Source organism: Panulirus ornatus, chromosome 6 (assembly GCF_036320965.1).
Source record: "Panulirus ornatus isolate Po-2019 chromosome 6, ASM3632096v1, whole genome shotgun sequence".
NCBI lineage: Eukaryota > Metazoa > Arthropoda > Malacostraca > Decapoda > Palinuridae > Panulirus > Panulirus ornatus.
Window position 1 is genome coordinate 13,580,829 of NC_092229.1, and position 252,065 is coordinate 13,832,893.

At 39.9% G+C, this 252,065-nt stretch overlaps 4 protein-coding genes across 5 annotated transcripts in view; 3 read left to right on the forward strand and 1 right to left on the reverse strand.

Moving 5' to 3' along the window:
• Positions 1-7,955, reverse strand: part of LOC139749066 (uncharacterized) — a 193,222-nt gene extending 185,267 nt beyond the window's left edge. Inside the window, 1 exon segment of the mRNA XM_071662523.1 lies at positions 7,752-7,955. The gene's annotated coding sequence lies outside the window, so the exon portion shown is untranslated.
• An 11,896-nt stretch (positions 7,956-19,851) lies between these two features.
• LOC139749067 (T-cell activation inhibitor, mitochondrial-like) lies at positions 19,852-72,328 on the forward strand. Of its 2 annotated transcripts, XM_071662524.1 has the most exons (9): positions 19,852-20,002; positions 25,061-25,326; positions 36,355-36,580; positions 39,443-39,663; positions 44,640-44,731; positions 47,371-47,471; positions 56,353-56,496; positions 67,728-67,859; positions 69,789-72,328. In XM_071662524.1, exons 1-9 carry the CDS (start codon positions 19,968-19,970, stop codon positions 70,030-70,032), a joined length of 1,461 nt encoding a protein of 486 aa, XP_071518625.1. In that variant the 5' UTR covers positions 19,852-19,967; the 3' UTR covers positions 70,033-72,328. The 2 variants fall into 2 exon arrangements, with proteins under 2 accessions (XP_071518625.1, XP_071518626.1); XM_071662525.1 differs by lacking the exon at positions 67,728-67,859 and having other exon boundaries at positions 19,869-20,002; positions 69,789-70,166.
• A 13,593-nt stretch (positions 72,329-85,921) lies between these two features.
• CD98hc (CD98 heavy chain) lies at positions 85,922-135,519 on the forward strand. The gene is made up of 11 exons (XM_071662526.1): positions 85,922-86,037; positions 107,778-108,056; positions 110,770-110,927; positions 111,042-111,202; positions 115,100-115,224; positions 119,185-119,343; positions 121,160-121,281; positions 124,430-124,541; positions 128,494-128,723; positions 134,508-134,651; positions 134,838-135,519. Exons 2-11 carry the CDS (start codon positions 107,967-107,969, stop codon positions 134,920-134,922), a joined length of 1,386 nt encoding a protein of 461 aa, XP_071518627.1. The 5' UTR covers positions 85,922-86,037; positions 107,778-107,966; the 3' UTR covers positions 134,923-135,519.
• An 11,498-nt stretch (positions 135,520-147,017) lies between these two features.
• LOC139748890 (protein regulator of cytokinesis 1-like) lies at positions 147,018-242,406 on the forward strand. Its single transcript, XM_071662253.1, has 14 exons — positions 147,018-147,169; positions 155,101-155,243; positions 161,115-161,213; positions 165,083-165,226; positions 167,953-168,066; positions 175,081-175,263; positions 182,916-183,053; positions 185,035-185,182; positions 188,816-188,925; positions 192,680-192,793; positions 202,038-202,208; positions 207,019-207,303; positions 212,840-212,977; positions 240,148-242,406. The coding sequence occupies exons 2-14, from the start codon at positions 155,109-155,111 to the stop codon at positions 240,472-240,474; spliced, it is 2,106 nt and encodes a 701-aa protein (XP_071518354.1). The 5' UTR covers positions 147,018-147,169; positions 155,101-155,108; the 3' UTR covers positions 240,475-242,406.
• The last annotated feature ends 9,659 nt before the right edge of the window (positions 242,407-252,065 follow it).

A 252,065-nucleotide genomic window follows, 5' to 3' on the forward strand; every position in this document is an offset into this window, starting at 1 on the left:
CGTAATCGCTGCAAGCAGGTTATCCGTGAGGCGAAGCGTTTCTTTATTCAAAGGAAGTGAGTTAACTTCTCGTCATCCACTGATAGGTATTTCTGATCTTTAGCTAAAAGCATCTCTCACAACTTCTGTCACTCTATCTTTCCTTCATTTTTCCGCTCTCCCGTAGACAAAGCAAGTCTCTTTGGTTCCCGTTTCTCCTCTGATTCCACCTTGGATGAACATTCTTTCACCTCCCTGATGCTCCTCTTACTAATCCTATGCCCCTTCCCGTAACCTCTTTTCGGACTGTACCCAAGAGAAGCGCATCTCTCTCTGGACACAAGCAAGGCTTATCGTCCTGATGGCACCCATCCCCGTGTACTGAAAGGATGTGCCTCCGAAGTTGCACCTGTGTTTGTTCGTCTGTTCCGTTTCTGTTTAAAAACCAAAATATTTCCTTCTTGGAAGCATGCATTGATACTTTCCATCCCTAAGAAGGGTGACCGTTCTGACCCCCCCCCTAACTATCGTCCTACTGCTTTGACATGTACTATTTCCAAAGTCTCTGAATCCCTCTTCGACTCCCGTATTCTTAAACACCTCGAAAATCAGTCTTCCTCTTATCACCTGTATAGCTTCCGTAAGGCGAGATTTACTGGTGACATTCTTTCCTATCTTACTAATGTCTGGTCATCATTCTTGAAAGATTTTGGGGAGTCATGTGTAACTAACGCTTTTGACAGAGTGTGACATCGGGGTCTCTTCTCCATGCTCCCCTCATTTGGCTTCCCTCCCTCACTTTGCTCCTTCATATCTAACTTCCTCTCCGGCCGATCTATCTCTGTGGTTGTTGATGGATCAGCCTTCCCCCTTTCCTCCATTAACAACGATGTCCATCAAGCTTCTGCCCTGTCCCCTACGCCTTTTCTCCTTTTTTTCAACGATTTCCTTTCCTCAACAAATAATATCATGCATTCATACGCTGACGACTGAAACTGCATTCATCCACATCCTTCAATTCTGCTCCCTCTTCTCTCACTCGATCTGCATTTCGTCTTGACACAGCTTCCTCAAAAAACTCAGACTTGGACAGGATACCTCAGTGGAGTACACAAAATTTAATACATTTAATGCCTCCAAGACCCAGTTTCTACCCAGCTCTCTATCGAAAACTCCTCACAGCTCTCGTCTTTCGTTTGACGGTTCTGTAATTCACATCTTGACTCAATGAACATATATAGTATTATTGTAACATCCACTCTTTGTTGGAAACCCTCATTACAGGAATAGCTAAGTCTACCTTTAAGAAACTGAGTGTCCTGTTTAGATGTCGAAACTTCTCTTCTCAACAGTTGCTCCGTTTATACAAGGAACTGATTCGTCCTTGGATGGAGTAGTGCTCTCACATCTGGGGTGGTTCTACCTCCGCATCCTTACTTGACAGAGTTGAGCCGAAAGCGGTCCAACTTATAAAGTGTCCCAGGCTAACTTCCAAACTTGACCCAGTTGCCCTACGTCGCAATGTTGGTTCACTTTCCCTCTTCTATAGGTATTACTTTGGTTTTAGTTCCCGAGAGCTGGCTCCTGTGTGCCCACGCCAATAGCTAGACCAAGCAATACTTGGCAAGCTGCTGCGTCACGTGATTATTGCGTGGCCATCAACAACTCAATGGTGGGCCGTTTTGATTCCTGTATCTTCCCCTACACGTCGAAGCTTTGGAACTCTACCTTCTCATGTTTTTTTTCCCAATAACTATGACTTGACACATTTCAAAAGACAGGTTTTTAACTTGCTCAAAAATTCCCTTTCCTTTTTTTCCCGTTTCATAATTCCCTCTATATTTCAAATAGGACCAGCCTTGATTTGGACTTTTGTCGTGGCTGGAGCCTTCAACAGAAAAAGAAAAGTCTGTCATGAGAGTCCAGTTAGTATCCCTACCTCTAGCAATCATACCTCCACAACCCACCAGACTATAACAAGAATGGCATACAAGCGGACCCAGAGACTTCATGACATCAAGATGTTATGAACACTGCTCACAACACACCGGCAGTGACACTCCTACCTCGCACCAGAGCCTAACTGTGAACTATCATATCAAATCATCCAGTAGCATCAGTCGGGTGTCATTCTGCCAAGTTGGTGTCGTGTGGGTATATCGTCATTAAACTGACACCTCAGACCTGTAGGACCAGCTAAATTCTATCACAAGTTGTAAAATTTCTCGACCATATTTTGAGGAATATGGCTGATCAGTACCTACGTCCCCAGCCAGTGTCATCCATCGGTCGCAGCCCATACATATCGGTGCTCTAACTCCCGTCAGCCACTACGACTCGGCATCTGGAGCCGAACGTCAAAAACATACAGAATGGTTTTAAAAATCAGCGGTACGTCATTTCAGACTGATGACTCAGTACCATGACAGTGAAGTGATAGGCATGGATGATGCAGAAACTGAGAGAAGGACTTCAGCACCAATATGAATGCCAGCCACCACTATCACCCCGAGAGATCTGAAATACTACAGTCAAGTGACGTATCGTCCATCACAAACTAAAACAAAAGACTGATGCAGCAACGAGACGTAGTCTTATAATCACAGTAACATTATCCTCTATATGGTCATCCGTAGCGAAGTGATTTGCGAAATATACGCTACAAAGCAGCCTCATTCCTTTGACCAAACAGCAACAGAAATAATGCCAGTGTAATGAGGTAATTGTAAGAGCTGAATAGTTTAAACATACTCCTTACTTTCCCTACATTAATCACGTTCCCAGTAAAGCAGCAGCTCGACATATTGACAATCACTTCTTCACCCCCTGCCCCTCAACCCCAACACCTCCAGAGTCAAAATTCAGCTGAGCACGCCACACGCAAGTAGCCACCAGGTACAGTACTTCATGGCACCAAGCAGCTTACTCATGTAACTCTACAAGGAAGTTGTACCCCGAACAAGTTCCATCGCTTTGTTCCACTATCACTGCTTCTTTCCATTTATCAAAATGCCCCGCTGGTTGAATGACTTCGAAGGTTGCCCCAGGACCAAAATTGAGAGCAGCTTGGAAATATAAAGACCTCAGTGGCTCCCATCTTCGTGAATATCAACAAAGTTCTAGATTCAGTCTACACAATCGTAATAATCAAAAAAAGCCATCACCCTTAGGTTACTGAAAAGTTTCATCCTATGGCTTGCAGACTTCCACAGTGGATGACATCAGACAGTACGCTCGAGAGAACCCTCTCCTTATTCCTGTCCCTCACCTCTGATATGCCACAATTCATAAAGATGGGACACTTGTGTTCCCTCATCCATATAAGTGATAATCGATGGACACAACTAATCGATGGAAACACGGTGACAGCTCGACCATGGGTATCGGGGCAAACAACAGCCCGACCGACTGTATATTCCCAGAATGCCCAAAGCAGCATCTACAACGGGACCATCGCCAGTCAACCAAAAGCAGCTTCAGCCTTGCTTGTGACCGTGCTATAGGCTCCAGCCCACTGCATGGTGTTTCGTCCAGAGCTTCTCGGTGTTCCTGTGGATCATAAGCCTACTCAGCTAGAGGGAACGCGTCAGTACCATCATTAAATCGTCTATCTAGTGTTACAACATTTTTCGTGGAGTAGAGAAACTTGGACATCCTGAACTCAGAATATATAAAACTTTAATTCCTCCTAAAGTCACTTATGCCTCTTTCGCTTGGCCTTCCTCTGTAGCCACCACACAAAAGAGGCTACATGAAGAGGCACAGGCAAGCGAGTGCAAGATCATCTTGTTCCTCTTACACCACCTAGCATGAGGCGCTCAACGCACTAGACTCTTCGACAATCCATCGAACCTCATCCAATTGTTCAAAATAAACTGCTGCACCATTCATGTCACAGGCAGATCACAATGTCACCTTAGATCCTTCATCCCCGAGTTACAGGCCGGCACCATAACTCGGAACAAACCCATACAAGCTCATACAAATCGGTGCGAGAACTGGCCCTTCTTACCAACTGTGAGCATCAATAACACACAGGTTCTGTATCAATCCACACACTCGACTATGAGGATTGTCTGTGTGATACCCTCCTTCCCCAACCACCTTCATACTGCCGGTGATTATGTTGTAGGCATGTTTCCTTAGCATATCATTAGCCTTTGGCTCCAATTCAAACGAATTTTGTTATTACTTTTTTCAATATTTGATCGCCGTTTTCTGCAATTGCCAGGTAGCGTCCGGAACAGACGAGGAAAGGCCACATACGCTCACATCCGCTCCCTATTCATGAGTAATGCACCGAAACCAAAGATCTCTGTCTACAACCAGGCCCCACAGACCTTTCCATGGTTTTCCCCGGGTGCTTCACATGATCTATTTCAGTCTACTGACAGGTCGACCCCTGTATACCACATCGTTCCAATTCACTCTATCTTATGCACGCCTTTCATCCTCCTGTATGGTGAAGCCTCAATCACTCAAAATCTTTTTCACTCCATCCTTCTAGTTCCAATCTGGTCTCGCCGTCCCCCTTGTTCACCTCACTTCTGACACATATATCCTCTTTGTCAACCTTTCTTCACTCATTCTCTCCATGTGTCAACTATTTTAGCACAACCTCTTCACCTCTCTCAACCACACTCGTTTTACTATCACATGTCTCTTACCCTTTTATTACTCAATCAAACCACCTCACACCACATATTGTCCTCAAGCACTTCATATCCAACACAACCACCTTCGCCGCACATCATCAAAATAATCCATGCTTCGCATCCATATAGCACTGTTGGAACTACCGTACCTTCTAACTTACCCATTCTCGTACTCCCACGATAACCAGATAACGACCTCTCATTCAAATTATACTTTAACGTTCCCTGAGCCTCCGTCCCTCACCCACCCTATGACTCACTTCCGCTTCCATAGTTCCATTTGTCAGTTCCAGATACCATCCTGACTCACTTCCGCTTCCACAGTTCCATTTGTCAGTTCCAGATATCTAAAACAGTTCACTTCCTCTAGTTTCTCGTCATTCAAACCCACATCCCATCTAACATATCCTTTTACATTGCTAAAACTAGTACCTTGCTTTTATTCAAAATTATCAACAACTCTTTCCTTTCTCACATTTTTCCAAACTCAGTCATCAACTTCTGCCGTTTCTCACTCGAATCTGTCGCCTGTACTGTGTTATCAGTGAACAAATGACTCATCCCGAGCAAACTGTATACTCCCCCTTCTCTCTAAGACACTCGCCTTTACCTCCCTCACCACCCAATTCGTAAACAAATGCAGACCAGCCTTCACTTGGAACAATTCACTCTCCTCTCTTCCTACTCTTACATATGCCTTACACCCTTGGTAAAATCTCACTGCTTCTAGCAGCTTTCCTCCCACACTGTATATTCTTAAAACCTTCCACAAGGCATTTCTATCAACCTTATCATGTGCTTTTTCCAGATACGTAAATGCCACATATAAATTCTTCAGTTTCTCTAAGTATTTCTCAAACACATTCTTTAAAGCAAACACCTGATCCACACATCCTCTTCCACTTCTGAAACCACACTGTTCTTCCCCGTCTGCTGCTCTGTACATGACTAAGTAGACTCAATAAACACAGTGGCACTATACATGCATTCCTCCAATCCTCAGGCACCTCACCACATACATTGATAATATTTTCTAATCAACCAGACAACAACACAGTCATCTCCTTTCTTAGGAAATTCAACTGCAATACCATCCACTCCAGCCGCCTTGGCACATTTCATCTTACTTAAGGTTTTCATCACCTCTTCTCTCTTCACTAAACCACTCTTCATGACTCACTTAGCTTACCACCCCGACCTAAACACCCTACATCTGCCACCCTGTCACCAAATATATGCAGCAGTCTTTCAAAATACACTCCATCTCCTTCTCGCAACCTGTTACCACTTCTCCATTTCCCCCCTTGACCAATATTCCCATTTGTTCTTTTGTTTTTTGGACATTAACCTCCCTCCAGAACATTTTATACTCCCTGAGAATTACCGATACGTGCTCATCCCAATTCTCGTATGCCCTCTTTTTCAACCCCTGTTTCTTCTTTTTTACCTCATATCACTTTCTCTTACACATCTTCCAATTATCTGTACCCCTTCCCTATAAGTATCGCCCATATACCTGTCTCTCCTCTTTCACAAGCAATTTCACTTTGTCATCCCATCATTCGCAAACCTTTCTAATTTGCCCACCTCCCGTATGTCTCATGCATCTTTTGCATAAGCCAGCCCTGCTCCCCTAAATACCTTCCGTTCCTCACCCACTCCCCTACTTTCGTTCATTCTCACCTTTTGCCATTTTACACTCAATCTCTCCCGATATTTCTTCCCGCGGGTCTCTTTTCCAAGTTCACTTACTCTCACCACTCTCCTCACTCATAATATCTCCCCTCATTTCCGAAAACCTCTACAAATTTTCATCCTAGCCTCCATAAGATAATGATAAGACATCCCATCAGTTGCTCCTCTGAGCTCATTCATCCAGAAATCACTGTTATGCACGCCTGTCAGTTTGTATGTAATCCAATAATGCTCGCTGACCATCTTTCCGACTCATAAACGTATATTTGTGATGTCTCTCTTTTTAAGCCTAGTATTCCCAATCACCAATACTTCTTTCGCACACAACTCCACAAGTTGTTCACCATAACCATTCATAATAATACTCCATGCCCCAATTATACCCTCAGCTGTCACAATACTCACCTTCGCATTTAAATCACCCATCACTTATTCCTGTCAATAGCTATTATCCCACTACAAAATTTGCTTCGCCTCTACATATCCTTCTCTGGGGATGCCGTCTTGATTCCATTTTTCTTCCGAGCTGTATCACCACCAAAACACCTTCGAGTGAATCGTCTCAGGCCTTAGTGACTATTAAGTATTTTGAAGCCTAGCAATTAGGAAGCCATCTGTGAATCTTTGTTATCATTATCATTCCATATTTGACTTACACCCCATGTGAGTGAAGTGTCCATTATGAAACCAAACAGTCTAATTCTCGACGTTTAACATATCAAAGGTTCATGAAATACTGAGAAAGATAAAACATATGCAGAGCGCCACTACAGACTATGATCTCTCTTGCCACGAAAGCTTTAAGCCTTTCCCAGATCACACATAACCTACCTCTGCCTCTCATCCCTGAAATACATTAAGGTGTCGAAAGTAATGTAAATCCTGACATCACACTGAACAATCGAACAATGGCGCGTAAACTCCAGTGGAATTCATCTTCCAGACAAGAAGCAACACGAGTGAAGTCTGGGATATATATATCCAAATCACCATCAGTCACAATGGTGTCCAAAGACGTCAGTAGCTCACTCATCGTTTGTATCCACAACCAATTCGTTCACTAACAACCAACCGAACATACACCCACCTATCCGATCCTACCTAATTTCTGTTCACATTAAGGGACACCATGTGACGGGAGACACCAGGTGCACGGGCTACCTCTCCTGCCCACCAAAATTTATGGGATGTGTGGAGGTACTTAATTACCTTAAATGGAGACAGTAGGTACACTTTTTGAATAACAGGAAATCAAAATCCACTTTTTGTCATTAGTGATGCATTTTGTTTACATGTAAATATGATGTTTTTAGTATATATTTGCAGGCACAAATGATTTTAATATCTTATGCATCTAGTAATGGTAACATTCAATATGCTAATGAAAATGAAAAAAACATATATATATATATATTATCTTACCTGAAATATTCACTCTGTTCTGAAATCTGTGCTGCAAAGCGTCCTTCTACAAAATGACATAGCTTACTCTTCACGTCATGCGTATTTTCACATCACCAATTGCAAATTCCTGGCACAAAAAGTACACGCTACTCTTCTGTAGTCAACACAAAGCGCAGTGCTATAACTCAACAGTTATCCAGCGGCAGGTCACACCAACACCCACGAAGCTTCACAAACACCAACTGATCTACGACAAGTAGCCGCTCATCACCTGTTCATGGGCGGAGCATCTTGGAGGCGGAGCCTCACTAGGGGTCTCACGCACGCCTCCACCAATCGCATCTTCAGTCAATAATTTCCTTACTTCTTATTGGAAATGGAAATCAGTGTAGTGTGCATCGTGTCACCGAATCACCACGGCGTATATCCTGTCCTTCAGTTAACAGGCCGGGAAGACAGGAATTGCACTGGAAGGGGGAACGTGTGCAGTCCTGAAACAGCCCAGGTGAACCCTAACCGTGCGTATAAGAGTAACCCCTGAATCAGGATGGACTCGACTACGCCGTTTGCAAGCGTAGATACTACGGCCAGAAGCTGTGTGTGAACTCTGGGGTCAAGGGCGTATTGGTTTACAACTGCTACCATCCTGGGGCCTCTTTGTGTTGATAATAGATTTGATGGGCATTTTCTTGGTCTCTTATTGATGAACCATCGGTCAATGGAATCATGATTATATATATATATATATATATATATATATATATATATATATATATATATATATATATATATATATATATATATATATTCGCCATTTCCCGCGTTAGCGAGGTAGCGTTAAGAACAGAGGACTGAGCCTAAGAAAGAAAATCCTCCCATGGTCCCCCTCTCTGTTCCTCCTTTTGGAAAAGTAAAAACTGGAGGGGAGGATTTCTAGCCCCCTGCTCCCTCCCCTTTTAGTCACCTACGACATGCAGGGATTACGAGGGAAGTATTCTTTCTCTCTTATCCCCAGGGATGATATACATATATCTTTGATATACATATCTTTAAGCTTCTTAGAAATGTTGGCTAAGGGTAAAGAGCACTGATCAGGTGCAGTACCTCCCAGAAGTACAGCACGGCTAATCATGGTGGCCTGCGTCGGACATGCAGACCAAGCATGCCGCCGCTGAGTCGGGGTCTGTGGAGAGGGATTGGGGGTTTGGGGAGGGGATGGGCAGTGCATGGGGAGGAGTCTGGTAAGGGATGGGTCGCGCAGGTCTAAGGACAGTGCCGTTTTGGGGTGGGGGGGGGCTCGGGGAGGGGAAGTAAATCTAGGAGTCGGTGTCGGGTAGGTGAGGGCCGTGCAGGGATCTAGGGTGCTCTGTGAAGAGGAGGGCAGCGCAGGGGTGGGTGTCGGGGAAGGGGAGGACAGCGCAGGGGTGAGGGTCATATAATGGAGAACATACAGTATGTCTGGGCACTAAAGCGACTAGAATAATCGGAACTCTGGTGCCGAAAACATGATCGAAGCTCCGAAGCTGGGTTCAAGGCCGGCCGAAGAGACCAACATAAGCCAGTGGGTGACGGGACGTTCCCACAGACAGTCAGAGTGTTGTCAAGCAATAGTGCAGAACACACCAATGTTTCCTCAGGAAACATCCCTGTCGTACTCCACAGACCTGAGCAAATACTGTCGTGTTTCGTTTTCCATTATGGAATGCAGTTTCACGGGATTATTGTCCCTCAGGAGTATCGCTCTGAGAGCAAAAAGAAAGAAAAAAAAGCTCGAGTGGTCAGAAGTGTCTATGCAGAAAAACTCAGGTATTTCATATATCCATTTCTGCAGTATGATATCTTTATGTTCGAGCAGTTGAAAACAAGTTCTTATCTAAATCAAGACCAAAAATAAGATCAGACCTTATGCATCTCATGTAATGGAATCTAAAGAACATTTTCCAATCATGTGATTGTATCTAGGTTTTTTTTTTTTTTGTATCTATACACTTTCCCAAGTATGCAATATGGCAATCCAGGCTTGGAAGGTTATCAGCATTTATTCGTTCTAATGCTCAATCATTATACGAATATCTCGACATCCTTAAGAACGAGCAGTCGTATACATCGGAGATCATCAGCCTCACAACCCAGTAAGACTGCCAGCGACCTTTGACGTTGTCTGACACCATCGCCTAGTGACAGCCCTTACCCCAGGAGATTCTGGTGAGTCTGGAAGCTTGAGATACCAGGAACAGCCGACGCAGACCCTTCTTATGACCAGATCTACCACCAACTCTCGAGACTGTGTCTCTTAGATCACGATCGCTGAGCTAGCCCTACTCTCCCGTGTTTCCATAGATGTCTAAGAAAAAAAAATGACGTCGTAAGACATTTCAAGCAGTACCATGACATTGCCATTGCCACAGACCGGGAAATCATAGGTTGGATGAGGACTGACAAGACTCGTATGTCATACATTGTATGATGTTTCATCACACTAGGATGAAATGATTCTTCGAAAAATATTTTCAGATTTTCCTAAGATATTTGATCTATGTTTACAGATATCAGTTGCAACTATAGTTTGAAGGGAACAATTACCTTCTATGTTTCCTGTTAATTTGTGGTGTACCATCAGGAGGGAGATTAGACACAGCTTTTTAAATGTCTAAAACTGACAGTGTCGAGGTGTCTCATGTACAAACGTTTCCTTCCAGGAACGCAATCATGATGCCTCAGCCACCTCCCCACACTGCCCGTCAGTCGCCACTGTGTTTGATCCTCACCCACCACTACATAGGGTCGGTCAACACTTCAAATCAGCTCAAAAAAGGTTTATTCATACTGTCCTCAGATCTTCTCTTCTTGTTATATTTAGTAGACTCCCACATAGTGCGAGTCTGTGGCAGTTTCAAAACTTGACCCACTTGCCTTACGCCGAAATGATGGTTCTCTTTCCCTTTTCCATAGGTCTTACTTTGGTTTTTGCTCCAGAGAGCTGGCTGGTTGTTTGCCCCCAACACTAGCTAGAACATGCAATCAATACTCGGCAAGCTGCTGCGTCACATGATTACTGTGTGGCCATTAGTAACTCAAGGGTGGGCCGTTTTGATATCTGTTTCTTTCCTTAAACCGAGAAGCTTTGGAACTCTCTTTCTTCTCACGATTTTCCCAGCAACTATGACCTGACACATTTTGAAAGACATATATACATATATATATATATATATATATATATATATATATATATATATATATATATATATATATATATATATATATATATATCCCTGGGGATAGGGGAGAAAGAATACTTCCCACGTATTCCCTGCGTGTCGTAGAAGGCGACTAAAGGGGGGGGGGGGGGGCTGGAAATCCTCCCCTCTTGTTTTTTTTTTTTTAATTTTCCAAAAGAAGGAACAGAGAAGGGGGCCAGGTGAGGATATTCCCTCAGAGGCCCAGTCCTCTGTTCTTAACGCTACCTTGCTAACGCGGGAAATGGCGAATAGTTTGAAAGAAAGAAATATATGTATATATATATATATATATATATATATATATATATATATATATATATATATATATATATATATATATATATATATCTCATTTCCAGGACGTCCATCCTCCTGCGCACAACTCTATCCATAGCCCACGCCTCGCAACCATACAACATTGTTGGAACCACTATTCCTTCAAACATACCCATTTTTGCTTTCCGAGATAATGTTCTCGACTTCCACACATTTTTCAAGGCTCCCAAAATTTTCGCCCCCTCCCCCACCCTATGATCCACTTCCGCTTCCATGGTTCCATCCGCTGACAGATCCACTCCCAGATATCTAAAACACTTCACTTCCTCCAGTTTTTCTCCATTCAAACTCACCTCCCAATTTGAGGAAAATGTGTGGTGTGAGGTGGTTTGATCGAGTAAGTAACGTAAGGGTAAGAGAGATGTGTGGAAATAAAAAGAGCGTGGTTGAGAGAGCAGAAGAGGGTGTTTTGAAATGGTTTGGGCACATGGAGAGAATGAGTGAGGAAAGATTGACCAAGAGGATATATGTGTCGGAGGTGGAGGGATCGAGGAGAAGAGGGAGACCAAATTGGAGGTGGAAAGATGGAGTGAAAAAGATTTTGTGTGATCGGGGCCTGAACATGCAGGAGGGTGAAAGGAGGGCAAGGAATAGAGTGAATTGGAGCGATGTGGTATACAGGGGTTGACGTGCTGTCAGTGGATTGAGTCGGGGTATGTGAAGCGTCTGGGGTAAACCATGGAAAGCTGTGTAGGTATGTATATTTGCGTGTGTGGACGTGTGTATGTACATGTGTATGGGGGGGGGGCCATTTCTTTCGTCTGTTTCCTTGCGCTACCTCGCAAACGCGGGAGACAGCGACAAAGTATAAAAAAAAAGATATATATATATATATATATATATATATATATATATATATATATATATATATATATATTATGTGTGTGTGTGTGTGTGTGTGTGTGTGTGTGTGTGTGTGTGTATACACCTGTTAAACCACGAGGTTTCCCGCTCTGACTCCAGCTTGTGTCCCACGCGGCCGTAGGTATGGCCCTCTGTTCAGGGATAATCCCCAACTGTTGTTTTTCTTCAGGCTTTCGTTTCCACACAAACGCTGGTCACTAGGCCCTTGGCGTGCTGCTTATAGCAGGCTTGGTTGGCATCGAACGAAATTACCCAAGAATTCAAAGTATGTGAACCACTTTTTTTTTTTTTTTCAAGACTATGTCGACTACTGGACCAATAAGAAGGTGGCTGAGAAGAGTTGCATGTCTCCCGCCGATTTTTTTTTTTTTTTTCCACCCAGAACGTCGAGGTTCACATGTAGGTGAAACATTCAACTGTGAGCTCATTTTGCCTTTCCTTCACATGCAAGACATTTCACGTCTACACATGCTTTAGATATATCTTACACTTTAGACATCTGAGACAAACTGTAAGGTAAACAACGATTTTAGCTTTGTTGTTTCCTGTTAAAGCTAAGTAGCGTAACGGAATCTCGGAGGTTAACCTTAATTCATTTTCTTTTAATTTTGAGTTAGGTGATTGATAAGTGCTATAAACATATACCAGCTGACTGGGTAACTTTGAGCATAATTTCGACAGAGTATGTTTTACAGTACTGTATCCATAGCATTATAAATCGTCAAAACTTGATTTCCGAAAATCATTTGACTAGGAAATTATATGAATGACCAGAAAATAGTTCTAATACATATCATCCATAGTTTTATCAAAGCCTTTCATCAGTATATTAAATCATCAAAACCTTATATTTTTCGATCGTATATTTCGAACTGCTGACGCATGATGACAGGAAGTTGTGTTCCTGTCTATATCTAGCGGACTCTGGCAGTCTACTGACGGTCGGCAACATTCAGCTGTCCCCATTGACGTGGGTACCGAAGCTGTGCAGATGTGGTTACTGCCGACACGGAATCCTCTCAGCCATGCACAGATGCCATGGTAGTCAGGTTCCTCACCATAGATATACGGTACAAGCGTTCCATCAACCCTATCCAAGTGTGGTCAACTGTGAAGGCGCGAAGCCAAAGGTCTTATTACAGGTACGGAAATGCACAATATGAGTGCATACTCAAGAGTTCATAGTATCAGGATATTTAACTCTTCTACGAACGCAGTCTCCAGTGATCGTCTTCTTCAGCTGAGGGAGTGAAACAAACATATATTTCGCTGTTGATTGCCTTCAACATGACTAATAGTCCACTGTCCCTTTGCTGGTTCAACATGATGTTTGGAAGGTTCATCGACGCCACTGGCGTCTTGGCTACGTCTTCCTTGCAAATGATCTGCCTGTTCTACGTCTTCTGTCTCACCCTTGTGTCACCCCTGATGATGAGATCATTACACGAAAGTGCACTCGAGAACTTATCGTGTTTCATTCTCCTCGTGGTTATATGCAAATAATAGATCACACGCAGAGAGAGAGAGAGAGAGAGAGAGAGAGAGAGAGAGAGAGAGAGAGAGAGAAGACAGAGAGAGAGAGAGAGAGAGAGAGAGAATAACAGTGGTACGAGTTGTCTAAGTATTTGCTTACAAGCACGAGGAAAAATGAAACTCGATTGTATAACCCGAGTGCATTTCCGTGTACTCGGGGCTTACCGTGTTTCATTTTTTTCTCGTGGTTATCAGCATATATATATATATATATATATAATGATAATGATAATTGGTCTACTGAAATATCTGGGATGCTATTTCATTGTCCTTCACCTGTCCTCGAAATCTACAAGAAACAAAGCAATAATTGTTTTTGCTTCGACACTGTTCACTTAATTACGTTTCAGTTTTCGTCTACCATTTTCAGCATCATAATGTACCTGTAAATCTCTGACATGTGGAACTATTGTGAAAACAGACTCTTGGAAAAGTAGGCTGTGAGATTCATTTTGTGACGCATTAACAAGCGGGCGGGGTATCTGCAGCTTATCGATAGCCTATCGCTGACCCATCAACACTGGAGCAGGTAGCAGCCTAAACCTCTCCCTAGGGCCACCCTCCTTCCACCACACCACGACAATAACAACTATGTCAGGATGATTATCACAGTGCTGCCTGACTGCCTCTTTAATGCGATTAGCAGCCTTTAGCAGAGTATACTCAGTCGGGCAGTTTAGTGCTATCCATCGCAAAGTATGAGTAGAATATTGAGGAGGGTTTGAACCTCGGCTTAATCACTGGGAGCCAGCAGGGCACCAAAATTTTGAAATCAGAGGTCCCAGTATTAAAGTATTACCAACAAAAACATCAAATGAAAGACTAGGCAGATGACTTTCACAACACTGACCGTATTCCATAAATGCCGTTATCAGTACAGCATTACTAAATTATAATCTGGTAATTGACGAATCTTGGTTGATGACAGGGAAGGCAGATAGGGGTGTAGGATCCTCCCCGTGACTCGAATTACGAAAGTAGTCAAGTGAAATGTTTCACGGCGATGGAGTCTGAGGGCGCAGCAGATTATACATCTTAATACAGAATAATGGTTTGCTAAACATAGTGACGTATGTCAAGGAACTCATAATTAGAATTATGTGCGTAACTCATTTGCATGAGTTAGACCTAGGCCCATCAAGGGCTACAATCCGGTTTCTACTGGTGTGTCTCGTTTTCATAGATTTGAATGAAATCGTCGTTTATTTTACCTTTTCATGATTAAGTGTGGAAAGATTCAGTGAGGCTGACTGGGACGTAATCGGTCAGATGTCCTCGTTCCTTCCCCATGGGAAAGAATTTGCCTGTCAGACTAATGCTCAACAAATAGCCGGCTAAATTGCCTCCAATCCCAGTTACATAATAGACTACACCGCAACTTGTAGTAGTGCAGAGTGGAGTCGAAGAAGTTTGTTCCACTCTTGGTGTTCGACGGTCCTAAGTCTTTGGTCCTAACACGGTTCGGCATTCGAAAGAACTATGCAGTGACATTAGACAAATGTTCCTAGTTGGAACTCATTGTAATACAGTGTCACCAGGCAGTCCGACGCCAACAGAAAGGCTCACCATGTTTCTCAGAAATAAATCCTAGATTTATTTTCCGATACGGAATAGTTTATGGCTATACTAGCAAATGTCAAAAGAGCGGTCTGTGACATCATACGTTTATAGTCTTCTATATTTAACGTCATTACGTTGCATTATCATCAGTAATGAACTCACAGACATGCATATATACCGTGTTCATAGAAGCCTCTTACCTGACAGCGGCTGTGCACTAGAACGTTGATTTTCTGCGTTTTTGTATATATATCTTTAAATTTCTGATGTAGGACGTGCCATTACCCATAGATTCAGCAGTGATCACACACACACACACACACACACACACAGAAACACCCACACCAACGAAATCATATCAGAGCAGTTCCTCCCTTGCCATCTAACAAGTGTGTGTTAACATGTGGTCTACATACTAGACAACGAAAGAGCACTGAGTTTGTTACGGACGCATACAGAAACATTATTTCGCTGGTTTTGTGTGTTTTGTTTACGACCTTTGAAATATCTTGCTTTTTTTTTCTCCTACAAGAATGAATTGTGTGAGGTAGTGTAATATGTGTATGTCATTGTTGTGGAGTAATGCAGTCTTACTTCCTCAAACGCTTAACAAATTCTTTTGATAATCTTGAACTGGTACCTTGAAGCGGGGAAAGGTGGTCCTACGGTATTCGGAACACAACTCAAAATCCACCACAGACGGAGGCCTATATCTGAATCGTACGGGCTTCATGGTTGGAGAAACCCAGAGACATCATTAATGACCTATTTCACTTAAAAATCTAGTCTTGAGCAGCTGTTAGGTTTGATAATCTCAACAATCAGCGACGCAGAAGCATGTTTATGCGCCTAGGACCAAACCGACCAGAAACGGAAGCTACACCCTATGGCTGCGCCGCCTGGCGGAACATCCTGCCGACTTCCGCCGCCTGGGGACCCACGGGATGCCCCGGAGGGCGGCCTTTGGAGAGGAACCACGCAAGGCTGCGTCCTTCCATACCCAAGTCGGGGTGGGGATTTGTGGAGAGGAACCACGCCAGGGTACAGTCCCCGTCGTCCTCCGTGGGAAAAGTTGGGTGTGTAGAGGGAATCCGTGCCAAGGAGAGCTACGTAGAGGTCTCATGAGTGGGACCGTGCCATAGTGCACCCCTCGTACCAGGTGGGGGTAGAGAAGGCGGGGGTCTGTGGAGAGGAAGGGCGTCAGGGTACACACACCTTTACACCCTAGTTAGGGATGAGATAAGGTCCGAGAGGAAGGATACCTCTACACAATGCTGATGAAGTCCCTGAACTGCGACCTTTCTAAGGGAACATATCGGTGTCTTTTTTTTTCTATGTTGAAACCAACAATTATGGATAAAAGTCCACATCAAGACCAGAACTTAATTGAAACATAGAGAGGATTATGAAACGGGAAAGAAAAGACGAGGGAAAGTATTTAAGAATTTTAGAGGAAGTGGAAAACATGTCTTTTGAAAAGTGCCAGGTCATAGTTATTGGGAAAGACATTAGAAGGTAGAGACTTTCAAAGCTTCGACGTGTAGGGGAAGAAGCAGGTGTAAAAACGGCCCACCCTTGAGTTGCTGATGGCCACACAATAATCACGTGACGCAACAGCCTGCCGAGTATTGCGTGGTCTAGCTAGTGTTGGGGGGCACACAAGAAGCCAGCTCGGGAACAAAAACCAAAGTAATACCTATAGAAGAGGGAAAGTGAACCAACATTGCGACATAGGGCAAGGGGGTCAAGTTTGGAAGTTAGCATGGGAAAGTTTATATTTCGGACCGCTTTCAACTCAACTCTGTCAAGTAAAGATGCAGAGCTAGAACCACCCCAAATGTGAAGGCAGTGCTCCATACAAGGACAAATCAATCCTTTATATAAACGGAGCAACTGTTTAGAAGAGAAGTTTCGACATCTAAACAGGACACCCAGTGTCATAGAGGCAGACTTAGCTATTCCTGTAATGTGGGTTCCTAAGGAAGAGTGGATGTTACAGTAATATCAAGTATGTTCAATGATGAGTCAAGAGGTGCAATTACAGAATCGTTAAAGGAGAGACGAGATTCGTGAGGAGTTTTCAATAGAAAGCTGAGTAGAAATTGGGTCTTGGAGGCATCAAACGTAACAAGATTTTGTGTACCCCACCGAGAAATCCTGACCAAGTCCGAGTTTATTGAGGAAGCTGTGTCTAGACGAGAAGCAGATCGAGTGAGAGAAGAGGGAGCAGAATAGAAAGATGTGGATGAATGCAGTGTTGAGTCATCAGTGTATGAGTGCAATGGATTATCTGTGGAGGAGAGGAGATCGTTGTAAAGAAAGAAAAAAAGTGTGGGGGACAGGAAGGCACCTTGAGGAACACCGCCATTGTTGGAGAAAAGGGGAAATTCTGATCCTTCAACAACCACAGAGATAGATCGGCCGGAAAGGAAGCTAGATATGAAGGAGCAAGGTGAGAGAGGGAGGCCAAAAGAGGGGAGCTAAGAAATGAGACCCCGATACCACAGTTAAAAGCCTTAGATATGTTAAGGGCAACTATGCATGAATCTCCAAAATCTTTCATGGATGATAACCAGACATTAGACAGGAAAGAATAGCATCAGTGGATGACGTGGATGACGCCTTATGGAAGTCATACTGGTGATCAGATAGGACGCAGTAATCAGTTTCATGATTATCTGGTTTTCCATCACGTATTTCACCCGAATATCAGAAATCACAGCTTGGGTTGTACACAGCACCGCTTAGGTAATACATATTACAGTTTAGGTCGCACACATTACATCTTAAGTCGTACATATAATAGTTTGGGTCATACATATTACTACCTGGGTCGTACATATTACAGCTTGAGTCGTACATATCGTACATACAGCTTTGGTCGTGCATGTCAGGGCTTGAATTGCACATCTCACAGCTTGGGTTGTATACATCACAGTTTAGGTTGCACATATCAGCTTGGGTCGTATATAACACAGCTGCTTCCCACGATTTCTGTGTGGAGACCAGCCACTCGAGGAATGACTGTTAGGATACCTCCTTCCCTTTTACAGCTAAAATTTGTAATTGTCTTCCTCATTTTAGTCTGAATGTAAGCTTTACCTTTAAAATTCAGCCCTGACCAATAGCTACTCTCTTTTCCTCCTACATTATTTCTTTCACTAGAGATGGGCCAAGACTGGGTTTTCCTTAATGAGATACTTTTTTTTTCTGGATACCCAGAGACAGCCAAAGTGAACCAGAGGTACCAGCCTCGGGGGCTTATCATGCCAGCATACTAGAATTGGAAGTAAGAGTTGTCACAGAAACCCAAGGCATTGAGCTTCATAGATTAAGTATTTGGCACAAATGTATGAACTAAGAACAAAGCAAAGCAATTTCGCAAGAGCTTAGCATGGGGTAGCATTTTAGCTGAAAGAGGAGTCAAGGGAATGTACGAAAGAGTATTAGGAAGTGAGTCCCAGAGTCTGGGGATAGGGGGGAAAGAATACTTCCCACGTATTCCTTGCGTGTCGTAGAAGGCGACTAAAAGGGGAGGGAGCGGGGGGCTGGAATCCTCCCCTCTCATTATTTTTTTTTTTTTGATTTTCCAAAAGAAGGAACGGAGAAGAGGGCCAGGTGATGAGGATATTCCCTCAAAGGCCCAGTTCTCTGTTCTTAAGGCTACCTCGCTAATGCGGGAAATGGCGAATAGTTTGGGTGAAACTCGTAGAATAAGGTGTTCATCCTAATATTACAAAAAAAAAAGCATCAAGATGTTCAAGAAATGGGGCCACATGAGAGTAAAACTCCCTCCCTGTATATTACAAATTGGTAATCACAATAAACGAGGAGGCATCACCGCCTGAGGAGACCTATTAACTCTCAAATTGTCTTTAATTATCTTACCAACTCGGTCTCAAAACTAGTTTTGTTTTCTATGTTACTCTGGGTAAGTTAAGGCCTAACATAACTTGTTTCATGGTTCTTTATTGTTCTCTTTATATCCTGTAACCTTTTGCGTGAAATGGTTTTTAACTGTATTGTTTTGATAACTAACTTAAACTAAGAAGGTATAACGGAGTTTGGTATGTCGATCTGTTGAGGGCAATAAGGTAAACCATGTTTTCTTTGAATGGCTACGAATATATATAATTCTGCTCATATGAACACAACTTAGGCAGTTTCGGTAACATACTTTTATGTAGTTTTGGTCCATTTTGTCTAATTTATGCATATTTCGAGGGTTTGTAGTACCGCAAAGAACTAGATATCAGCAACCTGATCATTTGTAAATTCATCTCCACATAATAAGTAAGAAAATTACCCATAAGAAGGGGGAGAATATTATAACAAAATAACTTGGACAATTAACTAAGTTCTCAGTCTCCTAAGAAGGAATCCTGGGGGGGGGGGGGGGGGGTGGAGAGATATCGTTAAGATGTAACGTATGCATGATGATAATGATAGGACTAATATCATTCTTTGAAAATTATGGGTGCTTACATTTTTTCTTCAATTATTTTTTGTTATTTGTTCGTAACAAACTTCCGTCTTGAAAATGCAAAATGGAATAGGTATATGATCGGCACCTTTAGTTCAGACTTGTACGTTTGTTTACGGTCTGATCAGCTGATGGTCTGCCAGTGTTCATCCTACATGTCTCGTTTTGTTATAGATATTTCAGAAACTGAACGTCAGAATACTTTATACAGTTATATAAATGAATTATCTGCGTTTTCAACATCTCTCCAAGTGGTAAGTATAAGTTGCTAATTAGTTTTTGGTGAGTTTCTCAAGAGTAATATCACATTCCTCACACTTGTTACCATGTTAAGAACCTACGTATCTCGGTGATGATGTCGCACTTTGGTGATTATCAGTTGTCTGATAGTAGATATCTTAGACAGGTATCCTGTTACACTCAAGAATTAACAAAAGAGGGCAGGGCTTGGATGATGAGGGGAAACTTAGGGCTAATTATTAGACAATTTGTACAAGGCAAATGTAGTTAATCAGTAGGGATGCAGGAATTGGACTGCTGAACGTTATTTTTGATATGTTGTCATTTTTTAGCTATTCTGAGATTGGAATGAGACCTAGAAATTGTAATTTTTACTGTATTTTTCTTTATCCATCAATTATAACTCTTCTATTAACTTTGTATAAATAAACACCCAATTGCTAAGGTTTTGTGCTGATAGTTGAAAAGAGGTTTATGTGCTCTGATCATATATGTACTAACACATGCAGTGAAAATTCTTTCTATAGAGCAAATCAGATCAGATGATGTTATCATTAATATATATTTTGAGTGTGATACAAAGAATTATGGTAAATATCAAGCTGCAAGGGAGTTTAGATAAGGTAAGCATACGTTTTGTTGATATCTAGTGTTTCACTTAGATATATGTGTGTTAACCCCATATTTGCCTCAGCTTCATAACCTTTCCATCTTCAGCTCATTCATTGTTTAGGATAAGAAAGAATCAGTATTAACTGTGACTTGTAGGCCATATTCTCTCATGTACACAATATACTAACATTGTAGAAATATGCAGATAACTTTCCACAGTCAAAATTGCCATACTCCTAAACAAGTTACTGATGTAATTTTAGACAAGGAATTACCCAAGTAAGTACAGTTAATGTCGCCAGACTCTACCTACATGGGTGGTACTATGAGTAGAATTTTACCTTCGGCTGTTCTATACAGCATCATTATCAGTGGGTGATAAAGGAGTACAGTCTCATCAAGGAACTTCTCTCTACAAAGTAGTCCATTTCCTTGCTGCTGATTGTAGTATGGTCCTGAAGCTGTGGGGTCCAAGTGTTTATATTTTTAAAAGAATATATGGAAAGATAACTACTCAACCAAATGCTATTCAGGAATCTTTTGTTAAATGTGCAGCTTATAACAACTGCAGTGGTTAATTGTTAGTAAGAGAGGGAATTCCAGAATAAGTATGTCCCTGGTTGAATGCATTGGAACCAGTGTTATTGGTGTCATTAGATTTGCTTGGTCTCTGCCTTGCATAGGTTCTTGTCTTTGAATGGCCTTCCTTAGATTGTTTGAACCTTCCTCCAAGGGGTTGAAAGAATACTACCCACATATTCCATGCATGTCACAGAAGATAGGTAAGAGGTGCAGGAGCAGGGGCTGGATTTCTTATTATGTCTTTCAGTTTCTGAAAGATGGATCAGAAAAAAGGAACCAAGTGAGGAGTGTTCATCTTCCTCAAAGGCTCTGGCTGGAGTGTCTGAATGTGTTTGGATGTAATCAAGATGAGAAGGAGGAGATAGGTAGTATGTTTAAAGAAAGGAAGCTCGATATTCTATCTCTGAGTGAAAGAAAACTCAAGAGTAAATGGGACAAATAGTTTTGAAATGTCCTCAGGCTAAAGTCAGGGATTAGTGTGAAGGCAAGAGCAAAGGAAGGGGTAAAATTAACAACCTCAGTGAAATAGTAATGGGAGATTTGAGAATGTTAGGAAGTGAGTTCCTGACTGATGTGAGTGCGATATGAAAGTGGAGTTTGAGGTATGGGTAATGATCAGTGTTCATGCAATTGGCCATGAGAAGAATGATGAAGACAGGCAAGGGTTTTGGTAGCAAATGATTGCATATGTCAGCATTTTGATGGAAAAGATTGGGTTTTAGTGATAGGTGATTTAAATGCAAAAGTGAGTAATGTGGCAGTTGAGGGTATAACTGGGGGCATGGGTTATTTCAATAAGGTAAACAGAAATGGTAAACAGCATGTGGAGGTGTGTGCTGAAAAAGGACTGGTGTTTGAGAATACCTGGTTCAAAAAGAGGGATGCACTAAAGTATACGTGGGGGAGTAAGAAGGGTGGTCAGCAGGCATTACATCATTGGAATATGTATTAACTGATAGGTATGCAGAATGTGCTTAGAGGGGCAGCTTGCAGGATGTCTGATCATTGTCTAGTACAGGCGAGATTGAAGATTTGTGGAGGTTTTAAGAAAAGAGGAAATGTTTTGGGTGAGAAGGTAGTGAAAATAAGTGAACTTTTAAAAGAGTTGTGTGGAGAAATACCAGGAGAGATTGAGAGTAGAATGGCAAAAGATGAGAGTAAACAGAACTAGGGGAGTATATAGGAAGTATATAGGGAAGCTGTGCTGGCATGTATCCCTGGGGATAGGGGAAAAAGAATACTTCCCACGTATTCCCTGTGTGTTGTAAAAGGCAACTAAAAGGGGAGGGAGCTGGGGGCTGGAAATCCTCCCTTCCAGTTTTTTTTACTTTTCCAAAAGAAGGAACAGAGAAGGGGGCCAAGTGAGGATTTTCACTCTTCGGCTCAGTTCTCTGTCCTTAATGCTACCTCACTAACACAGGAAACGGCGAATATGTATGATGATGAGTGGTGTCATGTGCAAGATGAGGGTTTAGAATGTGAAAGGTGGGATGTGGGCAGGTGAGAAACGATTGTGAGTGGTGGGATAAAATAAAGTTGCTAGTAAGAGGAAAGAGAGGTGTATGGGTGGTACTTACAGGGAAGGAGGTCAAGAGGAAATTGCAGTTGCTGAAAAAGAAGGCAGATGAGAGTTGAGTGAGCAAGTATCAGAAAACTTCAGGGAGAGGAAAAAGGTGTTTTGGAAGGATGTTAACAGTGTGAGAAAAACTAGAGGACAAACAGGAACATTGATGAAGGGGTAAATTGTGAAATGTTTACAAGTAGTGATGAGGTGCAAAAGAGATGGAGGGAGTTCTTTGAAGGATTGTTGAATGTTTGATAATGAGGTTTCAGATGTAGGGTGTTTGGGTTAGGCAGGTATGTGAAGTGAGAGTCTTGGCAAGTGGTTTGGGTAAGAATAGAGTGAAAACCTTGTTTAAGATAGAATATAGCAAGGCTGCAGTAGTGGATGGTATTATGGTATTGATGATTGAGTTTCTGAAGAAAAGGGGTGACTGTGTTGTTGATTGGTTCATAAGGATTGTCACTGTATGTATGGCTTATGGTGATGTGTGTGAGGACTGCTGGAATGCATGTTTAGTGCCATTGTATAAGGGCAAGGGGGACAAAGGGGAGTGTTCAAATAAGAGATTTAAGATTGTTGAATGTGCCTGGTAAGTTGTACAGGAGAGTGGTGAATGAGAGGATGGTGGCATGCCTAGAACATAAGACTTGCAAGAAACCAAATGTGGTTTCAGGGATAGTAGAGGATGAGTGGATCTGTTATTGGCTTTATAGAATATGCATTATACTTAAAGAAACAGAAAGATTTGTGTGTGGCACTTATGAATCTAGAGAAAGCATATGTTAAGGTTGATAGAGATGCTTTTTGGAAGGTGTTTCAAAGATATCGTTTGGGAGAAAAGCTTTTAGAATCAGTGAGGAATTTTTAATCAAGAGATTAAGGAATGTTTGTGAGTAGGTTGAGAGGAGGGTAAATTGGTTTCAGGTGAAGGTTGGTCTGTGGAAGTGGTTTGTGATGTCACCATAGCTGTTTGATTTGTTTGTGGATGTGTTTGTGAAGGAGGTAAATGCAAGGGTCTTGAAGCTTGGGGGCAGATATGCAAACTACTTGGTGAGAGGGCCTGGGAAGTGAGTCAAGTGTTGTTTGCTCATTAGGCTATGTTAGTGGCACATTTGAGTGAGAAACCACAGTTGGTGTCTGAGTTTGGGAAAGTGTGTGAAAGGAGAAAGTTGAGAGCAAATTTGAATGAAAGGAAGGTTATTATTGTAGAGTTTAAGTACTTTAGGGGTGAAACCATAGTGAATGATTGCCATGACGGCCAGCTGTGAAATTGGCCATCCAGAATTGGCGACATGTGAAAACTCACCCTTAGCAAATTTGTATCATTGGAGTACAATGCTGTCAAAGAATTTATTACACCAAAAGAGTCCAACATTTCATTGCTTTTGATTATAGTACTGCCTTCAAGCAGCAAGAGCCCTAGGAGGAGGGGCACTGGAGTTTTAGAATAGTGTAGCAATAGTTAGCATGTTTCTAGTTCTGCATCCTTATATGACAGGGATGAGTTGAAAGCTATCTGACATATAAACTCTTCCAGGCTAACCTTAAAACTTGACCCACTTGCCATTTGCCACATTTTTGGTTCACTTTCTCTCTTTCATATGTATTACTTTAGTATTTTCCTCCCAAGAACTGGCTGCATGTTTCCCCACCACAAGCTAGACCACACAATACTTGACAAGTTGCTGCATCACATGCATGTTAGCATGTTTCTAGTTCTGCATCCTTATATGACAGGGATGAGTTGAAAGCTATCTGACATATAAACTCTTCCAGGCTAACCTTAAAACTTGACCCACTTGCCATTTGCCACATTTTTGGTTCACTTTCTCTCTTTTTTTTTTTTTTTTCATATGTATTACTTTAGTATTTTCCTCCCAAGAACTGGCTGCATGTTTCCCCACCGCAAGCTAGACCACACAATACTTGACAAGTTGCTGCATCACATGATTACTGTGTGGTGTAGGCAGTACAAGGTTGGCTGTTTTGATGACTGTTTCTTTCTTTACACCTTGAAGCTTTGGAGCTCTCAACCCTTTCATGTCTTTCCCAACAACTATGACCTTGCAGATTTTGAAAGACAGGTTTTTCACTTCCTCTAAAATACATGAATACTTTCCCGTGTCTCTTCTTTTTCCCTTTTATTGACCTCTCTGTATTTCAATTAAGGCCCAGTCTTGATGTGGACTTTTGTCTGCGACCGGAGCCTCCAACTTAAAAATAGTTATGTACTGTATGTATGTGTGTATTCATTTATTTACTTTTAGAAGGATTATGTAGTCTTTAGATGATGATTATATATGTTTTATTTCAGGTATATCATCAACTCAAGACCATCAAGAAAATTCCTTCATGAAGTTAATAATTCACGTTGTTACCTGTCTTCTGGTCAAGTGACAACTGCTTTACGGCCGTTCTACTTTCTTGTACATCCAGATCTATTTGGCCAGCACCCAAGAGCACAACACATTAATGATGCCTCCCTCAAGTTACTCAATGGTCATCTTAATTCTCTCATCAATGATCAGAAACCAAAGCCCCTTAGCCTCAAGTTTTATATCAAGAATAAGACAATCCAAGGTATCAGCTCATTTTTACTTTTATGTCTGTTGCTAAACGAGGGAAGCATTCTATTTTCTCCATGTTTTTGTTTATATCACTTTTTACCTGAAACATAATGAAGATGTGCTTGATTAGGTCAAAGGCATTTTTACTTAATTTTTAGTTGAGGATGTAGTGAAAATGCATTTGACCTGACCTTATGAGTCACTCTAGTTTGGTGAAGGTAATTGGTGTCCAACTCCTGTGGAGGTGAACACCACTCAAATTCATGGCCTATGTCATGACCTGTAACAGTTGGATCAAATGTCTCTTCATTACACCCTCATCCTTATTCTAGCCTTAACTAAAACATCCTTGATGTACAGAAACTTTCATGAGGATAGGATTATTTCCATTCTGAAGGTATAGTATGTAGTGGAGCTATATTATGTGCAGTTGAAACATGTTTCATGGTTATTGCAGTAATAACGATTAGTCTTTTAGTGAAGATATGGTACATACTATTGAAACTTTGTAAGATTATTTTCTTTCTTACAGGTTCACCATTTTCTGTGTTGAGGTAATACTAGGAACAGACAAAGAAAAGGCCTCATTCAGTTAAATCCATTTTCTAGCTGTCATTTGCAATGCACTGAAAGGTTATTGTGATAGTATTAATAATATTTTGATGAAACATTTCCTGTTAATTTCTTTTATTCAGCTGTCTTTTAGCCCCTTAGGATGTCATCCAAGAGACCAAGAGGTGCAGAAAATGGTGCTAGCCTTAACATGCTTAAGCATAAATCATTTTCTATGCTTGAAATGGTGGAGTTACTAAAAAAATTAGAGAAACTTCTGAAAAGATTTTGTGTGAGTACTATGAGATAGGATCATCAACTGTGTATGAATTGTGGGTCAGTCTCTGTTTTCTGGCATTTTCTGTGGTCTGGCAATGGCCTGGTCCGAAGGCTGCTGGATTAAGGAGGTACAACCTGTGTGTGTGTGTGTATATATATATATATTTTTATTATTATTATTATTATTATTATACTTAGTCGCTGTCTTCTGCGTTAGCGAGGTAGCGCAAGGAAATAGACAAAAGAATGGCCCAATCCACCCACATACACATGTATATACATAAACGCTCTCACACGCACATATACATACCTATACATTTCAGTGTATACATACATGTACATACAGAGACATATACATATATACACATGTATATATTCATACCTGTTGCCTTCGTATATCATTTATTTGTTTATTTTATTAAACCTGATTGCCATTCCCTGCATTAGCAAGGTAGTGCCAGGAAACAAACGAAGAATGGCCCATCCCCTCATATACACATATATATGCATAAATGCTCATACATGCACATATATGTTGGTATACATATTTTCCCCGTGGACTTATAGGAATATACATACATATGTACATATTCAGACTCGCTTGCCTTCATCCATTTCTGGTGCCACCGTGCCCCACAGGAAACAGCATCACCACTCCCTACTTCAATGAGGTAGTGCCAGGAAACAGACAAAGAAAGCCACATTTATTCACACTCAGTCTATATCTGTCATGTGTAATGCACTGAAACCACAGCCCCCTATCCATATCCAGGCCCCATAGACCTTTCCCTGGCTTACCCCAGACATTTCACATGCCCTAATTCAGGCCATTGACAGCACATCAACCCTGGTATACCACATCATTCCAACTCACTCTATTCCATGCATGCCTCTCACCCTCCTGTATGTTCAGGCCCCGATCGCTCAAAATCTTTTTCACTCCATCCTACCACCTCCAATTTGATCTCCAGTTTCTCCTTGTGCCCTCCAACTCTGACACATATATCCTCTTTGTTGACCATTCCTCACTCATTCTCTCCATGTGACCATACCATTTCAACATACCCTCTTCTGTTCTCTCAACTAGGTTCTTTTGATTTCTACACATCCTTCTTACCCTTTCATTACTTACTCGATCAAACCACCTCACACCACATATTATCCTCAACCTTTTCGTGAACAATACATCCACCCTCATTCACACAACCCTGTCTATAGCCCATGCCTCACAACCATATAATAATGTTGGAACTACTATTCCTTCAAACATACCCATTTTTGCTCTCTGAGATACTGTTCTCTCCACACATTCTTCATCACTCCTAGAACCCTCGCCCCCTACCCCACCTTATAACTCACTCCCGCTTCCATGGTTCCATTTGCTGCTTAAGTCCATTCCTAGATATCTAAAACACTTTACTTCCTCCAATTTTTCTCCATTCAAACTAACACCCCAACTAACTTGTCCCTCAACCCTGCTGAACTTAATAACCTTGCTCTTATTCACATTTACTCTCAACTTTCTCTTTTCACACAGTCTTCCAAACTCAGTCACCAACCTCAGCAGTTTCTCACTCGAATCAGCCACCAGTGCTGTATCTTTCCCAACATATGTCCGAGTTCCATTCTGACTGATTGGTCGGATCTCGAAATGGATGTAAGTTGGATGTATGTCAGCATGGCATGTAGAATTTGTATACCTTCACATCATTCTTTAGTCCTGCTCGATTTCTATCATGATTATCTTGATTTTTATTAACCAGATTTATTATACGATTATGTAGTTTCTTTTTACCTTTTGCTTCAGATTCTTTAGTTCATTTTTCTTTTTTTTATTATTTTGCCAGTTCTATCATGATTGTATCATTTTTTTTAACCAGTTTTATATGACATTTTTTAAATCACTCTGTGGTTTACTAAAAGATAAATTCTTTGGTTTATTTTTTACCTTTTTGGCAGCTCCTTCATCAGCACTTGCTGCTTCACCTGTGACTCAGATATTATGCAAGACTTGCTGTGAACTGCTCATTGTAATCCTTGCCTGCTCGCTCCTTCATAGTCTTAAAAAGACTTTTATCCTTCGCCTAAATTGTTGATAAACTTAGTGGTACATGTTTTTGATTTTGATCTTCCATCCACTGCATCAACAACTTTTCCATTTCATGGATGGGCCCTTGTCGTTGCTTTGTTATTGTTGTAGACTTCATACTTGCTGAATCTTCCACTGCTTCACGTATTTTTTTCTTTGTGCTTTAAAAGTGTGGAGACCATTGAATGGGACAACTGTAGATCATGTGCTATCACATTTTTTTCTCCATGTTGGGTGATTACCTTCATTTGCAATTCCAAATTGAGCGTCTTCCTTACTTCTTGCTAGACCTGTCAACATTTGATAGGTTTTTCCTCTTGCTTATCATCTTCTTTGGAGTTTAATACAAGAATGGTTTAATCCAGCATAAAAATTTGATAGAGTCACGTGAATAATGTGTACTTACTGAATGAAAACTGAGAACAAGAACTGAGAGAGATGCTGTGATGTACACGGTGCTGAGATATCATCTGATAGTCATTATCGTACGCATTCAGCCATTAGCATTGGCATGCATACAACCAAACTTGATTTTTATATTTATGTATATTTTATCATTTATATTTTGTTCCAGTCATATGTACGGATGGTCATAAGTCACATGGGTAATAAGTAGGGGATAGACAGTATATATATATATATGGGCACATGGAGAGGATGAGTGAGGAAAGATTGACCAAGAGGATATATGTGTCGGAGGTGGAGGGAACAAGGAGAAGAGGGAGACCAAATTGGAGGTGGAAAGATGGAGTGAAAAAGATTTTGTGTGATCGGGGCCTGAACATGCAGGAGGGTGAAAGGAGGGCAAGGAATAGAGTGAATTGGAGCGATGTGGTATACCGGGGTTGACGTGCTGTCAGTGGATTGAAGCAAGGCATGTGAAGCGTCTGGGGTAAACCATGGAAAGCTGTGTAGGTATGTATATTTGCGTGTGTGGACGTATGTATATACATGTGTATGGGGGGGGGTTGGGCCATTTCTTTCGTCTGTTTCCTTGCGCTACCTCGCAAACGCGGGAGACAGCGACAAAGTATAATAAAAATATAAATATATATATATATATATATATATATATATATATATATATATATATATATATATATATATATATATATTTTTTTTTTTTTTTTTTTTTTTTTTTTTATACTTTTTATACTTTTTTATACTTTTTATACTTTATATATATATATATATATATATTTTTATTATCATTATTTTGCTTTGTCACTGTCTCCTGTGTTAGCGAGGTAGCGCAAGGAAACAGACGAAAGAATGGCCCAGCCCACCCACATACACGTACATACATACACGTCCACACTTGCAAATATACATACCTATACATCTCAATGCACACATATATATACATATATACACATGTACATAATTCATACTGTCTGCCTTTATTTATTCCCATCGCCACCTCGCCACACATGGAATAACAACCCCCTCCCCCCCCCTCATGTGTGCGAGGTAGCGCTAGGAAAAGACAACAAAGGCCCCATTCGTTCACACTCAGTCTCTAGCTGTCATGTAATAATGCACCGAAACCACACCTCCCTTTCCACATCCAGGCCCCACAGAACTTTCCATGGTTTACCCCAGACGCTTCACATGCCCTGCTTCAATCCATTGACAGCACGTCAACCCCAGTATACCACATCGTTCCAATTCACTCTATTCCTTGCACGCCTTTCACCCTCCTTCATGTTTAGGCCCTGATCACTCAAAATCTTTTTCACTCCATCTTTCCACCTCCAGTTTGGTCTCCCACTTCTCCTCGTTCCCTCCACCTCTGACACATATATCCATTGGTCAATCTTTCCTCACTCATTCTCTCCATGTGACCAAACCATTTCAAAACACCCTCTCCTGCTCTCTCAACCGCACTCTTTTTATTTCCACACATCTCTCTTACCCTTACATTGCTTACTTGATCAAACCACCTCACGCCACATATTGTCCTCAAGCATCTCATTTCCAGCACCTCCACCCTCCTGCGCACAACCCTATCCATAGCCCACGCCTCGCAACCATACATCATTGTTGGAACCACTATTCCTTCAAACACCCATTTTTGCTTTCCGAGATAATGTTCTCGACTTCCAAACATTCTTCAAGGCTCCGAGAATTTTCGCCCCTTCCCCCACCCTATGATTCACTTCCACTTCCATGGTTCCATCCGCTGCCAGATCCACTCCCAGATATCTAAAACACTTTACTTCCTCCAGTTTTTCTCCATTCAAACTTACCCTCCAACTGACTTGTCCCTCAACCCTACTGTACCTAATAACCTTGCTCTTATTCACAATTACTCTCTGCTTTCTTCTTTCACACACTTTACCAAACTCGGTCACCAGCTTCTGCAGTTTCCCACCCGAATCAGCCACCAACTCTGTATCATCAGCCAACAACAACTGAGTCGCTTCTCAGGCTCTCTCATCCACAACAGACTGCACACTTGCCCCTCTCTCCAAAACTTTTGCATTCACCTCCCTAATTACCCCATCCATAAACAAATTAAACAACCATGGAGACATCACGCACCGCTGCCGCAAAGCGACATTCACTGAGAACCAATCACTTTTCTCTCTTCCCACTCGCACACATGCCTTACATCCTCGATAAAAACTTTTCACTGCTTCCAACAACTTGCCTCCCACACCATATATTCCTAATACCTTCCACAGAGCATCTTTATCAACTTCATCATATGCCTTCTCCATATCCATAAATGCTACATACAAATCCATTTGCTTTTCTAAGTATTTCTCACGTACATTCTTCAAAGCAAACACCTGATCCACACATCCTCTACCACTTCTGAAACCACACTGCTCTTCCCCAATCTGATGCTCTGTACATGCCTTCACCCTCTCAATCAATACCCTTCCATATAATTTACCAGGAATACTCAGCAAACTTATACCTGTGTAATTTGAGCACTTACCTTTATACCCTTTTGCCTTTATGCACTATGCATGCATTCCGCCAATCCTCAGGCACCTCACCATGAGTCATACATACATTAGATATCCTTACCAACCAGTCAGTAACACAGTCACCCCCTTTTTTAATAAATTCCACTGCAATACCTTCCAAACCCACTGCCTTGATGGCTTTCATCTTCCGCAAAGCTTTTACTACCTTTTCTCTGTTAGCCAAATCATTCTCCCTAACCCTTTCACTTCGCACACCACCTCATCCAAAACACCCTATATCTGCCACTCTATCATCTAACACATTCAACAAACCTTCAAAATGCTCACTCCATCTCCTTCTTACATCACCACTCCATGTTATCACCTCCCCGTTTGCCCCCATCACTGATGTTCCCGTTTGTTCTCTTTTCTTACGGACTTTATTTACCTCCTCCCAAAACATCTTTATATCCTCCCTAAACTTTAATGTTATTCTCTCACCCCTACTCTCATTTGCCCTCTTTTTCACCTCTTGTGCCTTTCTCTTTGACCTCCTGCCTCTTTCTTTTATACATCTCCCAGTCATTTGCACTATTTCCCTGCAAAAATCATCCAAACACCTCTCTCTTCTCTTTCACTAACAGTCTTACCTCTTCGTCCCATCATTCACTACCCTTTCTGATCTGCCCATCTCCCACCTTTCTCATGCCACATGCATCTTTTGTGCAAGCCATCACTGCTTCCCTAAATACATCCCATTCCTCCCCCACTCCCCTTATGTCTTTGTGCAAGCTATCACTGCTTCCCTAAATACATCCCATTCTTCCCCCACTCCCCTTACATCCTTTACTCTCACCTTTTGCCATTCTGCACTCAATCTCTCCTGGTACTTCCTCTCACAAGTCTCCTTTCCAAGCACACTTACTCCCACCACTCTCTTCTCCCTAACATTCTCTATTCTTTTCTGAAAACCTCTACAAATCTTCACCTTCACCTCCAGAAGATAGTGATCAGACATCCCTCCAGCTGCCCCTCTCAGCACATTAACATCCAAAAGTCTCTCTTTTACATGCCTATCAATTAACATGTAATCCAATAATTCCCTCTGGCCGTCTCTTCTACTCACATATGTATACTTACGTATATCCCTCTTTTTAAACCAGGTTTTCCCAATTACCAGTCCTTTTTCAGCACACAAATGCACGGGCTCTTCACCATTTCCATTTACAACACTGAACACCCCATGTACACCAATTATACTCTCAACTGCCACATTACTCACCTTTGAATTCAAATCACCCATCACTGTAACCCGGTCTCGTGTGTCAAAGTTGCTAACACGCTCACTCAGCTGCTTCCAAAACTCTTGCCTCTCTTGATCTTTCTTCTCATGACCAGGTGCATAGGCACCAGTAATCACCCATCTCTCTCTATCCACTTTCAGTTTTACCCATATCAACGTATGTATAGTTTACCTTCTTACACTCTATCACATATTCCCACAACTCCTGCTTGAGGTGTAGCACTACTCATTCCTTTACTCTTGTCCTCTCAGTAACCCCTGACTTAACTCCCAAGACATTCCCAAACCACTCCTCCCCTTTACCCTTGAGCTTCGTTTCACTCAGAGCCAAAACATCCAGGTTCCTTTCCTCAAACATGCTACCTATATCTCCTTTTTCTCATCTTGGTTACATCCACACATTCAGACACCCCAATCTGAGCCTTCAAGGAGGATGAGCACTCCCCGCATGACTCCTTCTTCTGCTTCCCCTTTTAGAAATTTGAATATATATTAATGAGTAAACTTGTTAGAAAAAGAAACAGAAATGCATTTCAAGCAATTTTATAGGATACAGAGTCATCATGAAAAAGAATGAATACAGCAGAGGAAACAAGGAACAGTTGATCTGAGAAACATGGAAAGGTTAACCAGAATGGTAAAGTGACTCATCCCTCTACCTGGCAAAGGACGACAGGTCAGCTACTGCTTTCTTGATTTTGCCACATTCCAACAGAGATTTCACTAAGGTTTTCATCTTGTTTATACTTTCCTTTGTTTACATTTATGTTGCCACCCACTTTGATAAGAGAGGATTCAACAATAAGCCTTTCAATGAGTGACACAGAAAGGTAAAAGACTTTTTACTCCAGTTCATTGAAAATGAATAATCTATACATTTTAACATTGTGTTTCGCTGAGGCTATCCTTCCAGAATATTTATGCTATTAGATCCTCTCCTTCAAAGATTTACCATTTAGCCAGTATACATCTTATGCTTTACATGGAACAGATTAGACACCTGATTTTTCATTAGGTGATGGACTGTTCTTTATTAAGCAGTTCCATATGGAGTTTTCATATTTTAGAACAATGTTGATATTGATTTGTTTCAAAATACTAATTTTTTTTTCATACTATTCGCCATTTCCTGCGTTAGCGAGGTAGCGTTAAGAACAGAGGACTGGGCCTTTGAGGGAATATCCTCACCTGGCCCCCTTCTCTGTTCCTTCTTTTGGAAAAATTAAAAAAAAAAACGAGGGGAGAATTTCCAGCCACCCGCTCCCTCCCCTTTTAGTCGCCTTCTACGACATGCAGGGAATACATGGGAAGTATTCTTTCTCCCCTATCCCCAGGGATGAAATACTAATAAGAGGAGAAAATTCCTTATGATAGGGTAGAACCAAAATATTTTTGTTGTTGAATTTGTCTTCCTTCTCATTACAATAGTGGGTCTTCCTTGGTTTTTTATGTATTGTGAGAACTTTCTCAAGATAACTGAAGTTTTCTTGCTATATTATGAATGTGATCAGTTTCTTCAATTATTGATTCAAGGTCACAAATTCTGAAGGCCATAAGAAACATCCCCGTAAAAGTAGAAATTTTGACAGAATCTTGATGGTTCGATAGATGAAGAATAAATGCTTCAGCTTAGGTAGGTTTCCTGTAAACTTTGGACCTAAGATCCCAGTCTGATCGTACTATCAAAGCGTTTGAGAAGGACAATGAATTAGTGACTTCCTCCTTCATTTTGAAAGTTATCGAAGGAACCAAGTTATAAAGTTTTTCTAAAAATTTCCTAGGGTCCTTACTGGGAGGCCATAGACATAAAATATCATCTACATATCTGTACCATGTGAAATGAAGGTACAAAATTAAGGAACAAACAAGTTGAATGTCTTATGGGTTGTGTTAAGGATATATGGGGTAGGGAGACAACAGTTGGATGGTGTAAAAGCCTTCTATAGAGTAGCAAATGCATGCTTAAGAGTGGATGGAGAGTTTAGGTATACATATAGGCATGAAGTAGGGAAGTATAGTGTAAATGTGGCTTTTTAATGGACATACAGATGGAGTGATAAAAGCGATGAAAGCAAACCTTGGGATAGGGGGTGCAGAGATGGAGTGTGGCAGAGGTATGGTGGCTATTGACATGTCTTTTTACAGATGATACTGTGGTGTTTGCAGAGGGTGAAGGGGAGTTCCAGAAGGTTGTGAGTGTCTTTTATGATGTGTTGTAAGTGTAGGCACTTGAACATAAATACCAGTAAAAGTAAGGTAATGGTGTTTGAAATGAAACTAGAATGAAAGTATGGATTTTCCAAATTCTGTAGAGTTAAAGAAGAAAGTGTATTGAACCTTGTTATAGATATGGGAAAGACTGGTAAAGGTGAGAGTACTTAGGAGCAATCTTGGGTAAATTTGGTGATATGGAGGGAGAGATAAGGAAGAGAGCAGTAAAGGGCAGAAGAGTCAGTGGGTCCCTATTGGAAAAGGTGAGAGTACTTAGGAGCAATCTTGGGTAAATTTGGTGATATGGAGGGAGAAATAAGGGAGAGAGCAGTAAAGGGCAGAAGAGTCATTGGGTCCCTTAATAGAATAATGAAGGATAGAGGTGTAAGTATGGATGTGAAGAAAAGATTAAGGGACAGCATAGTCCTCCGAAATCTGACCTATGCAGCTGAAACATGGACATGGAATGGGTTTCAGAGGTCAAGAATCCAGGTTGTAGAAATGAGCTATGTGAGAGGAGTATGTGGTATGACTTGGAGTGAAAAAAGAGTTGAGGGGGTGTAGGAGGGATGTGTTATGGCAGGGAATGACTTGTGTAGTGGTAGAGTTAGTGAAATGTAATATTTTGAGGTGGTTTAGGCATGTGGAAAGAATGCAAGATGGGGAGTTTATTAGGAGAGTGAATGATAGAACAGTTAAAGGGATTGATGTGAGAGGAAGACCACTTTTGACATGGGGAAATAGAGTGGAGTACTGGAGGGACAAAAATGGTAAAAGAATACATGGAATAGTGTATGTGAGGGAGGCATTTAAGGACAAGTATAAGTGGACACTCTTTTGCCATTGCCACTCCTTCAGTGGGATTTCCCAAAGGAAATAGGCATCAGAGATATAGATAGATAGATTGAATCATATTTGCTCATTTAGTTTGTTTGATTATCCCACTCATTGTGTAATATTTATCAATCTATGAGAGTAGCAAGTCTTCCTCAGAATATTAAGTGTTCCTGTCTTTTGTGAGCCTGTTGGGTTGGGGACCACTGATTTTCTAAGAAGATCCTCACAGCTGTGTGTTTAGGGACAGACAAATTATTTCATATAAATTTAGCGTTAGCTTATTGAAATTATTCAAGTCATTTGTTACTTTTCCACCCCACATATATAGGAAAAATTTTATTGTTATATAGAAAGAAGTAAAGTTCCTTAACAGAGGAATATTATTAAGGTGGAAACAGTTGAAATGTTTTTGCTTAGAATGAATGCGAAGAGTACTGAGAATGAAGTGAAAGAAAATTAGGTATGAGATATAGCATCAAACAGGAGCACTTTATTCAGTATGATATTGAATGCTAAGTTTTTGCAAGTATGCAGAAAATGATGTGAACAGAATGAATGGAGTGATGAGTGCTGGAAGAATTGTAAAGTGTTACACCTGACTGTCGTATTACAGTTTTATTAATGTATCAGAAATCAGATGTACATTAGAGAGAGCGAGATATCACTTCAGTTTCTTGAAAAATAATGTTATAAGTAACTTTTATTTTATAGTGATGTATGATATATATAAATTTACTTATCTAAGGTTAAAGTACGTAACCTGTTTGCATTTTTTATGTTAAGACTCAATGTGAAGTATAATCATCATTTATAAGGTAAAGAAGGGGCTGATTTTTTATGTTTCACTTACAGGTAGCCTTAACACGGTAGCATTGCAGTTGAATAAAGATTCAGCTCGAGCTACTGTACATGGTATTCTCAGTGAATTTGACCTTCCTACAAAGTATGTAGACAGTCTTCCTGAGAAGTCAAACCAGCCAGATAGGAAGATAGATTGGCATCAATCATTTTATGATGCCACCGGCACTCTGAACCCAGAAGATGAGCTTTATATGGCTAGAAGAAGAGAGAATTTATAGTAAGAAATATGTGGTTTGGTTTATTTCTGACTGAGTTCATTTTCTTTGCACTATTTCAGTCTTATTGCATAATCTGAGCTATATATATGAGAAAAATGATATATTACACTCCCTCTTACTCATGAAATAGGACAGCAGGTTGCCCTTGATATTTTGAAAGCTTTCAGTACTGTGTAACACAGGGATCTGAACTCCTTGTTTCTCTTTTTCAGTTTCTAGCTATTTTCCTGGTATCTCTATTTTCATAGTTGATGATGATGTAATCCTGCCTTTTTTTTTTACTATTTGCAGCAGCAGTCTTCAGGGTTCTTTGCTGTGTCCAGCCATATTCTCTCTATCTCTCTATATCTCTGAGGCCATGGCAAAAGTCTCTATAACTGGGGAACTCCAGTTCCACTTCTTGGCCTTTAATACCTCTCTCTGTTAGAGTCTCCTTAACTGGTGAACTTCATTTCTGTTTCTTAGCCTTTAGTACCTCACCTTCACCAGGCCACTGGCAGAGGGTCAACTCTAGGGTAGTGTTTTCAGAGGCTGGTACCTAATGTTCCTACTGGCTACTTTTACCTAATGTGTCTACCTAATGTTCCAACCTCCTACTTATACCTAATGCTCTCATCTACTGTTCCTCCCTCCTGCTTCTACCTAATTTTTCTACATAATGCTCCTGTCTACTGCTCCTACTTGCTACTTCTATCGATTGCTTCCATCATTTTTACCAAAAGGCAAGGATAGCACATAACACTCACTGCAGGAAAAGTTAGAGTTGTGAAAATCAATTTTGAGAGTTAAGTGGTGTGGTAAGGAGAGATTGTATTTTTTTAAACAATGTCGACAGTCCACATGTGGACAGAAAGAAAAGATTTCTACTTAGTGGGGGTCAGAGGAGTACAATTTGACAACCAATGAAGTGCTGGCTCACTACACAGCTGTCACTAAGCCTGCTAATTCCCAGGCAGGGATTGCTGGTAATAAGCCTCCCAGGTTGATTGCTTCCTGCCAACTACTACTTACCATCTCTTTCCTGTGTATCAGTCACATTCTTCAACAAATAATCGTATTCATGCACTCTGCATTCTTTTATTTTCTTCAAGTGTGCTTCATATTTTCTTCTTAAGTGCACTTCTTATCTCATATCTACATCAGTTAATTCAGAAAGGGGAGAAATGTGTGTGGTAATAAGTTGAGTCATAATGAGAGAACTGACAATTATGTGCTGAATGGTTTGGTATAAGGAGGGGATAGGTGAATAGAGACTGACTAAGAGGACATACATGTTAAAAGTTGGAAGTGGAGGAAGCAAGGAGTACCTACCTACTAACGAATATCTGTGACAAGATTTTGCTTTGATAGTAGAGCTTTCTTGTTGCAATCACCTTTTGTTTTGCTTTTTTGGAATTACACTCTTAAGTGCCACACCCTTACTCATCACATGTTGTCTTTTGTATTATGCTATTCTATTTGACAGTTACTTTGTTGCAATTTGTCTAGTATTTTCATCAGCCTTAAGTCTAACCTTCTGAATGTTTCTCTAGTTATTCCATGTGCATTTTGCAGTTCTCCTAGAATTCTATTAAATAAGCATTATAGCTTCCTCATTGGGCATTGATATAATTTAATTTCATTTCGTTTCATTATAGTATATTTTTGTATTACACTTGGTTCATTGATTCTGTACCTTCCTTGCTGAGTTGCTTTCAGGTTTGAAACAGTGTTCTTTATGTCTTTTATTTGTCACTTGGCATATAGATAATAATTTCTCTCTCTCCATCATTCTCAACAGTAGACCTCAGAATCTTTCAACCCTTCATGGTAGTTCATGTGCTATTGTCCACAGATTTTACTTGTGAGTGTTTCTGTACTCTCTCTCTAGTTTGTTTATTTCGATCTGCTTAACTGGCAACCATGTACCGCAGCAATATTTGATATTACTTTAGGAGACCAAGAAGGGGATGGAAAGATGGAGTGAAAGATGCTTTGAGTTGTCAGGGTGTGAACATTAAGGAGGATTTGATGGAATGATACTGGGTGCAAAAAGTTGTTCATAAATTGGACAAATTTGTTTCCTATTAAGAATTGATTGATTATATGTAAAATTGTTATGTAGCAGTCGCCCACTATAATCAAATTGTGTTCATTAAAAATTTCTGCTAAAAAAAATGTCTCTCATCTACTTATGACTTCTGTACATGGATGGGTCTGTATACTATTCCTACTGATACTTTCTCTTGAGGTTCATGTTCACAAAAATGTTATCAATAGTATTAACAAAACTTTTTCAACATAAGGTCAAGAGCAGCTTTAAGATATCAAGTATTCCTGCCTTCTTTGTTACAGCCTAACGTTTCAACTCTCCTAGTCTCATCTGAATGTACAATTTAGTTTTTCCATACTGCACCATTGGATATTTCTCTCTTTTTCACAATATTTCAGCGTTTGCTTCCAGGAGCTAGTCACCCAATAAGTACTGAATGATTGTAGGCAACTTAAGTGTGGGCCATTGTGATGTCTGTTTCTTTCCCCTTATCACAAGGCTTTAACAGTCTTTACTTTCATATTTCTTTCCTAACAACTACAACTTGTCCCATTTGAAAAGGCAAGTGGTCCACTCCACAAAAACTTGTAAAATTCTTTTCCTTGTGTTCTCTTTCATCCTTTTTATGATGAAAGCCATACCTCAGATTTCTGTTTGTAATTAGAAATATTGTCAAAGAATTTACAATGGAAACCTTTTCCTTTATGCCATGTTTCCACCCTCACTTTGTTATTCACATTTTCATATCTTTCATACCCTTCTTTTCTTCCTGCAGCAGCTATAGAAAAATCTAAATTACACTTTTTTACTGAATATTTTCTAAATACAGTTCCTGGCTTATCAAGAACATGGGAGAAGCTGAAAGAAGATTAGCAGTTAGTGAACCTATTCGTCAAGATATCGTGAGACTTCGCCTTTGGTTGATGGAAGAGCTCAGTTTACATCAATTGTCTTGGCAGCGAGGCCTTGGCACTACTCACTTGAGAGGGTGCCTCCAGGGACTAACAGCTTTAACCACACACCATAAGGAAATCAAACAGGTTTTAAAAGGTGAACATGTTTTGTTTGTACTATCTATCCTCGACATACATCCGAATTCCATTCTGACCAACCAGTCGTATCTCAAAATTGACGTAAGTTGGTCATACATCAGCATGGTATGTAGAATTCATACACCTGTACATCATTCTTTTATCCTACACAATTTCTATCATGAATATCTTATTTTTCTATTAACCAGCTTTATTGCATGATCTGGTAGTTTCTTTTTATCATTTATTGAAGATTCTATAGTTCATGTTTCATAATTTTTGTTTTTATGTTATGCAAGTTCTTTTATGATTATCTCATTTATATTTAACTAGTTCTGTGAATTGAAATTTTTTTCAATCACTCTCTGGTTTATTAAAAAGATTTTGGTATATCTTTTTGCCTTTTTGGCAGCTCTTTTGTCAGCACTTGCTGCTTCCCCTGGGAGGGTATTGATCGACAAGGTAAAGGTATGTACAGAGCATCAGATTGGGGAAGAGCAGTGTGGTTTCAGAAGTGGTAGAGGATGTGTGGATCAGGTGTTTGCTTTGAAGAATGTATGTGAGAAATACTTAGAAAAGCATATGGATTTGTATGTAGCATTTATGGATCTGGAGAAGACATATGACAGAGTTGTTAGAGATGCTCTGTGGAAGGTATTAAGAATATATGGTGTGGGAGGCAAGTTGTTAGAAGCAGTGAAAACTTCTTATCAAGGTTGTAAGGCATGTGCACGTGTAGGAAGAGAGGAAAGTGATTGGTTCTCATTGAATGGTGACGGGATTCGGGTGAGAAACTGCAGAAGTTGGTGACTGAATTTGGTAAAGTGTGTGAAAGAAGAAAGCTGAGTAAATGTGAATAAGAGCAAGATTACTAGGTACAGTAGGGTTGAGGGACAAGTCAATTAGGAGGTAAGTTTGAATGGAGAAAAACTGGAGGAAATGAAGTGTTTTAGATATCTGGGAGTGGATTTGGCACCAGATGGAACCATGGAAGTGGAAGTGAATCATAGGGTGGGGAAGGGGGCGAAAGTTCTGGGAGTGTTGAAAAATGTGTGGAAGTTGAGAACGTTATCTTGGGAAGCAAAAATGGCTATGTTTGAAGGAACAGGGGCTCCAACAATGTTATATGGTTGCAAGGCTTGGGCTATAGATAGAGTTGTGCGGAGGAGGGTGGATGTGCTGGAAATGAGATGTTTGAGGACAATATGTGGTGTGAGGTGGTTTGATGGAGTAAGTAATGAAAGGGTAAGAGAGATGTGTGGTAGTAAAAAGAGTGTGGTTGAGAGAGCAGAAGAGGGTGTTTTGAAATGGTTTGGTCACATGGAGAGAATGAGTGAGGAAAGATTGACGAAGAGGAGGTATGTGTCAGATGTGGAGGGAAGGAAGAGAAGTGGGAGACCTAATTGGAGGTGGAAAGATGGAGTGAAAAAGATTTTGATTGATCGGGGCCTGAACATGCAGGAGGGTGAAAGGCGTGCAAGGAATTGAGTGAATTGGAACGATGTGGTATACCGGGGTCGACGTGCTGTCAGTGGATTGAAGCAGGGCATGTGAAGCATCAGGGATAAACCATGGAAAGTTTTGTGGGGCCTGGATGTGGAAAGGGAGCTGTCTTACCCGTCCATTACTTACTTGATCAAACCACCTCACACCACATATTGTCCTCAGACGTTTCATTTCCAACACATCACCTCTCCTCCGTACAACTTTATCAATAGCCCATGCCTCGCAACAGTATAACATTGTTGGAACTGCTATTCCTTCAAACATACCATTTTCACTCTCTGAGATAACGTTCTCTCCTTTCGCACATTCTTCAACGCTCCCAGAACCTTTACCCCCTCCCCCACCCTGTGACCCTGTGACTCACTTTTGCTTCCATGGTTCCATTTGCTGCTAAGTCCACTCCCAGATATCTAAAACACTTCACTTCCTCCAGTTTTTCTCCATTCAAACTTACATCTCAGTTAACTTGCCCCACAACCCTACTGAATGTAATAACCTTGCTCTTATTCACATTTACTGTCAAGTTTCTCCTTTCACACACTTTTCCAAACTCACTCACCAACTTCTACAGTTTTACAAACTCAGTCACCAACTTCTACAGATTCTGACTCAATTCAGCCACTAGAGCTGTATCATTGGCAAACAACAACTAACTCACTTCCCAGTCCCTCTCATTCACAACAGACTGCATACTTGCCCCTCTCTCCAAAACTCTTGCGTGTATGAATGAGGTGTTTAAAAAGATAAGAAAAAACTGTCAAAGGTTGTAGAATTAGGTGTATACAAGGTCGTGAGATATAAGAATAAAAGTAGAAATGGATGGTGGACGGATGAGATTAGAAGTGCTGTAGAAGAGAAGAAAAAGGTTTATGGTAGATTGCTCAAAAGGAAAGTACCAGTGGAAGTTCAGCAGACAAAGAGGGAAGAATATAAGAAGTCGAATGTTAAGAAGCTGATAGAGGAAAGCAAAGAAAGATTAGATGAAGATTTTAGACAAAAGTTTAGTGAAAAGTTTAGGAAAATTAGAAATTGTATTGGAAGGAGGTGAAAAAGAAAAGAGGTGGGTGTAAGCATAGAAAAGTTAATGTGAGAAGTAAGGAAGGATAGAAGTAGAATCAAAAGAAGGAAGTGATAGGGAGATGGAAAGAGTATTTTGAAGAACTAATGAATGTATGTGGGAGCAGTTGTTGCATCCATGAGTATGGAGGATGGAAGGAAGATGATACAGGTGCAAGGGCCTTTAGCAAAAAGGCAGGTAAAAAGGACAATGATATGGCTGGAGGTAGGAGAGGCACCTGGAGTGGATGGGATTATGGCTGAAATGTTGAAGTATGGAGGAGAGAGTGTGACAGAGTCGATGCATTTGATACATAATTTAGTATGGAAACGGAAGGGTGTGCCTGAGGATTGCATAAAGCTATTGCTGTTTCTGTCTTCAAAGTAAAAGTTGCTAAAGATGTATGTAGCAATTTTAGTGGATAAGTATACCAGGAAAAGTGTATGCAGGAGTGTTGATTGATAAGGTATTGGAAGTGACTGAGTGCAGAATAAGTGAGGATTAAGTGTTTTAGGAATGGTAAGGGATGTGTGGCTTAGATTTTTGTTGTTGAAATGTGTGGAAAATTACGTAGTGAAAGGTAAGAAGATATATGCTGCTTTTATGGATCAGGAGAAAGCATATGAAAGAATCAAGTATAATTCTTTATGAGGTAGGGGGGTCAACTATTGGTGTGAGAGCCTTCTACAGAGTAGCAAATGGATGTGTAAGAGTGGAAGAAGAGATAAGGAAAACTTTCCGTGTACATGTGGGTGTGAACCAAGTCTCTGTGATGAAACCATGGCTTTTACATATATATTGATAGAATGACAAGAGAGGTGAAAGCAAAACTAGAGAAAGAGAATGCAGAGATGGAGTGTGGTGGTAAAGTATGGTGTCTAGTGACATGCCCTTTCGTGGTTGATAGGGGAGATTGTAAGTGTATTTTATGATGCGTGTAAGCACGAGCAGTTAAAGGTAAATGTGAGTAGAATTAGAGTAATGATGTGTCAAAGGAAACGGAGTGAAAGTATAGGTTTTGCAAAACCCTTAGAGTGAAAGAAGAAAGTTTACTGTGTTTTAGACATGGAGGGAGAAGGACTGGAAGAGGTAAGAGAATTTAAGTATTTTGGAGCCATCTTGGGTAAGTTTGGTGAGATAAAAAGAGAGAAAGAGCAGTACAGGTTAGAAGAGTCATTGGGCCCCTCAGTAGAGTAATGACAGGTAGAGATGTAAGTATGGAAGTGAAGAAAGGATTATGGGACTGCATAGTCCACTTGACCTTGATCTGTGTAACCAAAACATGAACATGGAATGAGTCACAGAGGTCAAGAATCCAGGCTGTGAAAATGAGCTATATGAGAGGAGCATGTGCTATGAATAGATAGAATGAAGGAAGAAATGATGGGGTGTATGAGAGATGTGATATGACAGGGAAAGTAAAGGGAAGTAATTGTAGAGTGGTAGAGTGGGTGAATTGTAATACTTTGAGGTGGCTTTGGCATGTGGAAAGAATTCAAGATGGGGAGGTTGCAAGGAGGGTGTATCATAGTACAATTAAAGGGGTTGATGTGAGAGGAAGACCACCTTTCACATGAGGAAATAAAGTGGAGAGTACTGGAGGGAGAGAAATTGTGGAAAGAATTAATGGAATGATGCATGCAAGGGAGGTATATAAGGACGGGTATAAGTGGGTGCTCTTTTGCTGTGGTGACCTCTTTGATAGGACTTCCCAGAGGGAATGGGCCTCAGAAATATAAATAGACAGATAGATGAATTGTGAAGAATTCTCCTAACTGCAATTTTTCTGTTTTGCATGATTTTCTTTCTTGGACATTTAATGCAGCACCATTTGTTTCAATAGCCGTCTTAAATTTACCAATATTGTGGAAGTATTTTTGTATCATATCTCTCGTTTTTCATCTGCTTTTCCCCCTTCACAAATTTTTAGTAAAACTATTTATTTTGTTTCACTTGCTTAAGGCACCTTCCTTCTTTAAGCCTACATCCTTTGATAGTTTGTTAAGGAATTATGCACTCATAAAGAACTGTTGAAGCATATTTGATTTTGTGTCATAAGTTATTAGTATTGGGATGATGGAAGGGTCAGGTTGATAGGGTGATGGAAGGGTAAGGTTGGTAATGTGATGGAAGGTCCAGGTTAGTAGGGTGATGGTAGGGTCAGGTTGGTAGGGAAATGGTTTTTCATCCTTCAAAATGTACATATTGCATGTTGTCTTCACTCCAAACTTAAATTGTTTTTCCGCTGCAGTGCTTATTAAATAACTGTATAAGTGAGGGTATATAAGTTTAAAGAAAACTCAGCATGAATAACTTCTCAGGTTGTTACAATAATTTGAATGAGCTTTTCATATTAGGAACTTTGTATATTACTTTAGACAATGATGTGTTGCTAGTAGTTGTGTATGATGATTATTTTTTGGTTTCAACAGGTCGTACTATTCACTTTGGTAATGAAACAGGAGTGAGCTTAGAAGGAATTGTTGTTCTTAGTACTTCTGAAGTTCGTAACCAGTGGCTAAAGGTTAGTATTTTACTCATATGAGTCATAACAGAGAGGGAAAACATGTTTAAGAATCTTTTATATCATAGAAAGCATGTTTTGGAACATCCTTTGTCTGGAAATGAGATAGTTATGGAAAAAAATCAGATTACACAAAATATTTTGCAGTTCAAAATTAAAAACAAAGTTTAAAATGAAAGTACAGTTTACAGTGACGATGTAATGGGGATTTATTTTGTTTACTTGAAAAAAAATAACCCTTGACCTTAGATTATACATTGTTTGGCTGGTTCTGGTTATCTGCATGGAATTTTCCTTTCTGTTTGGCTTCTTTAATCCTGACCCCAGTCCCTTGAACCATATGTATTAGGAATAGATGCATGAAGCCCTGAAGTAAGTAACAACACTAGAATATATTAAATGAATTATCTGGCAATTAATTACAAACTTAGTGTTAACCAATGGTTTTTAGGAAAGTTATCCAAGCTTTCATGTTTCCTCTGGTTTCAAATGCATTCACTCTGCACATGAAGTTAATTCCTAGTAAGATTTCATTTCTGCTCCTTAAGCCACTTTCATCCTTTTCTATTTTTACTGTGCATACTTGGTAGCCATTCCTTTGGTAGTATTTGCTGACTTCTGTTTAGAGTTCAGTAACTCATTCACTGAATCCTGAAAGAGAAAAGAGGGGCAGGTGTTTGGGCAGTACTTACAAAGAAGAAGTACAAATGCTTGGAGGATGTTAAAGAGAAAGCAGCAGGAGGTCAAGGGGAAGGTGCAGGGGTTGAAAAAGAGGACAAAGTGAGTATCAGTATACTTTTGGGAGAATAAGATGTTATGGAAGGAAGTTGATAGTGCATAAAACAGAGAACAAATAGGTATGTTGGTGAAGGGGGCAAAAGGGGTAGTGGTAACAGGTAATGAAGTGAGGAGGAGACAGATTAAGTATTTTGAAGGACTGTTGAATGTGTTTGATGAGAGGGTGGCAGATGTAGGGTGTTTGGGATGGGGTGAGATGTTTAATGAGAGTCATGGAGAGTGGTTCAGTGAAGAAAAAAAGAGATGGTGAAAGCCTTACATAAGATGAAATATGGGAAGGCAGCTTTAGTGGAATTTACTTTGTTGTTGATTGGTTAGTTAGGATTTTCAGTGTATGTATGGATCATGTAGAGGTCCCTGAAGATTGGCAGAATGCATGAAGAGTGCTATTGAATAAGGGCAAGGTGAACAAAGGTGAGTGTTCAAACTACAGAGGTATAAGTTTGTTGAGTGTACCTAGTATGTTGTATGAGAGGGTGAAGACATATACAGGGCATTAGATAATAATGATGATGATGATGATGATATTGTTAATGATGATATTGATAATGTTAACTCTTGAGTTAGGATTTTGAGTGTATGTATGGCTCATGGCCTAAGGGAAAGTGCCAGAGAACTGACAGAATGCCTTTATGACACTATTGTGTAAAGGCAAAGGGGAAAAAAGAGAATATATGAATTACACCATTTTAAGTACTAATCACCTGGGTATTAGTAGAGTTAGCATTGGCTATGTAGTGAGCCAGCACTTCATTGGTTGTCAAATTGTACTCCTTTGACGTAGGTAGCTGTCACACATAATACTTGACAACACCTAACTCCCTCAACTCATTCGTTGTAACTAGATTTTCTTGTGGTGAGCACTGTGTACTGTCCCTACCTTTTGGCAAAATTGTAGGAGCAGTAGAAACAGTAGGTAGAAACATCAGACATGAGCATTATGAAGAAACATGAAAATATAGAAACATTAAACCCAGGCAATTGAATCCCAGTTGAACAGTGTTAAGGTAGGAGTATTAGGAACATTAGAGAGACACATTAGGTAGAAGTGGTCATTAGGAACATTTAGTAGGAGCCTGTGGAAACACTGTACTAGTGTTGCCCTCGACCAGTGGCCTGTTAAGGGTGAGGCACAAAAAACTAAAAAGCGGCGCTGGAGTTTACCAGTTGTGGAGACTTTTGCCGTGGCCTCCTCTTAAAGAAGTTTCTGAATGTAATGGGCATCAGAGACATAGATAGAAAATTCATTTGGGTATACCTGGTAAGCTGAATGGGAGAGTGGAGATTGAGAGGGTGGTGGCATGCAAAGAGCATCAGACTGGGGAGGAAAAATGTTGTTTCAGGAGTGATAGAAGATGTATGGACCAGTTATATGCTTTAAAGAATCTGTGATAAGTGCTTAGAGAAAGAAAAGGATTTATATGTGAAATTTATGGATCTGGAGAATGCATGTGTTAGGGGTAGGGGTGATAGAGGTGTTTCATAGAAGACGCTGTGGATATTTGGTGTGGTAGGAAAGCTACCAGAAGTAGTGAGGAGTTTTTATCAAGAGAGTTCGGCATGTGTGCTTGGGAGAAGAAAGGTGGGAGGGTGCTGATTAGTCAATGGATGGCCAGGATCGAGCCAGTGGGCCACTGTCACTATGTAAGTGGTTAGCAAGGGGTGTGAGGCATTTACTTCACAAGAAGCTAGGGGATTAAGATATTTCTGTTCCCCAGGGATCTTAGAGGTTCTCTCAAGGATCGTAGGACATTGCCCTGTGAAAAAACATTTTTCATACTTCACATTTACCATACTTCATGTGTGAGTAACATATTTCATCATTGTTTTTTTGTTTGCAGGTTATATGTAAACTTCCGGAACAAGACCCTATGATACAACGAATCCCAGACATGCAGAAAGCCGTTTCTAATACTTTAAGAGATATTCAAGTTACTCATAGGTAAGGCTCTTTCCAGTTTTGAACGTATGAGGTGTGACTGATACATGAAATACTTTTCAATGTGTTTTTACTTTTATATATATTTTTTTTTATTAAACCCAGGCAAGTGAATCTCAGTTGAACAGTGTTTGAACAATGTTAGAAAAAAAGATTAAATGAAAATGTTCCCTGGTAGCTGAATCATGATGAGACAAAAAAAGGAGCATTGCAGTAGGTCTTTTTTTCTTGAATGGGAGCAGAATAATGAATGCCTCAGACAAAGAGACTTTGCTGTCAGTGGTATGAGAAAAGAGGGGAAGATATGAATGAAAGGATTATTGGATGGAAGCTTAGATGTGCTTTGGGTTGGAGAAACACCTTTAGTAGATAAAGGAATGTGAGAGGAGGGGATTGAAGTCGAGGACAGAGTGTAGCAAGGATTGGACTGTGGAGTTACGTTGTTAGGACTGGAGGAAGGTGATAAAGGGAAGGCAAAGGAAAGCATAACCATTGTCTTGGAATTGATAGTTTGAGAGGGTGTTCTGATGTTTGGATATTTGTTCTGCAACAGTCTGGATGGAGGAAAGATTGGAGAGGATGAAAATTTCTTCATGGGTATGTGCAGTTCCTTAAATAGAGAAACAAAGATAGGGAAGGAAGAGATGAAAATTCGTGGAGCAATAAGAAGAATGTACAGTATAATAAATTTTGAGGTAGGAAAATGATTAATTTTACAAGGGGACCCGAGAAAGTGGAAGGTCTATTAGAAGGATGGGAAGTATAAGATGAGAATGCAACTTGTGAGGTTTTGGTGGATGTGTGCAGATATGTGAGAATGCAGCTGGTGAGTCTTTTGGTGGATGTGTACAGATATGTATTCCTAGCAAACAGAGGCATATCTAGGGTATGGCAGGTAGGGCAGGTGCCCTGGGTGTTGCTTGATGGGGGTTCCACTCATCAGGTTTGTTTTTTGACATATGCTACCCAATTGACATTTTTAACGGTTTGGTTTTGTGAGATAAAAAAGAAACTCACCTACTACTTTTCAACTATAGTAATATTTCTCTACTATCACTTGCATTACTGCTTCTACCTTACAATTTTGATCAAATAAGTCTTTTACTTTAAGTCTTTAATAGTTTATATATAAATTTAAGTTTGGCCTAACTCTTCAATAGTATATATTTGTATATACATCTACTGTATGTACATTTTTAATCAAGCCAGGGGTGCAATTTCAGTGCTTGCCATGGGTGCTATTTCCTCTAGATACGCCCCTGAATAGTTCAGGTTATTTTTTTGCTGAAGAGACTTTTTATTTCAAAATTGAAAGATAAGATATTCAAACACTTTTATACTTGAAATAATCATGGAAAATATATCATAATGGTCTCAGTAGCCAATACATACTCAGTAAATGTGATGCAAAAGAACAGAAAATATTTTAAGATTGACGATTTCACAGCTTAACTGAATGTCATAAAGACGACTAAAGGTTACTTTAACACCAGATTTGTATTCAGAATGAAAAATACTTCATATAATGAGTTTTTAAAGGAAATCTGTTTTCTGAGAAAATACCAAAAATTTTTTAGCTCAAAAAACTTTTTGTTTCAAAATTGAAAGATAAGATATTCAAACATTTCTATACTTAATGTAATCATGGAAAATATATCATAGTGCTCTCAGTTACCGCTACATACACAGTAAATACGATGCAAAGGAGCAGAAAATATTTTTGAAAATGTTCATTTGACAGCTTGAGTGTCATTAAGATGACTGAATGTTATTTTAACACCAGATTTGTATTTAGCATGAAAAATGCTTCTTATAATGAGTTTTTAATGGAAATATGTTTTTCTGAGAAAAATACCAAATATTGAAGGGAATTTTTATCTCCAAAAACTTTTTGTTTCAAAATTGTAAGATAACATAATCAAGTGCTTTGATACTTGAAATAATCATAGTTAATATGCTATAATGCGCTCAGTTAACAATATATACGTAGGAAATAAAATGCAAAGGATCAGAAAGTATTTTAAAATCAAATTTATTCAGCAGCTTAATTGAGTGTCATTAAGATTACTAAACAATATTTTACCACCATATTTTTATTCAGTGGATGAGAAAGCTTGGGAAGTGAGTCAGTAGTTGTTCGCTGATGATGCAGTACTGGTGGCTGATTCGGGTGAGAAACTGCTGAAGCTGTTGAATGAGTTTGGTAAAATGTGTGAAAGAAGAAAGCTGGGAGTAAATGTGAATAAGAGCAAGGTTATTAGGTACAGTAGGGTTGAGGGACAAGTCAATTGGGAGGTAAGTTTGAATGGAGAAAAAGTGGAGGAAGTGAAGTGTTTTAGATATCTGGGGGTGGATCTTGCAGTGAATGGAACCATGGAAGCAGAAGTGAATTATAGGGTGGGGAAGGGGGCGAAAGTTCTGGGAACGTTGAAAAATGTGTGGAAGTTGAGAATGTTATCTTGGAAAGCAAAAATGGGTATGTTTGAAGGAATAGTGGTTCCAACAATGTTATATGGTTGTGAGGCGTGGGCTATAGATAGAGTTGTGTGGAGGAGGGTGGATGTGCTGGAAATGAGATATTTAAGGACAATATGTGGTGTGAGGTGCTTTGAATGAGTAAGTAATGAAAGGGGAAGAGAGATGTTGGGTAGTAAAAAGACAGTGGTTGAGAGAGCAGAAGAGGGTGTTTTGAAATGGTTTGGTCTTATGAAAAGACTGAGTGAGGAAATATTGACCAAGAGGATATATGTGTCAGAGTTGGAGGGAACGAGGAGAAGTGGGAGACCAAATTGAAGGTGGAAAGATGGAATGAAAAAGATTTTGAGTGATCGGGGCCTGAACATACAGGAGGGTGAAAGGCATGCAAGGAATAGTGTGAATTGGAACGATGTGGTATACTGGGCATGTGAAGCGTCTGGGGTAAACCATGGAAAGCTTTGTGGGGCCTGGATGTGGAAAGGGAGCTGTGGTTTCAGTGCATTATACATGACAGCTAGAGACTGAGTGTGAATGAATGTGGCCTTTGTTGTCTTTTCCTAGTGCTACCTCGCGCACATGCTGGGGAAGGGGGTTTTTTTCATTTCATGTGCTGCGGGGTGGCGACGGGAATGAATAAGGGCAGACAGCATGAATTATGTACATGTGTATATATGTATATGTCTGTGCGTGTATATATATGTATACTTTGAGATGTATAGGTATGTATATGAGCGTGTGTGGACGTGTATGTATATACATGTGTATGTGGATGGGTTGGGCCTTTCTTTCGTCTGTTTCCTTGTGCTACCTCGCTAACGCGGGAGACAGCAACAAAGTATGATATAATAATAGTATATATTTTTATTCGGCATGAAAAATAGTTCTTATATAAGTTTTTAAAGAAAATCCTTTTATACCTAGGAAATAGAATGCAAAGGATAAGAAAATGTTTCAAAATCAACTTTATTTAACAGTTTAAATGAATGTCATTAAGATGACTAAACAATATTTTAATGCCATATTTTTGTTCAGCATGAAAAATACTTCTTATAATGAGTCTTTAAAGGAAATCTATTGTTCTGAGACAAATACCAAAAACTATTTGTTTCAGAATTGAAAGATAAGATATTCAGACACTTCTGTACTTGAAAGAATCATTTAACATATATCATGATGATCTCAGTTACTAATTCACACCAGTAAATACAATGCAAAGGATCAGAAAACATTTTAAAATTGTCTTCAATTAACACCTTAATTGACTGTTGTAAAGGTGACTAAATGATATTTTGACACCAGATGTGTATTCAGCATGAAAAATACTTATTATAATGAATTTTTAAAGGAAATCTATTCTTCTGAAAAAGTCCCAAAAATTGAATTTCAGGGTATTATTTGGCACCAAAAACTTTTTTTTTCAAAATTGAAAGATAAGATATTCAAACACTTCTATACTTGAAATGATCATGAAGAGTATATCACAATGCTCTCAGTCACTGATATATACTCATTAAATACAATGCAAAGTAACAGAAATATTTTAAAATTGACTTCATTTAACAGTTTGATTGAGTGTCATTAAGAGGACTGAACATTATTTTAACACCATATTTGTATTCAGAATGAAATATACTTCTTATCATGAGATTTTAAAGGAAATTTATTTTTCTGTGAAAAATGTCAAATTTCAGGATAATTTTTAGCTCCAAAAACTTTTTGTTCCAAAATTGAAAGATAAGATATTCAAACACTTCTATACTTGAAGTAATCGTGGAAAATATATCATAATGCTCTCAGTTACCGATACTTTCTTCTTTCATACTATTCGCCATTTCCCGCTCAGCGAGGTAGCGTTAAGAACAGAGGACTGGGCCTCTGAGGAAACATCCTCTTCCGGCCCCCTTCTCTGTTCCTTCCTTTGGAAAATTAAAAAAATGATAATGAGAGTGGAGGATTTCCAGCCCCCGCTCCCTTCCCTTTTAGTCGCCTTCTACGACACGCAGGGAATACGTGGGAAGTATTCTTTCTCCCCTATCCCTAGGGATACATACCCAGTAAATATGATGCAAAGTAGCAGAGAATATTTTAAAACTGACTTCATTTAACAGCTTAGATGAATGTCATAAAGATGAATAAATTATATTTTCACACCAGATTTGTATTCAGCATGAAAAATACTTCTTATAATGAGTTTTTATAGGAAATCAATTTTTCTGAGAAAAATGCCAAAAATTGAAGGTAATAGTTCAGGGTATTTTTTAGCTCAAAAAACTTTTTATTTTAGAATTGAAACATGAGATATTCAAACACTTCTATACTTGAAATAATCATGAAAAATGTATCATAATGCTCTCACTTACCGAAACATACTCAGTAAATACAATGCAAAGGAACAGAAATATTTTAAAACTGACTTCATTTAACACAGCTTAATTAAGTGTCATTAAGAGAACTGAATGTTATTTTAACACCAGATTTGTATTAGCATGAAAAATACTTCTTTTAATGAGTTTATAAAGGAAATCTTTTTTCTCAGAGAAAAATACCATAAATTGAAGGGCATTTTTTTTTGGCACCAAAATCTTTTTGTTTCAGACTTGAAAGATAAGATATTCAAACACTTCTATACTTGAAATAATCATGAAAAATATATCATAGTGCTATCAGTTACCAATACATACTCAGTAAATATGTTGGAAAGTAATAGAAATATTTTAAAATTGACTTCATTTAACAGCTTAATTGAGTGTCATTAAGAGGACTAAATGTTATTTTAACACCATATTTGCATTATTACATGACAGCTAGAGACTGAGTGTGATTGAATGGGGCCTTTGTGTCTTTTCCTAGCACTACCTCGCGAATATGAAGGGGGAGGGGGTTGTTATTTCATGTGTGGCGAGGTGGCGATGGGAATGAATAAAGGCAGACAGGATGAATTATGTACATGTGTATATATGTATATGTCTGTGTGTGTATATATATATGTATACTTTGAGATGTATAGGTATGTATATTTGCGTGTGTGGACGTGTATGTATATACATGTGTATGTGGGTTGGCTGGGCCATTCTTTCGTCTGTTTCCTTGCGCTACCTCGCTAACGCAGGAGACAGCAACAAAGTAAAATAAATAAATAAATAGAATTTGTATTCAGAATGAAAAAGACTTCTTATAATGAGTTTTTAAAGGTACTCTATTTTTCTGCAAAAAATGTCAAAAATTGAAGGTAATAGTTTGGGGTATTTCCTCTTATACCTAGGAAATGAAATGCAAAGGATCAGAAAATATTTTAAAATCAACTTTATTTAACAGCTTAATTGAGTTAAAATCTAATTCATTTAACAGCTTAATTGAATGTTGGTAAGATGACTAAACGATATTCTAACACCAGATATGTATTCAGCGTAAGACATACTTCTCTTAAGAAGTTTTTAAAAGAAATATATTTTTCTGAGAAAAATGCCAATAATTGAAGGTAATACTTCAGAGTATTTTTTGGCTCCAAAAACCTTTTGTTTCAAAATAGAAAAATGAAATATTCAAGCACTTCTATACTTGAAATATTACTAAAAGATATATCATAATGCTATCGTTCACTGATACATACTCAGTAAATACAATGCAAAATAACAGAAATATTTTAATTTAACTTCATGTAACAGTTTAATTGAGTGTCATTAAGAGGAGTAAATGTTATTTACCACCAGATTTGTATTCAGAATGAAAAATACTTCTTATAAGAGTTTTTAAAGAAAATGTATTTTTCTGAGAAAAATGTTCAGGATATTTTTTAGGTCTAAAAACCTTTTGTCTCAAAATTGAAAGACATGATATTTAAACAATTCTGTACTTAAATAATCATAGAAAATGTATATCATAATGCTCTGTTACCTGATACATACCCAGTAAATACAATGCAAAGAAGCAGAAAATATTTTGAAATTCACTTCATTTAACAGCTCAAATGAATGTCATAAATATGACTGAACCATATTTTTAACACTTTAATACTTATAGTGAGTTTTTAAAGGAAATCTATTTTACTGAGAAAAATACCAAAAATTGAAGGTAATTCAGGGTAATTTTTAGCTCAAAAACTTTTTGTTTTTAAATTGAAACATGAGATATTCGAACACTTCTATACTTGAAATAATTATGAAAAATATATTAACATGCGCTCACTTACTGATACATGCTCAGTAAATATGATGCAAAGGAACAGAAATATTTTAAGATTGACTTCATTTAACAGCTTAAGTGTCATTAATAGGACTAAACGTTATATTAACACCAGATTTGTATTCAGCATGAAGAATAATTCTTATAATGAATTGATAAAGGAAATCTATTTTCCTGAGAAGAATACCAAAAATTGAAGGTAATAGTTTAGGGTATTTTGTAGCACCAAAACTTTGTTTCAAAATTGAAAGATAAGATATTCAAACACTTCTATACTTGAAATAATCATGGAAAATATATCATAATGCTCTCAGTTACTGATACATACCCAGTAAATATGATGCAAAGGAGCAGAAAATATTTTTAAATTGACTTTTTAACAGTTTATTAGGGTGTCATTGAGAGGAATAAATGTGATTTTAACCCCATATTTGTATTCAGAGTGAAAAAACTTCTTATAATGAGTTTTTTAAGGAATTCTTTTATGAGAAAAATGCAGGAACAGACGAAGAGAGGCCAGATCCATTTACATCCATTATCTAGCTGTCATATGTAATGCACCAAAACCACAGCTCTCTCTCCACAGAACTTTCCCGGATGCTTCACATGCTCAGGCTCAGACAATTGACTGCATGTAGACCCAGTATATATGATTTATTTACTGCTCAGAATTGCAGTTTTGGAGCGTTTTGCTTTTTATGCTTCTCATCTTTTATCAGAATTCCCATAGAATTTTAAGAATAACCACCAACACCCTCCATCATGCCTAATTTCATACTTTTCACTCCTCTCTGAGCCAATTTTCTTCTGCATTTCAGCTTTGTTTCACACAATTATCTGTCTATATATGATGCCTGTTCCCTCCAGGAACTCCCTCCAAGGGGATGGCCATAGCAAAAGAGTCTTCACTTATCCCTGTCCTTATATGTCTCCCTTGCACACAACTAGCATGTTTATATTATTCTTGCCTAAAGATATCTACACTTCTGTTCTATATTTTTTTTACTTACAATCAATATTATTTTTTTTATTATACTTTGTCGCTGTCTCCCGCGTTTGCAAGGTAGCGCAAGGAAACAGACGAAAGAAAAGGCCCAACCCCCCCCCATACACATGTATATACATACGTCCACACATGCAAATATACATACCTACACAGCTCTCCATGGTTTACCCCAGACGCTTCACATGCCTTGATTCAATCCACTGACAGCACGTCAACCCCGGTATACCACATCGCTCCAATTCACTCTATTCCTTGCCCTCCTTTCACCCTCCTGCATGTTCAGGCCCCGATCACACAAAATCTTTTTCACTCCATCTTTCCACCTCCAATTTGGTCTCCCTCTTCTCCTCGTTCCCTCCACCTCCGACACATATATCCTCTTGGTCAATCTTTCCTCACTCATTCTCTCCATGTGCCCAAACCACTTCAAAACACCCTCTTCTGCTCTCTCAACCACGCTCTTTTTATTTCCACACATCTCTCTTACCCTTACGTTACTCACTCGATCAAACCACCTCACACCACACATTGTCCTCAAACATCTCATTTCCAGCACATCCATCCTCCTGCGCACAACTCTATCCATAGCCCACGCCTCGCAACCATACAACATTGCTGGAACCACTATTCCTTCAAACATACCCATTTTTACTTTCCGAGATAATGTTCTCGACTTCCACACATTCTTCAAGGCCCCCAGAATTTTCGCCCCCTCCCCCACCCTATGATCCACTTCCGCTTCCATGGTTCCATCCGCTGCCAGATCCACTCCCAGATATCTAAAACACTTCACTTCCTCCAGTTTTTCTCCATTCAAACTCACCTCCCAATTGACTTGACCCTCAACCCTACTGTACCTAATAACCTTGCTCTTATTCACATTTACTCTTAACTTTCTTCTTCCACACACACTTACAATCAAACCATTTGCATTAAACTGCAATACTTTTTTTTAGGAGGTTGCGAACATGCTGTTTTTGTCTGGTCATATTTTTTGCACAATAACTGTTTACATGATATTTTATTATCCATTATTCTATATCTATGATGCCTGTTCCAAGTAGAGTTTCCATAACTTGTGAACTCCACTGCTGCTTCTAAGCCTTTAGTGTCTCACTACATGATACAGGGAAATATATCATTTAAGCTAATATTTGAATTGGATGTTCCCTGTATGAGAAACCAAGGTTTTGTAATTAAAGTATATTTTACTTTCAGAAAGTATCAGCCTTTAGTGTTAGTGGAAGATTATATCCAGTATCTTAAACGTTTAGTCACAGCCCTTGGGGATTACAAGGGACGTAATGGTTTTCCAAAGTCTTGGCCAGAATCGTTATCTTCTTTACAACTTGTTGTAGAATCGTAAGTACATAAGCCTTTTTGTTATAATTGGTTTCCTTGATTTAGGACTTCATCTGAAACTGTTAATATATATTTCACTCTGAGGTGGAGTATACTTCTTAATATTATATTTCTGTAATATTTTCTCCATACAACTATCTTTCTAATTTTCCTTTCCTTACAATTCCAGAGTGCATATGATTTCATTTTGTGTAGCATTCCATTTCTTTATAAAGGCATTCTATAATCCTGGCTCATCATATCACTTACAGATCTGGATGTTTCTCATCATTGCCATCCATAAGCTCCATACCCATGTTCTCATATTACTATATCCTTTATGATCCCATTTTCCCTCATATCCTCTTTCCTTATCTTTTCCAGGGTTTTGTGGTGTTTCCTATATTCTTTTGTGTTCCCCATTTTTTCTTTTGTTCCTTCTTATTCCCTCAAATTTAATGTATCATAAGTTGTGTAGTGTTATAGCTTGCATGTTCGTTCTCCATTCCATCCATACAGACATGCTGACTGTTTCTGAAGGAAGAGATTAATTCTGAGAAACATTAACAGCTGCATTTTTAAATGGCAGGAAGGTATTCCATCTCTTTTAAACAGAATTAGTATCACTACACGATTTAAGGTGGAGCAGATGCATTTATTGTAGAGGATGCTAAGGAATTCTTTTTTTATCCAGGTATAGTGTCAGTTAATGTTCTGAAGTTATTTATCTTTTGTGTTGCTTCTGTGTTCATGTATTTGGTTTTGGAAGTGAATTGTTATTTGTGTATCATTTGTGATGCCTATATGGTTAGTATTTTGTTCATTGTGGAAGAGATGGTAAAGTATCATCCCTTCTTGAGTCTTTACACAAGGTAAATAATGGTCAGGGTTCGCAACAGACAGAAAAGGCTAGTCCCAACTTTTACCTAACTTTTCCTTGTTAGTATGCACATGTTGTCCTTTACATGACTGTAGCCTTCCTCCTTACAGCTACACAATTCTATTCAGACCTATTACCTTTGTATATTATCAGTAATCCAAAATACTTTCGGACTTTATAACTCTGAAATGCTCAGAAGCAATGGAACTTCATTGTATTAAAGTGCTTTGTTTTGAGGCTTCCCCTTTACTTTTTTCAAACTGGCTTGGTCTGTGCTTTTTCCTCACCATACCTCACATTCCTGCCCCAGGAGCTCCTTTTCTAGGGTTCCCACAATGCTGAGGTAGATAGCTACATCCATTGAGAGAGACTTCAGATCAAGAAGTGTGATGATGTTGTATATCTGTCTCTGTAGCGAATGGAGGCAGTTGAGGAGCAGGTGTTCTGTGCCATCTTTAGGGAACTTGCATCTTGGACTATGGGGCCTCTTGTGATGTATTGCATTAATTTTTGTAATGTTAGAGAGATAGGTCTATCTATTCTTTCTCTATGTATCTTAGATGCCTGATCCCTTCAGGAACTCCATTCAAGTGGGTGGCCATAGCAAAAGAATTTCCACTAATCCCTTTCCTTACATGCTTCCCTTATATACACCATTCCATGCATTCTTCCACCATTTTTCTCCCTCAAGTATTCTTGCAATCTGTTTCCCCATGTCATAGGTAATCTTTCTCTCACACCAACCCCATTAATCATACTGTCATACACTGTCCTTGTAAAGTCCCCGTCTTGCATTCTTTCAGCATGCTTAAAGCACCTCAAAGTTTTGTGTTTTATCCAATCTACCACTCCACAATTCATTCCCTTTGCATTTCCTTCCATACCAAATCTCTCATACACCCTGTCATTTCTTTCTTCATTCCATCAAATCATTCCACATGCTCCTCTCAAGTACCTCATTTCTACAGCCTGGATTTTGACTGCGTAGGTCAGAGTGGGGAGAACTACTGTCCCTGAATCCTTACATCACTTCCATACTTGTAACTTAACCTTCCATTGTTCTAGTAAGGGTCCCAATGACTCTTATACCCTGTACTGCTCCCTTCCTTATCTCTCCTTCCATATTACCAAACTTACTCAAGATAGCTCCCAAATACTTCAATTCTTTCACCTTTCTATAGCTCCCAAATACTTAAATGCTTTCTCCTTCATATCTCCCAAATACTTAAATTCTTTCTCCTTCATATCTATAACAGTTTAGTACACTTTCTTCTCTCAGATTTGTGTTGTCCAGAATGTAGTCAAGAAAGTGTAACCCTTACATGTCTAGTGAATATAATTTCAGGTGGGTGTATTTCTGTTGGACTCAAATACTCATTTACTCATTTTTTCATGACAACATTTTCATTTATTTTTGTAGTCCATCTTTCTCTTTACTTTTTACATAACATAGTCATATTTATCAAGTAAAAGGTGCAGTGAGTGCTTTATGCTAGCCTTACCATCATGGCAAGATTTCTTTGTAGGTACTCATAGCAAGAACTATTTTTTCCCCTATTGCTTTCTTTCTTGTTGTGTCTTTATTTGCATGTTATTACATTTCATATTTTATGGTATTTGTGTGATGATTATTTGTTCAGTATTCTCATATGAAACTTCTGTATCTGCTTTTGCATTGCTGTTATTGTGAGCCCCTCTTCATTTTCTATTTGCTCTCATATTGATCTCATCCTGATTTATACTCTAACTTAAAGTGTTTAGATTCTTTGGGCCTGACTCTGTAGCATTTTGTGTGTCTCCATCAGTTTCTACCATATGATTAGTGGTTACTTCAGCAATGTTATGATCAGAGCAGCCAGCTTTTTTTACCTCAGTATCTATTGGAGAAAAACTGGAGGAAGTGAAGCGTTTTAGTTATCTGAGAGTGGATTTGGCAGCGGATGGAACCATGGAAGCGGAAGTGAGTCACAGGGTGGGGAGGGGGCGAAAGTTCTGGGAGCATTGAAAAATGTGTGGAAGGCGAGAACATTATCTCAGAAAGCAAAAATGGGTATGTTTGAAGGAATAGTGGTTCCAACAATGTTATATGGTTGTGAGGCGTGGGCTATAGGTAGAGGTGGGTGGATGTGTTGGAAATGAGATGTTTGAGGACAGTATGTGGTGTGAGGTGGTTTGATCGAGTAAGTAATGAAAGGGTAAGAGAGATGTGTGGTAATAAAAAGAGTGTGGTTGAGAGAGCAGAAGAGGGTGTTTTGAAATGGTTTGGTCACATGGAGAGAATGAGTGAGGAAAGATTGACAAAGAGGATATATGTGTCAGAGGTGGAGGGAGTGAGAAGTGGGAGACCAAAATGGAGGAGGAAATATGGAGTGAAAAAGATTTTGAGCGATCGGGGCCTTAACCTGCAGGAGGGTGAGAGGTGTGCAAGGAATAGAGTGAATTGGAACAATGTGGTATACATGGGTCAACGTGCTGTCAGTGGATTGAACCAGGGCATGTGAAGCGTCTGAGGTAAACCATGGAAAGTTGTGTGGGGCCTGGATGAGGAAAGGGAGCTGTGGTTTCAGTGCATTATACATGACAGCTAGAGACTGAGTGTAAACGAATGTGGCCCTTGTTGTCTACCTCGTGCACATGCGGGGGGGAGGGGGTTGTCATTTCATGTGTAATGGGGTGGCGACGGGAATGAATAAAGGCAGCAAGCATGAATTATGTACATGTGTATATATGTATATGTCTGTGCATGTATATATATATATATATATATATATATATATATGTATATATATATATATATATATATATATATATATATATATATATATATTTTTTTTTTTTTTTTTATACTTTGTCGCTGTCTCCCGCGTTTGCGAGGTAGCGCAAGGAAACAGACGAAAGAAATGGCCCAACCCCCCCCCATACACATGTATATACATATGTCCACACACGCAAATATACATACCTTCACAGTTTTCCATGGTTTACCCCAGACGCTTCACATGCCCTGCTTCAATCCACTGACAGCACGTCAACCCCGGTATACCACATCGCTCCAATTCACTCTATTCCTTGCCCTCCTTTCACCCTCCTGCATGTTCAGGCCCCGATCACACAAAATCTTTTTCACTCCATCTTTCCACCTCCAATTTGGTCTCCCTCTTCTCCTTGTTCCCTCCACCTCCGACACATATATCCTCTTGGTCAATTATTCCTCACTCATCCTCTCCATGTGCCCAAACCACTTCAAAACACCCTCTTCTGCTCTCTCAACCACGCTCTTTTTATTTCCACACATCTCTCTTACCCTTACGTTACTCACTCGATCAAACCACCTCACACCACACATTGTCCTCAAACATCTCATTTCCAGCACATCCATCCTCCTGCGCACAACTCTATCCATAGCCCATGCCTCGCAACCATACAACATTGTTGGAACCACTATTCCTTCAAACATACCCATTTTTGCTTTCCGAGATAATGTTCTCGACTTCCACACATTCTTCAAGGCCCCCAGGATTTTCGCCCCCTCCCCCACCCTATGATCCACTTCCGCTTCCATGGTTCCATCCACTCCCAGATATCTAAAACACTTCACTTCCTCCAGTTTTTCTCCATTCAAACTCACCTCCCAATTGACTTGACCCTCAACCCTACTGTACCTAATAACCTTGCTCTTATTCACATTTACTCTTAACTTTCTTCTTCCACACACTTTTCCAAACTCAGTCACCAGCTTCTGCAGTTTCTCACATGAATCAGCCACCAGCGCTGTATCATCAGCGAACAACAACTGACTCACTTCCCAAGCTCTCTCATCCCCAACAGACTTCATACTTGCCCCTCTTTCCATATATATATATGTATACGTTGAAATGTATAGGTATGTATTTGTGTGTGTGTGGACGTGTATGTATATGCATGTGTATGTGGGTGGGTTGGGCCATTCTTTCATCTGTTTCCTTGTGCTACCTCGCTAACGTGGGAGACCGACAAAGTAAATAAAAAAAATCTATTGTTTTTAAGTCATTAGTTAATAGCAAGTCACTGTTGTGCTATTTCTTGTAGGATTGTGTATGACCTGTATTAAACTAAACATCTCACCTATTGACATTAACATTTCAACTACTCTCTGATGTCTGCTGACACACTGTTTGCATATCTGAGTTAATATTCACATCCATGATTTGTTTCCCTCTTTTTTTATTTCATAGAATTAAAGTCCCCTGACCAGATTATTAGTTCAGAAGAGATGATCGGGGACTTTGTCTAACCCCAATGACTCAGTAGCTTCTGATTCCACATTTAAGCTGTGTGCTGTTTTGTCTCTTATGAAAAAGTTTGTCTTTTCTAAAAGGACCTTAGCATCAAGACTTTATGCAGCAATGGGTATTTTGATAGTTGTTCTAAGAAGAGCAAAAGTTGTTTTACTTTTAAATGTAGAGTTCATATTGGGAAAGACCCTTTATGTTACATTAATCAGGTACAGGTGCACCTGTACCCTGTTTCCTTGAATGATCATTTGAAATGTGATAGAGAATTTTTCATACAATGTCGTTATCTCCATTATCTAGTCTATTGACATTAGCTTAGTCCCTTTACTTGTTTATCAGCCATTCTTCCACTTAGGTAATTACTACATTTGTAGAATATTGGCCTTTTCAGTAACAGTGCTTCTGCCCAGATTTGTGATAAGTGAAAGGAACTTTTCAGTGAACAGTTTTGTAGTACTCAGGCTTAGCTGGATTTATACCATTTTTTACATGCCCCAAGCCAACATGACATGTGGCCATCCAAGTTCTCAGTTTGATGAGTTCTCTTGTTCTTTTACAAATCTTCTACAAGCTCCTCTGAAGTCATACACTTTCCAGCAATCTCATATATTGATTCATCACTGCTTTAAATTTCTTTTCTTGACGCTATGTAATTCTCACTTTATTTTTTTCAAGTACTTTCTTATTTTCTTTACATCCCTTGTTTGTTTTTATTCATCTTTTATATCTTATATTCACATATCATCTTTCTTTTTCGTTCCTGATCTGTAAGGTATTTCTGTTCCAGTTCAGTTGTCTTTACCCCATGGAGAGCTTCTAGTCTGGATTTCTATGCAGCATCAGAGTGAAACTCATCAAAACCACTTAGAGCATCAGTACTAAAGTCCCTCTTTTTATGATTATGGTTATCATTTTGCCACTGAGTGTAAGTCTGCACATGTTTAAGACAGTCATCATGCAGTTTTAGTATGAAGATTGATATGGTGTACAAATTCTAGGGTTGATAACATACAGTTTGCATCTTCCTTTGATTTCTGGGCATCGCCAGCCCATTTTGATCTAGGAGGTACATAAGTATCTATATGTCTTTTTATTTGGTAATTTGTCATTAGACTAGCTCACATTGTTCTATGTACTTTACTTCTTCAAGGAATTTTTGACATGTGATAAGTGATCATCTTTAAACAGCCAAGATGATTACATTTTACTGTAGTTGGAATATAAGATTGTAATTAGCATCATGCACCAATCTGTGAACATTCATGCTAGGCATGCAATACGCAAAGAATATAAGGGCAAATTATGTGAGTTTTTACAAGCAGTAGGTATTCCTTTTGTTTATAATCTGAGATTTTTCAGCAGATTTATTTCTTTCCCAAGCATAGTTACCAAGAAATTTTTAAAATAAATCCCACGAACACAAAATTGCAAAAATAACATGATTTTCATACACACCAAAACTTCAAGGAACATATGAAAGGACATTAGACTTAAAATAGAAAAAATGGTGATATATAGCTTATTACATCAGTCTTTATATTGTAGGAGACTTAGCTCTCATGATTTAAAAGAGTAATGATAACGATAGCATCCCCTACATTGGAGAGATTACTCAGCAAAGGTAGATGAATATGTCATTCATATGACATCAGTGGGTAAAAATGTTCAGATTGTTTTGAAAACATTTTTGAGGAAATTTATCCAGCTGCTCTCAGTGGATTAGTTTTAGAGTGATCAGGGCCTGAACATGCAGGAGGGTGAAAGACGTGCAAGGAAGAGTGAATAGGAATGATGTGGTATACCAGGGTCAACGTGCTGTCACTGGATTAAACTAGGGCATGTGAAGCATCTGGGGTACACCATGGAAAGTGTTGTAGGGCCTGGAAGTGAAGAGGGAGCTGTGGTTTCAGTGCATTATAAATGACAGCTAGACACTGAGTGTGAACGAATGTGGCCTTTGTTGTCTTTTCATAGCACTACCTCACACACATGCGGAGGGAGGGGGTTGTCATTTCATGTGTGTCGGGGTGGCGACAGGAATGAATAAGGGCAAACAGTATGAATTATGTACATGTGTATATTTCTGTGTGTGCATATATATGTATACGTTGAGATGTATAGGTTTGTATATTTGCGTGTGTGGACGTGTATGTATATACATGTGTATATGGTTGGGTTGGGCCATTCTTTCGTCTGTTTCCTTGCGCTACCTTGTTAACGCAGGAGATAGCGACAAAGCAAGGAAACAGACGAAAGAAATGGCCCAACCCACCCACATACACATGTATATACATACACGTCCACACACGCAAGTATACATACCTATACATCTCAACGTATACATATATATACACACACAGACATATTCATATATACACATGTACATAATTCATACTGTCTGCCCTTATTCATTCCCATCACCACCCCGCCACACATGAAATAACAACCCCCTCCCCCAAATGTGCACGAGGTAGCGCTAGGAAAAGACAACAAAGGCCACATTCGTTCACACTCAGTCTCTAGCTGTCATGTAATAATACACTGAAACCACAGCTCCCTTTCCACATCCAGACCCCACAGAACTTTCCATGGTTTACCCCAGACGCTTCACATGCCCTGGTTCAATCCATATATATATATATATATATATATATATATATATATATATATATATCTTTATCTTTTTCTTTCATACTATTCACCATTTCACGCGCTAGCAAGTTAGGGTTAAGAACAGAGGACTGGGCCTTTGAGGGAATATCCTCATCTGGCCCCCTTCTCTGTTCCTTCTTTGGGAAAAAAAAACAAAAAAAACAAGAGGGGAGGATTTCCAGCCCCCCGCTCCCTTCCCTTTTAGTCGCCTTCTACGACATGCAGGGAATACGTGGGAGGTATTCTTTCTCCCCTATCCCCAGGGATAATATATATATATATGGTAGCGCAAGGTAGCACAAACCAATAATATCATATATATATATTGCTACCTCGCAAACGCGGGAGACAGCGACAAAGCAAAAAAAAAAAAATATATATATATATATATATATATATATATATATATATATATATATATATATATATATATATATATATATATATATATATATATATATATAGTATTCCTGGTAAATTATATGGGAGGGTATTGATTGAGAGGGTGAAGGCATGTAAAGAGCATCAGATTGGGGAAGAGCAGTGTGGTTTCAGAAGTGGTAGAGGATGTGTGGATCAGGTGTTTGCTTTGAAGAATGTATGTGAGAAATACTTAGAAAAGCAAATGGATTTGTATGTAGCATTTATGGATCTGGAGAAGGCATATGATAGAGTTGATAGAGATGCTCTGTGGAAGGTATTAAGAATATATGGTGTGGGAGGCAAGTTGTTAGAAGCAGTGAAAAGTTTTTATCGAGGTTGTAAGGCTTGTGTACGTGTAGGAAGAGAGGAAAGTGATTGGTTCTCAGTGAATGTAGGTTTGCAGCAGGGGTGTGTGATGTCTCCATGGTTGTTTAATTTGTTTATGGATGGGGTTGTTAGGGAGGTGAATGCAAGAGTCTTGGAAAGAGTGGCAAGTATGAAGTCTGTTGTGGATGAGAGAGCTTGGGAAGTGAGTCAGTTGTTGTTCGCTGATGATACAGCGCTGGTGGCTGATTCATGTGAGAAACTGCAGAAGCTGGTGTCTGAGTTTGGTAAAGTGTGTGAAAGAAGAAAGTTAAATGTGAATAAGAGCAAGGTTATTAGGTACAGTAGGGTTGAGGGTCAAGTCAATTGGGAGGTAAGTTTGAATGGAGAAAAACTGGAGGAAGTGAAGTGTTTTAGATATCTGGGAGTGGATCTGGCAGCGGATGGAACCATGGAAGTGTAAGTAGATCATAGGGTGGGGGAGGGGGCGAAAATCCTGGGAGCCTTGAAGAATGTGTGGAAGTCGAGAACATTATCTCGGAAAGCAAAAATGGGTATGTTTGAAGGAATAGTGGTTCCAACAATTTTGTATGGTTGCGAGGCATGGGCTATGGATAGAGTTGTGCGCAGGAGGATGGATGTGCTGGAAATGAGATGTTTGAGGATAATGTGTGGTGTGAGGTGGTTTGATCGAGTAAGTAACGTAAGGGTAAGAGAGATGTGTGGAAATAAAAAGAGCGTGGTTGAGAGAGCAAAAGAGGGTGTTTTGAAATGGTTTGGGCACATGGAGAGAATGAGTGAGGAAAGATTGACCAAGAGGATATATGTGTCGGAGGTGGAGGGAACGAGGAGAAGTGGGAGACCAAATTGGAGGTGGAAAGATGGAGTGAAAAAGATTTTGTGTGATCGGGGCCTGAACATGCGGGAGGGTGAAAGGAGGGCAAGGAATAGAGTGAATTGGATCGATGTGGTATACCGGGGTTGACGTGCTGTCATTGGATTGAATCAGGGCATGTGAAGCGTCTGGGGTAAACCATGGAAAGCTGTGTAGGTATGTATATTTGCGTGTGTGGACGTGTATGTATATACATGTGTATGGGGGTGGGTTGGGCCATTTCTTTCGTCTGTTTCCTTGCGCTACCTCGCAAACACGGGAGACAGCGACAAAGCAAAAAAAAAAAATATATATATATATATATATATATATATATATATATATATAAGGTTATATATATAAGGTTATATATATAAGGTTATTAGGTACAGTAGGGGTGAGGGTCAAGTCAATTGGGAGGTGAGTTTGAATGGAGAAAAACTGGAGGAAGTGAAGTGTTTTAGATATCTGGGAGTGGATCTGTCAGCGGATGGAACCATGGAAGCGGAAGTGGATCATAGGGTGGGGGAGGGGGCGATAATTTTGGGAGCCTTGAAAAATGTGTGGAAGTCGAGAACATTATCTCGGAAAGCAAAAATGGGTATGTTTGAAGGAATAGTGGTTCCAACAATGTTGTATGGTTGCGAGGCGTGGGCTATGGATAGAGATGTGCGCAGGAGGATGGATGTGCTGGAAATGAGATGTTTGAGGAAAATGTGTGGTGTGAGGTGGTTTGATCGAGTGAGTAACGTAAGGGTAAGAGAGATGTGTGGAAATAAAAAGAGTGTGGTTGAGAGAGCAGAAGAGGGTGTTTTGAAATGGTTTGGGCACATGGAGAGAATGAGTGAGGAAAGATTGACCAAGAGGATATATGTGTCGGAGGTGGAGGGAACGAGGAGAAGAGGGAGACCAAATTGGAGGTGGAAAGATGGAGTGAAAAAGATTTTGTGTGATCGGGGCCTGAACATGCAGGAGGGTGAAAGGAGGGCAAGGAATAGAGTGAATTGGAGCGATGTGGTATACAGGGTTTGACGTGCTGTCAGTGGATTGAATCAAGGCATGTGAAGCGTCTGGGGTAAACCATGGAAAGCTGTGTAGGTATGTATATTTGCGTGTGTGGACGTGTGTATGTACATGTGTATGGGGGGGGGGGTTGGGCCATTTCTTTCGTCTGTTTCCTTGCGCTACCTCGCAAACGCGGGAGACAGCGACAAAGTATAGAAAAAAAAAAAAAAAAAAATATATATATATATATATATATATATATATATATATATATATATACATATATACATATATATACATATATATATATATATATATATATATATATATATATATATATATATATATATATATATTCCCATATTTGCCATTTCCCACATAAGTGAGGTGGCATGAAGAACAGAGGACTCAGCCTTAGAGAGAAAATTGTCACTTGGCCCCCCTTCTCTGTTCCCTCTTTTAGAAAAGGAAAACCTGGAGGGGAGGATTTCCAGCCTCCCGCTCCAAAATATATATATATCACTGGTGATAGGCGAGAAAGAATACTTCCCATGTACTCCCTGTGTGTCGTAGAAGGCGACTAAAAGGGGAGGGAGCGTGGGGCTGGAAATCCTCTCCTCCTGTTTTTCCTTTTCCAAAAAAAAGAAATAGAAAGCAGGGCCAAGTGAGGATGTTCCATCTAAGGCTCAGTCCTCTGTTCTTGTCGTTACCTTACAAATGTTGGAAATGGCAAATATTTATGAAAAAAATACATATATGTGTGTGTGTGTGTTTGTGTGTATATATATATATATTTTATTTATTAATTTTATCATTGTAGGGCTGCTAGTCCTCTAATGCTGTCACCAACTGGCCAGATTATAGCACCGTCTTCATGTCCACCATGGTTGTTAGTCAACTTTATTACAGAAAATATGGAGGAAGCAGAGAAGATGATCAGTAATTATCAAAGGTGTGTAACAAATTGATAGATAACAGTCTAAGATACTCTGAGGAAGGAGTTTAATGTAAAGAGAATTGCTGGAGTGATAAGAATCCAAAATTTGATTGAAGCTTGAATTAGCAACAATAGCAAAACATGCAGGTGAGATACAGTATTGATGAAATACCACTGTAATTATGGTTAATGAAATGATATATGAGAGATATAAGAAGGAAAAGTATCTTGGAATAGATGATCATATGTATTTAGATTGATGTTGTGCATTCTCAGACCTCACATTGTTATTCATCAATTGCATTCTTATTTTCTGTATTCTTTATTTTATATTACATTTTGATTGTCTTTTTTTTTTTATCCTACTCCAACGTTCCCTATTGTGTATACATTGTCTGGCAGCACTTAGCTTTCTTTTACATGTTTTGGATATTACACTGAAAGCAGTTCATTTTTGTCAGGTATTCAGTATATTTTAGCAGTTCTTTTTGGTGTGCATAACTTAGAAATGTGAGGATTTTTGAAGCCTAGAATGCATGTAAAAGGATTCTTATCATAATTAGGATGCAGGAGTTAGCATGCACAGCTAAGGAGTAGAAAGAATAGTAAGATTCAAAGAAGATTGCAGGAGAGCACACAAGATATAGGTAAATAGTAACCAAAGAGAAAATAAAGTGGCAGAAGAAAATATATAGGTATGATGTTTCCCTCCCACCTAGTGTCATTTTGGTATGGTAGAATCAGAATCATAATAAAAAAATGATGTGAGCACCACCCAGAATTTAGCTGAGTCAGCAGAGAAATTGAAATGTCTTGCCTTCTATATGTTATCTAAAATTGGTCCTTTCACTTTTTTGAGCCATAAGCTGGTTGAGACCACCACATGTTATTTCAAGCAAGTATTTATATGGTAAGCAAGAAATGCATCATACATACCAAAAGAGTTCAGTCAAGAAAGTTTCCATTATGAGATGAGCAAACATTTCAGTACCTTATGTAAAAGCTAGGCCATGTTCTGCTTATGTGCACACAATTGCAGTAACATATTGAAATGGCTGCATTGAATACTCCTGCTCCTTTTTGGTTTCAGTCTAGAGCAAACTTACATTGCTGTATCAGACATGTAAGCAAAGCTTTTTTGTGATCCTGATTTTCATGATGTTGATTTACAATTGGGTTTTTCTTGTCATTCACTATCACTAATGATGATTATGAGAGGAGTTTGAAAGCAAAACAGCATGTGATTGTTGGAGCATGTATTAGATGTTCTTATTTATATTTTTGACCATTTGCTGTCATCAGATGAAGGGAATTCTTTAAACAATATCTAATATATTTTCAAATCACCATTTGGATTTCTGAAATAGGCCTATCCATTTCTGTATTCAGTGTGAAATATCATTTCCAGCCAAGATGCCCCAAAGATCACAAAATGTTTTTATTAAATCTCAGGAATAGATTTTTGTCTTTCATTGTACAGTACATTGGTGTGTATCTCGAAAACTCATCATTTTAGCCACTTTTTTAGCACACGAATCAATGGGTTAATTAACATGTCCAGTCTAGTTACTGACAGTAAGCTCATGTGCTGTTGGGCTGATAGACTACTGCATTTGTGTCGATGTTTTATTCACTTTAAGACGTAAGTTGGGATGTGTTTGAGTGACTTGATCTATTTTCTATATAGTAGGTATGATTGAAGTTAAATACATAGATTGAATGATACTTATTTTTCATTCAGATGATTGCATGAAATATCACTGATGGAAATTGATGATAGTGCTAGGGATGTGTGTGTGACGATCTATTTTTTGTAGAGCACGTGGGAATGAAGTTAGGTACATTGTTATAATGATGTTTACTATTCATCCATATAATTGTATGAAAAAGTATTAATGAAAAGTGACAACAGTGATATTGATTTATTTCATTTTGTTGTTTCAGAGTCCGTGACAGAGAAAAGGAGTCATATAAGAAATGCAAAGAAAAACTAGGACTGGAATTTTTAGATAAGGATGACTCGGTTATGCCAGACATGATGATTGAATGTTTAGAACGTATGTTGGATCGTGCCTACCGTCTTTCTCCTCTGTTATCAGGGACACGCCTTTGGATTACACATTACTACTCCATAATGTTGGATGGTGAAGTATGCATCCCCTGGAATTGGGACCAGGAAAAATTATGATTATACTAGACTCAGGTTTGTTATGGTTGAGCTTAGTGTTTTATACATTAGTAGAGAAAAACATTGTTTGTCGTTGAATTCCCATTTGAGAATCATAGGTGGAGAACTATATTTCAAAGCTGGATTTTAAAACAATTTTAGGGTTGTCCACATGGTGACCAAGAGGGTCCCATGATGTTTTCCTTCAGTAGACTGAATTATCATGATGATACCACATCGTAGGCAAGGACTGGCATTAACCTTCACATGAAAACCAAAAACCTAGTACAAATATAGATATACTCCATATTGATTTAAAAGTATAATCAGTATATAAACAAGAAAATTGTTATAACATAACTCAAAGTACTACTTCAAGACAGATAGGTGCTTGACTTGTGTAAAAGACAGCAGGCACAGATGGGTATTAGTATGACTTTTTCATGCAGGTAACTGATGTGCTTATTAGAAGTTGGTTAAGTGGCTCTTTGGTTGCCTGAGATAACAGGACAGTCATTCATATTTTCTTCTGCTATGATGCTTTGCAGAAAAACTTAGTTACCTCCTCCCAGTTTCTTGTAAATAGGTATAGTTAAGGAAGTTTAACTCAAGTATATTTTATTAATATATTTTATTTTTTTATATAAGAAAAGAATATATGTTGTGAGATTTATTTCTTATATAGAACAAATGTGTTATCTATTTCTTTAGAACATGATGTTTTCTCGTCTTAGTTGTTTCGTTTTTGCTCATTAGTGAACTTTCCATAGGTCTTTCCTTAGAACCTCCCAGTGATCCATCTCGAATTTGTATGTAATTTTCTAACATTTTCCCTCACTCCATCCTAAGAACCTTCCTTTGCTTTGTTCTGAAAACTTCCCAGTGATTTAGAATAATGACTTCTCAGTGGGTCCTATTGAGTGATCATAAGTACTGTTATTTCCACTTTTCTCGATAAGGTGCCTCTCATTAGTCTTTACCTCTAAATGTCCCATAATATGTAAACCTTACATAGTTCCATTTGAGATATTTCATATCTGTATATTCACAAAAACTTTCATTAGCATTTTCAAAAGATTCTTCAGGCCTTGCTGGTACTGATTGTTTATATTTTTTTTCCCTCAAATCAACTTTTGAATTATTTTGGTCTTCATATAAACTTTCTTAGTGCCGCACATTTCATTTGCCATTTCTCTGAACCTCCCATGATATATGGAACCTCTTATAGGACCTATTAAGTTATTTTCTATTTAATAATCCAGTAAACACCCAATAGTCTGTTCTCTTAAAGAACTTTCCTCAGACCTTACTATTATGTAATAACTGTATTAACAACCCTCCCCACCCCTCAAATATGTGTATAACCTTAGTGTATCCTCCTTACGTAAGTCTTGTGCTACTTTCAAACCTACATTGACTTTGTAACTTATCATATAGCACCTTCTGAATTTTAGAAATCTTGTAACAGTACATTTTTAAGAGATCCATGCCATGGTTGTCAGCAGCACTGGCCAGTATGATATTCCATCTCTGTATCTCATTTTTTCTGTGTGTTTTCCCCTTTCTCTACCTCCATGAATTTCTAGTTGTGGCTGTGATTCAATCCTCATGTTAAGTATGTCTGCCTTTGCCCTTTCTTCCCTAATGATTCTCTCCCTGAAACCTTTACAGATAGGACTTTACTTTTTTCCATAGGTGTCTGTCTCACTCAATATGTTTGTCTGAATTGACATCAGATGTTACCTCTAATCCAGTAGTTCTCAGTTTTAATCTAGTCAATTTTGTTTCCATGATAAATACATTAGTTTGCATTGTCTGTTACGTTCCTCTGAACAAGGAGTGTATCATGAAATAAATTGCAGATTTATCCAGTACTGATTGAAATATACTTTTAGCAATAGTGACTGCATACAAATGAATAGTCATAGGTGATGTTATATTATGATAAAGGAAAATTATGTAGAATAAGAATTAGACTGAATATTCTGTATAATTATTCATGTAAAATGTTAAGATTACACAAGACTCATGTAAAGTTAATATTTACTCAGACTCTAGAATTCGCATTTTCTTAAAGTTAATTATTGATGATGTATATATATATGAAACAGAATAGAGCAGCTATATTGTGCAATTAGCCATTTACTGTTGTGCAATACTTCATCAACTAATTTGCATGCTTTTGTGAGAAATTCCTCAAGCCACACATTTAAGTCTCATGATAATAAATTCCTGTTCTTGAAATAGAATCTTGAATGATATATGGGACAGGTAAAAGGTCTGTATCTAGATATTCATAGTTTGAAAACATCCAAAATTGAAATGCTCTTTTATATAAGGTTCCAGTTAAAATGGCATGCGAGTTTCAATGGGTTGATATTCCATTTTCTGTTGGTTACCATAGCCCACACCACCTTTTTGTCATTGTTCTTTCAGTATGTATTCACAGCAGTAGTGCTTATTTTTTTTCTCACTTGTTTGTCAGTTTTGTACTTTTTGCCTTTGCTCTGCCTTTATGATGATATCCATCAAACATCCAGAGTGATAGTGCTAAGTGTAGTTGTACAAAGAAGTAGAATGTTGTGCTTGTCAACATCTTAAAGTTAAGAAATCCTGCAGTAATTAGAGAAGACTGAGTCAGTGCATAACCCAATGGAGCATTTTGGGATTGATAATTGTCATATATCAGGAATTTGAAACAAGGAAGATATTTGGGTAAGCACATTAAATTAGTGCTTTTCAAGCGATTTTAATAGTAAGACCTTACATTACATCAAGAAACAGACAAAAAGAGTTTTGGGTAGGTTCAGTGAATGAATGGTTTTCAGATGTTTTGTATATTACGTATCTACACACATTACATACAGATAACATTTTAAGACTACATTAGGTATTTAGAAACACAACAATTAAAGTTATGAAATGTTTGCACCTCAGTCTGGGTCACCCAGAAAATTTGGTACCCATACAGTATAGTAAACCAAAATACATAATGTCTGCAAAAAGCATTATCCACCCCTCATATATCATCAAAGGCAATACACTGCTAAGGTTTATTGGGGGTAAAAGCATATGATGCTGTACATCTGGTCACCGAGACCAATGTTTCTAATATTGTGATCCCCAGCAACCCTCCTCAGCTACCTCAGGCTACCATTTGGGAATGATGTTCTTGCTTTACTACTCAGAGCTGCCAGATCATGTTGGGAATTTGCTTCTGGGTGCTGTATTTCTTCCTTTGTGCTCTAAGTTGGTCGTCTGTTACCTTTCAAAGGGGGAGAAAATCCAAATTCTTTCCAGGAAGCAAGAAAGTGTGGGTACATGTGAGATTTTTGGATGCACTGGGTGCTAAGACTACACAATTGGGCAGCTGCTTCCAGCAAAACCTCATCAGTTACTTCCTCATTCAGGACATTAAGACCCTATGGACCCAAAAGCATGGACCTAGAATACTTCAGGAACTTTGCCAGTTCTATTCCCAGACATCTGCACATAGTAATCATGGCCAAAGGAGAGAATTGATAAGAGTGGCTTTGCCTTTGAAAATATATGGGGAGGTAGGTTTTTTTTCTTTTTTTTTTTTTTCTTTTTTGAGACAATGTAGTCCTGAAGCTGCCCAGTCCCAAGGAATTTGGAACGAAGGTCTTCTGTCTGTAATCTAAAAATATGCTTTACTTTTGCTAGCTTGCATTAAATGTAATACCTAGCTTATTGTAGCAGTACACAGTTTGTTAAACATACAATATGTTAGGATTAGTTGAATATTTTCAAATTACATTTTAGTGTCCTGACTTCATCTGGTTAGTTGGTAACAACCTCAGCCCCTCTCTGCTATGAAGTCAGATGGATTTTAGAATGTCAGTTAGATGCATGGTATGCACACATTTTGGCACACTAAACTCACGCATCAGCTTTGTAGATGTTGACTGTGGTTAGTGATAATTGTAGATTAGTGTTGGGTCAAGGCAGGGTAGTGTAATTTCATCCAAGCAAGCACCATCAAACATCATGGTGAACCAACCTCCTCACCTTCAGTCACATGTAAAAGTTCTCTTTCTTTTTTCCTCATCACAATTTTGTAAAAAAATCAAGTTTCTTAATTCTCTTTCTCTTTTTTGTAAGCTTGACTGATTGCATATAATCAAGCAGGGAGCTAGAAAAGTAGATAAGTGGTACATAATGCTTGCTCGATGAAAAGTCCTCTCTCAATTTTCCCATCTCAGCATTGTAAAGTATGCTATGAGGAAGTAAGATTAACAGTACAGTATATAAAAAAGGTTCAAGCGGAACTAAAAGAGGATTGCTATGAGATCTTTATTATTATATATTATTAGACAAGGGAAAGTACATCATGTATTGAATTTTTAGCTTTACAGCATGTAGGAGAGAAAGAAACTAGAGAGCACTCATTTTTGTGAAAGGAAGAAAATGGATAATTCATAGCAAAAACTGATGAGGAAAGGTCATATTTTTATATTTAGTCATAATTTTTATTAGCGTGAGACATGGCAAACCCACTAACTTTTGGACATGATAAAGTGTAACTGTCATTTATTTAGCTAGATTAGAAGTACTTAAGAATTTGAGATTTATATTTTACTCACTAAAGTCTTTCTATTTTAGCAGAGTACTCATATGACTCTAACCTCTTAATGCCTCCAGATGGATATTTATGCACCGAGTTTCACACTCTAGTTTCAAGGCTGTCCACCAAGCCTGAGTGGTGGCTTAGGTGGCATTATGTGATAGTTTCTCCCTACAGACACTCATCCTCCAACCATGCCAATGAGTCTTTTCTAGGACTTAGAGCAGCATTTACCTAGATTTAGAAGACCAAGCAGAAAATTTTCTTGAATTATTTGATGATTATCATATACCTTTGGATTTTGTAGAGTGATTTTAAAGACACTGTTTCCTCCAGCATTGAAAGTTGAGTAAGATGAGGCAGAAAAAGGTTTTCAAGGAAAAGTGAGGCAGTGTTGTTTGTACCAACCTGATCTTGACAACGCTGCATCTGGTTTGGCTGGTAGTGTTGCAAACTTTTATAGTTTTATTCTTATGAAAAAATAATCAGTAAATCACACTGATTATAACAAAAAACTATTCTATATGTTGAAATGTGATAATTAGTAATCAATTTTTTTTGTATGGATTAAAAAACAAAACCTGTACAGTGGTAGCTCCCTTGACACTCATGCCTGACTCTTGCACTTATTAGTGCATTATTATGAAACATTTAAAAATTCATACAAATTGTAACACGGTATCGGATGACATACTTCTGAAGTGAATTTTTCTTTGTTATATCAATACATTTGTAAGGTTAAATAAAAATTTTCAAAACTTTGAAAATTTAAATTTTGAGAGGTAGAAAAGAAAACTTAGTGTGAGGTTAAGAGGTTAATGAATAGCTTTCCTTAGGCATCACTGGCTATAAATCATCGACTGAAGAGATAGAAAGGAATCAAAAAACATTCAAACAACCTGACACAAAAAGACATTTTTTATTCACAGACTTTAACATAGCAGAGATTGAAAAGGAAGAGCTATAGCCAAATCCATATAAAAAGGACGGATACAGTATCCCTAACATGCCTTTCAAAAATCAATTATTTTTTCTTTAAAGGAAAATATTGCTTGCTATCCTTATAGGCTTTTGGGGATGTTTCTTAGTACAGTATATATATATATATATATATATATATATATATATATATATATATATATATATATATATATATGTATTTTTTTTTTTTTTTTGCTTTGTCGCTGTCTCCCGTGTTTGCGAGGTAGCGCAAGGAAACAGACGAAAGAAATGGCCCAACCCACCCCCATACACATGTATATACATACGTCCACACACGCAAATATACATACCTACACAGCTTTCCCTGGTTTACCCCAGACGCCTCACATGCCCTGATTCAATCCGCTGACAGCACGTCAACCCCGGTATACCACATCGCTCCAATTCACTCTATTCCTTGCCTTCCTTTCACCCTCCTGCATGTTCAGGCCCCGATCACTCAAAATCTTTTTCACTCCATCCTTCCACCTCCAATTTGGTCTCCCACTTCTCCTCGTTCCCTCCACCTCTGACATATATCCTCTTTGTCAATCTCTCCTCACTCATTCTCTCCATGTGACCAAATAATTTCAAAACACCCTCGTCTGCTCTCACAACCACACTCTTTTTATTGCCGCACATCTCTCTTACCCTATTATTACTTACTCGATCAAACCACCTCACACCACATATTGTCCTTAAACATTTCATTTCCAGCACATCCACCCTCCTGCGCACAACTCTATCCATAGCCCATGCCTCGCAACCATACAACATTGTTGGAACCACTATTACTTCAAACATACCCATTTTTGCTTTCCAAGATAAAGTTCTCGACTTCCACACATTCTTCAATGCTCCCAGGATTTTTGCCCCCTCCCCCACCCTATGACTCACTTCCGCTTCTGTGGTTCCATCCGCTGCCAAATCCACTCCCAGATATCTAAAACACTTCACTTCCTCCAGTTTTTCTCCATTCAAACTTACCTCCCAATTGACTCGACCCTCAACCCTACTGTACCTAATAACCTTGCTCTTATTCACATTTACTCTTCACCCTGTTAGCATAACTCCCCAGTCCTCTTCCATATCTTCCTCACCTTTAACCACAACTTCTTCGAACCTGCCTATCTCTAACTCAGCCCCACACGTAACTCCCTCATGCATTACCCTCGTCATCACTCTCTTCCCCTTGCCATCGCCTCCCTCTTTCTTATCATTCATACCTTTTTCTCCTCCTCTAATCATCCACCCTCCACCTCACACTTTCCTATGAGATTTCCGGATCATTAAACTCTGTAATATGTGTTGCTCTTTCTTAGTTTTTTCTTGCTGACGGATGAGCTGCAGGGAGTGGGGGGGTGGGGGGGGGGGGGGGGTGCTTTCTGCTTCACTGTTCTACCTGTCGCAGGTAAGAGTATGACCTCAGGATACTATCAGTGGACCGTCCTCCAGCAGATAACCTCTTCATAGACCATCAGGTAACCTGTTATGTCGCCTTTTGATGTACTTCCTCCCCTACCCTTGGCCATTCATCCTACTTCCACCATCCCACTGGCCCTACGAACATCCTTCCCTTCCCCTTAGCTTCCTCGCCTTTCCCTGACTGGATCCTGCTGAAACATCAGTTAGGTCTAGCATTATGTACTGTGATCATTTTAGGTTAAAGAAACATCGTAATAGAAGGCACCGGACCTGTATTAGTGTAATATTGTAACTGCCAGATTACACCAAGGGAACAGGTATATGGGCAATTCGCGAGCAACCATGATCCCTAACATTCCAAGTGCCGCTTCAGTTCTACAACTGATGAACACAAACTAGGACAGATATAAGTGAATGTCCCAAAATCATTCATTTCAGACTTACAGTTTTGACAAAGTTGTTATTTACTGACTATGCTTGAGGACATTGACAAAGAATCCAACATTTGCCATACCCTTGACTATATAGATCTTTGATGCAAACATGCGAAGCACAAGTACATTTTGTAACTACATATGCTATTTGTAATGTATTTTAATCGTGTTATTGTTAACAAATGTACACTACACTCTTATATCCAATTTTAAATACATGCTGTTACTCAACTTAAGTATAACTCGTCTGTGTATGTAATATATTTCCCAAATTATGTAACTCGTACCTTGTATATGTTTTCTGGTATGCTCTCACTCACTATTATAAATATCTGCACTCGTACACATACAAACCTAGATCCCCTGTACATGTGTATGTTTGGTGTTGACTCGTATTATAGAAATGCCATAAATCATTGCATTATTTCTTTGTTACCTGTGTTACTGTCGGCATCACCCATACCATGTAAATATGTGCCATGTATTAGATATAGCCAAGACCTATCTCCATCCTTATACCTTCCTCCTCCTCGCACGGGAAGATGACCTTCTTGGTCAACGTGCTCACTCGTTTCTTACTGTTAACCTCCGGTGTCGATGGATTGTGCCCACAGTACTACACTTTCCTTCACCAACCACTAAACACGTATCACCCATGCTACCACTGAAATTCATAGCTAGACACTTTCAAAAAAGATAAAACTAGTTTGGAGATGAGGGAGTATCCTATGCAATATCTGAAGTGGGAAAGCACTAACCGGGTAAATTTTTTTTTAATGTAAAACTGCAATTTCTCTGGGTGTCTTTTTAAGTCTCGCTTGTTTCACATTACTGAACATCAACGAAAGTTGGGGATGTTATATAGGTGACAAAATGATTTTTCTGAGCAGCCATTCCATGCCTCAATATGGAGTACTGATCTTTCTCAGCTAGTGTGGAATCAAAGCCTTTCATTTTAATAACTCTCCAGCGGCATGTGACAGGCTGCTGCTTCAATAGGTTCCTTTGTGAAGCACCGGTAACTTGAGAATTAACCATTATATATGTTTTCGTTGAACAGAAAGTTGTGAAATTCACAACATCCGTGTAACCTGCTTCATATAACCTCTCCACCCTGAAGAATAAGATCAACGGAACTCTGAGGGTTAATAATGATTATAAAACCTCACTACCTCCATCCAGACAAGGAATACTTTTAGATTCTCTGATTTTCCATAATTTAGGCTTACAACCAATTGTCATCAACATTGGTACTTCTGATACAAAAAGCCAAGGTAACTGGTTCCATGCCAGTTATCACCGTTAGGGAAGGGACATGAAAAGGCAGAGTTGGAGGAATATAGAGATTATAAACTGCACTAATTGTGTATAACCCATTCCTATATGCTAAGTTTTTTCACGATTGTGTAAACAGATCTTGAGGGATTATATACCAAAAGGGAAGAGGATCAACGACAAATGGTTAAAACTTGAAGGCACAGTATACCATGGCCCCCCCCCCCACCTTTTTTTTTATTTTGACACCTTCAAAGGGATTTTATTTAAATGCTCCGGCCGTCTGGTGATAGTGAATCAAATGCTTCTGTAATAATGTGTAACCTGTAAAAATGATGCAAATTTAGTTTGCCGCTTTATGAGTATGTCAGTAATTAGAGGCTTACAAGGGAGAAATATGCTCAAGAGCAAAGGGGATATTTGTTCCTTATTTTGAGCATCGCATTTCAAGCTATTCTACCTGTCGTGAGATTCCGGTTACAGTTGTAGGTCGTAAGGTAGAATTAGGTGATCCCGTCATGAGGGATGAAGTACACTAAAGAAAAGGATAGATGGTAAAATGGTATGAATAATGGATAAACCTGTACAACCACGGAGGTAATACCTCCCGATCTCTGTTCCATCATAGTCCTCAGAACAAATCCTGAAATACAAATATGACATGTAAATCAGGCATCAAGACGGTCAAACACTAGAAAGGTAAAATGTTGACAAGAGCTAATTAGACCTTTCCTCTGTTATATCTTATATTAGGCTTAAATGTACAGATCTTGAGATACCCTAATTTGATTTGGCGTCTGAACGCATAGCGAGATCTGGACTTTACATCACTTGCCTCCATCAAGCAAGTGAATACAGCGGTGCAGGTGTCTTAGGGTTGCCCCTCACAACCATGTTGGCGGAGTATGAAAAGGATATTCAAGAAATGACTGAAGGCGCTAAAGTGGTAAATGGTGCACAACATCAGGGTGCCGTGTCGTTGCTTGCTAAATTCCATTGCCTACCCCTTCACAGAGAACAGCAGACTTTTGGACAAAAAGATTGGGATGATATAACGTTTGTGATCTCAGTTTTTTTTATCAGCGTGGTTCATCCGCCTCTGTAAACGACGCACATATAACGACTATTTAAGTGTATCCTCCTCCTTGGCCACTATTGGGAACACCAAGGCTGAAATATGAACAAATCTTAACAACAAAAAAACTGTGTTAGAGATAACACATCGATCCTTGGAATCTGTCCTCCTCCCTGACCACCACAAGGAACAGCAAGGCTGAAATGTATGAGCGACTTTTAACAACAGCAAAGAATATGTGTGTTATAATTACTGAAGGGAATACCGAATTTGGAGAGGTGAACCCTAGACTTGTCATCCTGTGAAGTCAGGGAGTGTGGTACAGCAAGGCAGTCGAAGCAGAAAGTGAAAGTAACGAGATGTATTTGTTGTTGTTGTTGTTGAACTTATGACAATTTAAATTGGTACAAATAAATAGATAGATTGGAAAACGAGTGGTTAAGAATGCTTGAGTTATTACATTAATGTGCAGAAATTGATGAAGGTCTGGGCTAGAGTGGGAAAAGCATCCAAGATAATCGTGCAAGATTCGTGCAGATGCCGTTCTGTTAGAGTGGTAGGGAGGAGTTGTGGGATGAGACACTAGTGGTTCAGTAGGAGGTTCCTTTGTGCCTAGTTTGAAACGCAGTCAGCAACCCAGTTGTTCATCCAAACTCTAAGGGATGATTCTTAAAAAGGAGATGGGAGCGTGGGGCTGGAAATCCTCACCTCTAGTTTCTTTTTTTTTTACTTTTCCAAAAGAAGGAACAGAGAAGGGGCCAAATGAGGATTTCCCCTCGAAGGCTCAGTCCTCTATTCTTGACGCTACCTTGCTAACACGGGAAATGGCGAAAATGTATAATACACACACACACACACACACACACACATATATATATATATATATATATATATATATATATATATATATATATATATATATATATATATATATATACATATGTGTGTGTGTGTGTGTGTGTGTTGGAAAGGATCACAATTTTGCGCTTAATCAAATGTATTCCTATGAGTCCAAGGGGAAAATGAAACACGTGTTCCCAAGTGCACTTTGGGAAAATAATCACATCATCAGGGGAGATACAAGAGAGAAATATAAGTCAGTTGATATACAACGAAGAGACGTAGCTAGGACGCCATTTGGTAATTCTCTAAGGCAACGAGCGTATCGTAAACTTATTATGTGGACAAGAAGGTGAATTGTTTACAAATTTTATCAACAACAATTCTATCCAATTTGTATAGACCTTCACTAATGTTAAGGTTATAATTCTTTGTGTATTTCATAAAAGAAGATTCAACGATATTTCTCGTGGTACCGGAGTTCGAGTTAATAATTGAAGTGGCATTACTCCAGTCAATACAATGATCGTAGTTTTTAACGTGATCAAACAAGGCATTTGATTCTTGTCCTTTTTTATAGTTAGGCTTAAGCAATATTAGTATATATTTACGTATATATATATAACGTGTGATGCCTCCTTGTTGTTGATTGCTGCAATGGAGGTAAAGTAAAGTAAGTATAGCTGCACACACACACGAGGATCACGAGACATTGGCACCATAACTGTGTGACTGTAGCCAAAATCATTAAACACGGATACATGACTTCAGCTGTAATGGTATGGTTTGCCATATCATGGCTGTTATTCTAGTTACTATGTGTTGATCATTGTTACAGTTATGATAGGTTAGTGATTTACTGCATTCCTCCCAGTAGTTACTAAGTATATAACGTATCGTGTCCTGCACTGTAGTTGCACAATATGGATGTCTTACTGTATCTGCAACTGTAATTGTAGTGTATAGATAGCTTACTGTATCTATGGTTATAGTTGCAGTGCACTTTTAACTTACTGTATCTGCATTTAACTTACTGTATTTGCATTGCAATGATACTTTAATGTATCTGTACCTGTAGTTACGATACAACGGCATCTTAATGTATCTGCAACTGTAGTTACAGAACAGCGTGAACTTGTTGTATCTTTAAATGTATTTCAAATGTATTGATAATACACTGTACCTACAGCTGTAGTTATACTACAGTGATAACGTACTGTATCCGTAAAAACACATCGGCAGTGCACTGAATCTACGTTTAGGATGAAACTACGCAGAGAACTTATTTACTGTATCTATAATCAAAAAAAATCCACAACACTTTGTCTGTGGCTGTAATAACTGTTGTTATTAACTGTGCATGGACAATGTACTGTATCTGTACTTACAGTTTATCGATAAATTACTGTATTTTCAGTGTAGTTACAGCGGCGATTTACTGTATGTGCGGCTTCAGCTAATCAGTGACTTAAATACTGAATGTAACGTACATACATCGACAACTACTGTGTCTGTCACTATAACTGAAATACATCAACAGCTAATTGTATCAACGGTCATTATTACAAAATAGATGAACAGCTAATTGTATCAACGGTCATTGTTACAAAATACATCAACAGCTAATTGTATCAACGGTCATTATTACAAAATAGATGAACAGCTAATTGTATCAACGGTCATTGTTACAAAATACATCAACAGCTAATTGTATCAACGGTCATTGTTACAAAATACATGAACAGCAAACTATATTGTTATTTGTAATGACTATAGTTGTGATTATAATACACCGACAACTTACCATATCTTCAACTATAATTAAAGATACACCGATTATGTACTATTTTTTTTTTTTTTTTGTAGGTACAGAACCTTGGTAATATACGAACATGATTGCGTCCTTACATTCAGTCTGGAGATTTTAATGTGAGGTTGGCCGTAGTTATGGCTTCATTATGACACTAATCATCAGACGTAAATACCGAGGAATGACGTTTTGTACTTGTGGTATGAGGATAATTTAGTGTGACATAGTCAGTGATTGCGAGAATCGGTATCTGAATACTGAAGCGTAGCCGGCCATAAGTACGGTGCATAAAATGAGGAAGGAAGTAGTAAGCGTTTATATAAAGAGAGGAAAAAGTAAAGTATGGAGGTACTTTGGTTTTAATATAAGCTTTATGAGATCGATCATCTGTGTGCACAAGAGCAGCATGGCGCCACAGCAAGGTCGAGCCAACCTTGTGGGTTGCTGTTCCACAGTCCCAGCGGGTGGCGGCAGGGAGTGAGGCAGCAATCAAGATGGTTGGCGGAGTTGTGTTGTTCGATACTGTCAGTCTGACTTAGTCCGCGCTTTCTTACACTTAGAGCATCTTAGTTCGTCCTTCGGATGTATTCTGGCCTACTATTCAAGTTAATCGTAGCATGTGATATTGGTGGTTTTGTAGTATGAGGTGGTCTATGTTGCTTTAGCGCTTCTCAGGTTTCAACCACCCATACGAACATGGCCACAGAATCTTGCCACTGCAGCAGACCTTGACTAACCACGATCATGTTTCTAGTTAACATATAAATATGAGTATATGTATAAGTATACGTATCTGTATATGTTTATATGTGAGTGCATGAGTTTATGTATGTGTATGAATGTCTCTGTTTATTTGTATGTATTTCAGTGCAATTTATGTTTGTATGTGGTTGCGTTTGTTGTTAACTTTTGAGCATGTTGGTATACGTGTTTGTGCATACAGGAATACTTAGCTTTGTATGGCCTGCCTTTTAAAAAAGCTTGGATTTCTGTTATTCAAAATTTTGAATTCCCTAGTTTTTTCTCCATCTACTCCACTCATGTTCACTCTATTCTAAGTGTCCACCCTTATTTCTAAGAAAATGTTTCCTCACAAACCCCGTCCATTATCTCCCTCCTCCTAGTTCTCTTGCCCGGCGCGTACTCCCCTCTTGTGTCATGGAGTCATGACGAAAGAACTGGCGTATGTTTGCATCATTATCGCACTCGGGAATTATAATAGATGAGTTGACCAAGTCTCTCCTTAGCGTTCTTTCTTCCATGACTTCCCTACTCGCCTAGCCTCCAGTTTTAGTCAACTCATGCACCATCCTCTGCCGTTAGATGCTCTGTGCCTGTTCGCAGACCAAGATGAGAAGGCGTATTCCTGTTGGGTGGGTCATGACGGTGTATATTTTGTCCTAGGCATCAGGCTGTCCTTGTATTGTGTGATTGTTTTGGCGCTCACCACAGTACATGTTCACTTTCTTCCTCACACAATTATAGGGTTATAAATTTGGCGTTATGTCCAAAATGTCCCATTACGTGTTGATTCTTTTGACTTGTTTTGACGAGTGTATTAGTAATAATTTGACTTATTCTCAACCTTTTCCTATCTTCATTACTTCATTTTGAAAGAAAAGCCTTCATTAACCAACTGTGTGAACACTGCTGCTTTGATTTAGATTTGTTGTGACAATGTTGTTTCCCTATTACTCTGCAATTTATTCAAAATTTTCATGCCATCGGAAGACATTTTCACGGATGAAGCATGATTTATACATACAGTAATCTTAATCCATGATTATACAGTAATCCTAGTCCATGATTTTACAGTAATCCTAGCATTAATGAGGGACCGTACATGTTACCCTTTGTCCTATCACTGTTAGGTTAGGTGACTTTTAGATCCATTCCAATAGTTCCCCTTCTGACATTATTCTGTAGATTCATTTGATTTTATGAATCTTGTATCGTAGGCTTTCATTTTCTTTTTGTTTATGTTGGTGACTCGTACTAAAAGACTCCGCCTGGTCGAGCTTACACATCGAGTGAAAAAGTTGTCTTGTTGAGGCTATTGGGATTCAAGAATTTCTCACTCTGTAGGAGTGCTGCTGGAAAGTCACGCAGCTTTGGACTGCAGGAGGTTTTTGAGAGGCCCTGGGTAACACCAGAACTCTTTCATAGAGATAGCTCCTTGGGTAATTGTAAGATGCTTCGTGCATGGTCACTTCCTAAATCCGTGCTGGCCAGCTGGTGGTGGTTCCTGCGAACCAACAGCTTCTACGTTTGTTTTCCCAGTTGCTTTCTCCAGTGTTTTGTAGACGACGCGTCCTTGTGACAGGGTCTGTTATTAAGGCTTTCCTCCCTCTCCCTTTTCATAATAACTAGTTTCTCTTCAAACCTTATCTTTGAGCGAGATCTCAATCAGCTTCCCTATCGACTTCGGTGGGATTTCTGCAGTATATATATATATATATATATATATATATATATATATATATATATATATATATATATATATATATATATATATGTTGAAATTTCATCTTGTCTATGGGTCTTGCTCTCTCATGAATCAATTCATTTCCAGACTGTCTCCGTCAGTGTTTGCCAGGGAAACTCCCCTCTCCTAGGTCGACAGCGTTGAAAGTTCCTGGTGCATCAAGGTGAGCATAAACTACATCCACTTGCTCTTCGTGCACCTTCCGCTGGGTCCACAACACTCTAATCACGTTCTTTTCAATCTAAGTATTTGGTTGTTTACGGATAACTTTCCCTTTCATTGATATGTTAAACGATTTAGAGTGATTCTTTTCTGACATGTCAAGAATCTCTCTCTCTCTCTCTCTCTCTCTCTCTCTCTCTCTCTCTCTCTCTCTCTCTCTCTCTCTCTCTCTCTCTCTCTCTCTCTCTCTCTCTCTCTCTCATACTTATATTAGTTCCCGTGAAAGTGTTATAAATCGCGACCCTCTTGTTCCTTTAGAACGTCGCCTTGCTTCTGTTTCACCACATTTCCTTTACACAATATCTGTGTTCCTTTATCTCAGATCAGTCACTACTTGAGTGGGGGAGATAAAATGGAAATAAAAAGAAAATATCACAGGACGTAACTCAATCTTTAGTAATGCGATAATTTTGGATATAAAGAAATTAGTGATTTAGGACGAAGATTTTAATGTCAGCCGAGAAATTCTTTAATGCAACTCGGCCGGGTTTATAACCTGGGTATTGGCAGCTAAGAACTGTGGTTGGTTGTTTGATTGTCTGGGCTTTTAGGCTTATCAACTGCCAGGGCCATTAAGGTCGTCAACGTAAGTTTATATATATCCAACCAAAAAAAATCTTTAACCCCTTCCTCAGGCAACATGTTAAAGATGATTCTAAGACCACATACACACTGTGCATGTGGGCGTGTTCTAGAACTACATCCAGCTGTGTCCTGAGGAGGTACTTGGGGCGCCAGTTGTCCTTCTGTCGACCAGGTTTTGTGTGTCAGGCAGTCGGACGGACGGGAGTGGGTCGTGGCGTCCCACCTTCCCCATTTGGCAGGTTTCCTGTCCTTGGATCACATTCCCTCTCGCGATCTCACATCCCATTAAATTAGTCAAATTTTCCACCCGTAAGTATTTTCTGTTTCGGAATATAGACGTAAATTGCGTCGTGTTTATGTAGAAATTCCTTCTCGTATCCACATTCGTCAGGGGATTTTTTTTTTAATTAGTTACTCTCCAGGTTTCGTTGGCAACAGAAGTGAAAGATGAATAATGAATTGATATACTGAATCTGTTCGGAGGTTGATAATCATAGGAACAATGCATTATGGCTGTTTCCTTATCCATGGTGTAAATTAAACTTGTACAGACAGACATCTAATCGTACATTGTTGACGTGTATGACTTATATAAGAGCGATGATTATATCACAACGGAATACCCGATATAGACCTGTTGCCTGGTAGTGCTCCCTGGCTGTAGTGAGGCTCTTAGGAACAATAAGGTTCATAAATATGACGGTACGACCTTTGAGTACGACGTTGCGACCCTTGAGAATGACGGTACGACCCTTGAGTATGACGGTGCGACCCATGAGAATGACGGTACGACCCTTGAGTATGACGGTGCGACCCATGAGAATGACGGTACGACCCTTGAGTATGACGGTACGACCCATGAGAATGACGGTACGACCCATGAGTATGACGGTACGACCCTTGAGTATGACGGTACGACCCATGAGAATGACGGTACGACCCTTGAGTATGACGGTACGACCCATGAGAATGACGGTACGACCCATGAGTATGACGGTACGGCCCATGAGAACGACGGTACGACCCTTGAGTATGACGGTACGACCCTTGAGAATGACGGTACGACCCATGAGAGTGATGGTCTGTCCTTTGACCCCAGAATCTTTTCGGGTAAGGTTAGAGGCTACTAAAGTGAAAGATAAAAGTGTAAATTTGCATGTTCGAAATTGTTTGGATTATTGAAAGAAAAAATGTTCTTTCCCTATCACAGTGTTGTCAAGGTCAGATCATGCATTGCTCTCATGCAGTAGTAGTTTCCTTAGCCTGGTGACTGATGTATGAAGCCATATATACCTCCACCGCGACATATTGACGTCCGTCTGTGATGAGACCAGCTCTACATATGTTGTGGTCTGGAGGTGTATTGATGTCGAGGTGTATATATGTCCCTCAGAGCTCTGTGAGCGTAAATGGCCCTGTGGATCCTTAAGAACAGAAATTTTTCAGTAGTTTAAATGTTAGTCAATAAACACGAGACTGTTAACCCGGCAACGAACGTATATTGAAGTCGAGCAGAACCGGCTCATACTGGTCCGGCTGGGCCTGAGGGAGGGGACTGTACCAGGGAGGGGGGCCCCCGGCCTGAGTAACTTCCTTCCAGCTCACTTCGCTTCTTTCCGGAAAACACGATGACCAACTCTGGCCTTCCCCCAAATCTGGGACAGGTCGGCAGGAGGTGGGTCGTGGGTGGCGGGGACAGAAGGGGAGGCGGGGAAATGTCTGTCATTCCTGTCAAATTTCCCCGTCCAGTCGCCTATTTACTCGACTCCCCCAGGGGACAAGATATCGTTCACGTCTGTTACCGTCCAGCAGACAGCCGGGTCCTCTGCGGGGTTGGTGAGGGTTCCCCAGACCTTGGCCCGGGTGCATCTGTTGCTTCCATCCTCCCGCTCCTTGCACTAGCCTCCTCCTCCCGTCCCTTTGCACCAGTAGCATCCTCCTCCCGTCCCTTTGCACTAGTAGCATCCTCCTCCCGTCCCTTTGCACTAGTAGCATCCTCCTCCCGTCCCTTTGCACCAGTAGCCTCCTCCTCCCGTCCCTTTGCACCAGTAGCATCCTCCTCCCGTCCCTTTGCACCAGTAGCATCCTCCTCCCGTCCCTTTACACCAGTAGCATCCTCCTCCCGTCCCTTTGCACCAGTAGCATCCTCCTCCCGTCCCTTTGTACCAGTAGCATCCTCCTCCCGTCCCTTTGCACCAGTCGCATCCTCCTCCCGTCCCTTTGCACCAGTCGCATCCTCCTCCCGTCCCTTTGCACCAGTAGCATCCTCCTCCCGTCCCTTTACACCAGTAGCATCCTCCTCCCGTCCCTTTGCACCAGTCGCATCCTCCTCCCGTCCCTTTGTACCAGTAGCATCCTCCTCCCGTCCCTTTGCACTAGTAGCCTCCTCCTCCCTTTTCTTTGCACCAGTAGCATCCTCCTCCCTTTTCTTTGCACCAGTAGCATCCTCCTCCCGTCCCTTCGCACCAGTAGCATCCTCCTCCCGTCCCTTTGCACCAGTAGCATCCTCCTCCCGTCCCTTTGCACCAGTTGCATCATCCTGCCTCTTGCACCAGCAACAGTGGGTACCGACGCATTCAGATATTTAACTCAAAGTGAATAGCATGGAAGAACCTGATCTCCCGCCCGTCACACGGTTCATTGTACGTAACACTTTGAAAATCCGGGAGGCCACCACAGAAACGGGAACACACTCGGAAAATTCCTACCGAGTGGTCAAGACGGTCCGAATGTCTTGGGTCGACTGGCCCGGACGACCGTGGTTGGAACCCTCGCTTGGTGAACATGTACTGTAAATAAGGCTGACGTATGACTGCGTCAGGATCATGTAGTTAGTACTGAAGACAGACAGTGTTCGTATCTTGTAATGTTAACTCGAGCAGCAAGATCTTCAGTCAGCTCGTTACGTTGATGTTTTATCTTGCGCAGCGAAACTGATTAGAATCTAGATCACGTAGATAGTCTCTCGGGCAATATGATAAAAGCCTTAAACTGTGATCCAGGTTATCGTATGTTAGATTAAGCAGTCGAGCGCCCCAGTGACTCGTGCACCCCATGAGTCGTGCATCCCATGAGTCGTGCACCCAATGAGTCGTGCACCCCATGAGTCGTCCACCCCATGAGTTGTGCATCCCATGAGTCGTGCACCCCATGAGTCGTGCACCCCATGAGTCGTGCTTCCCATGAGTCGTGCACCCCATGAGTCGTGCACCCCATGAGTCGTGCACCCCATGAGTCGTGCTCCCATGAGTCGTGCACCCCATGAGTCGTGCACCCCATGAGTCTTGCACCCCACGAGTCGTGCACCCCATGAGTCGTGCACCCCATGAGTCGTGCACCCCATGAGTCGTGCACCCCATGAGTCGTGCATCTCATGAGTCGTGCACCCCATGGGGACGACTGTACGACCGATGGGTAGGCTGATCCTTAAGGCTCGGGTCGAAAGTCCAGTCCTTATACGCAAGGGGTCGTGTAGTCGTCCTGATTGCAGTAATTGAGGTTAAATCGCTTCTCCCAGTTGCTTCGGCTGGCCAGACGACGTAAATAGCCTGCCGCCTCCAGGCCAGACTCCCCCTCCTCCCTACCCACACACCCCCTACCCAAACCCCACCCACACACCCACTCCCAACCCCGACCCCCACACCCCACCCTCCAAGCCCGCCACATTTTCCTGGTCTGTCTGTGACCTTTTTTACAATAAGCGGACGAAATAAACCCTCTCTAATTCTTGAAACCTCTCAGTATATGACGTCATTCATATAATTCTTATATTTCAAATGACAGAAGACAAACCTCTGAGCCAGGCACGGTAGACTGCAAAGCTAACGACAACAAAGGAAAGAGACGAGAAGTAGGGCAGGACAGTGGCCTTCATGACGTGTAGGACAGAAGCACAGATGTTTCCTTCTTGATAACGATCTCCCTTTCCGCACATTATTCTTCAGTGCTCCCAATACCTTCGCCCCCTCATCCACCCTGTGACTTGCTTCCGCTTCCATTGTTCCATTCGCTGCCATGTACTCTCCCAGATATCTAAAACACTTCACTTCCTCAATTGTTTTCTCCATTTAAAATCACACCCCAGTTAAGTTTTCCCTCAACTCTGCTGAGCCTAATGACCTTGCTTTTATTTACTTTTACTCTCAACTTTCTCCTTCCACACACTCTTCCAAACTCAGTCACCACTTCAGTTTCTCACTCGAATCAGCCATCAGAGTTATGTCTTCAGCAAACAACTCACTTCCCAGGCCCTCTCATCCCCAACAGATTGCAAACTCGCCCCTCTCCCCGAGACTCGCATTTATCTCCCTAACCACCCCATCCATATACAAATTAAACAACCATGGTAACATCACACATCCCCTGCTGCAGCCCATCCTTCATTTGGAACCATTCACTCTCCTCTCTTCCTATTCGTATACATGCTTTCCACCCTTGATCAAAACTTACTGCTCCTAATAGCTTTCCTCCCAAACCATAATTTTCTTAACACCTCCCACAAGGCATTTCTATCACTCGTAACATATGCTTTCTTCAGTGCCATAATTGCCACATACAAATCCATCTGTACCTCAAAGTATTTCTCACGTACATTCTTCAAAGCAAACACCTGATCCACACATGGTCTTCCACTTTTGAAACCACACTGCTCCTCGCCAATCTGGTGCTTTCTACATGCCTTCACCCCTCTCAGTCATTACTCTCCCATACTACGTACCAGATACACTCAGCAAAGTTATACCTCTTTAGTATGAACACTCTCCTTTGTCCGCCCCCTCCCTGCCTTTATACAATGGCATTATGCATGCATTCCGCCAACCCTCAGGCACTTCACCACGATCCATACATACTCTGGAAATCCTAATTAACCCTGTTTCTTAAGAAATTCAACTGCAATACCATCCATTCCAACCGCCTTGTCACATTTCATTTTACATAAGCTTTCACCACTTCTTCTCTCTTCACCAAACCACTCTCCATGACTCTCACTTCACATACACCCCGACCCAAACACTCTACATCTGTCATCATATGAAACACATTCAACAGTTCTTCAAAATACTCACTTCATCTCCTCACTTCATCCCTATCTGTTACCACTTCCCCACTTCTTCATCCCACTATTCACTAGCCATTCTTATCTGCCCACCTCCCACCTTTCACATGCCACATGCATCTCTTGTACATGCCATTACTGCTTCCCTAAATACCCTCCATTTCTAACCCACTTCCCTAGCTTTATTTACCCACACCTGAATACCTCATTTTCCCACCTCAGTCTCACCACTCTCTTCTCATCGATATTCATATTTCTTACTTTGTTCGCTCCAGTCACGGACAAAAATCCACGTCAAGTTCGAGCCTTAATTGAAATATGGAGTGGTTTATGAAAGGGAAAAAAGAAGAGACAAGAAAAGTATTTACTAATTTTGGAAGAAGTGAAAAGCCTCTTTTTCCGAAAAGCCTCTACAAGTCTTCACCCTCGCCTCCACAAGATAGTGATCAGATATCCCATCAGCCGCCTCTCTCAGCAGATTCTCATCCAAAAGTCTCTCTCTTTTACACGCCTATCAATTAATATGTAATCCAGTTAGCCCACTGACGATCTTTCCCAATCCATAGTCTTTTTTCAGCAGACAACTGCACAAGCTGTTCACCATTTCCAATCATAAGGAAGAACACCCCATCATCCCCCCATCTCCCAAATCATACCTTCAAATAGCACATTACTCACCTTCACATATGGATCATCCATCACCAAGACCCGGTCTCTTGCATCAAAACTGTAGACACGCTCACACAGCTGTTGCCAAAACATTTGCCTCTCATTATCTTTCTTCTCATGGCCAGGTTCCTAAGCACCAATAATCACCCATCTCTCGCCATCCACTTTCACTTTTACCCACATCAGTCAAGAGCTCACTTCCTTGCACTCCTTCACAAAATCCAACAACTACTGCTTCAGCAGTAGTGCTACTCCTTCCTAAGCTTTTGTCCATTCACCAACCCCTGACTTTGTTCCCAAGAGATTTTCTGATAATTTTTCCCCTTTACCTTTGAGCTTTGTTTCACTTAGAGCCAGAACATCCAGGTTTCTTTCCTCAAACATACACCTATCTCTTTTCTTCTCATCTAGATTACATCCACACACATTTACACATTATCTTTTTTTATTATTATACTTAATCGCCGTCTCCCGCGTTAGCGAGGTAGCGCAAGGAAACATACGAAAAAATGCCCCAACCCATACACATGTATATACATACACGCCCACACATGCACATATACATACCTGTACATTTCAGCGTATACGTACATATACATACACAGACATATACATATATACGCATGTACATATTCATACTTGCTGCCTTCATCCATTCCCGTTGCCACCCCGCCACACATGAAATAGCATACCCCCCCCCCCCCCCCCACACACACACACACCCGAGGTAGCGCTAGGAAAAGACAAAACTGCCACATTCGTTCACACTCAGTCTCTAGCTGTCATGTGTAATGCACCGAAACCACAGCTCCCTTTCCACATCCAGGCCCCTCAAAACTTTCCATGGTTTACCCCAGACGCTTCACATGCCCTGGTTCAATCCATTAACAGCACGTTCTCCTCGGTATACTACATCGTTCCAATTCACTCTATTCCTTGCACGCCTTTCACCCTCCTGCATGTTCAGGCCCCGATCACACAAAATCGTTTTCACTCCATCTTTCCACCTCCAATTTGGTCTCCCTCTTCTCCTCGTTCCCTCCACCTCCGACACATATATCCTCTTGGTCAATCTTTCCTCACTTATTCTTTCCATGTGCCCAAACCATTTCAAAACACCCTCTTCTGTTCTCTCAACCACGCTCTTTTTATTTCCACACATCTCTCTTACCCTTACGTTACTTACTCGATCAAACCACCTCACACCACACATTGTCCTCAAACATCTCATTTCCAGCACATCCATCCTCCTGCGCACAACTCTATCGAGGATGTAAGGCATGTTTACGTGTAGGAAGAGAGGAAAGTGATTGGTTCTCAGTGAATGTAGGTTTGCGGCAGGGGTGTGTGATGTCTCCATGGTTGTTTAATTTGTTTATGGATGGGGTTGTTAGGGAGGTGAATGCAAGAGTTTTGGAAAGAGGGGCAAGTAGGAAGTCTGTTGGGGATGAGAGAGCTTGGGAAGTGAGTCAGTTGTTGTTCGCTGATGATACAGCGCTGGTGGCTGATTCATGTGAGAAACTGCAGAAGCTGGTGACTGAGTTTGGTAAAGTGTGTGAAAAAAGAAAGTTAAGAGTAAATTTGAATAAGAGCAAGGTTATTAGGTACAGTAGGGTTGAGGGTCAAGTCAATTGGGTGGTGAGTTTGAATGGAGAAAAACTGGAGGAAGTGAAGTGTTTTAGATATCTGGGAGTGGATCTGGCAGCGGATGGAACCATGGAAGCGGAAGTGGATCATAGGGTGGGGGAGGGGGCGAAAATTCTGGGAGCCTTGAAGAATGTGTGGAAGTCGAGAACATTATCTCGGAAAGCAAAAATGGGTATGTTTGAAGGAATAGTGGTTCCAACAATGTTGTATGGTTGCGAGGCGTGGGCTATGGATAGAGTTGTGCGCTGGAGGATGGATATATATATATATATATATATATATATATATATATATATATATATATATATATATATATATATATATATATATAATTTTCAAACTATTCGCCATTTCCCGCATTAGCGAGGTAGCGTTAAGAACAGAGGACTGGGCCCTTGGGGGAATATCCTCACCTGGTCCCCTTCTCTGTTCCTTCTTTTGAAAAAAAAAAAAAAAAATGGAGAGGGGAGGATTTCCAGCCCCCCGCTCCCTCCCCTTTTAGTCGCCTTCTACGACACGCAGGGAATACGTGGGAAGTATTCTTTCTCCCCTATCCCCAGGGATATATATATATATATATAGTTTGAATGGAGAAAAACTGGAGGAAGTGAAGTGTTTAAGATATCTGGGAGTGGATCTGGCAGCGGATGGAACCATGGAAGCGGAAGTGGATCATAGGGTGGGGGAGGGGGCGAAAATTCTGGGGGCCTTGAAGAATGTGTGGAAGTCGAGAACATTATCTCGGAAAGCAAAAATGGGTATGTTTGAAGGAATAGTGGTTCCAACAATGTTGTATGGTTGCGAGGCGTGGGCTATGGATAGAGTTGTGCGCAGGAGGATGGATGTGCTGGAAATGAGATGTTTGAGGACAATGTGTGGTGTGAGGTGGTTTGATCGAGTGAGTAACGTAAGGGTAAGAGAGAAGTGTGGAAATAAAAAGAGCGTGGTTGAGAGAGCAGAAGAGGGTGTTTTGAAGTGGTTTGGGCACATGGAGAGGATGAGTGAGGAAAGATTGACCAAGAGGATATATGTGTCGGAGGTGGAGGGAGCAAGGAGAAGAGGGAGACCAAATTGGAGGTGGAAAGATGGAGTGAAAAAGATTTTGTGTGATCGGGGCCTCAACATGCAGGAGGGTGAAAGGAGGGCAAGGAATAGAGTGAATTGGAGCGATGTGGTATACCGGGGTTGACGTGCTGTCAGTGGATTGAATCAAGGCATGTGAAGCGTCTGGGGTAAGCTATGGAAAGCTGTGTAGGTATGTATATTTGCGTGTGTGGACGTATGTATATACATGTGTATTGGGGGGGTTGGCCCATTTCTTTCGTCTGTTTCCTTGCGCTACCTCGCAAGCGCGGGAGACAGCGACAAAGTATAAAAAAAAAAAAAAAAAATATATATATATATATATATATATATATATATATATATATATATATATATATATATATCAAACAAAGACTGGGTAATGAGTGGAAACATTTCTCCTACAATAAACAAATCTTACACGTCAACTTTACCATTACTCTTGAAACCCAGTATCCGGTCTGGGGGCGACAGGACTAACGACGGTTCCTGTGGTACTTCTTGACAATGACGTCACAGGTAGAAGGTCCGGTGTTCCCTGAACTTCCTCATAACGCATGACATGTGATTTGTATAAGTAACACTGAAACGAAACGGGAAATGACAGGATTGGGTTAACGTATTTGTAGGCTACCAGGACAGATCTTTATGTATAAACATATCCACTGTGTAGGTTCCGTATCTATATATAACGATAATACTTTCTGTATGATACCTTAATACTATGATTCTTTGTTGCTTGATACAATTACATTTTTTTTTTTGTTTTGTACATAATCATAAACAAAATAATGAGCATAGTGACAATGTAGTCATTAGGACTTGGTTCATTATCTGGCACCTTCTATGTAAAGTTCGATCGTTGTTGTTTTCAATCTCCTTTGAATTAAACTATGTCAGAGGGATACAAGAGGGAAGCATAAGTCTGGATATGAAAACCGAGAGCAAAGGGAAGGATGGAAGAAGCTCTACAACAGGTGACGGAGTTCTCTAGTTAAGTTCACGAGAAAAGTTATGAGGAGTAAGAGAGAGGATGTTGTCATCAGCCTAGTAGGACCATCATACCTGCACAGCTGCAGATCACGTCGACCCAGGTGTTGCTGTGGCTTGTGACCGAAGGTCAGTCAAGCGAAGGAAGAAGCGAGAGTCAGCCAGTCATTCAGGCTGCCCCAGGTGTGGCAGTAACGGCTTCGAGCAGCTGATGTCGTGTTAACAGTAACAAGAGACAGTAAATAAAACGTGAGATTTTGGTCTTGCGTATATATATATAGAAGTGATTCAGCTGAATAGGAGATCACTGCAGATCTTATATATTATTATAGATAATTTGATACAAAGAGAAGGCATACAACCAAAACAAAAACAATTCATGCAAATTCAGGCAAATGAGGAAACTGTGTAGAGAGACTGGTTTGTTATTTTCCCTTAACTTATAAGGTGCCTCGGTGACCATGCAAGCTTATCGTGTCAGTAGCAGTGACTATACTGTTCAAATCAATTTAAAAAGTTTTTTAATGACCGGTAAGAAGCAGTAACCAGAATTCCTTCACATGAGCAGTCTTGGTGTACTGTCCATGTTTTTTCCAGTGTCAGTCGTCCTCTAGAACTAACACGAGACTGAAGAAGACGGAAGAAACATCATGTAAATAATATCAGATCGTAGCCCTAATGAGAACAGTTGTTATAAAAAGATTCCCCGCTGAACGATGACTAGCCAGCCCACCATGGTGACACTGAGGTGCACGCCTGCCCAACAATGATACTGCCTTGGGTGCAATGAACTTCAGCAGAGTTTGATCCGTTTCTCGCGTAACTCATGAAAAGGCGTAGAAATTCAAGAGGAGGCGGGAAAGTATTTCACCTTTCGTCATCTATATGCGATGAATTTATGGACATACTGGGATCCAAAGCAATGTATGTCGCCGATACTATCTGAATCAAGAATGCAAAGGAATTGGAATCATTATATTGATTCTGCTTCTGGCATGAATTACACTGATCAGTTCACAGTAGTGGATCGCTATAAAGTCGGTGATGGAAATGTGGCCAAGCGATTTATTCAGTTCACTCCTATTTGAACATGATGGAAAATACTTATCTGATCTTTCTCTGGATACTCTCATATTCCATGGCACTGATATGGCAAGCTATGATAACGCTAGTAATGTGAGTGGCAGTTATTCAGGGGTACAAGCTACGTGGGTTTCGTGAGGTTAACAATATGGCTGAATGGGTTCCAAGTGCTGCCCATAGCCTGAATTTGATTGAATCAGCTGCTGTGGAGTGTTGCACTGCAGCAGTCAGCCTTTTTATTTTATTGAAGTTTGCAGTCACTCTATACCCTCTTCTCAGCCCTATCCCAGACATGGTCTAGACTGGCAGAGAATACGAAGAAAAAATACCTATAGTAGCAAGCGTATCAGAAACAAGATGGTCAGCAGGGAGCTATGCCACCGAAACCATTGATGTGAACTGTTCTGGAATTCGTCAGACCCTGATTAACAGAACTGAAAATGACTGACAACCCCCAGTTGATCAATTCGAGACAGCGTTGATGTGTGTCATTCGTAATGATAAACTCTAAATGACAATCTCTGCAGTTCTACAGTAGGCTGCCATTAAGTTATACTGTCATGAATCTGTTTAGTGATATTATGGGACACTTTTGTGATAGCCGCGATAATTTTGCATGTGTTTTAGGCTAAGGCAAAGGATCTCACGCCATTCAACTACGAGTTGACTTCACACGCAAACGACTGAGAAAACTACTTTTTTTTTTTTTTCATTGGAGTTGACATGGATGATGTTGTCTCGGATTTGAACGACAGTGATAGATTCTGCACACAGTCCTTTCCCATCATGGGTTAAACTTATTGTTGAGATGGGCAGACGAAGAGTAGTTAATACCCCATTGAAAAAAGTTTAGTTTTTCCTACCTTAGAGCTGAATTCACAGATGAATTTCTGTTGTTCTCTAGTATGAGACGAGAAATTTGTAGCAGAAATTATTAATGAGGGACAAGTTGGTGATAAGTTTTCTAAATGCCATCATTGCTTTTGGAATATATGTCGCCGTCTGAGGCACGAGCTGTGAAGGGGAACGTTCGTGTACAAAGTTTGAAAAATTGAGAACTATCTTCGGTCGACCATGGAATAGAATAGACTGTCTGTACTTGCGTAACTCTAAACTGGGGAAAGCTTTATGCGAAAAGTGAAATTTGAATATGTAATCTGTCGTTTGGCTGAAAAGAAAAAGCCGCAATGTTAATGTTTAATTTACATATACTCAAGACACTACCTGCAAGTTGTTTAATGACGAAAGATTTCATGAAATAAACCTGCAGTTGTATATTTACCTCAACATCTGTACATGTACCCTGATAATATAAAGCCGTTATGTAAAGTCATTCAGTCAAATCAAATTATTAGACTTAATTCAGCAACTGCGCACTCATATTTTCGACTCAACTTTGAATCCTTAGTACCCTGGGTCCCTCAGACGTTTTCCGTAGGCCCGTGGCAGTGACAAAAACTGTGACATGTCCTTGGTACATGCAGCACTGGTAAGCAGCACTTCCCCAGACGGAGATATAGTCCAGGGTCGCTATTTCACGCCAACAACAGCAGCCCGACTCAGGAGGACAGTGAGGAACGTTTTGAGTACAGTGACAGTGGAAGGTTTAAATTCTTTGGCTCGTGGCGCTTGTGTGGAGTCTGTGCACTAGCAAGAAACCAACTCGGTTGATACTCCACTGACCCCATTGTGGAAGGCTGTATTACACCCACGTTGACGAAGTATTCTTGTTCTACAAGCGCGCGCGCGCGGATTTCCGTGGAGTATTGATTGATGTTACTGGCCATAGTCACGATGGGGTAGCCCGGGGTCAGAACCGCATGGGTTCGAATCCTGGGCGTGGCAGATGGCCTACTCCCCGTCGATGCTTGTCGATAAGTAGCTTATGCTGGAGTGTGTGTGTGTGTGTGTGTGTACATCCATAAGAGTCAAGACATGATACATATATACAAGGTTAAGACACGGTGCAACACGAACGTCAAACTCGCTTCCTGTCACTCACAAAGGGTTGTTACACACACACACACACACACACACAGCTGCGTACTCAGAAGTTTAATCAAGCTGTTAAATGAAGACAATTATAACGGATCATCTGATCATTTGCTTCGTATTTGCATGGTATCTACCGGAAACTGAGAGCTTTATTATATATTTTCCATGATTGATTCAAGGATAGAAGTCTTTGGATATGTTATATTTCTATTTTGAAAGAAAAAGATTTTTTATGGGCTGAAAATTACCCTGGATTTTTGATGGTTTTCTCAGAAAAATAGATTTCCTTCAAATCCTTATTATTAGGATTACTTTTCACGATGAATACAAATCTGGGGTTAGAATTTCGATAGGTCGTCTTTATGACCTTTAATTAATCTTGTAAATGAAGACAATTATATAAAGTATCGTTCGTCAGCACACTCTGCTCCTTCAAAAGATGGGACCCCATGAGTGTAGAACTCCCTCTCTCCACGAACAGTATAATAAGTCAGTGCAAGGTCATCACACCCACACCCACACACACACACACACACACACACCTCTTTTCCTATTGTCTACAGAGGTGAGGAGTGGAATTCCCCCCAAACCTCCCTCTCCCCCGATAGGTAAAACCAGAACCTTCCTCGCCACTCGCGCCTCCCTCACAACCTGGCAGCCACATTTCTCTTCGTCTTCCCGTCCCACCTTCCACGGGTATCTCCCTGGGCGGCCCTTTATAAAATATTTTCCTCCAGACTCGTTGCTCTCCTGCCGCTTCACTCGACCATTCATCTCTACAGTATTCTCTATATTCGTCATATTCCTGACGTCATTCGTTCGATTTGCGTTCTCATAGTCATGTTACCAATCTCCGTCAAATTTTATCATTAGCATTATATCGAGGATCGCGCGAGTTGCTCTTGTGGAGGATACGCCTGACACCAACACTGGACTTCCCACCGTCTTATTGCAGCGATCAATCGCATTACATCCTACGCAGCTCGCCTCAGACGATTTCAGAAAATTTCAGTTCTCGTTCCATCCTCTGGTTTTCCTCCACTTATCCTCCAGTTTTCTCTCCTCCTTCTAACACTTTAACAAAGGAACGTAAAGAGAAACAGACCACTGTGTCCTCCGCCTTATTATTTGTTCGGTTTCCTCTTCTTTACCCCTGATGCTCCTGTTGCTGCTGCTGGGTTTACGCTCATTTTAACTAAATCCTCTCCCAATCTGCCTCAAACACTGCTGCACCATCCCACACACCTCCCTCTGTGTCTCAGGCGTAATTGCGACACCGCCTGCGAGAACAAGTCACCCACCCACTTGTTAACATTTCACTCAGCCAGTATCCCCCGTGGACACGAGACTTGGCCTAACTCTGACCTTCGGTGAGGTGCAATCTAATCTGCCGCCTCCCGTGTCCTCCCCAGTGCTGTTGCCCTAGCCGTCCCTCCCACGTCCTGCTTGTCCTGTCTCTCTCTCTCTCTCTCCACTCCTTCCCATAATGCTATTTATGCAGGAGGGTATATGGACTCTCCATCACAATATATTATGTAATGTTTCTTGCCTGCCACCCACACAGCTAAACTGTGTATAACAACCTCCGTGATCCGTTCCCTGTGCCTCCTCTATGCCACCTTCCAGTTGTCTTTGGCACATATTCTGCCCAGGTTATATTCCTCGGTGTTGATGACAGATCTTTTCACACTTCCTCTTGCGGTTACTGAGAACCTAACGCGCACTTCCTGCCAGCACCTGCCTTCACAGAGGCAGGCATTATTATTATTATTGTTATTATTATTATTATCATTAATATTATTATTATCATTATTATTATTACTAGTAGTAGTAGTAGTAGTAGTAGTATAGCTAATAATACCAATAATTAAGCTTATCATTATTATTATTATTATTATTATTATCATTATTATTATTATTATTATCATTATTATTATCATTATCATGTTAATATTTCCACGTTAATTTTCTGAGAACCTTTTTATTTCATATTCGTTTATAAGTCCCATTGTCGACAACTTGGGACTAGTATATACCGTCACTGTCCAACACCTGACACCAGTACTTGTACAACTGCAACAAGTGTTGTCTTACCCCTGTAGTTTCGGGGACGGCAGGCGACACTGGTACCGACTCTAGGAAGTGTAAATACGGGCCTCTCCTGGGGAAACTATGAGCGAGCGCTTGAGGAAGAGTTGGAGAATAGTGACTCAGCTCTTGGTTGAGGGCTGGGCTCAGGTATTGAAGGAATGGCTCCTACCAAGACCCGTGAAAGTTGAAGGTATACGCTATGACCACACTTTCATGTGTGACTCTCTTGCCAGTGAGAGGGAGGGCTCAGGTGATGATGTATTGGCCCCCCCCAATACCCCCAGCTAACTCCAGGATCATCCCGTCCCTTACCCTTGGAGTAATCCGGTAGGTAGTAGGTTGTTGGCAACAGCCGCCCAGGGTTGTACTACCGTCCTGACTGAGGAGCGATAAAGTTGTGCCCGGAACCATCTTACACCCTCCATGTCTGGACTGCTGGTCTTACTTTCTGTATAATCAAAGCGGGCCTACCGGGCTAGTCCTGCCATCTTCTTACAGGCGTCATACACCTACTCAAGCCTCATTCTCTTTCCAGATAAGTTCTCGTGTGATCTGTCTGCACGGTCGTTTTTTTTTTCTTTTTTTTTTAGATAAGATCATGATGGCTCCTTAAGTCTCCATCATCATGGGGTGCTAATCCCCGCCTGACTCTACTGCCGATAAGAGGAAAAGTTCAGACAGTAGTAATACCGGCCCCTCTCACGACCTTTCCCTCTCCGACAAGCCTGACTCTTTTCCTATTCCCTATACCAACATTCGTGGCCTCGCTCGGAACCTCTTCTGTTGACCACCATCTGTTTAGTACCTCACCTGATATCTTACTTCTCTCTGAGACACAGTTGTCTAATGATGTTCTCACTAGCCCCTTTCTCGTATCCAACTATAACCTCCATTCGCGACTCCGGTTCAAAGGTGGTGTTTGTTTTTATACCAACATCAACACACCTGTTGCACGTCTCGAGGACCCAGAGTCCCCAAACTTTGATGTTATGTGGCTCAAGGTCTGTCTCCCAGCTACCACGCTTTTTCTTTCTTTCACCTCCCGCCCCACTAATTTCCTTTCTTTCACCTACCGTTCTACTAATTCAACTTTTTTTTCTTCTTCATATCTGTCTTCATATCTATCTTCTTCATATCTATCTTCATATCCATCTAAACCCGTGGCATGAGGCCATGACATCCTTTCACCCACAAGCCGAGATCCTCTTCTACCTCGGGGATTTCAACATTTACCATAGGGAATGGTTGAATTCCTCCCATGCGGATGGTGGGTGGATTAAAACTCCTCACGTTCTCGTTTTCGATTATCATGATCTCTCACCTCCGTTATACCTGACCGCTGTGACTACACTCCTGATATTCTGGATCTGTTTTTCCACCTCTAATCCTTCGCGCTGTAGCTACACAATCTCGACCCAAATTGGTTCATCTGACCAAACTCTCACAAATGTATCTATTTAAACTGCACCTGCCCCCTCCAGCAGCCTCTTCTAAAAGTACATATTGACACTTGATCAAACCTGACTGAAATAACTCAAGAAAATTCTTTTCTGACTCTTCGTGTAAATTACTGTCTTTTATGTGGTGATGCTTTTGTCTCCGCCAAACGCGTAACAGAGGTTATTGTTGCGGGAGTGTATACATCTATCCCTTCTTCCTCCAAGACGACCTCTTCTTCCAATCCTTAGTTCAACCATTCCTGTTCTGCGGCCATTCAGGCAAGGGATCAGGCATATCGGACGCGGAAAAAAATTCTCCTTCCTCCGACTCTCATTCCGCTTTTATCACTGCCCCGTAATCAGTGTAAGTAGGTTATCCGTGAGGCAAAGTGTGATAACTTCTCCTCGTCATCCACTAATAGATCTTCTGATCTTTAGCTAAGAACATCGCTAACACCTTCTGTCACTCTACCTTCCCTTCACCTTTCCGTTCTGACGGTACCATAGCTGTCTCTCTCGTAGACAAAGCAACTCTAGTTCTCATTTCTCCCTTTTAACTCTTCTTCGTACGAGGTAGAGTCAACATTCCTTCACCCCCTGATGCTCCTCCTACTAATCCTATGCCCCCTCCTGTGATCTCTTTTTGGAATATCCGAAAAGCGCTTCTCTCTCTGGACACAAGCAAGGCTTATGGTCCTGATGGCATCCATCCCCGTGTACTGAAAGAATATGCATCTGAACTTGCATCTGTACTTGCTCGTCTGTTCCGTTTCTCTTTAAAATCCAAAACTTTTCCTTCTTCTTGAAAGCATGCATTGATGCATTCCATCCCTAAGAAGAGTGACCGTTCTAAACCCTTGTAACTACCGTCCCATTGCTTTGACGTGTACAGTTTCCAAAGTCTTTGAATCCCTTCAACTCCCTTAGCCTCAGACATCTTGAATATGACAGTTTTCTCTCTGATCACCGGTATGGCTTCCGTAAGGCGAGATCCATTGGTGATATTCTTTTCCATCTTGCTAATGTCAGGTCATCATCCCTGAAAGTTTCTGGGGAGTCCTGTGTAGTTGCCTTAGATATATCTAAAGCTTTGGACAGGGTGTGGCATCGGAGTCTCATCCTAAGCTCCTCTAGTATGGCTTCCCTCCCTCACTTTACCTCATATCTAGCTTCCTCTCTGGCCGATCTATCTCCAGAGAGGAAGATGGATCAGTCATCCTCCTTTCTCCATCAATACTGGTGTGTCCCTCAAGGTTCTATCTTGTCTCCTGCACCTTTTTCTCCTTTTTGTCCACGATTTCCTCTCTTCCATGAATAAGAAAATCCATTCATACGCTGATGACTCAACACTGCACTCCTCAACATCCCTCAATTCTTTCTGCTTCTTCTCTCACTCGATCTACATCTCGTCTTAACACAGCTTCAATAAACTCAGACGTGGACATAATATCTCAGTGGAGTAGACGATATCTAGATAAGTTTAATGTCCCCAAGACGTAGTTTCTGCGCACCTCTCTAAGAAAATTCCTCACAACTTTTATCTCTCTTTCCACGGTTTTGTAATTCCACTTCTTAACTCAGTTAACAAACCTGGTATTACTGTAACATCTCTGTCTTAGAAACTCCATATTGCAGAAACAGGTGAGTCTGCCTCTTAAGAATTTGGGAGTCCCGTTTAGATGTGGAATTTTCTTTACTCTTACCAGTTGCTCCGTTTATACAAAGGATTGATCCGTCCTTGTATGGAGTACTGCGCTCACATCCGAGATTGTTCTAGCTCTGCATCCTGATTTGACGGAGATGAGTAGAAAGCGTTTTGTCTTATCACTTCTCCAAGCTTAACTTCAAAACTTAACCCACTTGTCCTGCGCCGTATTGATGGTTGACTTTCCCTCTTCTATAAGTATTTCTCTGGTTTTTGCTCTCGAGACCTGGCTGTTCGTGTACCCCCACCACTAGCTAGACTACGCAATACTCGGCAAGCTGCTGTGTCACGAGATTACTGTGCGGCAGTTGGTAACTCAAGGGTGGGCCGATTTGATAAATGCTTCCCCACACTTCGAAGCTTTGGAATTCTCTACCCTCTCATGTATTTCTCAATAACTATGGCCTGGCATATTTTAAGTTTTTTTTTTTCACTTCCTCCAAACTTTTTAAATATTTTCCTTTGTTTTTTTCCCCTTTTATTAACCTCTGTATATTGCAAAAAGGCCCGGCCTTGAGGTGGACTTTTGTCCGTGACTGGAGCCTTCACTGTATATGAAAAATAATGATGGCTACGTCATCAGCATATGCTGATGGTGTCTCTTTATCCCCTTTCTCGGATATATATATATATATATATATATATATATATATATATATATATATATATATATATATATATATATATATATATATATTTCTTTCAAACTATTCGCCATTTCCCGCATTAGCAAGGTAGCGTTAAGAACAGAGGACTGGGCCTCTGAGGGAATATCCTCACCTGGCCCCCTTCTCTGTTCCTTCTTTTGGAAAATTAAAAAAAAAAAAAACAAGAGGGGAGGATTTCCAGCCCCACGCTCCCTCACCTTTTAGTCGCCTTCTACGACACGCAGGGAATACGTGGGAAGTATTCTTTCTCCCCTATCCCCAGGGATAATATATATATATATATATATATATATATATATATATATATATATATATATATATATATATATATATATATATATATACTGAATGAAAGAGGTGACAGCATTCCTCCCTGTCTGACTCCGTATTCTTGCCACTACATTCACACCGTCGATATAATACTTGTTATTACCCATATCATATTTGCCCCAGGACTAGCTTCTCTGAAAGAGCCCTAGTGTTACCCAGGGCCTCTATAAAAGGCCCTGGCGGCCCAGGACTGCGTTACTTCCGGGAGGGTAGGGTAATGTAAACTGACTAGGAAAAATAAGTTCATTGGGAAGATTGAACTCCCAGTCATATATCTTCGCCAAATGGTGACTTTTCACTCGCAGTGTAGCTTCGAAAAACCTTACCTTATTGCTTTTCTGTCGCAACATTGCGTACCACCTTTAATGAGGCATCTGAACGAGACCTCAGATCATGAAAAAAAAAAAAAAATGGGTGAGTGAATCCAGATGTATGTGGGACTCGGGCAAGGGCGTGTTTGGGCGATGGCTGTTTATGGATGGGGTGGTGAGGGAGGTGAATGCAAGGTTCTTGGAGGGATGGGCGGTTCTGCAGTGTGTTGGGGATGGAGAGAATAAGGAGAGGAGCCAAGTGATGTTCGCAGCTCTAACCTGGTGGCAAGTTCGAGTGAGAGACTGCAGAAGCTGATTTCTGTGTTTGGGAAAGAAAGGAGAAAGTTGATAGTTAATGTGAATAAAAGTAAAGTTATGTCTGGCAGTGGAGAGAAACATATTGGACGGAGTGAGTTTGAATGGAGGGAACCTCGACGAAGTTGGGTATTTTACATAACTGGAACTATAGGAGTGGATATGGCGGTATATGGAACCATGGGAGCTGAAGTATACCACTCTGCAAAGGCAAAGATAGGCTACGGGTGAGTTTGATGGTACAGTGGTCCCGACGGTGTTGTATGGATGTGAGACGCGGGCCTTAGGTAAATCAAAGTACGAAAGAGGGTGGAAATGATATGTACAGAGCATCAGATTGGGGAAGAGCAGTGTGGTTTCAAAAGTGGTAGAGGATGTGTGGATCAGGTGTTTGCTTTGAAGAATGTATGTGAGAAATACTTAGAAAAGCAAATGGATTTGTATGTAGCATTTATGGATCTGGAGAAGGCATATGATAAGAGTTGATAGAGATGCTCTGTGGAAGGTATTAAGAATATATGGTGTGGGAGGCAAGTTGTTAGAAGCAGTGAAAAGTTTTTATCGAGGATGTAAGGCATGTTTACGTGTAGGAAGAGAGGAAAGTGATTGGTTCTCAGTGAATGTAGGTTTGCGGCAGGGGTGTGTGATGTCTCCATGGTTGTTTAATTTGTTTATGGATGGGGTTGTTAGGGAGGTGAATGCAAGAGTTTTGGAAAGAGGGGCAAGTATGAAGTCTGTTGGGAATCAGAGAGCTTGGAAGTGAGGCAGTTGCTGTTCGCTGATGATACAGCGCTGGTGGCTGATTCATGTGAGAAACTGCAGAAGCTGGTGACTGAGTTTGGTAAAGTGTGTGAAAGAAGAAAGTTAAGAGTAAATGTGAATAAGAGCAAGGTTATTAGGTACAGTAGGGTTGAGGGTCAATTTAATTGGGAGGTGAGTGTGAATGGAGAAAAACTGGAGGAAGTGAAGTGTTTTAGATATCTGGGAGTGGATCTGGCAGCGGATGGAACCATGGAAGCGGAAGTGGATCATAGGGTGGGGGAGGGGGCGAAAATTCTGGGAGCCTTGAAGAATGTGTGGAAGTCGAGAACATTATCTCGGAAAGCAAAAATGGGTATGTTTGAAGGAATAGTGGTTCCAACAATGTTGTATGGTTGCGAGGCGTGGACTATGGATAGAGTTGTGCGCAGGAGGATGGATGTGCTGGAAATGAGATGTTTGAGGACAATATGTGGTGAGGTGGTTTGATCGAGTAAGTAACGTAAGGGTAAGAGAGATGTGTGGAAATAAAAAGAGCGTGGTTGAGAGAGCAGAAGAGGGTGTTTTGAAATGGTTTGGTCACATGGAGAGAATGAGTGAGGAAAGATTGACCAAGAGGATATATGTGTCGGAGGTGGAGGGAGCAAGGAGAAGAGGGAGACCAAATTGGAGGTGGAAAGATGGAGTGAAAAAGATTTTGTGTGATCGGGGCCTGAACATGCAGGAGGGTGAAAGGAGGGCAAAGAATAGAGTGAATTGGAGCGATGTGGTATACCGGGGTTGACGTGCTGTCGGTGGATTGAATCAAGGCATGTGTATGGGGGTGGGTTGGCCCATTTCTTTCGTCTGTTTCCTTGCGCTACCTCGCAAACGCGGGAGACAGCGACAAAGCAAAAAAAAAAAAAAAATATATATGAGGTCAATATGTCGTGTGAGGAGGGGTGATCGAATAAGAAATGGGAGGGCAAGGGAATGGTATAGCATCCACTGGCAGGAAAAAGAGTATGAATGAGAGAAATCAAGAGGCTTTGTTGAAATAATTTGGAAAAGTGGGGAGCAAGAGTGAGTAATGGATGACTATGATGGTGTACAAGCTGGAAGTGGAGGTGACAAGGAGAAAGGATAATACACCTACCCGAAGTTGATCTAACATAATCAATATAATCCAACCTAACCATTAAGGCTAAGAAAAACGTAGGAGAGGGATGCTTTTTCAGGATATCCCTATTTCCCAATATCAACTACGATTTTTTTTTTTTATCCTACAGGGGTAAATGAGGAGAGAAGATACCTCTGAAATTTTCTTCGACTGTGATGCAATGCTCACTCACTCGCCCATCAGCACATATGTTCGGTCTCCCTTGACTTGGCTTCAAGGTGGCACTTTAGATTTTACAAACTTATCTCCTCTTTTCATTTTCTATAAAATCAATAGACTTATCCTGAGGTACTAATGGTTTCAGATCTTAAATCATTGAAATGGCGCCAGCTCGAGGACATTCCTTTTTCGTGGGATTTGCCCAAGTGCAACTGAGCTGTGAAGGGATTGTGGGGCTCTAATCATTAAGTATATAGATATCAAAGTAAAGCCAAATGATTATGATGTATTTATATTATGAATCTTTTTAGTGACGATTATTCTGTAGGACATATGGTAAATATTCTATAGAGAGTGATGATTTATTTCTCGATTACAAGAATCCATCATAGCTCTCTGTCATATAATGGCTGTTACATTTCCACCCCAGAGTGTTCACATATTGCAATCATATTCATTAAGAAATACTACTCTATAAAAATTTATTCCCCTAAAATAAATATTGATATAAATTGAATGAATTTGTAATAGATTTTTACCTTCTTCTCATTTCAAGCTCAAATATCTATGTAGTAGAAAATATTCTTTAGGTGTATGTGTGGCAATTGGAACAGCGGGTGCGGCCTGCCAGTGCCAGGGTGCGCGCAGGGTCCCCTTCATCCTATGACGACAGAACCGGAGAGAACGTCATCGAGTAGGTGTTTGGCACGAAGCCCTACGAGTTCATCCAGTAAATAAGATTATTTTTAACCTCGTGACGGTCGCCAGCAGCCAGAATCATGACTGAGGAGAAGAACGGGGCGGCAAACACCGAAATGGCCCCGCAAGAGGATGGTACCAAGGTTCCACTGACCAACGATTGCCCTGAGGTAAGACTATACATTGAAATATAGAGATACATTGGTAGGAAATATACCATTTTAAAACTAGGGTATTTTAGAAAGAGGAGGTGTGGTTTCAGGATGGTAGATACAGAGGAAAGTGAGATACCAGTGGATTCCACACGCTGTAGGGTCGATAGAGCGTGGGACTTAATATGTAGCTTATGCACCCAGAATATGACGTCCCACGCAAAGTAGGGAGTGAAACTAAGTGATAAAAGTATTATACCGGTCGTTTAGAGGGTAAAAAAAAATATATCGGTACCTCTTTTATAAAAAAAAATCAAAATGGGGATAATAAGGTTATGGGATTAGTTAATGGGATTAGGGTAAGAGATTTATGTTAGGTAAACCCATTAGATACTCGCTCGACCTTTCAAGAAAATAAAGATGTATATGTATAGTCACTATGATATCTGAAATATATGATGCCCTAATTCATTCTGCACAGGTTTTTTATCCTCAAAGCAGTGTAGGTGCATTATGGAACACAAGTTTCTTGGAACAAGTGTGAAACATAAGCTAGACTTTCAAGAAATATATGATTCCTTTTTTTTTTATTATTTTTTATTATGGTTATCCACAGCCCAAAAACCCAGTGGTCAGGTTAAGTTAACTATTGAAATTTCTACAGAAACTTGGATTCAGCAAAATTTTAGAATTATTGAAAAATTCCAGTTTCTGGCGTAAAGATTTTCGTAAAGTGGGCAGGGATTTTGTGGGGTAAAAGAACTCGGTTTTATTTCTTGCAGAGATCGTAGGAAATCCGTTGGTACCATATTGGTTAAACAACTGTTTTCAAATGTTGGAAATACTGTTTTATCTTGCCGTGTATTTTGTTGTGGTTACGTCAATCACTTTTCAGCACTTAATCTGACCCCAAGCATTTTACAGGCAGATGTTATACCTTGTTGAAAACAGTCAAGCTTGCTTTGAAATTGGTTGAAATGTGCCAGGACACACCATTGTACATTTCCAAACTGTTGGCAGGGTATATGATGCTATTTGCTCACGTATCCTCATACTTTTGATCACTCTTGATACTGCTACTGATACACTTGTGGAGTATGAATTTCCTGTGCAGTATTCTTTCATGTATTTATCTCGTGTACCATATATCAGAAAGCTGAGAGTAAATGTGAATAAGAGCAAGGTTATTAGGTACAGTAGGGGTGAGGGACAAGTCACTTGGGAGGTAAGTTTGAATGGAGAAAAGCTGGAGAAAGTAAAGTGTTTTAGATATCTGGTAGTGGATTTGGCAGCTGATGGAACCATGGAAGCGGAGGTTAATCGCAGGGTGGTGGAGGGGGTGAAAGTTCTGGGAGTGTCAAAAAATGTGTGGAAGTCAAGAACGTTATCTTGGAAAGCAAAACTGGGTATGTTAGAAGGAGTAGTGGTTCCAACAATGTTATGTGGTTGTGAGGCATGGGCTATGGATAGAGTTGTGCAGAGGAGGGTGGATGTGCTGGAAATGAGATATTTGAGGACAATATGTGGTGTGAGGTGGTTTGATCAAGTAAGTAATGAAAGGGTAAGAGAGATGTGTGGTAAGAAAGAGTGTGGTTGAGAGAGCAGAAAAGGGTGTTTTGAAATGGTTTGGTCACATGGAGAGAATGAGTGAGGAAAAATTGACAAAGAGGATGTATGTGTCAGAGATGGAGTGAACGAGAAGTGGGAGACCAAATTGGAGGTGGAAAGATGGAGTGGAAAAGATTTTGAGTGATCGGGGCCTGAACATGCAGAAGGGTGAAAGGCTTGCAAGGAATAGAGTGAATTGGAATGATGTAGTATACCGGGGTCGATGTACTGTCAGTGGATTGAACCAGGGCATGTGAAGCATCTGGGGTAAACCATGGAAAGTTCTGTGGGGCCTGGATGTGGAAAGGGAGGTGTGGTTTTGGTGCATTGTACATGACAGCTAGAGACTGAGTGTGGAACGAATGTGGCCTTTGTTGTCTTTTCCTAGCACTACCTCACACACATGCGGGGGGAGGGGGTTGTTATTTCGTGTGTGGCTGGGTGGCGACAGGAATGAATAAAGGCAGACAGTATGAATTATGTACATGTGTAAATATTCCTATACTCATAGGAATATCTTGATCATGCGCAAAATTGTGATCCTTTCCAATGTGTATATACGTATATGATTGTTTATATATATATGTATACGTTGAGATGTGTAGGTATGTATATGTGCTTGTGTGGACGTGTATGTATATACATGTGTATGTGGGTGGGTTGGGCCATTCTTTTGTCTGTTTCCTTGCACTACCTCGCTGACGCGGAAAACAGCAACAAAGTATTTATTTTATTTTGCTTATCTCTCGTAGTGAACAGGGCATAGCATAATTGGTGAGAAGTAGTCTGTTATGCTAGGGGTTTAAAGAAGATAGCTTGTAATTATATTACAAATCCATTTTAGTTTGTAGATTATGGAACCCCCAGACCCCTTTTTTGGGGGAAGTAGTAATTTAAGAGCTTCACTGAGAAGCAAAGTAAGAATGGTTCTTTACAGTGGGGAATGTCTTCACCAAGGTAGTACTTCATTCTCTCCATTGACAGTGGAACAGCCTCTTAGAAGGTGACCTCAATTTGAGGCAAATCTTAGGTGGATACTCGCCCATTTTTTTATGAGTTCTGTATTTGTAGGTAATGTTGTCAGTTAAATGAATTCTCATTCTAAATATATCTTTATCTGCAGGTTAAGTTTACTCCAGGCAGTGACCCACCAAATGGAGACGCTAAGATTGACATGCTTGAGGTCCAGGCTTTCAGTGGACTTACTAAAGAAGAACTTATGAAGTACAGCAGTGACCCATTTTGGGTTCGTCTTCGTTGGGCACTCTTTGTTATTTTCTGGTAAGTTTAATGCTTTCATGTTGATAAGCAAGATTTTTCTCATATGATTTGATAGGTGGTACATCAAATGCACATAAAATACCAGTAATTAAGCTATCTTTATTCTTTTGTCAGGTTGGGATGGTTGACAATGCTGGTTTTAGCTATCGTGATCATTGTCCAGGCTCCACGTTGTGTACCAGAAACCCTTGATTGGGTGCAGGAATCTCCTATGATTCAGTATGACTTGAACAGCCCTGTCGATGTAGATTCATCTGGTGTTGCAACTCCTAGTGGTAAGTTGAGTCATGATGTGAGTTAATCGTTATTTGTATATATTTGGAAATTTTATATGCGTACAAAATTATTTCTGTTGAGATTTGGTCGTACATTTAATTCTTTTGGCATACTTTGCAAAAATAAGAATTTTTAGATGGTTAGTGTGTTAATTTGCACATGATTGTCATGTCATGGAAATATGTATGTAATCTTAAGACAGTCATGAAAGCTAAATATTTTGAAGTTTTTTGACTTGCATGGTGTTGGCAGGTGCAGGTCCATTTGGGTTCGAATCTTGTAATGGGCAGGTTGTTCACAGCCAACTAAGGTGTTTATTTTCCCCACAGTGCTGTTAGAAAATGATTATTTTGCATAGGCTGGGTTGTATTCACTTGCATAAGTGTGTGGTTTCGGTGCATTATGCATGATAGCAAGAGAATGGATGTGAGTGGATGTAGCCTTTCTTTGTTCGTGGCACTACCATGCTAACTTGGGAAAAGGAGACCAAGTTTCATTAGAAAGTGAAGGAAAGAAATGTATGTGTATATCCCTGAGATAGAGAAGAATGAATTTGATTTTATTCCCTGCGTATCACAAAAGGGAACTCAAGGGGGCGGAAGTTGGAGGCTGGATACCCAACCCAGACGCTTCAGATACCCTGGTTGAGCTCATTAACGGCATGTTGACCACATTATACAACATTGTTCCAATTTACTCTATTCCATGCTCTTTTTATCCTTCCTGCCTGTTCAAAATCTTTTTCATGTCATCCTTCCATTTCTAATTTGTCTCCTGGTTCTCCTTGTTCCCTCCACTTATGAAACACATACCATCTTTGTCAGGCTTTCCTCACTAATTCTCTCCATATGTCCAAACCATTTCAGCACACCCTTCTTACTCTCTCAACCACTCTTTTTATTTCCACTCATCTCTCTTTCCCTTTCATTACTTACTTGTCAAACCCCCAGACACCACATATTGTCCTCAACCATTTAATTTCCAACACATGTACCCTCCTCTGCACAGCCTTATCTATAACCCATGCCTCTAAACCTTCTAATATTGTTGGGACTACTATTCCTGCAAACATATCTAATTTTGACCTCCCTGATGATGTTCTCTCCACACATTTGTCAGTGTTCCCAGAACTTTACCCCCTCCACCACCCTTTGACTTGCTTCCGTAACCATGGTGCCATTCGCTGCCATGTCCACTTCCAGATAGATATCTAAAGCACTTCACTTCCTCCAGTTTTTCTCCATTCAAACTTACCTCCCAACTAACTCGTCCCTCAATCCTTCTGGACCTAATAACAACTTCACTTTTATTTTGCATTCTCTCAACTTTCTTCTTTTGCACACACTTCCAAACTCGGTCACCACCTTCTGCAGTTTCTCACTGGAGTCAGCCACAAGTGCTGTGTCATCAGCCAACAACAACTGACTCACTTCCTAGGGTTTCTCATCCCCCACAGACTGCATACTCACCTCTCTCTCCAAGACTTTTGCATTTACCTCCCTTATCACACCATCCATGAACAAATTAAACAACCATGGTGATATCACACACCCATGTTGCAGACAAAACACCACTTAGACCATCACTCAGAACCATTCACTCTCCTCTCTTCCCATTTGTACACACGCCATACACTCTTTGCATTTATGGATCTGGAGAAAGCTTTAGGTTGACAGATGTCTTGCAGAAGGTTTTAGGAATATATGATTTGGAAGTAGAAATAGTGAAAAGTATTTGCAAAAATTGTAAGGCATGAGTGCTAGTAGGTAGAGATGAAGGTGAGTGGTTCTTGGTGAAAGTGCGTCTGAAGCCTTGAATGTTATATTCCATGGTTGTATAATTTATGTATGGGATGAGTAGGGAAATAAATGCAAAGGTCTTTGAGTGACAGGTGAGTATGCAGTCTTTTGGTGGTGAGGAGACCTGGGAAGTGAGTCAACTGTAGTTTGCTGATGACGGCACTGATGGCTGATTCAAGCAAGAAATTACAGTTTAGGATAATATGGGGTAGGAGGATGGTGAGATTAAACATGGAGAAAAGCAAGGTTATTAGGTTTATTTGTGCACAAGACAGGATAGTTTAGAATTTGACATTGATTCAGAATTTGAAGTTGTTTTAAATGCTTGGGGGTGGACATGGCAGTGAATGGAATTATGGAAGCAGTCATAAGGTGGGTGAGGGGTTGAAGGTTCTAGGAGCATTGAGGAATGTGTAGAAAGAGGTCATTATCTCGGAAAGTGAAAATGGGTATGTATGGAGTTAGAATAGTCCCATTGATGTATAAATGAGGATGTGAAGAAAAAGGTGGTTGTATAGGAAATTGAATTCTTAAGGACAGGATGGGAAGTAGTTTTATTGAGGAAGTATCAAATGTTTAAGAGATATGTGGTAATATGAAGGAATATGGTTGAGAGAGCTGAAAAGTGTGTGCTGAAATGGGTAGGACATGTGGAAAGAATTAGTGAGGAGAGGTTGACAAAGAGGATATATTTGTCAGAAGTGGAGGTGGACAAAAAAGGGGAGACCAAATTTAAGATGGAAGGATGAAGTGATAAGAATTTTAAGTACTCGGGGCCTGAACACACAGGGGGGTGAAAGGCAAGCATGGGATGAAGCAGTATGTTGTACAGGTTGACAAAGAGATGAATTTGTCTGAATTGGAGGTGGACAAAGAAAAGGGGAAGATCAAATTGGAGATGGAAGGATGGAGTGAATCACGGTTTGAGTACATGGAGCCTGAACACACAGGAGAGTGAAAGGCAAGCATGGGATGAAGCAATATGTTGTACAGGGGGCAACATGCTGTCATTGGACTGAGCTAGGGCATATGAAACAGCCAGGGGAAACCACAGAAAAGTCTGTGAGGTGTGGTTGTGGGTTTGGTCCGGTACATATTAACAGCTAGAAAGTGAATGTAGGTAAATGATGTCTCTCTTTGTTCTTGTCGCTACCTTGTAGATGTGGGAATAAGTACAGAAGATAGAAGTTGTGTGTGTGTGTTTCAAGAATTAAGGAATCATAAGGATTGTATTTTGACAAAGGGACTTGATGAGTTCATCTAGTTAAGCCAATTTACGTACACAGACAGCATACTTAAATTGAAGTTTTATAAGAATGTCCAAGAGATGGGGTCCCACAAATCTCCATACCTGTTCAGTACAGTTGGGTAATTACACAATTAATGAAATTCATTCCAGGCAAGTTCAAAGTAATGAAAATGGGATGTATTGAAAATTTATCTAGATTCTCGCTGGAAGAAACTTTTAGGAGTATTTGAGAAACATATTTGGGGTTAACTAGTATCCAAGTCATTGCCAGAATGCCATGCATGTTATCATTTGGTTAATATCAAAATTGCATGTAAATACATGTTGAATAAACATTCACATCCTGTTTTTAGCCTCAAGACCAAACTCACAGATCTCGTTGAGGTCTAGAGGAACTCGGCAAAAGTAGTACTTCAAATGATAGAGTTAACTTCCAGTGTAAGGCCATATATATACCTAACATAGAAAAGATAAGTAAAAGGGGAAGACTTGATCACATCCTTCAAGTTTTGAAACAAGTTTGTGAACACAAAATTGAAGCAGTTTTAAAAAGACTCAAAGATTTAGGCACAGGTCATAAGAAATTATGTAAGAAACCTCTCAGACAAGATGTAAATATTTTTGTAGCATCAGATTTGTGTATGAATGGAATAAGCTTTGATGACAATGAATGCACACATAATAGAGAAGAGTAAAAAATGATTGTTGATAGAGGAAGCTTTTCTTCCTCTACACAGAACTAATTAGAAACATGCACACATACACTTTGGACCAGTTTTAATTTTGTGTACCTCAGCCAATTCAGGCTATGTCAAAATGCATATTTCATCATCATTTTATTTTTTCAGACTTGGTGCAGATTGCTACGGAACTTGGCTTGACAACTGTTTATTTAGAAAGTCTCATCAGTCCCAAGAACTTTGAAGACGTTAATTCAGTCTATGACAAAAAAGTTGTTGAAGAAATTCTTGAGGTAAGTAGATTTTGCATGGGGCCTAAGTGTTCACATGTGCATAATAGACAGATAGTAACCGAGTTTATTGGATTTTTATTGAATCTATAAATCTTTGCAGAGAAACGTGATGTTTACTTTGGAATTAGTATGATCCTTCGTATCCCCCACACGATTTTCTGTCATGGTGTTGATTATACTTTCCCATCTTCACATGTTTGCCATGATTAACGTGTTATGCCATCTCGCCCGGTTGCAACCCACTGAGGTTGCAGTTTTCTCTTCCTCTTTCATTGTTCATTTTGCTCATTCTTTTCCTAACATTGTTAATGAATGTTCTAACTGAAACAGAAGTCTTTATTTATGATGACACTACTTTTTATGAAGTTAGGTAATAGTTGGTAGGCAGACACCAACCAAGGAGGTATATTACTAGTACTATCTACCTGGGTATTGGAAGGGTTACTGATCATTGCATTGTGAGCCAGCACTTTAGTGGTTGTCAAGTTGCACTCCTCTAACCTAGTTAGCTGTCTTTTCTTTCTGCCTCACCCATACATTGACTGACTGGGTTTTGACAAAGACCCTTTGTGACCTCAGTAATCCTTTTGCCTGACTGCTCAGTGGATGAGCATAGGGTGCACAGTAAATTTGCGTGTGTTACTGGCACAAATTAAATTGTGACATTGGGTGAAAGGTTGAGAGAGGCTGTGCTAGGTGATAGAGGTGTGAGAAGATTCTTTGGAGACTGACCATTTTGCAGTCCTTGTTGGGATGAGGATAAGAGAGAAGTGGAGGTAAAGTGCAAGGAAGGATGGAGAGGTAAAAGTGTTGGCAAGTGAGAAGAATTGGAAAGAATGCAAGGAGTAGGAAAGGAGAATGATCAGAAATTTAGATGGGAGTGTAGTGAATGTTGGATGCAGTCTTGTGTGAATGAAGTGTTAAAGATATTAAGAGAAAGACTGTTAAAGGTTGCACAACAAGTAATTGGATACAGGGTCTTAAGATATATAGGAAAAATAAGGGAAATATATGGTGGACAGAGGAGATTAGAGATGCTTTGGAAGAGAATTAAAAGACATATGGTAGACAGCTCAAAAGGAGTGTACCATTAGAAGTTTAGCAGAAGAAGAGTGAAGAACACAAGATGTTTAATGAGAATGTTAAGAAGCTGATAGATGAAAGTAAGGAAAGATTTTGGAAGAAAGGTGAATGAAAAGTTGAGGGAAAATAAGAGATTGTACTGTAAGGAGGTAAAAAAAGAAAAGAGGTGGATGTAAGAGTAGAAATGTTAATGTGTGAAGTAAGGAAGGTTAGTTGCTGAATCAGAAGAAGTAAAAGGAAGGCAGAAAGAGTATTTTGAAGAAGTGATGTGAGAGAAGGTAAGGCAGCAGTTGTCACATGCATGGATATGGAGATGGGAGGAAAAGTATATAAGTACGAGAGCCAGTAGCAAGAAGGGATGTTTAACGGGCAATACTGAGGATGAAGTTTAGGAGAGGCTGCTCTTGTGGATGGTGATTACTGCTGAATTGCTGAAGTATAGAGGAGAGAGTGTAATAGAGGAGCATGTCGTATATAATTTAGCATGGAAACTGAAAGCTGTGGCTGAAGATTGTGTGAAGGCTATTATTTTTACTTTATTCAAAGGAAAAGGTGCTAAGGATGTATGTAGTAATTAATAAGAAAGTCTGTTAAGTCTGTGGTTTCAGTGCATTTCACATGACAGCTAGAGACTGTGTGAACGATTGTGACCTTTTTTTTGTCTGTTTTCCTGGTGCTAATTCGCTGAAGCAGGGGGCAGCGATGCTGTTTCCTGTGGGGCAGGGTAGCAACAGGAATGGATGAAGGCAAGCAAGTATGAATATGTACACGTGCATGTATGTGGGGTGTTTGTGTATATGAGTGGATGGGCCATTCTTCGTCTGTTTCCTGGTGCTGCCTAGCTGACACGGGAAACGCAATTATGTATAATGAATATAAATAGATATGTGTACATGAGTGGATGGGCCATTCTTCATCTGTTTCATGTTGCTGCCTTGGTGATGCAGGAAACAGCAGTTGTGTATAATAAAAAGATATGATAAAGTATGTTAAGTGTACCCGGAAAAGTGTAAGCTGGAATGTTCATTGATAGAGGCTAAAAGTGACTGAATGCAGAATCATGGAGGAGCAAGGGGTTTTAGGAAAGTTAGGGGTTTTTTTTGGTGAAAATTACTGTGGAAAAGTATCGAGCAAAAAGTAAGAAGCCGTATTTAGCTTTCATGGATATGAAGGAAGCATATGACAGAGTTGAATGCTTTATGGGATGAATTAAGGATGTATAGGGTATGGGGACAACTGTTTGATGCTATGAAAGCCTTCTCTAGAGTTGCTAATGTATATGTAAGAGTGGATGGAGATTTCTGTGAAAGTTTGATACACATGGGTATGAGGCAGGAGCGAGGTATGATGGCTGTTGACAAACCTGTTTTTAGATGATATTGTATTGTCTGCTGAGAGGGAAGAGGAGTTGCAGAAGGCCAGGCCGTATGTTTCATGATGGTTATAAGCATAGGCAGTTGAAGGTAAATGTGAGTAAAAGTAAAGCATTGGTGTTTGAAAGGAGACAGGGTGAGAGTATAGATTTTACAAGATCCTGTTGAGTGAAACAAGAAGTTTTATCCAACTTTTATAAGTATGTGGGGAGAAAAAGTGGAAGTCGAGAGAATTTAAGTATTTAGGAGCTATCTTAAGTAAGTTTGGTGATTTGGAAGGTAAGGTAAGGTAAAGAACAGTACAGGGTAGAAGAGTCTTTGTTCCCTGAATAGAATAATGAATAGTACAGGTGTAAGTATTGAAGTGAAGATAGGATTAAGGGACAGCATAGGCTTCTCAAGTCTGTCCTATGTAGCCAAAATGTGGACATGGAATGAATCACAGAGGTCAAGAATACAGGCTGTGGAAATCAGCTTGATTGGAGCATATGGTATGATTAGATCGAATAAGAAAGAAATGAGGGGGGCTTAATGAGAGATGCGATAAGGCAGGGATTGAGTTGTGCAATGGGTGAAATGTAACAACTTGAGATGGTTTGGGCATGTGGAAAGGATGCAAGACGAGGAGTTTTCAAGGAGAGTGTATGATAGTACAGTTAAAGGGGTTGGTTCGAGAGAAAGACCACCTGTGTCATCGGGAAATAGAGTGGAAGAGTACTGGAGGGAGGGAAGTGGTGCAAGGATGCATGGAATGGTTTATACTAGGGAGGTATGTAAGGACAGAGACAAGTGGAGACTCTTTTGCCATGGCCACCCCCTTGATGGAATGTCCGAGTGGGAATGGGCATCAGAGATATAGATAAATGGAATTTTTATCTTCATATTTGGTTAGGTTTTTATAATGTTTGGTTAATCACTTCTTTCTCAACAAGTTTTTCCTAGAATTTCTCATCTTCAAATTTGGTGGTTTCTATAATGTATTGCCATATTACTTTTGTTTCTTAACCAGTTTTTCCTAACCAATGGCTGTCAAGTTTCACTCATTTGTCCCATGCAACTGTTATTTCTTTGTCTCACTCATATATGGGGTAATGGCATTCATTATACATAGTCTCCATCTCTCATAACTTTTTGCAACATTTATCTCAAACAACTTGTTCTTTGTAACTAAAGATTTTGTTGTGATTAGTGCTACAGAATAGCTTTCCCTCTATGTACAATCATGGCATAAGGACTTGCACCTTCATCCATATCCTCTTAAATCTTTTGTCTATCCACCCATCTGTTTGTGTGGAGGGGAGTTTTATTATAAAGCTGAATGATTTGGTAATAGCCAATTTTAGGAATTTACTGTAATTGCAAGCTGTGAGATTTGTAACATTAATGGAATGAATGTTTTCATAGCAAAATGAAAAACTGAAGATACTTTTTTTATGTGTCATTGTGCATTATAAAATCATGTACTGTAGTAGTCTTGTGCTAATGCTTTATAATTGAACAACAGGCCACAAATAAAGCTGAACTGCATGTTGTGACTGACTTCGTGCAGACCCATGTGGTACCAAGTAACAATTGGTATCAGAATCCTAATATGAGTGACTTCTTCAAGCCAAACTCAGATGAATTAGACTTCAGCAACCCAGATCTGCTCAAGAAACTAACCGTAAGTCCTTGCTTTTCATGAAATTCTTTGGCAGTTTAATGAAATTCTTTGCAGTTTAAAACAGCAGGTGATACTTGACATTCATGCCTAAGTGGTGCAGAGTTTTCAGAATAAATGTTTTGATCACACCACTGTTAAATCCATTTTTCACCTTACACCCGCACAATGTACATTTTCTTTCATGATCACCTTATTTTACTTTTGATAACAGTTATGTCACATTATCCATTATTATGATCACACTGGTCAGCCTTCATACCTTGCATTTGCCAACCATCCATACCCTCTTGCTGAATGACATCTTCAACTGGAATGTAGAAGTACATTTTACTTGCTATCTTTTCATCTTGAGTTGTTTTTCCCCCCTCTAAGCCTTTCATTTGTTCGTTATCAACCCTGAATCTTTGCCTCTGCCCTCTCACACCATGCCTTTCAACCTCTTTCACTTGTATAAACCTCTTATGGTTTTCTTTCCCCAGCTTAGCTTTGCTAATGTTGTTACAATTTATTTGATTTTTTAGGACTTATAGTGCCATAACAAAAGATGTTTGGTCTGGTCTATGATGATTGAATTGCCTGGTAAATATAAAGTGAATCGCAAGGAAATCTGTTACCCTTTCAAACCATGTACAGTCCACAAACATTTCATTTGCCACACATCCACCTTTCTCAGCACATCATTACCAATAGCCCATGCCCCACAGCCATATAATGCTGTAGTGATAACTGTTCAAACACACCCATTTTTGCTCTCCCAGACAATGTTCTCTCTCTTCACACATTCTTCAGTGCTCTCAGTACCCTTTCACCCTCCCCCACCCTATGACACTCTTACACTTCCATGGTTCCGTTCACTGCCATTTCTACTCCCTGTTATCTAAAACACTTCACTTCCAGTTTTTTCCATTGCAACTCGAACCCCAACTAACCTGTCCCTCAACCCAGCTAAACCTAATAACCATGCTTTTATTCATATTCACTCGACTTCCCCCTTTCACATATTCTACCAAACTCAGTCACCAACTTATGCAGTTTCTCACTCAAATTAGCCTCCGGTGCCTTATCACCAGCAAACAACAACTGACTCACTTCATGGACCCTCTAATCCCCCACAGAGTGTATACTTTCCCCTCCCTCCAAGACTCATGCATTTACCTCACTCACCACCCAACCATTAATAAGTTGAGAAACCTTGGTGACATCACACACCCTTGCTGAAGTCCATCCTTCACTTGGAATCATTCACTCTCTTCCTGCTCGTACACAAGCCTTCACCCAATAGAAACTCTCTGCTTCTAGCAGCTGTCCTCCCACAACATGCATACATAAGACCAACCACAAAACATCTGTATCAACGTTATCATTTGCCTTCTCCAGACCCTTAAGTGCCACGTGCAAATCCATCTGTTTTTCTTAGTATTTCTAACACACATTCTTTAAAGCAAACACCTGATCGACACAACCTCTTCCACTTCTGAAACCACACTGTTCCTCCCCAATCTTTTGCTCTACATTTCTTCACCCATTCAGTCATTACCCTCCTGTACAACTTACCAGGTGTACTCAACTAACTTATACCTTTTTGATTTGAACACTTGCCTCTATCCCCCATGCCTATATACATGGGACTATACATGCATCCGATGAATCCTCTGGCACGTTACCATGATCCATGCATACATTGGATATACTTACCAACCAATCAACAACACAGTCACCTCCTTTCTTAATAAATCCATGGTATTCTTTACTTAGGGATATAGATAGGTTTTAATGAAATGGCTCAGATATGATTTATTTGTCTCTTTCATAATAGGAACTTCTAAGTGATACATGGGTGAAGATGGGTGTCAAAGGATTCTTGGTGGAAAGAGTGGACACTGAGGACCTAGTAAATGCCAGCATGATACTCGACACTGCCCTTGAATCAGTTGATGGGTAAGTTAAAACAGTGTTAAGCTGAATTTTTCCTGAATTTTTATTTTTAGTAACAACCTCAGCATTGTTATTGTATTAACCCATTTACTGCTGATGTGTTGTTTATGGAACGACCCTTGCAGTAAATGACTGCAAGTGTCCTGTATACACTCAGGCATTTTGAAAAACTTAGTTTGGTAAACAGTGGAGTAGTGTCAGGAAGCAACTGGCAGCTTTGATCATATTTCCACATCATTTGCTTATATATTTTCAGTTCAGGTGCTTTGTAAACATTAAAATGCCTTGGGATTTGTACATCAGTTTTCAACAGCCCAGGCTGCAAAGAAATTGTTTATGGATCCATGCAGATATGTATACATGTGTATGAATGGACAGAAGAATGAGCCAAGTGTAGAGTGCTCATGGTCTTCTAAGACTCAGCCTGGGATATCTGAATGTGTATGGATGTATATAAGATGGGAAGAAAGGGGAGATAAAGTGGCACGTTTGTGGAAAGGAATATCTTGCGATATCTTGGCTTTAAAAATGAAAAGATTAAGGTTAAAGGGGAAGGATGGTTTTGATATGTCTTGGGAGTAAAGTCAGGGGTAGGTGTGAAGGCAAGAGCTAAGGAAAGAGTACCACTACTGCTGAAGCAGGAGTCGTGGGAGTGTTTAAATGAGCATCATGAGAGGCAAATGTCTTAAGAGCAGGCGAGTGAGTGTCAGCAGTTTTGATGCAAGAGACTGGGTGTTAATGATGGATTATTTAAATGCACTGGTGAGCAATGTATGTTGAGGGTATAATTTGGGTGCATGGGATATTCACTAAAGTAAATAGTGATCATTAGCAGGTTGTGGAGTTGTTTGTTGTGAAAGTGCTAGTGATTGGGAATACCATGTTTAAAAAAAATGGACAAATACCGATGTAGGTATGTAAATAGAAAAGATGCTCATCACACATTATTAGATTACATGCTAATTAATAGGAATGCCATAAACTCTTGGATGTGAATGTGCTGTGAGCAGCAGCTGGTGGGAGGTCTGATCATTGCAGTGTGGAGGTGAGGATGAAGTTTTATAGGTTTTCAGAAAAGATGGAACACTTCAAAAGAGAGTGGTGAAAGTGAGCAAGCTCAGAAAAGAGACTAGTTTGAAGAGATACCATGAGAGATTGGGTGTAGAATGGCAAAATGTGATAGAAAAATAAGCTAGAGGAGCTGGTGAATAGGAGATATTTGAGGAAGCAGTGCTGGCATGTCCAAGAGATACATGTGACATGCATAAGGTGGTAGTTGGGCAGGTTGAAAAGGGTAGAGTGGTGGATGACTAAGTAAAGTTGCTAATGAAAGAGAAAAGGTAGGTATTTGGACAGTATTTACAGGGAAGGAGTGTAAAATTTATGATTGGAAGATGGACAGTAGAAAGCAACAGGTCAAGAGGAAGGTGGAGAGGTCAAGAAAGAAAGCAAATGAGAGCTGGAGTGAGAAAATATTGGTAAACTCTGCAGTGGATTATATTGCAGTTGAATTTCTGAAGAAAGAGGTTTACAGTGTTGTTGATTGGGTAGTTAGAATTTTCAATGTCTGTGTAGTTCATGGTGAGGTGCGTAAGCATTAGCAGAGTGCATGTGTAGTGGTGAGGTGCTTAAGCATTAGCATAATGCATGTGTGGTGTCATTGTACAAAGGTAAGTGTTCAGACTACAGTGGTAAAAATTTATTGAGAATACTTTATAAGTTGTATAAGAGTAGTAATTTAGAGGGTAAAGGCATGTACAGAGCATCAGGCTGGGGAGGAGTAGTGTGGTTTCAGAAGTAGTAGAGGATGTGCAGGTCAGGTATATGTGAGAAATGCCTAGAGAAACAAAAGAATTTGTATGTGGCATATAAGGATCTGAAAAACCAAAGCATTTGTGCGGCATTTATGGATCTGGAGGAAGCTTTTGATAAGGTTAATAAAGATGCCGTGTGGCAAGTTTTGATAACTATGGTGTAGCAGGAAAGCTGCTAAAAGAGGTAAGATGTTTTTGTCAAGGGCATGTTTACTAATAGGAAGAAAGTGAGCAGTTCTGAATGAAAGTTGGTCTGTGGAAGGTTTGTGTGATGTCACTATGGCTGTTTGAATTGTTTATGGATGGGGTGATGAGGGAGGCAAATGCAGTAGTTTTAGAGATTGGGGCAAGTATGCAGTTTATAGGGGATGAAGGGGCCTCTAAACTGTAACAGTTGTTTGCTGACAGCACAGTGCTGGTTACAGATTTGAGTGAGAAACTGCCAAAGTTCATGTGTGAGTTTGGGAGTGTTCAAGAAAGGAGAAAGTTGGAAGTAAATGAGAATAAAAGGAGGGTTATTAGGTTTAGCAGGGTATAGGGACATGCTAGTTTGTGTGTGTGAACGGAGAAAATTTAGAGAAAGCGAAGCGTTTTAGATACCTAGAAGTGGATATGACAGCAAATGGAATTGTGGAAGTGGAAATGAGTCATACGGTGGGTTAGGGAACATAGGTTCTGGGATTATTGAAGAATGTGTAGAAAAAGAAGAGGGCACAAATGAGTGTTTGAAGATACAATGTTCCCAACATTGTATGAATGCAAAAAGTGGGCTATTGATGAGGATGTGCAGGGGAGGATGGGAGTTTTGGAAATGAAATTTTTGTGGACGATCTGTGGTGTAAGGTGATTTGATCAATTAAGTAATAAACAGGAAGAGAGAGGTGTGGTAATAAAGACTACTGTTAAGAGAGCTGAATAGGATATGGTGAACATTTATGAAAAATTTCTCAAATATTGATTGGAAACTTCTTTGTGTGTGTGTGTGTGTGTGTGTGTAAATTGGAACAGCATCATTGATAACTGTAAGATTTTTTCCAAACTTGGCTGCTATTTCCCATGTTAGTGAGGTAGCACCAGGAACAGACAAAGAGAGGCTACATCTGCTGGCATCTGTTTTGCTGTCATGTGTAATGGACTGAAACCACAGCTTTCTCTCCACAACTAGGCTCCACAAACCTCCATGGTTTTCACTGAATGGTTCACATACCCTGGTTCAGTCCATTGATATTACATCAACCTCTGTATACCACATCATTCCAGTTTATATAGTATACAATTACATCTTTAGAATGTTAAAAGTTTCCTTTAGATTTGATAAATTTTTCTTCCATTTGCAGAGCTGTAGTTCATGGTGTTGTTGACATGGCATCAGAATTAGTGACAGGCTTCAATGCTAACAAATACCGAAGCTTCCTTGATGATCATATTAATGACTGGACATATTACAAGGTAAAGTTTACATTTATTTGATTATTAAAGGCAAGTCTTCCAAATTTTTTATAGGCTAGAATCAACTTTTTGTAATTTTCATATCATAATTTAGGAGTTAATTGAGGTTGAAAATAGTTGTTAGGATCGGTGTAATACAAGGCTAAATGGACAAGAATCATAAAGCACTGATGTCACAATATATGGCATGAGGGAGCAACAAGGATGGCATTTGGAAAGTAGAAGTTGAGTTGTCATTTAAGATAATTTGTAATGCATACAGGTCTTTCATGAATGGAAAGAAGTTTGGATGTAGTATGTGAATTGGTGAATTTTTATCATGTGGATCAAGGCCATCAGTACCATTGACAATTGAATAGGAGAGCAAGAGTTGCTTTATTGAGCCAGTTGTCACAGTTCTGAAAAGTAGCCCTTTGAATACTAAGGAACTCAACTACTGATAACATGACTGTTTTATGTTTTTTTTCACCACAGCACCACCAGACTTTGTGAAGCCCAATAATAGTGTGATCATGCATTTTCTAATGTAAATTCCCAAACCCCCATTCATAAACCAATTAAACAGCCATGATATCACACACCACAGACCCGCCTTTACCTGGAACCACTTGCCTTCTCCTGTACCTTCTTGTAGACATGCTTTACTCTCTGTAAATGTTCTTCCCTTGCTTTTAAAAACTTTCTTCCCACTTGATATATTTAGAACACCCTCCACAAAGCACATGTATCAGTCCAGTCATATACTTCCTTTAGATCCTAATATCACGTACAGATCCAGTTTTTCTTTTGAAATATTTTCACACAAATTCTTCAAAGCAAACTGTCCGATCCTCAGCTTCTATTCCTGAAACCACATTCTTTCAAGTTGATGATCTGTTCAAGACACCACCTTCTCAATTACCACTCCCATACAACTTAACAATAACACTCAACTTACTAATACCTCTGTAATTTGAACGTTACATTTTTCCTCCATGCCTTAATACAGTTACACAGTACAGAGTTTCTTTCAGTCTTCAGGAACCTCACCAAGGTCTATACACACATTGAAAATTGTAACTTATTGGTCAACTGTACTGTCACCCACTCTTCTTTTTTCACCAAACCACTAGCCATGACCCCTCACTTCACATGCCTCCTTGACCCAAACATTTTCCACATCTGCCATCTTATTAGCAGTCCTTCAATGTACTCATTCCATCACTGCCTGTTACCACTTCCCCATTTACTCCTTAGTGTCCTCATCCCACCAATCACTGCCCTTTCTCACATGCCTGCCTCCCAATCTCTACATGCCATACATCTCTTGTAAATGTGAGCACTGCTTCCTTAAATACTCAACCCTCACCCACTTCCCTAGCTTCAGTTACTCATACCCTTTGCCATTCTTTACTCATTCTCTTCCTAGCTCACTTACTCTAACCACTTTTCTCACATAATTTTCTCTTTTTTAATAGCCTCTGCAAATCTACACCCTTGTCACCACCAGCTGCACCTTTCTAAGAAAGAATTCTGGTTTTACCAGGATGTCTTATGAAAGGTTCCTACACTATTAATACCTCGGAAATATGAACTCCATTGCTGTGAGAATTTTGCCAAGACTATTCCCAATGATACACCCTCATCAGAGGTGGTTATTTCACTTGTAGTGCAGATGGAGTCCAGTAACATCTAGATATAAAGGATGTGAGCAAACAAGGCAATTTCCTTGTTTGTTCTTGGGGCTATCATGGGAAATGTTGAACAAGTATATATATATTTATGGTTATTATTCTTGATTGCCGTTTCCCTTGTTAGCGAGGTAGCACCAGAAAACAGACAAAAAATACGCATCTGCTTCCCAGCACTATGTCATTGATGCAGGGGACAGTGATCAGTTTTGGGGGGAACAAAGGAGAATGTATGTTATTCTTTCTTTTATTTTTCATGCATTTACGTAGTTTCCTGTGGGGGTTGGCATTGGAAATGGATGATGATGAGCAAGTATGAATATATACATGTGTGCACAGTGTGTGAATGTACTTATGTATTTTTTTTTTTTCCGCTTTCTCCCGCGTTTGCGAGGTAGCGCAAGGAAACAGACGAAAGAAATGGCCCAACCCACCCCCATACACATGTATGTACATACGTCCACACACGCAAATATACATACCTACACAGCTTTCCATGGTTTACCCCAGACGCTTCACATGCCCTGATTCAATCCACTGACAGCACGTCAACCCCGGTATACCACATCGATCCAATTCACTCTATTCCTTGCCCTCCTTTCACCCTCCTGCATGTTCAGGCCCCGATCACACAAAATCTTTTTCACTCCATCTTTCCACCTCCAATTTGGTCTCCCACTTCTCCTCGTTCCCTCCACCTCCGACACATATATCCTCTTGGTCAATCTTTCCTCACTCATTCTCTCCATGTGCCCAAACCATTTCAAAACACCCTCTTCTGCTCTCTCAACCACGCTCTTTTTATTTCCACACATCTCTCTTACCCTTACGTTACTTACTCGATCAAACCACCTCACACCACACATTGTCCTCAAACATCTCATTTCCAGCACATCCATCCTCCTGCGCACAACTCTATCCATAGCCCACGCCTCGCAACCATACAACATTGTTGGAACCACTATTCCTTCAAACATACCCATTTTTGCTTTCCGAGATAATGTTCTTGACTTCCACACATTCTTCAAGGCTCCCAGAATTTTCGCCCCCTCCCCCACCCTATTATTATTATTATTATTATTATTATTATTATTATTATTATTATTATTATTATACTTGATTGCCTATTCCCACATTAGCGAGGTAGTGCCTGGAAATAGACGAAGAAAGACCCATCCACTCGTATACACATATATACATACATTTTTTTCATACACACCCGCTACCTCCCACGCCAGTGAGGCAGCACAAGGAACAGATGACTGAGCCACTGGGGGAAAATTCTCACCTGCTTATATGTATGTCTGTTTTCTTGGCTTTACCTCTGATGCAGGAGGTGGTGATGCTGTTTCCTGTTGGACGGGGTGGCGCCGGGAATGGATGAAGGCAAGCATGAATACATATATATGTTTATGTCTGTGTATGTGTACATATATATATGTTCCGTATATGTATGTGCACGTATGTATATATATGAGTAGATGGGTCTTTCTTCATTTGTTTCTTGGTGGTACCTAGTTGTTGTGGGAAACGGCAATAAAGCATAATAAATATAATTGATAGATACTTTATGTACATATTCATCATTTCCTGCATTAGCGAGGTAGTGTAAAGAACAGAGGATTGAACCTTAAAGGGAAAATCCTCACATGGCACCCTTCTCTGTTCCTTCTTTTGGAAAAGTTAAAACTTCGGGGGGAGGATTTCCACCCCCTTCTGTTCCCACCCCTTTTAGTGGCCTTCTATGACACACAGGGAATATGTGGGAAGTATTCTTTCTCCCTATCCCTCAAGATAAAATATACAATTGATCGGATGTGTCTTTCTTCATCTCTTTCCTGATGCTACCTCGCAAATATGGGATAGCGATCAGGTATGTAATGGGGAAAATTTTGTATCTGCTTCACCTTCATGTGGACAGCTGGCATTCTTTCCACACAGACTTTCTCCTTGTCACACATAACACTTACCTCACACAACGTATTCTTTGTAACTCAAAATGATTTTAAATGGTTTCTCCATATTACTTATTCTTTATTGTTGGTATGTTGGTAAGAGCTTTTACACACACACACACACACACACACACACACAATTATTTCAGAACCAACTCCTTTGGTTTTAAAAACATGGATCCACAGTATTATTACCAATTGTGTAGGATGGTAACATTTTCTTTGAGAAGTTAGATTGTTCACTCTTAGACAGTGCCTAGATTGATTAAACCAGTGTATAAAATTTTATTCATTATCACTGAATTAATAGCTAATTTTCTCTTTCAGTTTAATCCCAAGGTGGCTGAGTCTGTCATTCCTGCTGATATGGTGCGTTTGGTGACACTCTCTCTTTTCCTGGTACCTGGCACCCCTATCCTTGATGGCTTTGACCAAACATATTTTGAAGCTCAAAAAGATGTCATAAAATCACTTGCTGAAGTTAGGGAGAAAGAATCTGTGAAATTGGGCAACATGACTTTTGCTGAAACAGATGAAGATGTTGTAGCTTATGTCAGGTAAGGGTTTTATACTAAATTGTGTAGTGATGGAGATTTTTATGTGTTTTTACATATCTACAAGAACAGTCAGTAAATCCTTACTCCTTCCTTTCCACCAGAAAGTTCCCATTGAGGTCAGGCTTCAGTGAAAAAAAAAGTAAATAAAGAAATGGAAAGTAGAATAATAAGAATCAGTTTTTAAAGAGATGGAGAAACTGGCTTTTCTTAGAAGACATCAGCTTATAAAGATGTAGAAATACCTGCCTTTTCATGTCAGGAAAAAAAAGTAGAAATTTAGAGCTGTACATTGTGGGGAGAGAAACAGACATCATATCTGCCTATTTTTGAGATGAAAGTGGCAACGTGGCAGTCATGTAAAGGCTTTCCAATTCAGTATTCTAGGCTGTGGCAGAAGCATGCAGTTTTCTGTAATTAGTAATTGCTCTTGAAAAGGGAAAGAGAATCAACACTGGGAAGTTGGATAAAGTTTTGAGGTTTTGCATCAAGTTCTATATGTAGAACAAATCATATTTCCCACTTATGGTGGGAATATATTATGTTTGGCAGCACGGTATAGTTTTTGAAGTAACATGACACAATTTGCTGACTCAATTACCCTGTAGGATGGAGGGATTCAAATTTTTCTGTGTCCTTGCATTGACTGATACCAGTGACTAACAATGGGCACTGAGAAGTTATCTCAGGAACAAAAGGCTTATATTCTTGCTTGGAAATAAGAAAATGTATTTACAAGCAAGATTTGCAGATGTACTAGCAGAATCAACTTTTAACTTATAAAGGCTAGTAAGACAAGTGATAACCTGATCAAGCATTTGGTGTTGAAAAACCCAACCTTAACAGGTTGTCAGTTGCTGTTCTGCTCTTCCATGGTCGACTAGACCCGGCTTTAATGGGAGGAATGAATTTAGAAGTATGAAAAAGTGTGTGGATGGTAATCTTTGCTCTGTTAGTATGTCTTGAAATCTTGCTGAAGGTGACAGAGAACAGATTTGTTTGTTCATACAATGTAGACCCCCGGAATATTCACCTTGGCATTTTTTCTTCCCCTGACAATGACTGCTTGAAACCTTACAATTTGTATGCAGATGAGGGAACCCCAAGGTTATGCACAGGCATATATATATATATTTTTTTTTTTATTTTTGGGAAAAATTCTATTCTAGGAGATAGAATGAATGAAATATTGATTTCAGCGTAGGCAAAGCTTATATATATTTGTGTTGGAGAGATGGTCATCAGGCATTATTAGATTACGTATTATTTGATAAGCGTGTGTAAAAGCAAGAGTTTTGGATGTAAATGTGCTGAGAGGGGCAGCTGGTGGGATGTCCAATCACTATCTTCAGGAGGCGAGGGTGAAGATTTGGAAAGGTTTTCAAAAAGGAGGAGAGAAGAGAGTGGTGAGAGTGAGAGAGCTTAGAAAGGAGACTTGTAGGAAGAAATACCAAGAGAGATTGAGTGTAGAATGGCAAGAGGTGAAAGCAAATAAAGTGAGGGGAGTGGGTGATGAATGGGCAGTATTTCAAAAAGCAGTGATGGCATATGAAAGAGATGCATATGGCATGCGAAAGGTGGGAGGTGGGGAGATTAAAAAGGGTAGTGAGTGGTGGGATGAAGTAAAGTTTTTGGTAAAAGAGAAAATGGAGGCATTTAGGCTTATGTACACGGAAGGCGTGCAAATGATTGGAAGATGTATACGAGGAAGGTGCAAAGTTGAAAAACAGCAAATGAGAGTTGGGGTGTTAGAGTATCACTGAACTTTAGGAAGCATAAAAAGATGTTTTGGAAGGAGGTAAATGTAATGCAAAAGACAAGAGAACAAATGGGAACATTGCTGAAGGAAGCAAAAGGGGAAGTTATGACAATGATTGGTGAGGGGGAGATGGAATGAATGTTTTGAGGGATTCTTAAATGTTTGATGGTAAGAGTGGCTGATGTACGGTTGGGTGTTTAGGTGGGTGTGGTATGCAAAGCGAGAGTCAGGGAGAGTTGATTTGATAAAAGCCTTGTGGAAGATGAAATCTGGCAAGGTGGCTGAAGTGGATGGTATTGCAGTTGAAATTATTAAAAAGGGGGTGACTGTAGTTGATTGTTTAGTAAGGACATTCATTGTGTATGGATCATGGTGAGGTGCCTGAGGATTGGTGGAATGCATGTGTTTTAATATAAAGGCATAGAGGCTTAAGTTTGTTGAGTATACATGGAACATTTTTTGGCAAGGTATTGATTGAGGGTGAAGGCATGCACAGAACATCAGATTAGGGAGGAGCAGTAGGTGACTGAGTTTGGAAAAGTGTGTGAAAACCGGAAATTGAGAGTAAATCTGAATAAAAACAAGGTTATTAGGTTCAGCATGGTTGAGGTACAAATGATTTGGGATGTAAATTTGAATGGAGAAAAATTGGAGGAAGTGAAGTGTTTCACATACCTGGGAGTGGACTTGGCAGAGATTGCAATCATGGAAGTGGAAGTTGAGTTATAGTGTGTGGGGAGGGGACAAAGGTTCTGGGAGCGATGGAGAAGGTTTAGAAAGAGAGAACGTTATCTTGGAGAGCAAAAATTAGTATCTTTGAAAGAATAGTAGTTCCAGCAATATTATATGGTTGCAAGACATGGGCTATGGATAAGGTTATGCAGAGGAGGGTGGATGTGTTGGATATGAAATGTTTGAGGATTATATGAGGTGTGAGATGGTTTGATTGAGTAATGAAATAGTAAGAGAGATGTGTGGTAATAAAGAGGAAATGGTAAAGAGAGCAGAAGAGGGTGTATTGAAATGGTTTGGACATGGGAAGAGAATGAGTGAGGAAATGTTGACAAAGAGGATATATGTGCTAGAAGTGTGGGGAACAACGAGAAGCAGGAGACCAAGTTGGAGGTGGAAGGATGGAGTGAAAATGATTTTGAGCGATTAGGGCCTGAACATGCAGGAGGGTGAAAGGCATGCACGGGACCTGGATGTGGATAGGGAGATATGGTTTATGTGCATTACACTCTACAACTAGAGAATGGATGTGAGCGGATGAGGCCTTTTTTCCTACGTTTCCTGGCACTACCTTGCTGTCGCAGGGTATGTCAGTGCTGTTTCCCATGGGGCAGGGTGGCACAAGGAATGGATAAAGGCGAGGAAGTATGAATGGATACATGTGTATATATATATATATATATTTTTTCTTTTTTTTTGTCGCTGTCTCCCGCATTTGCGAGGTAGCGCAAGGAAACAGACGACAGAAATGGCCCAACCCACCCCCATACGCATGTATATACATACGTCCACACACGCAAATATACATACCTACACAGCTTTCCATGGTTTACCCCAGACGCTTCACATGCCCTGATTCAATCCACTGACAGCACGTCAACCCCGGTATACCATATCGATCCAATTCACTCTATTCCTTGCCCTCCTTTCACCCTCCTGCATGTTCAGGCCCCGATCACACAAAATCTTTTTCACTCCATCATTCCACCTCCAATTTGGTCTCCCACTTCTCGTTCGCTCCACCTCCGACACATATATCCTCTTGGTCAATCTTTCCTCACTCATTCTTTCCATGTGCCCAAACCATTTCAAAACACCCTCTTCTGCTCTCTCAACCACGCTCTTTTTATTTCCACACATCTCTCTTACCCTTACGTTACTTACTCGATCAAACCACACATTGTCCTCAAACATCTCATTTCCAGCACATCCATCCTCCTGCGCACAACTCTATCCATAGCCCACGCCTCGCAACTATACAACATTGTTGGAACCACTATTCCTTCAAACATACCCATTTTTGCTTTCCAAGATAATGTTCTCGACTTCCACACATTCTTCAAGGCTCCCAGAATTTTCGCCCCCTCCCCCACCCTATGATCCACTTCCGCTTCCATGGTTCCATCCGCTGCCAGATCCACTCCCAGATATCTAAAACACTTTACTTCCTCCAGTTTTTCTCCATTCAAACTTACCTCCCAATTGACTTGACCCTCAACCCTACTGTACCTAATTACCTTGCTCTTATTCACATTTACTCTTAACTTTCTTCTTTCACACACTTTACCAAACTCAGTCACCAGCTTCTGCAGTTTCTCACATGAATCAGCCACCAGCGCTGTATCATCAGCGAACAACAACTGACTCACTTCCCAAGCTCTCTCATCCCCAACAGACTTCATACTTGCCCCTCTTTCCAAAACTCTTGCATTCACCTCCCTAACAACCCCATCCATAAACAAATTAAACAACCATGGAGACATCACACACCCCTGCCGCAAACCTACATTCACTGAGAACCAATCACTTTCCTCTCTTCCTACACGTACACATGCCTTACATCCTCGATAAAAACTTTTCACTGCTTCTAACAACTTTCCTCCCACACCATATATTCTTAATACCTTCCACAGAGCATCTCTATCAACTCTCTCATATGCCTTCTCCAGATCCATAAATGCTACATACAAATCCATTTGCTTTTCTAAGTATTTCTCACATACATTCTTCAAAGCAAACACCTGATCCACATCCTCTACCACTTCTGAAACCACACTGCTCTTCCCCAATCTGATGCTCTGTACATGCCTTCACCCTCTCAATCAATACCCTCCCATATAATTTACCAGGAATACTCAACAAACTTATACCTCTGTAATTTGAGCACTCACTCTTATCCCGTTTGCCTTTGTACAATGGCACTATGCACGCATTCTGCCAATCCTCAGGCACCTTACCATGAGTCATACATACATTAAATAACCTTACCAACCAGTCAATAATACAGTCACCCCCTTTTTTAATAAATTCCACTGCAATACCATCCAAACCTGCTGCCTTGCTGGCTTTCATCTTCCGCAAAGCTTTTACTACGTCTTCTCTGTTTACCAAATCATATATATGTACATGTGTTAAAAAGTGGGTGGGTCTCTCTTCGTCTGTTTCCAGGTACTGATGTGGGGAATTGCAATCAGGTACAATGATAATGATATTTATGTGTTTGTATTCCAATAACATACCCTACAAGTTTAACAAAGTAAAATTTTCTTCCTGCCGTCAGAATTCCGTAAGTTCACTATATCATGGTTACATGGATGCTGTAGATGAATTTTCATAACCTGTGTTGATAAAGTTAGAACTGCCTTTAGATGAAATTTGTAGTTAAGTAAATTTTGTTGAGCATTAACTCAGCTTTCTTATGTTCCTGGCTTTTTTTTATATATATATATCTTGCATGATGAATGCATTTGGCTTTTATGTTATTTTAGAAAATTTTGCATTTCTCGCTAAAGATACTTTGATGGTTAACGGTTTTTCCTTGGGTCATCCTGCTTTTTTTCTTTTTTTGTAAGAGATTTTTTTGGGGAAAATATCAAAGGTCATATCTGCCATACTTGTAATGGAGGGTAAATTTATCCATATCCCTTAGTATTTCATAAGTATGGTTAGAAAACTTTTGCTATCTGTTTAAATGGGGCCAGTTTATTCATGATGTGGCAAAGGGAGGTGCCAGTGATTGTATTTCTAATCACATAATGAAGAGGAATTGGGGAAATTTTTCAAATTTGATATATTTATTGTGTATGTAATAGGTATGACCTTCATCCTTTGTAATGATAACATGACTGAAAATGCTAATGGCCCATTTGATTTGTGAGAAGGATATATTTGTAGCTGAGAAATTACTAACAAATTAAGGCTTTGAATTGAATATAGAATATACATATATATCTTATAAGAAAATTAAAGTATGCACATCTCTCTCAATAGGCTTATCTTTTGTTCAATATTTGCAGAGTAATGAAGGGTACTCCAGGTTATGCAGTAGCTGTTAATATGCACAGCAGCAATAATGCCACCATCGATTTCAGTGCAATAAATGGGGTGTCTGAAAAAGGTGACAATCACATAAAGTCCACTCAAAATTCCACCGTCAGCAGGTAAGCAAATTTATGATTTATTGCTGAAATGTAGTTTATTCTGAAAACTATATGTATTTATTTGAAATTATTAAAGTGTAAGCTGTCATGCAGTTTGCATTGCTACAATGACTTTAATTTTGTCAGATGATTATTAAACCCCTTGAATTCTTGTACAAATGCTAATGATGCTTCCTTTTTCCTCAGTACTGACCTTGGGCAGTCAGACATGAAATCGGTGTACTTAGAACCATATGAAGGTATAGTCATACAGTTCGTGCCGAATTTTTAAGGCATCACGGATAGCACAACAAGTAAAATGTGTGTAACTTCATGTATCAAAATGAAGAGTATTATGAAGAGTAATGTCCAGATGCTCGGGACTAGTATTCCTCTGCAAGCAACCGTTGTAGGCATACCATCACCCACAGTATTATAGTATATTATGAAGTGCATAAATGCATTTTTTTTTTAAATGTCCAAATTTTTATTTTCATTTTTAAGATTTTTATTGTACCGCGAACTTTTAATATGGCTGAAGAAACCACGTTTTACAACTTGCTAAAATTTTATTCTAGACAAATGAACTTCATTAAACTTTTAAATGTATGATTGCATAAATGATTCCTGTGAAGACATTTTTCAGTCTATGAAAGTTATCATATCATAAACAGGTATGATTGTGTATTATAATTTCTGTAAAGACATTTTCATTGTTTTAGTTTTTGACCAACTTGCAACTGTTGTGATTAGATAAGAGGTGGAAAATAACGTTTTATCATCAAAAAGATATTATTGTACTATGTAATTTCTATCTAGATATTTGTCAGTTTCTGAAAGTTTGTGGGCAACCTGCAACTGTTGTCACAAGATAAAGATAGAATATAAAGTTGTATCATTAAAACCCATAATTAAAATAATGCACTCCCGTGGTGTAGCAATTAGCATCCCTAACTATAACACATTCATGGACTGCCCAGAGTCAAGCGCATAGGTTCGAATCCTGGTTAAAGCAGTCGGTCCACAGTTAACCCAGCTGTTCATCCATCCCTAGGGGTTGATCGGTAAAATGGGTACTTGGTTCAGGCTTGTTAGCGCCAGGAAACACGAAGAAAGACCCATCTGTTGATATACACAAATATACATGCACCCCATACATGTATGTACATATCCAGACCCATATACACATGAACATATTCATACTCGCTTGCCTTCATCTTTTCTGACACTACCCTGCCCCACAGGAAACATTGCCACCCTCTGCATCAGCAAGGGAGCGCCAGGAAAACAGAAAATAAAGGCCACATTCGTTCACACTATCTCTAATTGTCATGACCTATGTTAATGGGATGGCCTTGATGAGGGCCTCAGCTGCCTGTGCCATCACAGATAGCATAAATAAAAATCGTGAGTGCCACCCCACATTGATGTCGGGCTACTGCTGTTACTTTAAAAAATTGGTTTTCTTTAGTTCTTTCTGGTAACTACGATATGTGTGTGAAATGCACATTATTGATAAGGAGGTGATTGTCTTGCTAGTAAAAAGCAATTTAAAGAAAAACGCTTAATTTATTAGATCTACTGTAGTTTATTTGAATAAAAAGATGGACCTTCTGTGTTCAAAATGATAGTTTTTTAAATGGTGTAATAGAAAATTAACGAGTGATAATCAGCAAATGTACTATCAAAGCAGTGCACAGATTATGTAAGGGAAAATAATTAGTGCACATAGTTTTGGGAATGGGTAAATCATGGAATGGTAGATATTTCAAGTGACTGATTTTGGCATCAAATGTTACTATTAGTGTTGGTGGCATAGCATACCAGTGTCTCCTATGCTGTTAAGGATGTGGTTATGGAGCATGTTCTTGTAATTTGTTTTTTCCACACTTATATTACCATCTCCCGCATCAACGAGTTTCCGCCGAGAAACAAACAAAAAAAAAAAAGCATCTATTCTTTACCTGTCATATGTAATTCACCAAAACCACAGCTCCCTGTCCATAACCAGATCCCACAGACCTTCCCATGGTTTACCTTGTAAGCTTCGCATGCCCTGTTTCAGTCCACTGGCAGCATATCGACCCCAGTATACTACATTCAAATTCACTGTTTTACACATCTTTAAGCTCCTGCATGTTAAGGCCATAATACCTCGAAAACCTTTGATTTCATCCTTCCATCCCCAATTTGCTCTCGTTTTCCTAATAACCTTCATATCTGACATAGATACTCTCAAAATTTTCACTCATTCTTTCCATGTGTCCAAATGATTTCAGTACATCCTCTTCAGCTCTCAACCACACTTTACACATGATAGCTGGAAACTGAGATAATGTGGTAGGGGCCTCTTAGAGTCGAAAGTCTCAACCTTTGACCCCATTATGCTGGTGGTTGGTAGGGTCAGGCATTCCAAACGAAGGTCAGGTCACCTGTTAAATGTGATAATCACAGCGAAAGCCTCACATATGTCCAACACTTCATCCATCTTGCTGGCAGCCTTGGTTATTGGTATGTATTACTAATGGCACGTAGAGCTGTTGTTTAAAGCTATATCCTGCTTACGTACACCAAAGTGACATCCACAATTGTAGTTCGCGTACGTGTACCCAGATTGCATGTGACTGATGTGTTAAAAGTAATCAAAGAAGCCTAATGGGAACTATGACTACAGACAAGAGGGGCTTTAATGCGTTGATTGTTGCTACTGGAAGAGATGGCAGAATGTCATGAGCGAAGATTTGTACAAGTTTAAATTTACTGCTGTATCAAAGACAGTGCCTGTCCTGAAGAAATACAGGTAAATAGAAAAAAAACGAACTAATTACGTTTGCAAATTAAAGAATGCATGGCCTCTGTTACTATATAATTTACAGTTGTATTCATTCCGCGTGTTGCTTAACAACCCTCTTGCGTCCTACATGCGCACAACAACCATGCACAGCGGATTGTCTGGTGTTCTTAAGTGTACGTACACTCTGGCCTCTCTGGTATAACAGTTGGGCCAGGATTATTTTACTGCGTCAACCTTATCGGAAAAGAGACTGTTACTTTTAAATCAACGACCATGACTGCTATTTTCTCCCTCCTTAGGGAGAAGCGGCATACCTTGATTACACCTTGTCCGACCCGTTAAACGGTCGTCGTAATACTATTTTCCCTCGATCCCTTCGTTAGGAAAGTGATTGCTTGAAATAGAATGGAAAAAGTACGTACGCTGGGAAGTGGAAATCTGGTTAAAAACGAAATAGGATTCTCACTTTAAGGACCTTCCCTAACCCAGTGTGATATTATAGCATCTGTACAGGTGTCCATCATTTCCTGTAAGGCTTTATTTTTGCAAGGACCTTGGTGGCATGAAAGACCAAGATATTGTTACAGAAATGAAGTATGAGAATGTCACAGCGGCCCTTTTAATTACTCCATTTGTTGATTAAGATGAACGACTGCTCAAACCGTTGTCCCAACTTTGTGGAGTTTGGAGGGAGCAGCTCTGATAAATTTCACACTGCGATCAGTCCGACCTGATACTCTCCAGCTCTGGTCAATATCTTCCAGTGCTTTACTCCTTAGGGCACCTCTGATACCCCCAGCAGTCTGAGCAGCCTTATCTTCCTGCAATAGCTTCACTATGAACTCTAGGTCAGCTACCCTAGCCTTTTTAATTCGTCTACGTTGGCTTATTGCCTCTTCACCAACATGGCATCAACCCTCATGTCATTACTGACTTGGGATTTTGCTGCCACGGTCTCACGCCTCGCCATTTGTAGAAGGTGGTCAAGATTTCTCTATTGGACGTTATGACTTCGACGGCGTGAAGCCCTGATGGCCAACCGGCTGGCGACAAAGTTCTCCTAGTGTCACCAAGGTATTATAATCGTTTCATCCGAGACTATGATGGTGTCTTAAGACCTTCTTAAGGCCTCCCATCGCGACACCATCAGACTTGACCCTTTCACCAACCCACCTGGACGCTTGACCTGACCCCCCTAGCAGTCCCGATCACCCACCCAAACCAGGACACCACGGGCCACCCGTAAGTAATGAACGTCTTTTGCCACCTGAAGCATGGACTTCACCTTAGCTCGGCGCGGGGAGCAAAAAAGGTGGAAAGAGAAGTTCATTTCTTGTCAACAGACTGAACATATACTACCTGCTGCCAGCTTAATGTTTTGTACACTCTTTCTACTCTTGGGAAAGTAGAAGATAATCAATGAGACATTCTCACCTTTTGATAACTAATAGTAACCCATTTCTCCCCAGTAAAAAGTAAACATAAGAATTACATTCTTGAACACTCGCATTTATTGATTACTGGGCAGTATTTAACGGATCACACTTGTTTCCATGTTTAGAATAACGAGTTTATATCGTTTCCCTGACTCCTTCTGACTACAGAGAAGTCTAGGCGCTGCAGGAACTCCTGTAGAAGGGGATCCTTGGGATTGGATAACACAGTGGTATTATACATATGGCGTTCTCGCTAGAGTGTAGTAGTCAGTGTCTACATGGAGGCTGCGCCAGGTTTGGAGACTATGGTGGTGGAGTCTTTCTTCGTGTTTACATCATGTGGCTGGGAGGAAGAATTGTAACGATGACACATAGGCTGTTGTTGTCTTTGTTGTCGTAGAAGAATCCGGTTGACTACGGCAGATTGCTTTGTGGGTATTCTTTATTATTGACACCTCATAGATCTTGAAAACCCCGTTATTCTATACCTCTCTGCTGACTATGCTACACGCAGCATCATTGACTTTGTCCTAATTGCTAATACTATGAACTTTACTTTGTTCCCAGGCAATTTTAAAGTTCATCCTAGCATTAACCAAATCATCATCATAGAATTGACAAAACACGAAAACAAAAAAGTTCATGACACACCCAGCTACCCAGGTCAATCCACGCCACGTGACCCCTCCCTAATCACTCTCCCTTTCAACGGTTACTGCTAGACACGCAGGGAATACGTGGGAAGTATTCTTTCTCCCTTATTCCCAGAGATAATATTATTTATATTTATTTATTTTGCTTTGTCGCTGTCTCCCGCATTTGCGAGGTAGCGCAATGAAACAGAAGAAAGAAATGGCCCAACCGACCCCATACACATGTATATACACACACGTCCACACACGCAAATATACATACCTATACCTCTCAATGTACTCATATATATATATACACACACAGACACATACATATATACCCATGCACACAATTCACACTGTCTGCCTTTATTCATTCCAATCGCCACCTCGCCACACATGGAATACCATCCCCCTCCCCCCTCATGTGTGCGAGGTAGCGCTAGGAAAAGATAGCAAAGGCCCCATTCGTTCACACTAAGTCTCCAGCTGTCATGCAATAATGCCCGAAACCACAGCTCCCTTTCCACATCCAGGCCCCACACAACTTTCCATGGTTTACCCCAGACGCTTCACATGCCCTGATTCAATCACTGACAGCACGTCAACCCCGGTATACCACATCGATCCAATTCACTCTATTCCTTGCCCGCCTTTCACCCTCCTGCATGTTCAGGCCCCGATCACTCAAAATCTTTTTCACTCCATCTTTCCACCTCCAATTTGGTCTCCCACTTCTCCTCGTTCCCTCCATCTCCGACACATATATCCTCGTGGTCAATCTTTCCTCACTCATTCTCTCCATGTGCCCAAACCACTTCAAAACACCCTCTTCTGCTCTCTCAACCACGCTCTTTTTATTTCCACACATCTCTCTTACCCTTACATTACTTACTCGATCAAACCACCTCACACCACACATTGTCCTCAAGCATCTCATTTCCAGCACATCCACCCTCCTGCGCACAACTCTGTCTATAGCCCACGCCTCGCAACCATACAACATTGTTGGAACCACTATTCCTTCAAACATACCCATTTTTGCTTTCCGAGATAATGTTCTCGACTTCCACACATTCTTCAATGCTCCCAGGATCTTCGCCCCCTCCCCCACCCTATGATTCACTTCCGCTTCCATGGTTCCATCCGCTGCCAGATCCACTCCCAGATATCTAAAACACTTTACTTCCTCCAGCTTTTCTCCATTCAAACTTACCTCCCAATTGACTTGACCCTCAACCCTACTGTACCTAATAACCTTGCTCTTATTCACATTTACTCTTAACTTTCTTCTTTCACACACTTCACCAAACTCAGTCACCAGCTTCTGCAGTTCCTCACATGAATCAGCCACCAGCGCTGTATCATCAGCGAACAACAACTGACTCACTTCCCAAGCTCTCTCATCCACAACAGACTTCATACTTGCCCCTCTTTCCAAAACTCTTGCATTCACCTCCCTAACAACCCCATCCATAAACAAATTAAATAATATATATATATATATATTTTTTTTTTTTTTCTTTCATACTATTCGCTATTTCCCGCAATAGCGAGGTAGCGTTAAGAACAGAGGACTGGGCCTTTGAGGGAATATCCTCACCTGGACCTCTCCTCTGTTCCTTCTTTTGGAAAAAAAGAAAAAAAACGAGAGGGGAGGATTTCCAGCCCCCCGCTCCCTTCCCTTTTAGTCGCCTTCTACGACACGCAGGGAATACGTGGGAAGTATTCTTTCTCCCCTATCCCCAGGGAAAATATATATATATATACTGTGGCAGCTGAAGATTATATATACATATATATATATATATATATATATATATATATATATATATATATATATATATATATATATATATATATATATATATATATATATATATATACATTTTTTTTTTTTTTTTTTTTTTTTTTTTTTTATACTTTGTCGCTGTCTCCCGCGTTTGCGAGGTAGCGCAAGGAAACAGACGAAAGAAATGGCCCAACCCCCCCCCCCATACACATGTACATACACACGTCCACACACGCAAATATACATACCTACACAGCTTTCCATGGTTTACCCCAGACGCTTCACATGCCTTGATTCAATCCACTGACAGCACGTCAAACCCTGTATACCACATCGCTCCAATTCACTCTATTCCTTGCCCTCCTTTCACCCTCCTGCATGTTCAGGCCCCGATCACACAAAATCTTTTTCACTCCATCTTTCCACCTCCAATTTGGTCTCCCTCTTCTCCTCGTTCCCTCCACCTCCGACACATATATCCTCTTGGTCAATCTTTCCTCACTCATTCTCTCCATGTGCCCAAACCATTTCAAAACACCCTCTTCTGCTCTCTCAACCACGCTCTTTTTATTTCCACACATCTCTCTTACCCTTACGTTACTTACTCGATCAAACCACCTCACACCACACATTGTCCTCAAACATCTCATTTCCAGCACATCCATCCTCCTGCGCACAACTCTATCCATAGCCCACGCCTCGCAACCATACAACATTGTTGGAACCACTATTCCTTCAAACATACCCATTTTTGCTTTCCGAGATAATGTTCTCGACTTCCACACATTTTTCAAGGCTGGTGGCTGGTGGCTGATTCATGTGAGAAACTGCAGAAGCTGGTGACTGAGTTTGGTAAAGTGTGTGGAAGAAGAAAGTTAAGAGTAAATGTGAATAAGAGCAAGGTTATTAGGTACAGTAGGGTTGAGGGTCAAGTCAATTGGGAGGTGAGTTTGAATGGAGAAAAACTGGAGGAAGTGAAGTGTTTTAGATATCTGGGAGTGGATCTGTCAGCGGATGGAACCATGGAAGCGGAAGTGGATCATAGGGTGGGGGAGGGGGCGAAAATTTTGGGAGCCTTGAAAAAAATATATACATATATATATATATATATATATATATATATATATATATATATATATATATATATATATGTATATATAATCTTCAGCTGCCACAGTACTTAACTTCGCATTTAAATCACCTGCCACAAGTACCTGCTGGTCTCTAGCATCAAAACTGCTGACATTTAGTTGCTCCCAAAACACTTGCCTCTAATGATCCTCCAAAGAGGTAGCGCGTGGAACAAAGTATATATATATATATATACATATATATATATATATATATATATATATATATATATATATATATATATATATATATATATATATATATATATATATATATATATTGTGCTTTGTCGCTGTCTCCCGCATTGAGGTAGCGCAAGGAAACAGACGAAAGAAATGGCCCAACCCACCCCCATACACATGTATATACATACACGTCCACACACGCAAATATACATACCTACACAGATTTCCATGGTTTACCCCAGACGCTTCACATGCCTTGATTCAATCCACTGACAGCACGTCAACCCCGGTATACCACATCGCTCCAATTCACTCTATTCCTTGCCCTCCTTTCACCCTCCTGCATGTTCAGGCCCCGATCACACAAAATCTTTTTCACTCCATCTTTCCACCTCCAATTTGGTCTCCCTCTTCTCCTCGTTCCCTCCACCTCCGACACATATATTCTCTTGGTCAATCTTTCCTCACTCATTCTCTCCATGTGCCCGAACCATTTCAAAACACCCTCTTCTGCTCTCTCAACCACGCTCTTTTTATTTCCACACATCTCTCTTACCCTTACGTTACTTACTCGATCAAACCACCTCACACCACATATTGCCCTCAAACATCTCATTTCCAGCACATCCATCCTCCTGCGCACAACTCTATTCATAGCCCACGTCTCGCAACCATACAACATCGTTGGAACCACTATTCCTTCAAACATACCCATTTTTGCTTTCCGAGATAATGTTCTCGACTTCCACACATTCTTTAAGGCTCCCAGAATTTTCGCCCCCTCCCCCACCTTATGATCCACTTCCGCTTCCATGGTTCCATCCGCTGCCAGATCCACTCCCAGATATCTAAAACACTTCACTTCCTCCAGTTTTTCTCCATTCAAACTCACCTCCCAATTGACTTGACCCTCAACCCTACTGTACCTAATAACCTTGCTCTTATTCACATTTACTCTTAACTTTCTTCTTTCACACACTTTACCAAACTCAGTCACCAGCTTCTGCAGTTTCTCACATGAATCAGCCACCAGCGCTGTATCATCAGCGAACAACAACTGACTCACTTCCCAAGCTCTCTCATCCCCAACAGACTTCATACTTGCCCCTCTTTCCAAAACTCTTGCATTCACCTCCCTAACAACCCCATCCATAAACAAATTAAACAACCATGGAGACATCACACACCCCTGCCGCAAACCTACATTCACTGAGAACCAATCACTTTCCTCTCTTCCTACACGTACACATGCCTTACATCCTCGATAAAAACGTTTCACTGCTTCTAACAACTTGCCTCCCACACCATATATTCTTAATACCTTCCACAGAGCATCTCTATCAACTCTATCATATGCCTTCTCCAGATCCATAAATGCTACATACAAATCCATTTGCTTTTCTAAGTATTTCTCACATACATTCTTCAAAGCAAACACCTGATCCACACATCCTCTACCACTTCTGAAACCACACTGCTCTTCCCCAATCTGATGCTCTGTACATGCCTTCACCCTCTCAATCAATATCCTCCCATATAATTTACCAGGAATACTCAACAAACTTATACCTCTGTAATTTGAGCACTCACTCTTATCCCCTTTGCCTTTGTACAATGGCACTATGCACGCATTCCGCCAATCCTCGGGCACCTCACCATGAGTCATACATACATTAAATAACCTTACCAACCAGTCAACAATACAGTCACCCCCTTTTTTAATAAATTCCACTGCAATACCATCCAAACCTGCTGCCTTCCCGGCTTTCATCTTCCGCAAAGCTTTTACTACCTCTTCTCTGTTTACCAAATCATCTTCTCTAACCCTCTCACTTTGCACACCACCTCGACCAAAACACCCTATATCTGCCACTCTATCATCAAACACATTCAACAAACCTTCAAAATACTCACTCCATCTCCTTCTCACATCCCCACTACTTGTTATCACCTCCCCATTTGCGCCCTTCACTGAAGTTCTCATTTGCTCCCTTGTCTTACGCACTTTATTTACCTCCTTCCAGAACATCTTTTTATTCTCCCTAAAATTTAATGATACTCTCTCACCCCAACTCTCATTTGCCCTTTTTTCACCTCTTGCACCTTTCTCTTGACCTCCTGTCTCTTTCTTTTATACATCTCCCACTCAATTTCATTTTTTCCCTGCAAAAATCGTCCAAATGCCTCTCTCTTCTCTTTCACTAATACTCTTACTTCTTCATCCCACCACTCACTACCCTTTCTAATCAACCCACCTCCCACTCTTCTCATGCCACAAGCATCTTTTGCGCAATCCATCACTGATTCCCTAAATACATCCCATTCCTCCCCCACTCCCCTTACTTCCATTGTTCTCACCTTTTTCCATTCTGTACTCAGTCTCTCCTGGTACTTCCTCACACAAGTCTCCTTCCCAAGCTCACTTACTCTCACCACCCTCTTCACCCCAACATTCACTCTTCTTTTCTGAAAACCCATACAAATCTTCACCTTAGCCTCCACAAGATAATGATCAGACATCCCTCCAGTTGCACCTCTCAGCACATTAACATCCAAAAGTCTCTCTTTCGCGCGCCTGTCAATTAACACGTAATCCAATAAGGCTCTCTGGCCATCTCTCCTACTTACATAAGTATACTTATGTATATCTCGCTTTTTAAACCAGGTATTCCCAATCATCAGTCCTTTTTCAGCACATAAATCTACAAGCTCTTCACCATTTCCATTTGCAACACTGAACACCCCATGTATACCAATTATTCCCTCAACTGCCACATTACTCACCTTTGCATTCAAATCACCCATCACTATAACCCGGTCTCGTGCATCAAAACCACTAACACACTCATTCAGCTGCTCCCAAAACACTTGCCTCTCATGATCTTTCTTCTCATGCCCAGGTGCATATGCACCAATAATCACCCATCTCTCTCCATCAACTTTCAGTTTTACCCATATTAATCGAGAATTTACTTTCTTACATTCTATCACATACTCCCACAACTCCTGTTTCAGGAGTATTGCTACTCCTTCCCTTGCTCTTGTCTTCTCACTAACCCCTGATATATATATATATATATATATATATATATATATATATATATATATATATATATATATATATATATATATATATATATATATATATATATAAGCCAAGGTTACACAAGTTAATCAGACATCCCAACGCACCAGCTGCCCCACACAGTACATTCACATCCAAAAGTCTCTCTTTTGCACACCTATCAAACTCACGTAATCCATTAATGTTCCCTGGTCATCTTTCCAACTTTTTAAGCTGGGTATTCCCAATCACCAGCCCTTTTTGCCGCACGCAGAAGCTGTACACCCTTTCCATTTCCTTGTCATATAGATTCCGAGTCCAATAGATGATTCTTTGTGTGATATTTTATGTGGTACTTTTATGTGATATTTTACGATCTTTCTTTTTATAATTCTTGTACTTTTTAACCTTGAATTGAGCTTTTAGCCCTAAATACTCTCATTTTGTATCATGTATGCAATTTGTCAATAAAGACACCTTGTGCATCCACAGCCTATCATTATTTCATAAAACAGGGGTTTGGCCTGGGATGTATGTGTGTGTGTGATTACTGTTTGTGAGTTACAGAGAGATGTTTGTACACACACACACACACACACACACACACACTAAGCCAGGTGCCCATTTACCGACCAGCCCGCAGGGGAAGGATGAGCTAGGTGTAGGTACGCGACTGCCACACCCAGGATTCGAACCCAAACATGCTGGTCGGACCCTGGGCCATGATGACTCATGGTTAGTAACTGTAGTCACTACATCACAGGTGGTCGGATACTTTCATTTATTTTTTTCTTTCGTTTTCATTGGTTGTGATTACATATGCACCTACTCCACGAGGCTATAAATGCGTGTATTTAGTACAAATGGTGTTTCACTGTTTTGTTACGTTGTTTCGGCAGTTATATAGGTACATAAATTGATACTTTTTCAATCCATTACGGGAATATCATTACACTAGAGAAGAAATCCATTTTGTAATAGTGCAATACTTAGAGTTTATAAAACAAATGGCACAAAGTCAGGCTGCTTCTAAATATGTCCTTTCTTCACATTGGAACAGTTAAAAACGTGACGCCTTTTTCAGGAAAGATATTCTTTATATCCACATTGGCTTTAAAAGTTTTTCAGTTAGAATCTAATTTGCATCGCCAATCGTTAACTTTGTATTTACATTAACCGGATATCATACGTTGTCATTTTGAAATGCATTTGTAAATAAATAATCCTGATATATCATTTTAGTATTCATCATATTCATTTAGATAGAATAAAGTTGATATTCAAAAATGTGATGAGTATTAAAAGAAAAATTTTATTTTGGAAAAAGTTTTGACACATATAATTTCATTGTAGTAACTTATGAGAAATGTGTGCTCGGCGTAAGAGCCAATCAGAGAGCTCGGCAGCTGGACGTGGGTTGTTTTGAAAAGCAGGAGAGAAACATTCTGAGGATCTTCTGAATTTGCTGATCTTTGCAGAGATATTTTACGCTTAGCACGCTTATGGTGAGTTATGAAACGTCGTGACATTGTTTCCTTTATTGCATAGGTGAGTTACAGAAGTAGTGATAGGTACTTTGGATACTAATAAATGTTACTGTAGTAGTAATCTTTACGGAGAGTGAACTTTTGGGAGAGAGAACTTTATAAAGAAAGTAATATTTTCATTTTAAACACTGTGATAGCATTTACTGTAAAAGTATAACAATATGAAGTTTGAAACTAGATTTAAACATAAGTTCAAATGAGACTTGTGAAGGGTTAGGTAAAGTTTAAAGATGAAAAAATGGTATGGTAAAGACTCGGCAAGGCTTGTTTTGTGTCAGCTCCGCCTCGTTGTTGGCGTTGGGGATTGAATGATTCCTTTCTGCTGTGCTATACTCATCATGCACTAGGGTGTTGTTATAGTGAACGAAATCACATATGGTGGTAGTGCAGTATGAAAGATGATGCGGGGTGGAATAACGTAAGTGTTGGTGATACGTTTGTGTAAAGTTAACAGAACGTATGAAGAATTCACCCAACCTCCATAGCAATTAAGTTATATCGTGTGTGATATTTTACTCGTAATACAAGTCACGTTTTTGATTTAGTAATTCAGCCATGCGATCCCCAGGAGCAGATTGTTTTGATGGTGTATTTCTGCCATCATTTCGGCTTGTCGATGAAATTTTTATAGGTTTTTATGTTTTACTAGTATCTTACCCGTTATATTACTTTGCTTCACATAATAAATTAATTATTATGCCAACTAGTTGGCAAAATATTCTCTGATTCAGTGCTGCTTAGTTGTCACTTCAAACGTTATTTTGCCGACAAGTATAATATTCTTTGACTCACTGTTGCACTCTAGTTGACTTCAGTGGATCAGATGCTATTTTGCCAATCACTCAGCCCAGTGAGTTTAACTTATTTTACCGACTACAGTATCTCAGTTTTCAGTATACACTAATGCTTTCTGTTGTGTATTATTTGAGCTGAGATGAGTTTAAGGTGATTTGCTAGTTATTAGATTAGTCCACACTATTGGCATTGTGTTTCTTAGTATGTCATTCTCCAGCCAATATACATGCAGCCTACCCACTGCAATTTGCTTCATGGATAGGTGACAGTACGCTGAAATATGTCATGAGTCACAACTTGTTGATTGTAATTGTGGGGTTTGGTAGACAGATTTGTTAGCTCAGTAACCTCTCCTCAGTTGAACACCATCTCTCTAGTACCTCACCTAATATATTACTTCTCTCTGAGACATCATTGTCTAATGATGTTCTCACTAGTCCCTTCTTCATATCTAACTATAATCTCCACTAACAATTCCAATTCAGCGGTGGTGTTTGTGCCTATTCGAACATCAACACACCTGTTAGAAAACTGAGGGACCTTGAGCCCCCAAACTTTGATGTTATGTGGCCCAACGTCTGTCTTACACTTTTTTTTTGTCAGCCGAGATGGCATGGACAGCTGAGTATATATATGCCACATGCATCTTTGGCATGTGGTATGAGAAAGGTGGGAGGTGGGCTGATTAGAAAGGGTAGTGAATGGTGGGATGAAGAAGTAAGATTGTTAGTGAAAGAGAAGAGAGAGGCGTTTGGACGATTTTTGCAGGGAAGTAGTGCAAATAACTAGATGTATAAAAGAAAGTGGCAGAAGGTCAAGAGAAAGGTGCAAGAGGTGAAAAAGAGGGCGAATAAGAGTTGAGGTGAGAGAGTATCATTAAATTTTAGGGAGGTTTAAAAGTTGTTTTGGAAGGAGGTAAATAAAGTGCATAAGACATGAGTACAAATGGGAACTTCGGTGAAGGGGCAAATGGGGAGATGATAACAAGTAGTGATGAAGTGAGAAGGAGATGGAGGGAGTATTTTGATGGTTTGTTGAATGTGTTTGATGATAGAGTGGCAGATATAGGGTCTTTTGGTTGGGGTGGTGTGCAAAGTGAGAGGGTCAAGGAGAATGGTTTGGTGAGCAGAGTAGTAGTGAAAGCTTTGTGGAACCATGTGGTATACCGGGGTTGACGTGCTGTCAATGGATTGAACCAGGGCATGTGAAGTGCCGAGTAAACCATGGAAAGGTCTGTAGGGCCTGGATGTGGAAAGGGAGCTGTGGTTTCGGTGCATTACACATGACAGCTAGAGACTGATTGTGAACAAATGTGGCCTTTTTTGTCTCTCCCTGGCACTGCCTCGCTGGGGAGGGGGGATGCTATTTCTTGGGTGGCGGGGTGGTGACGGGAGTGGATGAAGGCAGCAAGTATGAATATGTACATGTGTATATATGTATATGAATATGTACATGTGTATATATGTATATGTCTGTGTATGTATACGTTGAAATGTAAATGTATGCATCTGTGGGCGTTCATGTAAATACATGTGTATGTTGGTGGGTTGGGCCATTCCTTGTCTGTTTCCTTGTGCTTCTTTGCTAACGTAAGAGATGACGGTTAAGTATGATAGAAATAGATAGATATCCTTCTCACAATCTCCCAACACTTCAAACCCCTCACTCCCCAGCGCTTTGCCGCTCCTATACTTGTCAGTCTCTCTGGTTACCTCACAGTTGTCTCTCCGTTAGTCATGTCTCATTCCTCCCACCCCTGACCATCACTCCTCCCACCTCTCACCATTACTTCTTCCACCGCTCGCCATTACTCCTCCCACTCGTCACCATCACTCCTTCCAGCACTCCTCCCACCTATCACCATCGCTCCTTCCACCCCTCACCGCCACCCCTTCCACCCCTCACCACACTTTTCCTCTGTTTTGCCTATTGCTCTCCTAATTCTACAAATTCTGTATCTTTCTTCGACTATCTAAACTCGTGCCATGAGACTGACATTCTCCCACCTGCAGGCCGAGGTCCTTTACCTTAGATATTTCAGCGTTCACCAAAGGGAGTGATTAAATTTCTCCCATATGGATGGTGGAGGTATTGAAACCCTCACATTATCCATTCTTAATGATTTAGAGCAAATTATCTCCCGCTCTACCCATATACCTGACCGCTAATATTGTGGATTTGTTTTTCACCCCTAAGCCATCGTACTGTAAGTACACAATCTTGCTCTTAATTGCTTCATCATATGACACTCATGCATAAATACTTGCTCCTCAACAAAGCTTACTGTAATAGATTATATAATTTCTTTTCTTACTTTCTCTGGGTAAATTACTGTCTCTTATGTGTTGATGCTTCTCTTTCTGCCAAACTCATAGCAGAGGTTATTCTTGAAGGAATGAAAGCATTTATCCTATCTTCCTCTGAGATGACCTCTTCATCCAATCCATGGTTCAACCGTTCCTGTTCTGAGGCCATTCATGCAAGGGATCAGGCATATCAGGCTTGGAAAAGCTTTTTCTCCTCTGCCTCCCATTTAGCTTTTATTGCTGCCTGTAATCACTGCAAGCATGTTATCCATGAGGCAAAGCATTCCTTTATTCAAAGGAAGTGTGATAAGCTCCCTTATCATCCACTGATAGGTCTTTCTGGTCTTTAGCTAAGGGCATCTCAAACAACTCCTGTCACTCTACCTTCTCTTCACTTTTCTGTTCTGATGTACTATAGCTATCTCTCCTGTAGACAAAGCAACTCTCTTTGGTTCCCATTCCTCCTCTAACTCCACCTGTGTTGATGCTTCTCTTTCTGCCAAACTCATAGCAGAGGTTATTCTTGAAGGAATGAAAGCATTTATCCTATCTTCCTCTGAGATGACCTCTTCATCCAATCCATGGTTCAACCGTTCCTGTTCTGAGGCCATTCATGCAAGGGATCAGGCATATCAGGCTTGGAAAAGCTTTTTTTCCTCTGCCTCCCATTTAGCTTTTATTGCTGCCTGTAATCACTGCAAGCATGTTATCCGTGAGGCAAAGCATTCCTTTATTCAAAGGAAGTGTGATAAGCTCCCCTTATCATCCACTGATAGGTCTTTCTGGTCTTTAGCTGAGGGCATCTCAAACAACTCCTGTCACTCTACCTTCTCTTCACTTTTCTGTTCTGATGTACTATAGCTATCTCTCCTGTAGACAAAGCAACTCTCTTTGGTTCCCATTCCTCCTCTAACTCCACCTTGGATGACTAACATTCCTTCATCCCCTGGTGCTTCTCTTACTAATCCTTTGCTCCTTCCCATTATCTCTTTTTGGACTGTCTGAAAAGTGCTTTTTTCTCTGGAAAAAAGCAAGGCTTATGGTCCTGATGGCATCCATTCCCTTGTACTGAAAGAGTGTGCCTCTGAACTTGCACCTGTGCTTGCTTGTCTGTTCTGTTTCTATTTAAAAACCAGAACTTTTCTTCCTTGGAAGCTTGCATTGATACATCCCATCCCTAAGAAGGGTAACTGTTCTGATCCCTCTAACTATCATCCTATTGCTTTGACATTTACCATTTCCAAAGTGTTTGAATCCTTCATCAACTCCCATATTCCTGAACACCTTGAAAATCAGTCTTATCTCTGATTACCAGTATGGCTTCTGTAAGGCAAGATCCAGTGGTGATATTCTTTCCTATATTACTAATGTCTGGTCATCATCCCTGAAAGATTTTGGAGAATCATATGTAGCTACCCTTGACACATCTAAGGCTTTTGACAGGGTGTGGCACTGGGTTCTTACCTCTAAGCTCCCCTCTTTTGGCTTTCATCCCTTGCTTTGCTCCTTCATATCAAGCTTCCTCTGGGCGATTGATCTATCCCTATGGTTGTCGATGGATCAGCTACTCCCTTTTTCTCCATAAACAGTGGTGTCCCTCAAGGTTCTGTGCTGTCCCTTACACTTTTTCTCTTCTTTTTCCTGTCCTTAACAAATAATCCAATGCACTCATATGGTGATGACTCATCCTTCAATTCTGCTCCCTCCTTCACTTCATTTGTATCTCGTCTTGACATAGCTTCTTCAGTAAACTCAGACTTGAACAAGATATCATAGTGGGGTACACAAAATCTTTTTAAGTTTAATGCATCCAAGACCTAGTTTCTACCCATCTCTCTCGTAAACTCCTCACACCGCTCGTCTCAGTGAACATACTTGGCACTACTGTAACATCGAATCCTTCTTGGAAACTCGACATTACAGGAATAGCTAAGTCTACCTCTAAGAAACTAGATGTCCTGTTTAGATGTTGAAATTACTTCTGAATAGTTGCTCCATTTATACAAGAGATTAATATGTCCTCGTATGGAGTACTGCTCTCACATTTGAGGTGGTTCTAGCTCTGCATCCTTACTTAACAGAGTTGAATTGAAAGCGGTCTGCCTTGTAAACTGTCCCAGGCTAACTTCCAGACTTGACCCCCATGCCCTTTGCTGCAATATTGGTTCATATTCCCTCTTCTGTAGTTATTACTTTGATTTTTGCTCCTGAGAGCTGGCTGCTCGTGTGCCCACACCTCTAAACAGACCACATAATATTTGGCAACCTGCTGCATCACATCATTATTGTGTGACCATCAGCAACTCAAGGGTAGGCTATTTCTTTACCTGCTTCTTTCCTTACACCCCTACCTTCTCATGTCTTTCCCAATAACTATGACCCGGCACATTTCAAAAGACAGGTTTCTCACTTTCTCAAAAATTCTAAATACTTTCCCTTGTCATTTCTTTTTCCATTTCAAAACTTTCTGTATATTTTGATTAAGGCATGGCCTAGATGTGGACTTTTATCCATTACTGGAGCCTTCAACATAAAATAGGGAAAAAAAGTACTTCTGAATTGTTTTTTCATTGTTTTATCATATCTTTGAAATTTAAAGGCTAGGTAGATTTTTTGTACAGATTGAAAAATGGTAAATTCACAAGGTGGTAAAGAAACCAAATTGAAGAGTTAGTGGTTGTCATAACTGGCTCCTGTTTGATATGTGGTTAAATTATTATGAGCCCTATAACATTTAATACTGTAATTTTTTTGTCATATATGATTTTGCCAATTTTTACTTAACTGATATGATCATGCAAATGATGCCTGTTTTGTGTGAAAAGATAACTATCTGAAACCTCCAGTTCAGTTTGAAAAAAACATTGCAGTGATGGTCTTTGAGGGCATTACTGCACTCTCCCAGCTTTTGGTTGTGCTGTGAATGAAAAGTCAGCTTTGGCAAGGTTGTATGACTGTTAACAAAAGGAATGCAGTTTCACCAAGGAATTTCTCACTTTCAAGGAATTTATTCTTTCCTTTCCATAGGAAGTAGCACAACCTTGAAGCTAAAAGAGACCATTCAGAGGAAAAGGGGTCTTAGGCTGTAATGATAATGATGATGATAGATATAATGATATTAATGGCAATACTCAATTGGGAGGTGAGTTTGAATGGAGAAAAACTGGAGGAAGTAAAGTGTTTTAGATATCTGGGAGTGGATCTGGCAGCAGATGGAACCATGGAAGCGGAAGTGAATCATAGGGTGGGGGAGGGGGCGAAAATCCTGGGAGCATTGAAGAATGTGTGGAAATCGAGAACATTATCTCGGAAAGCAAAAATGGGTATGTTTGAAGGAATAGTGGTTCCAACAATGTTGTATGGTTGCGAGGCGTGGGCTATGGATAGAGTTGTGCGCAGGAGGGTGGATGTGCTGGAGATGAGATGTTTGAGGACAATGTGTGGTGTGAGGTGGTTTGATCGAGTAAGTAATGTAAGGGTGAGAGAGATGTGTGGAAATAAAAAGAGCGTGGTTGAGAGAGCAGAAGAGGGTGTTTTGAGATGGTTTGGGCACATGGAGAGAATGAGTGAGGAAAGATTGACCAAGAGGATATATGGGTCGGAGGTGGAGGGAACGAGGAGAAGTGGGAGACCAAATTGGAGGTGGAAAGATGGAGTGAAAAAGATTTTGAGTGATCGGGGCCTGAACATGCAGGAGGGTGAAAGGAGGGCAAGGAATAGAGTGAATTGGATCGATGTGGTATACCGGGGTTGACGTGCTGTCAGTGGATTGAATCAGGGCATGTGAAGCGTCTGGGGTAAACCATGGAAAGTTGTGTGGGGCATGGATGTGGAAAGGGAGCTGTGGTTTCGGGCATTATTGCATGACAGCTGGAGACTGAGTGTGAACGAATGGGGCCTTTGTTATCTTTTCCTAGCGCTACCTCGCACACATGAGGGGGGAGGGGGATGGTATTCCATGTGTGGCGAGGTGGCGATGGGAATGAATAAAGGCAGACAGTGTGAATTGTGTGCATGGGTATATATGTATGTGTCTGTGTGTGTATATATATGTGTACATTGAGATGTATAGGTATATATATTTGCATGTGTGGACGTGTGTGTATACACATGTGTATGGGGGTGGGTTGGGCCATTTCTTTCTTCTGTTTCCTTGCGCTACCTCGCAAATGCGGGAGACAGCGACAAAGCAAAATAGATAAATAAATAAATACTTCTACTACTATTATTAATACTACTACTACTATTACTAATGATAATGATAATGATACTGATACTGTGATGGTGATTATGATGATAATTATGGGCTTTGGGTATCCTTTTTCAGAATTGTGTCTGTTGACCCATACCACCATAGTGAGGTACTTGAAATGGCAATTTTTTCAAATAGTCTGAATGTCTCTGCTTTATGACAGGTTTGCCTGAAATATGAACCATACATGATCATTTGTTGTTTAATGTATATCATTGTTTTCGAAATATATACAAGGGCTTTCAGCATATTCTTATTGTATTCAAGTTGATCATTTAGACAAAAACTCACTTCGCCACTTAATGTATTGAAAGCCCAATGTTCAGTACAAGCTGTAATTGTAAGCCTGTAATTAATAGAATTAATAGTGTATTCAGTATTGTATATTGTTTTCTGATTTTATCCAGATTGTTTGTCAGTGGTAACATGGGTTCAAGTTAATTCTTGTGGAATGTTCAGTAATGATTTGATTTTGAAATTCATATAATTGGCCTGTTATTTATCATATTGTATCTTCATTATTCTTATTATTTCAGTCATTACCATGGAAAACCAGGAGAACGAGGTTGTACAGGAACTGAGAAATATTACTTCGCAACTTCATGAGCTGTGGAATGAAATAGGTTTTGAAGCTGACGAGTGTGTACAGCGTCAGTCACGCATCACAGAACTTGTTAAGGTTAGTGATAAGTTTGTTGTCAGTCATGCATCACAGAACTCGTTAAGGTTAGTGATAAGTTTGTCTTTGCACGTAAGTACTGCCTTTCCTACACTTGCCTGACAATCTTCCTAATTCTGAATGTTAGTGTAAAAGATGTGCTGTTTCTAAATAGATTCATGCTATGTACCACTAGTGCTGTAAATGATATTCGAATCAGTTTGGAAAGCAGTGTAAATAGAAACGAAGAAATTTCATCTCCACATTTTCCTGTGGTATTTGAGCTATCAAACACATCACTCACACCATTTTCAGATGCTCATTTATTATGGGAGCAGGCCAATGCAAAGGTAATAATGTAACATTCAGTGTATTTTCTTACTTTTGAATGATAATCCATCATTTCACAGAGGATTTTTTTCACTTCATAATGTATTTCCGACAATGTCCACAGTTCACAGAATAAAGAGGCATGGGGTGGAGTTGGAAAATTTAGAGACGCTTGTCAAATGAAGAGGGCATCTAGAGCTTGCAGTACATTGATTTTTTTTTTATTATACCTTTTCCAGGCCATAAAAGGGAGTCCAAGCAAAGACTGATATGGGATCCATCTTCTCCAAATTTAACCCACATACTGATACATTCAGAAAGACCGCCATACTTCAAAACTTGACCCATTTGCCCTACACTGCAATATTGTTTCACTCTCTCTTCTGTTAGTATTTCTTAGGTTTTTTTGGTACTGAGCAGGGTTAGAGCATTTACACTAAAAACTGAATTACAATTACGTATACTTTCCATTTTTTTTCATTAGTTATAATTACAAATACAATTGGGAATAGCAGTTACATTACAATTACCACAAAACAAAATCAGTTATAATCACAGTTATTATTGCAGTTCCCAGATTTGGTAAAGAAAAAATAATTTTTGATATAGAAAACACTAACTTTGCATTGGAAGGTTATCTTTTATTTACAACAATTGTCAAACTATTTTGAAAGCAAAAATAAAGATTTCAATTTAGTAGAAGTTGTGGATGGTAATCAAAAAGCTGGGAGTTTTTCAGACATTTCACAATTGCACTTTATCAATAACATTGAACAGAAAGTAGTGACACCAAGTTGAGCTCTGTTAGCAGTGAAAAAAATTTCCAGCAATGCTGAAAACTTCCTCTGATGGAGCAGATGTAGCAGGACATCCAATCGCCTCTCTTGCAAGGTTCTTCAGTGGATGCAAAGTTTGGGGCATTTCTTTCCTGTATATCATTGGATCACTTGAAAATGACTAGAGTTCCTTCCTCTACGTATTACTTCAACAAAAGACTCGCTGACACTGTGCTTCCTTGTGATCCCTGTTGGTTTTAGAATTTTGTTGAACATTTTGGTTTGAAGGAAAAAGTCTGGGTCTTTTTAATTCAGGTAATCCTGCTAGGTCATCCATGTTACTTTATCCATTGTTGATGTTGACCCCTTTTGAACTAGCTCTAATTCTTAAAGCATTTCCTTGACATATACCAGCACTTGGTCCTTCTGCTCTTGTAATGAAAGCCAGTCCAGTTTGAACTTAAAAAAGCTGCTATTTGAACATTTCTCATTTCCCTGTATAGATCCAGTCTTTTCTTCACAGAGTCCAAAAAGAATTAAGCCAGTTGTTCACAGTACTGTAATTGGGTGTTATGATTATGAATTAGATTCTCCAGTAAGTTTTTAAGTCCCAGAATCACTGGTCCAATAGAGGATATGATCACTTTTTCTGCCCCCCCACAACTTTCATGGCCTTGTGAAAAAGTTTGAGGACAATCACAAGCTCCTTTAAGGCAGAAATCTCCACGCATGATTTTCTTACTCCTCTGCTCTCTTTGGGACAGACAATTGCATTATTCACCTCTGCAGGGTTCTTGTGTTCGTATAATGTTTTGTTTGTGTTATTGTTGGACTGCTATTTTTGTTTAGGTATGGTCAAGGGATCAATAGGGTGAACTCAAATGGTTAGTAATAAAAAAATACCACTACCACCATAATTTTTGGGACTAATACCACTGCTGGTGGTACTTTAAAAGTACCATTTGTCTACCTTTGCATTTACAAGGTTACCAGAACCACTTTCACAATTACAATTAAATTACAATTACTTGATCACTTGATAAATTACAATTACGATTAAATTTATTTTCATTTACAATTACAATATATCTAATTAATTACATTTCAATAGAATTACAATTACTCCAACCCTGGTGCTGAGAGCTGGCTGCTTGTGTGTTCCCACCTCTTTTGTCTGTAACTGGAGCCTCCAATGCAAAAAAAGTATTCTGTCTAGCTGTCACAGCTGGACAGTCAGCTTAGAATTAAAGGAATCCTACTGGTACCTTCAGTTATTCATGTAATAACAAAGCTTTTGGTATTCAGAATTGGTATACAGACTTGACAGTCCAAGGTGATGCCTTACAGATTATACATAACTCTAAACAATTACTAGAGTAGCCTAATTTTTGCCTTACTCCCAAAAGCTAGCATCCATCAGAACAGTAGGTCTGGCTTACCTTTATAATTTTTTAGCAAATTCAACTCAAAAGGAGGAATGTGTCATACCAAGGCTTTGAGATGTAAAAACAGAAAGTAGGGTTTATACTGACTTTGACTACTCTTGCTTAAGTCCCAGTCAGCAATTTACATGGTTAGGGATGGACTGAAACTGACCACAGCTTTCTGTCTCTTTAGGGACAGAGCTTGGGAGCATGCATATGCTGCTGTTGCCTTATGGTGTCAGACTTTGGTATCTTGATGTTATCTAGAGTTGCTTCTTAGAAAAGCAAACTTGTGCAGCCCAGTGCAACAATATGGTAAAGTTTTGGGCCATAAATGGTTGCCTTCTGGGCGACAGATTCTTTCCTACAGAAAGCAGGAATCATCCAAGAGCACTTGTTCTGGAACTTTTTGAGTTCTTAGTTTGGTGGGCCAGTGTAGAGCAACTTCTAGATCTCCAGTGACAGTTGTTTGGAATGCATTGAATCAAGAATGGTCATGTTAGTGCATGCTCTTGGTTGGAGGTACAAACATCCTCTTATCAACAAAAGGAGCTTATGGTTCCATGGTTTTCCATATTCTTGAATGTCCTGAGTTTGAGGTGTGGAATTTTATATCTGGTGGATAAACTTGACCATCTCCATTCTCATGAACAAAGATTTTTGCAAATCCCTGCTCCCCTTAGAGTTAGTGGAAAAGATTCTCTCCTTGGTTATGCCCAGAGGGGTTTTTTGTCGGACACATACCTCCAAGGCGTATGCGATAGACTTTTACAAGAAATACAGTCTTCTGCCTCATCTTGGTCAATGTTCAGAGCTGGAAGAGACATTTACCATAAGATCACTTCACATGATCTGAAGACAGATCATTATGATGAAGTAATACAGGATCATTTTCTATCTGGTTCTCTAAATCTAGCTAAAGTCAACTATGCCCCCATTCTAGAAGTCTTTTGAAAGTATCCTGTTATTGGCAATGGCTGAAGAACTGTGGGAAGAAAGTATCACATGTTGGTGCAGAGTACAGAGATGCAAAATTCAGTGCATAAATGTATGTCTAGAACAGCTGCTCAGCTTGTATTAATGTACATGTGGAGTAGGTAAAGGTTTTAGAAATTTTCTTGTACAGCATCATCTGTGGCTTTTTTGGGCTGATTTCTATGATCTGCAAATTCTGAGTCCTGACCAAGGCCAAGCATTTCAGGATGTCATTTCTGTGGTAGACTCTTGCTGGATGAGGATAGGCCTAAAGTGAGTGAGTTGCTACCATCTAGTCGGGAGGATAGCAGTAGGTAGGGAGAGCCAGGGATTCACCACCACCAGGACATATGGTTAGAATTTTGTAGCCCCATTTCGGGAGAGTATCCAACAGGATATGTTGCTTTCAGGACTGTCTCAGAAGGAAAAGTTTTCAGTTCTTCTAAACCTACATTTTCTTTTTGTTTCAACAATTCTTGAGATTTACACATACATAGAATTAGAAAAGAAAATGGGAAGGTTGACGATAGAATGAAACTTACCCAGGTTAATCAACCCCTCAAGGTAAATTTTCAGACATAGAAATAAGTGCAGATTGCTCCACAGAATATACAGAATATAAATTGTGATCCTATTATACATTCTCAGAGATTTTAATACAGGTTGTACCTCTCTAATCCGGCATTCTGTGGTCTGGCACGTTTTGAATCTGCCGCCATTACTTTGCGTATCTACCACCAGGGCAGTGCTGTTAGCAGGACTAAAGTGCCTAAATTGGTTTATACTGCATCCAAGTTAATTAACAGTCCTGTTCCATTTCTTATATTTAGATTTTTGCTGAAAATGAAAGCCAGAAAACTTAAAAGTTTCTGAAAACTATGAAAGGTGCCATGAGTACAGAGTTAGACAGTGCACTTATAAAGTGGTTTAAGCTTTCACATAATGAAGGTGCAAGCATTTCTGGGGAGATGCATGTCGAGCAGGCCGAAGATTTTCAGAGAACTAAAGCTAGACTATGGCTGTGAATATTTGCAAGGATGGGTACACAAGTTTAAGTGGAGACATGGAATTTCAATATATAGTGTGTGTGGCAAAAAGCATAGTGCTGACATGAAAGCTTGTAGTGTAAGGTCGTATTAAGAGCATCAATAAAAACTCCAGTTCTCTATTAAACAACCAACAACAATATGTATAGGGCAAGAGAGAGAGTATGAGCTGGCCACCTGGCTGGGACTGGTGCAGCGCAGGCTAGTTGCCTTGATGATGACAATGAAACAACAATAATAACGAGCTGACCAAAGCCAACTACTTACCTATGATCATTCGTTGCATTAACTACTTGTCACACAGCTGCAACAAAGTTTGTGGATGAGTTTTCACAGTTAGTGGCAGGGGAAAACTTAGCCCCAGAACAAGTGTATAATGCTGATAAATCTGCACTGTACTTCCGTCGTATGCCACAAAAAATCTTGCCCAAGATATTGCAGATTCTTCATCTGGGGGTACTTCTGATGTAATCTGATGTAACACTAAAAACCTTGTCTGGAAGCATTAACGGATGTATTATTTCTTGTTTTAAGCTTTGTTCTACCCATGATAACACAGGAGTATGTATGTGGAATGAGCTGGCAAGACTATAGGTTGGATGTATATTTACATGGGTCTCCCTTAGAGGTCACTTTCTGTTTTCTGGCATTTTCTTTGGCCCGGTAATGGCCAGGTCCCAATGTTACTGGATTAAAGAGGTTCATCCTGTACTTGCATACCTAAGGGGTTAACTTAATACCCCCTTAAGGTCTTTTTATTTCAGGTTGCCCTCCTATGGACCATTTTAGTTCTTGATGCAGTGACCAAAACTAAGAAGCATACTCTAGTCTTGTCTGAAGTTGGTTTCTATAGTCAAGTTGGGGAGAATTTTAGTGACTTATTTGTAAACTGTTTCAAAGGCCAGAAAAGCTGAAGACTAGGATCCTTGTCTTACTGGTTTGGTATTATGTATTTGTGCCTTTTTTATCTTGTTTAGCAGAGGAAATCGATTATATTCACAAAGGTATTCTTGAAACATTGTTTTATACATGTGTTCTCAAGTGCAGATAGTTTTTTTTTTTTTTTTTTTTTGATTGCTTTGAAATACTCAGTGCAACTTTAGGCTACCTTTTGTTGAAATACCTTTTGATTAATCCCAGAGCATTGAAGTACTGGGTCGTTTAGGGAGTTGGCCAGATAGTTTGGATGGCAGCTTGGGGTTTCCAGTGAGCCATCTTGAGAGGATGTAATTGTAAGTTAAGGATAATAAGCCCGAACTTCTAGTTTTGTTTTGTGTATGGATTATGTTTGAATTATTTTGAATATTATGGAATGTGATGTGAATTTCATTGTTTTTTCAGGATCTTCTGAAGAGAGTATTGGAAGGGGAGGCCACGATAAAGAAAAAGCTACTCACAAGTGTTGATGAAAATGGAAAGGAATTTTACCACCTTAATACGGTAATCATTCTTTTATCATTGTGACTTTTTTGTAAACAAGTGGGAATTAAGTACAGGTTGTTTATCTGTCATCCAAAAGAGTTCAGTATATGGAGGGACTTCTGGTATGTAAATGATTAACATAAAGTGGATACCATCATGAACATCTGTTTAGGAAACAATGTAATAAAATTGAGTGAATGTCAATTTGTTATATTAGTATGCTTTTCAAATACTTTGATTCATGCATTAGGTGAGAATCTAGCACTCTAATGTGTGCACCCATTTTCACTCTTATTTTTCTGAATATCTGAATTATTGTTAGTTCAGTGATTAGGTAGCAAGCTACTGAAGAGAAGTGTGGAAAAAGTATGTAGAAATTACAATTAGTTTTATTTGTCACCCATTTTAATTTGAATGTTTTGAATGGAAGGCTTTCGCATATACATAAGAATTCAACTGTTTCAACTGTTTTCTCCTGTATTTTACTAAATGCATAGATAGTCATTGATCCATTCATGAAGTACAAACCTACTGGGGAAATGTGTACAAAGAATATTTGAAAATATGATTTGCCATACTCTTTGCCTATTATAAGTTGAATGTTTTGAACTAATGATAATGAGCTAAGTACGAATTCTGTTTTAGCTGTTTTGTATGTTCAGTAAACCCTCGATTTAATGTACCTTTATTTAGCGGATTTCATGTTAAACAGACTGGGCAAATTATAATACACTGATTAATGATAAGTACACATGACAGCTAGAGATGGAGTGTGAACGAATGTGGCCTTTTTCGTCTTTTCCTTGTGCTACCTTGCACACGCGAGTGGGATGGGGTGCTATTTCTTGTGTGGCATAGTGGCAATGGGAATGGATGAAGGCAGTAAGTATGAACATGTACATTTGTATATATGTATATGTCTAAGTATTCCTATGAGTCCATTTGGAAAATGAAACAATTGGACTCATGTGAATGTACTTGATCATGCACAAAATTGTGATCCTTTCCAACATGTCTCTGTATATGTATGTATACGTTGAAATGTATAGGTATGTATATGTGCGTGTGTGGGCATTTATGTATATACATGTGTATGTGGGTGGGTTTGGGCCATTCTTTCGTCTGTTTCCTTGTGCTACCTCGCTAACACAGAAGACGGTGATTAAGTATAACAAAAAAGATAACGTGATTAAAGAATGGAAAAAATTCAAAAATCTCAAATGCCGCACCATGTGCATATCATACATATTGCACTTGTTTTTGGTATTGTGGGGTATACTCGCTTTGTTTTGGTGTCAGTCTGCCTCAAGCTACCTTGTGGTCAGGTTGTATACAGAGAACTGTGACTTTATTCATTAAATGATTTTGCAATCTTTACAATTCAAAATGGCACTAAGTGATAGAGGAGTTAAAAGAAAGTGTGTGAAGTGTATATTGTATTAAAAAATGGCCCATAGGTTACAGTCTCAATTTAACAGACTTTTGGCATTAACAGTTGCCCCCTTCCTCCTATTAGTCCGTTAAATCAAGGGTTTACTGTACTGTTGTTGATATGAGGTTATTCATTCATTCATACACTAAGTAAGAACCTAAGGGGAAAGTTGTTGAAAAATATGCAAAAAGTACAATTCATCACATCAATTAATGAGCGAAAGGTGAATATTCTGAACCAGTGATGCTTCAGCCTCCTTATAATCACAAGTGTTGATGTGTTTATGTCTTTATGTACTTTCATTTGTACACCCATTTTCACATATTCTTTTTAATATATGAATTATTACTGATTATGAATTAGGAAAGAAACTTGTGAAAAGAACTGTGGAGAAAAAGTATTGGAAAAATGAAATTTACCACACCATTTACCACACCGTTTAAGTTGAATGTTTTGAACAAAAGATGAACATGAGACAGGTAGGAGTTCCAACTCTTTCAACAGTTTTCCCCTAAATGTTACTGAATGCATAATCATTAATTCATGTATAAGGTTGGAACCTACTGAAGAGATCTGTTTAGAAAAACTGCATGAAAAATGTAGTTTATTGTATATCTCGCCAATTACAACTTGAATATTTTGATCTGGCAGAAGCTGCAAGCCAGAAAAGGATTCTGTTTCAAATAAGTTTCATTTTTTCTCAATATGTAGATAATCATCATGCATTAAGTAAGAAGCTTTAGTGGAGAAATGTGAAGAAAAATTGTATGATGAATACAATTTATCGTAACATTCACTAAGTATAAGCTGAATGTTTTCAGATGAAGGCAATGCTAACCCCTGGGATCCCAAGCATGCATGTTCCATGTAGCTCTCTCATTTGTCCACCCATTTCACCATCATTTTTCTAAATATATGAATTATTTTCAGTTATTGGAAAAAGGTGTGAAAATACATTTTCCTGTATGATTTCCAAATTATGATTTAAATGTTCTGAATGGAAGATGATCATGAACTAGAGTAAAATTACATAGCGTTCACCCATTTTTCAAAAATCTTACTGAATCTGTAGATGATTATTGATAAATACATTGTGAAGGGGTATAGAAGAATGCATGAAAAATGTAGTTCACCATATTACCAAGGTATGTTAGGTAAAGGAGGTATGCAAAGTGAGTGAGCCATAGCAAGTGGTTTGGTGAAGAAAGCCTTGCTTGCATTAAGATGAAAATATGGCCAGGCAGCTGGAAAGGATGGTGTTGGAGTTGAATTTCTTAAAAAACAGGGTGACTGTTGTTGATTGGTTAGTAACAGTTTTCATTGTATGCATGGATCATGGTGTGGTACCTGAGGATTGGCAGAAAGCATGTATGGTGCCTCTGAATATAGGCAAAGGGGACAAAGTTGAGTGTTGGAGTTGAATTTCTTAAGAAAACTGGTGACTGTATTGTTTATTGGTTAGCAAGGGTTTTTATTGTATGTTTGAATCATGGCATGATGCCTGATGATAGACAGAATGCATGAATGGTGCCTCTGAATAAAGATAAAGGGGACAAAGATGAGTGTTTGAATTACTGAGGTATAAGTTTTTGAGTGTATTCGGTAAGTTGCATGGGGGAGTGATGATTGAAAGGATGGTGGCATGCATACATCAGATTGGGCAGGAATAATGTGTGGTTTTAAGAGTGTTACATGGTGTATGGATCAGGTGTTTGTGTTGAAGGTTGTATATGAGAAATACTTCAAGAAACTGAATGATTTGTATGGCACCTATGGATCAGGAGAAAGCAGATGATAGGGTTGATTGAGATGACTTGTAGGTTTATTATTATTTATTATACTTGATCACCATTTCCTGCATCAGCGAGGTAATACCAGGAAACAGAAGAAGAATGGCGAGGGAGGAAAGCCACTAGAAGCAGTGAGGAGTTTTTATCAAGAGAGTAAGGTGTGTATGTGAGGAGACAGATAGGAAGGTGAGTGTTTCTATGTGAAGTGGGGTGAGTGGTGTTTATGGTTGGGGTGGTGAGGGAGGTAAATGCAAGGGTCTTGGAGAGAGGAGTCGGTGTGCAGTCTTTTGGGGATGAGTGGGCAACCCTGGGAACTGAGTCTGTTATTGTTTGCTGATAACATGGCAATGATGGCAGAGTTGAGTGTGAAATTGTTGTCTGAGTGTGGGAGTGTGTGAGAAAGGATAATGTTGAGAGTAAATGTGAAAAAAAGCATGAAAAATAAGAATAAAAGCAAGGTTATTAAGTCTACCAGTGCAGATACAAGTCAGTTAGGGTGAGCTTGAATTAGACGTGGACATGATAGTGAATGGAGCCATGGAAGTGAAGGTGGGTGAGGGGGCAAAGGCTCTGGGTGCATTGAGTAATGTGTGGAAAGAGGTCATTATCTGGGAGAGGGAAAATGGGTTTTTGATTATTGATTTTTCTCTCACCCCCTGAACCAGGAGCTGGGTACTACCATTCCTGACCCTGAGGACAACTTGACCTTGTTAGAACTGGAGCGATATCTTAGACATAATGTAGAGAAACTTCATGTAGAAGTTAAAAGGCGTCGTGAGAAGCTGAAGGACCTGCAGGAACAAGAGCAAGTAGGTGGAAATGCAGTTTTCAGTTCTCTTATGATTGAATCTACAAATGTTTATACTTTTACAGTAAATTGTAAACTATTTATGAGTATATCTTAACCAGAATGTTCCAAGAAAATCAGGGGCTATTTAAGAATCTCAGGAGAAAGTATCAGAATAGGATTGTATGCTAATTTGTTTGATTACTTTTTTGGTAGAAAGTTTAGAATAGGATTGTATGCTCATTTGTTTGATTACATAAGAATTAATCTTAATGTAATTTTAGATACACTTTTTGATGTACATGTGTTGAGAGGATCAGGTGGTGGGATGTCTTATCACTTCTTGATGGAAGTAAGGGTGAAAATTATTGTGGATTTAGAAAAGAAAATAGGTTGGAAGAGGAGGATGAAAATGAGTGAACTTAAGAGAAGATTGTGTGAATACATACCAGGAGAGATTGTATGAAGAAGGGCAAAAGGTAAGAGTAAGCAAAACTGGGAGGATGGTTTAAGATTGGGATGGAGTTAGGGAAGCATTACCTATATGTGTGTGGCATGTACAAGATGGGATGTGGGTATATGAGAATGGGTAGTGAGAAGTGGGTGTGAGAAAGCTTGTTAATTTGTTGCTGAAATAGAAAACAGAGGTGTATGGAAGCATTGCAACTGATTGGGAGATGTGGGTGGTTGTATAAGAAAGTTAGATTGTTGATGAAATGGAAAACAGAGGTGTATGGAAGAATTGTGATTGACTGGGAAATGCTCGATAAGAAGCAGTAGGAGGTCAAGAGGTTAGTTCAGGGGATAAAGTGAGGGCAAATGAAAGCGCAGTGAGAGGGTATTGGTAGAGTTCAGGGAAAATATGTAAATATTTTGGAAGGTGAATGATGTGAAAACAAGGGACCAAATGGGAGCATCAATGAAGGGAGCAGATGGGGGAGTGGGAACAGGAAAAGAAGAGATGAAGTGAATGTTTTGAAAAACAGTTGAATGTGTTTGATGATGGGGTAGCAGATGTGGAATGTTTGGGATATGGAGGTATAGGAAGCAAGAGTCATTGCAAGTTGTTTAATGAAAAAGGAAGAGGTGGTGAATGCCTTGCACAATGATTAAGTGTGACAAAATGGATGGGATTGAAGTTCAGTTTCTTGAGAAAGGGGGTAACAGTTTTGTTGATTGTTTGATTAGAATTGAGGTTCCCCCTCAAGCTTCTGTCCTGTTTCTTATACTTTTTTTTTAGCAACGATTTCCTTCCTTCCACAGATAACCAAGTGCACTCTTAAGTTGACGACTCAACATCCTTCACTTCTGCTCCTCTCACTCGATTTTCTTCTCTCGCTCAATCTGTATCTCGTCTTGACACAACTTCCTAAGTAAACTCAGACTTGGAAAGGATATCTCAGTGGTGGGAGAGGCAAAATCTGGTTGAGTTTAATGCCTCCAAGATGCAGATTCTGCCTATCTCTCTCTCAAAAACTACTCGCAAATTTCCTCTTTCCCTTGACAGTTCTATAATTCCACCTCTTGACTCATTGAGCATTCTTGGCATGATTGTAACATCTACTTTATCTTAGATACCCCACATTATGGAAATGGCTGAGTTTCCCTCTAGAAACTGAAAGTCCTGTTTAGATGTCAAAATATTTTTTCTTCTAGACTTTTACTTTATTTATACAGAGGATTGAGCTGTCCTTGTGTATGGAGTACTGCCTTCATATCTCTAATAACGTCAGAGTTTTGGGACTGAAGGTCCTTGAGGCATGCAACAGATATGTTGATGCCAGAATAAATGCAGACACCACCTTTGAACTGTAAACGTGAGTGGAGAGTATAGTTGGATATGAAAAGGGGCTAGTTAGAACATCATTAGACAGTAGAGTGTCAGAGAGAAATAAGATATGAGAGGTACTAGACAAATGGTGTTAAAGAGAAGAGAAGGGCTGGTACTACTACTCTCTGAGCCCTCCTATTCATTGGCTGTAGAGTTTGCTGGGAACCTGGAGATTCTTAGTACCCCATGATGACAGGGACTTGGGGCCATAGGTTTGGTAGACTTTATCATGATTACATTAGAAAGTCATTGTGCAGGCAGGAGATGGCACAAGAACTTATTTGAAGAAAACGAATTAGGTTTTTGTAGGTGTATGGTGCTTGTAGGGAGAAGATGGCAGGACTTGCCAGGTAGTCATGTTTTAATGGGACAGAGAGTAAGTCCAGCAATCCTAACATGAACGGTGTAACATGGTTCCAGGCACCACTTTAACACCCCTCAGTCAGGATGGTAGTACCACCCTAGGTGGCTGCTGGCTGCTGTCAACCTCCTACTACTTGAGACTATACATTGGTTTGGTTGGGATGGGTCAAGTGCTGTTGCAGAGAACTGAATGCTTACCATGTTGAGTTGGGATTGTGTTAGGAGGATGTTTTGTCATTGTGTAGGTGCTGAGTGTTTGTGGTTTCTAGAGAACACTTGATTTTTCCTAATGCTCTATTCTATGTGGTTTGGAGCTTTGTTGTATTTGATTTTGAGAGGGTGGATGATCAGACAGGTAAGGTATAGTGGAATGGATGAATTGTTTGCAGAGAAGTCAATAGTACAGTCTACCCGTAAAACTCTAAAGTTTAGTTTGACATACTCTTGGTTCTCTTAATATGTTTGTACCTTATGACATGTTGGGAATGGAGGGAAATTTATATTTCTTAAGTACTGTGTGTTCTCTTTTGGCTAAAAAGTATTCTTTTTTCAAGGAACTATGTGAGCGTCTTATTGAAGAACCTTATAGTATTAGTAAAAGAAAAATACCCTCTAAGGAAGATTTGGAGGATTTGGAAAGAAGAATCCGCACTCTTGAGCAGGAAAAGGTTTGTATTGAATTTTTCTAGATGTATGATGCTAATTTGTATCCTCTTAACAGAGACAGCAGTATATTCAGTGTAATACTAATTGTCACCATAATACATATTGAAAGACATCTGCTTGGTATATTGTGTGAAATACATGCTTTTGTGATAATGTTTTACTGAATTTTTTATCAGAGCTCATTGAGAAAATTGGCTCATTAATCTGTTTTGTGTATGCTTAATGCTGGCTAGAACTCCAAGAATTGCATGTGAGCCTTCCTTCGGACTATCTATACATCTTATGCTTTCATTTGTGTAATTGATAATGTTGAGGGAATGTGTCTTGCCCCTGCAACTATTGAGATAATTGAAAGTAGAGGTAGAAAAATGGGAGAACATAGAGATGAGCATAAAAAAAGTACATATATCCTCTGCTTTCACATTTTACATATATCAGGGCCCTTGTAATGGATGGGGTTATGTTCTTAGAGACATGTTGTAGCTGAATATCATTATATGAATCTTTGGAATCTATATTTTGTGGGGGTTTATGTCCCTAACCAAAACTTTTACTTTCATGGAAACCTTTCCTAACTTATACCTTGAAGTGAGGATGGCTATGCGGAGGCAGAGAGATGTAGAGTATTATTAAAGTGTGAGAAACACTTGAAAGTCAAGGGAATCTCTGAAAGCTTGACCATGTTGATCTGGGAAATTTTCACTTACCATGTAAGTTAGGGAAACCTTTTTATAAATCAACAGAACATATGAAAACCTTATTTAATTGTGACTAGGGAGGGCTACACTGGTCTATGAGCAAGATCTCATAATTTAATTTATTAGATGTGTTCCTGAAAAGTGAAAATAAGGGGAGCCACCTTTACTGTAAAATTACTGTTATGAAATAGGGATATATTCCTGGGAAAAATTTCTGGATACATGTTATATATGCTGTACTTGAGTTATTTAAGTAATTAAAAGATTATTATCCCAAGAAAAAATAAAGTGCTTTTGTAGTTCTTGAAAGGTTTAGGTGGGAGGGGTCTAGTGCTGTTGCATAACATCATTTGCTGAGCAAGTTAACTTGGGACTGTACTGGGAGCATTTCTGTTTTGTTGTGTTTTTGTTTGCAAGGCTGTTGGTGATATGCTCTGAGTGCACGATTCTGTTTGTTTTACAGTTTTGTTATGTCAGCTTTTGAGGGGATGAAGACGAGGCAGGTGAGGCATACATAGTTTGAATTGGAGTGGATGAGATACTTGTAGAGGATGTTGAGTGAACATTTTTGTTGTCTGAATTTATTCCCAGTTAATGTTCTAGGGGCATTTAGCTTGTGAGTTTTTCATGTTGATGTTAATGGTGTGTGGACTGAATGTCCTGTGTATTGTATGTGATGCCTAGAATTGCTGGTGTTATGTTCAGTGGAAATATATGTCCATTCATGGTGACTGGAATGTGTAAGCTGAATTCATGTCTGTTTGGGGTTGAAAAAGTGATTGAAGACTTCTTTGGAGATGTAGACATCTGTTCATAGTGAACCATTGTTCTAGTTCTTTTAGTGCAGCATATGATTTATTATACTTAATTGCTGTCTTCCGCGTCAGCGAAGTAGCGCAAGGAAACAGACAAAAAAATGGCCCAACCATTCATATACATATATATACATAAATGCCCATACATGCATATACATTTCAAAGTATACATACATATACACACACAGACATATATATATATATATATACATTATATTTATTATTTTTTTATTTTTTTTATTATACTTTGTCGCTGTCTCCCTGCGTTTGCGAGGTAGCGCAAGGAAACAGACGAAAGAAATGGCCCCCCCCCCATACACATGTATATACATACGTCCACACACGCAAATATACATACCTACACAGCTTTCCATGGTTTACCCCAGATGCTTCACATGCCTTGATTCCATCCACTGACAGCACGTCAACCCCGGTATACCACATCGCTCCAATTCACTCTATTCCTTGCCCTCCTTTCACCCTCCTGCATGTTCAGGCCCCGATCACACAAAATCTTTTTCACTCCATCTTTCCACCCCCAATTTGGTCTCCCTCTTCTCCTCGTTCCCTCCACCTCCGACACATATATCCTCTTGGTCAATCTTTCCTCACTCATTCTCTCCATGTGCCCAAACCACTTCAAAACACCCTCTTCTGCTCTCTCAACCACGCTCTTTTTATTTCCACACATCTCTCTTACCCTTACGTTACTCACTCGATCAAACCACCTCACACCACACATTGTCCTCAAACATCTCATTTCCAGCACATCCATCCTCCTGCGCACAACTCTATCCATAGCCCACGCCTCGCAACCATACAACATTGTTGGAACCACTATTCCTTCAAACATACCCATTTTTGCTTTCCGAGATAATGTTCTCGACTTCCACACATTCTTCAAGGCCCCCAGAATTTTCGCCCCCTCCCCCACCCTATGATCCACTTCCGTGGTTCCATCCGCTGCCAGATCCACTCCCAGATATCTAAAACACTTCACTTCCTCCAGTTTTTCTCCATTCAAACTCACCTCCCAATTGACTTGACCCTCAACCCTACTGTACCTAATAACCTTGCTCTTATTCACATTTACTCTTAACTTTCTTCTTCCACACACTTTACCAAACTCAGTCACCAGCTTCTGCAGTTTCTCACATGAATCAGCCACCAGCGCTGTATCATCAGCGAACAACAACTGACTCACTTCCCAAGCTCTCTCATCCCCAACAGACTTCATACTTGCCCCTCTTTCCAAAACTCTTGCATTTACCTCCCTAACAACCCCATCCATAAACAAATTAAACAACCATGGAGACATCACACACCCCTGCCGCAAACCTACATTCACTGAGAACCAATCACTTTCCTCTCTTCCTATACGTACACATGCCTTACATCCTCGATAAAAACTTTTCACTGCTTCTAACAACTTTCCTCCCACACCATGTACATATGTACATATTCATACTTGCTACTTTCATCCATTCCTGTTGCCACCCCGCCACACAGGAAATAGCAATCCCCTCATCCAGTGATGAAGCGCCAGGAAAAGACAGAAGGCTACATTCATTTACACTCGGTCTCTAGCTGTTATGTGAAATGCATCGAAACCACAGCCCACCTTTCACCCTCCTGTATGTTCAAGCCTTGATCGCTCAAAATCTTTTACACTTCACCCTTCCACCCCATTTTGGTCTGCTGCTTCCTGTTCCCTCCACCTCTGACACATATATCCTCTTTGTCAATCTTTCCTCACTCATTCTCTCCATGTATCCAGACCATTTCAACATGCCATCTTCTGCACTCTGAGCCACACTCTTTTTATTACCGCACATCCCTCTTACCCTTTCATTACTTACTCGATCAAACCACCTCACACCACATTTTGTCCCCAAACATTTCATATCCAACACATCCACCCTTTTCAGCACAACCCTATCTATAGTCCATGCCTCACATTATATATTATTTTTTTTATTTTGCTTTGTCGCTGTCTCCCGCGTTTGCGAGGTAGCACAAGGAAACAGACGAAAGAAATGGCCCAACCCACCCCCATACACAATGTATATACATACACGTCCACACACGCAAATATACATACCTATACATCTCAGTGTACACATATATATACACACACAGACACATACATATATACCCATGCACACAATTCACACTGTCTGCCTTTATTCACTCCCATCGCCACCTCGCCACACATGGAATACCATCCCCCTCCCCCCTCATGTGTGCGAGGTAGCACAAGGTAAAGACAACAATGGCCCCATTCGTTCACACTCAGTCTCTAGCTGTCATGCAATAATGCCCAAAACCACAGCTCCCTTTCCACATCCAGGCCCCACACAACTTTCCATGGTTTACCCCAGACGCTTCACATGCCCTGATTCAAATCCACTGACAGTACGTCAACCCTGGTATACCACATCGATCCAATTCACTCTATTCCTTGCCCTCCTTTCACCCTCCTGCATGTTCAGGCCCCGATCACACAAAATCTTTTTCACTCCATCTTTCCACCTCCAATTTGGTCTCCCACTTCTCCTCGTTCCCTCCACCTCCGACACATATATCCTCTTGGTCAATCTTTCCTCACTCATTCTCTCCATGTGCCCATACCATTTCAAAACACCCTCTTCTGCTCTCTCAACCACGCTCTATTTATTTCCACACATAGGGGCAAGTATGAAGTCTGTTGTGGATGAGAGAGCTTGGGAAGTGAGTCAGTTGTTGTTCGCTGATGATACAGTGCTGGTGGCCGATTCATGTGAGAAACTGCAGAAGCTGGTGACTGAGTTTGGTAAAGTGTGTGAAAGAAGAAAGTTAAGAGTAAATGTGAATAAGAGCAAGGTTAACGGTACAGTAGGGTTGAGGGTCAAGTCAATTGGGAGGTAAGTTTGAATGGAGAAAAACTGGAGGAAGTAAAGTGTTTTAGATATCTGGGAGTGGATCTGGCAGCAGATGGAACTATGGAAGCGAATCATAGGGTGGGGGAGGGGGCAAAAATCCTGGGAACCTTGAAGAATGTGTGGAAGTCGAGAACATTATCTCGGAAAGCAAAAATGGGTATGTTTGAAGGAATAGTGGTTCCAACAATGTTGTATGGTTGCGAGGCGTGGGCTCTGGATAGAGTTGTGCGCAGGAGGATGGATGTGCTGGAAATGAGATGTTTGAGGACAATGTGTGGTGTGAGGTGGTTTGATCGAGTAAGTAATGCCTCACATATGTAGACATATAAACATATATATAGACATGTGTACACATTTGTTGATGACCATGAGGAAAATGAAACAAGATAAGTTCCCAAGTGACTTTTGTGTAATGATCACATCGTCAGGAAAGATACAGAAATGAGATAGAAGGCTTAGAACAGACAATAAATATGCAAGGAAGAGACAGAGCTAAGATGGTAATGGTAAAACGTGTTTCTGGTTGGTGTTGTTCGTGTTGGTGGTGTTTGGGTGTGGTACCATGCCTGTCATAGAATTTTATTATGTGAATGGGAAAGGGAACTGTTTAAAATGTTTGCTTATGATAAAGCTATCCAGTTTGTATAGAACTTCACTAATATTCATGTTACAATTCTTTGTGTATTTGAATTACACTGGATGATTCAGTGATATTTCTCATGGTAAAGGAGTTTTTTTTTTTTTTTTTTTTGCCGCTGTCTCCCGCGTTTGCGAGGTAGCGCAAGGAAACAGACGAAAGAAATGGCCCAACCCACCCCCATACACATGTATATACATACGTCCACACACGCAAATATACATACCTACACAGCTTTCCATGGTTTACCCCAGACGCTTCACATGCCCTGATTCAATCCACTGACAGTACGTCAACCCCGGTATACCACATCGATCCAATTCACTCTATTCCTTGCCCTCCTTTCACCCTCCTGCATGTTCAGGCCCCGATCACACAAAATCTTTTTCACTCCATCTTTCCACCTCCAATTTGGTCTCCCTCTTCTCCTCGTTCCCTCCACCTCCGACACATATATCCTCTTGGTCAATCTTTCCTCACTCATTCTCTCCATGTGCCCAAACCATTTCAAAACACCCTCTTCTGCTCTCTCAACCACGCTCTTTTTATTTCCACACATCTCTCTTACCCTTACGTTACTTACTTGATCAAACCACCTCACACCACACATTGTCCTCAAACATCTCATTTCCAGCACATCCATCCTCCTGCGCACAACTCTATCCATAGCCCACGCCTCGCAACCATACAACATTGTTGGAACCACTATTCCTTCAAACATACCCATTTTTGCTTTCCGAGATAATGTTCTCGACTTCCACACATTCTTCAAGGCTCCCAGAATTTTCGCCCCCTCCCCCATCCTATGATCCACTTCCGCTTCCATGGTTCCATCCGCTGCCAGATCCACTCCCAGATATCTAAAACACTTTACTTCCTCCAGTTTTTCTCCATTCAAACTCACCTCCCAATTGACTTGACCCTCAACCCTACTGTACCTAATAACCTTGCTCTTATTCACATTTACTCTTAACTTTCTTCTTTCACACACTTTACCAAACTCAGTCACCAGCTTCTGCAGTTTCTCACATGAATCAGCCACCAGCGCTGTATCATCAGCGAACAACAACTGACTCACTTCCCAAGCTCTCTCATCCCCAACAGACTTCATACTTGCCCCTCTTTCCAAAACTCTTGCATTCACCTCCCTAACAACCCCATCCATAAACAAATTAAACAACCATGGAGACATCACACACCCCTGCCGCAAACCTACATTCACTGAGAACCAATCACTTTCCTCTCTTCCTACACATACACATGCCTTACATCCTCGATAAAAACTTTTCACTGCTTCTAACAACTTGCCTCCCACACCATATATTCTTAATACCTTCCACAGAGCATCTCTATCAACTCTATCATATGCCTTCTCCAGATCCATAAATGCTACATACAAATCCATAAAGGAGTTATAGTTAATAATTGCATTAGCATTACTTCAGTCACTACAATAGTCATAATTTTTAACATGATTAAACAAAGCATTTGATTCTTGCTTGTCCTGCTCTTATACTATATTTATGTTGTTTAGATAACGTAAAGATCCTTATCAGTCTGCCTAATATAAAACATGTAACTGCTTTTACAAGAGATTCTGTAGACAAGAGATTCTGTAGACACAACCCGCAGAATTTTCTGGCAATTTTTTGGTAAAGATATTCTTTATAGTAACACGAATTTAGTATAAGAACAATCACAGTAAACAGAAAATCAAGTATTGTAATGTATTTGCAATCACCACAGGGATTGCATCATCTTGGATTAGTCGTTTTATATAGTATTAAGGTGGAAGATTACAAAACAGATTTGATAATAAAAGATTTGATGCACTTAATTTGAAGATTAGAAGACTTAGGGTGTGGATAGTTATCATATAAACTTCTCTAGTCAGTTCTTTGTGAATGATGTATCTACAGAATTTTACATTTAATTCTTTTGACAGGTTAATCGAGAGAAGACATTTCGTCGCCTGAAGTCCAACTTAGCCAGGCTTATGGAAGAGTTAGAGCAAAAGCCTAATTCTTCCTTTGAGCACAGCATCTTGTCTGATGTTGAGGACTTGTTTACTCTCTCCCATCGGAACCTACAACAAGTAAAGCATCTTAATGAGGAATATGAGAAAAAGGTAAACTATGTTCTGGATGAGGTGAATAGAATGTTTTAACTAAAGATTTTGAGGGACTTATTCATATGAGAAATTTTCATGGATTTTTTTTCATGGCGTGAACATGAACGAAGTGTGTCGAAACCTTCTTGAAATTGATATCCATAACTTGGTTGTCATTTTATGAATTCCGTCCAAAAATTTTAGAGTTTGCTTCATGTCAGGTAATTTTCTCATTATTTTTTTGCACTATTTTTTTTGCCACACCATGGGTCAATCATGCCCCAATCATGACCCTCTCATATATGCTTTGAATATTTATTTTATTTATTTTATTATACTTTGTCGCTGTCTCCCGCGTTTGCGAGGTAGCGCAAGGAAACAGACGAAAGAAATGGCCCCCCCCCATACACATGTATATACATACGTCCACACATGCAAATATACATACCTACACAGCTTTCCATGGTTTACCCCAGACGCTTCACATGCCTTGATTCAATCCACTGACAGCACGTCAACCCCGGTATACCACATCGCTCCAATTCACTCTATTCCTTGCCCTCCTTTCACCCTCCTGCATGTTCAGGCCCCGATCACACAAAATCTTTTTCACTCCATCTTTCCACCTCCAATTTGGTCTCCCTCTTCTCCTCGTTCCCTCCACCTCCGACACATATATCCTCTTGGTCAATCTTTCCTCACTCATTCTCTCCATGTGCCCAAACCACTTCAAAACACCCTCTTCTGCTCTCTCAACCACGCTCTTTTTATTTCCACACATCTCTCTTACCCTTACCCTTTGAATATAGTAGCATGAATTTCTTTGCTAATGCACTAGACCACCCCCATGTAAACAACTCCATAGTTAGCTGCCAGCCCCTAAGTAGAGATAGAAGCTTGCCTTAGCCTCATGCTTCATCACCTTCTCGTCATTTCCAAGTAACACTGCACTGACAGGTCACATGCGCACAGATATGTCTCAGCAAGCAGACAACATCAGCCTTCCCAACTCAGTCTTAAAACCACACCACCAGATAACACCCCTTTGAATCCATACTCTCCAAATATACACAAGTCACATCCTCCTTTCTGTGATCTTAGTTGACTTCTTCAACATAGAGGGAAGAGGAGAATGTGTATCTTATGATTTTTTCTTTCATGCATTTGTGCTGTTTCCTGTGGGGCAGGTGGCATCAGGAGTGGATGACATTGAGCAAGCATGAATATGTACATGTGTTTATATGTTGGAAAGGATCACAGTTTTGCACGTGATCAAGTATATTCCTATGAGTCCTTGGGGAAAATAAAACACGATAAGTTCCCAAGTGCACTTTTTTGTAATAATCACATCATCAGGGGATATACAAGAAAGAATTATAACAGTCAGTTGATATACAACAAAGAGACATAGCTAGGATGCCATTCGGCAAACAAGTGATTGTCCAAGACAGACAAGGAGCGTATCATAAACTTATTATGTGGACAAGAAGGGGAATTGTTTACAAATTTTATCAACAATAAAGTTATCCAAAGTGCACTTGGGAACTTATCATGTTTCATTTTCCCCGTGGATTCATAAGAATGTGTATATATGTATATGTACATGCATGTGGGTGTATGTATATATATTGTGTATGTGAGCGGATGTGTCTTTCCTCATGTGTTTCCTTGCGCTACCTTGCTAACACAGGAATTGGTGATCAGGTGTGAAAATATATTATTGTACTTCATCACTGTTTCTCACATTACTGAGGTAGTGCCAGGAACAGACGAAGGGCCACATGCACTCACATCCATTCTCTAGCTGTCATGTGAATTGCACTGAAACAACTCCCTATCCACAACCATGCCCTACACGACTTTCCATGGTTTACCTTGGATGCTTCACAGTATATCACAGTGTTCCAGTTCACTCTATCCTGTGCACATCTTTCACCCTCCCGCATGGTCAAGCCTTGATCGTTTAAATGAAAGAATCTTTCTTTCCATCCTTCCTTCCATCTCCAATTTAGTTTCCCCATTCTCTTTGTTCCCTCCTCTTCTTACACTTATATCCTCTTTGTCAACCTTTCTTTCATTTTCTTCATAAGACCAAACCATTTCAGCATACCCTCTTCAGTTCTTTCAACCAAAGCTCTTTTTATTACCACACCTCACACTACATAGCATCCTCATATGTTTAATATTAAGCACACCCACCTTTCTCTCCACAGTCTTATGTAACCTATGCCATAGATACAAAGGGGAGACAGAGTCGGGGAAAAGAGAGTGGTGAGGGTAAGGGAGCTTGGAAAAGAGCCTTGTGTGAAGAAATACTAGGAGAGATTGAATGGAGAATGGCAAAAGATGAGAGTAAATGAAGCAAGGGCAGTGGGTGAAGAATAGGAGGTATTTAGGAAAGCACTGCTGGCATGTGCTAGAGATGCATGTGACATGTGAAAAGTGGGTGGTGGGCAATTAGAAAGAGTAGTTAGTGGTGGGATAAAGAAATAAAGTTGCAAGTGAAAGACAAAAGAGTGGATTTTGGGTGGTACTTAAAGGGAATTAGTACATATAATTGGGGAATGTATAACTCTAATCTCCCCTCTTTTGGCTTCCCTCCCTCACTCTGCTCCATCATATCTCATTTCTTCTCTGGCTGATCTATCTCTGTTGTTGTTGATGGATCAGCCTCCCCACTTTCTCCATCAACAGCAGTGTCCCTCAAGTTTCTTGTGTTTCCTTTACACTTTTTCTCCTTTTTATCAATGATTTCATCTCACAAATAACCAAATGCACTCTTATGCTGACATTTCAACACTGGATTCATCCACATCCTTCAATTATGCTCCTCCTTCTCTCACTCGATCTATATCTCATCTTGACACAGCTTCCTCAATAAACTCTGACTTTGACAGGATATCTCTGTGGAATAGACAAAATCTGGTTAAGTCTAATACTTCCAAGACTCATTTTCTGCTCATCTCTGTATCGAAAAACTCCTCACAACTCTCGTCTTTCTTTTGATACAGTGAACATACTCAGTAATACTGTAACATTCACTCTTTCTTGGAAACCCCACATAATGGAAATAGCTAAGTCTGCCTTTGAGAAATTGAGTGTTCTGTTTAGATGTCGAAAGTTCATTTCCTGTGAACCGTTGCTCTGTTTATACCAATGATTGATTCATCCTTGTATGGAGTGCTACTTTCACATCTAGGGCAGTTCTAGCTCCACCTCCTTACTTGACAGAGTTGAGTCGAAAGCAGTCCAAGTAATAAACTCTCCCAGGCTAACTTCCAAACGTGACCATCTTGCTCTTTGCTGCAATGTTGGTTCACTTTCCCTCTTCTCTAGGCATTACTTTGGTTTTTGCTCCCAAGAGCTGGCTGCTTGTGTACCCCCACCACGAGGAAGACTACACAATACTCGGCAAGATGCTGCGTCACATGATTAATTTATAGCCATTGACAATTCAAGAGTGGGCTGCTTTGAAAACTGTTTCTTTCCATGCACCTTGAATCTTTGCAACTCTTTACTGCCTCATGTCTCCCCCAGTAGCTATGACCTGAAACATTTTGATGGACAGGTTTTTCACTTCCTCCAAAATTTGTAAATACTTTCCCTGGTCTCTTCCGTATCCCTTTCATTAACTTCTAAATTTCAATTGAGGCCTGGCCTTGATGTGGACTTGGTCTGCGATGAGTCTCCAACATAAAAAAAAAAGGGGGAAAGAGGAAGGAGGCTAAGAGCAAGGTGCGGAGTGAAAAAGAGGGCAAAAGAGAGTTGGGGTGAGCAAGTGTCGGTAAACTTTAGGGAGAATAAGATGTTTTGGAAGGAGTTGAATAATGTGTGAAAGATGAGAGTAAATGGGAACATCAGTGAAGGGGACAAAAGAGGAAGTGATAACAGGTAGTGATGAAGTGAGGAGGAGATGGAGTGAATATTTGAAGGACTGTTGAATGTATTTGATGATAGATTTGTAGATGTAGGGTATTTTGGTTGAGGTGGTTTGCAAAGTCATGGATAGTGGTTTCATGAAGAGAAAAGGGGTGGTGAAAGTCTTGCATAAGATGAGGTAAGGCAGCTTAAGTGGATGGTATTACAGTTGAATTTATTAAGAAAGGGTGATGGTATTGTTGATCAGTTGGTAAGAATTTTCAGTGTATGTATGGGTTAAGGTGATGTGCCTAAGGATTGGTGGAATGCGTGAAGAGTGCCACTGTATGAAGGCAAGTGGGATAAAGGTGAGTGTTCAGACTACAGAGGTATTCTCCTGTTGTTATGTGTAATGCACTTTGAACATCAGCCTCCACTTCACAACCACGCTTCACAGAACTTTCCATGGTTTACCCCGGTTGCTTCACATGCTCTACCAACTTGTCGACCCCGGTATACCACATTGTTCCATTTCACTCTACCCTGTGCATGCCTTTCACAGTCCTGCATGTTCAGTCCCTGATCACTCAAAGTCTTTTTTTACTCCATCCTTCCATCACCAACTTGGTGTCCATGTTCTCCTTGTTCCCTCCAGTTCTGATACATATATCCTCTTTGTCAACCTCTCCTACCTCATTCTCTCCATATATCCAAACCATTTCAGCATACTCTATTCCATTCTCTCAACCAAACTTTTTATTTCCACACATCTCTCTTGCCCTTTCATTACCTACTCGATTGAACCACCTCACACCACATATTGTCCTCAAACATTTCACTTCCAAACATCCACCCTCCTCTGCACTGCCTCACCTGTAGCCCAAGCCCCACATAGTATTGTTGGGACTACTATTCCTTTGAACATACCCATTTTTGCCCTCCCAGATAATGTTCTCTCTTTCTACACATTCATCTGTGCTCCCAGAACCTTTGCCCTCTCCCCCATCCTATGACACTTCTGTTTCCATGGTTCCATTCGCTGCCATGTCCACTCCCAGATATCTGAAACACTTCACTTCCTTCAGTTTTTCTCTACTCAGACTCGCACACCAACTAACTTGTCCCTCAACCCTGATGAACCTCATCATCTTGCTTTTATTCTCTCTCACTCTCGACTTTCTTTCACACACACTTCCAAACTTGGTCGCCAACTTCTGCAGATTCTCACTTGAATCTGCCACCAGAGTTGTATCGTCACAAACAACAAATGACTCACTTCTCAGGCCCTCTCATCCCTCACAGACTGCATACTTATCCCTCTTTCCAAGACAGTTGCATTTACCTTATTAACCACGATTACATTAAACACCCCTGCTGCAGATCACCCTTCACTTGGAACCATTAATTCTTATTTCTTCTTACTTGCACACAAGCCTTGCATCCTTGATAAAAACTTGTCTTTTTTTAAAGTATTTCTCACACACAGTTTGTAAAGCAGATACTTGACCCACGCATCCTCGACCACTTCTGAAACCATGCTGCTCCTCTCCAATTTGATGATCTGCGTATGCCTTCACCCTATCAATTAATACCCTCTCATACAACTTACCAAGTATACTGAAGAAACCTGTACCTTTATAGTTTCAACACTTATCTTTATCCCTCTTGCTTTATACAGTGGCACTATACATGCATTCCTCTGATTCTCAGGCAGTATTCTATGATCCATACATATATTGAAAATCCTTACCATCCAGTCAACAAACCAGTCACACATTAAATTCATCTGCAATACCATCCACTCAGTTCACCTTGCAACATTTTATCTTATGAAACACTTTCACCACCTCTTTCCTCTTCACCAAACCACTCTCCATAACTATTGCTTCGCATACCATTCCAAACAAAATATCTTTCATCTGCTACTCTGTCATCAAATACATTTAAAAGTACTTCAAAATGCTCACTCCATCACTACCTGTTATCACTTCCCATTTTGCCCCCTTCACTGATGTTCCCATTTGTTCTTTTGCACATTATTTACCGTCTTCCAAAACATCATCTTATTCTCCCCATATTTGCTCACCCCGACTCTCATTTGCCCTCTTTTTTCAACCCTGCACCATTCTCTTAACCTCCTGCCACTTTCTCTTATACATCTCCCATTCATCTGCACTCTTTCCCTGTAAGTACTGCCCAAATGCCTCTTTTCTGTTTCACGAGCAGCTTTACATCATTACTACTCCTTTTTTTAACAACCTACCTCCCACCTTTTGCATGCCGCATGCCTCTCTTGCACATGCCGTCACTGCTACCATAAATACCTCCCATTCCTCACCCACTCCCCTCACTTCATTTGTTCTCACCTTTTGCTATTCTAAGCTCAATATCTCATGGTATTTCTTCATATAAGTCTCTTTTCCAGCCCACTTACTCTCACCACTGCCATCTCCCTAACACTGTTTCCTCTTTTACGAAAACTTCCACAAATCTTCACCCTTACCTCCACAAGATAGTGATCAGACATCCAACAGCTTCCCCTCTCATCACATTTACATCCAGAAGTCTCTCATTTATGTCTTTCAATTAATTTGTAAACCAGTGATGCCTGCTTACCATTTCCTACTCGCAAGTGTATTTTTGTGTATATCCGTCTTGTGTATATTCCCCCATATCTTTGGATATGGGGGTAGAAAGACTGGAAGAGGTGAGGGAATTTAAGTAGAAAGACTGGAAGAAGTACTAGTTTGTAGGCAGCCATTTCTATTCATGACACTGAATACTCATGTGACCCAATTATACCCTCATCGTCCACATTATATACCTGCACTTTTAAATCACCCATTACTAATACTTGATCTCTTACATCAAAAGTGTTGACACACTCAACTTCTCCTTCAAGACTTGCCTCTCATGGTCTTTCTTTTCATGGCTTGGTGCATAACCACTAATAAGAAACCATCTCTTGCCATCAGATTTCAGTTTTACCTACATCAATCTAGAATTTACTTCCTTACATTCAATCACACACACACACAACTCCAGTTTCAGGAATAGTGCTATTCCTTCATTATCTCTTGGCCTCTCACCAACCCCTGACTATACTTCTAAGACATTTCCGAACCATTCGTCCCCTTTACCCTTGAGCTTTGTTTCACATAGAGCCAGAGCTCCCAGGTTTCTTTCTTCAAACATACTATCACTTCTCTTTTCTCATCTTGGTTATATCCATACACATTTAGCCACCCCTCCCTGAGCCTTTGAGGAGGATGAGTGTCCCTGCATGGATCTTTCTTATGTTTTCTCTTTTAGAAAATTGAAATACAAGGAGGGGGGGGGGGGCAGTTCAGCCTCCTGTTCCCTCCCCTTTAGTCACCTTCTACAACACGTAAGGAATACTGAGGTAGAATTCTTTCTCCCTACCCCAGGAAGATGAAACTGGCAAAGATGCTAGAATGGATGGTGTTGCAGTTGAATTTATTAGGGAAGGGGGTGACTGTGTTGTTGATTGGTTGGTAAAGATATTCAGTGTATGTATGAATCATGGTGGAGTGACTGAGTGTTGACAGAATGCATGTATATTGCCATTATGTAAAGGCAAGGGGGATAAAGGTGAGTGTTTAAACTGCAAAGGCATAAGTTTGTTGAGTATACATACAATTTAAGTAAGTACCATCTTAGAAAGTTAGATAATGATTCATAGTAATTCACCTGTATTATATTATTTCTAGTTATCCAGGATTTTTGTTGTGATATGTTCTCTATCATAAATGTATTCACTACAACTTTTCATTTAATTACCATTGAATTAGGTAAAGAACAATGAGAAGGAGAGTTTACAACTACAGGAACAGATAAGATGCTTATATGACCGTCTTGGAGTTGATCCAATTGAACGTGATCATTTTCTTGGCACCATATGGGGCTACACTCCATCAACTCTTAAGAAGGTAAGTAGGATATCTTTACTTGAATATGAAAAAATTAGGTCGGTAATTTAGAAAATGTATGGATTGTGTATAAGATGCTTCCTGAGATGATGTAATTTTAAAGTGACTTAAGCCAGGCTGTCTTTGTGTACTACATTTTAATTGCTAAGATCAGTTTTCTCATATACATATGCATTTTCCTAGGGTGATGAATGTAGAATCTTCTCAAAACATTATTACCTCTTTTTTACTTTCCTTCTTGCTCTAGGCTCCTGCACTTGTCTCCTTGTCCTTCCATTCTCCATGTCTCCTTGTCCTTCCATTCTCCATACCTATTTATATTTATTCATAATACTTAATTGCTGTCTCCCGCGTTACGAGGTAGCGCAAGAAAGCAGACAAAAGAATGGCCCAACCCACCCACATACACATATATATACATAAACCTATATACATATATTTATACGTTTCAACATATACATACGCAGACATATACTATTTTTTATTGTACTTAGTCGTTGTCTCCTGCATTAGTGAGGTAGCGCAAGGAAACAGACGAAAGAATGGCTCAACCCACCCACATACATATGTATATACATAAACGCCCACACACGCACTTATACATACCTATACATTTTAATGTATACATACATATACATACATTCAGTCTCTAGCTGTCATGTATAATGCACTGAAACCACAGCTCATTTTCCACATCCAGGCCCCACAAAACTTTCCATGATTTACCATAGGCGCTTTATATGCCCTTGTTCAATCCACTGACATCTCGTCCACCCTGGTATATCACATTGTTCCAACTTGCTCTATTCCTTGCATGCCTTTCACCCTCCTGTATGTTCAGGTCTCGATCTCTCAAAGTCTTTTTCACTCCATCCTTCCACCTCCAATTTGGTCTTCCACTTCTCCTCGTTCCCTCCACCTCTGACACATAAATCCTCTTTGTCAATCTTTCCTCACTCATTCTCTCCATGTGATCAAACCATTTCAATACACCCTCTTCTGCTCTCTCAACCACACTCTTTTTATTACCAAACATCTCTCTTACCCTTTCATTACTTATTCGATCAAACCACCTCACACCACGTCCTCCAGTTTTGGTGGAGGAGGCAATGAGCCTGGTCCCCAGGTGGTAATGGGGAAGGTAAGGAACCTTGTTACTCAGGTATAGGTGGAGGAGTCAAGGATCCTCATTCCATTCCACTCTGGTGTTCCAATGTATGTCTTCTTGTTCTCTTCAGACATTGACTTCACACATTCTTAACTTGCTTGCAAGCATGTCCCCTATGTATATGGCTTTATCTTTTGTTGGAATTAAGTGTGCAGTTTCCTAAGATAAGCTTGTTACTTTGAAGTTATGCATTTGCAAGAAGTTTACTGCTTGAAATGTTTTGTGGTGCAAAAAGAAATTGGAAAACTATGTAACGTTCACATTGATCATTTGCAAAATCAAGGTAATGGCACTTCAAAATGCATGTAAGCATACAAAAAACACATTTGTCATGTGAGCACATAACAAATGAAATGCAACTACTTGAAGTGTGAATTTCAGCATGAAAGTCTTTTATTTATTGTGATAAGAATAAGGAATGACCTGGGGGTTAGATGAAGAACTTTGGGTGTAGGTAGAAAGTGAAGCATGTTGTATTATGGTGGAAGGGACAAGTGGAAAGGGTGGGAAGGATTATTGTCATGAAATGCAGTACATTAAAGTGAATTGAGAAGGAGTAGTTGTAGAGAAGGCAAAAAATTTGGTAGGAAGGTTTGGGTAAGGAGTACATGTAAGAGCTGCAAATACTCTGCCTATTCAAAGATGCATTGTAACAATGACTGCAGTGTTGGCATTTCTTGCAGTGTGAATTGTATTACATTAAATTTATATTGGACTGTAGTGAAAGGTACATTTTACATTCATTACATATGTTCATATTGAAGTTTTAGTTGTTAAATTTGTAACATGATAATGAAGAAGTCCATTTCACAGCTTCGAGAGGAATTGCAGCGCTTAGAGGAATTGAAGAAACAGAACATGGCTCGATTCATCAACCAGTTACGACGTGAATTAGAGATATTATGGGAGAAATGCTACATCAGTGAAAAGGACAGAAATGCTTTTACTCCATATACTTCTGGTATGTAGTTGCAGACTTACTTATTAGCAAATATTTTTAATGAACTGATATTTAGCTTCTTCCTTCAAGACACTCAGGGATTTCATATGTGGTCTTGCGTATAGTTAAATTACTCACCCCCTTATCTTTATCACTGATGCCTGTTCCCTTCTGGAACTCCCTCAAAGGGGTAGCCATGGCAGTAGTCTCCATAACTGATGAACTTCAGTGCTGCTTCTCAGCTTTTAGTGCTCACCCTTAACAGGCCACTGGCAGAGGTCAGGTCTAGTGCAGTGTTATATTGTGAAAACTGTTTACATACCAGTGAATAATAAAGCAATGGCTTATGACCCTAAAGCATCTGCATTGGGTGTACAGAGATTCAAAAAGTGTAAGCATTTAGCTGTTGACATTTGAAGGCAACATTAATTCCTGGCATACTTACAACTCTGCCCTTCATTATTCTTTTAAGGTATCCAGTGTCTACACCACACTCCTCTCTCCCTTATCTCTCCTTCCATATCACCAAACTTACCCAAGATACCTCATGAATACTTAAGTTCTGTCAGCTCTTTTAATCCTCTGCCTCTTCTCTGGTTATGTTTTTTCCTTTATTGTGAAAGTTTTTTATATACTTATTTGTTTCAGTATTTTTTCATCATATTTTATGAGTTAGATAATTTACTCTACTTCTTTATTTACCTTACCATTGATATGTGGCTCTGTATTTCATACTCTTCTCTGGTCAGGTTTTCCCATGATTACAGATGTTTGCTTGTTTTAGTATTTGTAATTTTTCCTGTCTATTTATATTCTGATTTTTTTTTCTTTTTTGTCTATATGTATATATGATTGTGGTTTCCCATGTTAGTGCTGGAGACAGATGAAGATAGGCCTTATTCCCTCGCATCCATTTTCTAGCTGTCTTGTGTAATGCACTGAAACCGCAGCTCCCAGTCCATAACCAGGCACCATTAGCTTTCTCCACAACTACAGAAAAAACAAAAGATATGGTCAGGGAATTTCTTTAATCTACATTCATATTTATACAGACGACTTTAGGCTTGGCTAAAACAAATGAGAAAACTTGACTTTCTGTGGAAAAAAATCCTCAATAAAATTTCATGGTAAATCTTTGCTATCTATCTATATCTCTGACACCAGTTCCCTTCAGGAACCCCCTCAAGGGGGTACCCACAGCAACAGAGCCTCCATAACTAGTGAACTCGTGCTGCTTCTTAGCTTTTAATGCCTCACCCGTAACAGGCCACTGGCAGAGGGCCAGTCTAGCAGTGTTTGCAGAGGCTCCTACCAAATGTTACTACCGACTACTTCTACCTAATATTCTTACCTACTACTTCTGCCTAATGTTTCTACCTAATAGTTCTACCTAAATGTTCCTTCCTACTACATCTATCTATTGGTCCTACCATTTTACCAAAAGGCTGGGCTAGCACATATTACTCACCACAAGAAATCTAGTTACAAAGAATGAGCTGTGTTAGTTAAGTGTTGTCATATGACAGTTGATTTAGATGCAGTGTGGAAGGTTCTATAATCATATGGTGTGGGAGGAAAGCTATTACAAGCAGGAAAGAGTCTTTATCAGTAGAGTAAGGCATGTGTGCAAATAGGCAGAAAGGAGGGTATGTGGCACCAAGGGAAGCAGGGGCTGTGGCAGGAAGATATGGTCACTATGGCTGTGTAATCCATTTATGGATAGGGTGGTGAGAGAACATTCCAAGGGTCTTGGAAATAGGACCAAACAAACATTTTGTTGTGGGCAGGGGGGTCTGGTAGGTGAATCAGTTGTTTGTCAATGACACAGCACTGGTAGCAGATTCAAGTGAGAAACTGCAGAAGCTGGTGTCTGAGTTTGGTAGAATGTGAAAGGAGAAAGTTATAAGTAAATGTAAATAAAAGCAAGTTTATAAGGTCTGGCAGTGAAAAGAGAATTTCATTTGGACCGAGTTAAATGGAGAGAACTTGTAAGATGTACAGTGTTTTAGATACCTGGGAGCTGATCTTCCAAAAGAATCACTCTGTCAGTCATTAATTTCTTAACATTTCTCATGTTATTCTTCACTCTCCTATCTATCAGTCTGTCTATATCTCTGACATCCATTCCCTTTGGGAACTCCCTCAAGGGGTTGCCCATGGCAAAAGAGTCGCCATAATAGCGAACTCCAGTGTCACTTCTTACACTTCAGTGCCCCACCCTTAACAGGCCACCAGGAGAGGGCAACTCTTGTGCAATGTTCTCAGAGGCTCTTACCTTATGTTCATACTGACTATCTCTATCTGTGTTTACCTAATGTTCCAAGCTACTACTACTACTACATGATGCCTTGATTACATGTTCCTACCCACTGCTTGTACCTAATGCTTCTATCTTTTGCTTCCAACATTTTGCCAAAAGGCAGGGCTTGCACATAGCACTCACAAGAAAATCTAGTGATATGTAGAACAAGTGTGAATTAAATCTTACAAGTGTTATGTGAGACAAGGAGATAACATGTTTGTAGAGAATGCCGCCCCTTCCATAATCCAATTATTTACTCTGCTTCTATGGTTACTTTGCTGCCATGTCCACTCCCAGGTATTTAAAACACCTCACATCCCCCAGATTTTCTCCATTCTTACTCTCACCCCATTTAACTTATCCCTCTATCTGTCTATTGATCTATATCCCTGAGGCCTGTTCCCAGCTGGAACTCCCTTAAGAGGTGGCCACTGCATTAGATTCTCCATAACTAGTGAACTCCAATCTTCTGAGCCTTAGTGCCTCACCCTTAACAGGCAGCTGGCAAAGGGTAACTCTAGCATGGTGTTTGCAGAGGCTCCTGCCTAATGTTCCTTCTGACTACTACTACCTAATGTACCACTGGCTAATGTTTCCTCCTAATGCTTCTGTCTGAAATTTCTTACCTAATGTTCTACCTACTGCTTCTACCATCTTGCTAAAAGACAGGGCTAGTGTATAGTACTCACCTCAGGAAAATGTAGAGGTACAAAGAATGAGGTGTGTGGGTTGTGTCGTGAGGTCGTATGTATGAAAAGGAGAGATTGTGTTTGTGGACAGAATGTCAGTAGTCTATGTGTGGGTCAGAATGTCAGGAGTCGGTGTGTGGGTGAGGCAGAAAGAAGACAAATGCCTGGGTCAGAGGATTACAACTTGACAACCACTGAAGTACAGGCTCACTATGCAGGCATCACTAACCCAGCTGATACCCAGGCAGGTAGTACTGGTGATATAACTCCAGGGTTGTTGGCTTTATACCAGTCCTTCTACCCTGCTAAACCTAATAACCTTGCTTTAATCTACATTTACACTTAGCCTCTTCCTTTCAACCACTCTCAGACTCAGTCACTGCTTTTGCAGTTTCTCACTCGAATCTGCTGCCAGTGCTATGTCCTCAGCACACAAGTAGCTAACTTCCTAGGCCCCTTCATCCCTTACATACTTGATACTCTCTCTTCCCTGTAAGACTCATTCATTTACTTTCCTCACCATCCCATCCATAATCAAATTAAACTGCCATGGTGACATCACACACCCTTGCTGCAGACCAGCCATTAGGAATCAGTTGCTATATAAATTACCTTACCCTTGATATATGGTTCACATGTTATGTAAGTTCTCTTCTTTGACAGAGAATTACGTAGAAGAAGTACTTCAGGCTCATGACAAGGAAGTGCAGAGGCTTCAGAAATATTTTGCTGAAAATAAGCACATTTTCTTCAAAATAAAGCAGAGACATGAGGTATGCTATAATGATTAACTCCTAAACAGTGTTTGACATCATTTGATGTATTCTCAGGACACAGAGGCCAGTGTGAATTGTTATATTAGCTAACTGTCTTGCCCCCCAAATTTAGTGGTGCTTTAGTATAGGATTTATCTATCTACCTGTATCTCTGATGCCCATTCCCTTTTGGAACTTTCTCGAGGAGATAGCCACGTCAAAAGAGTCTCCATAACTGGTTAACTCCAATCCTGGTTCTTAGCCTAAAGTGCTTTACCCTTAACAGGCCACTGGTAGAGGGCAACTCTGGTGCAAAAATTTATCAGAGATTTAAAAAAAATATTTAAGTCTTAACAGTATATTTTTAGTTACCCCATGACCAATATCTAATGCAGGCGCTCCAGACTTAAGACCTTTGCAACTTGTAACCATCTGTACATATGACCGGAAAAAAATATATAAATTAAAAAGATATACGTAAATATAAAAATTATGCTTGGTCGTATGTCTGCCAGTGCTAACGGCTGCATGTGTACTATAGTGAATACATCAGGTGATCCTGGCATTGTGTATATCACAGCACCTCTCTCAGTTCTCACTCTCAGTTACCATTCAGTAAGCACGTGTAATTCAAGTAAATCTAAAGAATTTTTGTGCTGTATTAACCTCAAAAGATGATGAGCAAGAGGAAAAACCATCACAGGTTAATAGATCTGGCAAGAAGCTGAGGAAGACGCTTGATTTGGAATTGAAAATGAAGGTAATCACCCAGTATGGAGGAGGAAGAAAAGTTAATGTGATTGCATGTGATCTACAGTTGACTCATTCGACGATTTCCACAATCTTGAAGGACAAAAAAAATACATGAAGCAGTGAATACAATAATAACAAAGCAACGACAAAGGCCCATCCAAGAAATGGAAAAGTTTTTGGTGCTGTGGACGGAAGATCAAATTAAAAAATGTGTACTACTAAGCTTACTAACATTTCAGGATAAAAGAATCCTATACAGGATTACTTTGAGAACTTCACAGTAAGTCATGGTTGGTCCAATGTATTTAAAAGAGGATATAGCTTGCACAGTGTTCAAGTCACAGGTGAAGCAGCAAGTGCTGCCAAAGGAGCTGCTGAAAAGTTCATTGAAAGTTTAGATGAATCAATCCATGAACTCATGAAAAGGTAAGAAGAAACTACAGAATCATATAATAAAGCTGGTTGATGAAAAATGAGATAATCATGATAGAAATTGAATAGGATAAAAGAATGTTATACAGGTATTCAAATTCTACATGCCATGCTGACATACATCCGACTTATGTCCATTTCGAAATCCAACTGGTTGGTTAGAACAGAACTCAGACATATATTGGGGAGCATCCTAAAGAGTTTTGGCATTACCCATGAACATTTTTAAAGGCTCCTGCAGCACAAGGTGGACTCGTTTTGGGTAAGAATTTTTTTACGTGATATATCCTTGCCAAAAGTGATTTTTCACTTGTGATGTAACCTCTTGCAGGCATACCCTGCTAACACCAGTCTTATCAGTTAATACCACATATTCCCTGCCTGTTGCAGATGATGAAGAGCAGGGAGCTGGAAACCCTCCCGTTCTTGTGTTTCAGTATCTAAAAGATGAAACAGGAGCCAAGAGAGGAGTGCACATCTTCCTCAAAGTTCAGGTTAGGGTGTCTGAATGTGTTTGGATGTACCACAAATGAAAAGAAAGGAGAGATAGGTACTGTGTTTGAGGAAAATAACCTGGATGTTCTAGCTCTAGGTAAAACAGAAGCTCAAGGAAAAGGTGGAAGAAAAGCTTGGGAATTTCCAAGGGGTAAAGTCAGGGGCTACTGAAGATCTATGAGCGTGTATGCACAGAAAACATTGTAACCGAGCCAGATCCATTTCAAGGAAGTAAAAGATGGCAAGATAAGTTTCTTTGATTATCAGTAGCAACATAACTTGAGAGTAATGGGAGAATCCACCATTGCTGACCAAAAAGCTGCTGCATGCAATTGTAATTAGGTTGAATATCCAACTGACTGACACTACCAATGATACATATAAAAGTCACTTTCATTGTCAAGGGTTGGGAAGAAAAAAGAATTCTATCATTAGTACCTCTACATCCACTATAATGAGTGGATGATGTGCATATGTGGTCATATGTGCACAGTGACCTTGTGGAAAATATGCATATTGTTGGATGATCTAGGCTGTTGGACAAAACTGCTGGCATTCTCTACAAACATGATATCTCCTTGTCTCACATAACACTTGCAAGATTTAATTCACACTGGTTCTGCATATCACTAGATTTTCTTGTGAGTGCTATGTGCAAGCCCTGCCTTTTGGCAAAATGTTGGAAGCAAAAGATAGAAGCATTAGGTACAAGCAGTGGGTAGGAACATGTAATCAAGGCATCATGTAGTAGTAGTAGCTTGGAACATTAGGTAAACACAGATAGAGATAGTCAGTATGAATATAAGGTAAGAGCCTCTGAGAACATTGCACAAGAGTTGCCCTCTCCTGGTGGCCTGTTAAGGGTGGGGCACTGAAGTGTAAGAAGTGACACTGGAGTTCGCTATTATGGCGACTCTTTTGCCATGGGCAACCCCTTGAGGGAGTTCCCAAAGGGAATGGATGTCAGAGATATAGATAGACTGATAGATAGGAGAGTGAAGAATAACATGAGAAATGTTAAGAAATTAATGACTGACAGAGTGATTCTTTTGGAAGATCAGCTCCCAGGTATCTAAAACACTGTACATCTTACAAGTTCTCTCCATTTAACTCGGTCCAAATGAAATTCTCTTTTCACTGCCAGACCTTATAAACTTGCTTTTATTTACATTTACTTATAACTTTCTCCTTTCACATTCTACCAAACTCAGACACCAGCTTCTGCAGTTTCTCACTTGAATCTGCTACCAGTGCTGTGTCATTGACAAACAACTGATTCACCTACCAGACCCCCCTGCCCACAACAAAATGTTTGTTTGGTCCTATTTCCAAGACCCTTGGAATGTTCTCTCACCACCCTATCCATAAATGGATTACACAGCCATAGTGACCATATCTCCCTGCCACAGCCCCTGCTTCCCTTGGTGCCACATACCCTCCTTTCTGCCTATTTGCACACATGCCTTACTCTACTGATAAAGACTCCTTCCTGCTTGTAATAGCTTTCCTCCCACACCATATGATTATAGAACCTTCCACACTGCATCTAAATCAACTGTCATATGACAACACTTAACTAACACAGCTCATTCTTTGTAACTAGATTTCTTGTGGTGAGTAATATGTGCTAGCCCAGCCTTTTGGTAAAATGGTAGGACCAATAGATAGATGTAGTAGGAAGGAACATTTAGGTAGAACTATTAGGTAGAAACATTAGGCAGAAGTAGTAGGTAAGAATATTAGGTAGAAGTAGTCGGTAGTAACATTTGGTAGGAGCCTCTGCAAACACTGCTAGACTGGCCCTCTGCCAGTGGCCTGTTACGGGTGAGGCATTAAAAGCTAAGAAGCAGCACGAGTTCACTAGTTATGGAGGCTCTGTTGCTGTGGGTACCCCCTTGAGGGGGTTCCTGAAGGGAACTGGTGTCAGAGATAAAGATAGGTAGCAAAGATTTACCATGAAATTTTATTGAGGATCTTTTTTCCACAGAAAGTCAAGTTTTCTCATTTGTTTTAGCCAAGCTTAAAGTCGTCTGTATAAATATGAATGTAGATTAAAGAAATTCCCTGACCATATCTTTTGCTTTTTCTGTAGTTGTGGAGAAAGCTAATGGAATTGGAAGAAAGAGCTAATGACCCAAATAGGCTGTTCGGTAACCGTGGCTGTTCCCTGCTACAAGAAGAAAAAGAAAGAAAGCGTGTCAAGAATGTAAGTTTGAATATTGTTAGCATTGTAAAACATATAATAACTTTTGTGAGAAAGATGGCTACATCTTTCTTCCTTCTTTTATCATTTGATGTTACACATTTTTTTAACTTTTTTAATTAAATTTAGAGTTTCATAATTTCTTGAAACATTTAGAATTATTTGCAGCTTTTTATTTTCAGTGTGTCTTTCTTGCTCTCTCATTCACAAACTGTTTTTCTCACACTCCTTATATCCCTCCTGAATTCATTTGAAGTAGCAAAACGAAACATTAGATGTAAGATTCTAGATGCATTGAGGAATGTGTGGAAAGAGGGGTTGTTATCCTGGAGGGAAAAAATGGTCATGTTTGAAAGTATAGTAGTCCTAGCAGTATTAGATGGATGCTAGGTATTGGCTGTGGAGGAGGATATGTGAAGGAGAGTGGAAGTGTTGAAAATGAAATGTTTAAGGACAATATTTGTGGTGTGAGTAGGTTTGATCTAGTAGGTAATAAAAGGATATAAGAGTGAAGTTTGGTAATAAAAAAGTGTGGTTGAGAGAGCTGAAGAGGGTGCACTAAAATGGTTTGGACACACGGAGAGAATGAATGAGGAGAGGTTGATGAAGATGATATACGTGCCAGAAATGCAGGGAATAAGGAGAAGGGGGAACCAAAACAGAGATGGAAGAATGTAGGGGAAAAGGTATTGAATGATTGAAGATTAAACATGCAGGAGGGTGAAAAGCATACATGGGATAGGAGTGAATGGGAACAATATGATATACAGGGGTCGACTTGTTGTCCATGGACTGGACTAGGGCATGTGAAGCAGCCGATTTAAAACATGAAAATTTCTGTGGGTTCTGGTTGTTGATAGAGAGCTGTGGTTTCAGTGCATTGCAAGTAGCAGCCAGAGATTAGATGTGAGTAAATGTGGCCTTTGTTTGTCTGTTCCTGGTGCTACCTCACTGATGCGTGAAACAGCGACCAAGTTATGTAAATAAAAGGAAGATGGATCAAGGAATTTTTGACAAATAGAAACTCGTAGTACAACCATGTCAAGTGAAGATTACTTAATGGGTGTTTTACTTGGAAGAGTGTTAACCTTAATACTGCTTATAATAATGATACTTTTATTAGATACAGACAATGAAACAATGTCAGGGACAAGAGAGTGATGAGAGTGAGTGAGTGAGTGTAGAAAGGAGACTTGTGTGAAGAAATATTTAGAGATTGAATGTAGAATGGGAAACGGTGAGAATAGATGAAGTAAGAGGAGTGGGTGAGGAATGGGAGGTATTTAAGGAAGTGGTGATGGCATGTGGAAGGGATGCATGTGGCATCCAAAAGATGGGAGGTGTATAGATTAGAAAGGGTAGTGAGTGGTGGGATGAAGAAGTAAAGTTGCTGAAGACAGAGAAAAGAGAGGGATCTTGGTGCTGCTTGCAGGGAAAAAGTACAAATGGTAGGGAGATGTGTAAGAGAAAGCAGCAAGAGGAAGGTGCAGGGATTGAAAAAGAGGGTGAATGAAAGTTAGGGTGAGAGAATATCATTGAACTTTAGGGAAAATGAGATGAATTAGAAAGAGCTGAATTACAGTAAACCCTTGATCTAACAGACTAATTGGGGGAGGGAGCTCCGTCAGTGCCAAAAGTCTGTTGAATCAAATGCGGCGTATGGACCATCTTTTAATACAATATCCGTTCACATGCTTTCTTTTAGTTCCTCTATCACTTGATGCCATTTTGAATTGTAAGGATTGCAAAATTATTCATTAGAAAAAGTCACAATTCTCTGTATACAGCCTAACTGCAAGATAGTTGAGGCAGACTGAGACCGAAACAAAGCGAGTATACCCCACACTACCACAAACAAGTGTGATATGAAATGCACTTGGTGCAGCATATGAGTTTTTTCTTTTTAATGTTTTAGATTAATTTTTTTTATTTTTGCTTTGTCACTGTCTCCCGCGTTAGCGAGGTAGCTCAAGGAAACAGACGAAAGAATGGCCCAACCCACCCACATACACATGTATATACATTTTCGTCCACACACACAAATATACGTACCTATACATCAACGTATACATATATATACACACACAGACATATACATATATACACATGTACATAACTCATACTGTCTGCTTTTATTCATTCCCATCACCACCCCGCCACACATGAAATAACAACCCCCTCCCCCCGCATGTGCGCGAGGTAGCGCTAGGAAAAGACAACAAAGTCCACATTCGTTCACGCTCAGTCTCTAGCTGTCATGTATAATGCACCCAGTCCGTTAGAGCCATAATCCATTATATTGATTACCATTAAATCGAGGGGTTGCTGTAATGTATGAAAGACAAGAAAACGAATGGGAGCATTGGTGAGGGTGCAAATGGGAAAGAGATAGCAGGTAGTGATGAAGTTAGGAGGAGGTGGAGTGAGTACTTTGAAGGGTTGTTAAATGTGTTTGATGATATAATGGCAGATGTAAGGTGATTTGGTCAGGGTGGTATGGGAAGTGAGAGAATCATGGAAAGTGGTTTGGTGAAGAGAAAAGAGATGGTGATGCCATTGCTTAAGATGAAATGCGGCAAGGCGGTTGGAGAGGTTGGTATTGCAGATGAATATATTAGAAAAGGGGGTGAATGTGTCGTTGATTGGTTGGTAAAGATATTCAGTGTATGAATGGATCATGGTGAGGTGCCTGAGGATTGGCAGAATTCGCTGTACAAAGGCAAGGGAGATAAAGTTGAGTGTGGTAGATAGTATTTGGTAGGAAGCCAATGACCAGGTAGGTATATTACCAGTACTACCAGCCTGGGCATCAGGAGAGTTGGTGACATCTGCTTAGTGAGCCAATTTAGTGGTTGTCAAGTTGCACTCCTCTGACCTAGCTAGTTGTCTTTTCTTTTTGCCTCGCTAACATAATTACTACTGGTATTTTGTCCACAAACATACAGTCTCTCTCTTTGTCATATGTAACACTTGACAATGCTCAACTCACGCAGCTCATTCTTCGTAACTATATTTTCCTGCGGTGAGCCTATGCCCTAGCCATGCCTTTTGGCAAATTGATAGGAGCAGTAAATAGAATTAGTAGGTAGAAATATTTAGGCAGGATTATTAGGTAGAAACATTAGGTTGAGGTAGGAGCATTAGATAATAGTAGTCATTAGGAGCAATATATGAACCTGTGCAAACACTGCACTAGAATTGCCAGTGGCCTGTTAAGGGTGAGGCACTAAAGACTAAGAAGCAGCAATGGAGTTCTTTAGTTATGGAGACTTTGTTGCCTTGGCAACCCCTTTGAGAGTTCCAATTGGAACAAGCATCAGAGATATAGATAGATAAGGGTGAGCGTTCAAGCTACAGAGGTGTAAGTTTGTTGAGTATACCTAGTAAGTTGAATAGGAAGGTATTGATCAAGAGGATGAAGGCCATTACACAGCATCAGATTGGAGAGGAGCAGTGTGGTTTCAGAAGTGGTAGATGTGTGGATCAGGTGTTTACTTTAAAGAATGTGAGGAATACTTAGAAAAGCAGATTGATTTGTATGTGGCATTTATGGATCTGGGAAAGGGTTGACAGAGATGCTTTGTGGAAGGTTTTAAGAATATTTGGTGAGGAAGGGAAACTGCTAAAAATTGTGAAATGTTTTTTCAAGGGTGTAAGATGTGTGCTTGAGTAGGAAGAGAGGAGTGAATCATTCCCTGTAAAGGTTGATCTGTGTCAGTGGTATGTGATATCACCATGGTTGTTTAAATTGTTTGTAGGAGGGATGGTGAGGGAGGTAAATGCATGTCTTGGAGAGAGGGGCAAGTATGCAGTCTGTTGGGGTTAAATGACATGGGAAGTGAGTCATTTGTTTGCTGATGTTGCAGCATTGGTGACTGATTCAAATGAGAAACTGCAGAAGTTGGTGATTGAGTTTGGAAGAGTGTGAAAGGAGAGTTGCAAATGACTGTGAATAAAAGCAAAGTTAATAGGTACAGCAGGGTTGAGGAACGAGCTAGTTGAGATGTAAGTTTGAATGGAGAAAAATTGGAGGAAATGAAGTGTTTTTGATATCTGGGAGAGGAGATGGGACTGAATGGAACCATGGAAGTGGAAATATGCCACAGGATGGGGGAGGTGGGGAAAGATTCTGGGAGTGCTGAAGAATATGTAGAAAGAGAGAACATAATCTGGGAGGGCAAAATGGGTATGTTTAAAGGAATAGTAGTCCTATCCATCTATCTAGTCTATCTATCCATCTGTCTATCTACCTACCTATCTATATCTATGATGCCTAGTCCAATTGGGAGTCCCTCAAAGGGTTGCCCATGGCAATAGAGTCTCCGTAACTAGTGAACTCCATTGCCACTTTTTAACTTTTTGTGCCACACTCTTATCAGGCCACTGGCTAAGGGCAACTCTAGTGCATTGTTTGCTGAGGCTCTTAGCTCAGCTCCTACCACTTCTGTCTAATGCTCCTCCCAACTACTGCTACCTATTATTTCTACAGTTGTCATAACAATGTTATATAGATGCTTGGCATTCACCCTTCCTCCTTGTGTGGACCAAGGTAGATGTGTTGGCAATGAAATGTTTGGAGACTATGTGATGTGAGGTGGTTTGATCAAGTAAGTAATGAAAAGGTACAAAAGATGTGTGGTAATAAAAAAAATGTGGTTGAGAGAGCTGAAGAGTGTGTTGAATTGGTGTAGACATATGGAGAGAATGAGTGAGGAAAGGTTAACAAAGAGGATATGTGTGTCAGAAGTGGAGGGGACAAGGAGACCAAACTGAAGATGGAAAGATGGAGTGAAAAAGATTTTGAGCAATCATGGCCTAAACATGCAGGACAGTGGAAGGAATGTACTAAATGGAATGAATTGGAATGATGATGTAAACTAGGGCCAACTTCTGTCAATGGACTGGACCAGGCCATATTAAACATCAGGGGTAAACATTGGAAAAGTTTGTGGGTCTAGATGTAGATATGGAGCTGTGGTTTTGGTTTTTACACATAACAGCTTGTGTGGATGCAAGCGATTATAACCTTTCTTTGTTTCCTTATGCTACTTCACTGACACAAGTAGGGGTGATCAGGAGTGGAGGAGAAAAGAATGTATATTTTATCATATTTTTTCTTTCATGCATTTGTGCTGTTTCCTTGTTTCCTGAGGGGCAGGGTTGCAGGAATATGTGTGTGTGTGTGTGTGTGTGTGTGTGTGTGTGTGTGTGCGTGTATTACAATCATTACTATATAATTATACTTGATTGCCATTTCCCATGTTAGCAAGGTAGTTCCAGGAAACAGTCTAAGAAAGACCTGTCCACTCATATTTGCACGTATATACATACGACATACATACATGTACATATACACATTTACATGTATATACATACATACGCATACATATATACACATGTATGTATTCATACTTGCTCACCCTCTTCCATTCCCAATGCTGCCCCTCCCCACAGGAAACAATATCGCCACACCCTGCATCAGCAAGTTAGCGCCAGGAAACATGAAAAAAAGGCCACATCAGCTCACACTCTTTCTCTAGCTGTCATGTGTAATGCACTGAAACCACAGCTTCCTGTCCACATCCAGGCCCCATGGTTTATTCCAGACATTTCACGTACCCTGGTTCAGTCCATTGACAGCATATTGACCCCAGTATAGTACATCATTCCAGTTCACTCTATTCTGTGCACATCTCTCGCCCTTCTGCATGTTCAGGCCCTGATCGCTCAAAATCTTTTTCACTCCATCCTTCCACCTCCAATTTGGTCTCCTGCTTCTCCTTGTTCCCTACACCTCAGACACATGCTCTTTATCATCCTTTTCTCTTTCATTCTCTCCATATGACCACCCCATTTCAACACCCTTTTCTCCTTTCTCAACCACACTATTACCACACGTCTCTCTTACCCCTTCATTGCTTACTTGATCAAACCACCTCACCCCATATTATTCTTAAACATTTGATTTCCAACACATCCACCCTCCTCTGCACAACCCTGTCTATAGCCCATGCCTTGCAACCATGCATATCGTTGGAACTACTATTCCTTCAAACATGCCCATTTTTGCTCTCAAAGATAACATTCTCTCTCTTTCCACACATTCTTCATCATTCCCAGAACCTTTTCTCCATCCCCACCATGTGACTCACTTCCACTTTCATGGTTTCATTCAATGGCAATTCCACTCCCAAATATCTAAAACACTTTGTTTCCTCCAATTTTTTTTCCTTAAAACTTACATCCCAAGTAACTTGTCCCTTAATCCTGCTGAACCTAATAATCTTGCTCTTTTTCACATTTACTCTCAACTTTCTCCTTTCACACACTTTTCCAAACTCATTGGCCACCTTCTGAAGTTTCTCTCTTGAGGCAGCCACCTGTTCTGTATCAGTGACAAACAACAATTTACTCCTTTAGGATAAGATTGTAAGCCATATAAAGGACCATTACCAAACAAATGACTTTCAGCATGGTTTTCATGAAATTGTCCTTGTCAGACAAATCTTTGATTTCTTTAATGATATCATCATCATTTAATGATATGATCAGCATGTATGATGAAAATAAAGCTGTTGAAGTCATTCATCTAGACTTTCAAAAAGCAATTGATATTCGATAGGGAATGGTTGAATTCCTACCATATGGATGATGGGGTAGATTAAGGCCTTCATGTTCTTCATTCTCAATGATCTAGAGCAAATTATCTCTCCCTTACCCATATTCCTGATTGCTGTGACCACTTCCCTAATATTCTGGATCTGTTTTTAACCTCTAATCCTTCCTGCTGTAACTACACAATCTTGACTCCAATTGGTTGATCTAGCCATAGTCTCATTCATAAATGTATCGGTTTTAATGTCACTTCCCCTTCCAGCAGCTGCCTTCTAAACATAGATATTGGCACTACAGCAAAGCTGACTGGAATAACTTAAAGAAAATTCTTTTTTGACTTTTCCTGGGTAATTTACTGTCCCTTATGTGGTGATGCCTTTGACTCTGCCAAATGCATACTAGAGGTTGTTGCATGAATGGAAGCATCTATAACCTCTTCCTCCAAGATGACATCTTCCAAACATTGGTTCAACCATTCTTGTTCTGATGCCATTCAGGCTAGGGATCAGACTTATTTGGCTTGTGAAAACTCTCCTTCCTTTGACTCCCACCCAGTATTTATCACTACCCATAATCATTGCAAGTATATGTGAGGCAAAGCGTTCCTTTATTCATAGGAGTTGTGAAAACCTCTCCTCGTCAATGACGGATAGGTCTTTCTGGTTTTCAGCTAAGGGTGTTGCTAACAAACTGTGTTGCCCTACCTTGACTTTTGTTGTCTGTGGTACAATAGTTGTGTCTCCCACAGACAAAACAACTCGCTTTGTTCCCTGTTTCGTCTCTAACTCTTAATTTGATCATTCTTATATTCCTTCACCCCCTTATGCTCCTCTTACTAATCCTATGGCCCCTTCCTGTAATCTTTTTTTGAACTCTCCAAAAAGTGCTTTTCTCTCTGGACACAAGCAAGGCAAGTGGTTCTCATAGCATCTATCCTCATGTATTGAAAGAGTGTGCCCCTGAACTAGCACCTTTGCTTGCTTGTCTATTCTGTTTCTGTTTAAAAACCAGAACTTTTCCTTCTCACTGGAGTGTCTGTTTAGAAACCAGAACTTTTTCTCTTTGGAAATGTGTTGTGACATCCCATTCTTAAGAGAAATGACCATTCTTACCTCTTTATCATCCTGTTACTCTGACATTTACCATTTCCAAAGTCTTAGAATCCCTCCTCAACTCCTGTATCCTCAGACATCTTGAATCTGTCTTATTTCTTATCACCAGCATGGCTTCCATAATGCAAGATCCACTGTTGATATTCTTTTGATCTCAATGATATCTGTTCATCATCCTTGAAAGATTTCCGGAAATCCTATACAGTTGTCCTTGACATGCCCCAAGCTTTTATCAAAATGTGGCATCGGGGTCTCCATTCTAAGCTCCACTCTTTTGGCCTATCTTCCTCATTTTGCTTCCTCTTATTTAGCATCCGTTCTGGCCAATCTGTTACCATGGTTGTTGATGAATTAGCCTCACCTGCTTTCTCCATCAACAGCTGTGTCTCTCAAGGCTATGTCCTGTCTCTCTTACATTTTTCTCTTTTTTGTCAATGATTTCTCTCTTTTATAAATAACAAAATGCACTCAAGTAGACACCTCACTGCATTCATCCACATCCTTCAATTTTGCTCCTTTTCTCACTCAATCTTGTCTCAACAAAACTTCCTCAATAAACAAAGACTTGGATAAGATATCTCAGTGGGGTAGGCAATGTCTGGATGTTTGATGCCTCCAAGAACCAGTTTCTATCCATTGCTCAATCTAAGATTCCTCACAACTTTCCTCTCTCCTTTGACATTTCTTTAATTCCATCTCTTGACTTAGCGAACATAGCTAAGCCTGCCTCTTAAGAAACTGGGAGTCCAGTTTAGATATCTAAATCTCATTTCTTTTGAACAGTTGCTTCCTTTGTATATTTATACATTTATTTCTGTCTTTATATGGAGTACTGCTCTTACATCTGGAGTGGTTCTAGATCTGCATTGTTACTTAACGGAGTTGAATCGAAAACTGTTTGACTTATAAACTCTCCCGGGCTAACTTCCAAATTTGATGTGCTTGCCCTATACCACAATATTAATTCACTTTCCATCCCCTGTAAGTATTACTTGGTTTTTGCTCCTGAGAGCTGGCTGCTTATTTGTCCCCACCATTAGCTAGACCATACAGTGCTTAGCAAGCTGCTTCATCACATGACTACTGTGTGGCCATTGGCAACTCAAGGGTATGCTGTTTTGATAATGGATTCTTTCTGTATACCTTGAAGAAACTTTAGAACTCTTGACCTGCTTATGTCTTTCCCACTATAAGTTTTTCATTTCCTCCAAAATTTGTAAATACTTTCCCTAGCCTCTTCTTTTCCCCCTACACTAGCAGACTTTAGTTCATGACTGAAGCCTCCCATGTTAAAAGAAAAAATCCATGTCAAAGGATACCAACTAAAGTCACATGGAATAGCTGGGTTGTATCTTGGTGGTTAGGAAATTGGTTGAATGGTCATAATCACAGGGTTGTGATTAATGGTCAAGCCTCAGAATGGTTAAACATGAATGGTTTACCACAAGGATCAGTCTAAGGAATGATTCTCTTTATCTTGTATATTAATGATTCTGATAAGGAGCTATATTGTATGTAAGGTATTGAAATTTGCAGATGATACAAAGTTAGGGAATCGATCTGCAACAGAAATTGAACGTCAGCAGCTTCAGACGGAAATAGACAAACTGATGGACTGGGCTCACAAGTGGCAAATTAATTTTGATATCGATAAGTGCAAGGTTTTACAGGTCGAGAGTGAAAATAGAAAGGCATTGAACTGCAAAAGGTAAATGAGGAAAAGACTTGAATGTAATAGTCTGGTGGTCTGAAGCCACGTTAACTGCACAGAAGCAGTTAGAAAGGCAAATAGTATTCTCAGATTTATGGGTTGGACTATTGAATTTAAGTTCAGGGAATATCCTTAGTCTTTATAAGTCAATCATGCAGTCCCATCTTTATTATTCTGTTCAGTTTTGGTCACCTTACTTGAGGAAAGACAGTGACAGAATGATGAGAGTACAGAGACAAACTACCAAGATAATTTCTGGACTGAGAGAGGAATCGTGTGAGAGCTATCTAAATGACTTAAATCTCTTTAATATAGAAAGCAGAAGGCTAAGGGGTTGTCTGTAGCAGGCATAGATTTGTGTAACTTCACTTAGAGTAGTGTTTGCTAAATCATTGGCAATTATTTTTCCACAGATAAGGCAAAGTACTTTTTTCTTCAACAGGATTTTAACATATAGAATGATATACCAAGTAAACTAGTTGAAAGCAATACCATAGATAGGTTTAAGAATAGGCTTGATGAGCATTTTTCTTCAAATCTACAACTTGCATTATTTGTGCCTCCATTGTACATGAAAAGTTTATAAGTGTATATGTATGTGTTTTTACCCTTACCACACTGATTATAAGTATCATATTCTTGTATCACAAACTACCTTGAAGGGACCCTGTGGTCTGATGATGTTTGAAATCCATTGTATTTTAACCATTTTTAAGAATGACCAGTATTCACAACTCTTTGTTTACATCCATTTAATGAATTTTCTATCCGCTGAAGTAGAACCCCATCCCTGCCACTTGACAATTTTTGCTAGTAACCTTTGATGCTGAACCTAATCATATTCTTTTTGAAAATTGAGATAAATGAAATGACTGCTTTAATTTAGTCATACTTGTTGATCATTCTTTTGTCTGTTTCCTTGCGCTACCTCACTCACGCAGGAGACAGCGACAAAGTATAATAATAAATAAAAATAATATATAGAAGTTTAAGTATGGAAGTGAAAAAAAGATTGAGACAGCACAGTTTTCCTGACTCTGACCACTGCAGCCAAAACATGGACATGGGATGAGTAACAGAAGTCACAAACCCAGAATTTTTTTTTTTTTTTATACTTTGTCGCTGTCTCCGCGTTTGCGAGGTAGCGCAAGGAAACAGACGAAAGAAATGGCCCAACCCCCGCCCCCCCCTCATGTGTACGAGGTAGCGCTAGGAAAGGACAATAAAGGCCACATTCGTTCACATTCGGTCTCTAGCTTTCATGTAATAATGCACCGAAACTACAGCTCCCTTTCCACATCCAGGCCCCACAGAACTTTCCATGGTTTACCCCAGACGCTTCACATGCCCTGGTTCAATCCATTGATAGCACGTTGACCCCGGTATATATCACATGGTTCCAGTTCACTCTATTCCATGCATGCCTCTCACCCTCCTGTATATTCAGGACCAGATCACTCAAAATCTTTTTCACTCCATCTTTCCACCTCCAATTTGGTCTCCCTCTTCTCCTCGTTCCCTCCACCTCCGACACATATATCCTCTTGGTCAATCTTTCCTCACTCATTCTCTCCATGTGCCCAAACCATTTCAAAACGCCCTCTTCTGCTCTCTCAACCACACTTTTGGTTACCACACATCTCTCTTACCCTTACGTTACTTACTCGATCAAACCACCTCACACCACACATTGTCCTCAAACATCTCATTTTCCAGCACATCCATCCTCCTGCACACAACTCTATCCATAGCCCACGCCTTGCAACCATATAACATTGTTGGAACCACTATTCCTTCAAACATACCCATTTTTGCTTTCCGAGATAATGTTCTCGACTTCCATACATTCTTCAACGCTCCCAGAACTTTCGCCGCCCCGCCACACATGAAATAACAACACCCTCCCCCCCCTCATGTGTACGAGGTAGCGCTAGGAAAGGACAATAAAGGCCACATTCGTTCACATTCGGTCTCTAGCTTTCATGTAATAATGCACCGAAACTACAGCTCCCTTTCCACATCCAGGCCCCACAGAACTTTCCATGGTTTACCCCAGACGCTTCACATGCCCTGGTTCAATCCATTGATAGCACGTTGACCCCGGTATACCACATCGTTCCAATTCATTCTATTCCTTGTACGCCTTTCACCCTCCTGCATGTTCAGGCCCCGATCACTCAAAATCTTTTTCACTCCATCTTTCCACCTCCAATTTGGTCTCCCACTTCTCCTCATTCCCTCCACCTCTGACACATATATCCTCTTGGTCAATCTTTCCTCACTCATTCTCTCCATGTGACCAAACCATTTCAAAGCACCCTCTTCTGCTCTCTCAACCACACTGCTTTTATTACCACACATCTCTTTTACCCTCTTATTACTTACTCGATCAAACCATCTCACACCACATATTGTCCTCAAACATCTCATTTCCAGCACATCCACCCTTCTCTGCACAACTGTATCCATAGCCCACGCCTTGCAACCATATAACATTGTTGGAACCACTATTCCTTCAAACATAGCCATTTTTGCTTTCCGAGATAATGTTCTCGACTTCCATACATTCTTCAACGCTCCCAGAACTTTCGCCCCCTCCCCCACCGTGTGATTCACTTCCACTTCCATGGTTCCATCTGCTGCCAAAGCCACTCCCAGATATCTAAAACACTTCACTTCCTCCAGTTTTTCTCCATTCAAACTTACCTCCCAATTGACTTGTCCCTCAACCCTACTGTACCTAATAACCTTGCTCTTATTCACATTTACTGTCTGGTTTCTTCTTTCACACACATTACCAAACTCAGTCACCAGTTTCTGCAGTTTCTCACACGAATCAGCCAGCAACGCTGTATCATCATCGAACAACAACTGACTCACTTCCCAAGCTCTCTCATCCACAACAGACTGCATACTTGCCCCTCTTTCCAAAACATAAATGCCCACATATGCACATATACATATACATATATGTACACATACACAGACATTACATGCGTACACATGTGTATATTCAAACTCGCTTGCCTTCCGATGCCACCCCACCCCACAGGAAACAGCATCACTGTCCCCCACTTCAGCAAGATAGCACCAGGAAAACAGACAAAAAGGCCACATTCTTTCACACTCAGTCTCTAGCTGTCATGTGTAATGCACCAAAACCACAGCTTCTTATCCACATCCAGGCCCCACAAACCTTTCCATAGTTTACCCCAGATGTTTCACATGCCTTGGTTCAGTCCATTGACTGTTGTTGACCCCGGTATATATCACATGGTTCCAGTTCACTCTATTCCATGCATGCCTCTCACCCTCCTGTATATTCAGGACCAGATCACTCAAAATCTTTTTCACTCCCTCCTTTTTTACCTCCAGTTTGGTCCCCCACTTCTTGTTCCCTCCACTTCTGACACACATATCCTTTTCATCAACCTTTTCTCACTCATTCTTTCCATGTGTCCAAACCATTTCAAAACGCCCTCTTCTGCTCTCTCAACCACACTTTTGGTTACCACACATCTCTCTTACCCTTTCATTACTTATTCGATCAAACCACTTCATTTCCAATGCATCCACCCTCTGCACAACCATATCTATAGCCCATGAATAGAGGTTAAGAAAGGGGCTGTATATATGCTTTAGAAGTGGAAGGTACAAGGAGGAGGAGGAAATGAAATTGAGTATGGAAGGATGGAGTGAGAAATATTTTGAGAGCTTTGGGCCTGAACATACAGGAGGTTGAAAAGTGGGTAATGGAGTGTGAATTGTAGTGATGTAGTACACAGGGAGCTATGTACTGTCAGTGGACTGAACCAAGGCAAACGAAGCAGTTTGGAGAAACCACAGAAAGGTTTATTGTGCCTAGTTGTGGATAGAGGGCTATGGTGTTGGTGCTTTACACATGACAGCTAGAGAATAAATGTGAGTTTCATCTATTCCTGGTACTGCCTTGCTAATGAAGGACATGGCAAACAAGTATGCAAGAATGGAAATGGTTTGATTGGGGAAAATGTTTTTCTAGGTTGTAACCCTCCATATAATGTGGATTCCAGTCTCTCAAAATAAGATGGTTATGTTGGTAGTAGTTGGTAAGCAGCCGATGACCAGGGAGGTGTATTACCAGTACTACACGCCTGTGTATTGGGAGGGTTAGTGACATCTGCTTAGGGAGCCAGCTCTTTAGTTGTTGTCAAGTTGCACTCCTATGACCTAGGTAGGTGTCTTTTCATTCTGCCTCACTAGCATGTGGATTACTTGCATTCTGTCCACAGACACAATCTCTCCTTGTCACATGTAACACTTGACAACACTCTACTCATGCCACTCATTCTTTGTAACTAGATTTTCCTGTAGTGAGCACTAGCCCTGCCTTTAGGCAGAATGGTACGAGCAGTAGATAGAAGTAGTAGGTTGGAGCATTAGGTAGAAACATTAGGTAGTAGTGGGTTGGAGCATTAGGTAGAAACATTAGGTAGTAGTAGGTAGGAGCATTAGCAGTAGTCATTAGGAACATTAGGTAGGAGCCTTTGTAAACACTGCACTAGGCTTGCCCTTTGCCAGTGGTGTGTTAAGGGTAAGGCATAAAGGCTAAGAAGCGACACTGGAGTTCTTTAATAAAGAAGGCTCTGTTGCTGTGGCCACCCTTTTGAGGGAGTTCCAGTTGGAACAGGCATCAGAGATATAGATAGATGGATAGATAGTTCGATAGATAGATGACTTAAAACTTACTCTCTAGAAAGTTAACTCCATCAAAAGTTGAGGCTTAATGATTTTGTGTGAAAGAGGTGTAGATCCAGATGCATAGGAGTTTGACATACGTTGAAAAGCTCTGCCTGGGGTACCCAAAAGAGAATATAGAATGTGGTATGGAGAAAGTTAGCTTTCCATGTGATTTTAGTAAGTATTGCATCTTGTATTTTTTTCAGCAAACTGCGCGAGCTAAACAACTGAATGTTGAAAGTCGTTTAGGAACGCGACCTCAGTCTGCGAAGAGGCGTATTGCTCGTAATGATACCATAAAGACATCTAAACTCAGACGTATTGGAGAAGATGAACCATCAGGAAATTTGGCTTCTGTAAGCATATATGAAATTTTCTCATCCCTCTCAACATTCTCTGTTTCTCACACTTGTGTTTGTATGCACCTTTTATATTTACATATATGTGAATATGCATGGAGTAGAATGCTGGTCACTTCTTCACTAGCACATATGGGTACTGTCTCATTGAACTAAGTATTTTTGGTGTATATGTACTTTACCAGTAGGTAGTAGTTGGTAGGCAGCCAACAACCAGGGAGGTATATTACCAGTACTACCTGCCTGGGTATCAGGAGGAGTATTGATGACTGTGTGGTGAGCCAGCACTTCAGTAGTTGCCAAGTTGCACTCCTCTGACCCAGGTGGCAGTCTTTTCTCTGCCTCACCCACATGTGGACCACTGGTATTCTGTCCACAGACATACAGTCTATCCTTTTCATACATAAGACTTGAAGACACTGAACTCACACAGCTCATTCTTCATAACTGTAGATTTCCCTGCAGTGAGCACTGTGTGCTAGCCCTGCCTTTTGGCAAAATGGTAGGAGCAGTAGGTAAACATAGTAGGTAAGAACATTTAAGCAGAAGCATTAAGTAGAAGTAGATGGTATGGTATGAGCATCAGGTAGAAGTAGTCAAAAAGAACATTCAGTAGGAGCCTCTGCAAACACTGCACTATAGTTGCCCTTTGCCAGTGGCCCGTTAAGGATGAGACACTGAAAGCAAAGAAGCAGCACAGGAGTTCTCTAGTAATGGAGACTGTATTGCCATGGCCACCCCCATGAGAGAGTTCCAGTTGGAACAGTCATCAGAAATATAGATTGACAGATATACTTTACCATAACTTTCTGCCCCTGGAGTCCCTTGTATCCTCATGAGACTACTGCAAATACTCAGGAAACTGGCTATATGCACCAATCATGATCACAGGTCATAAAGCTTGATGTGTGTGTATGTGGGAGTAGACTTTGCAGGGTAGTTAGGTAGTAAATGCTCAGTGTCTTTATGATAGTTGCATCATGGGCATGAAGGGTCTTGTTTAAAAGGTTTTTGTGATGATATAGCAATGGGTGATATTCAGAGCATATGAAGGAGAGTATTACTTGTTGCTATGAGCATTTTGATGTCTAATGGTTATATGTCTAGTGCTCAGGGTTTTAAGACTGAGTTAAGAGATTGTTTGATTAGTGTTTGTCAGGTTATTTCAGTATAAATTTTTTTTTGTTATATTTCTTATGGGTCGCAGGATTTGTGAATAGAGGTTTCTGAGCTTTGAGTCAAGGTTAAGTTTTTAGATTTACTTAGCAGTTTTTAGTTAAGTATAGAATGGTTTGGGTGGGAGGGGTTTATTGCTGTTGCAGTAATTGAGTGTTGAGCATGTTGAGGTTGGATTCTATTGGCTGAATCTTTGTTTCATTGTGAAAGAGTCGAGTGTTTGTGATTGAAATATATGTTCTTTATTTTATTTATTATATGTGATTGCCGTTTCCCACGTCAGCAAGATTGACATGTCCATTGACATGACATTGACCCTGGTATACCACATCATTCCAGTTCATTCTATTCCTTGCACGCCTCTCACCATCCTGGATGTTCAGGCCCTGATCGTTCAAAATCTTTTTCATTCCATCCTTCCACCTCCAATTTGGTCATCTGCTTCTCCTTGTTCCCTTCACCTGTGACACATATATCCTCTTTGTCAATCTTTTCTCGCTCATTTTCTCCATATGTCCAAACCATTTCAACACACCTTCTTCTGCTCTCTCAACCACACTTTTTATTTCCACTCATCTCTCTTATCCTTTCATTACTTACTCGATCAGACCCCCTCACACCACATATTGTCCTCAACATTTCATTTCTGACACATCCACCTTCCTTGATACAACCCTATCTATAGCCTATGCTTTGCAACCATATGATAATGTTGGAACTACTATTCCTTCGAATATACCCATTTTTGTTCCAAGATAACGTTATCTCCTTCCACATTCTTCATCGCTCAAAGGACCTTTGCCCCCTCCCTCATCCTATGACTTACTTCTGCTTCCATAGTTTCGAAAACACTTCCTCCAATTTTTCTTCATTCAAACTTATATCCCAATTAACTTGTCCCTCAACCCTACTGAACCTAATAATCTTGCTCTTATTTACATTTACTTTCAACTTTCTCCTTTCACGTACTTTTCCAAACCCGGTCACCAGCTTTTGCAGTTTCTCTCAAATCAGCCACCAGTGCTGTATCATTGATGAACAACTGACTCACTTCCCAGGCCCTCTCATCCCCAACAGACTGCATACTTGCCTCGTTCTCCAAAACTCTTGTATTTACCTCCCTAATTACTCCATCCATAAACAAATTAAACAACCATGGGCACATCACACATCCATTCTGCAGACCAACCTTTACTGGGAACCAATCCCTCTTCTCTCTCCTTACTCGTACAAATGCCTTACATCCTTGGTAAAAACTTTTCACTGCATCTAGCAACTTACCTCCCACACCATATACTACTCTTAATACCTTCTACAAAGCATCTCTGTCAACCCTATCATATGCCTTCTCCAGATCCATAAATGCTACATACAAATCCATCTGTTTTTCTAAGTATTTCTCACACATTCTTCAAAGCAAACTCCTGATCCACACACCTTCCTCTTCTGAAACCACACTGCTCCTCCCCAGTCTGATGCTCTGTACATGCCTTGACCCTCTCAATCAATACCCTCCCGTACAATTTCCCAGTAATACTCAGCAAACTTATGCCTTTGTATTTTGAACACTCATCTTTATCCCCTTTGCCTTTGTATATTGGTACTATGCATGCATTCCGCCAATTCTCAGGCACTTCACCGTGATCCATACATATAGTGAATATCCTTACCAACCAATCAACAACACAGTCATCCCCTTCCTTTATAAATTCTACTGCAGTACGAACCAAACCCGCCCCTTGCCAGATTTCATCTTCCCCAAAGCTTTCACTACCTCTCCTCTCTTAACCAATCCATTCTCCCTGCCCCTATTACTTTTCCAAAAGAAGGAACAGAGAAGGGGCCAATTGAGGATTTTTCTCTCCACGGCTCAGTCATGTGTTCTATATGTTACCTCGGAAAGGTGAGAAGTGGTGCATATGTATGAAAAAATAGAGAGAGAGAGAGAGAGAGAGAGAGATTTGGGTGTAGTTCTGAATGGAGAAAATTTGAAGGAACTGAAGTTTATTTTTTTAGATGCCTGGGAGTATGCATGACAGCAAATGGAACGATGGAAGCAGAAGTGAATGAAGCCATTGATATCATCTATTTAGATTTATTGAAAGCATTCAGTAAAGTTTCACATTAAAGGTTATTAACTAAAGTTAAATCGTGTAGTGTAGCTAGGGTTGTAATCTGGTGGTTAGGAAATTGGTCAACTGGCTGTAATGGTCAAGCCTTAGAAGGGTTGAATGTGGCAAGTGGCATAACATAAGGATCAGTCTTGGGACTGGTTCTCTGTATATCTATCTATTTACATCTCTGACACCTGCTTCTTACTCCCACAAGGGAGATGCTGCTGCTTTTCCTTGTGCCTCACCCTTAACAGGCCACTGGCAGAGGGCAACTCTAGTGTAGTGTGTGCAGAGGCTCCTGCTTAATGTTCCTACCTGCTACATCTACCTATGTTTCTACCCTATGCTTCTGGATTATAACTGGTTCTCTTGTATGTATTGATCACATTGATAATGAGCTGCATTGTGAGATATTGGAATTCACAGACAATACTAAGTTGGGCAATAAATCTGCAACAGAAATTGAATGTGCTTCTTCAAATGGGCATAGACAAACTTATGGACTGAGTTCATACGTGGCAATTGAATTTTGATACTGGTAAGTGCAACGATTTGCACGTCAGTTGTGAAGTTAAAAAGGCAAGCTACGGTATGAATTATCTTGAACAGTAAAAGGTAAGTGAGGGAAAAGAGTTGGTTTTACATCACCAGAGGTTATCATATCTACGTAAACAATGCACAAAGGCAGTTAGAAAGGAAAAAAAAATTCTTGGATAAGTAGATGGGGCTATTGAATTTAAGTCAAGGGAAGTTATCCTTACTCTTTAAAAGTCACTCGTCCATCCATCTTTTGAATATTGTATTTGGCTTTGATCACTCAACTTGAGGATAGGCATAAACAGAATGGAGGGAGTGTAGAGGCAAGGTAGCAAGATGATTCCTGGATTGAGAAACAAATCCTATTAGAGCCAACTAAATAACTTAAATCTTAGAAAAGCGAAGGTTCTGGGGTGATCCAGTACGGGCATTTGAAATCATCAAAGGCTTCGATAATGTTGATCTTATGATCAGAGTCATCTGATTTCACTTGCAGTAATAGTTACAAAGTTGTAGGCGAATGTCATTTATTGAATGAGGTGAAATACATCTTCAACAGGATTGTTAACATATGGAATGCTTTACCAATTACACTGGTGGAAAGTGGTATCACAGATATGTTTAAGAATAGACTAGATAAATATTTTGTTTCGGATCTATGACTGACATTATGTGCACCTCCTTAGCTACTTGAAAAGGTTAAAATATATTTCTGTTTTTGATAAGTATGTATTTCTACTCTTACCACACATCTCTTCCACTATCACAAACAACCTTGAATGGACCCATGGTCTGTTCCCATTTATATTCTTTGGTATTTTTTGTTCTCTCACATCACATATTGTCCTCACACATTACCTTTAATACTTGCACCCTCTTCTTTATATTTTTGCCCAACGCCTATGCCTCGCATCCATACATCATTGAAGGGACTGACATACTATCAAACATAACCATCTTTGCCATTAAAGACAGTGATATACCATAACCATCTTTGCCATTAAAGACAGTGATATACCACATGTTCCTCAATGCGCTGAGGACCTTATTTCCATACACCCACAATTTGGATCAGAGGTCCCATTCGCTACCATATCCCCTTTAGAAATGCCTCCCCATCCCCAGTATACAGTAAACCTGCTCCTTGCACTAAGTCCTGTGCTTTCACCTTCACCACCCATTCATAAACAGATTTAACAATCAGTGTGACACCACATATCCTTGGCTTAGACCTACCATCACTAAGACCCACTTTCCCTTTTCCCTTTCTATTCACAAACATGCCATACTCTTTTAGTAAAAACTTCCCACTGCAAGTAGTAACTCTTCTTGTTTCCCATATATTCATGGCACATTTCACAAAGTGTCAACCCAATCATAGTTTAGTTTGCTCTCTGTCTTCAGTGCAAACACCTGGTCCACACATCCATTAGCTTTCTGAAGTGACATTGTTTCTAACCAGTCTAATGATTTGTGCATGCCACTTTCTTCATAATTACCATTTTCAGATACATTACAAGGTATATTCTTCTAACTGCCCCTTTTTGTATGTTTACTCTTCACACTAGAAAAAACTACATAGAATATAAAGAATCAAACTTAAATACAAGTGATTAAAGAAGAATACTAGATGAGAAGTTTATTTTGAAATGTTTGTAATTAGATTTTGAAGAACTTTTCTTGCTGATTTCCAAATTTTTCTTCAGACTCCCGCCCGAGGAATGAAAGCTGTGTTACAGGAACATGATCAGAATACTATGAAGAATGTAACATTGCAATTGTTCCCCAAAAAAGATGGAGCAAGTATCTTATCCACTGATGTTTCCAGTTATTCACAGTTTTCAGTGAGTATGAAAAGAGTTTATGATTTTGGTGGAGATAACTCTTGCAGTATGTATAGAATTGTAAGAGAAATTATCCTTCAAATTGCTTTATTTGAGTGTCTGATTTATGGCTATGATGTTCAGGTGGCAGGCAGGTGTAGGAGGTGCTATATTTCTTTGTATTGGTCCAGGTCACTGTCTTTTCTCAGTCTCATATACATAGGGGTTGCTAGAACTCGATCCACATATAACAAACTTCCACTCCAACTTTCACATAACACTTGAGAGTATGTAACTCACACTATTCTGAATCTCATGTTTCCTCTATGGCAAGTGACAGGGTAGTGAGAGTTCCCACTTATCTTCTTTGTGTTGTAACAGGCAGCTACATGTAGACTTTTGTCAGTGAAGTGAATGTGTTCCATGGCTTTACTTCCTTTATGGAAAATTTGGCACCAGGGATAGATATCACATATGAAAGCATTTCTGGGCTAAAGAGAAAGGGCTTGCAACTGAAATATATGGTTACATGCAATAAAAAAAAAACAAGGTTTAAGTTGCCTGATTCCATGAAATATGCAGAGGGTAATGAATCTATCTTGAAAGTAACCAAAGAAGATTATTATTACATTATACTTTGTCGCTGTCTCCCGTGTTAGTGGTTAGTGCAAGGAAACAGACAAAAGAATGGCCCAACCCACCCACATACACATGTATATACATACATGCCCACGCACGCACATATACATACCTATCTATACAACTCTATCTATAGCCCACGCCTCGCAACCATATAACATTGTTGGAGCCCCTATTCCTTCAAACATACCCATTTTTGCTTTGCGAGATAATGTTCTCGACTTCCACACATTCTTCAACGTTCCCAGAACTTTCGCCCTCTCCCCCACTCTATGATTCACTTCCACTTCCATGGTTCCATCCGCTGCCAAATCCACTCCCAGATATCTAAAACACTTCACTTCCTCCAGTTTTTCTCCATTCAAACTTACCTCCCAATTGACTTGTCCCTCAACCCTACTGTACCTAATAACCTTGCTCTTATTCACATTTACTCTCAGCTTTCTTCTTTCACACACTTTACCAAACTCAGTCACCAGCTCCTGCAGTTTCTCACTCAAATCAGCCACCAGCGCTGTATCATCGGCGAACAACAACTGACTCACTTCCCAAGCTCTCTCATCCACAACAGACTGCATACTTGCCCCTTTCCAAAACACTTGCATTCACCTCCCTAACAACCCCATCCATAAACAAATTAAACAACCATGGAGACATCACACACCCCTGCCGCAAACATACATTCACTGAGAACCAATCACTTTCCTCTCTTCCTACACGTACACATTCCTTACATCCTCGATAAAAACTTTTCACTGCTTCTAACAACTTGCCCGCCACACCATATATTCTTAATACCTTCCACAGAGCATCTCTATCAACTCTATCATATGCCTTCTCCAGATCCATAAATGCTACATACAAATCTATTTGCTTTTCTAAGTATTTCTCACATACATTCTTCAAAGCTAACACCTGATCCACACATCGTCTACCACTTCTGAAACCACACTGCTCTTTCCCAGTCTGATGCTCTGTACATGCATTCACCCTCTCAATCAATTCCCTCCCATATGATATCCCAGGAATACTCAACAAACTTATACCTCTGTAATTTGGGCACTTACTCTTATCCTCTTTGCCTTTGCACAATGGCACTATGCAAGCATCCCGCCAATCCTCAGGCACCTCGCCATGAGTCCTTTTTTTTTTTTTTTTTTTTTTTTTTTTTTTTTTTTTTTTTTTTTTGCCGCTGTCTCCCGCGTTTGCGAGGTAGCGCAAGGAAACAGACGAAAGAAATGGCCCAACCCACCCCCATACACATGTATATACATACGTCCACACACGCAAATATACATACCTACACAGCTTTCCATGGTTTACCCCAGACGCTTCACATGCCTTGATTCAATCCACTGACAGCACGTCAACCCCGGTATACCACATTGCTCCAATTCACTCTATTCCTTGCCCTCCTTTCACCCTCCTGCATGCTCAGGCCCCGATCACACAAAATCTTTTTCACTCCATCTTTCCACCTCCAATTTGGTCTCCCTCTTCTCCTCGTTCCCTCCACCTCCGACACATATATTCTCTTGGTCAATCTTTCCTCACTCATTCTCTCCATGTGCCCGAACCATTTCAAAACACCCTCTTCTGCTCTCTCAACCACGCTCTTTTTATTTCCACACATCTCTCTTACCCTTACGTTACTTACTCGATCAAACCACCTCACACCACACATTGTCCTCAAACATCTCATTTCCAGCACATCCATCCTCCTGCGCACAACTCTATCCATAGCCCACGCCTCGCAACCATACAACATTGTTGGAACCACTATTCCTTCAAACATACCCATTTTTGCTTTCCGAGATAATGTTCTCGACTTCCACACATTCTTCAAGGCTCCCAAAATTTTCGCCCCCTCCCCCACCCTATGATCCACTTCCGCTTCCATGGTTCCATCCGCTGCCAGATCCACTCCCAGATATCTAAAACACTTCACTTCCTCCAGTTTTTCTCCATTCAAACTTACCTCCCAATTGACTTGACCCTCAACCCTACTGTACCTAATAACCTTGCTCTTATTCACATTTACTCTTAAGTTTCTTCTTTCACACACTTTACCAAACTCAGTCACCAGCTTCTGCAGTTTCTCACATGAATCAGCCACCAGCGCTGTATCATCAGCGAACAACAACTGACTCACTTCCCAAGCTCTCTCATCCCTAACAGACGTCATACTTACCAACCAGTCAACAATACAGTCACCCCCTTTTTTAATAAATTCCACTGCAATTCCATCCAAACCCGATGCCTTGCCGGCTTTCATCTCCTGCAAAGCTTTTACTACCTCTTCTCTGTTTACCAAATCATTTTCCCTAACCCTCTCACTTTGCACACCACCTGGACCAAAACACCCTATATCTGCCACTCTATCATCAAACACATTCAACAAACCTTCAAAATACTCACTCCATCTCCCTCTCGCATCACCACTACTTGTTATCACTTCCCCATTAACCCCCTTCACTGAAGTTCCTATTTGTTCCCTTGTCTTACGCACTTTATTTACCTCCTTCCAAAACATCTTTTTATTCTCCCTAAAATTTAATGATACTCTCTCACCCCAACTCTAATATGCCCTCTTTTTCACCTCTTGCACCTTTCTCTTGACCTCCTGCCTCTTTCTTTTATACATCTCCCACTCATTTGCATTATTTCCCTGCAAAAATCATCCAAAAGCCTCTCTCTTTTCTTTCACTAATGATCTTACTTCTTCATCCCACCACTCACTACCCTTTCTAATCTGCCCATCTACCACGCTTCTCATGCCACAAGCATCTTTTGTGCAACCCATCACTGCTTCCCTAAATACATCCCATTCCTCCCCCTCTCCCCTTACCTCCTTTGTTCTCACCTTTTTCCATTCTCTACTCAGTCTCTCCTGGTACTTCCTCACGCAAGTCTCCTTCCCAAGCTCACTTACTCTCACCACTCTTTTCACCCCAACATTCTCTCTTCTTTTCTGAAAACCTCTACAGATCTTCACCTTCGCCTCCACAAGATAATGATCAGACATCCCTCCAGTTGTGCCTTTCAGCACATTAACATAAAAAAGTTTTTCTTTCATGCGCCTATCAATTAACACGTAATCCAATAATGCCCTCTGGCCATATCTCCTACTTACATACGTATACTTATGTATATCTCTCTTTTTAAACCAGGTATTCCCAATCACCAGTCCTTTTTCAGCACATAAATCTACAAGCTCTTCACCATTTCCATTTACAACACTGAACACCCCATGTACACCTATTATTCCCTCAACTGCCACATTACTCACCTTTGCATTTAAATCACCCATCACTATAACCTGGTCTCGTGCATCAAAACTACTAACACACTCACTCAGCTGCTCTCAAAACACTTGCCTCTCATGCTCTTTCTTCTCATGCCCAGGTGCATATGCACCAATAATCACCCATCTCTCTCCATTCACTTTCAGTTTTACCCATATCAATCTAGAGTTTACTTTCTTACACTCTATCACATACTCCCACCACTCCTGTTTCAGGAGTAGTGCTACTCCTTACCTTGCTCTTGTCCTCTCATTTACACCTGACTTTACTCCCAAGACATTCCCAAACCACTCTTCCACTTTACCCTTAAGCTTCGTTTCACTCAGAGCCAAAACATCCAGGTTCCTTTCCTCAAACATACTACCTATCTCTCCTTTTTTCTCATCTTGGTTACATCCACACATATTTAGACACCCCAATCTGAGCCTTCGAGGAGGACGAGCACTCCCCACGTGACTCCTTCTGTTTCCCCTTTTAGGAAGTTAAAATACAAGGAGGGGAGCGTTTTTAGCCCCCCTGCTCCCGTCCCATTTAGTCGCCTTCTACGACACGTGAGGAATGCGTGGGAAGTATTCTTTCTCCCCTATCCCCAGGGAATGGATGAAGGCAGCATTTATGAATATATAGTTGTTTATATATTCCTATGAGTCTGGGGAAAATGAAATACTATAAGTTCCCAAGTGGATATAAGATGTAATTTTTATCATAAATGAAGAGTGCAGAATGAGTCCAGAGCACTACAGATTGGCATGAAGACCCTGGAATAACAATGGAAGTCTGCACTTTTAAAAGTCAACTTCTGTTATGTATGTAATTCTACCTTTAAAACAAAACTTGTACATGTGATGGTATTAATTCACTGTATTTTCTTATTCACTTCATCAACCTGTGGGAATTGTCATCAGTGATTCTAACCATGAAGATCTTACCTGGCTTTCAATTGGTCATTGTGTTATGACTTTACTGGCATTATTTCTATCATTATGATGACAGCTGCAATTTTAGAAGTTAAATTACTTTAGTTATCTTTATAGCTCATTGAAAATGAAAAAAATATTTCCCAAAAGTTTCATTTTTCTTTCAAAATATCTTCAAAAGGAATAACAAGAAGAGGACAATAAGTCACATAAACAAAACTAAATGAGGAGCATGGCTCTTTTCCTGACAAACTACTGAATAAAGAACAAAGGTTTTGTACCTGACCCAGTAGTAATTGTAGGGCATGGCCTGTGAAATAATTATTTTGTTTATAAAACTGAAGGAGAGGATTTCTGGCCCTGGCCTTTGAAATGATTATTTTGTTCATAAAACTGGAGGGGAGGATTTCCGGCCCCCCAATCCCGTCCTTTTCATTCGCCTTCTATGACATGCAGGGAATATGTGGGAAGGCAAGTGAAAGGGTTGGGAGCAGAGGTCTGGAAATCATCCCCTCCAGTTTTCACTTTTCCAAAAGAAAGAACAGAGAAGGGGACCAAGTGAGGATTTTCCCCTCTAAGTTATCCCTGAGGATATGGGAGAAACGATACTTCCCACATATTCCCTTCATGCCACAGAAGGTGAATAAATGGGGTGGGAGCAGGGGGCCGGAAACCCTCTCTTCCAGGTTTTACCTTTCCAAATGAAGGAACAAAGAACAAGTGAGAATTTCCCACCAAGGCTAATGGCGAGTATGTATGAAAAAAAATAACTATTATTATACTCTGTCGCTGTCTTCCGCGTTAGCGAGGTAGCGCAAGGAAACAGATGAAAGAATGGTCAAACCCACCCACATACACATGTATATACATACATGTCCACACTAGCACATATACATACCTATACATTTCAACATATACATACATATACATATATAAACATCTACATATTCACACTTGCTGCCTTCATCCATTCCTGTCGCCACCCCGCCACACATGAAAAATCTTTTTTACCCCATCCTTCCACCTCCAATTTGGTCTTCCATTTCTCCTTCCCTTTACCTCAGACACATATATCCTCTTTGTCAATCTTTCCTCACTCATTCTCTCCGTGTGTCGAAACCATTTCAACACACCCTCTTCTGCTCTTTCAAGCACTCTTTTTATTACCACACACTCTCTTACCCTTCCATTACTTACTCGATCAAACCCCGTCACACCACATTGTCCTCAAACATTTCATTTCCAACACATCCACCCTTCTCCACACAACCCTATCTATAGCCCGTGCCTCACAACCTTATAACATTGTTTGAACCACTATTCCTTTAAACTCACCCATTTTTGCTCTCCGAGATAGTGTTCTCATCTTCCACACATTCTTCAATGCTCCCAGAACCTTCCCCCCCTCCCCCACCCTGTAATTCACTTCCGCTTCCATGGTTCCATATGCTGCTAAATCCACTCCCAAATATCTAAAACACTTCATCTCCTCCAGTTTTTCTCCACTCAAACTTACCTCCCAATTGATTGTCCCTCAACCCAACTGAACCCAATAACCATGCTCATATCACATTTACTCTCAACTTTCTTCTTTCATACACTACCAAACTCAGTAACCAGTTTCTGCAGTTTCTCACCCGAATCAGCCACCAGTGCTGTATCATCAGCGAACAGCAACTGACTCACTTCCCAAGCCTTCTCATCCAGAACAGACTGCATATTTGCCTCTCTCTCCAAAACTCATGCATTCACCTCCCTAACCAACCCATCCATAAACAAATTAAACAACCATGGAGACATCATGCAACCCTTCTGCAAACCAACATTCACTGGGAACCTATCACTTCACACTCAATGCTTTTCCTTTAAAAATTTTTTTTAGGAAATTCCCTTTTACTGTGAAAGGCTTGTACATACAAAAAAGAACATTTAAAAGATATATTGGTAATGCAAACTTCAAAGTTACAAAATGTTCATGCTTCAGTTTGGGACCGCTGGAGAGACTGGTGTCTATAATCCAAAAGAAATATACATAATGCCAACGCTGCTTAATCCTGATGCTTTTGGACTAAAATTTCATTTGTATTTTCATCTTGTTTGATAAAGAAATTATGGATCATGACATTAAAGATTATTGTTATGTATGTTTACCAACCTAGTGAACTTCACTTTGTACCCCCGTAAGTGGTTTGGCACATTGAAACTCATGGGTGGTCTTTAGAAGATGAGAAATAAATGAGCTTATCTTTTGGAAGCCTCCTTGCTGGTAGTGATTGCACCAATATGCCAATATCTTTTGAAGAAGAGAGACATATTTCTGCTGTATTTTCTTTTCTGCACCACCAAATTTAACTTAGATTTATCTCTCCATACCATAGCAGTATTTATCCTGACTAAGAGCACCTAGATAGTAAGATATTATATAGAGACTACTGTACTCTTTAATTTCAAATAGATAAACGTTAGGAGCGCTTTTGTGTATTTTTCTAGCATTGTCTTATTTGGTAAGGAATTTGTATGCTGTAGAACTTCAGGTGCTTCAGAGAGAATTTTAAGAGTATAAACTTATTTGACATGAGAAATGTTGTTGGAGGAAAAGCTTTATTGGGAATAGTTGGAAAGGACTTCAGCCCTACATTCTGGGCAGGTCAGTTATGGCATATTCCCCATTGCACTTAAGGCTGACAATTGGGGTATTTGAATTATGGCTAGGGAGATGGTAGTATGATTTGACGTGCGGGATGAAACTGTTTACTGTGTTGATATTTTTCTACACTCTTGTAGAGAAATCTTGGGCAGATGCTACTTAGGCAACCATAAAGACCCTGCAGAACTAAATACACTCAGACGTGACTGTATGAAACAGGAGAACAGGAACTTGGCTTTCGATGTTAAGAAATGTTTGTGTTTTTATGTTTCTGTTCTTTTGTCTTCCATGATTCTAAAATTGGTTTGTACTCTTGCTTCTAAGTGTGCTGTGTATTCATGCCTATTCCAGGTCAATGCACATCTGTTTAGTCAGTAATTGGATTTAGAAATTATCCATAGTGCTTATTTGACCTCCATCAGTTTTCTCTGTTGATTTGGATCCCTCCTCCTGTTCTTTTCCATCACTTTATTTTTGTAGTTTGCTTCTCTGTATATTTTTTTCATATGTTGTATGTATACTATTCCTTTGTCAAATGCTTCATACTGTGTTTCCCCTATACGCATTTATTTTCTTCTTTTTGATTGTTAAACTCTCAGTTTGATGTATTTGTCTGTGTTCTTAACCCTTTGCTTCCAGTCTGCATTGTGTTCCACACCTGACTTACACAGCACCGCTACAAAAATGGATCTCAACCAAAAGAATTTTTACCAACTCTCCAGTCTCCGTTAAATCATGGGTGTGTGATCACTTCTTGCAGTCATGTCATTTGTTGTTTGAATACGTATGTATACTTACAGATTTTTGTTGGGTACTCTTTGAAAATATAGAAGCACTGACAAAAAGAACCCTTATAGACGAAGTTATAAAGACTGTATCACTGTATAATATAATATTTTCCCATCGCTGATTGTTTTTACCTCATGTATTTGAAAGGTGAAGGCCCAGCAATGATGCTGGTATGAAACAAAAAATTTTATATACTTGTTTGCCATTTCCTGCATTAGTGAGTTAGTGCCAAGAACAGAAGAAAGTCTGCATTCAGTCACTTTCATTCTCTAGCAGTCATGTGCAGTGCACCAAAACCAGTCCCCTATCAACATCTAAACCCCACAGACCTTTCCGTTGTTTCCCCTGGCCACTTCAGACGCTTTTGTGGAGAAGATGCAGAAAAACAGAATATGTACATAGTAAGAAGAAAACAATAGCTACAAAGATATAATTATGATTGCTCCCAAGAGGTTGCAGTTGATGTGTTTGACAGATCTAGTGACAAGGGGAGGGGGGGAAAGAACTGGAGAGAAAACATAGAATTGACTAGTTTCTCTCTAATAGTCATTCTCTAGAAACTCCTCTCACTTCACCAACACAAAAAGAACCACCATTACCAAACACTGTTGGCACCAACACCACCACAACAATATCAAGAGCTGTCACCTTTCAGTCAGCACACAAGTATAGTTATGACCACCAGGAGAATGCACATGATATATTTGATAGGTGTTGTGATAAGGAGAGGGGAAAGTAGTCGACTAGGGAGAAGACATGTAATTGACATTTGTTTTTTATGATTTTTTTTTTTTACTTAAACTCATACCACTACTACCACTGCTACTGCTGCATATAAAATTGATTGGCACCAGGTCTTTTGTCACCTGCTCAAACACATTCCTAGTTGAAGGAGCTGTCAGTGATGGCACTCAAATTTCATAAGCTGAGTCGCCTGCAGTACAGTGATACCAGTTGCAACTGGCTATGCCACTGTATATAGATAGCTTCATGTGATATATATATATATGGTTCCATGGTTCCATCCGCTGCCATATCCACTCCCAGATATCTAAAACACTTTACTTCCTCCAGTTTTTCTCTATTCAAACTTGGGAAGGAGACCTGTGTGAGGAAGTACCAGGAGAGACTGAGTACAGAATGGAAAAAGGTGAGAACAATGGAAGTAAGGGGAGTGGGGGAGGAATGGGATGTATTTAGGGAATCAGTGATGGATTGCGCAAAAGATGCTTGTGGCATGAGAAGAGTGGGAGGTGGGTTGATTAGAAAGGGTAGTGAGTGGTGGGATGAAGAAGTAAGAGTATTAGTGAAAGAGAAGAGAGAGGCATTTGGACGATTTTTGCAGGGAAAAAATGCAATTGAGTGGGAGATGTATAAAAGAAAGAGACAGGAGGTCAAGAGAAAGGTGCAAGAGGTGAAAAAAAGGGCAAATGAGAGTTGGGGTGAGAGAGTATCATTAAATTTTAGGGAGAATAAAAAGATGTTCTGGAAGGAGGTAAATAAAGTGCGTAAGACAAGGGAGCAAATGGGAACTTCAGTGAAGGGCGCAAATGGGGAGGTGATAACAAGTAGTGGTGATGTGAGAAGGAGATGGAGTGAGTATTTTGAAGGTTTGTTGAATGTGTTTGATGATAGAGTGGCAGATATAGGGTGTTTTGGTCGAGGTGGTGTGCAAAGTGAGAGGGTTAGGGAAAATGATTTGGTAAACAGAGAAGAGGTAGTGAAAGCTTTGCGGAAGATGAAAGCCGGCAAGGCAGCAGGTTTGGATGGTATTGCAGTGGAATTTATTAAAAAAGGGGGTGACTGTATTGTTGACTGGTTGGTAAGGTTATTTTATGTATGTATGACTCATGGTGAGGTGCCTGAGGATTGGCGGAATGCGTGCATAGTGCCATTGTACAAAGGCAAAGGGGATAAGAGTGAGTGCTCAAATTACAGAGGTATAAGTTTGTTGAGTATTCCTGGTAAATTATATGGGAGGGTATTGATTGAGAGGGTGAAGGCATGTACAGAGCATCAGATTGGGGAAGAGCAGTGTGGTTTCAGAAGTGGTAGAGGATGTGTGGATCAGGTGTTTGATTTGAAGAATGTATGTGAGAAATACTTAGAAAAGCAAATGGATTTGTATGTAGCATTTATGGATCTGGAGAAGGCATATGATAGAGTTGATAGAGATGCTCTGTGGAAGGTATTAAGAATATATGGTGTGGGAGGAAAGTTGTTAGAAGCAGTGAAAAGTTTTTATCGAGGATGTAAGGCATGTGTACGTGTAGGAAGAGAGGAAAGTGATTGGTTCTCAGTGAATGTAGGTTTGCGGCAGGGGTGTGTGATGTCTCCATGGTTGTTTAATTTGTTTATGGATGGGGTTGTTAGGGAGGTAAATGCAAGAGTTTTGGAAAGAGGGGCAAGTATGAAGTCTGTTGGGGATGAGAGAGCTTGGGAAGTGAGTCAGTTGTTGTTCGCTGATGATACAGCGCTGGTGGCTGATTCATGTGAGAAACTGCAGAAGCTGGTGACTGAGTTTGGTAAAGTGTGTGGAAGAAGAAAGTTAAGAGTAAATGTGAATAAGAGCAAGGTTATTAGGAACAGTAGGGTTGAGGGTCAAGTCAATTGGGAGGTGAGTTTGAATGGAGAAAAACTGGAGGAAGTGAAGTGTTTTAGATATCTGGGAGTGGATCTGGCAGCGGATGGAACCATGGAAGCGGAAGTGGATCATAGGGTGGGGGAGGGGGTGAAAATTCTGGGGGCCTTGAAGAATGTGTGGAAGTCGAGAACATTATCTCGGAAAGCAAAAATGGGTATGTTTGAAGGAATAGTGGTTCCAACAATGTTGTATGGTTGCGAGGCGTTAGCTATGGATAGAGTTGTGTGCAGGAGGATGGATGTGCTGGAAATGAGATGTTTGAGGACAATGTGTGGTGTGAGGTGGTTTGATCGAGTGAGTAACGTAAGGGTAAGAGAGATGTGTGGAAATAAAAAGAGCGTGGTTGAGAGAGCAGAAGAGGGTGTTTTGAAGTGGTTTGGGCACATGGAGAGAATGAGTGAGGAAAGATTGACCAATAGGATATATGTGTCGGAGGTGGAGGGAACGAGGGGAAGAGGGAGACCAAATTGGAGGTGGAAAGATGGAGTGAAAAAGATTTTGTGTGATCGGGGCCTGAACATGCAGGAGGGTGAAAGGAGGGCAAGGAATAGAGTGAATTGGAGCGATGTGGTATACCGGGGTTGACGTGCTGTCAGTGGATTGAATCGAGGCATGTGAAACGTCTGGGGTAAACCATGGAAAGCTGTGTAGGTATGTATATTTGCGTGTGTGGACGTATGTATATACATGTGTATGGGGGGGGTTGGGCCATTTCTTTCGTCTGTTTCCTTGCGCTACCTCGCAAACGCGGGAGACAGCGACAAAGTATAAAAAAAATATATATATATATATATATATATATATATATATATATATATATATATATATATATATATATATATATATATATATATATATATATATATATATATTTGTTTTTGTTTTTGCTTTTTTGTCGCTGTCTCCCGCGTTTGCGAGGTAGCGCAAGGAAACAGACGAAAGAAATGGCCCAACCCACCCCCATACACATGTATATACATACGTCCACACACGCAAATATACATACCTACATCGGTGAATGGGGCTAATGGGAAGGCAATGACAAGTAGTGGTAATGTTAGAAGGAGATGGAAATGGTTGGTTGGTTTGTCTTCACTGGAAAAGAGCCTCTGTACAGCAATCTTCAAATCCTCCTCTGCATCCGACCCAACGCAAGTCATATGAACACAGTCTGTCAGTAATAAATATTCCTCGAGATATGTTCTGCTGTGGCTTTGAATTCCTGAAGGCAGCATACGATGTGCATACGATACTTCCATCACCACATGTGAACCTTTAAAACGATGACCTTCTGACAACAAGTCACAGCAAGAGTTCTGAGAATCAATGATGAGTGATGACACTGGTCTTCACAATACATACGTTCCTTCAAACACTGCACATAATCAGAGGTTTCTGCATCAGGAGCCACATCCCAGGCACGGGTTTCAAATTCTTCCTCCATTCTTTGAACTTATGGTTGCTGCATACAGTAGATAATCTATAATTACTTCGTTATTATGGATGAAATATACAAGAAATGTGTTCCTCCATCACAACATAAACATTACGAGAGTCACTTCCCCAAAACTTTTTTTTAAAGGGGAAGTAAATGTTTATAGTTGTGTTACTGGAGTGATAGTTTTCATACATGGTGCTTTGACGGGAAAATAGTGAAATTGGAAAAAGTGTAGCTTGGACGTTGAAGCTTGTTGATACGGTGGTTAAATTGATGAGAGCTGCTATTGACGTTTGTGTGGATAAATTGAACATTTCCTTATTCCATAGCCAGAGGTTGAACCATTATGTGACATTCATTTTTTCATTTCATTTCAAGCTGGAGGTTTCAGTTTTCTAAATTGTTTCTTGCATTTTTCACGTGTGTATGTGTGTGTGTGTGTATATGTGCGTGTGTGTATGTATGTGTGTGTATGTGTATATATATATGTATATTATCCCTGGGGATAGGGGTGAAAGAATATATATATATATATATATATATATATATATATATATATATATATATATATATATATTTTTTTTTCATACTATTCGCCATTTCCCGTGATAGCGAGGTAGCGTTAAGAACAGAGGACTGGGCCTTTGAGGGAATACCCTCACCTGGCCCCCTTCTCTGTTCCTTCTTTTGGAAAATTAAAATAAAAAAATGAGAGGGGAGGATTTCCAGCCCCCCGCTCCCTTCCCTTTTAGTCGCCTTCTACGACACGCAGGAAATACGTGGGAAGTATTCTTTCTCCCCTATCCCCAGGGATAATATATATATATATATATATATATATATATATATATATATATATATATATATATATATATATATATATTTATTTATTCATTTATTTATTATACTTTGTCGCTGTCTCCCACGTTTGCGAGGTAGCGCAAGGAAACAGACAAAAGAATGGCCCAACCCACCTCCATACACATGTATATACATACACGTCCACACTCGCAAATATACATACCTATACATCTCAACGTAACATATATATACACACACAGACATATACATATATACACATGTACATAATTCATACTGTCTGCCCTTATTCATTCCCGTCGCTACCCCACCACACATGAAATGACAACCCCCTCCCCCCCCGCATACGCACGAGGTAGCACTAGGATAAGACAACAAAGGCCACATTCGTTCACACTCGGTCTCTAGCTGTCATGTATAATGCACTGAAACCGCAGCTCCCTTTCCACATCCAAGCCCCACACAACTTTCCATGGTTTACCCCAGATGCTTCAAATGCCCTGGTTCAATCCATTGACAGCAATGTCAACCCCAGTATACCATATCGTTCCAATTCCCTCTATTCCTTGAACGCCTTTCACCCTCCTGCATGTTCAGGCCCCGATCACTCAAAATCTTTTTCACTCCATCTTTCCACCTCCAATTTGGTCTCCCACTTCTCGTCCCCTCTACTTCTGACACTTATATCATCTTGGTCAATCTTTCCTCACTCATTCTCTCCATGTGCTCAAGCCATTTCAAAACACCCTCTTCTGCTCTCTCAACCACACATTTTTTATTACCACACATCTCTCTTACCGTATTATTACTTACTCAATCATACCACCTCACACCACATATTGTCCTCAAACATCTCATATCCAGCACATCCATCCTCCTCTGCACAACTCTATCTATATCCCACACCTTGCAACCATATAACATTGTTGGAACCATTATTCCCTCAAACATACCCATTTTTGCTTTGCGAGATAATGTTCTTGCCTTTCACACATTTTTCAGTGCTCCCAGAACTTTCGCCCCCTCCCCCACCCTATGACTCACTTCAGCTTCCATGGTTCCATCCGCTGCCAAATCCACTCCCAAATATCTTAAACACTTCACTTCCTCCAGTTTTTCTCCATTCAAACCTACCTCCCAATTGTCTTGTCCCTCAACCCTACTGTACCTAATAACCTTGCTCTCATTCACATTTACTCTCAGCTTTCTTCTTTCATACACTTTACCAAACTCAATCACCAGCTTCTGCAGTTCCTCACCCGAATCAGCCACCAGCGCTGTATCATCAGCGAACAACAACTGACTCACTTCCCAAGCTCTCTCATCCACAACAGACTGCATACTTGCCCCTCTCTCCAAAACCCTTGCATTCACCTCCCTAACAACCCCATCCATAAACAAATTGAACAACCATGGAGACATCACACACCCCTGCCGCAAACCGACATTCCCTGAGAACCAATCACTTTCCACTCTTCCTACTTGTACACATGCCTTACATCCTCGATAAAAACTTTTCACTGCTTCTAACAACTTGCCTCCCACACCATATATTCTTAATACCTTCCACAGAGCATCTCTGTCAGCTCTATCATATGCCTTCCATTCATAAATGCTACATACAAATCCCTTTGCTTTTCTAAGTATTTCTCACATACATTCTTCAAAGCAAACACCTGATCCACATCCTCTACCACTTCTGAAGCCACACTGCTCTTCCCCAATCTGATGCTCTGTACATGCCTTCCTCCTCTAAGCACTCACCTTTATCCCCTTTGCCTTTGTACAATGGCACTATGCAAGCATTCCACCAATCCTTAGGCACCTCACCATGAGTCATACATACATTAAATAACCTTACCAACCAGTCAACAACACAGTCACCCCCTTTTTTTTAACACACACACACACACATATATATATATATATATATATATATATATATATATATATATATATATATATATTAGTGGTTCCAACAATGTTATATGGTTGCAAGGCGTGGGCTATGGATAGAGTTGTGCCGAGGAGGGTGGATGTGCTGGAAATGAGATGTTTGAGGACAATATGTGGTGTGAGATGGTTTGATCGAGTAAGTAATAATACGGTAAGAGAGATGTGTGGTAATAAAAAGAGTGTGGTTGAGAGAGCAGAAGAAGGTGTTTTGAAATGGTTTGGTCACATGGAGAGAATGAGTGAGGAAAGATTGACCAAGAGGATATATGGTGGAGGTGGAGGGAACGAGGAGAAGTGGGAGACCAAATTGGAGGTGGAAAGATGGAGTGAAAAAGATTGAATGATCGGGGCCTGAACATGCGGGAGGGTGAAAGGCGTGCAAGGAATAGAGTGAATTGGAACAATGCGGTATACCGGGGTCGACATGCTGTAAATGGATGGAACCAGGGCATGTGAAGCGTCTGGGGTAAACCATGGAAAGTTGTGTGGGGCCTGGATGTGGAAAGGGAGCTGTGGTTTCGATGCATTATTACATGACAGCTAGAGACTGAGTGTGAACAAATGTGTCCTTTGTCTTTTCCTAGCGCTACCTGGCTCACATTTGGGGGAGGGAGTTGTTATTTCATGTGTGGTGGGGTGGTGATGGGAATGAATAAGGGCAGACAGTATGAATTATGTACATGTGTATATATGTATATGTCTATGTGTGTATATGTATGTATACGTTGAGATGTATAGGTATGTATATGTGCGTGTGTGGACTGTGTATGTGGGTGGGTTGGGCCATTCTTTCGTCTGTTTCCTTGCACTACCTTGCTAATGTGGGGAGACAGCGACAAAGTATAATAAATAAATGATAAGTTCAGTGGATATAGTATAAGAATTGTACAGTGCACAGTGAAACAAAATAATTGACATTCCCATGAGTATAGCATTTTCCTACGAGCAGATCTGGAGTATATAGAGAAAAACATAACATAAAAGGACCAGAATTAAAAGGATCCTTTAAAAGCCCAGCAGGAAAACATGAGCCCGTGATTGAGTCACGGTCGTGAATGCTGACCGCTACACCACGGGAGTCCATTACTTATGAATCATTCATTGCTCTCATTGTTTCCCGAGAAGTCTCTCTCTATATCAAAATCCCTCATGCATTTCATGTCATAGTAAAATCGTGCTGGGAGTCCATGGGTACAATTCACTCCTTGTTTTAAGTTTTCAGTCTCACCAGTTGGGTCATAAGATTGTCAGGACCCACATCTCTTAGTAGGTTTAGGACAGGTGTACGATGGCGATACCAAGCCTTTTGATCAGGAATTAATAAATGCAGTTTTCTTGGGTTTGCAGCTCAGTTAAGGCTTTGGTTTGAAGCTCACCAAACCACTGTCCTTCTTTTGTGTTTTGCCTGATATTCCCCCAGATTAAAGTTTCAGTAAGTAGAAGTGGCTTTATAGCTTTGCTGACCTTTTTTAGGTTCACAGGTGAGACTGCTTGTGTCTACTCGAGGTTCCTATGTAGGTCTTCTGGAACACAGTAGCAACCAATCATTTTGAGTCCCTCCTCAGTTTAGACTCTTAGAGGGGGATCCTTTCCCCCTAAGAATCCTCTGTTTGCATAAAGAAGAGGAAGGGAGTCCATTGCAGAAACCATATTAGACATTAGAGTCACATTGCTAAGCTCAGTGTCCCCAAAATTGACACTTCCCACTGAAAGTCAGCCTTCTCATGAAGCATACCTTTTTTACTTGGGAAATAACCTGGTATGTAGAGCTCTAGTAACTGTCCCTTCAGAGAATTATAACTTGATTTTTCTCTCTACCTCTGATCACATTTCTCCAGGCCCAGTTGAGAGGTGTATTGCCCTGAACTATTATAATGGCAAATGAATTGTAAACTTTTTAGTAATGACCTTTGTCTTCATTCCTTCTTCAGCTGGAGTTTAACAAAGTTTCCCTTGTGTAAGAGGTCCTACCTGGATGGCCATTGAAATTCACTGGTCAACAAAATTTTAACTTTTATTGTCCCATCACTTAAAATAGGTAGACCTTATAGTACTTTTTGCACTGAATTCAAACCTTTTTTTAGAATTTTTTTATCAGGCATGGTTTTTAATTAACAGAGCAATTGAATTGTACAATAAGTGTATATTACTCGTTCATAGGTAAGGCTGGTATTACATTTAAAAAACTTACCTCTAAAATGCAGAAGTGAACAATTTTTGGCTATATTTGGCATCTGAAACATCCCTACTTGGTGTTCAGCTGTAATCTGCCAACATAGAGGGGATCCACTTTTCTTGGTGCTGCCTCTCCATGTCCAAAATGTCCCAGTGAAATCTTTCACCACGCTCATCGTTGACTGCCCTAAGATTTTCTGGAAAAAATTCTATGTGTGAGTCCAAAAAGTGAATTTTTAAACTCGTATTGCACCCTAGAGGTTATATGAAGTCAGTAGATTTTTTACATCACAGTAGTTTTCTGATCTGTGACTCCCCAAAAAATCTTTGCCATACAGTTTTTTCAAGTTCATTTAGCTGTTCATCAAACTTTTCATCTTGAAGCAGTTCCCTGATCTGTGGTCCTTCAAAAATACCCTCCTCGATTTTTGCGACAGCGACAAAGTATAAAAAAAAAAAAAAATAAAAAAATAAAAAAAAAAAAAGGTTCTTGGAAATTTATTTCTTAAATGTGTGAATCCATGGTCAGTTTTATCCATACCTTTGACAAAGTTCTTCATTAATGTGCAAAGGAGGCAGATAAATTTTCTCAGGATCAACAAGGGGAGGATTGATGACACTTCTTCCATGGAGTCAGTAATGTTTGTTTTGATGGCACTTTCTTCACATAATGATTTTTATTTTCCTTGCCGTCCTACTCACAGAGGAAACAACAGAACTTTGTGTAACCAAGTTGCATTCTGAGTAAAAGTGCCACAGGCTTTTGGTCACCACATACATTCCACTTAAAGGCCCTATACTTAATTTTTTCCAAAAGAAGCTTCATGTCATCATACAATTCCTTCATGTTAGCTGTGTGAGCCAGAGGAATGGAGGGGACCTTATTTCCTTGGAGCAGAACGACTTTTAAGTGTACTTTTGATGAGCTGATAAAAAAAGCGCCACTCGTTTGTTTTATATTTGTAGCCAGGTGCCGCCATTGAACATCATTGCAAAACATCAGACCATCTTCAAGGGAAAAAAATTCTTTGAAAATGACATGGCGATCACGATGAAAACAAACTTTAGTTTCATTTGGAGAAGATTCCAGCCCTTTGACTTAGAACCCAAGAAGTTGGCCTGCTTTTGTAGACAGATTTGAATTGCAGACGAGATCATTAAGATCTTGACTAGGAAAATGTGGTTCATATGAAGAACAGCTTGCTTCAGATGTTGAATCCATAATGTCCTCTATTTGGCCTACTTTCTGATCACCAGACTCATCGTCACTCATTGTCATGTTTCTTGGAGGCTGTGGCATAGGTAATTCCTGACTGAGATACTGGCCTCATAGCAGATGGAAAATTAGGATAATTAACAGTATGCTTGGATTTTGATGTTATACCATTTATATAAATGTCAGGCAGAAGTAGCAATGCGAAGCATGATTTTTGGGTTCTCTTCAAACTATAGGAATAGGAAAAGACATAGGGCATATACCTGTTTGTTACTTATGCAATGAGAAGCCTGACACAGTAAATATGGGGGTCCAACTTTTATCCTGGTTACCGACTTTATAACTGAAGTAATGCTCATAGTTTTTTAATGAGGGGTGTGAAAGAACATTTTTGCAATATGAATATCAATTCACTGCAGATGTAGCAGAAAGAATTCGGACTATTACACAGTTTATTGGTATTATAATGGTGGATGGGGTATCAGCACAACACTTGAATACACAAAAGCACAATCTGTCAACAGAGTGGTAAAGACACTGTTTACACATTGAGTTCTAGCCGGCAACTTACTGAGAACCACTACTCAGGGGTGGGCACTTCGAATGTCCCAACATTTCCAGGCGTGTTTCTGCAGGCCCCTGGTGACTTGTTATCTAGGCTTGCACTTTCAAAAAGAAGCTATTGCACTTCACAAACAATGGAAATGGCTGTGTTTATTAAACTTTTTGCTTCATGTGCTCTTTAGAGCACTGGTACATATATACTGTACGTAATGATATGCGGGTATGCTGGAACAAAATAAAATTATGGGCAATAGAGAAATTCTGAAAATATATTTGGATTAAGTGTACAAAATTACATGAGAAACATATCTTTTTCCATGGGATGAAATCTTTGTTGACCAGTGTAAAATATCCTGGACCTATGTGACTGCAATAATTGTGTTCCTTGTAAACCTGGAACAAAACTCTAGTTTCTTGAGTTTCTTAGATAAGTCAGCAGTCAAAATTCCCTGTTCACTTGATTGAATGTGTTTAGGGAAGTATAACTTATGACAATCAGAATGGGGGCTGGTTGCCAGTGATGATATTGCTGTCTGTTTCACTGCCTTCAGGACCTTCTTCTTCACCTTACATATTTAATTCCCATCCAGTTGTAAACTCTCACAGTTGGTCAGCAGGATTGTCCATCTCAGGAGTAGTTGGTCCTCTTTTGAAAGAGGGTCCCAGATTGTTAACTCGGACATAGGGGTTCTACTGCCCAAGATTTGAGATCAGGGGGCCACATCACCATAGTGATGTGCCAGTGCATCTGCTTTGGGTATGGACAGAATAGCTAGGAATACCCAGTCACATTGCGCTGTACAACAATGTAGCATCTATTACTCACAAATATAAGCATACACAAATTATTGGGAACTCAGTTTCATAGCAAGTGCTATTAAGTCAAACGCTGCCTAGGCATTTGATAATCCCATAAGGAAAGAGAGTGTTTGCATCAGCCTGTTAGAGCACAAGGGGTTGTTAACATTCCAATTGATGGCATTGATGATCTCAAAACATTCATGATGGCAACCCTCCTGATGTCAGCTGAAGTGTTACTGAATATACTATTATTAGATTAAAGGTTATTGATGTATGAAATATTTTCCCTCTTCATATAAATGTACCAAACATAAGCAAGAAGTGCTGCAGGTAGGTAATATTACTTATGGCTCAAATTGTAAACGAAATATGATTGAAGAAATTATATGTAAAGTTTTATACTCTTGAAGATTTTAAGATATTGCTTTCACAAGACTGCTGAACAGCTTGCTTATCAAAAAAGTTTTTATGGCCCCTAACTTTCGCTTTGCTCACCAGTAATGTGTGTGTTCCAGCCATCCCCTTATTCTTACAGCTGTGTTTTCTTTGAGTATTGTACATATATAAGTGTTTTCTATGGCATCATGAATCTATTTAAAAGGGAGGGGGACTATAAGTAATATACCCATTTTTATCTAATTTTTTCATGTAAAAAAAAAACATTGAATGGGCGACATTTAGTAAGGACAACCTGATGTTACCGTATTCTGCCGGCTCAAATTTATACCATGAGTGAAAAGTCACCTTTGGTGCGGTGTTATAGTTGAGAGTAAAGGCTCATGAAAGAACTTTCACCACAAAGGAGTGTACATTTCCCTGCTATTGGAAGTAGCACAGCCTTGGGCAACAGAATTCTTTAGAAAGGTCCTGGGTAACACCAGGACGCTTTCATAGAAATTGATCTATGGGCAATTATAGAATTATTTATAAAGTAGTCTAAGCCAATTTATTAACCAGCCCCAATAGGAAGATGAGCACCTGGATTGACTGCAGACTGACTGCTGCAGCCTGGGTTCAAACCCATGTGGGCTCAATCCTGGGCTGTCCTTGCATGCTTCATGGTCAGTAATTCCAACTGCTACACCATTTAGGTCCATTTTTTTCTTTATTGATGTAAGTAATGTTCTTTCTGTGTGAATCAAATATGTAAATAATGCATGTGAAATATAAAAGATATGTATGAGTAAAAAGTATGTATATAGTATTCTCACTGAAATTTGTTATTTGTTATGGGCGGAGGTTAATAGTATAGGAACAAAAAGGAAAACAAATGGGAACATCTGTGATGGGGGAAAATAGATAAGTGGTAACAGGGAGAGATGAGATGGAGAGAAGATGGGGTGAGTATTTTAAGAATTGTTGAATGTGTTTGATGATAGGGTGTTTAGGTTAGGTAGGTATGCAATGTGAGAGTCATTGCGAGTGGTGTAGTGAAAAGAGAAGAGGTGATGAAAGCTTTACATTTGATGAAATGTGGCAAAAGTGGCTGCTGGTATTGCTGTTGATTTTCTTAATAGAGGAGGTGACTGTGCTGCCGATTGGTTAGTTAGTATTTTCAGTATGTGAGGGTTGGAGAATTGTTGGTATAGTGCTATCTTATAAAGGCAAGTGGGGACAAAGGTGGGTGTTCAGTGTACGGAGGTACAATTTTTTTAGAGTACTGGTAAGTTGTATGAAAGAGTGGTAATTGAGAGAGTGGTAGAATGTACACAGTATCAGTCAGAATTGGAAAGAACAATGTGATTTCAAGGCTGGTAGAGAATGTGTGGATCAGATGTTTGCTCTGAAGATTATGTGTAAGAAATACTAAGAGAAACAAAAGGATTTGTATACTGTATGTATGGATCTGGAGAAAGCATATGTTAACATTGATGAAGATGCTTTGTGGAAGGTGCTCCAAGTATATGGTGAGGGAGAAAAGATATTATGAGAAGTATGGAGCTTTTATCAAGAAAGTAAGGCATATGTGCAGGTAGGTGAGTGTTTCAGGGTGAAGGTGGGTCTGTGACAGGGGTTTATGATATCACCATGGCTGTTTAATCTCTGCATGGATGGGGTGGTGATGGAGGTGAATTGAGAGTTCATGAAGAGGAGCAGGTATGCAGTGCGCTAGGGGTTAAAGGGTATGGGGATAAAGTCAATTGTTATTTGCTCATGTTACAGGGGTTGTGGCAGAGTCAAGTAAGAAACTGCATGTGAGAGGAGAAATTTGAGAGTAAATGTGAATGATAGCAAGGTTATATGGTTTAGCAGTGAAAGGAGACATGTTATTTGGAGTATGAGTTTGAATGGAGAGAACTTTGAGGAAGTGGAATTTTGTAGATACCTCAGAGTTGATAAGGCAGCAGATGGAAGCATGTGAACTGAAGTGAGCCACTGGGTGAATGTGGGGGCAAAGGTCTTGAGGGCATTGAGGGTTGTGTTGAAAGAGAAGCCACCATCTTTAAGGACAAAGATTTTTTTTTTTTTTTATTTGATACTATTGCAGTTGCATTGGTACTGGATGTTTGTTTGGTGTGGATCTTAGACAAATATGTAAAGGATAGGAAAAATGCATTGAAAATTAATTGATTAAGGATAATATATCTTGTGGGAGGTTGATCAAATAAGAAATGATCGGGTATTGTAAGGTGTAGGAGTGAGAAGATTATATATATATATAAGAGAACTGAAAATGGTGTTCTGAAATAGTTTAGACTTAAGGAAAAGTTGAGTAAGGAAAGGATTTCTTAAAGGGTATACATATGTATGAGAATTTGAAGGAAAAAGTGAAAGGGAAACCCATGGATGAGGTGGAATCATAGAGTGAAAGATACATTAGGGGCTTGGGACCTCAACATGTGGGAGGGTGTGAGGCATGCAAAGGATAGAGCCAATTGGAACAGTGGTTTACAGGGGACAACATACCATTAATGGGCTGAACCAGGGCATTTGAAGTCATTAGGGGAGACCGTGGAAAGGTCTTTGTGGCCTGGTTGTGGATAAGGTTTTGATGCATTATACATGGGAGCAAGGGATTGGATTTAAGCAAATGAGGCTGTTCTTTATCTGTTCCTTACTAATGTAGGAAATGGTGAACATTTACGGAAGAAGAAATATAGGATGTATGAAATCACATGTAAGGAACTATAACATTTTTAACATGTTTAGTTGCATGCCGAATGAAGTCATACTTAGAGAAAACCTCAACTGTCATATGTGCTTCCTTCCCCTGGAGTATCTTTTGTCTTTCATGGGAGCCCTGCCTTAGCCCCATAATCATACTTTGATTATATAAATAATGAGGATTCATGCTTCAACTCAGGGCCAACCCCAGTTATTACATCACCATACCATCAGTACAAAGAAGAGTGAGTGTACAGTACTTTTTTTCATGATATATGATGAAGAGGTTCTGTAAAACTGAATCCTTGTACCACAGAAGGATTTGAAATCATGGAAGTTGGGTCCCACACAAAAATTTAGAGTGAAAGCTGGGGCCTGTATGACATGTTATTATTTTGCTAGAAGGAATAAAAATGTTACAAGGAGTACATATGCCTTGAAAACTGAAAATGTAGCTGAACCCAGGACTGGCAGTTATGCAGAGTCTATGGGCAGAGAATGCTGTAAGAGTATTGTGAAAGAAACCACATGTGCACCAAGTGCTATTCAGTATCCCACCCTCATGACAAGATCTTATTTTAGGTAATCCCCTCACTCATAGACACAGAAAAGGGCGTAAAAGAAAGTATAGTGAGACATTTCGCAGATGACACCAAAGTTTATCAATTGTTGGCAGCAGAAGAAGACAAAGAGAAGAGGAGAAAAACAACAAGTATATAAATGGTAAGAAGAAAGCAATGGAATTCAGTGAAGAGAAGTTTAAATAAAAGTCATACAGTGAATAGAGATATAGCTGTAACACCTTGCAAGGGTCTGGTGGGAAAAAGAGACTTAGACTAAAGAAAGGGTTAAAAAAGTATGAGTTATTGTAAATGATAAAACTAAGATGTAAGTTCACATTGAAAAGTCGTCACAAGTAGTGGGATGATGGAAACTTTACATACAAGAGATAGAAACTTTACATACAAGAGATAGAGAGCTGATGATAGAAATTTCCAGTGTACAAAAATTTTGATAAGCAAGTAAGTGAGCTTAGAAAAGAGATGTGTGAAGAAATACCATGAGAGATTGAGTATAGAATGGCAAAAGGTGAGAAGAGTAAATGAAGCAAGGGGAATGGGTGAGGAATGGGAGAGTAATGCTGGCATGTGCACGAGAACATGTAGCATGCAAAAAGTGGGAGGTGGGTAGATTGGAAAGGATAATGACTGGTGGGATGAAGAAATAAAGTTGCTAGTGAGTGAAGATAGTCATTTAGGCAGTATTTACAGGGAAGTATGAGAAAAAGGGAGGAGGTCAAAATGAAGGTGCAAAGGCTGGAAAAGAAGGCAAATGAGGATTAGAATGAGCAAGAGTTAATAAACTTTAGGGAGAATAAGATGTTTTAGAAGGAGGTTAATGATGTGCAAAAAAAAAAAAAAAAAAAGGTAAAGAATAGATCATAGGTGAAAGGGGCGAAAAGGGAAGTGGTAGCAGGTAGTGATGAAGTGAGGTGAAGATAGAGTGGCTATTTTGAAAGACTGTTTAATTTGTTTGTTGATTGGGTGGCAGATGTAGGATGTTTGGGATGGAGTGGTATGTAAAGCGAAAGTGTCATAGAGTGGTTTGGTGAAGAAAGAAGTGGTGAAAGGCTTATGTAAAATGAAATGTGGCAAGGCAGCTGGAGTGGATGGTACTGCAGTTAAGATTGATAAGGAAGAGAGTGATTGTCTTGTTGGTTCATTGGTTAGGATTTTCATTGCATGTATGGATCATGGAGAGATGCCTGAGGATTGATGGAATACATGAATAGTGTCTTTGTATGAAGGCAAAGGGGATAAAGGTGAGTGTTCAGACTACAGAGTTACAATTTTGTTGAGTGTACCTGGGAGGTTGTATGGAAGGATAGTGATTGAGAGAGTGAAGGAATGTACAGAGCATCAGATTGGGGAGGGCCAGTGTGGTTTCAGAAGTGGATAGGTGTTTGCTTTAAAGGATATGTTTGAGAAATACTCAGAGAAACAGATAGTTGTGTATATGACATTTATTGGTATGGAGAAAGCATATGATAGGGTTGATAGAGATACCTTTTGGAAAGTTATAAGAATATACAGTGTTGGAGGAAAGCTGCTAGAAGCAATGAGAAGTTTTTTATCGAGGGTGTAAGGCATTTGTATGAATAGGGAGAGAGGAGAATGAATGGTTCCAAGTGAAGGTTGGTCTGCAACATGGGTGTGTGATGTCACCACATTTAACTTATTCATGGATGGAGTAGTGGGGGAGGGAAAAGCAAAAATCTTGGAGAGAGGGGTTAGTATGCTTTCGGTAGGGGCTGAGAGGCCCTGGGAAGTGAGTCCGTTATTGTTTGCTGATGATATATCACTGATGGTAGATTCAAGTGAGAAATTGCAAAGGTTGGTGACAGTTTGAGTTTGGAAGAGTGTGTGAAAGGAAAAAGTTGAGAGTTAATGTGAGTAAAGACAATGCTGTTAGGTTTAGCAGGGTTGAATTTGTTGGGGTGTGAGTTTGAATGGAGAAAATTTGGAAGAAGTTAAATGTTTTAGATAACTGGGAGTATGGACATGGCAATGAATGGAACTATAGAAGTGAGTTATAGGTTGGGTAAGGGGGGTGAGGGTTCTGGAGCACTGAAGAATGTGGAAAAAAAAAGATTGTTATCTGGGAGGGCAAAAATGGGTGTGTTTGAAGGTATATTAATCCCAACAATATTATAGGGATGCGAGGCATAGGCTATAGATAAGGTTGTGTGGAGGAGGTTGGATGTGTTGGAAATTAAATGTTTGATGACAGTATGTGATGTGAGGTAGTTTGGTCGAGTAAGTAGTGAAAGGATAAGAGAGAGATATGTGGTGATAAAATAAGTATGGTTAAGAGAGCTTAAGAGGGTGTGTTGAATGGAATTCATGTATTGCTAGCATTATGGAGGCATGAACAGACCAGAATCATACTCTGTAAACAATAGAAGGATGAAATTGAGGGAATGGAACTTACAGACTTCCAGTACCACGAAATATTGAAAGAACTAGAATTTTGCAGAAACAAGAGTAAGGTACATGATAATCTATGATTGGCTTCAAATTGGAGGAATCAAATTGAAAAATTTGAGACAAAATTAAGTAAATTTGAAAGATTTCCAATGAATATATCAGATATGCACCAAACAAAATTATTCTGGAGCCCCATGGAAAGATTGTGAGACTTCAAGAGAATAAGAAGGCAGTGAGTGAACAGTGAGACCTTCAAGAGAAGACTAGACCATTCACTAAAAACAGTGCTTGATGAACCAGAGATTGACATTCATGCACTGTGTATGGAAGGAGAGAATAACTGAGAAAAAAAGCAACACTTGCAGTGATTTCTACATTCTGCCCCTGCCCAGAAGCAATCTTACAGTAGATGCTCATAAGTAGGACCTCTCTCTCTTATTTGTGATAAGTAACATTTGCTAGCCCTATCATGGTAAGATTTGGTGATAGATACATGTAGGTGAGTTTTCTTTTTACTTGTAGAATTTTAGAAAGTTTAATTTCCTTTAGGCCATGTTCCATGTATGATAACTGGGCAGATCCGTCATCTAATGGAAGGTATTATTTCTTTCTTCATTTTTGTTGGGATTTAGATGTAGAGTAGTGGAGAAAGCTGTAAGGATTCATTATGTATGTTGATGACTGGTGAAGAGTATTGAAATACAATTGGTTGATTTAAGGTTCTTCATTCCCTTTGAGAATGAATTCTAAATTCCATACTTGCTTTAATACACTTTCATCTCTCTTTTTTTCCACTTATTATTATATGTTTGTATGCTTTTTGAGTTGCATTGCTGGCATTCCAGAGAGGTGTATGGTATATTTGTTGGGCTGCACAGTAGAGCATAGTAAGATCAATACTAACCAAATATTTTGGCAGATAATTCTGATGGATCCGCCTCCATTAGATTCAGAAAGCAGTTTTTATATGTAGTTTATACATGAAGAAAAAGTAGTAGATTTGATTCTCTTAGAATGATATATGGCCAGTTATTCATTGTTTTTTCGATATTTATGATAGGTCAGGACAATCATATCTAACATATAACAGACCAGTGATTGCAAATTGATTATATTTCTTGTGCATACTTTCTTTTGTTACTGACCCATGCTGTTTTATGACTTTTACTAACAAAGCACATTTCAACAGGATGGTATTCAACGTCGCAGTGAGCGTGAAAATATCCGCAGCTCAACAGTCCATGGATTGAAGAAAACTCCACTGCTAGTGTGTCAAACAACTCCTCGTCGCCCTCCCCCAGGTCTTCCTAAGACCCCAAAGACTCTGCCACGAGTGGCTACACGTCGGTCTACTCGCTTAAATGCTTCTCGTACAAATCGCCGGTCACCTCGAAATTCCACCGTTTCACGAATGGCAGTCTCTCCTGCTCCATCAACAACATTAAGATCACCACATGGAGGTGTGTCCCGTCTCACAACTCCAAACAGATGGAGTAAACTCAGCTTTCTAATCTGATGGAGGTCACCCGATTTGTACATTGAATTATTTGATATATTTGAATTTACAGGCAGAATGATCATGTGTGGGGTTGAATATGAGATATTTAGAGCACATGACTTATTAAGACTTGATGAATAAATAGATTATGACACGTAGGTATTGTCTGGTTTAAGAGGGATCAAACACCTGTAGTCTTTTATCATTCAGTACATTTTTTTTTTGGTCATTTGTTCACAGATGTAGCATTTATCTTTTTGATGACTGGTTATTAATTTTCTTTTAGAAGTACATTGAACGAAAAATCAGTTAACATAGACGTTAATAAAGTGCTCTTCACAGATAGTGCCTGCTGTCTCAGCATTATCAGTAACTTAATCGTATGATAAAATCAGTTAATGGCCAGTTTGTTAGCTGTATTCTCACATTAATGGTAATGAAGATATGATCTTCCATAATCATTTTTTATTTCTCTTTGTTACCCAGAAAGGTGAACTCTGTTTTATACATATTGAGCAGTATTATGAGTTGAATATAAAAATCACTTATCTGCTTCATTTGAGCAGTTTTACATATTTAAAGCAGGGTTACCATTACTAAAAAGATCTCATCTTAGGTAGTTACTGGAGCTGTTATTTCCCATTGAGTGCATATTTCTCATCAAACTCCTTTTACTTATTGCCATTCAGTCTAATATTCACAACTACTTTCAGTGTTAATGTTATGATTCGCCCTCTAGTTTTACTTACACCCAAGTGTGCCCTTACCATCCTTTACAGTAATCTTTAATGCACCTTTGTGCTGACATGTCTGTTTTTTGGTTAATCTTGACATTCAGTAAACTTTTCATTTTTTCATCTGAATCATTTCAACATTGTAAATATTTAGTTTATTACCCCCTTTCTGATGTATGTTTTCATCAATATATCATTTTCTTCACACACATAAACTCTTCCATGTTTTCACATTTACTTTTGTTCTTCAATACCTATCACTGATTTTATCCATTTTTAGTCATATGTTACTTTGTCATATCTATCCTTGCCTTGAAATTCACAATTTTATATTGGTTTTCTTCATCATTTTTCCCAAATTTTCAAACATTCTTCATTTTTCTTAAAGAAAAAAGAAAAAATGATCACTTTCATTTACTTGCTGTATTTCTATTACATATTCTAACTTCCTAAATGTAAGTTGCATAATTCATCTCCCTTTCATGTTATACACTAATGATAAGTAGAGGACATATTATTCTGATTAAGAGTTAGGGTCTGGCAAAAGTCTTTTTTTAGTTTCACCCACTATAAATGCAATGCTTATGGCCAATCATAGTTTGGATTGAATGTTACTGCCAGACAAGACTTATGGCCTTGTATGATTCTGCATTCAAGTGTATTGAGGTGGACACTTTTGCAGATATTCATTGCATACAAAATACTTTGTATTATGGAGCTAAAGATATAGTTGACAAACCCATAAGTAGAATAATCAGTCTTAAGGTAATTCTGAATCTTTGTAATGGAGATAATAGATACAGAATCTGAGCATATATGAAAGTACTTAAACATAATTTTTAGATATATCTTGTCTAGCAAATGAGAATTATTCTATTCTTTTGTACTATAGGTTTTCTTCCTTGAAAAATAGCTTGCTGTTTTCTTTTTCATGCCAGCTGTGGCATCATGTATATATATGGTACTGAATGATGGAGTTCCAAATCTCTGCATGTGATATGATGTAAACGCTCACAAATGAAAATGAATAATACTGGCTTTCTTATTTCAGCATTTTTATTTTTGTGAACACATCTGTATTTGATGAGAATTTGCATCAAATTTTATTTTAACTCTGTAAGGTTTCAATTCTGTTTGTGGATTAACATCATATTTAGTACATGTTAAAGCTTTATCACGTTCATGTATGTATGTATATATAAATATATATAAATAATGCTTGTATTTATAATGCTTACTTAGTTTATGTACTGTCTTTCTTCCAATATGATATTCAAATTACTATTGAAATGATTATTGTGTAAAGCTGAAAAAAATTGTGCACTGTATTGGTGCTTAAAGTGGGAGTATGGTATTTCATATCAATTTATTTTTTCCCCTCCTTATACCTGCTTACCTTTTCCTACCTCAGTGAGAAGGGCAATAGTTTGCTTTACATGAAACTTAAGCTTTATTAGACTTGTTTGTTAAGTGAGGCTGATACTAACTATAATAGGAAATTGAAGACTTAAGATTCTTTTGAGCTTAACAAAAAGGTGAAGACACTTTTAACTAAAATCTTTGTCAAAGTTTCAACTGGTCCAAACATTTTTATGAAAATTGCTTCACATAACACAATGGTCACAGCAACAAAAATCATTATGCCACTAATTAGAAGTCATAAAGGAAGATCAAGTGGGACATAATTACTGAAGACTTCATATGCAGTGTTGGTAGTTGTACCTGATTCATATGCTAAGAACCTGTTGTTGAAAGCGTTTAAGATAGATATGTTTGTTGTTTAATCCCTTGGGATAGGGGAGAAAGAATACTTCTCACGCATTCCTCATGTGTCATACAAGGCGACTAAAGGGGACGGGAGCGGGGGGCTAGAAACCCTCCCCTCCTTGTATTTTAACTTTCTAAAAGGGGAAACAGAAGAAGGAGTCAAGAGGGGAGTGCTCATCCTCCTCGAAGGCTCAGATTAGGGCGTCTAAATGTGTGTGGATGTAACCAAGATGAGAAAGGAGAGATAGGTTGTGTGTTTGAGGAAAGGAACCAGGATGTTTTGGCTCTGAGTGAAATGAAGCTAGAGGGTAAAGGGGAAGAGTGGTTTGGGAATGTTTTGGGAGCAAAGCCAGGGGTTGGTGAGAGGACAAGAGCAAGGGAAGGAGTAGCACTACTCCTGAAACAGGAGTGGTAAGAGTATGTGATAGAGTGTAAGAAAGTAAACTCTAGATTGATATGGGTAAAACTGAAAGTTGATGGAGAGAGATGGGTGATTATTGGTGCATATGCACTTGGGCATCAGAAGAAAGATCATGAGAGGCAAGTGTTTTGGGAGCAGCTGAGTGAGTGTGTTAGTAGTTTTGATGCACAAGACTGGGTTACAGTGATGGGTGATTTGAGTGCAAAAGAGTAATGTGGCAGTTGAGGGAATGATTGGTGTACATGTGGTGTTCAGAGTTGTAAATGGAAATGGTGAAGAGCTTGTAGATTTGTGTGCAGAAAAAGTACTGGTGATTGGGAATACCTGGTTTAAAAAGAGAGATATACATAAGTTTACGTATGTAAGTGGTAGAGATGTCCAGAGAGCGTTGTTGGATTACGTGTTAATTGATAGGCACATGAAAGAGAGACTTTTGGATGTTAATGTGCTGATAGGTCCAACTGGAGGGATGTCTGATCATTATCCTGTGGAGGCGAAGGTGAAGCTTTTAAGAAAAGAAGAGAGAATGTTGCGGTGAAGAGAGTGATGAGAGTAAGTGAGCTTGGGAAGGAGACGTGTGTGAGGAAGTACCAGGAGAGACTGAATGCAGAATGGAAAAAGGTGAGAGCAAAGGAAGTAAGGAGAGTTGGGGAAGAATAGGATGTATTTAGGGAAGCAGTGATGGTTTGCGCAAAAGATGCTTGTGGCATGAGAAGCGTAGGAGGTGGGCAGATTAGAAAGAGTAGTGAGTGGTGGGATGAAGAAGTAAGATTATTAGTGAAAGAGAAGAGAGAGGCTTTTGGACGAGTTTTGCAGGGAAATAGTTCAAATGACGGAGATGTGTAAACGAAAGAGACAGGAGGTCAAGAGAAAGGTGCAAGAGGTGAAAAAGAGGGCAAATGAGAGTTGGGGTGAGAGAGTATCATTAAATTATAGGGAGAATAAAAAGATGTTTTGGAAGGAGGTAAATAAAGTGCGTAAGACAAGAGAACAAATGGGAACATCGGTGAAGGGGGCTAATGGGGAGGTGATAACAAGTAGTGGTGATGTGAGAAGGAGATGGAGTGAGTATTTTCAAGGTTTAATGAATGTGTTAGATGATAGAGTGGCAGATATAGGGTGTTTTGGACGAGGTGGTGTGCAAAGTGAGAGGGTTAGGGAGAATGATTTGGTAAAGAGAGAAGAAGTTGTAAAAGCTTTGCGAAAGATGAAAGCCGGCAAGGCAGCGGGTTTGGATGGTATTGCAGTGGAATTTAAAAACGGGGGTGACTGTATTGTTGACTGGTTGGTAAGGATATGCAATGTATGTGTGACTGTATTGTTGACTGGTTGGTAAGGATATGCAATGTATGTATGACTCATGTTGAGGTACCTGAGGATTGGCGAAATGCATGCATAGTGCCATTATACAAAGATAAAGGTGAGTGCTCAAATTACAGAGGTATAAGTTTGTTGAGTATTCCTGGGAAATAAATGGGTGGGTATCGATTGAGAGGGTGAAGGCATGTACAGAGCATCAGATTTGGGAAGAGCATTGTGGTTTCAGAAGTGGTAGAGGATGTACGGATCAGGTGTATGTTTTGAAGAATGTATGAGAAATACTTGGGAAAGCAAATGGATTTGTATGTAGCATTTATGGATCTGGAAAAGGCATATGATAGAGTTGATAGAGATGCTCTGTGGAAGGTATTGAGAATATATGGTGTGGGAGGCAAGTTGTTAGAAGCAGTGAAAAGTTTTTATCAAGGATGTAGGGCATGTGTGCAAGTAGGAAGAGAGGAAAGTGATTGGTTCTCAGTGAATGTTGGTTTGTGGCAGGGGTGCAAGATGTCTTCATGGCTATTTAATTTGTTTATTGATGGGGTTGTTACAGAGGTGAATGCAAGAGTTTTGGAGAGAGGGGCAAGTATGCAGTCTGTTGTGGATGAGAGGGCTTGGGAAGTGAGTTAGATGTTGTTTCTTTTGTCTGTTTCCTTGCACTATATCGTTAATGCAGGAGACAGCGACAGAGTATAAGAAAAATAAATAATGATTTTTATACATATCCTTTACTGTTACATGTTTTTCATGAAGGGGAAAAATAAATCTGAATGATTAAAATCCATCCTTCTTCATTCTTCCGGGGATCTGTGCCTTAACCTCACTGTTGTACCAAAGCCATGCAAAAGAATGGCTCTTTTTTGTACATGTCCTTTATATGTATTTCTTTCATCTTGTGAATGGAAACAGAAAATTTGAATGACAGAATGTCCAGAAGCCTCCTCCACCACTCCTTTAAGGATCTACACATTAATTTTAGTGTTATACCACAACCACAAAGGTATGTTAGCTCATATTTTACATATTTGCTTTTAAATATATTTCTTTCATTTTGTAATAAAGAAGAGAAAATTTGAAGATTTTTTTTTTTCTTGTTGCAATCAACATTTTGCAAGTCACCCAACATTCAAGGGTTAATAGCTGTCTTTTGATAATGTGTCCAACTTTCTCATGCCAAAAGCAAATCTTATCAAATAATCAGGCCTATCAAAAAGGGCAAGATTAATAAGTTATCAAATGCCTTACACATGAAAAAATGAGCTATCATATATTGAAGTTAATGCATAGATAACCCAAGGTAGTGTTGGAGAAGGGTTCATGTCAGCTATTGTCAGTCTAAGGCACTACTAAGTTGTCACTCAAACAGCTTGCATTAGGGCAGGAACTAAGGCCACACCCAGTTACCATACAACTGTTATATTGGTGCACAGTGAAAAAAAAAAAAGCAAGATTAGCAATACTATTACAACTCTCGAACTTCCCAGACAGCCAGCTGTGTTTAAAGGTTAGTCACCTGTTGTATTTTCAGAGTACTTGTAAAGATGAAGTGTGTCATGTGTGATATTTCTGTATTGATAGGGCTGTCATATTTTTTATGAATGTGTTTTCTAACAATGAATTTACATTTTAAAGGGTCTAGAATTAATCCCAATTTAATGCCCTACTTATCTATATCATCAAACAGTATTTTCACCCAATTTGGAAGTTCTTGTTCCCAAGTGATTAAATGAATTGTCCAATGTAACCCCTAAAATGTTATGCATCCAGTCTTTGGAAAAGAAAAATATGGATGATTGCTATTTAGAATAAGCCTGTTATGTGTCAGATTTAAGTAACAAATTTTATTACCCACTTATGGTGGAGATGTTATATGTCTAGCTGCATTTAAGAAGCTTAGAAGTCAGATGACATTATTTGCTGCTTCAGTTACCATGCACTGTTGAGAGTAGAGGATGCAACTTTTGCTCAGTTGTTGTGGCTGTTTCTGTTCTCGTTGATTTTTTTCTACCAGTAAGCAACCATGGGACCTGAGAAGTTGTCCCAGGAAGAAAAGATCAGTATTTTAATTCTGATTCAAGAATGTGTGTCTGCAACTTAGATTTCAAGACATGCTGGCAAGACCATTTTCACCATCCAGACACACATATACACTTTTTTTTTTTTTTTAAGCCGGGTTTGGTTGACTTAGGAAGACCAGTAAGGCAACACCACACTTTATCAGGTTATCAATTGCCTTACCAGTCTTTCTAGATCAAGCAGATCCAACTTTTTGGGAAGGGATGACATTTAAAGTAAGAAAAAGGAAAGGTGTTAGCATGGTGAACTTGGCCCTTGCAATGCATCAAAAAAACCTTGCTTGTAGATACATTTTCTTGCTCAAGCAAAGATATGAACCTTTTCTTCCTGGGATGACTTCTGAGGACCAATAGTCAGTTACTGGTACAAGAAAAATATAAAACAGAAATGGAAAAAATATCACCAAATACAAAGACAGCATGCAAAAGTTGCATCCCTCCACTCTTGATGCCATGGAGTAACTGAGGTGGCAAATCATTTCTTCTGACTTCTAAGAATTTACCATATTGCTGAATATGCAATATCCCCATTGTAAGTGAGGAGTAGAACCTGTACTGTAAATGAAATGAAAGCTTGTTGTAAATGGTCATAGTTAGATTTTGCTTTTGCAGAGACATTTTAGTGATAGTTATGAGGGAATTGTTCAGCAAAGTGAAAGGATATCAGACCTTTACTGAGGATCAAAATTAGATTATCAAAAAAGGAAATGCTTCACATGAGTTTTTTTAAGGAGACAAGAAATACGAGACTAGAATTAAACTTGTCTTCTCGAGTATTGTGTTTAATTATTTGTGTGAGGGACATAAAGAGAGTGATTACTTTTTTCAAACTAGTTTAATGTTTCCTGCATTAGCAAATTAGTGCCATCAACGGACAAAGAAATGTCTTCATTGGCTCAAGAATATCCTTTTCCTGCCATTTGTAATCCACCAAAATCATTTTATTATGAAAATTAATCATATTTGAGGCTTGAGTTCTTCCCTGAAATAATGTAGCTGTAAAGGAAGGAAGGAGATTATTTCAGAGAATACTTAAAACATGTATGTAAGGTTCCATATTTTCTCTCTAAAGATTAGAACCATTAAGACTTAAAAAAAGAAATAGCTTCTAGTGATATCGGTAGGTGGAAGAAAGCTAATTAATCGAAATTGTACAATCCATTTGACATCCTTTTCATGACAGGGTCTCTCTCTCTCCTCTCCTCTCCTCTCCTCTCTCAAGATATATCTTTCAAAAGGGATTATCAATTTCCACATTTTGCTTCTCCCTTTATTAATAAGTATGAACAGTGGATGATATCACAGGATTGGAATTAATGGGAATTCTTATATCTAATTCCTTCATTCCCTTAGCCATTTGTAATAAATAGGTTATTCCATTCAGGACAAGAAGTTTGGATTCTACTATATCCTTCAATCTGTTCATGCTCTTTATATACAGCTTCAGGAAGACAAGCAAATTGGCCGGGGTAAATGTTTTCTTGAAGTTGCTAGAACTTGAGGTGATTTCATTCCAAGCATAAAAAGTATATTTTCATGTTTAGTTGCCATGTTTAGGTGTTGAAGTTTTTAAGTTAATGTCATCATGATTATGAAGGCCATTTGATCATTTTATGGTAAGTCTGTTTGAGAATTAATTTTGGAGATGTAGTCAATCAAGGAAGATGACATGGCAGTCCACTGTATGCATTTTCTATATGTCAGCATGCCTTTTCACCATTATACATGCCATCTTGGGAGTGAATGTGAGTAGAGGCCATTTATTGTCTGTTCCTCACTAAGCTGGAAATGGTGAACAAGTATGAACAAGAATTTTTACTACAGGTTGAGTATCCCTTATACGAAATTCTATGGACCAAAAGTGTTTTGTATTTTTTTCAGACTTTGGAATATTTGCATATACATAATGAGATATGTTAGGGATGGGACCCAAGTCTGAACACAAAATCAATTTATGTTTCATTTACACCTTATACACATAGCCTGAAGGTAATTTATACAATATTTTTTATAATTTTGCACACGAAAGAAAGTTTGTGTAACACTTAACCATCCGAAAGCTAAGGTGTTAACCTCAGCCACCCATGTGGACAATCTGTGGTTTGTCATCATCTTCATTCCTGACTCTGAATTTATATGCTACTGATAAGAAATCATTTTGTTACACATTTTCACACATAAGAACTTAACAGTAAAAAAAAGATAGGAAATACCGTTAATACAATAAAAAGAAATATGTGTTGTAGAATTTTCCATTTGTAACATCATGTCACTGCTCTATTAAAAGAAAAAAAAAATGGATTTTGGAACATTAAAGATTTTGGATTTTTGAATTAGGGATGCTCAACCTGTACTATCATATAACCCTAGAATGGCTTCCCCAGAGGTTCCTGCAACTTCAAGGCTGTACTGCAGCTGGTAACAAGGAAAGGATAAATTCCTTTGAAGTGAAAAGTTCTTCGACAAGATTGTACTGTGATGATATATCCTTAAAGGTGAGTTTTAATCCACAGTATAACCATAAGAAGGCAGAGTCTAGTAATGCCCTACATAAGTGAAAATACAAGATGCTTGCAAGCAATGGACATATTTTTAGATATGCTTCATAAATACCACCCATGACATGGGGAGATAGTGTGGAAGAGCAATGGAAGGAGAGCAGTGGTGCCTCCCTTGCATACACCATACCATACATTCTTCCTCCACTTCTCTCCCTCTAGTACTCTTCTGCTCTATATCCCCACGTCACAGATGGTCTTCCCCGCACACCAATCCCTTTAATTGTACCATCATACACTCCTTGTAATCTCTGTTTTGCAATCTTTCCACATGCTCAAAGTACCTCAAAGTTCACCCTCTCTACCACTCCACAGTTTGCATTCTGTCATACCAAGTCTCTCTCTCACTGTCTTTACCTTCTTTGTTCCATCAAGTCTTACCACATGCTCCTCTTAACTCACTCATTTCCATAGCCTCGATTCTTGACCTCTGTGACCTATCCCATGTCCATAATTTGGCTGCATAGTCAGGGTTCGAAGTACTTTGTTGTCACTTAATCCTGTCTTCACTTTCATACTGTATTATATTAAAGGACCCAATGACTCTTCTAGCCTTTAGTGCATTCTTCTTTATCTCTTCCTCCATATCACCAAACGTACTCAAGATAGCTCCCAAATACTTAAATTCTGTCACTTCTTCCATCGTGCTTAATGGCCTATGAGAACAATGATGGCCCATTTGCAGGTAACAAACCAATCACTGGAAGAAAATACTTTGCTTATTTCTTGAGACTGTGATCTAATACCCCAAAATGTGAGCTTGTTGCTTTCCTTGTCTGTAAAGTGTTGAGGTCCATATATTCTCTTATTCATTGGGGAAGGTATTGTGAGTATGTCAAGTGCAGAATATCAGCACATTATTCTCATTAACTCAGAACAACACTTTGTAATTAATCATTTTTACTTTATCCTTAGGGATTGGGGAGAGAGAACATTGCCCATGTATCTTTTGTGTGTTGCAGATGTGCACTTTAGCAGGCATAGATAAGGATTTCCAGTCTTTAAAACTCATTTTCCTCCTTGATTGAGCATACCGAGGACATGCCACCCATTATACCTTAGTTTACTTTACATGAAGTGCAGTGCTATAGTTATGAATAGTTGGCTTTGGTTCTCGCAAGGCTTGTATGTACATTTCTAACAATTCAGTACTGATGTTGTACTTACAGTAGTGAAGTCACCATGCTTGGCTGAATTGAGATTTTTGCAAAGCGTTTGATCTAGTAGAAACCTCGACAGAAGTTATGATATGAAATGCTACAGGCTTGCCCTGTTTCTTCAGAAATGTTATGCAAAAGCCTTTTTTTTCTAAGGATCAAAACATATACACATACTTATTAAGTGTTGATAACTTTAGGTTTATTTCATGGAAGGCCTTACTGTAATTTCAAATGTATATACTATGAAGTCATGCATTTGTGTACATTTTATGCAACAGATTCGAAAGTGTATGTATGCAAAGTAGCTTTAGATGTAAACAAGGTTTCACTGTGTAGTACATATCATCATTGCTTTTATGTTTGCAATAATATAGTAATAAGAAAAAATCTATTCTTTACCTGCTTTACCAGCTTCATTATCCCAAATATGTTTTAAGCTCAACCAGAGATGAGTGTGTTCACATTGCACAAGCCCCCCATTGTTTGCTACTTACTTTAATGCTTAACTGTTTTCCCACTTTACTGAGGTATTGTCAGGAACAGATGAACAGTGACCTCAAAGGCACACATCTACTTTCTGGCTGTTGTGTATAATGCACTGAAAACAAAATCTACCATCCACAACCAAGCCCTAAAAAGACTATTCTGTGTTTTATCTTGACCATTTCATATGTCCTGGTTCACACCATTGAGAGCATGTTTCCCCCTGTACAGTACATTGATCCAGTCTATTCTTTTTCACTCCATCTTTCCATCGTCTTAGTTTTCCCACTCCCACTTCCTCCATCCAATTTTGGTGTCCTGATCCTCTTAGATGGTTCTCTGCGCATTTTCATGTCAAAATTATTTTGGTATGTCCTGGCCACACATTCTCATTCATGCTGTTTTTAGTACTATACTTCTCTCTAAATGTCAGTCCTTATATAATTAACTCATCTCACACCAAATGTTATCCTCAGGCATTTGATTTCCAACACATCCACCCTTTTCTCTTGTATTTTGGGCCCAAGATTTGCATCAACACAACACTCCTGGGACTACTATATCAAATAGCCATCTTTGTTCTGATAGACACTAGACTGACTTTTCCTTCTACACATTTCTCATGCCCCCAGGATTGTAACCTTTTCCTCAACTCTATGGCTCACCTCGGTCCCTCCATGATTTCATCTGCTGTCACATCCACAAGCAGGTATATAAAGCACCCCAGGTTCTTCCCCATTTAGACAATCTTGGACCATCCTGTCTTCTTTCTGTATCTCATTACCTTAACTTTTGTTCACATTCACTCAACTTTCTTCATTTACATAACTTCCTGAAGTCTGTTGCCAGCTTTTGGAGTTTCTCTTTAAAGTTTACCACCGAAGACATGCCATCTTCAAACAGTAACTAGTTCAGTTCCCATGTCCCCTTACCCCCACTATGCTGTAGACCTATTTCTTGCTCTAAGACCCTATATTTACCTCTTGCTACACTTCCCATAAATCAATTCATCAACTGCAGTAACATCACAAATCCTTGTTCCAGACCTACCTTCACAGAGAACCTCACACCCTCCTTTCTTCCCACACACA

Excerpts from the sequence above, each read along its gene's own strand:
- CD98hc (XM_071662526.1), top strand. The coding sequence starts at position 107,967 with ATGACTGAGGAGAAGAACGGGGCGGCAAACACCGAAATGGCCCCGCAA. Across the intron at positions 110,928-111,041 it reads GCACTCTTTGTTATTTTCTG|GTTGGGATGGTTGACAATGC; the intron begins GTAAGTTTAATG and ends TTCTTTTGTCAG. Across the intron at positions 111,203-115,099 it reads TGGTGTTGCAACTCCTAGTG|ACTTGGTGCAGATTGCTACG; the intron begins GTAAGTTGAGTC and ends TTATTTTTTCAG.
- LOC139749067 (XM_071662524.1), top strand. The coding sequence starts at position 19,968 with ATGAATTATCTGCGTTTTCAACATCTCTCCAAGTG. Across the intron at positions 44,732-47,370 it reads TTCGTAACCAGTGGCTAAAG|GTTATATGTAAACTTCCGGA; the intron begins GTTAGTATTTTA and ends TTTTGTTTGCAG. Across the intron at positions 56,497-67,727 it reads TTACAACTTGTTGTAGAATC|GGCTGCTAGTCCTCTAATGC; the intron begins GTAAGTACATAA and ends TTATCATTGTAG.
- LOC139748890 (XM_071662253.1), top strand. The coding sequence starts at position 155,109 with ATGGAAAACCAGGAGAACGAGGTTGTACAGGAACTGAGAAATATTACT. Across the intron at positions 175,264-182,915 it reads ATGAGGAATATGAGAAAAAG|GTAAAGAACAATGAGAAGGA; the intron begins GTAAACTATGTT and ends CCATTGAATTAG. Across the intron at positions 192,794-202,037 it reads AAAGAAAGCGTGTCAAGAAT|GTATTGAAATTTGCAGATGA; the intron begins GTAAGTTTGAAT and ends ATTGTATGTAAG.